This window comes from Heloderma suspectum, chromosome 3 (genome assembly GCF_057233095.1).
Source record: "Heloderma suspectum isolate Gila_16-S chromosome 3, 16-S_ref, whole genome shotgun sequence".
Classification (NCBI taxonomy): Eukaryota; Metazoa; Chordata; class Lepidosauria; order Squamata; family Helodermatidae; genus Heloderma; species Heloderma suspectum.
The window spans coordinates 280,295,385-280,583,742 of NC_139460.1; the positions used below are offsets into that span (position 1 = coordinate 280,295,385).

The 288,358-nt window shown below is 42.4% G+C and overlaps 1 protein-coding gene across 1 annotated transcript; it reads right to left on the reverse strand.

The window, feature by feature from the left end:
* Positions 1 to 6,981: 6,981 nt before the first annotated feature.
* Positions 6,982 to 193,560, reverse strand: EPHA4 (EPH receptor A4). The gene is made up of 17 exons (XM_084847095.1): positions 193,470 to 193,560; positions 190,079 to 190,146; positions 184,178 to 184,841; positions 116,601 to 116,756; positions 91,316 to 91,654; positions 52,989 to 53,113; positions 51,676 to 51,835; positions 47,605 to 47,716; positions 33,491 to 33,549; positions 31,865 to 31,978; positions 31,090 to 31,275; positions 25,920 to 25,981; positions 24,931 to 25,140; positions 17,660 to 17,809; positions 15,261 to 15,454; positions 7,391 to 7,546; positions 6,982 to 7,096 (listed from the first exon to the last, which is right to left on the reverse strand). The coding sequence occupies exons 1-17, from the start codon at positions 193,558 to 193,560 to the stop codon at positions 6,982 to 6,984; spliced, it is 2,961 nt and encodes a 986-aa protein (XP_084703221.1).
* Positions 193,561 to 288,358: the final 94,798 nt, after the last annotated feature.

The window sequence follows — 288,358 nt, forward strand, 5'->3', positions numbered from 1 at the left end:
CGCTGAAATTAGTGGAATTTATGTTAGGCTGCAATCCCAAACACTTACTATAGTCAGTCTCATTGGACTCAAACTTACTTCTGAGTAAACATACTTGCGATTATGCTGTTAGTCACCTACAAGTAATTTGTTCCATTGGACAAAACAGATGACGTGATAAATCTGCTTCTGGACTGTAGCACTACGAAAAATATATAGAAAACTAGACATCAGGTAGGAGAATTCTAACTAGTCTTCTTCCTGACAAGTTAGTTTTTCTATGTCTAAATAATGTTCCTCATGTGGAAGCATCCAACCATTCTATCTTCCACCAACAATCTGAAATGAAACAGGTTTATCATCTCATCTGCTGTTTGTGCGAACTAGGTCAACGTTGTGTGACTCTGTCAGTTAGGTAAAAAGCAAGATTGATTTTGTGCAGTGCAGATCTGAAATGATGTGCATACAAATTATATATCACAAATCACATCTGAGATTTGTACAGCAACTACTTTATTATTTTCAAATGCAAACTTTTGCATTTAGTTTGCTATTTTACAATTTTACAAACTAGGTATAAAAGATCATAAATAAATGACATAAGTTATGTGTACCTAAGATTGATGGAGAGGGGAAAATTACAAATTAAAACAAAATAGAAAATCTATATTTCTAACCGAGAGATCATTCAAATCTGCAAACCAAGCAATGCACTGTTAAGATCTTTTTCCCAATATGGACTAAATTATCATATGCTTCATACATTCTAATTTTTAAACCACAGTCCTTGCATATTCCAACATACTTGTAGTGATACAAAAAATAAATGCACTCTCTCTTCTTTTAAAATCTGTCTAATTATTATTCAGGATGCTTTCTTTCTGGTTATGAAAATGTCATGTAAAAGAAAAATACTGCTTTGAAGTCCTGTTTACTGGCAATAACCAGCTTCTTCTTTTTGTTTATACACATATATATATATATATATATATATATTTAATACATAGATCCATCACAAAGTTAATACAGCAAGAAACCTGGACAAACATCAACCAGTGAGGTTGTGAGCAAAACAATTTCCTAATGTACAGAGGTTTGTGGTGTTAAGAGAGTCCTCTTGATGTCTCTTCTGTAACCAAGAAGAAATGAAGGTCAGTTGTCTATTAATTTCTGGTTGCTGCTGAGCAGGGTGCGTGTGTGGTTTATCCCCATCCAAGCTACGTTTAGTAAATTTGCAGTCTGAGAATGCTGGATTTGCAGTCCACAGTTTATGCCCCCGAGCTCCTTGACAGTGTTGTGTCCTGTCATCAGCACAACTACATGACCATGATCTTCAATTTTGTGTTCATCCGACCAACAAAAATAATCTTAAAAATGGGAAAGGGAAGTGGGGAGAGGAAGGAGAGACAAGGATGAAAAATAACTCCCAAGGTATCATTTTAGGGCCTTATTCAATGCCAAACATTTTAATGCAGTATTTACATATTCTTTTCCTTGATTCCCCCCGCCCCACTCAGCAGTCTTGGTTTGACTGTCCTGTTTCAGTTTGCTGTACTGCATTGCATCTCAGTAGGGAAGAGTCTTCTGCAACCAGAAAGCAGGTCAAGCACATCAACCACTGAGCTCAAAAAGTGGAATGGCAGCCCATTCCCTAGACTCTCACATTCAACTCGCCTCCAAGAACAGTATACAGAAAACTAACAGTGAACTCTCCAGACTCTGTAAACTTTCCTAAGTAGAACTAGGAAGGTCATTACCACAACAAACCTTTGCAGCCTTGTAGAGCGATTTATCTACTCTAGGAACATGGTAGTTTTTGCAAACCTCTTGCTAAGTTTCAACGTCTTTCGTAATCTTGGGCAAAAATAAAGTAACTTGCTCAACAGTCAGTTTATGGACCCAAAGTCCTCACAGGTGGCGCACTGGAGAATTTACTTCCGTGAATGGATAATGATTGCATATTTCGGTTTGTGTTCAATAAGTCTTTTGAAGACTATTTTTTCTAAGGGGGGTGGGGCAAAGGCTAATAGTTCAGTCCAAAACAACCTGCTGATGAATGAAGACTTTATCTCCACCTTCTTTCCTTCAAGGTACTGCTACTTCAACAATGAATAGGCCTCAGCAAAACTAATGGTTATCAATGTCACTCTTTATCACCATTATGGAACTCACCATGGATCACTCCACAACTAAAGTGAAAGTGCCCCTGCTCTAGGCTGGCGAACTATTTGTTAAGGTTAGTGTGGCAGCTACATAATACATGGATAGAGAACTGGAACATTCAGGAGTGTGTGTGTTTTTGTTGCATAGCTCACCTACTGGCCTGGTAACTCAACAGCTCAGCAACAAACTATTGAGTTATCTTGAGATGCTATCCGCATGTTCACAGGTAACCCTGCACAACAGGTAACACATGCACACACACACGCACACTAACACCATACATACCCTCACACATTCCCGGAAGAGATAAGTTATTTTCCATTCTATTTTAAAAAATATTGACATTGTCACAATGGCACACTGTAAAGTACCACTTTACTGTCATTAGCAGTCTCAGCTTTTGGGAACTTGGTTCTGTGCCATGGCACCTGATCCTGGCGTCCATTACAATGACTTGTAGGGCTCTGCTACTTACACTCATACAGATGCAGCAGTGACATGCAGAAAAACAAAACACCCCCCAAATAATATTTTTTTTAAATAAATGGAGTGAGGAAAGAGAAGTCTGCAGGGCTTTGATACAGTACATTCCTCAAGTGATAATGAAAGAGCCATATCTGGACCTTATCGTCTTCTGTTTCTGTTGCTGACAAAAAATAAAAACAATTAAAAAGAAGAAGAAAGCCAAAGAGATGCTCTTCAGGGAGCAATGGTGCTTCTCCGCAGTCCATCTTCTCTACAGCCAGTGCTGTGTAAACAGGGATAGTGGAAGGCTTTTGCCTCTGGCTGTTCTCCTCCTAAGTCAACATGGGCACCAGAAGGGCTGAGTCCAAGAAAGCAGGGTCTATATTTTCCCTACCAAAAAGCAAACAAACAGTACATCAGTAAAATGTAACATCTCCACATGGGAAGTCCTAATATACTGAGTATACCTGGCAAAACAATGACAATGGGCATGCCTTTGATTTCCATCATAGTAAAGGGCTAGCTTGACTCTTTCTTTACTCTCTAAATGATGTTGCCTAGGTCTTAATCAAGAATAGAATATAACAGTGACAGAAGGCAAAGAAAGATATATAACTTTGAAGGATAGGCATGTTGTTCTTGGAAGCATAACAGTGCCAGAAGGCATGGAAAGTTTGAATGCTTTCAAATTTAGAAACTGTCTTTATCATATCTGTCTATCTATCTCGAAGGATAGGTGTGTTGGTCTTGGAAGAATGCATCCTGCCTCTGGTTGGGGAACTCCTGTGTTCATTCATTAACACGCTCTAAGGCAAAGGAAAGGTACACCTTTAATAGAGGTTGTAACTCATTAGCAGTGCAGATGTTTTGTATTCGTAAGATTCCTGGTTTGATCCCCTGAAATCTCCTGTTAACATAAAGGATCCTAGGAATGTCTCTCGAGAACCTAAAATGCCACTGCCAGTCAGAGAGTCAGAGTGGACAATACCAGGATCAATGGACCAATGGTCTGACTCTCTAAAAGCAGCCTCCTATGTTCATAAAGGTCCCTTTGAGGAACGTTCACTAAATAGTTGCAACCGACAGACCTGCACAGGGGAGATAGGTTTTGTTGACATCTTGGCTGCTCTGCTGAACCATGCACCACAATTTAAATGTAGGGAAATTAATGCCTTCACATGTAAGGGGCTGGTGTGTGTGTGTGTGTGTGTGTGTGTGGGAGGGGGGGCGGAGGGGAGATCCAGAGCACAGGAACAGGGTGTGAGAGCCTGCTTCTATGCCTGTAGAATCTACTCCGTCTGTATAGGGATGAGTATTTCTGAGTGAAGGTGACAGGCTGCTGCATTGACAAGGCATGCAAAAACACCTGGAATTTTCTGGCTAGCATCTAGCACACATGGTAGGCATTCTCTGGGTATGTTCTATTTCAGAAAACACGACATAATGTCTTAAGAATAGTGCACACTCTCCATAGCAGGTTGGTAGCAGGCAAAAATACCCAAAGTCTCTCAGCATTTAAAGTCCAAATTAGACAAGATAGTGAAGTATCAGATTTCCTGTCTCTAATATGACAAAAAGCAGCCATGAAGAGGGCCCCCAACTTGGATCAGGACCAGACTGGAAGAGATATGAGTTTTAATTCTTTACACACCATGCTGTTTTCCCCAGTAAAAATTGCTCCCAGCTCCCCAACGTTGCTATTTGCTCTGTTAGGAAAAAGCTTGCAGGTACATGTAAGCAGCAAGGGTGGTGGTTAAAGGGTTAATCCTTTATCTCCCCCAATCTAATCCTAATTCGAATTTGGCACACACGCACGCATGCACACACGTGCAATCTGCTTTTTGGAAAAGCATAAAGAGATGGGAGATTGTATCATGGATCTCCATTGCCTCATCTTGTTTGGCATTCAGATACTATGAAGGTTTACTGGCAAAATACAATATATTTTCAGTGAATATCAAAGCCTCACATTCTCCAGTCAACTGGTGTTAAAATATGACTGTTTAAGTCACCTTAAAAACACTCACCACACAATCACATTCTTCCAAATAGAAAAGCTTTTATGGGTAATTCTGCAAAAAGGTTTTACCAAGCTGTCATAGTTTGACAGGATCCAAATTTAGCATCCCTGTTCCAAACAACTTGCTTTCAGAATCAAGTTCATAGGGGAAGCTTGTGGTTAAAATCAGCAACTTGTTGTTATAAGTGACAAAAAAAAGTGATGAGTGATGTTGGGAATATGGCAGATTTGACTTGTTCAATTCACTCAGTGCTCCTGGCTTCCAAATAAATGTGGTGACTTCTAGCAAATCAGACTGAAGTGTCACTTTCTGTTTGTGCTAAACCTGCTGTCACAAATAGATAGAACTAGAAAGGGCGGGAGAGGGGGACAATCAAAGCTGAAGTCCTAATCGGTGATGTTGCCTTCCTCAAAATAATAAGCTCAGCTGAAATGGTTCTAACAGGTGGCCTCATCTCTGCACCAAATCATCAGTGGCTTTCCCCATATGCTCCTTTGGTCACAACACTACTTAAGATTTGGATCTAAGGCTTCAATCTCTTTACACACTTATTTGGGTGTAAGCTCCATTGAACTCAGTGGGATGTCTGGGTAAACACACATGGAATCGGCACACCACTTTTGATTTGACAAAACAGAGCAAAAAGGGGGCACAACTATAAATGAAATATTTCCTCTTATATCAGAACTCCTCATACTGACACAAGGTGAGGAACACATGGTCCAGGGTAGCAGGTGGTCTCTTTTAAAAAGTCTGATCAATATGAACAGCTGGATATGGAAGATCTTGGCAAATGAGGCTGAAGCATACAGCACTTTTCCAACTCTTGGTGGTGTTAAGAAGGATAATTAAAATAAAGTGATCATATTCATTTGCCGTGTTCCCCTTTTTACAAAGAATGAATGTTTAAGAGCTGAAATTAGATCCCAACACTGACAGCCCCAGGACAGATGTGATGACGCATAAATTCTGTAACTGTGTGGCAATAGGGTAATCAAGTGGAGGATGGCTGTGACAACTGATCTAAAGAAAGCTGAAGCAATAGTTTAGATTGGTCTACCAACCGATCCCTATCTTGCCATGTATCCCGTGTGTTTCTAATCAGTCCAGATGGCACAAAACCAACTCTAGGGTAGCTCCAAGCTGGGTTGGTATAACTGTCCAAAATATAGGAGGGTATGGATCCTGTCAAGTTTTCTGTCAGCAAACTAGTGCAGATTTTTCTGAGAAAATTGGTGGTCATCTGCCCAATGCACATGTTTGCTGTTTATGTGTAGTGGTGAGTCATGTACCATACCAATGCATGTAGGTATGATCCATGTAATCTGCACACCACAAAATGGAGTGTAAACATCATATAGACTGAGTTTATATAGCGTTCCAAAAATTATGTCCAATGCAGATATGTCAGGCATGCTAGGACTGGGGATGGGGCCAGCTGCTGCAATCTCAATCCCTCACTATGCACAGAAAACAAACATTTGTCTTATTATATTAAAAAAACCCATTGATATTTCACTAATTATACAACATAAATGCATTCCTTATTACTAATAAGGAAATGAAGACACCATGATCACAGTGGGGAAGTCACACATCCACTGACCTTTTCAGTGTTGCACAATCAATTGTCTCTTAGAAGGGCAAAAGGATGCAATTCTGGAAGATCCATAGTCAAGAATGGCTCTCTAGGACATTTTTAAAAATGATGATAGAGATAGGGACTCAGTGTGGCACAACAGCAACCAACACTCCCCCTTCCCCCCCAAATAATAATCCAGTAATCCACAACGATAGTTTTCTGTCTCCGTTTGCAAGTGGACAAATCTTCGAGTGAGAGGCACTGATCGGCCAAACAATATTCTCCCTCAAGGTACCGCTGATTCTCAGAGTATGCCAACATTTCCTGGTACAGAAAATTCTTCATTCCATAGATGAATGAGTGTGGTTTGTCCCACAGATCAAACACAATGATTGTAATCCCAATGGCTGTTGAGGGAACAACCGTACTTTTCTTCGTTTAAGCACAGTATCTGGCAACAAACACAGCATCAGAACTTGTATGTGATGTTGTATACATACATGTATATTACATAATGTCGATCCACATAGAAGTATATTCCAAGAAACAATTTGTTCCAGGGCTGTTCTCAAATGACGGGCTGTCATTTCTATAGGTCCTCTCCTCGCAACACTCTCAGCAATCTTTATATATCAATCAATGCTGCAAATCATCATCATCATTATTATTTCAAACAGCGAGGAGGAGAAGTAAAAAAAGTGCAGTTCTTCAGTTAAAGTGCATGGATGAGGTAAACTAATTTCAAGAGTTTAGAGTTTATTCAGCACTGGCTCAAACCGGAACCATTCTGCCGTGCATTTGTTGCATTTGGGTCCTCATTGCCTGGACGCTGCTCAGAATCTTATTCTGGTGTGCAGTGGTAGTAATTCCAATTCTTGCCAGATCACTGCATGAAGCAAAAAGGAAGAAGCCAAGAGATGAGAACGTGATGCCAGATAGTGACCCAGTAAAATACATTACAGAAAAGCACAAAAAACAAAAATAATGCAAAGCAAGGTGAATGTATATAAATGCTTAATTAAACATCTGAAGGCATTGTGGAGGGCACTTTTAAATTACATACATTCCAGGCTAAAGGCATTCCAATGCTCTAATGAATGTAATGATATGCAGCGCAAAGCAAAAGAAGCCGATTAAATCCAGATTTACCAGTTTTTTTGTTTTACCGCTGAGTACTTACTCCTGGTTCATATGCACCACAGCCTCTAGGGTAGTATAGCTGGCAGCTGTGAAGTTATCCTTGTATCGCTCCATCTTAATAGCTTGGAGCCAATCACCAACAGAAACTACAGCGGAGAATTCAGGAGAACTTGGATCCAAAAGTGCGGTATTAGGCCTAGGATTAAAAAAGAATGGATTAAACAGATATTGATTCAACAACAGTAACAACATCAACAACAACAACAACTAGACTTTAGACTGCACAATCATTTGTACTCAGGATAGATAAGAGAAGCATGGAATCCCTGACATTTGTAAGAAACTAGAGATGTAAAATTACTAAATTCAACTGTTTCCCATACAAATATGTACAGGGCAAACAAGATTCAAAATGTCAAAGGACTAAATTTACATGGCCACAAAGAGCACTTAGGTGCTTATGTCATTTGAAAATGTATATGAAAACACTGTTGTGAGAGGCAGAGATGATTTGAGTTCAAGGTCCCATTTTAAAAAAAAACACAACTACACAAAGTTTTGCATAGTGCACTACTTTTCTGCTAGTGGAGTCAACTCCTGTTATTAACTGTAGGCTTATTTTGAGAATGCCCCTGTCCCCCCTCCCAGTCTTGTGCATCCCTTTTCAAACATTTTCAATACCGTAATGTCACTAGAACACCACAGCAATATCACCATAACCCTATCCCTGGGGTTTCCATCATGTCCTCTCTTGGTGCCTGCCAAGCTACCTTCACCTCCTATTTTTTATTTTATTTTTCAAAGTTTTTTTTGAAGAAAGGAAAGCTTTAGAAAAAAAAACTGGGAGGTTGACATGGGTCCCAGATGCATTCTTTGAAAATAAAAATGTGGGTGGCTGCAGGCCAGTGTGCCCAGCCGCCTAGAAGAAAAAGATAAGCTGGAGCATGTACAGATCATCATAGGAACATAGGAAGCTGCCTTATACTGAATAGGAACATCGGAGAAATTTGCAACAGATGCAAACGAATTCAGATTTTATGAATCTGACCTGTGGATTCTCCAATGGACTGGCTTTTTCTGAGTTGCGTGAATTCTGTGGATTTGCAGACCAATTTTTTACTTTGGGGCAGGATTTGCAAACAGGAAGAAAATTCTCATACAACCCTAATCCCCACTCCCCGCCCCCAAATTCCATCAATGTGTGGATGAAAGAACAAAAGACACCTGACAATCTGCGAAACACAGATGGAACAGATTTAATACAATCCATACATCCATAAAACTGAGTCAGACCCTTGGTCCATCTATCCCAGCATTGTCCACGCTGACTGGGGTCCGCACTGACTGCAGCAGCTCTCTGGGGTTTCAGCATGAATTTTTCCAGCCCTTCCTGGAGATGCTAGGGATTGAACCCGGGACTTCCTACATGCAAATGCTGCCTCCCTTTGTCCCCAACCCCCCACCAATTTGCCCCCCCAAATGTGAGGCAAAGCACTACGGAACACTACACTGGCCAATATAGCTTGTTTCCAAGCTAAATTTGGCCAGTGCAGCATTCTGTAGTGGTTTTCAAACTGGAGGGTGTTTTCCTACCACTAACCTGAAGAAATCTGTGGGGTGCTGGGGCAGCTGGAATATGGCCTACAGGGCTGTCTGGGGAGCCAAAATGTTGCCTACCAAGGGCAGGAAACTTTGGATCTCCCAAGGTTTCCCACCCCTGGTGTAGAAAAAGCTTTTGACAGTGTGTACAAGTCCTCAGTTTAGGATGAATTATATAAAAAAACAGAATTCGGTCAGAAGTGCCTGTTGCCACATTCATCTGTGATGCACAGCGGCCAGAAAACGAAGATCCTTCACAGACAGTTGGGTAAAAACTTGTCTGCCTGTGTAGAATACCATATAATTAAGTGTATTCAGTCATTCCCTACCATTCATTTAAACAAATAGCGTTAACTGCACCATTTTGGATCCCTAAAATGCCACACAGGACACAAAGCTTGTTTAATCCCTAACACTTTGAAAGGCAAGTACGGTCCTAATAGGGACACAATCTGCTGTGACAGAATCATCCCTTCTCTGTATACCCCTTGTCTACCATGAAAAATCAGATCTCAGTTCAACACAACAGAAACATCAGTGGTGGAATTATGCACTTTCATATAGTCTGAAGCTCAGGATTTAGGGAATGCTTCAATCAGGCATCTTCTCGGCCAAGTCTGCAAGCAAGCTAAGTGCCTGCAAACAAAGCAGGGACAGCAGGGAGTTAATCCACTTTAATCAATCAATTTCTGACCAACATGTGTGCCAGGACTAGCATAGAATAATGGCGGCTTTGATCTTTGTTTTGTGGAATCTGTGTTTGTTTCCCAATTCAGATATCTTTGGATTAATTAATATGAGCAGTGAATATACTAATACAGTCTGTTATTATTTTACACCCTTGGCACATTGCACTGGTTTTCAATAGGTCACAGTATTTGCTACCATTGTTATTATTATTAATCATTCTTATTATTACTTTAAAAGACGACTGTTTCAAACACATAGGATCAAAGACTCGGTGTATAACAGACTTCTTGTAAGTTCTTGTCCAGGACTGCTCTCACGTTGAATGAATGTTATTCTAGCAGTCGCCACACCCCTTTCTCTAGCGGATATATTTAGCATGCATCAAAGGGTAAGCTATGGCTAGTTATAAAATGGCTTTTATTTGGTAGATTTCATTGTACAGAGGCACACATAAGCACAGAACCTTTGGTTTGCATTTTGTGCCTATGTAAAAAGATACTTGTGAGACTTGGAGGCAATAAGCAGTAAATATCAGATTCTACGCTGCAGCAAGTAACTAAGGGTTGTTGGAGATCTATGCTTATCAGTGGCCTAGAATCAAACACTTCTGGAGATGATTGAACAGTTGGCACTGGGAAGCTTAAATAATTTAACATGGACAGAGGATACACTGGCCACTCTACAGATGCAGTTAGAGCAATCTGCAGAAAACAGGAAGATAGTGGCCTCAGAGGACTAACAGCCTGTCTTTTGTAATATAAATGATAAGCAATGGTCACCATGGGGCATACCTGCTTAAACATGAAAAACCACTTTTCCTTGATACTGGTTTGTCAGCAGTTGAATCTAGTACTGTCCAGCCTTTTTTGATGCCTACGCTCGTTCAAGGAGGCTCATTTAAAATATGTGCAATTGTGGTTTCCCCTCAGCTAAAATGTGTGTCATTTTTAGAATATTTTCTTCTTCCTTCACATCTTGCCTCTGGTCAACTGTAACACCTTGTTCCTGGAGACACATGACTGATTATGCGCTTCAGGGAAAATCCCCTTCTTTCAGCAGTAAGAACAATTCAAAAACGAAGTGCCTGCAAACAAGAGATCTTATGCTTGTCATCCTGTTCATCTCAGCTGAACGTGGCGCTCTCTATTAACTTGTAAGTTGAGGTCTTGGCATGCCAGTCCAAAAACCAATCATAGTTACACAAGTAGCCTCTCCACAGCTACTAAAAAGAGAGATTGTGTGGAACCTAGAATTTTAATTTTTTTTGCAAGTTGCTTACATTAGCCATGGATTGGATCTTAAGAACCTGAGGATCAGGGGTCCCTCTTGAATGGGGTGGGCTGGGGGGCGGGCTGCTGCTGCAGGAAAGGGAAAATCATCCCCACTTGGGCAGAAGCATCTTCCATGAGTGGAGTTCATGAGAGGACTGGTTTGTCTGTGTGTACAGGGAGCAGAAGGGACTGGGAAAATTCTTCTGCATGGATCTCCTTCAGATTCAACCTCTAAGAGTTATTATTAGCTGCTTCTTTCTGACATAGGTAGCCATGGGGATGGTTGCCTTAATCCTTTATGAGAATGGGACTTAAACTCTTCAGCATCTTTCAGTGTGATCCTATGCATGTTTACAGAGTAATAAATTGCACTGAATTTAATGGGCCTTACTTCCAAGTAAATGTGAATGAGACTGCAGTCCTGGACTCTAATCTGAAACATTTTGATCTGAAACATTTGCCATTTCAACATCATTTTACATTCCCAGTTAGACTTAGGGCCAAATTATATGTTACACAGGAAATCCATGAACGGGTGGGTGGGGTGCTACCAATTTCTTTGAAGCAGAATTAGAAGAGGGCATGTTACATGAGAGGCACAGAGAGCAATCCTTTGTCCCCTACACAGCCTTTTCCTATCGCCACCCCAGCCTCATTACCTCCCCTTCCCCAAAGCCTCCACTAGACAGGAGAAATCGCTTGCCTAGCTTAAATGCAGCAGGAGAGGCACAAGGCGCCTACCACTCTGCATAGGATACTCATAAGCCTGCAGGGTCAGGGGCTTATGAGTACCCAGGGCACAACCCACAGGACTGCACCTGTAGTCTGCTAAAGGTAGCAGTCAAAGGCAAAGCCTATGGGCCCTGTCAGCATCAGCTACTCTGGATCCAGGAACAGCTTCTTTCTTTCCTCCTTTCATGTTGCCAAGAATGGGAAGAAAAGGCTACCTTTGCCTTTTATATTTTGCTTTATTTTAATTATTAATATAATAAATAAAAAATGCTTTCAAAATGTTTTTTTTAATGAGGAGTAAACAATAGGAGCTGTTGGTTTTGTGTGTGTGTGTGTGTGTGTGTGTGTGTGTGTCTTTTGAAATCACAGTTATTCACAGAGAAAAGAGCTTCTACATTCCTGGTATTGTCCTAAGCAATGGGTTGTACTGACGCTGGCCCTTACTCCTGAGCAGGCACTGAGACAGTGCTATAATACTTCTTTGCAAAGCCTGTTTAAGGACATGATGTATCAACACCCCCATTTTTCCTTTAATTAATTAATTTTTATTTATTTCATTTATTTCATTTCTATACTGCCCAATAGCCAAAGCTCTCTGGGCGGGTCACAAAAATTAAAACCAAATAGCACACAATATAAAATATATAAAACATTAAAACCACATGATAACAACACAACCAGAATAAAACCACAATAAAACCTAGCAGCAATGCAGGGATTTAAAATACAGATTTAAAACAGCAAAACTAAACATCTAGAAAGCTAAAATGCTAAAATGCCTGAGAAAATAAAAAGGCCTTCACCTGGCACAGGAAAGAATACAATGTAGGTACCAGGTAAACATAACTAGGGAGCGCATTCCACAGCCGGGGTGCCACAGCAGAAAAGGCCCTCCACCTAGTGGCCACCTGCTTCACTTCCTTTGACAGGAGCTCACGGAGAAGGGCCACTGATGATGATCTTAAGGTCTGGGCAGGCACATATGGGAGGAGGCGATCCTTCAGATAACCTGGCCCCAAGTTGTTAAGGGCTTTGAATGTTGACACTTTGAATTGGGCCCGGAAATGGACTGGCAGCCAGTGCAGCTGGAAAAGTACTGGCGTAATATGAGCTCGCAGGCCAGTACCTGTTAACAATCTTGCTGCACTATTTTGGACCAGCTGAACTTTCCAGACCGTTTTCAAAGGAAGCCCCACGTATAACACATTGCAGCAATCCAGATGAGAAGTTATCAGAGCATGGATAACTGTAGCTAGGCTATGTCTATCCAGATAAGGGCATATTTGGTATACCAGCATAAGCTGATAAAAATGCTCCATGCCACTGAGTTCACCTGTGCCTCAAGTGACAGTTCTGGGTCCAAGAGCACCCCAAACTACGAACGTGATCCTTTAGGGGGAGTGCAACCCCTTCCAGAACAGGTTGAATATCACCTAGCCAGGCAGACAAACCACCCACTAACAGTACCTCTGTCTTGTCTGGATTGAGTTTCAGTTTATTGGCCCTCATCTAGTTCATTACTGTGCCCAGGCCCTGATTCAGAACAGCCACTGCCTCACCTGGGTTTGATGAGAAAGAGAGGTAGAGCTGGGTGTCATGTGCATATTGATGGCACCTCAGCCCACACCTCCGGATAACCTCCCCCAGCGGTTTCATGTAGATGTTAAACAGCATAGGGGATAAAATAGAGCCCTGTGGAAACCCATGGCATAATTGCCATGGCACAGAGCAATAATCTCCCAGCACCACCTTCTGGAGTCGGCCATCCAAGTAGGAGTGGAACCAGTGCAGTGCAGTGCCTCCAACTCCCAACCCAGACAACCTATCCAGAAGGATACCATGGCCGATGGTATCGAAAGCCACTGAGAGGTCCAGGAGAATCAACAGGGTTGCACTCCCCCTGTCCCTCTCCCGGCAGAGGTCATCCCACAGGGTGACCAAGACAGTTTCCGTTCCAAAACCAGGCCTGAACCCCAATTGAAATGGATCTAGATAATCCATTTCATTCAACAGTGCCTGGAGCTGTCCTGCAATGACCCGCTCAAGCATCTTGCCCAAGAAGGGGATGTTGGCCACTGGCCTATAATTGTTAACATCCTCTGGGTCCAGGTTAGGCTTTTTCAGGAGTAGCCTGATTACCACCTCTTTTAAAGCCACAGGCACCACTCCCTCTCTCAAGGAGGAATTTACAACCTCCTGGACCCATCCGGACATCCCCTCCTTGTTTGATTTAATAAGCCATGAAGGGCAAGGGTTAAGCACACAAGTGGTCGATCGGACTTGGCCAAGCACCTTGTCCGCAACCTCAGGCCTCAATAACTGAAACTCATCCAATAAAACTGGACCAGACTGTGCTCTGAACGCCTCTACCAATGGAACTGCATTAATCGTGGTGTCCAATTCATGACGAATCTGCGCAACTTTGTCTTCAAAGTGCAGTGCAAACTCGTCACAGCATGCAACCGAGGGTTCCACAGTCTCTCTCCCTGGCCCAGAATGTAACAGGCTGCAAAACACTCGGAAAAGCTCTGCTGGACAACACTGAGAAGATGCAATGCTGGTGGAAAAGAACTGTCTCTTTGCCACCCTCACCACCACAGAGTAGGCTTGATAATGAGCTCTAACCTATGTTCGGTCAGACTCAGCACGAGTTTTCCTCCACCTGCGTTCTAGCTGTTTCCCCTCTTACTTCATTGCCCTCAGCTCTGGTGTATACCAAGGAGCTGGCCGGGCTCTGCTCAAAGGGAGAGGGCACTTGGTCGCGATTGTGTCAACTGCCCGAGTCATCTCTGCATTCCACAGAGTGACCTGGGCTTCAACAGGAGCACCAGCCATACCAGCAGGAAAATCTCCCAGAGCCCTCTGGAATCCATCAGAATCCATTAGCCTCCAGGGGTGGACCATTTTAATAGGTCCCTCACCCTTGCAGAGGCGGAAGGCTGCCAAGAATCTAAACCTCAACTGGAAGTGATCTGACCATGACAAAGGGACAGATGTTAATTCCTCCACTTTCAGATCACTATCCTCCTGCCCAGTCAAGCAGGAGAAATAATTAATTGATATTAAACCAACACGGAGGTCTTCCTTGAATTTAAACCTTCCTTAAACTTGACATGAGGAAGATAAATAAAAAATAACAATGCAATTCTATACATGTCTACTCTGAAATAAGTCTTATTGAGTTCAGTTGGCTTAGTCCCAGGTAAGTGGGTATAAGATTCCAGCCCAAAAGTCCCTACATTTGTTTCCCATTCCTTCTCTGATTAAAGAACAAGTCTATCTTCCAGAGGTTTTCAGAGTGACCTAAACATCATGTTATAAAAATCTTCAGACCTAGCTGGGCAAGAGAATTGCTGTGCTTACTGAGGTATTACTCTCAGAATCCTATAGAGATCTTGTCTCCACAAAAAGAGCCAATGGAATGCCAGCATAACCAAATTGGGGAATATATTGTTTTATGCTGCATTTTTTTAAAAGTTATTTTCAGGGGAAGCGTAAATAGTCTGGCCGGAACTATTTGTAGACTTCAGCTTCAGCACAGAAGCAGAGGTGAGTTACAGCTGCCTGTCACCACCAATATATTCCCTCATCCATCTCTATTAAGGAAACACAGCTGACCTAGAGTTTTCGGAGCCTGTCCTCTTCAAGCTGTTGGGGTTGCGGATGAGTTTGTCTAGCATGTTGACAATCTGTCCAAATTTAGGCCTGTCACTCCGTTCCTTCTGCCAGCAGTCCAGCATCAACTGATGGAGAGCGATAGGACAGTCCATCGGGGGCGGCAGCCGGTACCCTTCTTCAATGGCTTTGATGACCTAACCAAAAATGCAGCAATAATATTTTAAAAGATCTGAATCACATAATCAATTGCATGCTTACAAACAGAATAACCTTGATTTAAGCCTGGGCATCTAAACGATGGCATATTTAAATAAAACCGTAAAAAAAGTTGTATACATGTTTCAATTATTCTTTAAACAATGCTTATTCTTTTCTTTTTTTGGCATACTGTAATTAACTATTTGCATTATTAAAATAATGGAAGGTGGAGACATTTTAAATGTATTCTAGTCAATATGCGCCAAAATGCATGTTTTAAACTTGGGAACAGAGAAAAAATTGCAAGACACTTCTCTTAGATTTTGTTTCTAAATCTCATGTCTTCTAAGAGGGCATAGTGATACCCTACAAAATAGAGTGGTGGAGGAAATGCGCTTTAAGGGCTATATATACCAGTCTGTGGATTAGCTCTTGGAAATTTGCAACACTGCATCACTCATTAAGATCTTGGTTGTTCTGCAGATGGTTAATCATGTGGGATGGAAGTGAAACCAAAATGAGATTTCCTGAAGTTGTCGATGTATCTCATATGAATCCCAGGGACCAGACTGTACTCCTTTTTCCATGTAATGGCTCAGTTCAGCTCCATTTCCAGTAACACCTGGTCCTGTTTTCTCTTCCCCAAATCTGTCTGTCCCTCATGCAATGTGAGAGGGGAAATTGCCTTGGGCTGTTCTGTACCCATAAAGGCCAGCTGCAAACTGGCCTACCGTGTCACTTAAAAGTGTATAATTATAAACAGTATCCAACATGATCCGAAACCTGTCTGTATAAAAGACACCATAAACCCTTCCATACATATGGCTCATTATCACATGCTGCCTATTTGGCAAACCTACGTAGAATGAGCTCATGCATAATCAAGACCTAGTTCGTGACAGCCGGGTATGCCCAGTTCACAACCCTTCACCCCATCACAGTTGGCACTAATGGGCACTCTTGTTGGTAGTCTTTACATAGAGTAGAAAGATTAATTGGCCACACACATTGATTCACACAACTATACAACTGGTTTCACAAGAAGAGTGGCTAAAGCATAATGGCAAGCAATGTGGATTCATACTTCCATCACCACTAGGCATTAAGGCAAACAGACAAGAGTGTTGTCTCCAAGGCTACCAACCCTGCCCTATTCACAACCACAAAATTAATAACTTTCCAAGCCTTATTTATATTCTAATTTGCAAAGAGAAAGATGTATATTCCGCCTCCTCACAGCCACTGTGAAGTCTTTCTTTATCTATGTGACAATCTGTTTGACGTGAGCTGCATAGCATCTCGTTTATGTCCACTGGTAAAAGGTGTCATAGCTACATCACTGGTCCAATTAATCTGGGCATTCTTCTTGCTCTCTTGTGAGCAAGAGGGCATAAAGAGCATGAGTAAACCTACTTTTACGTTGCTCTGAGTTTCATTTTGCCATTCATAAAAGCTCATTGTGTGTTTCTGGAGTGATTCCGAGGGTTTGTTTTCATGCTAACTACCGGTGACTTTTTGTTTATTCTGAGCTAAAGCATAGGTTTGTCTTGCCCAATATTATCTACTCTGCAAGCATCTACTCTGTCTTTCCCAGCTCTACTACTTGAGATCCTTTAATGGAAGATGCTAGTAATTGAACCCAGGACCTTATGCGTGCAAACCATGTGCTCTACCATGAGCTATAAGCCCTCCCCAAATATATTCCGCATCTAAAGGAAATTAAAATGAAATCTCCTTTCAGCTTCAATGCCATTCACATGTAAACAATACTGGGAACTTTTCAGTTCTACATAAGAAGGAGGGTGAGCTCTCAGATATTATCCAACTTTCTACCTCTGACTAAAGTGCTGTATGTTTCATATCTCAAGATTAAGGAAGGAAGAAATGTTAATCTACTTATAAATCATCCTGGTAAAGGTTATATCTCATTTTTACTGGACTGTCTTCCTTTTTAGAATGTTCTGCTGTATTAAATTCCTCTTCTTATTATTCAATACTATTCTACAAAAGCAAGAATTTTATTAACTCCCTCTTGGAATGAACTGAAGTAGTCCAGATGGTACAGTTAACGGGAGTTGCATAATTTACAAGGGGTCATTTACTAAAGCCGTTTTTTTTAATGTTCTCAGGCAGCTTAAAAATGCAGTAAAGCAAACAAGCAAGCAAACAGTAGTATTCATATGAAGGTAAAAGACACTTACATCTTGGTTGGACATATCCCAATATGGCCTCTCTCCATACGACATCACTTCCCACATTACAATTCCGTAACTCCAGACATCACTGGCTGATGTAAATTTACGATAGGCAATTGCTTCTGGTGCAGTCCACCTGATAGGAATCTTTCCACCCTGCAAATAAATCAACAAAGGCATTTATATAAGAGCAAGCACTTTAGGTTTACACATCATCATTTATCTAAAGTAATGAGGATATGTTCATGAGGAAGTGCCAAAATGATCCCTAAAAAGGCCACTGTTCTCTTCAGTCTGTCGATAAAAGGAATATGGGAGTTCAGAACACAAAGACTCTGCTTCTGCTTTTTCTAAAAAAAAGGAAGTTCATTGATGGTTTTGGAAATGGTTTTAAAAGTCTGTAGGACAGTAGGAAAGAGTAGAATTTTTGCTGTTTGGGGTGGGGCTTCATTGTCCTACTCAGGGGTGAGGAACCTGTAGCCCTCCAGATGTTGTTGGATTGCAACTCTCATCAGTCCCAGCCAGAATAGCCCATGGTCAGGAATGATGGGTGTGCTGTAGTCCAACATCTTGAGACCCGCATGTTCCCCAACAATGTCCTACATAGCAATTTACCTCTACATAGCTCTTTACAAGGAGAATACATTATGTAAAATAAGCAAGAATATGCAAAGTTCCTTACAGGTTGTAGAATGCTCCTCTTAGAATTTGATTATCCTGGCACAGAGTATTTTTTTTTTTAAATCAATACTACATACATGCATTGTCAGAAGCTACTGATGAGGAAGGGAATGCCACACATCTGGGGGGGGGGGTTAGTCACAGGGATGCAAACCAGGAAATTGTTATGTGTTTTTGCCCCATCCAGTTCATAACCATCCCTCTCCTTAAGGCTATACTAATGGAGCTAGGAGTTCATAATGGATCACAGGACTATCACTGCATACTTATCATTTAGATACTTGCTAGTAATGCCAGGGTTTTGGTTGTCAGCTGCTTGCTAGGCTTGTTTGTCCAGCTCTTCAAAATATATGCACTCCGTTGAGGCCTACACTTAGCAAAGAACTCTGTGCTCTGTTCTTAACTGGTCAATACGTTGCCTAGAGTCATACATTTTTAAGCGCTTTATGAACAAATATACTATCTTGATTGTAAGTAAAACATTTGGAAGCTGCAGTTAGAAAGCATGCCTTCCTAACACCTAATCACACAGTTAGTAATTTATTAATGGCTTAGAAGTAATACCATCCTCATTATCTGATTTAGCTTCCTTGAAATAAAAAAACAAAAATTAAAAGTGTCATAGACTTCTCTATTTCTTTTTGCTAATGATCTGGCTAAGTACCTCATCTATTACTTTTTATTCTCTTCTCTTTTTTTATGCCTTCTATGGCTTCAATATGGTTCTCTAATGAAGGCTTCTGAAGTGCATATCGGTCCCCATAAATGCCACTATCACTCAAACCACCCCCGTTTATGTTGACTAACTTGTTTGTGAGTTCATGATGCCATATTAACACTTGCCCCTTAAACAATATGGAACTTAGTTATGTATACTTATATATTTATTTATATATATATATATTTAATTAATAAATAATACACTCTGGATCTATGATCTTGAATATTCAATACTGAAAAAGATGGGATAATGGCTCAGGCCAGTTGAGCAAACTGTCTGCATTTATCAAAGAACAAGTTAACCCTGACAAAGAAAAATTAGGTGAGGTCCCTATCTAATTTTGTCACAAACTCAAGGATTAAACTATAAGTTAAAATGCTGTGAGAAGCAGAATACAGTGGAATTTCCTGTGTATGCTTTACCACCAACTGGAAAGCAGCCAATGACACACAAATTTTAAAAAAGGGATCCAGTGAAGATCCAGGAAATTACAAGAACATTCACTTAGCTTCTGTCCCAGGTAAATTGCTGGAAAGTATTATTAAAACTTGAGTTATTAAACATATAAAATAACAATGCTATCCTTGGAAGAACTGCGATTGTTTCTGCAAAGAGAATTCTTGCCACATCATCCTTTTAGTATTATCTGAGTGTCAACAAATATGTAGGCAGGGATAATCCAATAAACATTATATATGCTGGACGTTCCAGAAGCTTGTGAGAAAATCCCTTACAAAAAGCTCATTAGTATACTTGGCAGTCATAGGATGAGTCTCCTTATGAATCAGTAACTAGTTAAAGAACAGGAAACACAAGACAGGAGCAAAGGGGTGGGAAGTAAGCAGCGGATCCCTAAGGATCTGTCTTTGGTCTGATGCTGTTTAATTTATTTATAAATGATATGGGCTAAGGGATTAGCAGTGAGATAGCCAACTTTGGCAGCCAACTTTGGCAGATGGCACCAAATTATTTAGATGATGAAAATCCAAGCACACTGTTGAAGAGTTACAGAAAGATATCTGAACTTGGTGAAAGGCCAAAAGTTCAGTGTTAGTGTCAAGTGACACACAACAGAGCAAAAATGTTCCACATTTACACATTCAAAACGGATAATTCTATCAGTGGCTATTAGCAGTGATGATGAAGATACATTATTAGATTCAAGACCAGTATGCAGCATTGGCTGTATGTTGCCATAATTCAGCCACTGACCATGAGAGCTGGGGATGATGGGAGTTGTAAGCTGAACACAACTGGAGGGCACCAGGTTAGGGAAGCCTGCCTTAATTCCCTGCTTGTAGGCAGGGATGGCTGAGCAGAAGGTTGCTTCTCACTCCCTCTCCCAAAAGAAAAAAGAATAAGCCCCCTTTGAGCAGCTGCCTCGAACACAGAAACTACACGGGGGGGGGGGTGGTGGAATTCTGATGTTAGATATTCTACTTGAAGGGGACAAATTCTGTTTTTGCTTACCAGCTAGGATGGCTTTTCTCCTGCTGGCTGGCCAGCATAAGCAAAGTGTGCTGCTATGGTCCCTTCTGTGTCAGTACGCTCAAGCTGCTGTGCTGGCAAAATGAGAGTATGGTTGCTGAAAGCTACCTCCTGTGGATGACTTGTAGGCTTGCTTGTTTGGCGAGTTTCTTAGCCACCAAAACTGCTAGCCAACGGCCAGGAGTAGGTGGGTCTGCTCTCTCCACTTCTGCCGAAGACTGAGGAGAGGCAATTATCAGAAATCGGCATCTCCTTAGCTCTTGAGGAACCAGATGGAGGCCTCATCTACATGGCACTGCTTTCACACTTCACTCTGTCACAACTGTGCAGCATTTCAGCTTCCAATACTGTGGGCTTCCCTAACAGACTCTGCCATGCCCTTTTTTGCCAGTATATTTTAATGTGCAGATGCGCAGTCCCGTGAGCATGGCGGTGCGACACTTCAGTGGCTGTTTTGTGTTTTAGGAGTTCTGTTGTGTCTGTCTGTCCCTCGTTAGGTAAAATGTGGGTGTTCCGTGCTCCTTCATTCTATGCCAACTGTTTGTCAGTTCCCCAGCCTAAGACTCTCGTGATGGTTCGTACTCACAAGGCATGGGTGGTACGTGCCTACCCACTGCTCTGAAATGGTGGCTAGAACAAAGTTAGTCCTCCCTCAAGACCCCCCTGGCCCTTGGGCACTGAGTCCAAAAGCAACCTTTGCCAAGGTACGAAGCTGCAAAACTGCAAAAGTGTGATTAAATAAACGAAAACGCCTCTCTGTGCCTCTGTAACCATGCAGCTGTGAAGGGAGGGGTGGAGTAAAGGCACATCACAGAGTGATGCAAGCACAACACATGCCTACAACACACCCACCGCAAAATGCAAAGTCAGTTGGGGAAGGGACAGACAGCTTGCAACCATGGGAAACCCGCAGCAAACAAAAAATATCGCAGCAAAACGCCTCCTTGGAAATCCGCATTTTCCGGGAGAAAACCATGGATGGCTGCGAAGCGGCTACTACGTTGTCTGTCCCGAAGGACCTTGACTCACAGCCATCCTGGAGTAAAAGGCTCATGTAGATGGGGCCTGAGACTTCTGGGTGTCCACTGCTTGAAGAGCTTTTTGCCACAAAATCGCCTTTAGCCTATTGGAATGATTTTTACGGGCTTGCTTGGAGAATGATTGGCAATGTTGACAAGTCTCCACAACGTGGACACCCCCAAGACAAAGCAGGCATAAAAAATGACCATCCGACAACGGCAACTTGCTGCCACAACGGATGCACTTTCTGAAGGGGGCCTTCAGTGCCATACACCAGGAAGCCAAGAAGAAAAAACAACTAACTATTCTAATCTACTTTTTAAAAAGCTAACAAGAGAACCGTGAAAAAGATTAAAGACGAAAGATGAAGAAGGAAGAAAAACTCAGCTGTAAAGTCCTAACAAAACGGACAAAGTTCCCAAAGAGGCAGCCGTAATGGCAGCTGAAAAGGAACTGAGGAGATCGGCTGGAACCCACTCGGATATGCGCAGTAGGATGGTGAGGGAGGGTTCCTGCCAAAAACAGTGTTCCTCAGCTATGGAAGTTTCCTGAACTGAGGCTGCGCACAGGCACAGGGCCCATATGTGTGATGCACAGAGACCACGAAGAAGAACTTTGGAGTTGGGGCTAAAAGCCACCCACACAGGACATCCAGAGGAGCTAGCTTTTGCCCCGAAGCTCCTTTTGCCCACCTATATAGCGGGCAGAATTGGGTGGCAGCCTACTCGAGGTGGGCTGTGCCAATTCTGCTTACAGAAATCAAATAGGATTGTGCACTTTTACAAACAGCCCGACTCTACTTGGTTTCTCGCAGCATGCCAGCTTGTGCTCCTGGAAGCATCTATCTGGCCACTGATAGATGGTAGACTAGATCAGGGGTGGGCAAAATTCAGCCCACATGTACTCCCCTGGCTGTTTTTGTAGCCCCACTGCCTCCAGACCACCAAAATTCAGTGGAGTAGCAGCAAAATCTCCACAATTTTCCTTTAAAACAAGGTTTGGGCTCTGCAGCTGCGTGGCAGTTGGGGGTAAGAACATGGCCTTTGTGGGGCAATGCATTCCACTGACCCCCAGAAAATGCCCACCCCTGGACTAGACAGACCTTTATTCTGATCCAGCAGGGCTCTCCTGTCGATATGTTCTTATGCTTGTGACACATCTGCATGTATGCACTGAACCACCACACAGCTGGTGGTGGTTTAAAAAAAGCTTGCTGCTGGGAACAGCTACAGGAAAATATTGAGAAAGACATGAGCACACACGAAGATTTCTTGCACTCATGGTATTTGGTGTCTTTGGATTAAGGCCAAGGTACAGCTTCTTTCCTTTACTATGGCAATGAATAAAAATACATTTTACCCACACAGCCCATATGGTTGACTTGGCTTGTCATTATATCTGTGGGATTTTTTTAAAGAACAATCATAATTTGAAATTCCTTCCGCTTACTCAACGGCAGTCCTCATTCAAATTGTCCTGAATAGTGATACCAAATGAAGACAATGCACTGTAATGCAAATTATAGATATTTGTTGCAGTTCTCTTGGAAGGGAAAACACTTTACTATATTTGCACTCACCCAATTGAAAGGACCGCTTTTCAATAGTTTACCTCCTGCCCTTCTGTTTGAACACAGCTCTCTAGAAATCTGTCTTGGCTCAAAACCTCACTGCCCTTGTTAGTGGGAAATTGCAGGGCTGGACACCATTAAATACTTACAAGGCAAATTGGCTCCCTCCCCCACCCTCTTTAATGAACTGCATGTTCATTACAGGGGAAATGTAAGAATTGAACAGCACAAACTGGGTTTTTCTAACAATCTCTGCACTTGGGAGAACAGATGGAGAATTGCGGGCATTTAAAAGCAAAACATCTAACAAAAAATACAAATCTACATTATAAACCTTGTACCTCCCTTTATCCTGAAGTGTATAAACTTCAAGGGTGTTTGTGATCATCAGAATATTGCTTTACAAGCTGCAGTGTTTGCCTCATTAGACTTTATATGCAGATGACTAAAATCTATCTAGAAAGTCAGTAAAACTATGCCTATTAAATCCTGTTGTTCTATCTCTTTAGGCACCAGCCCTAAATACATTCACATGCATAAACACACCACTGATGTCAATTGGACATATGTGCACGTAAGTGTTGATAATCATGCTATGACCTCCTTTCTTCCTGCTTTTCTCAAAAGATAGTAATATGTTCGTCTTTTGTAATAATGAGGAATGACAAAAGGTAGATGTTATTTGTAATCTATTAGGCACACACAAACTGAGGGAAAAATCAACCCTGCATTCACAATGAGGCTTTCTAAAGCAGTTATAGTGCCACCAAGGTAAATAGAATGCATTCAGTTCAATATAGGAACATAGGAAGCTGCCTGATACTGTCCAACTAGCTCAGTATTGTCTACAATGACTGGCAGCACCTCTTGAGGGTTTCAAATAGAGGTCCCTTTACCAGATGTAACTGGGAATACTAGGGATTGAATATGGGGCCTTTTACACCATGGCCCTTCCCACATGTTTTTGGATATTGGCATGCTTAAGTCTTGGCAGAAACAGAAAGCACCTAAACACAATGGTTGAAATTCTGTCGCCACTGAAACAAATACCATAGGGGTGTAACACTGAAAACCATAGGGGTGGGGATATTTCTTGTATACTGGATATAATGTTGCATAAGAGATAGATAGGTACTTCCAGCTTTCCCTCGTGTTGTCATTTTCTGCAAACAAATGGACAAATCAACTTTTAGCCTCCTCCTAAGAGTGGCTTAAAATGTATTGTTTACTTGTGTGAAAGAACTACACTGGTGGTTAAAGCTGGGGAAAACATGGAGAAAACTTCATGAACATATACTACAATTCTGCATGCAGACTTAGGATCATAGCATCATATCCCCTAAAGCCAGATCTGCGTCATAATAGATGGCTATATGTCCAAGAAGTCAACGATCCAAGAAACTTGAACTCAGAATAAATTGTGAATATGATATCTTCATGTTTTTGAATGGTCCAGGAGACATTCAAAAGAAATGGCAAATCATAATATTAGAAGCAAAGGACATGAACAGCGAAGTTACAGGTCAGCTATTTCAAAGTACATGAAATTTCTACAACTCCATAGCTGTTGTGGTTTTGTATGTATATGAAATAATGAGGGGGGGGGGAATCCTTTCCTTTTGTAAGAAAGTAATGACTGAGGTTCTAGGACCTAGAACAGCCTTCCCCAACCCGATGCCCTTCCCAACCTGACTGCAACTGCCATCATTCTCAGCCAGGAATGATATGAGTTGCAGCCTACCACAGCTGGAGGGCACCACATGAGGAAAGCCTGCCCTAGAATGTTTTTTGTCTTACCCTAGTAGTATAGGCTGCTTCAGGGTCATCTTCCAGAACACGGGACATGCCAAAATCAGAAACTTTACAGACCAAGTTGCTGTTGACTAATATGTTTCGAGCTGCGAGATCCCGATGCACATAGCTCATGTCAGACAAATACTTCATCCCAGAGCCAATGCCTCGAAGCATTCCCACCAACTGGATGATGGTAAATCGGCCATCATTCTTCTGCAATAAATAAATGAATAAATAAATAAAATTTGCAGTAGAAAATGTCAAAGAGCACACCCCTCTTTGTCCTTATGTCAGTGTTTCTCAAACTGGCATTAGAAGGGGAATGAATCAGGATATCTGCCTGCTTCTTACAGCTACTGACAAGGAAATGTAAAAACGATGCAGTAGCTCTTTCTATACTCCCTTCTTGCCAAATCACTCTGGGAACGATGCAGTTAAGGGTGGAGTCACCCCCACAAATCCAACGTGGATCTTTGAGGATCCACTGACAGCGAGCTGTGGATGGTAAGGTAGGAAGGCACCACCTGCTTCAGGACCCTCTCTCTCCATGGGACGTTGCACTAACCCCCCTCTAGGTGGCTTGCTCCTCCATGGGGGGATGCTCCATGGTTTTGAGAACTGCATTCATTTTTTCAAAAAATGTACCTCTACATAATTTCCTGCCTTGCCACCTAGCCCTACAATTCACCAGCAAAGTACAGTCCAGTGGCTTCTGGGGATGTGTGGAACGTTCCAGTTTTAATTAACCTACAGCAATGTGAGACTTTTAATGAGCATTTTAATCAAACCTGCTTTTGATTAAAGATGGATTATTTAGAGCCTACTATTTTATGCGTAACCTCAATGTTGCCTTCCTACCCCTCCCAGCAGCTGTAGCAGAAAACACACTAGTAAGCATCTCTGAAGCATAATTCTGTCTCATCTTCAAACTGCAAAGGATAAAGATATCATAGTGTTTTCCTCTTTGGGTTTATTATATTGCAGGCACCTACCCTGAGAAAGGCATCCAAAGAACCATTCTCCATGTATTCAGTTATGATCATGACTGGTTTGCCTAGAAATTGGAGAAAGAAAACACGATTCATAGATGCAGACAATTAGGGGAAGGGATATTTTTTACCATCTAATTTAATTCCAAAAGTACCTAGGGTTCTTCCTCAGCTAGAGTGAGCCAGAAAAGAAATAATACAGAGCTGAAGTGTTCAAGAGCTCCAGCCAGAAGATTAACACTTTAGCTGACTCATTGACAAGGTCTTTAACTACGGCACACACCAGAGTCTCCAGAGAATATAAGAATCCATAATTGCTCACTAAAGAGAAATGGTGATGCGGTAATAGACCCAAATAGGCCTATTTGCACTTGGAGTAATGTAAAGATAATTGCATCATTTGCTAGAGAATTTGTATGTCCGTAGGCATTTAGCTGAGAGAAATCAAAAGTTATGGTTTGAGGGATGCAGACTGTCAGCTGAAAGTGGAGATTCAGGTGTGGCATAAACAGTAATTTCCCTTCTATTTACTTAATTCATGCCATGTAAAAACATGCGTTATCCATTTGCTCTATACTGAAGGAGGCATGGTCAAATTAGTCAATGAACTATATTGCAGAGACGGTCACATTTAATAAAAATGGCCAGCTGAGAATGGCTCGCAGCTGATGATACACTGAATCCATTAAATGTTACATTTAAATGTTATCCATTAAATGTTATCCATTAATATATTTATTAATAGTTGCTATCCCTATGCTCATATTACATGGCTCTTAAATAATCTTGCAAAGATATTCTATGTAATTTCCTTCTCTGAAGTTCTAACGTGTGAGTGTGCCTAAAGATTGCAGAAGGTCTATGGTTCTTAAAGATTGACCTGAGATAGAACTTTATAACTAGGCACAAGGACTTACGGGGGAGAGTAACTAACTTTTCCAGATTTCTCCCAGTCTAGATTAGTTTTAATATGCCCTGTATAATCAGGTGGTGGTGTCTCCCTACAAATATTGTGAGGGATACTTGTTTAGGGAAATATAATTTGCTCCTGAGCTGATGAGAGATCCAGCTTAAGTGAAATCACTTTTTAATTGAACAAAAAAAAACACCAGTGGGATCTGTTCAAACTTTTGGCAAGGAAAATTAGGTGCCTGTGAAATATTTTCACGCCGAAAACCTCCTATAACTGTTTCTACATTTGCACATTTTTCACTCAGCAGGTTGCCTCCACTTATAATTCTACTAGGAGCTCCTATTTCAGAAATAATTTTTTTATTAGAAAACAATATGCTAAGGAACATTAATAGCCTGTAAATTTTTCACCTTTCCATTTTTATTTTTAGTTAGGGACAGCTGGCCTAAGGCCAGCCTCTCTGGAAATATAGATGTTCATGATTCCCTTGCCACTCAGCCAGTGCCAAAACATTCAGCTCCCTGATCTTATTCCACATTTGTGCATGCAAACCAGTCTCTATGTGAATTGGAAATCAAGCATCTGTAGCCCTAACTATCTTATTTGCACGAACAAAGGTTTCTTCCCCACCCCCTCTCTGTGTGCACAAAAATCTAGGACAGCTGCATCAATATAAGCTTAGAAATTCTGGCCAGGAATTCAAATACTTAAAGGCAAAGGCTGAAGAAAATCATCCTCTTGATGTCTGAACATTCACCCCTCCCAATATTCATCAGTGAGAATGGAACCCACTCAGATCCAATCTGCATATCTCTCCATGTCATTTACTCTTTGCAACTGTGACTAGAGTCACTTGACAGAACAAATAGATCTAAATGGGTTTTAATTAACCTTCCGCAATCAAAAAGTACTTTGTCAACTTAAAGAAATAAGAGACACTCTTCATTTGAATATATTAATGCATAACTCCATTAGTCATTATACCTAAGCAGAGTAGTGTTGATGTGAGAGAAAGAGGTATAGAGACACAAGATGGAGTTAAAGCACTGCCTTATCCTATTGGACTGTGGTTTCTGGAGTCAATGTGTGTGGAACTTGCGTGGAACTGGATGATCTAAAGGGATCCAATGTTTGATGGATTTTGATTCTACCACCCTTTTGACAAGCAGTAAATAACTTTCTTATTGAAAGTATGATGCATTGGGCTCAGTGTTAGATCTGTCTGATGTAGGTACTGCTATTCTGTGACTGTAAAAGTAACCATACAATATAAAAAATATACCTGTAGAATCTACCCATAGACTCTAATCTACCCATACAGTCCAGCCGCAGCATTTAAACAGCTTGTCATCATGAAGTCAGTTATTTAAAACTCACCACTAATAATGTATTTATGCTCCTCACCCATCACTCCTCACTCCTCACCCATTACCCAGTTTCTCTCACCCACCCGCCCCCAAATTGGCCCCAACAATTTATCTTGAACCTCGTGTTCTAATTTCAAGAATCTTAAATGCACCCATTTATCGTCAACGCTAAGTAAACCTACCGGAAAAATTGAGATGAATGTCTCCTTAAGTAACCCTATTTACCAAATGGTGATGGCTCGGAGGTGCCTGCGCTGGCTTGTAGGAAAAGCATGAACTACAGGGAGCCTGACAACAGAACTCACTTGAATCGGCCTCCCACCTTCTGTTGGGAATTTTAAATCATTTTAATGCAGTGACAAGTACATTATGCAAATGCTATCTAGTCATTTATAACTGTTACAGCTGTAACAGCTTGGGGGTTAAAAGCCTCAGTGGGATTTCAATACAAAGATTCCCTTGTTGATTTTCTGTTTTACTTAGGTGGTATGAAAATCACTGCCAGTGGCAAACACACTGCAGTGGCCAAAACAGAAACATCTTCTTGAAGGGACTCTGCCTGTAAAAGAATTTAAACGGGTTATTTCTTAATTTAAGGTTCTGTGGAATTTGGGGAGATCCTGTCTGCCAAAGACAATAGCAGCTTGGTACAAAGGCATTCAAGAGCTTTCTTAAACTGCTGAAAACTTGTGACTTGAAATGTAATCAATGTGTCACTGTATGCTTTTAAGCACATTTGGATTTGATGAACTGGAGGGTTTTAAAAAAAATAATTGGTATAGGTAAATGCAGAATTTCAGAGAAAATTGGCAACCATATACTTTCAAAATCTTTCCGTGTGTGTGTGTGTGTGTGTGTATATATATATTAAAGGAGTGTTAAACTTAATATTTACACTCTTGATACTGAGTCAGGTCATTGATCCAGTATTGTATACTCTGATAGTAGCACTCCAGAACCTCAAACAAAGGTCCCTTTACTGGCCTGCAACCTGAGATTTTATTTATTTACTTAATTTATAAACTACCCTTCATCCACAGAGGTCCTTCTAACCAGAGATGATGGGGATCAAATCTGAAAGTCTCTGAACATACATTCTACTGTATACGTGAATGGGGCAGGCATGTGAAAAGAAATACATGCTCTCCACTCTTTTTTCTAGTTTTGCCCTTACAGATTGGGACAAGCTGTACACAACTACTTAACTTCCAAATAAGACAACTAGTTAACAAAAGAACTCCGGGGGCAATATCCTATGCTGCCACTCCAGCTATACCACTGACTGAGCACTAGTATAAGCAACCCCTAGCGCAATGCCAACAGCAAAAGCCCATTGTGCCAGCATACACTATTGGTGTTGCACTAGAGGTCTTTTATGCTAGCACAGGAGTGCAGAATTTCTTTCAGCCTGAGGGCCAAATTCCATTTCAGAGAAGCTCTTGAGGGCCACATTCCAGTGGTTGGCAGAAAGGAGAAGAGAAGCATGCATCCAAGACTCATACCACTAGCTGCCTTGAAAGCAACAACAGGCAAAGAAAAGCCATTTATATTATGTTCACACAGATTGCAGTGCACTGACACTTTGAGACTTTTCTGTTTAATTTATAATCCCTAAGACAACACAAGATGGTGGAGCTAAGGGTCTTCTGCTATACGTTTTGAACACACTAGCGTGTTAATGCTGGCAGAATCAAGAGAAGTGCACCAGTAGTGTTAAACACCTTTGCAATGCAGAAATGCACCTGGGATACATACAGAGAGAGTGTGTGTGGGGGGGGGGGCATGCGAGAAAGAGCGCTCCTTATTATGATGCTCACATGAGGACATTTACCCCCCCACACACACACACACACACATATATAAACATTCTGTTCCAGAACTGGTAACTTTCCTGATTACATTTAAAAACTGCAATGACAAATTTAATTGACTCATCAAACCAAATCATTCACTAAGGTCTGCAAACCAAATAAAAAACTGAAGCTGAAATCAAAAGAGGCATTTTCTTTTTAACAATACTGGTCATGTTTTACTGCTACACCCAGAGATCTATCTGGAGCAGGGCCATCTTAAACAATCAGGGCTTCTACAGCATAGTTTTACTTGGTCTTTACTGAAGCAGACCTGCACAAGCTTCACAGGTGCATTTCAGTTCTGGCCTGAAACCGTGACTGTTGGGTTTCACTCTACTCTTACTGAGACCAGAGTTCACTGGTACAGTGAATGCTAATTGACTTTAAAGTGGGAAGAAGAGGGGAGGGGAATATACATTTGACCAGGTGTTGCTTGGAATGGAAGCAAATACATCAAACACATAAATCAGAAAGCATATACAAAACAAGTCTCATACTAAGGACAAGGATTATTTTCTTTTGAAAGGCCTGCTCTGTCTACATCTGTGCCTAAATACTTCAGGCATACAGCACTGCAGGTTTATTGTGCTTTGCTTCTTATAAAATAGTCTAGGTGCTTTGATTACCATCTGCTTTCCCCCATCCTATAAAAAGTCATCTCGATCCTAAAACATTACTTTCAAAAATACCCACCTGGCATACCAATAAAAAGACATGGAAAGTCTCCTCCAAACCACAGCATCCTTCCACAACACTCCCCCTTCACCCTTAAACATTGTAGTATTATGTTTCTGTGTATAAGTATGCACAAGTTGCTTGGAGATAGGGTATCAGCGGCAACGCTACAACCATTTATAACTGACAGTAAGATTAATGACTAGCCCTGCACTGATTTCCTCCTATTAGCTATCAGTGGATCTGTTCCATCTGTCATTTCACAGCAAGAAGGGAGAAAGCCCCACATTGATTTAATTTCATATTAACTTCCAAATTGTCCTGGTCAAAGACATGGTTGCTCATTGGGGTCATGGCCTGCTTACACTTAGTAACTACGCCTTCCAAGTGGATGATGTTGGGGTGGTCAAACTGTCCCATAATGCTGGCTTCACTCAAGAAGTCCCTTCTTTGTTTGTCAGTGTATCCAGCTTTCAGAGTCTTGATAGCAACACAGATCTCCCTCTTTCCTGGCACCTTGAGACGGCCACTGCAAACTTCACCAAATTCACCTGCAGAGAAGGAAAAAAACACAGGCCAACCATGAATGAAACCGTTGACACACATAAATCACCATATGATTTCAATTCCATGAAGATCTGTTTTAATTGATTTTATCAAGATGTTAGAAGACGTGTCTTAACTTTGGCTATGATTGTACTTTCTGGTTTTCTTTAAATATATTTTTTATCTTGTTTGGTTTACTTATTTTATTTATTTGAAAAAATACAGTACAATATCATTAAAAAACAAAACCAACAACGAAAGAATTGTTTGATTCAACTAAACTCATTCACTGATGAGCTGAAGACTGCCTCCCCTCCCAGTGTGTAAACTATTCAAACATGTTTGTAAACCACCTTAACAGATCACTATCCCACCTTAAACCACATGGTAGAAAGGTGGGATAGTAATCTGTTATATAAAGAAATAATTAATAATTGGAGAGAGTGCAGGACAGGAAGGCCTGGCGTGCTATGGTCCATGGGGTCACGAAGAGTCGGACACGACTGAACGACTGAACAACAATTCCAGTAAATTAAAAACCACAGTAAGCCTTCCATCATTTTGAATACATTTGCTAACATGCTTTGAGCTTACCAACGCCTATGACTTTTTCAATCTTTATGCAGGAAGCATCAATTTCTTTGGCAAATTCTCGCACAGCTTGGTTGGGATCCTCATATGTAAAGGGATCTACATATGTTCTAACACCTGAAATGCAAAGATGCCTTGGTGAAATGACTGATCTACATATGCAAGTAATGTCAGAATGAAGGAACATTGATATATATCCAGAGCGTGCTTGAATGGCAGAGTGAAGCAAGAAACACGTGCCCCCAAAGATTCAGGAATATAGTGTATTATGCAGAAATATGTCTTTATTTCTGTCCAGATATTCAAATGAGTAATCTGGCTTTGCCCTGGGGATTAGTTGCACTGATAACCAAAATGTGTTAAAGGCATATTATATAGCAAAGAGCATTCTCTCTCTTTCTCTCCTCTCTCTCTCTCTCTCTCTCATGGGAGAGGGTTCTTGAGTTCCAAAACTAAGCCTGAGTTCTCAGTAGGTTACATCGGGAACTATAATGAATAAGCACATCTCAGATTAAATTTCCTTTTGAGTCTCTCTGCCCATATGGAAGCAGCCTCAACAGGGAAATGGCCAGAAGGAGTGATTCCTACAACTTCTATTCCCAAGGAAATAAGAGGAGAAATGAGAATTCTCTACATAACCTTCCCCCCCCCCCAACCCTCCTGGAGATTACTCAAAAGATGTTTTTAAATGGCAAAATGCTGATCAACTTCCACTATGGAGGAAGCTTTTACACATTAAGCTGTGTGAATAGCAACATGGCAATGGTAACCCAATAAGTAATTACATAGCAAGTCTTTTCACATGTAATTTTTGAGCAGCAACACAGCTGTTCAGCCCAGCAAACTGGGAGGGATTAAAAAAAAAAGTCATATTGGCTGAGAAGCATGGGTATCTATGTGACAGATTTCTGTATGCTCCAGATCTCTTCAATCTGCTTTAGCTCCTCTTGCTGAATCCCAAACAACTGTATAAACTCCACTTGGAGTACAATTCTGTACATCTCAAGGGTAAGTCCTACTGAGGCTGAGGTCAAGGGGGCTTAGTCCCAGGTTAGGTGACTATACGATTGTTGTCTACATTTTTAAAAGTTTGGCTCAGGGAGCTATTACAGAGGACATGGGTGGGAATGGCACAGAGGCATGAAACTCTTGTAGTTACGTTACATGCCTCAATATGTCACAGTCAATATGTTTAAACCCCACTCCATATCATCCAGGGTGGAGGAAGGAAAAAAAAGAAATTCTGAAATACTGTGGAAAAGAGATGTGGAAGTATGTCGTCATGTGTTTCAGTCCACAAGACATCTCAAAAGTGAAGTTTCTTTCTCCTACTTCCTAGGTCAGTTTAGAAACTATGTTGTTCACATACAATTACATGCTGTTTTTATAAGGAGCTGTTTGCATGTGCTGCATGTTTACTTTAAGCTACAAATAATGAATCTACATAAACAATGCAGCATGTGGACAGGGACACAAATGCTCAGCTTTGGAGAAAGAAAACTGAAAACAAAGAACTTTTGGAAATAGTCATGTCTAGGGAAATGCCATTTCTTATTTCCTAAGCTCAAGAACACATACAAGACATGCTTTATGAACCGGATCAGAAAACCAAGCACTGCTGCCTTTTACCTTGATTCAAATGTTTCTCCTCATCTGCTTCTTGCTTGGCCTTACTGTACTTGCTCCGTCTGTTGGAATGGAAAAGAGCATTACAAATCAAAATAAATATCTTACTTAGTGGTGAACTCAGAGTCTTCTGGGCTTGCCAAGACGTGAATTGCTAAACCTGCCAAAACCTGTTTTCTTTGCTACTATAGTAGATGACCTAGCCTAGACCTGCCTGCAGCACAAGGGGTTGCCACACTGCTTGTACTGCATTCATTGTTACTATCAAGTAAATCATTGTTGCATTTTAGAAAAAAGAAATGTTTTCTGCTCATGTATCTTGCTTCAAAATGTAGAAATATATGTGGCCAGATTTAAAAAGGTTAATTAATTCAGGTTTCTGTAGACCTGCACGACCGCAAAGAAGTGAAGGAATTTAAATGTGTAGTCACCAGATTTGCAAGTAAAACCTGGCTGATATTTCAATGTAAACTGCAAACATATACCTGATCTAGCTATTTTCACTCTAAACATGTGCATATAAATAACATACTATTCTACAGATGGATATTAAGACTATTCATATTATTACAACACATGATAATTGTGATATTTATAATGTGATATTTATAACTTTAATTTTCCAAAAAGGCCTTTAATAAACAACAGCAGCATAGATCTAAAATAATCTAATTAAAGAAGGCCTTTGGTAAGGGAGGTGCTTTCAAATGGTTAAGAACTACGAAGTTCAGCTGATTCCAGCATCTCTGCAAGTTGTCAGAACCTCAGGGTTTAGTTTGGCCCACAACAGGAAATTCTCAAAGCACAAGTACTATTAGCAATTATAATTCAAAGTTTCCCCATACTGGGACCACTGCTGCTTTTTGTTGTTTTTCCTATGGGAACCTGTAGCATTTCCTACTATTCATACCATAAGAAGCATTTTTGGGTCAATTTGCCAACCTAAAATAAACAACCACCCCGCCCCTACCCTCCTTTAGATTATTTAAGCAATTTTAAATTTTTACTATGTGTAAGAATACAAATTTAAAGGACAGTATTATGGAGATGCAAATGTGCAAATCTGTACAAAATGTGATCCAGTGTTTCCAGAAGTAGTAAGAATAACACATCCTATGAAGACTGTACAGCTGATCCTAAGACTCCTACAACATGCTATTCCAGCTGCTACATGAGCACACCACAGATGATACATTATGGCAACATTACAAGCAGAAACCATGGGACAAACACAGTGGGAATTTATACTGAAGGGCAGTACAGAAATGTCTACAATACATACATATATACATACATATTTAAGTATTTAAGAACAAGGCAACAATCCACAGGCTGCTCACTCTACAGTAGGCATGGCGGAGAATTCCGCTACGGATTTCAGTGAGGCCGAATCCACTGGCATTCGGCCACCCGAAACCCGTGGCGGAACGGCCTCCCACCCCCTGCCCCCTGCGGAATCCCCCCTGGGACGAAGCTTACCTGGGGCGGATGTTCCAGCAGCGGTGGCTCTGGCAGCAGCTCTGGTGGCGGCGGCGGCAGCTGGTCTCTAGGCCGGCTGCTGCAGCCGCAAATGGCGGTCACCATAGTGGCCGCCGTTTGCGTCCTGCCAGGCTGCCGTGATAGGCTACATAAGTATTTATGTAGCCTATCACGGAAAGAGCAGCAGCGCAAACGGCGTAGCGGCCGCCGTTTGTGCCCCTGCTCTTTGCCGTGATAGGCTATGTAAATACTTACGTAGCCTATCACGGCAGCCTGGCAGGACGCAAATGGCGGCTGCTATGGCGGCTGCCATTTGCGTCTGCAGCAGCTGGCCCTGGCCGGAACTCCGGCTGTGGATGGCTCTGGCCGCGGAGCAGAGCCGGCCCAGGGAGGATTCCGGGGGGAGGGACGGAGTGCCTCCCCCGCACCACGAATCCAAGCTGCGAAAAGGAAAGTGACTTTTGTACATCCCTACTCTAGAGTGGTCCTCCCAACCTAGTGCCCTCCAGATGTATTGCACTACAACTCCCACTGGGATGATGGGAGTTGTAGCCCAACACATCTGGAGCGTCTGGAAGGCTGCTCTAGAATATCCCTATTGATGTTAACAGAATAGCCATGAGCTGAATAGATTGTGTATCACAGCTGACTTGAATTAAACACACACACACACACACATACACACACACACAGAATCTTACATTGGAACCCCTATGCATGATTACATTATGCATTCCTATGGATAGGAATAATGTAACTTAAAAAATCCTCTTCATTTTGCTTTATTGTAAAAACACCACACACACAGCTGCTACAAGCTCCAAAGAAGGGAGCAGCTAAGAGGAAGCACAAGGAACACTTTTCAGTCCGTAATTACAGCTTATCAGCTTCTAATAAAGGCTTCCCAACCTACTATTTGCCTCAGTTCTACCTTTGTCACCTGTTGAGCTTTTGCTCATGGTGGAAGACTGCTGGGGCCTATTGTCTTGAAAAGATACTTCTCTCCTGCTTCTCACCCTTGCTGCTCATTATTTAGTCCCTAGGAGGGCCTGGGAAGTTCCCAGGATGCCTGAGGAATGCTGGACACAAACTGACATTCACAGACAGCTCACCTGAACAGAAAGAAACCTTTGTCACAAGTATTCAGTTCCGTAATTATAGGGATTTGGGTGACAGTGATTAAATGGGGAGGCGGGGTTCAGGAAGGGAAAACAGGCACTGTGAAAAACGGCAGGGGTCAGAGATCCAGGCAAATCTACAGGTGGGACTTTGAGATAAAGAAAAGGTGGGCCTTAAATTCTGACAGGCATGCTCCGCACATGACCAAGTGAGAGCCAAGGGCTATTAGCAGGTATTGTAGTGAAACAGCATGATGCCCACATGCTTTTCTCCTAGCCAATGCATCGGAGCTGACAACTTCAGCATTCACAAACCAAAGTGGGGAAACAAAGGCAGTCAAAAGCTTAGAGTTTCTTGCATAATGTGTTCAAGCAGAAGGATATGAGGATGCAGCATGCTGAAAATCATTACTGCAGGGGCCTCAGTGGAACTCCAGTCACTTAATTCTAGATACTTTGATTTAAGTAGTTTATAATGATAATAAAAATAGCCTTTAGCAAGACATCATCCAGATATAAAAGCAAAACTAACAACCCACTATACCATTCAGTTCCCTTTTTAAAAACACTTGGCAGCACTGTTTTCCAGTGCACTTAAGAAGAGAATTTGGAATTCTTTCACTTTTATTTATTTATTGAAAATATTTATATCCCAATCTTCCATTGTAAAAACCCCACCACCATTCAGGGCAGCTTACAAAATGTTGAAAGCAATAAAACGACACCGTAAAATATCAGAAGCATTGTATATCAGAATGATCTACTTGCAGAATGAATCAACATCAGGTTTCCCAAGAGATAACTCGTTAACCAATGGATACATAGGCAGAGTTGGCTTCAAAGTTGGCCAACTGCCCAAGACCCAACTCTGGGTATTTCCTTTTACAACTCAACAAAAACAAACTCAGGAGGCAATTAGTTGAGTTGATTTGGAGATGATTTGCCCACATGAAAACACACTCTTTAGCTGTGTTTGGTGAGATCTGCTGAAGAATACTGACCCGGTTCGCATGTCATGACTCCCATGGTTTAAACAAACTATGGGTTAGTCATGACCACATGGGAGTGAGTGAGTGTGCTGCCTCTTGACCACTTGACTTCTCCCGATTTGTGAAACAACCTAGGAACTCTCGTTCTTGTGTTATTCTCTGTGATGTCAAACCCAGCACTGTGGCTTGTTGAGGGAGAAACAACCCAGAGTTTTAACCCAACAAAAAACCATGGGTTCCTGGATTGTTTCGCAAAGCAGAAGCAGATGAATAGTTGGGAGCCAGCATGCTCATTCACTTCCACTACTACCCATGGTTTAAACACCCCATGGGTAGTTGTAATGTGAGAACCGGGTTATTCAGTCCTCTATCTATCATTTGCTTTTCACAGAATCATAGAACCATAGAATAGTAGGGTTGGAAGGGGCCTACAAGGCCATCAAGTCCAACCCCCCGCTCAATGCAGGAATCCAAGTCAGAGCATCCCTGACAAATGGCTGTCCAGCCTCGTCTTGAAGGCCTCCAGTGTGGGAGAGCCCACCTTAATCTGCTTTAATTTGTTTTCTGCTGGCGAAGGGACTTGCGTAACTCAGTGAAGCCATAAGCTATGCCGTGCAGGGCCACCCAAGATGGACAGGTCATGGCGGAGAGGTCTGACAAAATGTGGTCCACTGGAGTAGGAAATGGCAACCCACTCCAGTATTCTTGCCAATAAAACCCCATGGAACGTATCACAAGGCTAAAAGAGATGACGCCGGAAGATGAGCCCCTCAGGTCGGAAGGTGCCCAATATACTACTGGGGAAGAGCAGAGGGAATTTCCAAGTAGCGCCAGAAAGAGTGAAGCGGCTGGGCCAAACCCGAAAGGACACTCAGCTGTGGATGTGTCTGGTGGTGAAAAGAAAATCCGATGCTGTAAAGAACAATATTGTTTAGGAACCTGGAATGTAAGATCAATGAATCAAGGTAAGCTGGAGGTGGTCAAACATGAGATGGCAAGACTGAACATCGACATCTTGGGAATCAGTGAACTAAAATGGACAGGCATGGGCGAATTTAATTCAGGTGACCATTATATCTACTACTGTGGGCAAGAATCCCTTAGAAGAAATGGAGTAGCACTCATAGTCAACAAAAGGGTGGGCAAAGCAGTACTGGGGTACAATCTCAAAAACGATAGAATGATCTCAGTACGAATCCAAGGCAAACCATTCAACATCACAGGAATTCAAGTCTATGCCCCAACCACTGATGCTGAAGAAGCTGAGGTTGATTGGTTCTATGAAGACCTACAACACCTTCTAGAACTAACACCAAAAAAAGATGTCCTCTTCATCATAGGGGATTGGAATGCTGAAGTAGGAAGTCAAGAAATCACCGGGATAACAGGCAAGCATGGCCTTGGTGTACAAAATGAAGCAGGACAAAAGCTAATAGAGTTTTGCCAAGAGAACATGCTGATCATAGCAAACACTCTTTTCCAACAGCACAAGAGGCGACTCTACACATGGACATCACCAGATGGTCAATATCGAAATCAGATTGATTATGTCCTTTGCAGCCAAAGATGGAGAAGCTCTATACAGTCAGTAAAAACAAGACCTGGAGCTGACTGTGGCTCAGATCATGAGCTGCTTCTTGCAAAATTTCGGCTTAAATTGAAGAACCTAGGGAAAACCACTAAACCATTCAGGTATGACCTAAATCATATCCCTTATGAATATACAGTTTAGGTGAGGAATAGATTTCAGGGATTAGACATGATAGACAGAGTGCCTGAGGAACTATGGACGGAGGTCCGTAACATTGTTCAGGAGGCAGCAACTCAATCCATCCCAAAGAAAACGAAATGCAAGAAAGCCAAGTGGCTGTCTGAGGAGGCTTTACAAGTAGCTGAGGAAAGAAGGGAAGCGAAAAGCAAGGGAGAAAGGGGAAGATATATCCAACTGAATGTAGAGTTCCAGAGAATAGCAAGGAGAGACAAGAAGGCCTTCTGAAATGAACAATGCAAAGAAATCGAGGAAAACAACAGAATGGGAAAGACTAGAGATCTCTTCAAGAAAATTGGAGATCTCAAGGGAACGTTTTGTGCAAAGACGGGCATGATAAAGGACCAAGAAGGCAGGGACCTAACAGAAGCAGATGAGATTAAGAAGAGGTGGAAAGAATACACAGAAGAACTATACAGGAAAGATCTGAATGTCCCTGATAGCCATGATAGTGCGGTCACTGAACTTGAGCCGGACATCCTAGAGAGTGAAGTCAAGTGGGCCTTAAGAAGCATTAGTAACAACAAAGCTAGCAGAAATGACAGTATTCCAGCTGAGCTATTTAAAATCCTAAAAGATGGTGCTGTTAAAGTGCTGTACTCAATATGCCAACAAATTTGGAACACTCAACAGTGGCCGCAAGACTGGAAAAGGTCAGTTTACATTCCAATTCCAAAGAAGGGCAACGCCAAAGAGTGTTCAAACTACCGCACAATTGCACTCATTTCACATGCCAGCAAGGTGATGCTCAAAATCCTACAAGCTAGGCTTCAGCAGTATGCGAACCGAGAACTACCGGAAGTACAAGCTGGGTTTCGAAGAGGCAGAGGAACTAGAGATCAAATCACCAACGTTCGCTGCATCATGGAGAAAGCAAGAGAATTCCAGAAAAACGTCTATTTCTGCTTCATTGACTACGCTAAAGCCTTTGATTGTGTGGATCACAACAAACTGTGGCAAATTCTTAAAGTGATGGGAATACCAGACCACCTTACCTGTCTCCTGAGAAACCTGTACGAGGGTCAAGAAGCAACAGTAAGAACCAGACATGGAACAACCGATTGGTTCCAAATTGGGTAAGGAGTACGACAAGGCTGCATATTGTCACCCTGCTTATTTAACTTATATGCAGAGTACATCATGAGAAACGCCGGGTTGGATGAATCACAGGTCGGAATTAAGATTGCCGGGAGAATTATCAACAACCTCAGATATGCAGATGATACCACCATAATGGCAGAAAGCGAAGAGGATCTAAAGAGCCTCTTGTTGAGGGTGAAAGAGGAGAGTGCAAAAGCTGGTTTGAAACTCAACATTAAAAAAGATCATGGCATCTGGCCCCATCACTTCCTGGCGTATAGAAGGGGCAGAAATGGAAGCTGTGACAGATTTTATTTTCTTGGGCTCCAAGATCACCGCAGACGGTGACTGTAGCCATGAAATTAAAAGACGCTTGCTCCTTGGGAGGAAAGCTATGGCAAACCTAGACAGCATAGTAAGAAGCAGAGACATTACCTTGCCAACAAAGGTCCGTATAATCAAAGCTATGGTTTTCCCAGTAGTAATGTTTGGCTGTGAGAGCTGGACTATAAGGAAGGCTGAGCGCCGAAGAATTGATGCTTTCGAACTGTGGTGCTGGAGAAGACTCTTATGAGTCCCCTGGACTGCAAGGAGGTCAAATCAGTCCATCCTAAAGGAAATCAACCCTGACTGCTCATTGGAAGGACAGATACTGAAGCTGAAGCTCAAATATTTTGGCCACCTAATGCGAAGAGAAAACTCTCTGGAAAAGACCCTGATGCTGGGAAAGACTGAAGGCAAAAGGAGAAGGGGACGGCAGAGGATGAGATGGCTAGATAGCATCACAGATGCAATGAATATGAACTTGAGCACGCTCCGGGAGAGAGCGCAGGACAGGAAGGCCTGGCGTGCTATGGTCCATGGGGTCACGAAGAGTCGGACACGACTGAACGACTGAACAACAACAACAACACTGAAGTAAATTACATCCATCCTCTCTGTCAGAGTGACAGTTCATTTCTGCTGCAGACAGTGTGGTAGTGCCTTGGGAGAGTGTGGAAGCACTTATAGAGATTAACAACTGGGCTCTGCTCACAACATGGTACCATTTGATGCCTCTACATGGGGGCTCTACACATAGTTGTTGAAGACTGTGGAGGCCCAGATTGCTCAAATTGCAGTGGCTATGGCCTCCCACATGGAGGTTCTGGTTGTCCCAGACAAGTTTCAGAGGCAATCATGTGGGGGCCACCATAATTGTGAACTGGGCTAGAAATAAAGCACTAAAGAGATTATTGGTCTGTTAGCTCTGAAAATGCTGGTCATACTTGAGGGAAAGGAGACTGATTTCAGTCACCCTCTGCTTCCTGTCAAGAGTTATGAGCACTCTTGAAGTTGACACCACTAGCCATCTGTTTGGTGATGAGCTCCATGTGCACAGCAGAACATGTGTTGAGTCTGTTGCATATGGGAGTCTCTGGATCAGGATCCATCAAATAAGCGCATATAGCATTTTGTTTCAGGGAAGGGTCATAGCTCGGTAGTAGAGCACATGGTTTGCATGCAAACTGTGTCGATGATTAGAGCGCAAATGGCAGAAGACTTGGAATGAATACAATCGAACTCAGTTAAAAATCCATTTGAGATCTTATCCTGCGGTGGTGATGGCGGTGAAGAAATCCTACTTCTCTGCCACCATTGAATCTCCTCAGTGTCGTTCAGCAGAGCTCTTTTGTGTGATTAAAGGCCTCTTGGGTATAGGCCTTGGAACACAAGAATTTGAACCCTCAAAGGCCCGCTGTGAACCATTTCCCAGACACTTTGGACACTTTGCAGATAAAATCGCTCATATCCGCGCTGACTTGGATGACATTGTTTTGACAGAGTCTGATATGGATGGGGCTGGTGCACCATCTAGTCATGTTATGGATACCTTTCAGCTTGTGCAACCTGAGGATGTGGACAAACTGCTTGGAGGACTGAGGTCTACTACTTGCCCTTTAGATCCTTGTCCATCCTGGCTTGTGAAATCTGCCAGTGCTGGGCTGGATATCTGGACCTCAGAGGTGGTAAATGCTTCCTTGAGGGACGGCAAGCTCCCTGCAGCTTTGAAAGAAGCTGTGGTGAGGCCCTTGCTGAAGAAACCAAATTTAGATCCCACGGTTCCAGATAATTACCACCCTGTGTCAAATTCGCCATTCTTGGGCAAGGTGCTGGAGTGTGTGGTAGCCTCACAACTCCAAGCAGTTTTGGATGAAACTGATTATTTAGATCCGTTCCACTCAGGCTTCAGGCATGATTATGGGATGGAAACAGCCTTGGTCACCCTGGTTGATGACTTACACATGGGGGAGTGCTACCCTGTTGGTTCTTCTGGACCTCTCAGAAGGTTTCGATACCATCAACCATGGTATCCTTCTGGAACATTTATCTGGATTGGGCTTGGGAGGCACAGTTTTAAAGTGGTTCTGGTCCTTTTTGGAGGAGCGGTCTCAGAAGGTGGTGCTGGAGGATTTCTGTTCCATCCCATGGCCATTAGCCTGTGGGGTGCCACAAGGTCCTATCTTGTCCCTCATGCTTCTTAACATTTCATGAAACAGCTGGGGGAAGTCATCAGGATGTTTGGGCTGAAGTGTCATCAGTATGCAGATGATACTCAGCTCTACCTCTCGTTTCCATCTGCACATCCCAGGGAAGCTGTGGAACTCTTGAACCAGTGTCTGGGGCTGTTTTGGGATGGTTGAGGGTGAACAAGCTGAAACTTAATCCAGACAAGACTGGGGTACTGTGGGTTGGGAAACCAGCTACTTCAGATGGAGGTTTACAACTGGCCTTAGATGGCTCCCTGAAAGACCAAGTGTGCATTTTGGGAGTCTTCCTGGACTCTGGGCTAACTGGAGAAGCCCAGGTGGCTGCGGTGTCCAGGAGTACTTTTTACCAGCTTAGGCTGGTACGCAGCTGCGGCCCTATCTGGAGAGGATGGACCTTGCCTCAGTTATCCATGCACTAGTCACGTCCAGGCTGGACTACTGTAATGCACTATATGTGGGGCTGCCTTTGAAAAAAGTTCAGAAACTCCAGTTTGTGCATAATGTGGCCACCTGTGTATTGGGGGGGGGGGGGCGAGGCGATTCAATCATATAACGCCTACACTGCGCCAGCTGCACTGGTTACTGGTGTGCTTCCGAGCCCAATTCAAAGTGCTGCTTTTGACCTTTAAAGACTTAAATGGTTTGGGACCAAGTTACTTGAAGGACTGCCTACACCCATATCAGCCTGCCCGCACTTTAAGATCAGAAAGAGAGGCCCTTCTCATTTGCCCACCTGTGAGAGCAGTCAGGTGGGTGAGCACATGTGAGACGGCCTTCTCTGCAGTGGCCCCACATCTTTGGAACAAGCTGCCATTGGAGGTCCACCATGCTCCGTCATTGCAGACTTTTAAGAAGGCTTTGAAAATATATTATTTTATCTTGGCCTTCTACTGATATGACTGCTACTGGTGCTGTTGCTGCTGTTAACATCATTATTGGTTTTACTGTTGGTTTTAATTTTTTTAATTGTTGGCTTTTAGTGTTTTTATCACTTGTAATATTTTAACTGTTTTTATGTATTTTATTGTTGTAAGCCACCTTGGGAGGGCTTCTGCTCTGAAAGGCAGCCAATCAATCAATCAATCAATCAATCAATGTACTAGGTGTAATCTCTGCCGTCTCCTGGAAGGGCTGCAAAAGACTTCAGTCTGAAACTCTGGAGAGGTGCTGTCATTCAGTGTAGACAATACTGAGCTGGATGGACCAATGCTATAAGACTCAGTATAAGGCAGCTTCCTATGTGTTATCACTTATGCATTTAATGATGTCTTAATTAACATCACTTGTTCAATTGTTTAGGATTGCAATTTGATTTAAATTGCAATCCTAAACACCCTTACTTGGACAGCTTTAAAAGGGATTAGACAAATTTCATGGGGAGATATGTCTATCAATGGCTACCACTCTATTACCTCCAGAGGCAGTAGGCCTATCAATACCAGTTGTTGGGAAAGACAAGTGGGAGGGTTTATTGCACTCTGTCCTGCTTGTGGGCTTCCTATGTCCATCTGATTAGCCACTGTGAGAACTATATAGGCTTTTAGCCTGATCCAGTGCAGCTCTTCTTATGTTCTCTGGAGTCACACTGAGTGGAACTGAGTTCCAAGAAAACATGCATAGTATTCTGGTGTTAAATTTTTTTTTGATTTTTTCCCCCAGACAATGAAACATTATTGAGTGAAGTTTGCAACTAAAACTAACAAACTTAAGGTACATTTTGTATCCAGAAAATCTAGAAACGGGAATCTACTAAATTTAGTTTCATGTAAATTACTCAGCAAATGTTTGATTTAATTCCAGCATATAATTTACATCTCCCTCCCAGAGACTCACATAGCTGGTGTTTCTTAATGGTGATCCTGGGCACAACTTTAAACAGATTGTGGGGCAGACTGAAATCACACAGCTTTCAGCAAGGGGAATTGTGGGACTTACTTTGGGTACTTCATTTACTTCAGAAGATCAGTCCCCATCTGTACAGCCCTTGATGTCTTGTGTGTCAGAGCTACATCCTTCAACCCACTGACCATTTGCTCTTAGATTGTTCCCACAAATGGTTGGGCCAACCACCTATTCTTACTATGAACCACCTCTCTTTAACTGTTTTTGTCCAATTGGAACCCTTCTAAGGCAGAGATAACTAAGCAGAGGAGGCAAAAAACTGCTGGCGGCATGCACATTAGCTCCAGCAAGACTGTCAGCTACCTGGCTCCCAAAAGCCTTTCCTTTGACAGCTTTATGGCTGATACTAAAGATAATCAATAGGCGGGCAAGGGGTTGACATTTCATTTTCTAAAAAATGATTCATTGAGGACCAATCACCAGGCAGTGTTTATCTGCCTTGGGAGGCGGCTTTTTTTTTTTTTTAAATAAAAATAAAAATGGGGAAGCGGGGTAGGAGTAATTTCAGAGCAACTCAACCGGCACAATTCTCCAAGGTGGTGGGTCATAATTAGAAATCCAATGCATCCTAGTATCAATCCTGTCTTAAAGAATAAAGTGATCAATAAAAGCAGACGGGGATTCAAGTCATCAGGCTCAGTGATGCTATTTTCTGTTGCAATGGTTTTTAATAAACCTATCTCTCTGCATTATATTTTCATATGTTCTTTTCCTCTTGTCAGTATGGAAGCTGGTGAACCAGCTGAACACCCACTGAAATCCATTACTGCGAATGACTACTTATCAGATATTATAACTTCACGGATTTAACTGCTTTTCATTTTTTTTAAATGGAAAAATAATTTGCAGTAAGAGAGTAAATCAGAAGGAACGTGATCTTATTTATATAATACAAGAATGTAAGCAGAGCCCTGCTAGTGCAACAGGCCAAGCATCTATCTAGCACACCACCTTGTTTCAATAGTGGTCTGTAAGGTCCTTTGGGGAAGTTGAGAAGGAGGTCATGATAGCAATAACCCCTTCCTATTGTTTTTGCCCCAGAAACTGATATCCAGAAGTGCATGAAGGTTCCGTGTCTCAGGACCTCTGGATTTGAATATTCTCTGGCTAATACCTGTGGCTAGACTTATCCTCCGTGAAGTACTAACAATATAGCCCTGTGCTTTAGTCTAGGACAGCTTTCCCGAACCTGGTACCCTCCAAATGTTTTGGACTTCAACTCCTATCAACCCCAGTCAGCATGGCCCATGGTCAGGAATTCTGGAAGTTGTAGTCTAAAACATCTGGAGGGCGCCTGGTTGGGGAAAGCTAGTCTAAGGACCCCTGGGCAGCAATATTTTGAAAAATTGTTGAGGGAGGCTGTGTTGAGCACCATAGTTAAAGCCTCCTGATCTAGTCTTTTCTGATAGCTACAGGAAGTCTGACATGAGCTCAGAGTTCTTTCACCAACAGGATCACCTGAAATTGGACAAAGGGATCTTGCACCACTTCTGCAAGTTTCCTAATTTTAGTGATACCCTGTCCCACTACAGCCCAGTAAGACACATTTCACAACATTATAAAGTCCTCTCCGCTCAACCCTTTGGAGAGGCTTTTGGGGTGGGTGCAAGGAGCTGCAAGTGGGAAGAGAAATGAAAAGAGCTTGCATTCTGCTAGTGCAATGTTGGATTTCACCCAATACTGCCTGCATGTTTTTTTCTTATTTTTCTGTGCTAAACATGTATTCTCTTCTAAATTGCAACTTGAAAATGCAATCAGCGAAGGCCATCAATCCCACCTTAGGTCCCATAGCTGTTTCCAGGGACGATGTGGAGGCATCATAGCTCTGTCTCAACAGGTCAACAAAACAGGTATTAAAGGGTGAGGCAGGTTTCTCTATTGCAGGGGAGGCGACCTTTTTTTGCACAGAAGGCTGCATTTCCTTGGGGGAAATCTGTTCAGGGACTCATGCTGGTGATGGGCGAAGTTGGGGCCAAAAGTGGGCAGAGCCACTCCTTCCTCTTTGTCAAGCCCTCTTCTCTCTTTCTCTACCTCCTTTTTCACTTTCCCTTTCTGACACCCTCTTCTTCCTCTCGTTCTCTCCCTCTGTCTTCCTCCCTGCCCTGCAGGGTGCCATGCGAGGGACAGATTACTCTTGCCAGAATTCTGGACTGATCACTTGCTCATCCTCTCGTTCCACTGCTCCATCTATTTGCCCCCGTTTTCCAGAAGTCTGAACTGTTCATTTGCAGCAGCCTTCCCCCCTTACTTCCATTCCCCCATTTTCTCTCCTCCTGTCTTTTTCACCCTCTGGGCTCCCCCACCTGCATGAAATTAGGCCAATATTAGGTTTTCCACCTGTGCCCTATCAGGACACAGGGTGCTCCCCTCTATCCGCTTTTGATCCTTTCTTGATTGGCAAGAGAGAGAGGACCAACTTGCCCATCATCCTCATCTCTTCTCCCTCACGGAGCACTTTGCATCCCAAATAAGTATTTAGAGGTTCAAAGAAACAACATTCTATTTATCTAATCTCTTCTTGCTTCCTCCCCAGGGAATGTCTGCCTTCCTAACCCACTCCCTCAAGCAAGGACAGAAAACACTACTAAGCAAATCATTTCTTAAAAAAAGAAATTAATTTACACTTGCAGGAGCTTGAGTAATAGTTTTCTTGTCCTGGGGAGGCTCATGATTGAAGATTTGAGTATGCCACCCTAGTCTAACCTGGCTGGCATACAAACTATGGAATTTATATGTGTCTTCTTTGGCATTCCTCACAAGCAACAACTAAAGATATGGCCAAATGAAGACGCATTCAGAAAAACAGGAGGGAATCCTTTCCTCATAAGACAACCTTTCTCCATGCAGAAGCTCAGAGACAGGGGCTTGTTTCATTTTTTAAAAATGTTGCTGTCTGGCATGTCTAATATAGAACTCGTCAGCCCAGAATGATGCATTCATTAAAACTCTACATCAAATTACAGTCCCTCTTCAGATCTCGATGTTGCTGGCTTGCATCTTAAAACCTCCCACCACCACCCCATCCCTAGAATCGGTTTTGCATTTGAAGGGCAAATAACTCTAGAACTATTACCATTACATTACATGCTGCTGTGGTAGTGATGTTGAGAAGATCAAAGCAACACAGGAAAGGGCTTGTGATGCAAATGCACTGTTTATGATGCTAATCAAAGAATTTAGCTTTGTTTGGGGGAGACAAAAAGCTCCCTCATGAAAGAGAGGGGGAAAGAAGGGGAGCTTAAGTTCTTACCTCCTGCTGATGACAAAGGCAGCAATAAGAATGACCACAAGGACAACACTGCCAGCCACCGAGACCAGAAGGACCGTGGGGTTGGTACCTTCGCCAATGATGGGAGACGGAACTAGAAAGAGAAAAGATATCTGTTAATATTCTGCGGTTATGCTACAGACAAGTACAACTCAGAATCACAAAGAGGAGTGCTTGATTCTGCAGCTGAAGTAAAGGCAGTGGCAGTTCACTGCATAGCTCAAAGCCACTCTTGGGCTGTTTCATTAGGCATTCATTTGCCCTAATTTTCCAGGAGGGCCTTAATTAGTAAAAGGCATTATGGTTAATAATGGTTTGAGGGGGGGATCGTTGAGAAGAAGGAGTCCCCTCTTTCTCCCCTTCATGTCTGCTATAAGAGTATAATGGCTGATTTAGTGCCCACTGAGCTGCTTCCCATTTTATTTGATTTAAAATGGACCAGATGCTCATTCCTTGACTATGAGCAAGTACGAGAATCAAACAGAACAAGATGTTTTCTGCTGTCTTCAGCGGGGTAGTGCACTTCACATTTTCACATGCCCTGCCTGAGGGATGTTAGCACTGAAAGGCACAACCTGAACTGATTAAAATTTCTCTGTGCAATGGAAATTAAACAGCCTTTCCCTCCTATTATCTCAAGAAGCAACCCTGCTTTTTCCACTTGTCCAACATGCACATGCACACAAAGTATAGACAGAGACAGTTCATTTCTGAACCAGGGAGACCAGGGGGCAGAAGAATGGAAGATTAGCTAGGTGTGAAACAGGCTACAATTTTATTGAATGAGATCTTCCACATTTGGTGGAAACACAACAAATTGGCAGTTGTTATTGACAACCTGATTGCTGGCAAGATCATCTGGAGTAGGGAAAAAGTGAATATACGAAGCTGCCATATCAAGCAATACGATTTGTCCATCCAGTGCAGTATCAGCTTCTCTGACAGGCAGTAGCTCTCCAGGGTCTTGGGCTTTCCTGTTCCTGCTCACTGAGACCATTTTAAGTGGTGATGCTGGGGAGTGAACCTGGGACCTTCTGCTAGGGACTAAGCTAGGTAATGACCATCACAACTGCTAGGTAGCTCTGGATGGAAAGAATGTATTTTGGCCAAAGATAAAATAAGTTAGTCCTGCAGCCCATGATCTCCCAACCTGGAGGTATGACTAGAATCTGGTCCCTGTAGAGATTGGGTTTAAACATCCTTGAGCCCCTTAAGCCCCTGAAACCCCTCACCCTTTATCATAGCCCTTGACTGATGCTATAAACCAGGGCCAACCTCTGACATTTTGTTCCCCAAAATGGAGGACAAGATGGTGTCCTCCTCCTATTCAAACAAAAACAAGCCAGCCAGACTGACAGCTGCATCCTACCTCAACACTGGTAATGAGAAAGCATCCTCCACCTCACCTGAAGGCAGCAGGCTAGCTTAGGAGGCACAGGGCAAGTTGCATGGTAGACATAGCTCTGTCCTCCAGCACTTTGCCACCACTCCCCACCTCCAAGAGTTGCTACCTGATGCAGCCACTTCACTCTGCCTAATGAACAGGCTATTCTTAAGTTCCAGTTCTGTGGCTTTAACTAAAGAACCAACCATCAGTGCTAAACAGAAATAACCCCCATATATACTTCCTATGAGAAAGGCAAAAAATGCCAGCCAATCTGGTCAAAATGGCAGTGAGGTGAAATGCCTTCCCAGCATTGTCAACCAAACAAAATACATAGAAAGGTTTATGGAGAATAACAAGACCCAAATGAGAACAGATGAGACTAGGCATGAACAGGAATTTTGTTTCAGTTTGCAAATCATCTGAATGTGCTCTGCAGCCCCAAATGCAAATGGGAGCACATTTTTCCAAAAAATGTTTGCACGTTCCTGAACTTGCAATTGTGTTTGAAAAATACATTTTTTTTAAGTGTGCACTTTGAAATGTTCATTAAAATTTGAAAATACGTATTTTCACACTTTAGTCAATGGGGGGAAAGAGTGTACTTTTGAAAAATGTGTGCAGAAATGCACACTTTTCCCGTTGGAAATGCACACTTTTCCCGTTGGAAATGCACAATTTTCCCATTCAACCAAACCGATAAACAGATTGCAAACGGAAACAGAAGTGAGCTGAATCGAACATCAAAGTGAAGTTTGGAGAATTTCTGTGAGCTTGAACATCCCTGGTTTTTCCACCCCGAGGCATAGTATTACTGATAATATCCAAGGCCATATAGCACGGGAGGGTGAGTTGTGAAGGTAAGGAACAAGCTGAGCTTCTTCCTGGGCTCTTCTTCGTTATTTAGCTAGAGGCAGACTGGGGGAGACACATTTTCCATTCAAATCCACCTCCGGGATGCCCTACGCCAACACAGGCTGACTGGCTACAAAACAGGACTAACAGGAGGCTGAAATGCTCTGTCCTGCACATCTGGTGCAAGTTGCAGATGGCTGAACAATCTCTGCAGAGATTGCTGGGCCTTCCCTCCACTCTGCCCCTCCACCAGGCAGAAGTGGTTCAACATTTTTCACTAGTTTATATCAATGTATAACATGCATGTCTTGGGAGAGCCAAATGTTATCGTAAGTGATTTATTCTTTGCCAAAGAAAATGTCCTAGATATTTATGCAAACAACTTACGTTAGTACTTTAGAAAGCTGAGCATATAAATCCCCATGAATCAATGGGGGATTTAGCCGAAGAGTAATTAGAACGTATCATTCCATCGAACCTTATTAAGACTTCCTCGCTGAAAGGTTGAAAACAGCTTGCATCTAATATACAGAATGTGCAAATGCTAGCAAATGTCACTTTTATTGTGGGTACATTTATGCAACTTTACTTTTTCCACAACGTGATTTCGACAATAACTTTCTGGCATTCTGGTCCTATGAACACAAGTCCATATCATGGGCTTGGAAGTCTTGGGCTTTGAAAAAGTCCAAACATAGATATCTGAACACAACCCAAGGACCTACTGTGCTGTTCACAAGAGCAGAATGAAAGTGGATATACTCTATGGCCACAGGTAGAAGAAATGCGTGGCTGCCACCAAAAGTATGTAGTCCTCCTTACTCCCCTTGTAATGCCTAGTAACGAGACCTCACTGCACTGCACTTCATTGGTTGCTTCTTGCAGAATGCTCCTTGTACCATGTCATACATTTTGTATTACCAGATGTTATCAGAGGAGACGGAAAAAAAGGAAAACATTGATCTATCTGGGAGGACAGATGTTGTGAAGAATCAAAAAGCGGTGCTTGCTAAAAACACACACGCGTTTGATTCCTTGTGAACAGGGTCGGGCTGAGCAAGGCCTGCTTGCCCAGATTCTTGAGTGCCCACTGCTACCTCAACTTCTACCACCCCTTCTTCCTCTACCAACTCCAGGGCCTATAAACTTTACCCAGGGCAGGAGAGAGAGAAAAACAGCGTGGGTGGTCTGTATCCATTTTCTGTGTGAAGAAGGGACTGGGACTACACATCCCAGCATCCCCTGAAGAAAAATTATACTATTTCTGTCAGTTTCACCAGAAGGAGTCTTCTCCTGACTGAAATGGATGCAAATAGCATTTTCCCAGGGGAAGCAGGGATGTATAGTCCCAGTCCCTTTCTCGTGTGAGAAATGGATGTTCTGAGTGTCAGTGCAGCTGCCTCCTCCTCTTCTCCTTGCCCTGGTAAGATTTGTGGGCCCTGTGGTGAACAGGGGAAGGGAGCAACAGCACAACTGAGACAGCAGTGGGTACTTCAAGCCCCTGTGAGTGTTTTGCACTCATTCGTCTGGAGCACATGCAGTGTGTATGAAAGATCAAGCTCCGCCTGGGTGCATCTGTATTGGGGAGAATTTCCTCCAGTCACAATCTGAGTAGAAGCAATGGAAAGAAAAGTCTGTGACACAGAACCCTTTAGCCAAGGCCATGTAAATCAAAGCAATGAATTCCAAACCAACAAGAAATTCATTCATACTCAAAGTAAATACAGTGTCCTTTTGAAATGGTAATGAGGAAAGAAAGGTCACAGGGGAAGAGATGATATGCATTATGCCAGTGAAAGATGTGTTGTTATTACCTGTGTTGGTTGTGAACTCAAAGGGCCCACTGAAGTCACCATACCCAGCTGCTGTCCTTGCTCTCACATGGAAGACATATGAAGTCAAAGGATTCAAGCCCTTGATATCTGTATTTCTGGCTGCTGTTTTCACAATGCGATAGCTGCGCTCATTTTGGTCCTAACAGGGAAAGAAAACAGGGAAGAGCAAATGAACAGAACTTTTATGGCTTTGTGAACCCTAGAACTTTATCCATTGCCAGATCTGTTACAGGGATATTACTAATTGAAGTTTTCAAAGGATCTCTGAAAGCTTTTCTTATCGTTATCTATAGTAACGTGTGAGGTCAGTGGACTTTTATATTTTATCATTCTTCCTTGGCTGGGAATGGATAAACGATGATTGAAGAGTAAGTTATATGGTGAGGTTATGATGACTGCTTAAAAGCGCAATTTTCTTTGGAAAATATCTGGGACTGTAGTCACAATCCACCTGATGAACAAACTGTGTTATTTTCAGTACCGATTTCATTCCCTCCCTCATGATAGCAGTTTAGGACCATAGATCCTAAAAAAACTCTCAGGAAACTCCTGCCAACCTTTTTCCCCACAACAACTTAAATCGTCTATTCTGCTTTTCTGCCTGGAAAATGTGTCAGGAAAAAAAATGCTGTAATCTTGTTCCAGTGAAAATCTACAACCCGTTTCTGGCATTATTAGGAAAGCAAATAAAGTGATTATTTTTTTTTTAAGAAAGAGAGAGAAGGGAAAAGTAATTGTTCATTTTGCAGACAACCTTGAGAGGAAATAGCTCTTTCCATAGTTCTGAACTGGAGGAGGAACAAATTATTTGTAGAAATAATGTCTCCATATAACTTGGAGGAGGTGAAGAATGTAATTTTCTTTTCCCTATTTTCTATTAAAATCTATCAAACCCCCACCATCTTTCTGGGCAAAAGCTATCAGCTCATACAGAGCTCATTATTATTACAGTGTTATATACTTCATTATTACACATCTGTCTCCGTTGTAAGGCTAATGTTGCACTACTTCTCTGCTCTATTGATTCTCATTATAAATAGCCCCACTGGAATCAGATAGTTCCTAGGGAGAGAGAGAGAAAAAGTGCCACCACTACTACAAAGCAAGAAGGAAGTGAAATATGTTATTCAGTGCCATTGCTCAAATGTATGAAATGTCAAACTGGATATGATTACAAAGGAAAAAGAATTTGTCACTAATAATGGCCATTTACGTGATAAGAAGGGTAACCCTATTTGGCCCTGGCTTCAAACATAATGGGGAAAAACTTATTTGTCCAGGATGAATAATACCTTTTCGTAATATTTGACTTCATATTCCAGTATGACTCCATTTGGTCTATCAGGTTCCAGCCAAGCCAATGCCACACTGTGCCTTGTTATTTCTTTAGCTTGGATCAAAGCAATTTGAGAAGGAGCTGCCAAGAAAAAAAGGAAGGAAAATGTTATACAGTGGCTCCCAGAAGAGGCTCAAGTACTGGAAGATGCTGGAGTGTTTGTCTTTTACACAAATGCAACGTCCGAAGCCTTAGACACATTCATTAAAGCAACTCAACACAGGCCTAGCCTTAGGCATGTTGGCACCACAGACGGATTATTAAAATGTTGTCCATGCACTAAATTGTACTTTACAACCTTTGGGGCTAAGAGCCTCCTCCTCTCCCATCACACTGGTTTGATGGCTTTGTGCCCACCCCTCATTTAGCACTCAACCCCCTGGTGAGATCTTTTAAGCTATTCTGGCAAGCCACAATAATAAAACGTCCTTTGATTACATCAGTAGTATACATTCAATCATTCATCAAGTCTGTTGGCTAGTTTAGCACATTGAAACTAGCAAAACATCTATGGCTACAAGGAAGGATAAGCTATCGCCTACATAAAAATTAAGCAACAATGATTATGAGGCAGGATCTCCACCTTCCCATAAAAGAACAATTAGACGCTTGATTTCCTGGGTTAATCCTCCCAGACCAATTTAGATTTGGGGCCAATCCTAAATTATGCCCCCTTTCCCCAGTGGTTTCCAGGAGTCCTCCTCATTGTTCCTCTAGCTTTCAGGAACTTTGGAAAGGCAAGACATAGGAGGGAGGGCTTGTGGCAGGGAAAACTCTAGGCCTTGTCATACTCCCAATAACATAACTAGTTTGACAGGGGCTAAATGATTGCCTTCTCCCGTATCAACTTCCCCAGGTGTTAAGGCTTTCTACCGAAGTTCTTCTCAAGGTGCTGCCAAGATCTGAGATCAAGCGTGGTATCAAGGGAGAGGGTATTTCATCAGTAGTGTCCCATTTGTAGAGGTCCCTTGACACAGAGGTTTAGACACTAGGTTAAGATATTTTTAATTCTCACAGGCATTTTAATAAATTGGATTTGAAGAAGTAAGCAAATTGTATTTTAAACTCAGGAGCTGAATTGTTTTTAGTTCATTCTGCTGCGTGAATGGTTGAATTGTCTTAATTTTCTGTTTGAATATGTGGTTGTTTTTATGCGGCTACTGTATATTGTATTATTGTTGATTTAACTTATTGTGAAACACTCTGAGATAGACATTATGAAGGATGGCATAGAAGTATGCTAAATAAACAAACAAAAAACTAAATAGAGCCCTTGTTGATTTTCATAATGGAACTGTTCTTAAATTGAATTGATTTAGTGTGCCCAGTGGGCATTCTCGAAATTAATTAAATTTAAATGGTCCCATGTTGAATCAGACTGTGCAGGGTAGGGGTTCGGCCCATCACTAACTAACGAGCTTTCTATAGTATACTTAACTAAAGGTACATTTTAAAAATCCCACTAATTGGAATCCACCTTCCTTTTAGCTCAGCCTAGTGAACAGGAGCTTCTGGGCAGCCAAAAGTTGGTTGTGAAATTTACAGGGTTCACACCTACAGGGTTGGGCAAAGAATTTACTTATGCTGCCAGGTTCCTGTGGAGTAAAGAGCATGCCACGTGGTCTGACACAGGATTTTTCTTTGAACACACTGCCTTATATCAAACCATTGGTCCACCTAGCCCAGTACTGCCTCTCCTGATTAGCATCAGCTATCTAAAGCCTCAGTCAGAATTAATTCCCAGTGTTAGAATATTTATTTATTTATTTATTTTCATTTCATTTCTATACCACCCAATACCTTAAGCTCTCTGGGTGGTTCACAAAAATTAAAACCAAAAAGCCCAGGATAAAACAATATAGAATACAAAAACCACAATATAACAATACAGCCAGAATAAAACCAGAATAAAACCTAGCAGCAATGCAGAGATTTAAAATACAGATTTAAAACACCAAAGCTAAAAGACTAGGAAGCTAAAATGTCTGGGAGAATAAAAAGGTCTTCACCTGGTGCCAGAAGGAATACAACATAGGTGCCAGGCGAACCTCTCTAGGGAGCTCATTCTACAGCTGGGGTGCCACAGCAGAAAAGACCCTCTTCCTGGTAGCTACCCGCCTCACTTCCTTTGGCAGGGGCTCATGGAGAAGGACTGTTGAGGGTGATCATAGGGTGTGGGCACACATATATGGGAGGAGACAATCCTTCAGATAACCTGCCCCCTAGCCATTTAGGGCTTTAAATGTTAATGTCAGCACTTTGAATCGGGCCTAGAAATGAACTGGCAGCCAGTGCAGCTGGAAAAGTACTGGCATAATGTGATCTCATTGGCCAGTCCCTGTTAACAATCTTGCTGCCCTATTTTGGACTAGCTGAACTTTCCGGACCGTTTTCAAAGGTAGCCCCACACATAATGCATTGAAGTAATCCAGACGAGAAGTTATCAGAACACGGATAACTGTAGCTAGGCTATTTCTGTCCAGATAAGGGTGTAGTTGGTATACCAGCCTAAGCTGATAAAAACTACTCTATGCCACTGAGTTCACCTGTGCCTCAAGTGACAGTTCTGGGTCCAACAGCATCCCCAAACTACGAACCTGATCCTTTACGGGGAGTGCAACCCCCTCCAGAACAGGTTGAATATCACCTAGCCAGGTAGACGAACCACCCACTAACAGCATCTCCGTCTTGTCTGGACTGAGTTTCAGTTCACCTTGCCCAGGAAGGGAATATTGGCCACTGGCCTATAATTGTTAATGTTCTCTCGGTCCAGTTTAGGCTTTTTCAGGAGTGGTCTGATTACCGCCTCTTTTAGAGAGGCCGGCACCACTCCCTCTCTCAAGGAGGAATTTACAGCCTCCTGGACCCAGCCAGACATCCCCTCCTTGTTTGATTTAATAAGCCATGAAGGGCAAGGGTCACGCACACAAGTGGTTGATTGGACTTGGCCAAGCACCTTGTCTGCATCCTCAGGCCTCAATAACTGAAACTCATCCAATAAAACTGGACCAGCCGGTTCTCTGAACGCCTCTGCCAATGGAACTGCATTAATCGTGGTGTCCCATTCATGATGAATCTTTATCTTCAAAGTGCTGTGCAAATTTGTCACAGCGTGTTACTGAAGGTTCCAAAGTCTCTCTCCCTGGCCGAGAATGTAACAGGCTGCAAACCACTCAGAAAAGCTCCGCTGGACAACACTGAGAAGATGCAATGCTGGTGGAAAAGAAATGTGTCTTTGCCACCCTCACCACCACAGTGTCAACCGCCCAAGTCATCTCTGCATTCCACACAGCAACCTGGGCTTCGACAGGAGCACCAGCCATACCAGCAGGAAAATCCTCCAGAGCCCTCTGGAATCCATCAGAATCCATTAGCCTCCAGGGACAGACCATTTTAATAGGTCCCCCATCCTTGCAGAGAGGAAAGGTTGCCCAGAGTCTAAACCTCAGCAGGAAGTGACTTGACCATGACAAGGGGACAGATGTTAATTCCCCCACTTTCAGATCACCATCCTCCAGACCAGTTGAGAAAACCAGATCAAGCATATGTCCCTGGTTGTTATGGTGGCCATGAAGTCCTGAGCTGCCCCAAATACAGCGGTCTCGGCATAGAAGTTGAGATTCTCCAGGACCATCATCCTAGGGGTCCTCAACACCAAGTCTGAGACCACCTCCATCAGCTTAGGCAGGGAGTCTGATGGGCAGCGGGGTGGGCAGTACACCAGCAGAATCCCTAATCTAACCTGGGTACCCAACACAAGGTACAAACACTCAAGATCTTCACTCAAATGAGCAGGAAGCCTAGAGAGGGAGATCAAATTCCTATAGACCATGGCAACCCCCCTTTCCTGCCCCTTGAGTAGGTGCTGGTGCTGTACTGAGTACCCAGGAGGGCACAGCTGGGAGAAAGTAACCCCTCCCAGTTCCCAGGGGGTCTCAGTAATACATACCATACATACCCGCTCATCTACAGCCCCCTCATCCTTATAATTGGACATAGGATTCAACCCAGATCTTCTGCATACAAAGCACATGTTCTACTACTGAGCTGTCTCCCCCTCCCCCGCCCACAGTTCACTGGGAAACAGAAAAACCTTGAAACAAGACTCAGTCATGATGTTGGATTTAAATCCTAATGCAAATTATATAAGATTGCATAATTTCTAGACTAGACACTTTAAGGATTTCTCTCTATCCTAGATTTTAAATTTTAGGGTGCAATCTCTGGCATATTTAGAAAGAAAAAAGTCCTAAAAAAAAAGTTGTAGGACATTTTTCTGTCTAAACATTCATAGGATGGTGCCCTTACTGTATGAACTTCAGCTCTCCTATGAACTATGCCATGGCAATTAGTAATTGTTGTCTTCTTTCAGACTTCATTGTTTTTATACTAGTTAGATCTTTATTCTTTACTAGGGATACTGCTGAACAGAAAACGTAGTTGTATTATTCAGAATTGAATAAATAGTTTTTCCTAGTCCACATATGCCTCGAACCTAGTCATGGACTAAGATGCTACCAATCTAAACAAAAGCATTAAATGTCACTCAATGGAACTTACACCTATAGGAAATGGTACTAAATAACGAGCCATGATTCAGTATTGTACCCATGATCCACATTACTAGAATGCGAAGAGTGAAGAGACCCAAATGAGGATGAGGGGAGGGAGTTCCATTTGCTGTAGCTAGTAGCAGAAGCGCCAAGTGCACTGAGCACTTTGGAACACACTCAAAAGCTACAGAGAGCTTGATCTGAGTGACATATTTTTTTCCATTTTCACTCTCCCACCCCCTGCAAAAAATAAAATAAAAAAGATAACAGGCTTCTTGACACTTCAAATTGTATAAAATGGATTAAAGTCTATGCTCCTTTAGAATTACATTTTTGAATGCAATACGGGGAGCTAAGATAAAACAAACAATGGAATAAATGAGAACCCACTGAGAGAATGAGAAATGTCTCAACAAATGGTTTTGATGGTTTCCTGTAGGGTATCGTTGGTGTCTGAACTTCAGATGTTTAACAGGCCAGAGGACAATGCCTTCTCCCTTTGACTATGACAGTTACAGATTCATAGTTTGCTGGAGGAATGGGCTTTCTGAAGATTTATGATTCAGGCTGCCCAGTCCTTGTTCTGTTACTGGGTGGCCACGTCTCTAGCCAGCTGTTATCAAGTCCTGCCATGAGGGACAAGGTGTTGGTACAAATGGCAGGGGTCTCTGGGGAAGAAAAGGGGGCATTCAGGAAATTTTAATCTTATCTGCAAAAGCTGTTCTGTATAGCCAGAGATTAGACAGCTTCCTAAATTGAATATATTTCTTCTTTTGTCCCTAAAACACTAGAAATATGCAGGTGCGTCTTTTAAAAAACACACAATAACAATAACGACAGCAACCAACAACTGTAGAATGCAGATCTATTAAGACATTATAAGTGGAAATAAAATACAAACATCCCATAAAAAGGAAGGAAGGAAGGAAGGATCTCCACACTTAATGATCTATTGAGACATTTCAAGTGGAATTAGAATGCAAAGAAACACCCATAGGAAGGAAGGAAGGAAGGAAGGAAGGAAGGAAGGAAAGATCTCCATACCTAAAGGAAAATATAGTTGTGGTTTTATATAATTTGTAACCCACCCCTGAGGGACATTTTAAATAATTAAATAAATAAATGTCACACGGATCAAAAGAAAGAAAATTGGATATGAAAGCTTCAGAACTACTTGACCATGTCAGATAGGCCTGATGGAAGGAAAACTAAGCAGCAAGGCACCACACGTATCATCACAAAAGGAACTCTCTGGGAGGAATTGAGTCTGTCAGGAAGACCATTTCTTGATGTATTGCTTAACAGTTTGGCATCTCTGTTAGAAATGACTCTGGAGCTCTGCTCCTGCCTTCCTCAACACATCTGCCCATCTGTCTGTTAGTTCCTTACCCTGAGTCTCAAGTGCATGATGATATATGGAATGACAGAAACAGGGAGGACCCATTCAAATAGGTTCTATCAAGTTATATATATGAGGTAACCAGTGCAGGCAAATTCAAGTGTCCTGGCTTGAGAATCCAGTGAGACCTTTTCATAAGGACAGACTTTTGGTGAGGAAAGGTTCTTTTTGCTTTCACTTGCAGTGCCGTCGCAGCTCAATAAAGGAAATTGCGGGAGAGCAGATTAGTGACAGGCTACAGCCCAACCAGAAAGTCATGTTCCTCAGTTAATCAGTGCCTCTTAAGAGATGAGCTTGATTATTATTTCACAGAGAAATGTTTAACAAGTATGATCTTGGGGATCTCAGCAATCTCCAAGAGAAAGACCATTTCTGGGTTTCCCTCCATCCTCATTCTCTCTCTCTCACACACACACACTTCAAACAAAAAGATGCCATTTTCATACAATGGATGGTGAAGTGATATACTGAAATGTATGAACCTTCATCTCTGTGGTAAAAATACTGTGCTGCTTACAAATTCATGGTGGCTTCAGACTTGTCTCCCTTACTGTTTCATATGTTTGGACCTCCCTCTCAGAGTACTTGTTGTGATGCCATCTCTCTTACTTCATTCAAATCTCTCCTCAAAATGCCTCTTTCCCATGGAACACTTGGTACAATTCCATAGTTTGCAGGCCCAGCAGTAGGGCTGGGCAACTTGTAGCACAGCCAGTGGTGAGGAATCATGGCAGTTGTAGGCCAAAACACCTGGATGGCTACAACAAGTTGCTCAACCCTGGCCTATTGTAAGAGAAACTGGAACTAAGCCTAAGCAAGGCCAAACCAAATATTACTTTAAATATGTATCTTGGAGAAAGGGTTCCCCATCCCCATTTTTTACTTTAGAATAAGTGCAGAGGGTCCAGTCCAGAGCATTAAAGCCACCCCACCCCAGCCCTGATGCTAGGGTCCTGATCTGGATCAGTGTCCTTGTGCCTGCTCTAGAGAACTTTTTTTTTTTTAAAGACATAGCTGCAAGATATAGATTAAAAGTAATGTCTGTTTTGGGCTGAGATAAACATTTTGCTTCGCTGTTTACCTCGGCTTCACTTCACTTTCTCTATTGTTTCCTCTGTTTCAAATGTGAAACTGTAAACGTCTTGGGGCAGGGACATGTCCTCTTATACTTTGTAAAGTGCCATGCACACTGCTGGTGCTATAGATGATGATGATGATGATGTGAGTTTAATGTATACATAATAAATGTCAAATCCCCCTCCCTCTGCAATAATTCATTCCTACATTAGCACAGCACACTGCATCTCAACAACTGACCAATCTTACTATCAAAATTTGGTCCTATAAAAATTACCACCATAACTACTTGTCCTTCCCATATGCTTCTTTGAATCTGAGCATCCTGAAACTAATAACTAGGCAATGCCATGTAACAAATCTTATATGTAATGTCAGTCGATCTTTAATTCTATCGATGGAGCTAGTGAGTATTCAAGTCATTGACAAATGTACACTTGTAAAACTGCTTTTAATCTTTCACATATTCTGGCATAGTAATATGAATCACAGTGACATGTAATTACATGTAACGCCAACCCATCCGTTAATCAACCCATGGGTTGTCGTGCACAAGTGGTAGAGAGCGAGTGTGCTATCTCCCATGCGCCCACTACTTCCGCTTTTACTCCACAACCCATGATCAGCTCCTTCATAGGTTGAGCGTGATGTCCAAACCCATGGTGTGTTTTTGGGTTAACCACTGGATTGTTTATTAACCTAAACAACCCACTGGTCTGAGTTCAGATGTCACGCTCAGCAACCTACAAACAAACCGATTGTTGGTTCTTGAGTAAGTGCAGAAGTGGCAAAAGTGTTGCAGGCAGTGCACCTCCACTTTCCCATTTGTCCTCAACAGTTCATGGTTTGTTTAACTGATGGGTTGTTGTTACATGCGAACAGGCTCATCATTTCCATCTTTGGGACTTAAATAGTGAATGGGTCAGATTCAAATCTGAGGCACATGATTACTCCATTTGTAGCTTTGTGCGGAAGCTACTTACTCAAGGGGAGCAGGTTTGTGACATGAGCACAAAGTGCAGTTTACATTATATTATGGTATTATATACCATCACTCAGTGCTTTGTCTGCAGAATGTCCCAGGTTCAGTCCCTGACTTCTCCAGTTAAAAGAATCAGGTAGCAGTTGATGGGAAACTTTTCTGCCTGAAGGTCAAGCTACACATTACATTAAAGAAGTAGTTTGCAGCTCTGTCTCCATTTCTTTTTTACTCTAAGTTAACTGATTGGGAGGAAAGCAGTTTTCCCCATAGTTTTCTTCTTCCTCAGGTAGATCACACACCTCCCAGCCCACCAAACAGCTGTTTGGCTGCCTGGAGGGAGCACAACTGCAAGTGGAAGAAGTCTGATTGCAAGCGGGAGTGAGATGCGCAGGGAGAGTCATCTGTGTACGCCTCCCACCCCCCGGGTAGAGTGCACTCTTCCTAGCTGCCAAACAACTGCTTGGCAGGCTGGGAGATGTGCAATCTGTCTTTACTGGAGTGGAGAAAGGTCTGCCCTCACCCCAGCAGGAACAGCCACCAGTGCGATCTCAGCTTACAAAGGGATGGCAAAGTGCAGGGAGGGGAGGTTTAAATCTCTCCATCCCTGCACAATGAGATGGGCGGGGGTGGAGTGGGAAATCTCTTTCTCTGTGTGAGTGTCTGGGTTTGGGGAAAGTGAGGTAGGTTAGGCTTAGTGTACTTAGATGTGAAATATAGAGGAAGGTGTCATTGAGAAAATGGCTAAGTGTAACTTTCAACAGGTCCAAGCTCAGCAGTTCATCTTCTTATTCCTCCCCTCCAAAAGACTTGCTCCCTACTGATGTGAATGGAGCAATTTTCTTTTATCTACTTCCTTAGCACCCTGCCATTAAGCACCTACTAGTAGTTTTATTACTGCAGTTCTCTGATTGTGGCCTACCAACAAAGAATAGGAGAGCAGATGCAGTATGAAACTTTGCCTGAGCAGGATAAAGCAATTCCCTTAGGTCCGCCAATTCTAAATTATTATAACTGGTCTTTGGCACTCATAAACACAGCAGAATTCAGATGAAGATATTTTGTTGGTGGTTCAAATTAGAAGGAAGTTACCAGAAGAAATAAACAAACTGAAAGAAATGTCTCTGGCCTGCAGAAGACCAAGAATAAAAACAGCTTTCTATCAAACTGAAAATCCCTGAAGGTTTGGATAGCACCAAACAGTAATCATTTTTTAAATCCAAGATTCCTTTTTAAAACTCAGTAGTATATATTCCTCCACAAATACAATACCAGCTCAAATAGTTCATTTAGAGCTGACCTGAATTTTCATGAATTGTGATCTCATGCAGACTTTTTATTTTCAATCAGAGTAGTTGCCAAACTACTAAGCACGTTGCATGAAAATCAAGGTTTGCAGTGTGTTTGTGTGTGTATTTTACAATCCCTGAGCCTTAAAATCAGCCTTTGGAGGCTTCTGCACAACTTGTCTGAGGAATCATTCGAGTCCATGACTTAGATGAAAAATGGATGAAAATTTGAGGCAACACTTGAAAATACCCTCCAAAAACTGAGCTGCTTTTTGAAAGCGAAGACAAACCAAAATAGGCTGTTTTGACTTGATTATTACTGTGTATGTCATATGTAATATTTATTTATTTCCAGCACAGTCAGTGTAGGACTGGATTAGATATGTGAAGGCCTGGAAGAAAAAAATATAACAATCAAGTAAGCAAGCAGTTTTTCTCCCCCCATTTTTTCTTTTCCACTTTTCCCAATGTGGATAAAAATGGCAGGGGGAGTTCAATTTTTCCCACAGACCATGACATACCTAATGTGGATGTGCATCTGCATTGCTTAAATGTAGTGGAGTGCATCTCTACCTATGGTCACTAGTTGATGCACACAAGTATTTCTATACAACCAAAGAAAGATCACAGCATATATAACATTCAAATAATAAAAAAGTAATTACTTCAGTTTCTCTATGTATTATTTTGTCCTTAAAAAGAACTTCACCACACTTGATGGCTTGAACATATTGTCAAGGATCAAAAGTAAATGCTTAAAAGCACTACTGTGATTAAGAGTTTTACTCTGTGTGGGGATGCTAAAAGCCTGCTTCATTATTAATTACTTTAAAGAATGCTAAAGGACTAATCAGGATAAATACTCCTTTCTAGGATGGGGGAGGAAATGGAATAACTTATTTGTCATTGTCTTCATCTTCTTTTTTTAAAAGAAGGTACTGCAAGACTCCTGTACCTAAAAACACAAAAACAAAACCTCAGAGAATTTCATATTTGAAATCCAGCCGACCTGCACCCAGTTTGGCACTGGACCGTTTGTATTCAGGAAAACCCTTGACTTACATGTTCATCAAGATCATGTCCTTCATTTTCATATCTGGATCTATTCACACAGAGATATGGGTGGGTGCTGGCCATGTAAAAAGATTGCATGAGTAGCGAGAGAACCATTGGCCGCGTTTGGATGATCGGGGGGGAGGGAGCCACTGTGGTTTGTACATGTGACTTCCATTTGCATAATTACCCGCAAGGCCACATGGGTTGCCATGTCGTCCAAACTCGGCATGGTGCATGGCAGGGGTGGCTTCTTACCCACCTCACAACCCCTACTACAAGCCATGTGTTGTAGAGTGGGTAAGATGCCACTCCCGCTGTGTACCACACAGGTTTTAAACAACATGACAACTGGTACGGCATCATGGGTAATTATGCAAATGAAGGTTGCATGTGCAGCATGTGTGGGGGAAGAAGCCACAGTGGCTTCTTTCTCCCCCATGATCATCCAAACCCAGTCACTGTGTTATCAGAATAGCTGGACCTGGAGCAGAGATCCCTAGATTCAAATCTTTCTTTCTTTCTTTCTTTCTTTCTTTCTTTCTTTCTTTCTTTCTTTCTTTCTGGATTTTTACCCACTGTTCAGATGAAAAGGCTCCTAGTGCAGCTTATGCAAGATAATAAACAATATAGTCCTTGCTGTCAGGCTTACAATCTAAAAGACATGACACAAAAGGAAAAACAGAATGGAAAATGATGAAAAAAGCAAATTCAGACACCAGTTCCTAAAGTTACTATGTTCTGATCATGACCGGTTTGAATGGGTACAGTTCAGGGAGAGGATGATCCAAACAGAGCTGGCTTCTCTGCCAAGCTGAAAGAGTAGGCCCTGTTTACCATCTCATTCTCTGCAAGCCACATTGAATGGCAGCTAAAAGATCATCACCACTGTTGAGGGATAGGAGGAGATGGAGCCATCTCTCCTTCTTCTGCACCCAGAGTGAATAAAAACCTACTGACTGACCTTTGATCAGCCTTGAATTGCTTTGAGACCCTTGAAGGATAGGTGGGATACACATGTGGGGCAGGGCTTCAGGGATGAGGCCCTATCCCCTGATTTCATCTGGCCTGCCGTATTGGTCCTGAGGGGTAATCTGGCCCCCAGACGAAGAAGGATTCCCACCCCTGCCCTAAGGCTTGGATGGAGGTTTACAACTGGTCTTAGATGGGGTTGCACTCGCCCTGAAAGACCAAGTGCACAGTTTGGGAGTCTTCCTGGACTCTGAGCTAACTGGGGAGGCCCAGGTGGCTGCTGTGTCCAGGAGTGCTTTTTACCAGCTTAGGTTGGTACACAGCTGCAGCCCTATCTGGAGAGGATGGACCTTGCCTCGGTTATCCATGCACTAGTGACGTCCAGGTTGGACTACTTTAATGTGCTGTATATGGGGCTGCCTTAGAAGATGGTTCAGAAACACCAGCTCGTGCAGAATGCGACCACTAGAGTATTGGTGGGGGTGAAGCAATTCAATCACATAATGCCTATACTGCGCCAGCCGCACTGGTTACTGGTGTGTTTCGTAGCCCAAGTCAAAGTGCCAGTTTTGACCTCTAAAGCCTTAAATGGTTTGGGACCAAGTTACTTGAAGGACCGCCTTCACCCATATCAGCCTGCCAGCACCTTAAGATCAGAAAAAGAGGCCCTTCTCATTTGCCCACCTGTGAGAGCAGTCAGGTGGGTGATCACATGTCAGAGGGCCTTCTCTGCAGTGGCCCCAGACCTTTGGCACAAGTTGCCATTGGAGGTCCGCCATGGTCCGTCATTGCAGGCTTTTAAAAAGGCCTTGAAAACATATTACTTTACTGTGGCATTCTCTTGATATGACCACTGTTGTTGCTGTTACTGCTGCTGTTGTTGGTGTTGCTGGTTTTATTGTTGACTTTTATTGCTGTTTTTATCACTTTTAGTATTTTAACTGTTTTTATCTATTATATTGCTGTAAGCCACCATGGGCTTGGGAGTGCTTCTGCCCTGAAAGACGGCCAAGAAATGTTTTAAATAAATAAAATAAAAAATAAGGCTTCTGCTTACATCATTAATTTCTTATAATTGACAATATGAACTTATAAATTCAAGCAGTAGTTGAGAAGTGCAGTGGTTTTAGAGATTAAACACTGTTTTACAGTGTTTTTAAAGGCACAATTCTTACCCTTACAGCATTATTATTGTGCTCCTCTTATCTTGAAAGTCAAAATTCTGATCTCACTGGCAATCTGAAGCATCTCCAAAATCTGTTACTCTAAACACTTATATCATCCAGCTAAAGTTTAGCTCCCTTGATTTCAGTGGGAGAACTGAGCATATTCTTTCACTGAAATCAATGAGACGTGCAGCCCGTTCCAGTGCATGTTTATGCGTAAGTATGTCCCACTGAGTGGAGTAGAACTTCTCCCAAGTAAGCGTGCATAATCCCGCACCTTAAAAGTACATAACTTTGGCAGGTTCATGCCCATAGATCTGGTATTTCCACTACAATGTGGCAAAGCACAGAAGAATCCTCCTTGCTTCATTTAGGAAGGAAGTTATTGATGAGGCAGGGGGCCCGAGATACAACTCAAGCAAGGCATCTGTTTAGTCTGTGGACTACTTGTTTTTATTTCTGCTTGCTTGCTAAGAAAGCCTGTTGGCACGTTCTGAAAAAGATAACTTAATACTTGCCAACAGAAACATGGCAGGAAGCAATGTGTATGTTTCCTGTATGTATGAATGCCAGTTTTAAACAAACAGGAAAACAAGTCTTTCAGTAAGAAGGTAATTTATAAAAATCTGTCTGAACGTTACAGCCACTTTAAAAACAAGCAAAAGAAAAGAAACATTCCCAAATGCTTGAATGACAGTGATTAACATGACATGGGTGGATGGAGTTAGCACAGCAAACATTTTAAGAAATGCTAGAAGCAATTTGTTCAATTTAGAATTAGCCAGTGGCTGTCCAATCTGGGAAACTATGGGACTGCTGGCTCCTAAGCAGTTGTAACACAGAACAGAACTTGTCCCACGATAAAGAGGAAGTCAGCCTTGATTTCCAAATAAGCTGGACTTCACAATGACAACAATTAGTTGAAGTTCCTCAGGATTCCAGGTAGCTGCCAATCTTTCCATACGTATAAAGACACGTATTATATCTTAAGCATGAAATTTTATTTTCAAATATAGTTAAAATAGTAGCAACAACAAAGAAGAACACACAAGAATACCACAGTATCATTACAAAAATAAAGAAACTCAGTGATTGTCATTCTTAGGGCCCAATCCTATGCATGTTTAGACTGAAAAAAGTTTCAGTCTAAACATGCATAGGATTGTACCTTTAGTATATCATACATATGCTTGTATGACAGCTAGAGTAAAATAGCCTAAGGAGAAGCTCCCTATCTGATGAAAGATTGGATATCTAAATTATATTGTATATTCAAGGTGTGTATGTGGGTATCTGAAGACATATAAGAATCTGTACTTGACTCTCTTAATTGAAAATACATTCTATAGGAACCATGTGAATGATTTGCCAAGTCACTGATCCGTGTTGAACCTATGAAAAAAACAAATATGCTACAGGATGGTGATATCTGAATCAGGAACTGGATGTTGCCTATTGAGGACAAAATGATGTTGCTGAATCCCCTTAATAAAGGAAGAAAATTAGGAACCACTGGGAAGTATTCAATGCTGCTGCGCTGCATACACCATTGACATAACACTAGCGTACATGACCTCTAGCGCAAAGGCAATACTGTATATTGGCACAATGAGTTATTTGGAGAAACGTGTCACTCCAGCATGCGCTATTGGTGTTGCAGTAGAGGCCACTTACAGTAACACTACATCAATGGTGTAAGCAGAGCAGCAGGGGTGGATACTGTTCCAAGGGACCAGAAAAAATAATGCAAATTCTCTTCAAGGCAATTAAACATTCAAACAGGAATGCCAAGGGTCAAATCTGGTTGCAATGTAGTGCAGCGACGCCTTCGTTTCTAGGGCTTGTCCAAGTCAAAGAACAAGATAGCACCCCCACTCATTCAAGGTACAATTGAATGAAGCATTAAAATATCCACCCTAAAAGTTGAAAGATAATAAAGATGATAAATATTATCATTCCATTAAAAGGAAGGTCAGGTATCCTATACATTTTGGAAACAAAACAAGATTACTCAAACAAAGGTTCCTTTTTGCCTTCTACCTTCCTGAAACTCCTCCCTGCCCGCCATGAGGCCTGGAGAGAACTACAAGGTTGCTGCTCAGTCTTGCTGGAGCCCTGAACAAGAGGGCTCCTTTTAGGGCAAGCTTGCCCAACCTGGTGCCCTCCAGATGTGTTGGGCTCCAATTCCCATTGTTCCCAGTCCAGCACATCTGGAGGACTCCAGGTTGGGGTTTTTTAGGGGCTAGGGATACTCTGCAACATTATGTTACTAGTCCCACTTGTGCAACTTAGTGCTATTAGGGGCAGGTCAGTAGTGTCAATGGCAACCCAACTACTATTTTTAAAACTAAGCACTTTACATTATGGGCCTTGGAAATATCAGAAGGTTCTATTTGCCTAACCATGAACATGTTGGCACTTGCTTTAAACCAGCCTCGCTTTCAAGCCATCCAGATTTGCCAGCCATATATTATTCTGCCCCCATTAAACAAAGAAATTAGCTGAAGCAGGTCCACACCTCCAATTTACAGTTAAACAGAATGATTGCTGGTTTTTTAAATTTTATTAGCTCTACAGACCATTAAACTGCATCTTGCACAACTGGAACTACCGCCAATACCTTGTACATAAAGATTAGATGCTCTCTTTGAACAAAATAAAAACCTTTGTCACAGCTTGGATGGGGAATAGGGGTGGGTGGGATTGAATCATGCCATAGATCTTAAGCCAGTGTCCCAAGTGGCCAAATTCTAGCTAAAAATGGCTCCTGGACAGTTCTCTCCTCACTCCTTTCCCATCTCTCCCCTTAAATTTTAATTGTAGAAGTAGGAGTTAGAAAACCCAGGAGGAGGAGATACTAGTCCCTGGGCTTCTCATAACCATTACATTGGCAGTTTAAGAACTGATAGAAAGAAGCAAGTTTGGCAGGAATAGCCAGAATTTACATATGAGTATATTTTGTTCCTTATAGTGACTTCAGATATGGCAAATAATTATATGTGGAGAAAGGTGAAGGAGGCAGAAAGACATGAGTGGCTGACCCCATTCAACAGAATGCATTTCATTTGCTAGTTGCTGTGTCCAAGGGCACTGCTTCAAGGATGGACTCCGATGAGTGAAAGCCACGCAGCAGACACTTATAAGCTTACCGTTTGATACTTCTACAGCAGGGGAGGGCAACCTTTTTTCTGTCGAAGGCCACATTCCCTTGCAGGTAATCTGTCAGGGGTTGCATTTTAATGGTGGGCTGGGCTGAAGCCAGCAGTGGGTAGGGCCAGAGTCCAAAGTGGACTTTTCTCTTTCTCCCACCCTCCTTGCTCTGTCTAATTCTTTCTTCCCACCCAGCAGACTGCCAGGGAAGGGACATCTGGCTCTTGCCAGATGTCTGAACTGTTTGCATGCAAATCACTTTTGAAAGGGTTGCAGGTTGCCCACCCTGCTCTACAGTACGTGGGTAGTCCTTTGTAACTTCTGACTATGTAGTCAAGGCCCAGTATTATCACCACCCCTTCATCTGCTCAGATGTCTGGAGAAAAGGATGAGCAGTAATGTTGTGTTTAAGCATATGATGAAATGCTAAGGAATCCTACTTCTCTACACTGTCACAATTGCCATGTAGTAAGATTTTAAATAGTACCTCATGGCTCTTATTCCTCTGAATCCACCTCTAAATCATAACTAATGATAAACCACTAGAAATAAGTTAGAATTTTCTAGGGAGTAATTGAAGCCCAGCTCTAGCATGGACAAATGAAACCAACGTTAGGATAAGTGGCACAAAAATATAAGGCATGTAAAAGGCCTGTCTATGCACATAACAAGGGTGTGTGGCTGGTAGTGTGACTGAATACAAATTTCAGCATGTGGTTCCTAGAATTGGCAAAATTAGCCTTCTCTGTCTTACTATGTACCATGAAATGTTTTGATGGTGTTAATACATGTGCTCTGTGTTATGACAACCAAAACCTATGGAAACTTTTGTTCACTCTGAAAACTGCTATATAAGAGCTGCTATACAAATGTTTGATATTCTGGGCTGCCACTGAACTGTGAACCTTCTTCACTTGAAGGACCACCATAAAGAGTGAAAGGTTCACCTGAGTATTCAGGTGGGAGGGGGGAAAGCAATGTTTCTCAAGTCTCTTCAGTTTACCACCCACATCTTTTTACCTGCAAATGGCTCTGTAATTGAATAGAGTCCATTCTCCTTCATCTGAAACCTGTACTTCTTGCGGCAGCAAATTATAAACCACGTGAAGCACAGAAAAGGGAGAGAACTTTATTCTGCACACTGCATAGTTGTAAAAATAAAAGCAGGTCAGTTGAAAGCGGAGTCAGAAACTTGAGAAGGGTCTTTGAGCCTTGAAATGTGAAAGCATAGAATTAAAGTCCTACTTTAGGGTGTCAGCAGCAGCTCAAATTGCAGGTACCACATTATTTCAGTTCGCCCAGCATTTACTTTCCTTGTGATTTCAGCTATGTGTCTTGAACAACAACAGAAATGCTGAATTGTTTGATATTCTAAATGGTAATGCAGAAGAATAGAAAACTGTCAGTTTTCTGACTGTCTGGGATTACTATTTTAGCATAAGGGTGACGTCATCCTAAAATAAATTCCACCATGATTGTTGGAACTGAGCTCTTCTAAATTTCTTTTTCTCAGGGCTGATTTCAGTGATGACAGGAAAAGGGCTCTGATTTGATTGTCATTTTAATGCAATGATCAGATTGCTCCAGGCTGATTTTCAGCCCATGGAGTATGTGCAAGATGAACTAGCCTCATTGTGGGGTTCAAATTGGACACATGTGACTCCTAGAACTGGAATATTTGGCTTCCTTTTCTATTTAAGTGCTCTATACTATAACAACAATTGATATATTTATCATCCTGAAAATTGTTAAAGAAAAGATGGCTTCAAAAATCATATGAGGAAAAGGGGAACTGCTATCATTGCCATTTCCGTCTGCTGCTGCTTCACCAGCTTGAACAGGGCTTCCCCTCTCCTCACAGGAGGTTTCTGATCATGTGGAGCTCTATAATCATGTTCTACTGAACTCACGTTACATTTTTGCTCCAGACCTTCTCCCTCAACACAGGGAGGTTATGGGTGGAGGATGCCTGGACAGGGCTTCCTTCTCATACCTTCTTGGTCAATCTTTCCCATTACATCTCTGTCTGGAACCTTCACTATTCTGAATCTACTGCCCTTAGGTTCTAAAAGCACATGATGCAGAAACTCCACTGAAATTAAGTAAGGTCTGGTCATTACCTGGATAAGAGACCACCTGGAAACCCTATGCACACTTTGTTCCGTGATGGAAGGTAGCATATAAATGAGAATAAATAAACGCAGCTGCCCCCAAATCTTTATCAGTTCTACCCATTCTTCCTCACTGCCCCTATGCCTAGAGTGACATTTCTCAAGTTATTTCCTCCAGTGTCAGAATGTAGGCTGGGGTAGGGATGTCAGAGAATTCCGCCACGGATCTTGGTGAGGCCGAATGCGAGTGCATTCGGCCCCCTGAAAGCTGTGGCGGAACGGCCTGCCACCCCCCCCCCCCGCGGATCCCCCTGGGATGAGACTTACCTGGGGCGGATCTTCCGGGCGGCGGCGGCTCCGGTGGCTCCGGCGGGCGGTCTTCCGACCGGCCGCCGCCGCCATTTCCAGGCTTGTGTGAAAAAAAAAAAAAAAGACGTGATAGGCTATGTAAAGATTTACGTAGCCTATCATGGCTAGGTTTAAAAAAAAAGAAAAAAAGATGTGATAGGCTACGTAAATCTTTACGTATCCTATCATGGTTGGGGGTGGGTTTAAAAAAAAAAAAGCGTACACAAATGGCGGCGGCTATGGCCGCCGCCATTTGCATTCCTTCTTTTTACCGTCTTAATCTACGTAAATATTTACGTAGACTATGACGGCGAAAATCAAGCGGAATGCAAATAGCGTAGCGTGCGCTGTTTGCGTACCCTTTTGACTTGCCGTTTTAGCCTACGTAAAGATTTACATAGGCTAAAACGATGAATGAAAAAGGGACGCAAATAGCGCCCGCTACGCTAGTTGTGTTCCCCTTGATTATCGCCGTCATAGTCTATGTAAATATTTACGTAGATTAAGACGGCCAAAAAGAAGGAACGCAAATGGTGGCGGCTGTAGCCGCCGCCATTTGCATACGCGGTTGTTATTGTTTTTAACCCAGAGCCCTCCGTGGCTGGAAATCCGGCTGCGGATGGCTCTGGCCTGGCCGGGCCTGGCCAGCTGATCCGCGAAGCTGCCATGGAGCACAGCCGGCCGTTCAAGGACTCCGGGGGGAAGAACGGAGCGCCTCCCCCCCCCCCGGCCAGGATTCCGGGGGGAGGGATGGAACGCCTCCCCCCCCACCATCAACATAATCCGCAAAAGGTAAGTCACTTTCGTACATCCCTAGGCTGGGGTAGGGATGTGTTTTTTTCCTGTTTATGTTACACCATAAATCACAGTAGTACATTGATGGTGCTATATGGAAATTATAAATAATGATAATAATATTCAACAGGAGATAATCTCCCAACCATTTTAAGTATCACTTTTTTTACTGTCTGATATTGCTCATCAGAAAAAGCAGAAAACACCCCCCTACCACAACACACACACACACACACATTTGGGAGAAGACAAATGAAATAAAAATGCAACGAGGGAGTACCTACACAGGCCCCATAACATGATTCCTGTCTGCAAGGGAGGAAGTCAGAGAAGCAAAAAGACCACACAGAATAGTGCTCCCCCATCATAAATGGAGATTAGAATGCATCTCCTACTGCAGCCTTCCCCAACCTGATGTCCTCCAGATGTATTGAACAACTCCCTGATAGGCATTGTAGTCCAACACATCTGGAGCAGGGATGGGGGGGGATCAATTTAGTTTGCATTTTGAGAGGGATTTACCAAATTAGCATTTTCTGAATCAATATGCAAAACTGAACACAGCTATCCTTTAGTCTTTGCCCTTATCAGAATTTTGCTACGCAGTTCCCCAAACAAGAAATGCACACAAAAATTCTTATATTACCAGGGTAAGGAACATACAAAACAGCTTTATGATAAGGAAAACTGCTTTCAAAGTAATGTGTATCTTATGCAAAAACTCATACAGAAACGTATATATGAGAAAAATACAGATGAAGATGGACTGGAATTTTCATGCAGCAAACTGATAATGAAATGGGACAGAATTAACTGAAGATTGGAAAAATGAGAAACCAAGAGAAACCAAAATTGACACATTTGTCCATCCTTAATCTGGAGGGCACCAGGTTGGGGAAGGCCTCTACAGCCTCCATTTCCTGATCCAATCCGCGTGGTTTCAATTCAAGCAACTTTTTGATGCAAGGTGATTGCTTAAAATCTCACTGAGTGGTAGCTTTAACTTCAAATGCATGGAAAGCCAAATGTCTACAGAATCTGGCCAGCATTTACTATGCTGTCTGCTCCCTTGACTTTCAGAGATTATGCAGAAGCTTTAACAGCTTTTACACTGCAAACGATCATTTCCAACTATCCACAGTAGTAAATAAACAGAGCAGAAGGGGAAAGGATCAATAAGGATCTTCTGCCTCTACTATAAGATACATGAGCCCTGTCTCACACTTTTAGAATCTTGGTATTCAGGGCTGTCTCCAGGTTTTAGGCACACACAAGCCTGGGCAAAGCGCTGGGTGGACCCCCTTCTATACCGGTCCCCACCTTATGCAGTGGTGGCAGCAGCTTACAGCCACCATTTTCATTTCCCATAAAACCACAAAGCAATGCTATGTCACTGCGGGAAATTAAAATGGAGGCTCCCCAGACCCAGAAGGCAAGGACTTAAAGGATGAAATGGAATGCTAAAAAGGAAAACATGACACCAAAACACAAAACATGACACCAAAAATCTCTTCAATAGATAACAGTGCTTTCCAAGTGCTGAAACCTTTAAAAGGTTTTTTTCTCCCGTCCAATAAAATATACCAGCTACATGTTCCTCTTACAGCTCTTTTGATTTACAAGGCCTGTATCGTTCTGTTTTGCAACAGGCATATCTACAAATGTGATCTTCTTTTTTAATGCCTAAAGGAAGCTGGTGACATATGAAAGCAAGTAGACTAAGTGAGCAATTTACAGCAGTGGGTAAAGATCAGACTGTATTTGACTCAAAACATGTGAGACAATGCCTACCCTGCCGAGCCAGCATTTGCTACTCATAGCTCTTAACAAATGCTCTTTGGTTGAAGAGAAAATCACATGTCTTCTATTGCCATTGAAACCATATCTCTTTGTGCCCATTCCAACTTTCAGAGGACTTCTCTTGGTTCTTCCTTCCACGCTGTTTGCATAATTGCAGACTTTCAAATTTTCAACAGAACACAGTAGCGAAAAGAAAAAGGTTGGAAGTACGTTGCTGAAAATATGTCCTGCAGAGCAAGTATGAAATAGTACAGATAACTCTGCAACCCTACTGTCCCATAAAGGTTTCCCCTAACTCTCTTACCCCCTGATTATCCTGAGAAATAAAATGAGTGGCAATTCAGAACACAGAAAGTTATGTATGTGTGCATGAAGCATCTTGAAGTATATGTATGTGTGCATACATCTCAAGTCTCCTGAGATGAGGATACTTGAGATGTGGCTACCCATTTTCAGTGCTGAGCCAGGAATGGAAAACCCATTTAGCTCAGAGTTTAGCCCAAACCTTAGCCCAGGCCATATACTGTAAGTGCAATCGGCTACAGACAACTGCAAAAAGGTAATTGTAATTTGCAGTAGAAATGCAACCTGGAGAAAGTTAGTTACACCCAAGTTACACCCAAGTCCCATTGAAATAAATGGAAAAGCACACTGAAGTTCCATTGTTTTCAACTGAAATCAGCTTTGTCCAGATTTCGATCCCAATCTAGGGCATAGCATACTTTTATGGTTAGTGAAGCTAGTCTGGAAATACCAGACTTTTAAAAATAACTGATCCATTAACTTGAGATCAATTCACACTGATTAAGGCTGAAGCCAATGTTCAATAGACCCTGCTGCCTTCCAAGTTAGATATTGCTGGCCCAAAACATGCTAGAAGGAAGTTCCATCTCAAGTTCAACCTATGCAGACTTCCAGGTTCCAAATGATTTCTGCTTCTCATTGACCCACATCACAGAGACCCAGGGTTTAAAAAACTTTAGATGACTGTGAATGAGCAGGAGTGAACATGCATACCAGTTGCTGCCCGCCCATTCCTGCTGTGATAAACATCCCAGGGACGATTTGTCCCTGGGTTGATTATTGTGACATTGAAGCCTGGACCTTGGGGTGTTGGGGGACGAACAATCCAGAGTTTGAACCCATGGGATGCAGTGACATGCAAACCAGGTAAGTGACTGAAAAGGTCACTGTGGTTGCATGGTGGCTTAATAAGCTACTCACGGTAGTTTATTTCTAAAATAGTCCACAATGCCCCACCACACAACTGGGCTAATAAGCTACTGTGTGTAATTTGACTCCCTCCCCCCGCCCCCTATCCTGCTGCTGTCCTCCCACCTGAGCAGTGGTACTGTTAACCTCTAAAGCACTGGAAGTTTGCAGGATCTGGACAACACTTTATACACAGCCTCCCCCAGTCAGGAGGCACCTGATCCACCATCAAAACCCGGTGCAATCATTCACGCAGCAAAAATCCTGAGTCCAGCAAAAAGGGGGATGTGGTTATAAAACCTTGGGGGTTTGCAGGATCAAGACCAAACTTCACACACAGCGTCTCCTAGTCAGGAGGCATCCAATGGTCCAACTGCCTCTATAGATGGTTTCCCGCTTCTGATTTATTTAAAGAATTCTTTATTGCTGGCCTTGATATTGTTAGCGATATGCTCTTCAAAATGCTTTTTTGCATCTCTTATTGTCTGCTTGCATCGCCTTTGTGCAAGCTTATGCTCCCTTTTGTTTTCATCACTTGGGCAAGACTTCCATTTTCTGAAGGAAGCTCTCTTTTCTCTAATAGCTCCCTTAACACTGCTCATTAACCATGCTGGCAAACTCTTGGACTTGGTGTTGCCTTTCCTAACCTATGGTATACATTTCAGCTTGGCTTCTATTATTGTGGTTTTGTGTAAGCTCCAAGCATTCTGAAGGGATTTAATCCTCTTGACTCCCCCTTTTAACTTCCTTTTCACCAGTTCCCTCATTTTAGAGAAGTTCCTCTTTTGAAGTCAAATGTGACTGTGTTGGGCTTCCTGGGCAATTTTCCACTTAAATATATATTAAATCTGATAGCACTGTGATCACTGTTTTCAGCTGGTTCAACAACACTTACATGTCATACGACGTTACGACGTCCTAGGCAACACCACTTAGGATTAAATCCAAGGTTGCCTCCCCTCTGGTCGGTTCCATGACCAACTGTTCTAGGGCACAATCATTTAGGGCGTTGAGAAATTTAACCTCTTTGTTGTGACTGGACAATGCATTTATCCAGTCAATGTGGGGGTAACTAAAGTCACCCATTATTACAACAATTCCTTGTTTGGAGGCCTCCCTGATTTCCTTTTCCATCTCAAGGTCACTCTGATCATTCTGGTCTGGGGGATGATAGCATGTTCCTAGCACTAAATTAGTTTTGGATCCTGGTATTGTCACTCACAGTACTTGTGTGGAAGAGCCTATCCCTTTTAGGTGTTCTAATCTGTTCAACACTATGCCCTCTTTGACGTACAGGACAACACCACCCCCAGGATGGCCTTCCCTGCCCTTCCTATAGAGTTTATATCCAGAGATGACCATATCCCACTGGTTCTCTCCACTTTTCTGTAATGCCCACTATATCCAGGTTTTCCAACCAAGCCAAAACCAAGCACTCTAACTCTCCCATTTTGGCTCTGGGGCTTCTAGCATTTGCACAGAAACACCTATACATGGTGTCCCTCCCCTGATGCCTCTGGCATGTATATCTTTTGCTTTGGGACTTTGGCTCCTTTGATTGGCTATTATGTTCTACCATGTACTCCTGGCCTATTTCCTCCCCTTCGACAGCTGGGCAATCAGAAACATTTTCATTTCATCCCTTTGGGATGGTTTAACCCGAACCGGATGCTTCCCAGCTCCTGTTGGCTTTCTCCCAGAGTTTGAAAGCAATTCAGTTTCTCAGCACAAGTGAGGGTCAGAAACTTGCATTTCTTTTCATAAAAAAATTATATATAGGATTCAAACACTGTATCCACAAGCTGAGAACATGCCTTAAGTTTGTGTGTTTCCTTCATCTGATTATCCTCTTAACGAGTCATTTTGAGAGGTAGTCTTAATATACTTTCCATAGTTATGTTTATCCATAACATTATCAACCTGCTCAAACTGAATGTACAAACTGAATATACAAAGCATACTTCATAAATTAAGGGAACCATTTTTCCTAATTTATGGAATTCAGGCTCTGCTGTTTTGCATATTCTGTGAACATAGTTATTTTGTGAATGTGATCATATGTAGTAGGTTAAAAATAAACATCTACAAAAACATTCCACACTGTGTAATTATTTCTGTCCGTGCCATCTTTTCTTACAGAGGTAGCCAGGGATGTAACCAGTAGGATACTGTGAAAAGAGAAATGAATTTTACTCTTGAATGGATAAAACAGAGATAATTTAATATAAAATGGTCAAATATATTTAATCCTGCTTTGTTTTACCTCGCTCTAAAACCATCCTTTATAACAACATCCAGTGGTGAAACATATTATTACATTGCACTGAAAAGGTTTAAAGGCAAACGTAGCTTGTGTGTGTGCATTTTGCACAGGACTTCTTCCACATGGAGTGTTCTGAACTAATAATGGCCAAAAGGCATAAAATATGTACACATGGCCTAGTTTGCTATTTTTTCCTTTCTAGACCGTATGCAGGAGAGAGGTATGAAAACACTATAAATGTCTGACAGTGATTAAGAGATTTCCCCCCGCCCCTTTACAAGAGCTCTGCAACCAAGTGCTCTGATGACCAAGAAAGCTACTAAATCACAGACCTAAAGGAATGCCTGTGCTTGAATTTAGTAATGAAGGCAGATTACATTAATCTAAACAGACTGCATGAAATCTTTCAAGTGCATGCAGATAGCAACCATACATTTGCATGATTTACTTGGGCAGGGGGAAACCCCACAGGAGCTGTGCTGTACTAAAAAAAAAACACCCAAGCCCAACCATTTAAAACACACACACACACACACACACCAAAAACACATCCCACTCACACTCTCTACACATCAGTTCACACTCGAAGCTAAATCTGATGTGACATATCTCAGTGAAAGCGGTCGTGTTCACTAGAAAGCTCAGCATTATAATGTCCCTCAAAACATTGCCAGTTTGATTACAGACTGTGGTTGGCGCAGTAGAGTTCTATTTGTGAGCCAGTGCAAATCCGTGGAAACTAACAATATGGCCACTTCTCAAAACACTCAGCTAATGCAATTTGTGTACAGTTCAATAAGGCTTCAGCGAGGGCCATCCTCCCCATGAGACACAGATTTTAAAATGAAGAGCTTGTTGGTCCCGTCAGCTCCTTTACGTATTAATGTATCTGACAATCATTTTTTGCTTCCCTCTACAGCTCAAGCTTTACAATTCAATATAGGAAAGAGAGGCTGGCCTAGTGTTCTCTTCCATGGATATAATCAGGTCAGCTTTCTACTCTGCTCCGTGAATCATGAGTCAGTGGAGCAATGCAGGGACTTAGAAGCAGGCTATGTTTATTTGTGCTACACTGCGTGGCATTTTAATTAGTAACTCTATGGATTTAAAACCCCTGAATGGACACACAGGGGCAGTTGTGTAGCATAGCTTTTGTGCTCTCACTCTTGGGGAAAAAAATCCTGTTTGAGGACACCAGCAGGGGGTTAATAGAAGCTTTGATAACGTCCTTTTATTGTTGCTCAACTGCAGACTGGACTCTGGTCTCTTTCTGGCTGCTCTCAGGAGATAACAATTAATTTTACTTAGTCAGAGAAGGCGAGGAAATATAGCTGCCTGCCTGAGACATTTGGGGCTGTGAAGAACTAGGTGCAGTTGCAGCTGAGAAACTCATCTGGACTGGAATAGAAATTAAGAACCTGTCTGGTCTTTACATACCCTTCAGAGGGTGATTATGGATAAGGCTCTAGTGAGATCACAGAGATTTGCCCAAAGGTAAAAATATAAAATGGAGTGAGTCAAGCATCCAGGCAGCTATTTTCCAATCTTGGATGCATTACTAGTTTCACCATCATGTGCTCACACACAGTGTAGCATTTTTCCAGCAATAAATATAGACAAAAGTAAGAATTGGTGCTACTCACACTTGCAAAATGATATAATTCACTTTGCTATGGAGTGACAATGAATTCCATTTCCCACAGAAAACTGTCAGATCCATATCAAAATGTGACCAAATGTGATTGCAAACATAGTAATTACCTCTTGTCACTACAGAGTGGACTACTTTCTCCTAAGTTGTTCATTGAACCCTGAAGTTGCTGATTTACTAAGGCTTGTTAAAACCTTTTCTTCGCCTTGCTGAACGGACAGTCTTACCCTGCTGCTGAATACCAATTCATGGAAATGGGTGGTACATATGCTTTGCCAAGAAGCGGGCATTGTTTGTATTATTTCTCTTTGCAAAAATGTAATCACCTTAAAATAATAAATTTAACCCCTCCCAATAACAGATTTCCCATTTTGTTTTGTTTTTTGCTTTGTGTTGGCTGCATGTACACACATTCTTAATAGCCCGTCTAATGCATATGAGCAAGTTTGGTTGCCAAAGGGAAAAAGGCAGCTATGAGCAGATATTTCCTACCGCAGTACACTCTTTTTAAGAGGCATAATTAAATGACCATGGGAAGGAATTCTCAGTTGATCAGCACTGTTTATCTTTCGAGGTCCTTGCAAGATCATTTCCCAAGCATATGTGCTGGAGAAATGAAAGGCATCTTTTAGCTAACCATTCATTTCAGATTAGTTTTCTATCCTCTGGACCTCCTACCATATTTATACTACAAAGTTTTATCGTTTCCCAAAAGTTATTTATTTGTTTTGCTTTTAAAACTCTTTGTGATGCACAATGTAAGTTGAATCATCAAGACATCAAAAGAACAAAAGCTGAAGTCTCAGGTAGACAGTGACAGAACAATTTCTTTTTTACGCCTGCTATTCAGAACACAGTTTTAAATGTTTAAAACAATTTTATTTTAAAGTAAAGGAATACAGTGGGACTGAAGTTTATACAAAATGTGGGTTTCAAGACACAGATATCAATTTTCTCCTCCCTCCCTTACAAGATCTGAACTTCACATTCTTAATAGCCTCCCTTTGGTAGAAACTTCCTTTTCTTTGGTACACAGAAAGGCTAAAGCAGCCTGCTGCATCAAATGCCTGTGCTATACATCTCAGGGTTGTCTCTTGCCAACAGTTCGTCTTCTTATCTTGGTGGATCAAGGCACAGAACAATCAACTTTCTCCTTTTCCTATTACTCAGTACAAAGTTCTTCTTCAGCCAAATGACTGGCTGCTTTCTGTACCTTTAAGAGGTCAAGATATAAACCACAGGAAGGAAGAGACCATGCCAGACAGAAACAAGCCCTCATACTTTCTGTCCATTGTTCAATTACATCTACATTCAGCTGATAGTACCTTTTTGACCAAATCATCCCTGCGATAGCAGCAATAGCTCATAGACAGACGTTCTTGGTTGCTGCCTTGCAATTATGAAATACTTTTCTCTAGAGTCTATTAATGTCTCAGTCCGAATACTTCCTGTAAGGGCTTTAATATTTTCCAGTTTGGCCTGGTATTGAACACTCAGGGTTAAACAAGCATATGGTAATTTCAGTTTCGATATAAACTATTTTTAATTGGGTTTTCTGAGAGGGACAGTTGATTTCTGCACTTAAAGTGTTGCTACATGCCCACCTGACCTCACACACAAAACTTACACCCCATCCCTACCTTCCCACCTCTCATTTCCCTATTACCGTCTTCTATTTTTCCCCCTCTTATATTCCTATTTATCTGACTGATTTTCAGTAATTCCAGGGAGGCCTAAGATGGCAACAAGAGATATGATTTAATTATTAGAAGCATCTTCTATTCTAGTTTTTGTTCTAGTTTGGTATCAGCCAAGTGTTATATATCTGTTTTTCAAAAAATTGAGTTTGTATTGTAATTTAAAGTATAACTCTTCTTCATTTCTATTATTTATTGTTATAGATAATTAAAAATCTGAAATTTCTAATTGAAAAGAGCTTTTATTTGCCTCAAGCCATTGAGAAGGGCTGGGATAGAAACTGAACTGTAGACATAAATAAATCAATTTTGCAAGCTATTTTTCATTCAGAAAATTGTGGACCTGCACTGTGAAGATACTTAAAATATGAGGATGTAGAAACTGCAGATGAAAGGAATATTCAATTATTTCTTAAATTATCTAGAAATATTTTTCTTACTTCTTAAATGATCTGTGTTTGATATACTTCAGAACAGAAAGCATGCATCAGAAAACACTGTGGAAACTAATGTTCTTATGGCCCTGTCTGATGACACCTCAGCAGTGTGGGAGCCATTACACTGTATGTCCTTCCGACATACATGAATTAACCACTTCATTAATTCCAAGATATGACATCACATGGGAAGAGCTGTCAGTGTGCTCTTTATCACATCATTGTTGCCCTCCCAGAAAGGGTGATATTCTCTCAGAGGCATGTGGAGACACTGTAACGTGTCTCTTTCCTGCAGTGCTCTGGTAATGTCATTGTGATACCTTGGGGTTGGCCTGCCTCCAATGTGGTGGTCTCCCTGATCTTTTCTCTGCCCTTAGCCTCAGAATAGAAGGGAATGGGCTAAGAAGCACCTGATTTCTCCTCCTGCTCAGTCTTGTCTGCTAGAGAAAGCTGGAACTGTCTCCTCCTTAGCATCTCATCCTTGTCTCGTGAAAGATTGCCAGCTTCTTGCAAGGTCTCTGAGGCTTCTTGTGGGCAGAGCTGTGTCCCTGCCTTACCATGGCATCGAGGCTACGCACAACCCTGCCACTTGTTGGCATTCCTAAGGAACTGTGTAGCTCTGAAAAGAAGTCATGTACATTGTTTAGCCTGCAGCACATTGCTTCCCCCTTCACCTGGAACAAGCGAGGGTGGGGGAGAGTTGGGTGGCCATACACTGCCAAGAAGGTCAGGGAGCAATCCTGGACCATCAGAATTCTGAAATGATATGGAAGGAGTCCACAACAATTGAGGCTTACAGGTTCCCAAACCTGCAAGGCCTCAATTTCCAGGAAGGGTAACATAGTCATGGAAAGAAACCACATCAGGGACTACTCCCACATGATTGTAGACTTCTGCCCTTTACATGACTGATGTACAGAAGACACGTAATACAGTGACTCCCATATCATAGAAATAAAGTGAAGTCAGGGCGGGCCCTTAGAAACACAACTTCCTATACTTACCCTGGCTCATCATTCTGAACAAAGCATCTTATTTATGTTCTCTGTCAATACACTTAGATCTCCCTTGCCAGACAACCAGGCCTTTGCTCTTCTTGGACCAGGCCCCGGTACAAAATCTGTACTCTAATCAAGCAACGTAACTACCAGCTGGTAGGTAGAAGCTCGTGAGTACAGGATACAGAATTCCCACAGGACCTGGATCTAGTCTTTAGATCTCAGTCCCACCAGAAATAAGAATGACCTTGGCCCTTACTACTTTGAGAACTAAACATAATACTCATTAGTTTGACTTTGTTTCCTGTCACTGATTTCCTCACACACACTAAACCACTTACTCAGCAACAGAAAATCAAACAAGCCTCCATTTGGGGGAAGAAATGCACCCAACCCATAAATGAAATAAATAAAACTATTTTCTTCTTTTGGGAAAAGAAGAAAAGGACTGAACATTGTTGTTACTTCTATATTTTAAAAATGCAGCTCAGACACATTTACAGTCTCAACTACAGAGTTAGTGGACAAACATCCAAAACACTGAAGCAGAAGATTATACTGACAGGTGGGGAAAAGGAAGTCAAACAGTGAATTTGAATAAGCAGGCATTTGGGTAATAGAGATCCAGGTAAGGAAACTTCTGCTATAGCTGGCATATGCTCATTTGCCTCACTGACAAACTAGAGAGGATGATGAATGGGGCAATCAATTAATTTTATTTTTCCATGAAAATGTAAATGTGTTTTTTCAGCTACTTAAAATAATTGTCCAACTGCATTTCATCTCAAGTGTGTGTGTGTTTATGGGTTAATTAGAAATACACAGAACAAGATGGCAGTAGAACAGAAAGGCTGACAGACCCTTAGCTTTACTGACCTTGGCAGCTTCTGCTATAACACTTGGAATCAAAGTAACGGCCATCTGACGCTTTTGATTTGCCTGTGCAACTTCCATCATTGTCAGTGCGAGCAGCACAAAGTAACTCAGGGCATGATATAGCATATAGCAATGGATCCTCATTTGATACACATATGCTATTGCACAGTTTAAATGAGACTGGCAGAACAGAGAGAGCTTTATATGCATTTTCTGTGCTGTGTGGCGCAATGCGCATGGAATTCTAATCAGCATCTGAAAGGAAGCAGGGGTTTCCGAAAACAGTACACCAAAATACCAAGTAAGGATTTGTTCTCTCTTTATAAAACCTTCCAGTCCTTGTGCATTACCTGGAAGGAACCACGCTAAGTGCTTTGGTTGTTCTAATAATATGTTAAAACTTAAAAAAACAAATTACCCTTTTGATCCCACCCTTTTCCCCCTCAACCATTGTGCTTCAGTTAAGAAAATCAAAATATGAATCCACTTCTTTCTCCATGACATCCTTGAATATTTACTATGGTTGCCGCCTGTATCAGTTTAGTCTGACGTTACTAGAATGGAACTCAAACAAATACTTAGCTAGCAGAAGAATGTGTTCATTTTGAACTTGTTTGGTGTTATAGATAATACCTGTCATGTCTTGAAAACTGGAGGTGAATGTGAAGATGGGAAAGGGAATGCATATACATTTTTGGAAGGCAGGGCTAAGAACAGTCTGCTTCAGGTCTCAGTCTCTCCAGAATGAAGGAGATTTGTGACGAGCAAACAGACAGCTAGTCACATTGAAAAAGAAGAAAGGGAGAGTGTGTATGCCTCACCCAGAGTTAGATATTTTCACACTAAAGGGCCATCTCAGACTAGAGCAGCAGTTTTAAAATACCCACAGCCATGAGCAGTGAGGGGAAAGCCTGTTTATTTATTTATAGGGCTTTCCCATCCTAACTGACATTTCCTCTACCCACTTCACCGCAATGGCCGACTTAAGAGAACATTAAGCTGAAGGTAGCCTAACAAGCTAACACATTACCAAGCAGTATATATCTGCTAAAAAGAAAAAAGAAAAACTTCACAAACACACAAATAAAAAAATAGTAGTGCCATCCACGCTATACAAAATGAAGCCAAATGGGAAGAAGGAAGATAAGAGACATTTCTATTTTTAATCATAACTGTGCTGTATTTTTTCCCCATGTAGCTCCATTCCCATGTGAACTCCTTTTGTTTCAGTATAGAAACGCTACTCTTGGTTCACTATGTACCCACACATAATATATACAGGAAGACTGAAACTGAATGGTGCTGTCAAGTTTGAGAGTTAAGCTACTCATGCTGCTATCCTTATATATAAAAAGTATATGTGTGTGCTCATGCTGCAAATACACACTTACACAGTTCTTTCAAGAAAGCAAAGATTCTTTATCATGAATAGTGGCACTTTATGGGAAAATGGAATTTTTTTTATTTTGAACAGCTTCACCATATTTTCCTTTTGGGGGTGGGGGAAGAAATATCCTGAGAATTTGTGATTTTCAGCAAGATGCTTGGTAAGATTTCTCACTGAAAAAAGCCTTTAAATGTAGTATGGCAGTGGTTTGTCACTCTTTCAAGTTTCTATTATTAACCTGACTTGGTTTCTTTAAAAGTACTGGGCTCAATCCAGCCAAAGTTAAGCACTTTAAAGTTCCATCCATTTCACTGAGTGGGAAAAAAAAAAAGCACAAGCTTAACTCTCCCACTGAAATCAAAGGACCGAAAAGTGCTTCACTTTAGCTAGATCATGCACCCATGCTTTATTGAAATTGTTTACAAAGGTACAGGCAAGTCCATTTCAACTGACATAGCCTTTTCTAGGAATTAATTTTCTAATTGTAACAAAGTTGCCACCAAGAAGTTCCTGTTTTAACAGTGATATATTCAATTTCAACTGATGTCCCCATTCCTCTTTGTGTAAAATTACTGTCCTAATAGCCTCAGATTATCATAGTATTGTTTCTTAATAAGATCACATCAAGCTGAACTATGGCAAGCCACGCTAACATTAACAGCAATGTCAAAGAAAAATGTTCCATTCTTAAAGGAATATCATATCTGCAGAAAGCCTTATTAATTTTAACTAACTAACTAACTAACTAACTAACTACCTAACTACATTTCTAGTCCACCCAATAGCCAGATACTATTTATAAGCTGAGAGGCACAAATTATATTAAGAATGTACAATGTGCTGGTATATTCAATTCAGGAACAAAAGTTGTATTTGCATATTTTCATTTAAACATTCCCTTTACATTGCCTCAAACTGAAAAAATAAGACCACAAACTTTAAAAAAGTGAATAATCTAAAAGAACAACTCAGCAGTCCATGTTTTATCAACATACTGGGTTGATAAAAATTGTCTAGGAAAGAGAACACACTCATGAGTTACAAATATACTGCCTCTACCAGTACAGTAGTACTGTATTTATTTTCCGTAAGGCTGGTGCCAAGTACTCAAGTAAACAAATGGAAGTTTCTGATTTAATGTAGGTGGCTGAATGAGTTCCTATTCACTTTTACAAGTTATGTGAATATGCTGTTGATAACATTTTTTGTCTCGTGTTGGCTCTGTCTCTATCTCTCTCTAACACACGCGCACGCACGCACACACACACACACACCAGGCTTTTTGGGGGATAGCATAAGCAATATAAAAACATGGAAAAGCAGGCTTATACCAGGTCAGATAATTCATCTATATAGCTCAGTAAAGTCTGCTTTGAGCAGCAGTGGCTTTCTAGGGTTTCAAGAGGGAGGTATTTCACACTGACATGGTTTGCAGACATGACAGTCCACAGTGGCTTAATTTACCTGTGGGGGCTGTTGCGTTGTGCGGCGTGTCTGTGGGTGCCCAGCTTGCCATGGCTTGCCATGCAAACTCAGGTGCCAGGGATTGTTTGAGGGTTAGACAACAATAATCCTAAAACAAGCTATGGGTTATTTTTGGGTTATCTAACCCTCAAACAACCACTGCCGCCTGGGTTCGCAAGACACGACAAGCCATGGCAAACCAGGTGTCCGTGGGTTCCATGCAAAACTGGTGCCCGTGAGTGCCCGGAACAACGTGACAGCCCCTGTGCTAAATTAAGCCACGGTGGGCTGTCATGTCATGGGAACAAGGTCATTACCTGCTACCTGATACTTTTAGAGCACAATCCTAAAGGACTGCCTCTCTTTAGATGGAGAACTCCAAGATTGGAGCCCCCCACCCATCCACTTCCCTGCTAGGCAGGATGGGTGAAACAACTGAGGCTTTTACAACCTTCCATTCCACCTCAAATGCAAATTAAGCTAGACAGGCATCTGAGCCCATCTAGTTTCCTTATCTCTTGGGTGGGCAGGGATGGTGATGGAGAGGCTCAAGTAGATCTCCTTCTCCTACCCTCCCACTGTCCCATCCCCTTTTCTCCCTCCCTGTCCCTCTTTGTGGTAGCAACAGTGACCTTGGAAGAGGAGCTGCCATCGATCTTTCTGTGGTGGCTGTTGGGGTGGGGGTCCCTGCTTGGATTTCACCTCCTGTGGTCACAGCTTTATGACCTTGGCAGGTGGGGGAATCTGAAATACCCTGGGGCCCTTGGGATGTTCTCCTAGGGATGATAGGATTGCTCTGTTAACTGGAGATACCAGGGGATGAACCTGGGGCCTTCTGCATGACAGAGCACTAGCAGAGCATGTGCTCCATCACCGAGCTATGGCCCATCTCCCTAAGCCACATGTATCTGGAACTGAACGCTCACTGCCAGGCAAGGATCAAAGCGGGTCTAGGACGGGATACACAGTCTGCACAATCCCAAAATTTAATGTTGGCCCAGAACCAGGATATTGGGCCAGGATCATGCCATCACATGGCTTCGTGGAGATGAACTACATGTGAAGGTATTTCTTTACACATATCTGATAAGGCAGGGCCCCCCAACCTTTTTAGACCAGTGGGCACATTTGTGAATTTGAGAAACCGCTGTGTGTGCCACCACAAAATGGCTCCCACAGTAGGGGCCCAGCTAGTCAAAAGTGAGCCGAAGAGGTGGTGGTGTGGAGAGAAATAGCAAGGTTAGAGGCTGGGAGGGAACGGGAAATAGCAAGGCAAAAGGGCAGAGGGGAGGGAAAGACCAAGGCTAGAGGCTGGGAGGAAGGGGGAATAGCAAGGCAAAGGGGCAGAGAGGAGAGAAAGAGTAACGCTAGAGGTGGGAGGGAGGGGGAATAGCAAGGCAAAGGGGCAGAGAGGAGAGAAAGAGCAAGGCTAGAGGCTGGGAGGGAGGGGGGATAGTAAAGCAAAGGGGCAGAGGGCAGAGAACGAGCAAGGCTAGAGGCTAGAAAGGGAGAGAAAGATGACTACCCTAACATTTTCCAAGGTTTTTCTTAAAATATTTTTTTAAGGAGGCAGGGAGGGGAGAGTTTTGTGGGCACTGTTGGGGGCCCCTGCTAAGGTGTTACTTGCCCAAACTCTGAATACAAGAAACTACAGGTTGCATCCAATGGTGGCTTTGCAGTAGCAGAAATCCTTTTGGTAGGTGATATAAGGTGCTTTGCACTACCGAGCCCACCTGCACCTCCAGTGACAATGCCGGATCCAAGGGTACCCCAAAACTACAAACCTGATCCTTTAGGGAGAATACAACCCTGTCCATCAGATGAGCTACCCTCTAACACAGGGGTGGGCAACTGTAGGAGGTCTGAGGACTGTTTTCGCCCCTGAACACTCCCCCCAGTGGGCCACCACAACTAAAAAAAATGAAATAAAAACCCTCTGTGGTTTGCTGCTCCATAGCACTGAAAGGCTTAAATTTAGTTTCAGGACAAGCTAAATTCAACACTTTCAGCACTCTGTAGTGCTAAAAGCACCATTTGGTATTTTTAAAAAATCTGCCGCCACAGAATTCGAGGGGTGGTAGGGCTCATACCAGGGGCAGCAGCAGGGACCACATGCAGCCTGCATGTTGTCTGCCCCTGCTCTAAGAGTACCTCCATCATGTCTGGATTGAGTCTCAGTTTATTGTTCCTCATTCAGTTCATTGCCACATCCCGGCACTGATTCAGAATACCCACTACCTCACCTGTATCTGAGACAGAGCTGTGTGTCCTCTGCATATTGATGACACCTCAGTCCACATCTCCAGATAATATCTCCCAGCATTTTCATGCAGACGTTGAACGGCATGAGGGATAAAACAGAGCCCTGTGGAAACCTGTAGCGTAACTGCCAAGGGACCAATAATCAGGCAGCTCCACCTTTCCCTTTTCCCACTCTTTTATGTGGGAAATCCTTATATGGAAGGGGTGGCAGGTCTTTCATTAAAATTAGGTAGATTACAAAAGTGCCTAAAAATTAGGTAGGGGTTATAAAATTAGGTTGTTGTTGTTTATTCATTCAGTTGTTCCGACTCTTCGTGACTTCATGGACCAGCCCATGCCAGAGCTTCCTGTCGGCCGTCGCCACCCCCAACTTCCCCAAGGTCGAGTCCGTCACCTCCTTTATATATCATCCATATAAAATTAGGTAGAGATCATTAAAAAAAATATGAAATGTTGACCTGAATAAATGATCAAGTCTGCTGCCTACGTTTCCACTTGGGACTTTTCATAGGAATATAGGAAGCTGCCTATACTGGCTGAGTTTGCACAATGCAACAACCCATACTGTTGAATAAGCCATGCAGTGTGGGTTGTCATTGGATCAATCCATGGTGAGCCTGACAGATGATCGGACTTGCCGTGGGTTGTTCTCTCCCTCCTTCCCCTTTGGTCCTCCTGCTGACTGTGGCAGGTATCCCAGGGGATTTGATGGCAGAACCTGTCTCGTCTGCTGCCAAGTCCCCCTCCCTCTGGGAACCATGACCCCAGTCATGGTTCCTGGCTTTTTTTCTTTTTCCCATCCTGCAGTGACAGCAAGTCCCCCCCCCCTTTTTTCAGGGCCAACATTTGCACAAAACGGGGCCGAAAAATATATATATTTTTAATTTTTTCAGCCCCTGGAATGTGCATAAATGTCTTTGGTATTTTGTTCTTTTGAAAAAACTGCAGTTTTTTCGCAAGTGCAGAGGTGCACAAGCCACCCTGCAGGAATTGGTCTGGGTTTGCACATGATACTTCACTGTGGCTTGTCACTATGATGGGCTGTCGTGTCGTGAGAACCCAGTCACTGAGTCAGACCACTTGACCATCTAAACCCCAAATTGTCAACACTGACTGGCAGCAGCTCCCCAGGGTTTCAGGTGGAGATTTCCAGCCGTACTTGGAGATAGTGGGGATTGAATTTGGGACTTCTGCATGCAAAGCTGGTGCTCTACCACTGAGCTATGGCTCCTCCCCTTTGTGTTGGGGCCCTAGCTTCCCAAACTGAACTAGGATTGCCACCTTCTGACCTAGCTGGTTGGTGTAGCATTGCTTTGCTCTGCACTTATACCTCCAAACTCACTACATGGTGGCTGACCACGATCAATTTAAATGTTTACATAAACACTTCACATACAATAAAAACAATGCAAATTTTTGATATCAGCCAAATTCTCCATTATCAGATTTCATTCTTATGAGAAGTCAAGTTTGACAGTTGTGGTTGTACAACAGAGGGCAAATGGAATTTCATGTAGGGGGAGCAAATCTAACATAACTGTTTGCCATAAGGATGTATATTCTGATGCACTTTGTGAGAGCTCTTATCCAAGAAGTCATGCTAATCCCTCAACACATCTATGTTCACAAAATGAAGTCTGCAAATCTTGGAATCATAACATGCCTCTACTGTTGGCGTAGGCAACCTGGACTACAACCCCCATCAGCATGGCTAATCCCAATCATGGGATTATGAGAGTTGTAGTCCAAAACACCTGGAGGGCATCAGGTTGCCTACTCCTGCTGTATCGTTTTGCAGAGCTTGTGCAGCCTCTATTTTTCATCACCAATATCAATAATTTTAGGAACCAACATTTGTAATATTCTACAGAGCAAATTCTAATGAAGAAATAAACCAGGTCTATCAGAAAAAAACCCTACACAAAACCAAACTCATCTCTCCATGACAAAAGAAAAGCAGACTATAAATTAATAGCATAAATAGCAACAAGCTAGTATGAATTTCAAAATAATTCCAATAATAATATTCAAAGTGTATTAGTTCCTTATACAGAGCTATTGTAACCAAATCCTGCTTGGTACAGACTACTGAAAAAAATCAGCAAACCATTCCATGACATTGTTTCAGAAGCTCAGGTTAAACACCAAACAACATTGCAAGTCTACATCGTAGGGAAGTGCCAAGGCTGATCTATCTATCTTCGTTGTCCCCTAGTGGCTATTTTACTTCTCTTCCATACGGCACTAAGAAGAAGCAAGCTCATGGCTGAACAGCATTCTGGCTCAAGGATTATGATGCCTGCCTAAGGAACAGTGTGATATACTTAGTGAAAGAAAGCGCTTCTTATGTGAAATGAGTTCTGATATTCTCTTGGATTAGTACATGCAGTCCGGTCTATGCCAAAAGGGCACTACAACTGTGAGTGAGCTTCGCCAGCACCTCCTTAAAACAGACACAGGGAATCTGTAGCCCACGGGCCAATTTGGTCTGCCAGGCCAAATACGGGGCCTCATCCGAAGCACCTCTCCATCCCCCAAAGCTCCACTCCTTCAAGTCAAGTGGTGAGAGGAATCACCACTGTTATCTCCAATTCCCTGTGCACCACTCCACGCTGATCTCCAGTAACTGATATGTGATAACATAAGAGGTTCCCTTAGCGCACCACTTGCCATCCCAATTCAGAAGGTGAGCGGTGGGCTAAGAGCTTTGCCAGCCCCACGTCCTCACCAAGGGGGGTGGGGGAAGGTTCAGAGCAGGGAAAGCCACCCCAGCTGAGGTGCTGGGTAGAGCACTCCTCTACCCAGCACCTCAGCCAGTGTGGATTTGTCTGCCCAACGCCTTCCCCCATTGGGGAGGACAAAGGGAAGCCAAAGCTCTTAGGCACACCTTGCCCTACCAATTCAGAAGACAAGTGGCATGCTAAGGGAATCCCCACTGTTATGTCAGATCAATGACCGGACATAACAGTGAGGCGTGCCGCACCTTCCTCAGTGAGGGAAGATATGGAGCAGGTGAAGCCAGTGCTTCAGTCGGGGACTAAATTACATCAAGGGGTACTTCCACACCCTCCTGACATCAGGAGCATGGACACACAGCCCTGATCCAATCTGTGAAGGGCTGGGTGGAGGGTGATCCATCCCCCCACCCCTGCCTTAAAGTATAATTTCATCCTAATTATGTGAAGAACAGCATCATCATCATCGTGTTCATTGACTGAGATATTTCATTGCTTCACATTTTCTGGTGTCCTCTATTCAGTATCAACTGTTTAGGTAATTCAATACCATTTCAAATGGGATGGAAGGTGAAGAGGAAGGCTGGAAAATATCATGAAAACTTTTACCTGCTTGGTTAGTTGTCACAGTGACAGAGACAGCCTGGTCTGGGCTAGGATTTTGCTTGGATACTCCGTTCACTGCCCAGATTTCAAAGGTGTAGTTAGTGTGTGCCAAAAGGTCAGTAATGGAAACCCTGGTGGTTTTCAAACTATTTTGCTGAGGGCTGAAGTGTACACCACTACCACAGGACCGACAGCGATTCAGATCACTGGCCCCACATCTCTTGCACACCACGTTGTAGGAAACATCCTCGCGGCCACCTTTGTTCTGAGGAGGGCTCCATTCCAAGTTAACGGATGTCTCATTGACATTGGAAATCAAGTTCTCAGGGGCAGATGGAGGACCTGCAAAACAAAATCATAAACTTTTAATGACATTTCTAAGATAAAGAAATTCAGGAAGCCCCTCTAGGGGAATATCTACACTGATGCTTATCACGTGATCTGTTGTAGTAAATACATCTAGTAGTTTGCACAGTCTGTATCTGTCCCAGGTTGCGTGCCACGTTTTTTAAAACTACTAAGGGTACAATCCTATACCAGGAGATTTAGGACTTTTTTCTGGCTAAACATGCATAGGACTGCATCCTAAAATACTTTAAAAATACACACCCATTCTCAAACAGCTAGGATCATTCACATATACAAGCAGGCCTCCATGTGGATATCTCTGGATGCATAAGGAATTATATGAACAAATGCTATTTGTGTGCTTGCCTAAGTATAAAGGACTGATTTAGGTGCTGTGCACTCCCAGCCAGACCACTGGCAGTAGCATCAGTCATTTGTTTGGGTGAGGGGTAGGGGGGAGGGAGGACTGAATTCAGTCCTCTGCTGCCCCTCCATCCCTCTAAACAGAAGATCACAGTCCAAGTACCTAGATCATATGTTTTACCTGGGAAAACGTGTGCAATGCTTCCAATGTCTACATGCACATGTTGCAGAATCAAAGCCCAAAGCATCACCATAATATCCCTTAATGCGAGTGACAGGTGATGAATAAAATGTTTCATGGCTCTTTTATCCCAGCCTTTGCTCCGCCCATCTTCCTAAACCCCATTTTCAGGATGTTTTTAACTATTCACTGAGCTTCACAAAAAAAACTTCCATGTAACTTGTTGACTGCCCCTTTGTGCATGCTCGCCTTATTTTACAATATCCTATAGAGCAAGGGAGGAGAACCTATGGGCCTCCAGATGTTGTTGGACTCTTAACTCCCATCAGCCCCAGCCAGCATGGCCAATGATGATGAGGGCTGAAGTCCAACCACATCTTGAGAGCCACAGGCTCTCCAACCTGCTATAGAGGCATATATACATTTATTCCCTTTTCTAACTGGATTTTGAACATCCCAGCCAGGCTGTCCAAAATTGTTTGAGCTCTGGTTCTGTGCAAATTTATGCTCGTACAGGAAATTATGCATTTCTTATATGATTTAACATCAACAAAAATGAATAAATATCAAAATGCATAAAACAATGCAATAACTGGAGGAAGAAACATGTGTAACTTGCAATTATGGCACAACATGCAAAACTCATGAAGGACTTGGCACAGAGACATTAAGGAAAGAAAAAAGAGCATCATGCATGTTGTATGTGTTTTGACATTTCTTGTTGATGTTAAATCATATAAGAAATGCATAATTTCCTGTATGAACATAAAGTGCTGTTCAGCTATTGATTTCACTCCAGGATTATACCTAGGTGGGTTTGGGCTCAAGCACTCCCTCACCTGCTCTTCTCACTGTGCATATGTGTGTGTGCAAATGAGACAGGGATACTGAGAAGTGGAAAATGTGCTGAGAACATGTTACATTACATAAAACATCTGCAAATTATCACAGGCTGCCACTTGTTAAGCATATATTTGATGTCAGAACTTAAAGTATCTTTGCTTTTGTAACTTGGAGGGATGGGAGGAACCTGCGTAAAAATCCTACCAAGTTAAGAATCAGAGATTTTTGATCACTGTTATTTATCTATAGTGAATGGACCCTGCCTCCCACTCTGAGAGGTGAATCTGTTTCATGGACTATAGAATGGTGGGGTTAATAATAGAGCATCTCTCAAGTTCGTTAAGATGTTTTTGATGGAGCTATGTCCAGTTTGATGTGGGAAAATGTACCACAATTAATCAAGCTCCTTAGGAGCAAAAGTTGGTAATTAGTATGTAGGACAGAGCATGGTCATGTCTAAGCGAGAAGCGATCAAGCTGAAAATAAGGGAAGCAGATCCTTGCAGGTTGCACCACCTCCAGCATGAAAAGGAAGGTGCGTGGGCGTTATCAAATGCTAGACTGATTTTAAAGCAAAGGGAAAGGCAGCATCCAGTCTCTGAACAGCAGACACCAATGCAGCAGAGGTTTTTCTTTTATAGGTGCCTTGTTTTCATTTGTTTCTCACTTAACCATTGCCACCACAAAAAAATCCCACAAAGCAGAAACCTCACCAAAACAGTCAAGAACCTAGAGGGAGAAAGAGCAGTCACTGCTTTTGCACAGGTGATGTGAAGCATTCTGCTGGAAGCAGTGAACTGTGGATTCACTGGAGCTATGATTACATGGAAGGAGAAAGATCTGGGAAAACAGCCAAGCTAGGATTGGGAAAAGGCTGGAGAAATTGTTGTACCACAAGGCTTATGTGCTTTGGGAGTGGGCCAGATAATTGATAATGAAAATTGTGCATCTCTTCCTTCGGAAGTTGAGTTCTCGTAATTGTTCTCCTACAAAAGATTGATTTATAGCAGGAACCAGGTAGATAGGGATCTCCTGGTAGAACTGAATAATTTGCAGTTCATCTCCAAGGGTTGCTGACTCCCAATAGTTCAAAACTGCAAGTAAAACTGCAAGTATATGATGATGATAGACAGACAGACAGACATGATTTACTTGCAGTTTTACTTGCAATTTGGCAAGTTTTTGCAAGTTTTACTTACAAGTCTTACTTATCTTACTTATCTCTCAGCCTCATATCAGTATTCCTCATCTGTAAAATATGAGTTTTGTTTTTTTGTTTGTTTTAACCAGGTCTTCGCACAGCTCTGCTGTCTAGTTTTTGACTTTGGTGTTAAATCTGTAGTAGCTCAGATGTAGATTTGTTTACTTAAATATGAAGGCCCATAGATGGGGTGGTGGCAGGGGGGAATGCAGTAAATAATTGGTTTTGCTTCCCAAGCAACCATTTTGCATATAGCTCTGTCCCCTCACCCTCTATTTTGCACTAGTCTCTGCTTGCTGGACGTCTGGGTTCCAGTAAAAAAACAAAATAGATCTCACAAGCCTTAAGACTGCCCGCCCCCAGTTTACATATTGCAGTTGCACCCTTGGCTTTAGTGCTTCTTCAAAATTTTGATAAGATGTACACAGTCACTATAATCTCATGATACGTTATGGTTCTAAGAGATGAGAAAAATATTACTATCTCTTGCCATCAATACGAATCCCTCTTTATTTTTGTCTTGTACCATGCCAAGATAAAGTATAACTGCTGATAACAGACAGCAGTTAAGTGTTACACAGTTCCAAGTACTCAAACATTCCAGAAACCACATAGCACAAGCACCCAAATAGCCCGGAAACACAGGTGTGTTGTTTAAACATTCAAAACAACAACAGTTGTTGAATTTCTCATATTACTGAAGTTCAATTTTGATTTCTTCCTAATTTGAAATCTGTTTTTTTTTTTTACTGCTTTACAGTTGTTAGGATAACTTGGTTAGTTTTCGTTAGGTTTCAAATACCAATTTAATATCTGTCAGGGTTCAAATATCAAATGCCATAAATTGTAAACTACCCAATATTCGAATAGTTCCAATAACTGTTGTTAAATACTACATACCATAGTATATCATATATGCTCATACTATTACATATCAGATATGTTGCTCTTTTAAACTTCATATTGTTATAAAAAAATGGTTTATATTGCTTTTATTTTGATTTTCATTGAATTCCCCCCAAACAGTGAGGTACAAATTCCTATAACTAGTAAACTATTGGCTATCACATACTGTTAAGAACTAAATGACAATGCATATCTCCTATCAAATACTGTGAACTTCTAAGTTTTATTGCATGTTATCACCATCATCATAATCAGATATTAAATACCACTGCATGTCAACTATTAAAAGCCAACTGTCAAACATCAGAAAGTGAAACACCAATGTCAATATTCAGAAATATTTGTTATAAAAATCTGCAGTCAGAAATTTGAGAATTGTGGGAGAGGCATATTCATTTCAACACGACCATTTTTAACCAAGGCCTTTACATGATAATCCTGAATGTTTACTTCGAAGAGATTCACACTGAATTCAGTGAATAAATACATCACAGTGATTTATATGTACAGACAGGCCACATTCATGCATCATGCTAACCCATGATTTAAGCTAATGTGCACAAGGAGGAACAAGCCTAGATAATCCCTGAGCTTGCATGCTCCACGCTTCCCTCTCCTCCATCTACATGGGTGGGGGAATTGGAAGCTTTTATTTTCAGTTTTAGTAATGCATGCAGTTTTAGTAATTTTGTCATGTTGTCTGGAGTGACAAAATGTGCTTGACACCTACTATGGTCAGTTTCAGAGAAGACAAAGTCAAACTGCAGTTTCTGAAACTGGCTTGTTGAAACTAATGATAGTAAACCATAATTTGATTACACCAAAAATTGTGGCTAACAAAGAGCTGAACTGAAAGTTTCCCAAATCCTCCTCTGGGCTGCAGAGGAGGATGGAGGAAGCGTGAACAAACCCAAGGACTGCTGTGGCTCATGGATAATGCACTAAAACACAGTCTTTGTATGGTCCAACCACTAAGCCCTGTTAGCACAGATGATCCATTCAGTTTAATAGAATTTCATAGGAGTGGTGCTTAACTGACACTGAAATAAATAGAAACCCCAAGTTTACCCCATTTTTAAGACTGCTTTCTTTGCAAATTTTGAAACTTGGGGATAAGGGAGAATTTCATTTGGTCCCCATTTTTAAAGAAACTGACTCAGTTTGCAGTTCCCAGACAAAAATATGCAGTTCTTGGCTCAAAAATGTGTACAAAAATGCATATATTGAGGAAGGTTGCATACAAAAATGTGTGTGTTAGAGAAACTGGCATATGAAGATAGATGTGCATTTTTGTGTGCTTTTTTTAAAAAAAAATTCACAGGTTGATGCAGAAATGGGAACTACCCAATGCTAGTAATCCACCAGCTCTAAACACACTGCGTTAGTGGAAACAGCCACTAGTGCAAAGGGAAACTGGCGCTTGCTAGTGCAACCTAGAAAACTAGCCAAAACATCTACTTCTGGAAAAGGAGAGGTCAGCGGAGCTCCTAAGAACATAGGAAGCTGCCTTATACTGAACCAGACCACTAGAAGCCCATCTAGCCTGGTACTGTTTATGCTGACTGGCAGTGGCTCTCCAGTGTTTCAGGCAGGACATTTTCCAGCCCTACTGGAGATGATAGGGATTGAACTTGGGACTTTCTGTATGCAAAGTACGTGATCTGTCACTGAGCCATGGCCACTCCCTTCTTCGAACTTTGCTAACTTTTCCCATTCCAGAAGCAGCAGTTTCTGGGAGTGCTAGCTTCCCATTTTGGTAGCTGTCCATTCATAGTAATGTACCAGCACCATTACATACTGCCCAATGGATAGAACAGACATTTGATTGAATACATGCTGAAACTGATACGGACCACATATATAGACTGATTTTTGCATCCCTACATGCAACAGTGCTGATACAACGGCCTCTCAAAGGGCTGAAGAAATTGAAGTGCAGCTTTGATAAGTGGTTTTCTCTCCCTCTCTAGGCCAGCAGAAGGAAAGAAACATGCTACTTGGCCAAAAGATGTAAACCCTCTTGAAGAAAATGGATCTACCTGAGAAAGAGGCTTCCCATACTGCCACCCATCGTTGAAATCTAGAAAATCTATAATAAGGATCCAGTTATGTCCTTAATGCTGACAAACTAAACTAACCTGTTCCTTTACTGACATAATTCTTTTCTGACATACATCCTCCTTAAAAAAAAATACAAAAAACCTTTAGAAACAATCAGCGAGCACACACTGTTTAGAAATTGCCTGTGAGATCTTGCTATGACTAAGGCTTTAGTATTGGTGTCTGTCCAGGTTGCATTTTCATTAACAGTCTGCCTAACAAGTTATTCTGAAAACCTCCCTGGGTGTGATCAGACAGTATCCTCAATTAAAGCTTTCTGCAACTTGGCCAGATTGACTCGTTTGACATAGGGGATATTATTTTCCCTAAGCCAGGGAGTATAGTTCAACATATTAACCTGCCCTGCACTGAGATCATCTTTAGAGTTAGGCCCTGGCTTAGAAAAAAAGATGAGCAGGGAAGACATGATAGAGGTGTACAAAATTATTCATGGTGTGGACAAGATAGCGAGACACTTTGTCCCTCTCTTGTAGTACTAGAACCTGGGATCATCCCAGGAAGCTGATTGGTGGGAGAATCAGGACAGATAAAAGGAAGGACATCTTCACACTGCACAAAGTTCAACTATGGAATTCACTACCATAAGATGTAGTGATAGCCACACATTTGGATGGTTTTAAAGGGTGATTAGACAAATTCATGGAGGAAAACGGCTATCAATGGATTTATACCCTTCCAGTCCAAGGCCTCCACCTGGACCAGAATGCAATGAGAATGACACTACTAGCTCAGTTGGATATCTCTCCCCAAGGAGGCTTGCCTGGTACCAACATGGATGTCTTTTCAATGAAAGGCAAATACCCCTTCCCCTGCCCCCAGACCTTTTTAACTTGATAAGATATTTTCTTCTGCTCCTTTTAATGATTACTCTTGACAGAGAAAAACTGTAGTTTTGTTCAGGCTGCAGCCGAAAAGATGGGCCTCCCTCTGAATGTTTTCAAACGCTGCCACTGGTGGGAAAGGGGAAAGGCATTGTAAGCAGATAAAGAGTATGTGCTGGGATGTTGTAAAGCTGGAATGTTGTAAGTAGATAAGAAAACTGTGCTGGAAGGTTTTGTTCCCTGTATGTATGTGTTTCAGCTGCAGTAGCCCCCACTAGCATGTCAGTATCTGATTGGCTGACAGCTGTGGCGCAGCAAAAAATTGCAAACTATATAACTTACTGCTTATCTGTACCAAGGTGTGGACCTCCCCTATGTGCGACTCACCCATGCTAGTATGCTCTGTTCAGAAAGGCGCTTTTGATCAAGCAATCCACCCACACTAGCATGCTCTTTTTAATAAAGGCTTATAGTGTCAGAAGATCCCCAGCCTGCTGTGGTTCTTGGGAAGGTCTGAAAACTTTCCTCCTCACTCTGTTATTATATATGTCTTGTTTTCATGGTGTGTTTTTTAATGTGAACCACCCTGGAAAGAGTTATTGAAGGAAAGTATATAAAGTCATTAAGTAAGTAAGTAAGTAAGTAAGTACAACAATAAGGGATTCCCCAGTTCCCCAACCCAAAACAATTTCTAAAACACAATGCCTCAAAACAGCCTGGAGTATATGCATTTGAGAACACTGATAACTTGGGGGGGGGGGATTTAATATGCATAGTGTCTGAGATAAAGGAAGTAGTGACAGTTACCTGTTTGTTTGTACCCTTTACATTGTTGGCCTTTTTCTAGGAATTCAGTAAACTAAGTATGAATTAACACATGCATGTTCTTCAATCAACCCGTTACATGTGAACCTTGTACTATGGTTTAACTATGGATTCTTAACCCAGGAAGAGAACCCATGGTCTGTTGTTGGGTTGTGAACTCTGGGTTGTTTGTGGTTAACAACCCACAGTTAAACCGTATCTCAGGATTCGCACGTAACGGGCACCCCATGTTGAACCCATACTCAACCCTTTCAACTATTCCATTGTTCGTTTTTAACCATGTTTATTTGTATGTAAAACATGGGTTTGTGCAAATGAAGATTACTACTTTGTAGGGCGAATTAATGTCTGATAATTGGGAGCCAAGAGAAAGACGTAACTGAGTTGCAAATACTGGATCCTCTTATTCTACTTGTTCTGGAGTTAATGGATCCAGGGAAAAGTTAGCACAACAAGGTCAGCTTCTTCCCTGACCACTCCTACTTCTCATTTGCAATCCCAACGAAAGCCTCGGACATGTCTCACTTTGAAAATATTCCATATTTGTATCCCCCCCCCCCCCAGATTTTTTGGTAACTTTTGATTGATAAAGACTGTAATGATGTGTCCCAAAGCTGTAACTGTTTTGCTTGACAAAGAATGTAATATGTCCCTAAGATGTAACATAAAAAAGGATAAAAAAATGAAAAGTATTGGTCTGATCTATAGTTTTATTAGAAGTTAAAATCCTGATGCCATTAGGCGTTAAATGGGCCTTATGAACTGCCCTTCCTTATGACTCATATCCTGTGAGGTAATATCTTAAACTTCAACAATATTAAAAGATGTTGACTGCGCTCAGACTCTTGCTGATATCTCTAAGCAATTTTCCAGAATAAGGCCTTCTAAGGGGAAAAACATCAACTGATGCATGATAATAAGGATGATCTAACAGGGAAGACTGGCCAACATGCTTTGTGGAGTCCAACAGGGAACTATTATGAGGAATCAGATTTACATCAGTGCCGTGACACTGACTGGATGATAAATCAGCACTTGAGTCTTCCATAGGGCATAGAAACTATTCCATTTACTACATTTGGGAGTAGATCAACAGATCAATTCCTTTAACAGCCAGACCCCTAACAAGATAAACATCAATTCTATAAAATAATATGGTTGTAAAGACTAAAAGTTTTCCTGTTATCTGATGTTATATACTGCATGCAACAACAACAACAAAGAGAAAAGAAAGAGGAAAAGAAAAGAGGAACTCTGAGCAATCTTTGGACAACAGTAACAGGTTTTTTTAAAGCCATTCATCAAATTAAAAAAAAATCTAACTTCTAAGAGACAAAATTCACCGTAGACTTAGAATTGTGTAGAGTGATATGAGGGATATAGTCAGGATTCAGGAAAGAAATGTCAAATCTTCCATTTCTTTATGCTCCTTTGACAGTATACTGAAGTGTGGATGTAGCATTTCTCAAACTTGCTTCTGATGAACATTAAGTCAAAAGAAAATAGAACCAAAAGTTGCATAAGCAGAAGGGTATTGAATATTCCCACACCCTTCTCCCAGTGCAGTCTCCTGTATCTCCCAGAAAGCCTCTCCAGAAGGTCAGGGGACCATCCTGAACAACACGGGCTGAGTTGCAGTGGGAGAGCAGAAATAATCTCTCCAGAGAGGCTTGGCAGGGCACAGGGAGCTGTGGCGGGGGGGGGGGGAGGTGGAGGGGATACGAAAGACCCTTGCACAAGAGGCTTTCCACTCATACCACCTTTGGATCCAACCGAATAGTCTTAGCCACATGTAACTACAATCTTAGAATCTCTGTTGCAGCCAGTTGCTTTTTAAACATTTCAAATTTTGAAAAGGAATTAAGTTGAACCAAAATTAAAGCTTTATGTGAACTCATCGTTAAAACAAGTATGACCTCCGAAAATAATTTTTCTTGACATTTTATAAAAACACAGGTAAAACTCAATTCCGGGAGTCCCGCTGGCAAATTCAAGAGGGTGACAGTCACAAACTTCCAAAACTGTCCTGTTTATTCTCTCTCATTTTTTCCTCTCTGCATCCATTTCTTTCAGTCTCCCCCCGCCCCTTTATTTCTTTCCTCCTACTTGTAGTATAATTCTCCACCTCATCTTGGGCTTCCCCTAGCAACTAGTCCTCTTCTTGCAGGAAGGTCTGTCTCCATTTGCAGCACATGAGAGCTTTGGAGAGCTGTCAATAATGCTTCAATAATGCTTTAGGGTTGAGAGCTGCAAAGCCCTTCAGATGAGCATTTTCATTGTTAATCTCTCTCCCACTGAAAGACAGGTTATTACGCACAGCAAACAGTATGGATATGCAGTTTGACTCTGAAAGAAAGTCGGAGCGTTCCCCTGACAGCTGTATATGTGGCAGCCTCTAATTGCTTTCTTCCAGCTACTGGGGTAAGTTCCTTCACTGCTTCAGGCTAGTTTACATAAACTTTGCCATGGAGGGTGACCCTTCATGGCCATTTTCAAACATTTATCATTAGGGCCTAAGTTGCTTTTACAATGGGCAGGGCTCTGTCCTGCCACTAAAGGCAGCAGCCACTTGAAATATCTATCACCTGCTGCTTTCCTTGTTTTTGGAGTGAGCACAAACTTTCAGTATTGGATACAACAGATTGGGGGTGGGAAATCCTCAATGTCTGTGTTACTCAGAGACCTAAAAACTGAAAATGGCTGGTGCCCAGATATTTCACATAGTTTTAAGGCCTATGCAGGATTGGCATCCAAACATTCGACTTTGGTACTTTGGGACATGAATTTCCAGTCATCGTTACAAGCTCAGTGGTAACATCCTGTGATGTCAGGGAAGTTTTTACTTGGACAGAGCCTTTGAAATGGGGTCCATTCAGTATCAGTGACATTTTGCCATTGTAGCAAAACTATCAAAGAATCCTGTGGCATCTTAAAAACTAGCATGTTCATTGTGACCTGGAATTTGGGGGGCTAAAGCTTACTTTATCACACGAGAGGGCAATCTTTTGGGGGTAGGAATCATAGAATCATAGAATAGTAGGGTTGGAAGGGGCCTACAAGGCCATCGAGTCCAACCCCCAAGATTATATTGGCTAAAGAAACCCTTCAGCGTGGAACCCTTCACGGGCTGAACAAGGGGGCGGGTCTGGTGGAGTTGTCCCACTTCTAATAGCAGTGGGGAAACAGTGACCTTGCCTGCAGCGATCACTGGGTGGGGGCGTGGTTAAAGCTTCTTCCCCTGCAGCTATTCTGTCTGCACAGTTTGCAGGAGGGGCGAGATTAAAGCCTTAGGATCGCTGGCGGTGGAGGGGAGAGGCTTTAACTCCCCTCCCCAGCAATCTGTTCTTTGCTGCCAAACTCATGCCTGATCAGCTGGGCTGTGGTGAATAGTGGGTGGGACTCCTTGGACCACACAGAGAGACCACATGTGCATTATCGGAAACATCTCATGCCACAATAAACGTGTTAAATCTTTTACGGTACCACAAGATTCTTTGACATTTCTTCAGCCAAATAATCCTTTATACCAACCTGCCAAAGGCCTTGTTAGCTACTGAATTCATAGTATGGTTTAGAGTTTATAAACAAATGCAATCAAGTTTCCTGGCTAAGTGCCCTGAGCAATACAATTTCCATATGTCTAATAGTGACACTATAAACATATTTAGAGCCATGCTTTAAATTAAAAGCAGTTGGTACTTTAACAAGGTGTTATATTAAATAAGTATTTTTTTTAAAAATTACTCCACTGGGTCTTCCTTTAGGGATCTGAACAGTAGGTGTATGAGTGTATTCAGGGTGTTTTCCAATCTATCAGCCTACATATATAAACGGAAGTGTTTGTCCGTATGTCCTCTATGGACTCGAAAACCGTACATCTGATTGTTATGGAACTTTCAGGATTTGTTGTATCTCTTATCTGGGATGGTTTAAGGCGTAGTGAAATTTTTCACCTCCATCAGATACTCAACCTATATCATCACATAGATACAGCAGGGGCTGGGCAAAGGGAGAAAGCTGCCCAGATAAAGAATGTTGGCAGCTGATGTGGTGGGACGGGGAGAGAAGGAACAGCAGAGAAGAAGGAGAAGTCATGGCTAACAGAGAGGGAAGCTCAAGACAGTCTTTAGAAAACAAAGAAGAAAACAGACCCCTTCCTCAAAGGGCTATGGGGATCACCATGCCAGGGGCTGTGCCTAGGGGCCAGGGCAGGCAAATGTGTCCAACTCTGGCAGCTGCGTAACTTTGGTCAAAGGCGTTCCTGAATCCAACTCTGACAGGTGTGTAAGACTTCGTTGTATCAAACTAAGGGCTCTTCCCAACCCATGCAAAGCTGGGACTGTTTGCTAGCTCATAAAGCGAGAAGGATGAGTACTAGCTAGCAAGGAGAGTTAAAAAGAAGAAATGAGCTTTCATACTAAGAACATTTTGGAGGCAATGTAAAACATCCATTGCTAGAGTGTTTATAGAACTAAGGCTGCTTGTCTTCAACTATAGCTGAACACACAGAAATTAAGATTACATTTTTCCAGTGCAAAGGTACAGTTGTTGGAAAATCATCACCAGCTTAATTGTGTGTGAGGCTGCTTCACAGCCATAGGAATGGGGCCTCAAAATAATGGTGGCAAGCTTAGTCATATATCCTAATTACATGAGTGCCGAACTTTATGTAGTCAAACTGAAACCATCCACACAAAAGAAGAATATATCAAAAGCTTGGGGCCATCTTTGCAGAAGTACAAGTAACTTTCATAATGTTTGCAGAAGTACAAGTAACTTTCAGGGGAGGGGGGACCCCAGATCAGTCCAGTGATGACTGAGCATGCTCAGTTGGCACAGAGTCCTAACTGACTGTTAGGCAGAGGTCATGGAAATGGGGGAATAGAGTGGCTGGAAACCTAAACAGGAGCATTCTACACCATATACGGCACCATTTTGTTGCAGGTCTGATCTGCTATAGCAGTGTCAGACAAAAGCTGAAAAGAAGATTCTTCCAGGGAAGACATTTTAGGGGAAGATCAGTTCCTGCATAGATTTCAACGCAATGTCATTGCATCTAATTTGCTTTGTCTCCGAATAACGGGTTAAATTTCAGATAAAACCCATGGTAAGGATTATTTTCTATGCTTTAGAATTAGTGTATGCTGAAAAGAATCTCAGGGGAAAAAACATGAAAGAATTTATACCTGGTTTCCCACCATGGAACTTTATGACCAAATGCTATTCTGGATTTTGTGCATCAGCCAGTGACCTCTAAATTACACAAAACTAAAACATATGACGTCCTGAAACTTTCGGGAACTGTACTGGATGCAGTATGGTAAATAAAAAGAAGCAAAGTTCTATATGCAAAAATGGATAACTATGGAAACCACTCTTAAAAATAACCTGTTCTTTGTAGAAACAATCACTTTCACATACAAAGTGCTCATGCAAATCAGGTAGCACATTTGTACAGCTATACTCACATGTTGGGAAATGTAGGTTTGTGCAAGATGTGAAAGAACACATCTTTGTTAGGTTTTAAGCAGGCAACGAATGAATGGCATATTTTGAAATCTAACATTTGCAAGATTAAAATATTCAGACTTTTATCTAGCCCATGACCTTGGAAGAAAGGTAAGGTCAGTCTTATTTTCAGCTGCATTCAAATTTTTACAAAACAGTCACACAGCACTGGTGGAATCCATGTTGAGTTTTCACTGTAGATTGCTCATCATTTCATTATGCTTCATTATGTTGATAACTGTCAGAAAGCATTAGAAGCTCGGGTTCTGAGTAACAGGACTGAAATGATAATCTACAAACAATATACTTTCTAGGGGAAATACAGTAGTGGACTCAATTCAATTAGAATAAGGCAAATGCAAAGACAATCTAAGTGATACTTGCAGTTTACAGTAAGGCCCTTTTTCATTTCATAATAACCTGAAGTAAAAACAGTTCTTAACAAGAAAAACTAGTATTGTGCAGGTTTTTTTTTAAAAATGGCCCCGTTAGCTTAAGTAAAGTATCTTGAAGGGAGATATTTTCATAATATATGTTAAGGCCATGCCAAAAGGTCAATTGCCTTTTGTTTGGATAGCCCAAGAGGCCAAATTATTCAGTGTCATTTAAACAGAGACGATTTGCATTAGGCTTTCAGGCTGGACAGACAACACTAATTACCTTGACCCAATCAAAATCATTAATGATCTTGATAAAATAGAGTCTCTAAACTGTTCTAACTTAATGGAAACTACTTGTGATACATCTCTCTCTCTCTCTCTCTCTCTCTCTCTCTCTCTCATTCTCTCTCTCTGTCTCTCATACACACAAAGTTCTTTTAGGCACCCGATTAAAACATTTTTATTTGCCCAAGCATTTTAATTGGTTTTTAACATTGTGGTTGATGAGTTGTTTTTATCCCTCTCATTTTTGGATTGATGCTTTACTGTATTTTATTGTTGATGTGTTAGCTTATCTTTGTACACCACTCTGGAACCTACCTTTTGTGTATGAAGGGTGATAGAGAATTTTGTAAAAATAATATACACATGAATGAAAATACTGTTTTGAAAATAGATGCAAATGTATGCTAGTCTCATTGGCAGAAGTGGGAAATATATATGCCCTGTCAAGGGGGAGAATTCCCAGGATAATTGAACACGTCTAAAAGACACATCCTTAGAATAAAGTGAACGTCTTTTGAAGTAGGTATATATTGCTTCTCAATGTCATATTTTATTCATTTATTACATTTTTACCTTGCCTTTCTTCCATGGTGCTCATGGCAATGTACATGGTCCCTGCTGCCATTTTATTCTGACAACTCTGTGAGATTGATTAGGCTAGAATAATAACTGGCCAAATACTCTCCCCGTTTTTATTTGTCTGTATCTATATATAATTTCAGCCATTCATTTGCTGAAATAACTGCATTGCTCTGAGGGGAAAATTTCTCTATAGCCTGTATGCATGTTTATTGTAAGTCATTCATGTCATCTCCATATCTTAGCATACAGCTGACACAGTCACTATGCTTTAAAACTGCAAGTGTGCAGTTCCGAATATATGGCTCAGGCAGACAGCTACTCAGCATATCCAGAATGCCAAAAAAGAACTGGATCTGACACAGAGGCTCCCCTCCTTAATGACGATACCAGATCAAATATAAACCCAGTTCACATGTCACAACAACCCACAGTTTATTAAACTGTGGGTTGTTGAGAATGAAGTGGGAACAAGTAAGCAAGCTCGTTCTCACTGCCCAATTACTCCTGCTACAGTCAGGTGGAGCTAAACAACCCAGGGATACTCTGTGACATCTGAATCCAGAATTGTAGGTTGATGGGGGAGGAACAACCTGACTTGTACCCAAGAACAAACCATGGGTTACAAGTCTGAGCTGTTCCTCCCCCAACAACCCACAATTTTGGGTTCGGATGTCTTGATAAAAAACCCCAGGGATAGAATGTCCCTTGGTTGTTTAGCTCAGTGCAAATAGCTGGGAGGCCAGGAGCCAACATACATGCTTGCTCCCACTCATTTAAACAAACCCACTGACTCTGAAGGAGTCTGAAGCCAAAAGGTATCATCCTACAATCAACACACAGGGCAGGACTTGCAAGTGCCAATGAAGAAGCATTGCCAGCCTCCCACTGATGGCAATTGACCCAGGGAGTAGAGGTCTGTGAGCCCCTTTTATTTACTGGACACTGTGGGTTGATGGGAATAGTGCCCCCCAGGAACCATCTCAGTGAAACTGATGACAAGGGGTCACCCTGTATGCTTACTAAAGACACTGCCTATCCACCCACTTCCATCACCATGCAGTCTTCATTGAAAACAGCCCAGCCCAGCCCACCCCCTCCTCTTTCATCACTAATCTCCAAATGAAAACAGACAGTGCCTAATTTCTATAATCCGTCTCCTGCCCACCTTCACTAGGAGTGGCATGCACATTTTATCAGACTTAAGCCCCACCCACCCACCATATGTTGTAAAATCATCAGTCTCGGCATTGACTTTTGCTCACTGTTCATACAAATATCTGAAATGCCACAATCTGTCTTCTGCTTAGATTAAGCCACAAACATAAAATCTGAGCGACTGGTTTAAAAAGAATACCACGGGTGATCAGACTGCTCCCATAAGATTTATTTTTTTAAAACCCACAATATTCTTGAGCCAAGGTTTTGATGCTGGGGATTTTAGCAATTTATAGGCAGTTGTGCAGTACATTTCCTAACTACTGCATACAAATTAAGCATGCAATTTTCATAATTTGTCCTGGAGATTGTATAAGAAGTGTGGGGGACAAAAGCTTTCTAGTTTCCTTTCTACCAGTACAAAATTCAGGCAAAACAGAAAGCTATTAAAATTTGCCTTTCCTGGCCTGGAGAGTTAAGATGTAGAACCAAAGAAAGTAGCTATTAAAGAAACCACTACCCAAGGAACAATGATGTACAAAAGTGGAGACTTGTGGATGTCTAACAATTAAAATAAATAATAATACCTTCCTCCCTACAAAACTAGGAGGGAGAGTAATTTTCTGTTCAGTCCAGGTGTTTTTCTCTAAATTACCCAATACTACTTTTTTCACCTGGCCTAATAGTGAACGGAAACCTGATTTTACAAGCCAATGGAGCAGAGTGTATGTTTTTGCTAGAAGAATGGGTCTCAGATTCTATGTTTTATTTCTTCATTAGGAGGCCGTCACACTGAGCGATTACTAAATGCAAGGCTGAATGAGACTACTGGGGTTAAAGAGAGTATAATGAACAAAGAAGGTGCCTGATTATTATAGCTGTCAGCACAAGCGAATTGGGTTTATCACCTGGTTTAACCAACTGGTAAGAAGGACTGAGATAAGTGTGAAAGACCCTCTCATGCTTGTGTTCTTCTCCATTTCCCCTTGTCAAAGAAGTTAGGCAAACCAAGAATCTTCCACTGAAACAATTATTTAAAGGAAGTTCTTCCCCCACCCATCCCCTGATAACATGACATGTTATCTGAAATGCCAACCTGCCCAAACTTTTGTTTCATTTACACTTACGGTTTTGTTTTTTTGTTTTGAAACAGAAATCAACTCTGACCTGAAGCTTCATTCTGTTGTGTGGTGATGCTTGTGTTGGTATATTCCAGGAGTAGGCAGGCTGGTGCCTTCCAGATATTTTGGACTCCCATTTCCCATAATGCCTGATCACTGCCCATGCTGGCTGGGACTTATGGGAGTTGTAGTTCAAAACATCAGGTTTGTCTACCCCTGGTATACTTTCTGGTAAAGGTATACCATGTCAAAAGGTACAAGTCTTCTGTCTCTTTAAACTTTCTTAGGAAGAGAGATGGTCCGCAGGTGCAGCATGTCCAGTCTGACTATTGCAGTGATGGGAAAAATGTGCTCACTGTAAGTTGTTCCATTTCAGAGCTCTTAGGGCGCACTCCTATAGGGATAGTCGGCTGCCTCCAAACTCAGAGGCAACCGATTATCCAATACATGGTGGGCAGAGCGCGGAGGGGATATTCTCCTCCACACGTTGGCTGCCCTGCATTTGCAGCTAGACAGACGATTTCAGCTGTTTAGCCAGGGTGCTTTGGAACAGGAGGGAGAGGCTGCCAGCACATAGGAAGCGTCATAATGGTGCTTCTGCTGTCCTCTCCCCTCCCGGCCCCCAAGAACACTCCCTTTTCACCCACTCCGCACTGCTCTTGTCAGCAGGGAGCTGGGGACAAACTGCACTGCCTACGAGGCACCGGGGGAGGGGAGTCGGTTTTCTGGGAACCGATCTCTGAGAGCTTGCTCCGAGCTCAGTTCCCAGAAAACAAAAAATCCTATGGCTGTCTAGACACTGTCTAGCGGCCATAGGATTGCGCCCTTAAAGGAACGAAAGCCAGTCTCTCTCTTTTCGAATATGGTCATCACCCTACATATAGTGTAAGAGTGAGGCAGAGCTGGAGTTCTCAGTACAGTGTAAGTAAGGAAAGCCCTCCTTAGAGACTCTTATTTTTCCTGGCCTATTGGAAATAATAATAATAATAATAATAATAATAATAATAATTTGTTTCATGTTTCCAATTGAGTTGTTTAAAATACTGTTAAGATACATTAATTATGAACTGACATCTGATTGGCTGGACTGAACAGTTATGTCCTGATGAATTGTTTAATGGATGGCTATTCATTTATTGACTTACAGAATTTTATTGTATTTTATATATTGAGATATGTGCATTTTTTTCTTTTTTTCTTTGACTTTGTCAGTTTTGATGTAAGCTGCCTTGAGTATATTATATGGAAAGATGATATATAAATAACATTGATGTGGACACTGTATTGTCCATGCCACAGAAGCCAGACAAGTCAGACAACAGAGCTCTTTGTTTCAGGAGTATGGAAAGTTGGGAAAGAGATAATATTCTGGATGTGAATAGCTTCTTTAAATTGTACAGAACTTACCATGCTCTTCTCCTTCACATTCATTAATATTAGCGCTGTGCTGAAACCTGACCTACACTTTCGCGGCCTCTTTGTTTCCACACGAAACAGGCAGTCATTTTTCTGCCTCTTTCGTCAGGCTGCTGAGAATTTCAGAGAAATTTCTCAGGGTACAGGGCTTCAGTGCTTACCTTACTGTAAGGAGGTGGCTGAGGGGGTGTGTTTGCTCTCCATTTCCCCCCATTCTGTTCTTGCAGCCTCTTCAGCTTCTTGAGCTTCTTGGAAAGCCCCCTGGAGGACTTAGCCAAGACTTCTTCCCATGGGGCTCTCCAGTGCGGCTGCCTGCTGAGTGCCTGAAGTTCAGCGAGGAGTTATTGTTATTGTTCTTCTTATTTTTATTGTTGTTGCTATTAACAGGACTTCTAACAGCAACAAGGCAAAACCAGAAATGCCTCTCTCAGCTTTCAAGCACTCTGCAGGCTGAAAATAAACAGATCGAAAAATTCGGTACAGTGCTAATTAATATATACAAAAAGAACATCACACACACACACACACACACACACATCCTGCCAGAATGTTTCTGTGGTCTACTCCCACATGGACAGCAGACCAAAATAATGGCCTCTTATCAGCACACTGTACACCACACTGCTGGAGGATAGGGTAGTAGAATTTACTAGCATTATGGCAAATAAAAAGACCTGAACATCATAAGTCCACAGGGTTTCTTCAGCTATACCCTTAGCCAAAAAGCTTTGACAGTATATCTGTACCAGCATCTGCACTATACTTTAAAGCAAGTTCATACCTCATAGGAAACTGCCTAATACTAGGTTAGTCTATTTGATTCTGTCTAGCCTAGTATTGTCTACGACTAGCCCAGTACTGACTGGCAGCAGGTTTCCAGAGTCTCCAGAAGAAGTATTTGCCGTCACCGGCTACTGATAATTTTTGCTAGATGTCAGGGATTGAATCTGGAGCCATGTGCATGTAAAGCCTGTCCACTGAGCCACAGACCTCATATTATCTGTCATAACGCCAACCAAGACATTCTTCCTTCATATAACCATATAGAAATTCAGAACAAAAGAGACTGATCAGAAAGAAAATATCCACTTTGGACAGAGCTTGCAACCTGCCTCCAAGATCAATGATATTCCCAGATTTAATCACACACATAAGACTCAATTCATGGATTGCAGCCAGACATCCAGAATCAATGCTATCCTTTGCCCATCCATCTCCTACTCTCTCCTTTTGTTAGTGTTCTTCCAGCTCAAATGTTTTGTCTTGTCTACAGACTGGCTGCTAGAAAATCTGACCAGACCTGTATTCCTATAGATTCAAAATCAAAATATTCAGCAAGTTATTACACCACTAAACAATCTCCATGGAACATATTCATTATGACTTAAGAGATATTTCTTTGGGGTTTTGGTTTAACATTTGAAAAATATTTCTACCTTTGGTTCAACTGTTGCTTTCATAAGATCCCAGTCATGCCATTATTCACTAAAGCTTCATTCATCCTAGTTATCCTTTCTCCAACTTCCAATCCCTCGAATTCCTCCAATTTCTAACCACATTTTAGTGGGTTTAGAGGTATCTACTTTCTACTGTGGAAAGACAATTAAAGGCAGACTAGTTCCTGGCATGTTTAGCCAATATGTTCTTCAGAGTTTGGCCATCTTGATCACTGTGAATTGGTAATTGGGTGGTCCAGGATTTAAACAGAAGAACAGTAATGTTTCTTGATAGTTAGGAACCTCAATCCAGCCTTTGGAATGTAATACCAGTCAGATTTTGGGAAGGTGACCAATCCACCTCCACCCCACAAGCTAGTTTGTGGAAGAGATAAATCATTTGGAACACATTTTGCAGTTTGAATACAGAGGATGAAGGCCAAGCGACACATTTTTTGAAACCATAGCTATCAGTTAGGTCTTTCTTTTTTCTTTACTCTTAAGTAAATGAAGCAGGCCCAACCAGGATGCTAGCATCGGGGGGGGGGCTTTAACCATTTGCCCCTGCTGTGGTTCTGATCTGGATTGGGCCCTCAACGCCTATAATTTTCATTGCCAAAAAGTGATCCAGCTTCTAGTTATGTCTTCAACATAACGTGCAGTGTGAATCTGAGAGTGGGGAGAGACCTTATAGGAGGGGTAGGAAAAGTGGTGTCCTCCAAATATTTTTGACTACCACTCCCATAATCCCTGACCATTGGCCATGCTAGCTTGAACTGATGGGATCTGTAGGTCAAAACATCTGGAGGAAACCAGGTTGCCTACTCCTAGACTAGACAGATCCCAACACAGATGGCATTATTTTCACAGGCATCACATATGGTACCATGGACATCATCTTCAAATGTAACGACAAACCTCCCAGCTAATTTTATCTACATGAAGACCTGGAATTAGTGATAAGTTCTCTTTGATAATCTTGGTTTGGAATCTTGATGTCTCCATCAGCAGAACTGAAAAGGGTTAACTAGCAAAACCCAAATATAGAAATCTTGAATTATATATGGCTTAATTCTCAGTCTACATCTAGCATAGCCAGATGAAAAACTTTTGACTTCAGGTTATTACACCTTGTCAGATCTGTTCATTATCGTGTTCTAGAGCTGGATTTGGAGACAACATTAACAGTTTAATGTTCTGGCTATTAGAGATATCAACATCAGCAGAACCATTCTGCATTCATTTCTAGTCTTTGTAAGGACAAAGTTGGCTGAGAGACTGTATAGTGCTATACATTAGCCATTAGCCATGCTGGCTGGGGTGTTCTCATCCAAACCATCTGGAGGGCACCAGCTTTCCTACCCCTGGCTTATAGCTTAAAGATGGTGAGCTAAAGCTAAAGTGTAGCTTTGTGGGGTTCAAGTAGTGGCTCTTTGGCAGCCTGGTGCAGATTCAGAAAATGTGCTGCCTGCTTCAGGAACCTATTTGCTTCCACTATGGAAGGAGAATCTTTAAAGCAACCCTGAAGGGGGACCAGAACTTTGCATCTCAGCAATGTGGTAAATTAGTTAGCAAAACAGGATTCAGAATCCATTTTGTTCTCTTCTTGTCTCGCTTCTGTTAGCCATTAGGTAATAAGCAGGAACAACAGGAGACTAATCAAAGACTATCAGGAGACTCTCTTTAAGTGCACAGCCCACCACAGAAAATATTTGCCATCCATGTACCCATGTCCCATACAGACTGAAACTGTCACATCCAGTCAGGAAACGAAAATGCCTGTCAAAAAAGATTTGGTCAACTTACCACTCAAATATTGTTAAATTATCAAATTATCAAATCCAGTATGTTTAAAGCATTATATTTATTAGAGCAACAAAGACGATGCTTTAAAGAATGAACTGGTTTTGATAATTTTGATAATTACAAACACAAATTTGTTAACTATAATTGTGAAACTATGAAATTTCTTTTTTTTTTAATGAATGAATTATTATAACTTTTAAGGATGTATGGTAAGGTTTGTATCCATCTGAATGATTCACTGAACAGTTGTTCTCTTTGACTTTTGACCCGGAAGAGCAAGGTCAGACTACAATTGGAACTTTTTTAAAAAAAAGAAAAGAAATTGAAACAGAAATAAAGAAAAGTAACAGAATTATTATTTATTTTCAAGAACAAGTCAGGTCATTTTTTTTTCAAGGCAGTTGTGCTATGTATGCAGCAGGGCAATTCTTGAGGCACGATCATCAGCTCCTGCAGCAAACAAGATGGAGTCAGTAGCCTTTGTTTGGAGATGCTAGCAGTTATACAAGGTAGCCAGCAGAAGCTGATAGATTTGCCCCTGGCTCTTGTATGGTGAGAAGCCTAGCAGCCATCACTCCTGCTTTTGAAAACAAATGATCTAATAATGATTTCTTTAAAAGATAAGCTGCCACCTGCTCAGTGGCATTCATGGTTTCAAGGAATATTTGACAATATTTGACACCTTCAAATAATAGATGATCGACTTGCAATATCTGACATGTCAATTGATTGGGGTATTAGCCCTACTTCTCAGCTAACTTCTGGAAATTTCCTGTCTCCAGCACTCAGCCGTCATATTCAGCTTTTGAGGAATCAGTTAGGGTGCTTTGCTTGCTAGAGTCAAGAAGTTAGATGAGATGCTTATTAGCTACCAATATTGCAAAACAATATTGTTAAAACAATATTGGTGCAAATCAACATGCCTAGTAACTTAGGAAGGCTTTGTAGTTGCTCCAGTAGCAGCAGCATTGACAGCAGAGGAAGGGAGGGAGTGTTCCCCCCCCCCCCCGGCCATCTGCTCTCTAATGTCTGGTATGCTTCTATGGCTGTATGCAAGACAAGAACTGTTGGAAAATGTAGATTCCCCATTGCTCCCAACATAGGCCGACAGTGCTGGGAAATTAGACATCAGATGTGGGGAAGGTAAGAGAGAAATCCCAATCCCCTTCCTCCACTGCAGCAAAAATATAAGGGGGTAGGAGAAGGTTTGGAATAATATGTGTGGATGGGTGTGAGGTAGGGAGGTAGTGACAAGCTGGAGAAAAATAAGTGGTAATGCTTGCTTTGTACTGAGCAGAGCATTACAAACCCATAATGTCCTCTGAGCTGTGTTCAGATAATGTTCAGAACAATTGCTATAAATTACTACAGTGTTTTCACTTTAGTCATACCCTCACTCTGCGTTGACCCTTGCACTTTCTTAACACAATGAAGTTCTTCATCCCTTCTTCCCAGGCCTCCGTGCAGTTCACAAAGACGGAGTAACAGATTAATTAATCTGGCTGCCTTACCCAAGCAGCACTCTGATTTTCCTAACAGCGAATGGTCAAAAAGTCCCAAATGGCAACCACATCAGCTGAATTCTGCTTTCTGGCGTTTCAGTAACAATGGAGTTGCAGCAATTATTGGCCTGGTGACATAAGCATGCTTAGAGTACCATCCCTCTAGCCTTCTCTTGCTCCAAGCTTTCTTGTGAAATTAAGATATAATCCTCTCATTCATAAGAACCTCCCAAAGTGCATACTCAGGGCCAAACTAAACAGTCTGGTAAGCATGAATAATTTAGCTATGTTTGATAGATTTCCTTATGCTGACATTTGGACTGTGGCAATTCAGGATGGAGAGGGGTTAAACCATCCCCACCCTGGTTTTCCCCCAAAATTTCAACCTCCTGTGGGAATTTTTAAAACAACAACAACAAGGAATTTCAGGAAAAACAAGTGGGGGGAAAAGTTTAACCCCCCTCTCCCAGATCGCCATGGTCCCAATCTGAATCAAGGCTGCACATTCTTACACATAAGGAAATCTATCACATATAGCTAAACTGTGCATGATTACCAGAATATTTAGTTTGGCCTCAGGGTGCTTCTCTATAAGGCTTTTATTGCACTATTTGCCTCATTCACAAAATTTTATTTGGCGTCCAAATGACATTGTCTCCATTCACAGCCCTCCCATGCTTTCCCAGTGCTTCTTCAGTTTTTTTTTTCTTACATGCAAAATCTGTTAAGAAAGGACAGAACAGCTGCACATTGTCTTTTCACTGTTAGCACTAGGACCCTTCTGTCTGGAAGCACCCTCAGAGTTTGTTCTGCTCCTTGGGATTTTAAGAAGTTACTGTAAATGCCTTTTCAGGTCAAATTCATGTAAATACAAAATGTTTATTTCCTATAGCCATAGGCCATTGCAAACTAAACCCACATACAATACAGAGACATGTTTTGCTTTAGTTGAATACCGGCAATGCATTTTTTGGGCAAAATTGTTGTGGACCCTGAAGAAGGTAGGGCAAGGCCTAGAGAAAGAAGGATAATATCTTGTCTTGTTCTTAGAAACTAAGTAAACAATTTCACTGGAAAGAAACTCCTGTGGTAAATATCTATGGAGAGTATTACTGAATAGCAGTGGTTAGATGTTGTGTTAACAAACTGTTACAACCAGGAATAGGATGTGAATGTATTAATTTATTCATTTATTTCCTACATTTTTAGACCACCCAACAACCGAAGTTGAGAGCCATGCAGTAGTACATTTCATTTGCTTTTCTGTCATCTGTAATCAATGTAACCAAAAAGCCTATCTCAATTTTCACCCACATAAATAAACATTCTAATGACTGAATCACACAACCCTTTTCCCATGGTGGTTACATTCTGAAGCAGCCACAACATCCTGTGGTGACCGATCTTGTGAATGACCCAAAAAGCTTCAAGATTATGCCTGCCATTTCCTGTAGCTAGGATTCCTGATATGATGTGGGCAAAGCATTCACATGATCAGTGCAGAGGCAAGAAACTTAAGAGAACAAATTGCGGATAGCAATTTTTAGCATTTGGGTGGCAGACAAGTTGGAAAAGAGCTGCCTGGTGCTGCTAAGCGTGTTTTCCATGACTGTTCGTTCAAACCTTCCTGTAACTTGCTGTCCCCTCCTTATTTTTGCTGATGATTCAGTTAATCAGTTAATTCATATGCTAGTTTGCAAAGACTATATAATATGTTGCTTGTGAATTGTGAGGGAAGACTCTTGTACTGTAACTCGGACCTTCGGTGTTGTTTTGGTTTCCTCCTCAAGAGCTATTGAGATTATTTGATTTTGACCAAATAAAGTCACTGAAGGAATTGTACTCCAAAACAGAATTGTGGTTAATTTCCACAACACCAGTCACAATGCCAAAGACGTGTAAAGGAAGTGTGTAAAAAAGAACCGTGTGAATCAGCTCTTAGGTTAAGCCAGTGCAAGTTAACTTTGTCCATTAGGCAGATTACACAAAAAGAGAGAGGAAACGTATTCTGAGTTGCCACAAATCAGCTTTTACATGACTCAGTTTCCTTCAGAGGCTCTTTTCTTCCATTTTCTGATTACACTAAGATATGCAAGCCTATTATTGTTCCTCATTATGTGTATACAGTACAGCCTTGAGGCCCTTCTACAGTACAGACAGCAAAGCAAAAAAAAAAGTGTGTGTGGGGGGGACTTGAGCCTCCTATTCTTGCCATTGACCTACATACTGTCACTTTAATTGCTAACTTCATTTTCTGTTGTGTACCAGGAGAGAGGACCTGGTATTGACATGTTGGGTCGACTTGTTTAAAAAGGAATTGTTACTGAATGTTCCTGTCACCAACAAGACATTTTTCATCGCGGGATGTACATCTCTGGGGAGTGTTTCATGTATAAATTATTGAAGCAGCAAGAGAAGAAGGAAAGGAAAATAAATAAATAAATAAATAAAGAAAGAAAGAAAGAAAGAAAGAAAGGAGTCTGACTTACGAGTGCAGGGCATGGAGGCGGCATCGTTTTCTGCTCGGAAAAATCCCGGGTCGCAAGTGCAAGAGGTAGAGCCTTCCCAGATGGAGAAACTGTGAGGTGGGCACTTAGCACAGGCAACATCTGTTGAGAGGGCCTTGTAGTATCCAATCTTGCAAGCTTAGAGAAAAAGCAGGAAAGGAAGAGCGTTATTGGCATAGACCTTGATAATAAACTGGTACCTCATTTAGTCAGCATCCAGACATGGGGGCATTTTCAAAAGGGGGCAAATGATGTCCACTTAGCCCCAGGAGAGAAATTAACCAGCCAACAAGCACTTGATTGCTAGCTCTTCAACTGAGGAAGGCAATAATTCCAATGAGAACCCCTTAACAAGCAGACCCAGAGAGCTTACAAGAGGACCTATAAGCATGCTCATGCAGCAACTTGGTTGGAAAATCTGTCTCATTTTGTTCTCTGCATGGGTTTACTATGTAAACCCTACTTCTTTGCTTCCCACCTGCAGACAGTCACACATTAAAGCAAACAGGGTGTAGTTGTTTTAATTCCATGACCACTTCAGTAAGGCAGCTGAAAGTATGACACTGCCAATTTTTGAGATGGAGCAGAATAAGACCCCACTGAGATTGGCAGCCAACTTCTTAGTCTAATATGTACAGAAATGGCCATTCTCCCTTCTAGCAGAGCCAATTAATTTTCCCCCACTCCAGAGCTTGTACATATCAGTGGTTCCACTCTTTGACACAAACTCCCTATGTGCAGTTGCCATTCAGTGACATCAGCTTAATAAACGTGATGCTTACATGGATGGCTACTTTTACCTCATTTAGATTTTAAAAACCAAGAAAAACACTCTGAAGTATCATTAAGAAAACCTTTTGAACAGTGGCCCACAAACCTGTCCTCTAAGAAATTTGGCCAGGGCTAAAGATAAAAGTCATTCTACAGCAGCAGACATTGAAAACAGACAGAGCCATCCAGGCAGTTTTATAAAGGATGAAGAGCAAAAGAAATGAGGGCTGTTGCCAATATTTACAGCATGATTTACTTTTGTGGCTCTTAATTTATCACTAGTCCGCCTTTAGTGTCCCCTTGCTCTTTGCCTACAGTAACCAACATGCATTCACTTCCAGTTTTTCTTCCATTTACTCCACATCTTTTATATGATTTAATTCCCCCCTCCCTTTTATGATGCAGCTGTAAGAACCATGGATTTTTGCAACATGTTTGTAAAGGTGCAAGTCACTTCACCCTTATTAACTGAAGCCATTTATGGAATCTCCTTAACGATCCAAACTTTACGAAGTGTGGTGCAGCATCCATAAAATTTGCTATGAGATCAATCTTGCCCTTGCTTACTTCAGCTGTCACCGGACCGGGGAATCTTATAAAAACACATAGCTCTTGTGAGTATGATTTATGCTTTCAGAGTTTACACACATCACATAATTAGATAGGGTTCAACTTACAAGGCACTTTCTGGCTATGCTTCAGATGGCCTTGGAGTTTTGATTAAACTCAGAGACTGCAACACTGGCAAAGAGACACAGTGGGGTCGAGCACAGCCTCCCCACATCAAACACAATTAGTCCCTGAACACAAATGCAAACCTATTGGGTATGGTCCATCATTCAGCCAGCTGCATCAAATAAAGGCAGATTGTGTAAAAATGGTGAGCCTCCTTATAAGATGAGCAGCTAGAAGGTACAAATTACCCCAAGAAAAACTGAGGTTATGGAATTATAATAATGTTAATAGATTTGATGTGGTTAGTGTAAAGATATTTGAATATTTCCTCAAGCACCATTACAAATGTTTAGACAATGAAAGTGGAGATTCTGGAAAATAGTCAGGGAAGTTTTAATGGAACTCACAGTATTGATATAGCAATGCTGAGTATGCCTGAAGTTGGACTGGATTCAGTCTATGTTACATTGCCTCAATTCTATCCTGACCTGCAAAACTGCTTCTAGTGCAGAGGTTTTGCAAAAGAAAATAGTGCACTTCTGGCTACTATCTGAGTATTTTGGATGGAAGTTGCATGCACAGGAAACTTTGCAAGCTATCCAGGAAACACTCTCTCACGCTGCGATGCTGGGCCAGAGTGCTGCTTCCTCACTGGAGGCTTCCATATGTATACAACTTCAATCTGAAATCATAGCTGGTGGTTGGAAGTGCACTCTTTTGACCCTGCCCTAGGCTAAACTCCCTCATTGTTCAGAATGCTAATACACCACCCTAGCTCAACATTTTAGTGACAATTACAAAACTGTGTCATTTCTGGATTGTCAAGGAAGTACTCTTTCAAGAATTCTTGAATGAGTCCTCAAGAATGACCTCGGTAGACTTTTAAGAGTTGCAGAAATAGCTGTGCTCTTTGTCCCATTCTCTTACCCAAATATTACCCAACATAAAAGTTCTGTTTCATATGACCAAAAGACCCTCTGCTTCCCATGAGAGCCAACTAGATGCCTTTCAAAATCCCAGAAGCAGGGTATGAGGGCAACAGACATCTTCTGCTGTTGTTCTCCAGCAACTGGCTTGAAGACATTGATAGAGTAAAAATCTGTGAGGGTGAATAACAGGACTTAATCCATTGTGGAACTTGGTCCTATGGGAAATTCACCTGGTCACATCCAGTAACCAATTTTTGGAAGCAAACAACACTCTTTTTATACAGGAAAGCCTTCTGCATGAGCCAGTGTAGTGTAGTGGTGACTGACTGGGAGCCGGGAAATCCGGATTCTAGTCCCCACTTGGCCATGGAAGCTCACTGGGTGACATTGGGCCAGTCACAGACTATCAGCCCAACCTACCTCACAGGGTTGTTGTGAGGATAAAACAGAGAGGAGGATAATGTAAGCCGCCTTGGGTTCCTTGCAAGAGGAAAGAAGGCAGGATATAAATGCAATAAATAAATAATAATAAATAAATAATATATGTACAGTTTATTGTGATTTTATATGGTTTTAAAAATTGGATGGAACTGTATTTGTTGATTGGTTTATGTTGCATGCTGCTTTTGGTGATTTTCATAGAAAAATGGCCAAGAAATATTATAAACAAAGAAAGAAACCCAAGGGATCAGAACTCACAATCTTCACTTAAGTTCTGGCATTCATTTATTAAGATGAAAAAAAAAATCTATTTTCTGGATTTGAACATGTGGTTTTTGAGGTCTGTAGCATGACATTTCTTTTTAGGCAGCTTGATACTCAAATTAAGCTGATATGACAGAAAGCAGCAGAGAATGTTGGAAGGCAGAGATATGGGGAGAGAGAGTGTGGGGAACCAGAACTTTACGACTAATTCCTCACCCTACGCCCTAAATATCTTTCTTGCACTTGCCTGATGCCTTTTAAGAAATAGAGAATCCATCCAACAGGACAAGAAATGCATTCATTTTCACACATGACACCGAAAAATGCTTTTGAGCTTCTGTCCCACAATTTATGTCTCGTTCAAATAATGTTAAGGAAACGGAATGGAGTCATAGTTAAAATGAATGTACATCCTAGCCAATGTAGGTTTTCCATTCACATTTCCATTTCCATATAGACTAATTTAAAGGGGCCATGATGGCTTAGTGGTTAAGACGCTGAACTGCAAACTGGAAGGTCGGCAGGACAGCAGTTCGAGACCCGAGTGCTGCGTGATGGAGTGAGCTCCCGTCTTCAGTCCTAGCTTCTGCCAACCTAGCAGTTCGAAAGCAAGAAACTGCAAGTAGATAAATAGGTACCGCTTCGGCGGGAAAGGTGACAGCGTTCCGTGCACCTCGGTGTTCAGTCATGCCGGCCACATGACCACGGAAGCGTCTTCGGACAGTGCTGGCTCTTCGGCTTAGAAACGGGGATGAGCACCGCACCCTAGAGTCGGACACGACTGGTTGGGGACACCTTTACCTTTTTATAGACTAATTTAAGCAAAAACACATTTAAGGCTCATCTGTGGCCATGCCCTTGAGTCACTATGGTGCTGTTCCTTCCATATTTCAACCCAAGTGTTTTGGCAGAAAGGGCTTACTGAGCCCAAATTTGTTATTCTCCAGTTCTCTCTCTCTCTCTCTCTCTCTCACACACACACACACACCTTTTCTTACAAGCATTACTTTCTTTTACTTCCTCCTGCATTAAACCCAGTTCATTAATTTTTCAGGATCCAATGAAAGCTTTCTCTGAGGCACACAGCCATTTTGCTCAAGCAGTAGAAAATCGCATAACTGAATTCAGAGTTTTCTTCATTTTGCTGTATTCAGACTCAGTACATTCCAGCTCTTGGCACCTTACTCTATTTGCTAATCCATTGCATTTGTTCAACATTTCTTTACATCTTGACAGTCTTCTATGTCACAATCTAATCCAACTCTTTAAAGGGTTTCTTTTTCCTTTCTTTTCTTTCTTTTTTGGCACAGAAAAACAGCTGACACACCTATTATGACTGACCAAGGGCTATTCAACAGAAAACAAACTTAAGATATTATACAGTATTTTTGAATGTTAATGAATTGGTAGAAAAACCAGTAAGCCTGTCTAGAGCCCCATTTCCTGGAAGTCTTTATTGCACACTCAAGACAATCCTTCATTCTTTTCTTTCTTTTGGGGAGGATTTTATGGAGAGGACAGAGAGTGTGAATGGTATTCTTACATGGCTGGCAAAAGATGCCATTATAAAAAGATTAGGTCACATGAGCAATACCAACTTTGAATTCAATTTCCTTAGCTTTGCCTTAATTAGTTCTTTCTGTTAGAAAGAGACAGAGAGTGAAATGGGGCCAAGGGGGAACATTTTCTTTTATTCCGATCACATACCGACATGACAAGGTTATTGTCTAAAACATAATTGTTTTTAAGATTTTACAATGAAAGTTCTGAATCAGGGAAAAACAGAATTGTAACACTGTATGGACTCCCTGACCTGTCCCAACATATCAATTTTATTTCACATACAGATCATTTCAATTTTTTTAAAAAAAGACATAAATGTAGTTAACTCTAGGCTATATTGTGGTCAACTTATTTTCCAAAATCAATGGCATTCATTTCAACATAATGGCTCCAATCTAAATATAGTCATGTGCAAGCAGGTGTTGCATGCAGTGCCTCATGAGTCAAAGCTGTATGCAGGAAGCACTGCAGGATATGCTTTCCAACCACGTTAAGAGTGGCAGACTAATATCACCCAATGAATTTGAAAGGTGGATATTAGGATCTATCCTTTTAACACAGAGATCCAGTTCATGTTTACCCACTTAGAATGGATTTTCCACATGCACACACCTCCTACTCAACCTATCAAAAGATTTTTGAATCAGGACAAGTCAGCTCTGTGTGTGTAAACAGGGCTTTCCCATTGCCTTACAGATAAACTACATGTTACCCTAATCACATACTTGAAGTGTATCTTTTTTTCCCCTCATTCTAGCGTAAGCATACCTGGGCCTGATTCAGATTGGGACCTCAGCACTCTGGGCGAGGAGGGTTAAATCTCCCTTCATACCATTTTCCCCTGAAATCCCCCCTCCCCACAGGGAGGGGAGGAGGTTAAAAAAAGAAAAAGGTTATCCATTGAGGCCAATTCCAGGAAAAAATGGTGTACATGTGTTGGGGAAAACGTTTAACCCAACTCTCCCAGAGTGTGGCAGTCCAGATCTGAATCAGAGCCACACATGCTGACACAACAGTAAAAAGAGAGAGACATGTCTCAGCTACACCTACACGACTAGCGTAATGTGCAGTTTGGCTCTTGTATGTATAAGGATAGAACAAGGGTGTATAAGGATAGAACTAATGGTGCTTGCGGATCTCCTGTCTGAAATAGCCAGTAACAAGAAGCCCATGTAGGTGTAAGGCATTGACAGTAGTCATCTGACATGATCTCAAAACTGTATGAGGCTCCAATATGCGCACTGTGTTCCAAAATTACAGGTGTGCTGAATTTGCCATGTTATAGAATCCCAATTGCATATCTGGACAATTCGTAAATTCCATAAGAAAATTTGCCATGTAATATTGAACAGCAGGGCATTTCCTCAGAGTTCCATTTTCAACACTTGGGAACAACTAAGCAGTTTTATGGGATGCGTGTGCATATGCGTCTGTGTGTTTGTGTGTGTGTGTGTGTGTGTATGTATGTATATATGTATATGTGTGTGTGTATATATATATATATGTATATATGTATGTGTGTGTGTGTGTGTATGTGTATGTATGTGTGTATATATATATATATAAAATATTTGATGCATATGTTTTGGATGGGGTTTTCTCCCATGAAAGGAGCTTTATATCCCCAAGGATATAAGGTGTATGTACCTTTGTTCTCAAATGGTAGCAGAATATAGAGAACCTTCAATAACAAGGAAGCATGTGCAATAGAGGAAAAATAAATTCTTTAAGGAAACAGGCTCAAGTAACTCACTTCCTATCAATTGTCTGCAGACAAAAATAGCAACAGCATTATTTTTTAAAATGGCAAAAAATGCCTTGCTAGTGTCTTGTTGAATGCATTTTAGACTGATGATCACTGGTTTACAATATCAAGAGCACCTGCTACCTCGGAAAATAGCTGCAATTTATATTTTAGCGGCACTCGGTGAAATAAAAAGATAGAAGTTTCATTTCTTCCCCTCCTCTCCCTTCCCCCCCTTTAAATAGATAGATTCTTTTTCTCAAATTATAACAAAACCACATCTGCCACACAGGCAGATAGCTTCTTGTTACTTCTCTTTTTATTGTTATTACCATCTCGGAACAGATTTCTGGATTTTAATTATAGAACTCCATTGTTTGGATAGCCTCTCTTGATGAACTCTCTATCCCACACCAAAAGCCCCTCAGTCATTGTACAGCTGTTTTAGTCCCTTTTTTTGAGAAGCCTTCTTGTGATTGGCTCTTTTGACCCAAAAGTCAAAGGAGGGGGTCTCCCTTGCATCCCCAAGACAAATAGCACAGGTCTTACTGCACTGTCCTTCCCCAAAACGTGGAATACAATTCTTTTTTTCAGACCACTGGCAGAGGACACATAATTGTTTGGGGGAAGGGTTAAATGGGAATGTTTTAAATAGAATGAATTATCGAATCTCTTGCAAAAATTACATTTTGCAAAAATTACATTTTTCTGGTCCAATCTAATTACTCAGTGCAATGCCTCAAGGGTGATATGGAGTCTTAGAAGTCAGCAGAACAAAAAAGAAGAAAGAATCTTCTCTTGAGCCCTTCTTACATTCAAGCTGTAGAATTCAATATGATGTACCAAATTGCCAAATAAAAACAGCTGCCTTTGATCTTGGCGGTGTAATAGCTCTTGTCCCCTATTGTTGGTGACTGCATGTATCCTGTAGATTAAGTAAGATATCTGTGTCCTTTACATCAGAAAACTGATGAGAGTTAAAAAATATTTTGTACTGTCAATAACTATTTTCATATCGCATCCCTAGCTAGAAAGAAAAGAGAAAAAGCAACAACCAAAGATTTTTCCTTACTATACTCTAATTTGAGAGGATGCTTAAGGAAGTCAGCCTTGCTAATTGCCCACTTGTCTGGGGTAAGTGGCAATTCTTTTTGTGTGACAGAAGCCCGCTGCTCAAGTCATTCTGTGAAATTAAGGTAGGCTAGTAGCACTTTTTGTGGGCTGCTAATCCCACCCCCATTTCAAATTCAAAATCAATATATCTCAGTGATGCCACTTACGCCCTTTTATCTGTATGAAATGTGGTTTTGAATCTTACTTGTCCAAAGAACAATTTTATCAACCCACTGCTCTTTAGTTGGTTGATTCGGAGACTTCCAGTTACACGCTATACATAACTTTGCAGCTAAGAACGTAAGAAGAGCCATGCTGGATCAGACCAAGGGTCCATCTAGTCCAGCATTCTGTTCACACAGTGACCAACCAGCTGTTGGCCAGGAACCCACAAGCAGGGCATGAGCACAACAGCACCCTCCCTGGCTGTATACAATTAACTTCCAGCATTTCTTTCCACTGTCCATGCTGGCAGAGGCTGATGGGAACTGAAGTCCAAAACATCTGTGGGGCACAAGGTTAGGGAAGGCTGATTTATGTCCTCTGCAGAATACAAAATGGTAAACACACTGTCAGGGCCAGACCAAGGCCATCCGTCCCACAATTCATATCTGGGCTGTGTATTCTCTAACTCAGCATCTGTGACGTCACCTGCTGGGCCTGAAGTGCAGCAAGAAAGTGATACTGCTCTGTTGAACCAGCAACAGCAGAAGGTCAAGTACCTAGCATCTTGGTCTATCCAAGACTTGGCCAATCAGGGATTTCATATTACCTGCCAATTGCAGGTGCCAATGCTGCATATTCCTATTGCCTGAACACAGTTCTGAGGCATAACTCAGGCAATGAGCTTAAGCCCTGGAACCCCCTCCCATGTTTCTACCTACCATTCAAGGGAACCGTTCTATCAGATTTGTGAAATACTCCGCCTTTTCTAATGTCCAGAAAGACAGTCTTCTCACTTTGATATCCCAAGACATCTTCACCCACTTGCTGCTTTTAAATCAGCACCTCACTCACAAATGGTAGTTCAGGGCTCATTGAAATGTGTATTGACTGGATTTCTAGAGTGCTGTCAGGACCTAGGATGCTTCAAAGGGGTAAGGCCCCAAAGAAAGGCTATGTTCATTTGACTAAAGACCACAGGCACTGTAGGAAGGCAGTCAGTGAACAGGATCCACTGGGATTTCTCAGATTTGCAAGGAGGGGATGAGCCTAATATACTGGCAGGAGGATGGGGAGTCCTGCTTATGACTAGTGGGTGGGGATGAGAACATTCATGGGTGGTGGGGGGAGGAGAGACAGAGTCTGTCATGAAGCATATTTGAAGGGAAATAATTCAATTAAGGTTAGCTAGGATGGCCCAGAACATCTGGGGAACTTAAAAACACTTGGCAAGTTAGGAGGAGAGGTCTGAGAATTCTTGTTAGCCTCCCTCAAGACATAGGCATCCTGATGACCTAAAGGTATGTGTTCAAACCCTTACGTCATCTTCAGAGGCCCTCCTCTAGGAGCCCCCACCATAGGAAGCGAGGCAGGTGGCTACAAGAGATGGGGCCTTCTCAATGGTGGTGCCAAACTTATGGAATAAATTCCCCAAAGACTTTTGCCTGGCACCTACATTGTTATCTTCTTGGCACCAGGCAAAGACCTTTCTTTTCTCCCAGACATTTTAGACACCTAGTCCTAGGTTATTATGGCTGTTTTAGCAATTCCTGTGCTGTTTCGTGTTATGCACTATATTGTACTTTATTCTTTTAAATATTTGTATTATATTTTATATTTTAACTGTTCTATGACATTTTAGTTTTTACTGTTTGCAATCTGCCTACAGAACATTATAAATGTGATAGATGGATGGATGGATGGATGGATGGGGGACGAGACTCAGGGGGCCAGTCCTACTCTCTATCCCCGTCTCTGCATTCATCCAGTTTAGAAAATCTCCAGAGGTATTAAGGACTCTTCTGAAACCTCTCAAAGGGTTACTATCCAACCTCAAGGTAACAAAATGTAGCATAATGAAGTTTTCTAAAGAGATCAATAACTAATGGTCATACCTTACAGCAACCTTTCCCAGCCTGGTGCTCTCCAGATGTTTTTAGACTTCAACTCTCATCAGCCCCAAGCATAGCCAATGGTCAAGTATGCTGGGAAATGTGGTCAAAAACATCTGGGGGGCACCAGGTTGGGAAAGCCTGCCTTATTGTGTAATATGAGATAGTATAAGTAACTGAGACCTCTAGAAAGTTCATGACCATCCGTCTTTGATTTCATCTAATAGTACTTAAGGATGAAGCCTTTATTTTCTACATAGTTTGTGGGTTCCTAAAGATCTGAATAGAGAGAAGGGAAATAAAATAAAGGGAAAATGTGCAGCAATATATCAGTCCTTTAATAATGAAAAATAAAGGTTTATAACTTAATGTTGCTGCAGTGGTCCAAACATGGTCTGAAAGTGCATGAGGTAGCCACCTTGCTAAAGCTAAGCAGATCTGGGTCTGGTCAGTGCTTGAAGGGAAGAACAGCTGGGAACCAAATGTAGTCACAATGGAAGAAAGGTGGGATATAAATGTAATACATAAAATAAAGATTGAATAATGTCAGCTATCAGGTCTTTGGCTCTCTGCTCTCTTAACTTATTATTATTTTATTAAGTATTAAATTTCTTAGAGGCTTTTCTTAAAAAATTGTATCACGACTACTTACAACAAAATTAAAACATACAAAAAATTATGACAATTTAAATCAGCTAAAAACAATTAACAATAAAATACTGCAATTCAAAAACAACTCAGTTAAGCATCATATGCTGTCAAATGCCTGGAAATAGAGGGAAGTCTTAACCTGGCAAACAAAAGACACCAGGCAGACCTCACTGCGATAAAAACATAAACGTTCCACAAGCCCATAAATATGAAGTGCCATGCTCTTATGAATAGTCTACTAACAATGCCATCCTAAACATGTCTTCTCAAAGGTAAGTCCTACTGAGTTTAATGGAGCTTGCTTCCAGGTAAGTGGATATAGGATTGCAGCCTAAATAAGATTTCCATCATTATAGTGGTCATTCTTAGCGATCTAAAAAGGAAACTAGTCCCCACTCGGCCATAGAAGCTCACTGGGTGGTTTTGGGCCAGTAACAGACTGTCAGCCCAACCTACCTCACAGGGTTGTTGTTGTGAGGATAAAATGGAGAGGAGGAGGATGGTGTAAGCCGCCTTGGGTTCCTTGCAAGAGGAAAAAAGGCGGGATATAAATGCAATAAATAAATAAAGAAACGCTGTGGAAAGCAGCAGAAGGACATCTAATGAGCCGCAAGTTGAAATTAATTGGGCTCATTTAAGGACTACAGTGGGAGACAATACAAAGGTAAATATAACCAGTCAGAATAGCCTTAACAATGAAAAAGGACCCAAAATGCCATTGCTGATTCTCACTATCAAAGCCCTATATAGCAACCCCATCAGAATGTCATGTTTGGTGGTATTACACTCAAATAGTCATTCATATGCACTATTCTGAGTGTTCATATGCTGCCACAATGTCTAAAGAGCAAGCTATAAGTCTTCATAGTTACAAATAAATGCTTGAAAACCTAGAAGGGTTTTGTTTTAAGCCCTTACCAAAATGCCTCACAACGAAGAAAAATAGCTCATCGTACGTGTGAGAACTGCTTCACAATTTCAGAATGCTGGAGGTTATGCTAGGTATATTTGGCACCCACTTCAGGTCCATTGCCTTTGCAAAGATTGCTCCAACTTACACTTGATTTTTTTTTTTTTTCAGTTGAACAACGTTTAATACTGGTGTCAGCAGCAAGTGGTGCTGAGTGAACAATAATATCTGAACTAGCTTTCCCATTTCAAACTGCTCAAGCTGCTGCTATGCTTATTATAGGCTTCATCTGACTTGGGGAATTTAATTGCTTTTGCAGAAAGCAGTTAAGATTCAGGAAATGAGTCAGCTAGTACATTTCAGGGAGCTAGCCATTTTTTAAAAAACTCAGCGAATCATTTCACCCTTTATTCAAGCAACTATGGGCAATCCATGATGACATGGTTAAATTGGCACCTTTAAATTGGCACCTTTTTCCTGTAACATGGAAAAGCTAAGGGCTGTTTCACAGAGGTATGTTTATCCCTGAATTGAATAATAACTTGTAGATGTGAATGGGCCATCATACATATAGGATCACAGGTAGAACTTCCAAAACTTTATTGTCACATCAAATACAAATGCATGTATTGGAAGCCCAATGCTATTTAAAAAAAAAAATGTGTGTGTTTGAAAAGCAGCTTTGGAATACTGTGACTGAGAAGGGAGAAGTAGCAAAGGAGGGAAATGCATCACCTAAGAAATCTGGAAACAAGGCTTCCAAAGGACCACCTGTCCCCATACAGGCCTGCCTGCAAACTAAGATCCTCTTCTGAGGCACTCTACTGCTGCACCAGACTTTAGAGGTTAGATGTGAGGTTACCAGGGGGAAGGCCTTCTCTCTTGTGAGTCTTAACTCTGCAACACACTCCCCAAGGAGTTGTCACCTCCCCAAGGAGATTTCACCATTATTATCTTTTAAGTGCCAGGATAAGTCTACCCAGTCTTATTTAGTAAAGTTTTTATGTCACGGCTTAATTTATGACCCCTTATTACTGGTTTTAGAGTTTTTATTGTTATTATTGTTATTTCTTGTTGTGATTTTAAAGTGTATAACATAAGCTTCCTTAAAGACAGTTTAGATTGGAGGGACAGGATACCAATTATTTAACTGAATAAATAAACAGCCCTTTCCCCTATCTCTTCTACCCCCTCTAAATTGCTTCCTCCAGTTGCTTCGCCCTCCATATGGGATTTCAACCAGATCACAGCTGAAACTCCAAAGTGGAAAACCGCTGTGGGAGGCAATTTAGAGCAGGGAAACAGCAGGCTGTGAGAGCTGGACTATAAGGAAGGCTGAGCGCCGAAGAATTGATGCTTTCGAACTGTGGTGCTGGAGAAGACTCTTACGAGTCCCCTGGACTGCAAGGAGGTCAAATCAGTCCATCCTAAAGGAAATCAACCCTGAGTGCTCATTGGAAGGACAGATAATGAAGCTGAAGCTCCAATATTTTGGCCACCTAATGCGAAGAGAAAACTCCCTGGAAAAGACCCTGATGCTGGGAAAGACTGAAGGCAAAAGGAGAAGGGGACGACAGAGGATGAGATGGCTAGATAGCATCACGGATGCAATGAATATGAACTTGAGCACGCTCCGGGAGAGAGCGCAGGACAGGAAGGCCTGGCGTGCTATGGTCCATGGGGTCACGAAGAGTCGGACACGACTGAACGACTGAACAACAACAACAACCCCACCAAACTCATTGTGTATCCATTCTCAAACACCCCCATCCCCAAACTGTTTTCCTAAAAATAAAAACTGCATGGGAGCTCTCTCTGATGCATGCATTTGTGCATAACATGTAGTTAGCCAGTGGAAACCAGTTCACACATTGAGCAGCCAGACACCAAGTGTACTAAAATCAAGTGATGAACAGGCATGTCTGAATCAGGCCCAGTTTCAGTCTGGAAAAATTCATGTTGACATACAAGGAGGGTCCAGCCACAGGTTGGTGTGTGTACAGAATAAGGTTGTTCTTTTTCTATGACATCAGATTCAGTGGGGATTACAAGTTAGCCAACTGAGCAAGCCTTTACAATCTTCTCCTCTTAAAGCTTACTAATTGCCTGAATCCTCACATAAACAAACCCTAATCCCATTGTCAGGAGGCCTGCTTACAGGCTTCCTTCCCCAATTTTGGGGAGGGGAGGAGAAGAGAGAGAGAGAGAGAGAGAGACAGAGACAGAGGGCATTGACAGGAACAGAGATCTGCACCTGCAAACGTAGTCCAGTCTGCTGGGATTATCTCTCACCTCTTAAATGTAAAACAGCTCAGTGAACGGGCAATTAAACTCCCAAAGTTAGATGAAGGCTGTGATAGTGCACAGTAGTAGCTGGACTAGCTTGAAAATGGAATGGCCAGCATTTCCTCCGATTGCTGCCAACAGCACTGTTTTAAATGTATGCAGTAGGAGTAAGTAAGTAACTGTTGGAAAGCAAGAATTGACCATCAGATAGCAGTACCATATAACAAATATTTTGGGCCCACAAAAATGGGACAGTCTTCCCCTGATTTGGGAACCAGTATCTCTCTCTGAATGCTGAGTTATGAGAGGCTGTTACTGCCATAACAGAAACTTTGTGCTGACTTGTGAACAACTTTGATGGGGATGTTCGCCTGCCCACTTGGGTCGAATTGCCTAGGTCCTATCTTTGTCACCACCTTCAATGTTCCCTGCACCTCTTCACTGCCATTGTAGTCACCTCCTTTGTGCAGTCTCTGATTCTGCTGTTGTCTCTCACCAGAGAAATGCAGAACTGCATTGAAGCTGCACATATGCAGTTGCTGTCTCTCCTACATGTTGCCTGGAGAGAGGAGGCAAGGGGAGGGGGGAGGTAGCTCAGTAGCAGAGTACCTGCTTTGCATTTAGAAGGTCCCAAGTTCAATCCCCAGCATCTCCAGGTAGGGCTAGGAAATAATTCTGGGCTAGATGGACCAATTGTCTGACTCAGTATAAGCCAGTGTCCTATGTTCCTAGGAAAGACTATGCCTCGCCTGAACAGAAATGTATTACTCTGCATGTTTGTGACTAGGAATAGCTGTGGCAATGCTAAGAATAGGAGAAAGGCAGCCTTTGCATTTGTTGGGCATGGTTTCAGACCATGTGAAAAGGGCTTTAGTTTAACAAGAGAGATAGGTAGAAGCAACACAGAGAAACAAGAGGGTGGTGGCACTGGAGTTCATAAGAAACGGCATTTATCCATTTAGATTGTTGAGACCTGGGATGAGTAGGTATGTAGTAATTCAGGTGACTGTTCTTGTATAAATTAGTTGCTTGCCTGATTTCTCATACTCTGGCTTATAAAAGGCCCTGGCAGACCTTATTAAAGCCCATTCAAAACAATAAACTGGTCCATCTTTTTCTACTTTTTCCTTTGAGGAGTAAGCAGTGTGATTGAATTCCAAATGAACAGCATCAGAGCTACTGTGAATATTAATTTGAGACAATTCATAGATACACCTCTGAAGGCTTTATATAATGATCCCCATAAAAACTATCAATCCCTGTCTAAGCTGTACATCAATCAAAATAGTAGCATGCAAATCATATCCATTAACAGCTCCATACTTGATTACCCATGACATTTCAGAGAGGGCCATTCATTTGATGAGTTGCATCCGTCATCTTTACCCTTTGATATTTTGGATGCACCAACATTAATACCTCATTACAACTACAGACATTTTGGAGAACAGTATAGTTTAATGCCAACAGATAAGAAAAAAGCTGACATGTTTTATTCCTTGTTCCTCCCTATTCTCAGAATTGCTTGTTTCTGTGTAGGTATGGCATACTTCTAAAACAATACCGTCTTTGCCAACTGACAATATTGTTCCAATATAACGTTGTGGGTTCAAATGATATAACAGATTTTCTCCTTATTTTTCTTCCATCCTTTCTACACAACAGATATATGAAAGTACAAGGAGGATGAATATAATTTCTAGCTGTCTAAACATGCATTGGATTGCACCCTATCATATGTAATTCTTGCTCAATATATCATAAACTTGGTGAAATCTTAAAGATCTTAAAGGATCATAAAATGGTGATTTCATTCAGCTGGCAAATGATGTGATGAAACCATTGGAGGCCGTAGTGTTCAAACTGGTTTGTGAATAGCCACTGTTAATAATGTTATTGTACTCTTTGTTCATTCTGCATTTCATGTCTCTCTAACTTCACTATTTATAATCCCCCCAATCAACAGTGTGTGTGTGTGTGTGTGCACGCACGCATGTGTATACACACACACGCGCGCGCGCTACCTTTAACTCACGATAACACTTCATGCATCTGGTAATGCAAAAGCTTATGCCATAATACATTCAAGGGATATATACCTAATGCCGAATTTATATCTTTGGGTGAAAAGTGGGGGGGGGGACTAGAAAAGTACTTGTTTTAGACCAAACTGGCTTAACAGTAAATGTCACTGGTAAACAGTGGCTCTATACAGTCAGTAAAAACAAGACCTGGAGCTGACTGTGGCTCAGATCATGAGCTTCTTGTTGCAAAATTTCAGCTTAAATTGAAGAACGTCGGGAAAACCACTAAACCATTCAGGTATGACCTAAATCATATCCCTTATGAATATACAGTGGAGGTGAGGAAGAGATTTCAGGGATTAGACCTGATAGACAGAGTGCCTGAGGAACTATGGACGGAGGTCCGTCACATTGTTCAGGAGGCAGCAACTCAATCCATCCCAAAGAAAAAGAAATGCAAGAAAGCCAAGTGGCTGTCTGATGAGGCCTTACAAGTGGCTGAAGAAAGAAGGGAAGCGAAAAGCAAGGGAGAAAGGGGAAGATATATCCAACTGAATGCAGAGTTCCAGAGAATAGCAAGGAGAGACAAGAAGGCCTTCATAAAAGAACAATGCAAAGAAATCGAGGAAAACAACAGAATGGGAAAGACTAGAGATCTCTTCAAGAAAATTGGAGATCTCAAGGGAACATTTTGTGCAAAGACGGGCATGATAAAGGACAAAGAAGGCAGGGACCTAACAGAAGCAGATGAGATTAAGAAGAGGTGGAAGGAATACACAGAAGAACTATACAGGAAAGATCTGAATGTCCCTGATAGCCATGATAGTGCGGTCACTGAACTTGAGCCGGACATCCTCGAGAGTGAAGTCAAGTGGGCCTTAGGAGGCATTAGTAACAACAAAGCTAGCGGAGATGACAGTCTTCCAGCTGAGCTATTTAAAATCCTAAAAGATGATGCTGTTAAAGTGCTGCATTCAATATGCCAACAAATCTGGAACACTCAACAGTGGCCACAAGACTGGAAAAGGTCAGTTTACATTCCAATTCCAAAGAAGGGCAACGCCAAAGAGTGTTCAAACTACCGCACAATTGCACACATTTCACATGCCAGCAAGGTGATACTCAAAATCCTACAAGCTAGGCTTCAGCAGTATGCAAACCGAGAACTACCGGAAGTACAAGCTGGGTTTCGAAGAGGCAGAGGAACTAGAGATCAGATCACCAACGTTCGCTGGATCATGGAGAAAGCAAGAGAATTCCAGAAAAACGTCTATTTCTGCTTCATTGACTACACTAAAGCCTTTGATTGTGTGGATCACAACAAACTGTGGCAAATTCCTAAAAGTGATGGGAGTACCAGACCACCTTATCTGTCTCCTGAGAAACCTGTATGAGAGTCAAGAAGCAACAGTAAGAACCAGACATGGAACAACCGAGTGGTTCAAAATTGGGAAAGGAGTACGACAAGGCTGAATATTGTCACCCTGCTTATTTAACTTATATGCACAGTACATCATGAGAAACGCCGGGCTGGATGAATCACAGGTTGGAATTAAGATTGCCGGGAGAATTATCAACAACCTCCGATATGCAGACGATACCACCCTAATGGCAGAAAGTGAAGACGATCTAAAGAGCCTCTTGTTGAGGGTGAAAGAGGAGAGTGCAAAAGCTGGTTTGAAACTCAACATTAAAAAAAACTAAGATCATGGAATCTGGCCCCATCACTTCCTGGCATATAGAAGGGGAAGAAATGGAAGCAGTGATAGATTTTACTTTCTTGGGCTCCAAGATCACCGCAGACGGTGACTGTAGCCATGAAATTAAAAGACGCTTGCTCCTTGGGAGGAAAGCTATGGCAAACCTAGACAGCATAGTAAGAAGCAGAGACATCACCTTGCCGACAAAGGTCCGTCTAATCAAAGCTATGGTTTTCCCAGTAGTAATGTATGGCTGTGAGAGCTGGACTATAAGGAAGGCTGAGCGCCAAAGAATTGATGCTTTCGAACTGTGGTGCTGGAGAAGACTCTTACAAGTCCCCTGGACTGCAAGGAGGTCAAATCAGTCCATCCTAAAGGAAATCAATCTGAGTGCTCATTGGAAGGACAGATACTGAAGCTGAAGCTCAAATATTTTGGCCACCTAATGCGAAGAGAAAACTCTCTGGAAAAGACCCTGATGCTGGGAAAGACTGAAGGCAAAAGGAGAAGGGGACGGCAGGGGATGAGATGGCTAGATAGCATCACGGATGCAATGAATATGAACTTGAGCACGCTCCGGGAGAGAGCGCAGGACAGGAAGGCCTGGCGTGCTATGGTCCATGGGGTCACGAAGAGTCGGTCACGACTGAACGACTGAACAACAACTACAAACAGTGGCTTGGATCCAAAGGCTCCCTTCATCTGACAGAAAGAGTCCTTACATTGGAGGAATGTGTCTTCCATTGGAGGAAGGAAAGCTTTGGATTCAGACCAACAGAAGTGTCATTAATGATAACATTTGTATAGTAAACCAGTAAAAAGGAGTTTATTCAGTCAAGATTTTGTAAACTGAAATCTGCTGAATTGCGGACTTTAGTAATATTGCCTATAACCACCAGCCTCTCTAACACAATTTTTAAGTGCTTAAGAAACCAGTGCTGCTAATTTGGTATTGTATGTAGTCTGTGATTAATAAATTAAGTATGGCATGTTATAGAAATGTCAATATAGATTTTGCAAAATGCAACTGTGCTTGAATGATAGTCAAATAAATATTGTCTCACTCATGCTAATTTTTTAATCTGTGGGGTCAGCACAGTTTCTAAATTTTTCACAAAATCTAGCCATTTTTTTTTAGCTGTCACTTGATGATGTCACTAAGAAGATCATCGAGCAAGGAGCCACTATACTCTACCTAGAGCTTCAGAAAGGCTGTAAAAAGCTAAGTAGTGATGGCATACACTGAAATGCTCTTCTGTGGATTAGAACACTGTAAAAGGGAAAAAACAAAAGGTGACTAACAACAGTCCAGCAGAAAAGGTAAACAGCGAACTGTTCCAAGGACTTGGATTAGAGCCTGTGCTTTCTAACTTAGCTGTTAATAACCACGTAGAGAAAGGAAATGAAAAACTGACAAAATAATGAGTTGATTTAAAATATCAAGCTTGTATCAATGGTATACCCATATCTTTAATATGTACCATAGTTTCCACATATGTACCATAGTTTCCACTATTCCCTGTATCCGGAACACACTTAGGGTAGCTAACCAGAAGCTTTGTCTTGGCTACTTAACAAGCTTAATGCATGGATCCTGCAATTAAGTAGCGAGAGAGTTTTGCAGAGCAAAGAGCACAGCTGCCTGATATCAAGTCAGACCACAGGTGCTTAGTGGTTAAGACGCTGAACTGCAGACCAGAAGGTCGGCAGGACTGCAGTTCGAGACCCGAGTGCTGCGTGACGGAGTGAGCTCCCATCTTCAGTCCCAGCTTCTGCCAACCTAGCAGTTCAAAAGCAAGAAATTGCAAGTAGATAAATAGGTACCGCTTTGGCGGGAAAGGTAATAGTGTTCCGTGCACCTCGGTGTTCAGTCATGCCGGCCACTTGACCATGGAAGCATCTTCGGACAGTGCTGGCTCTTCGGCTTAGAAATGGAGATGAGCACTACACCCTAGAGTTGGACACGACTCGTTGGGGACACCTTTACCTTTACCTTTTATACAAACTGCCTGACAGCGGCTCTGCAGCGTTTCTGAGAAGGGTCTTTCACAGCCCTACCTGGAGATGCCAGACACTGAACCTGGAACCTTTTGCACGTAAAGCAGGTGCACGTAGCTCAGGTAATAAATTTGGGCTAAATGTATTACAGCAAACTAATGCATGTGAAATGCCTTGAACGTTTGAAAGCAGTATGTAAGTACAAAGCATTGCTGTTGTTGTTATTTCTACCTCCTGATGTGGTACAGTCACTGGGTGGGGTGGGGTGGGGGCTGCCAAATCGCTTTGGGATGTCTGGATCTACCTTTGTCATTACAATAAGAAAGAGTACTTCACACAAACAAGTGGCCATTCTTTTCTTGAGGCATTTGTGTGCTCTGGTAGACGACAAAACTTTATTGTGAAGCAAATCTGTGTGGGGACAGGCGCAGCCATTTTTGTGATCCTGGCAGCTTGGAAATGGGCCACCCTCATCATATAAGCGGTTTACGTACACATTTAGTTCACATGCAACCCACTCCGTGTGTCTGCATAACACAGAGCAACCTTCCCCAAACTGGTGCTCTCCAGGCATTTTGTAATTGAACTCCAGCATTCCTCACCCTTGGCTATGCTAGCTGGGGCTGATGGAAGTCGAAATCCAAAACATCCAGAGAGCACCAGTTGGGGAAGGCTGACATAGACTGCATGATAATATGGAGAAGGGAAGTGCTACTTTCTTGTGTAAACTGTTTTTAATAGAAAATCTAAAGTATCCCAAATAGTGACACAAACCTAATGCTGGGTGGTTTACCGCTACTCTGCAGTGAGGTAAACAGGCTGTCGGCCACACCTAGATTTTCATTCTCTGTCTTACATTTGTTTGTTCTGTTGCCAACCAACCTGAATATGCACCATCACTAAGCCAATTAGATGCCGTGAATTTAATGGCTAGATAGCATCACCGATGCAATGAATATGAACTTGAGCACACTCCGGGAGAGAGCGGAGGACAGGAAGGCCTGGCGTGCTATGGTCCATGGGGTCATGAAGGGTCGGACACGACTGAATGACTGAACAACAACAACAACTTTTCAGATTATTATATAAAGAGAAGTCTTGTGGAGAAAGTTATCTCCTATGAGATAAAAATCTCGCAGCAAGTCCCACTAAATATGCACACTAAATATGCTCCTCAGTCTCCTTTTCTATGAGTGTGGGAGCAAGGAGCTTGTACAGCCTCAGTTTACAAGCATTTTACATTAAAGAGCCCATAAAGCAACACAGATGAAGGTACTCGAGGGAAGGTCTGTACAGCTGCACATTTGTGTATCTGAAATTTCACACTCATGCTGCACATCAAAGTGAACAGGAATTGTGTGGGAAAGAATAGGTTAAAAGGAAGAGATAAAATATTTCTCCTTTGGGTGGTCTCTAGGTTTACAAGGGGAACACATTCTAGTAGCTTTTGCATTTCTTATCTCCCCACCCTGTCATCATTCCCTTTTACTGCTAAAGAAACAAATGACCACAAGCTCTAACAGGTGAATTTGTTGGCCTTTTCAAGTTTTCCTGATAGATAGCACTATCCTATGTATGTTTATTCAAAAGTTGGTCCAATGTATTCAACAGGCCTTACTCCCAGGTAAGTGTGCATAGGATTGTAACCTTAGAATTTATTCTGACACTTGCTGGATTATTAATGAACCCAGCAAAGCTTATCTGCATATAAATCATAATCCACTTTCAGTAATGCCAAGTAAATTATCAAGTAGAGTGTGAATATGCTGATTTGTAAATTATGGTCCATTGTCACAAACAAACAAAAAGAAGCTGAGAATTCATCTGGGGGGAAATGTATCACTTGTAGCATTGCCAACATGATCTGCTTAGCCCTGAATGGGAACACTGCTGTGATTAATTCTTTAAAAAAAAAAAACCTGTGGGGGATGATAAGTGGAAAGAGTAACTGAAAACAATACATTCCCACCAGCAGCCTCTTTGCATTGCCAATTAGTTATTTATTTAATAACGAGATGTATGTGCTACCCAATAGCAAGATTCTATGGGCTGCTTACAATAGTGCCATCAATAAAGGCATGAAAATACATAAAGTACAAAATAAAAACTTCAGCAGAAAAACGTCAGAGACAGAGAATAAAAGTAATCTACAATCCTGCAACAGCACAAGTTTTTGGACAGCATTTAAATGAGAAAATCAACAGTTTAAAAAGCTGCAAGGTTTTAAAAGCCTGGAAAAATAAAAAGGTCTTCATTTCAGAAGACAGCATTTCAGAACCAAGTAGCTGCCACTGAAAGGACCCTCTATCCAGTAACCACCTGCCACATCTCACTCGGCAGGAACACGCAGAGAACAGCCTTCAAAGATGACTTCAAGCTCTGGGTAGGTACATGTGGGAAGAAGAGGTCTGTCCAGTAATCTGGCCTCAAACTATTTAAGGCTTTCAAAGTAAGCATTTTGAATTGGACTCGGAAACAGACTGGAAGCCAGCGCAGTTGAGGAACACTTGAGCAATATGATGAAATCATCCAGTCCCTGTTAATAATCGTGCCTCTCCATTTGGTCTTCAAAAGCAGTCCCACATACAACACATTACAGTAGCACAAATGGGAGGTTACTAGAGCTTGGATAACTGAAAAAAGCCATCTCTGTTCAGGTAAGGTCGCAGCTGGCATTATCAGCCAATGCTGATAAAAAGCACTCCAAGCTACAGAGACTACTTGTGCCTCTAGTGACAGTGCCAATGTATTTTAAAGTGTTGATCAGTCTCAGAACTGTATGTATTAACGTCTTAAGTCCAAATTGAGATAAGATATGAGAGAGTTGTGGTCATATTGAGGTGGGTGGTTACTACAGAAAGGGACTTTCAGTGGCGGCTTCCCAGTTACAGAATGTCATTCCCAGCGAGGCTCATTTGGCACCTATATTGTGTTCTTTAGGCGCCAGGTGAAGACTTGTTTTATCCTCCAAGGCTTTTGAGCCCTACAAATATGTTTTCCACTGTGGGGCTAACAGAAATTTGAGGGGCAATTTAGATCAGGGAAAAATCACAGGGAAGAATGGTTAACCCTTTCATCACCCAGTGCTGCTGACCTAATCAAATTCAGACCCCTCCATTCGTTTAAGGCGGTGGCGCAACACATGGCCCGCATGCATCCCCCTGTGGCCTTGAGTGTAGCCCTCACTGCCTGTGCAGCTGAAATTTGGCAATGGAGGCCACATTAGCAGCAGAAGAATAAGCATTTCGGCAGCTACCACTACTGAGACTCAAAGGTGCCCAACATAGCTTGTTTTCAAGCTAAATATGGCCCTTTTGAGTCTCTGTGGTGGCTTGCCTCCAAATTTTGGCAGCAAACAGACAATTTTTTTGCTGCCAAATTTCTGGCACTTAGATGTTGGGGGCCAAACAGAAAAAAGGTAATAGATGCATAACACTTTGGTTTGGGGTAAAACCAACAAAAGTCCCTTTCTGTGCAGCATGAGAGCTGCTACAGCATGATTCCTTCCTGTGCTGTGAAGATAATCTCAGAAGCCCCAGACCAGCTCATCTCCATGCCAGCACTGTCCCAATTTTTGAAGATAATGCTTCAACGAGAAGAACCACAGCATGGATGGAGACTAAAACTTGGCCTGCAACTTGGAACATTGCCTTTTGTAGAGTGGAAAGAAGCTGATCTACAGTAACGTGTAGGCCACAAAGGTAATATGGGAAGGTGCACTTAAAATCTGGTAGCACCAACTAGCTCTGGAAGAACATTAAAGCACATGTTTAAATTATGGAATTTATTACCATGGGATGTGGTACCATAAGATGGCTACCAGCTTGAAAAGCTTTAAAAGGGGCTTAGACAAACTCATGGAGGATAAGACTGTCAATGACTACTACTCATGATGGCTATATATTACCTTCAGTATCAGAGGTAATGTGCCTCTCAAAACCAGTTGCTCGGGAACAGAAACAGGAAGTTGCTGGTTATGAGCTTCCCATAGGCATCTGGCTGGCCACTGTGGTAAGAGAATAGTGGACTAGATAGGTCTTTGATCTGATCCAGCAGGGCTGTTCTTATGTTAACAAGGTGTGGGACAGGGGATGCTTGAACAAAGGCAACATTTTATTGACAGATTCCCTTGGAAGAATTTCATCATTTTGAAAAGCAGCCCTAAATTACAATTTTTAATCTCATACAAGACATACACATGAAGTCATTCAAAGACGGGCAATACTATAAAATGATAAAAATTATGATACAGGAAACAAGGTACAACTCAATTTTTAACTAATGATAATCAGTTTCTGGATTACCAGAGTCCAGGATGATAACTTTTTTTCTTGAGAAAACTCTTCTGGCTGGCTGAGATTGTGAATGGTGTCTTATGCCTCAGTTATATCAATATATGTGGTAAAAGGATGGTCTGGCTCCTGAGTCTATAAACCAAATATGGAGAAACTTACAATGCCCTCATGGACTACCAACTGTCAACTGACCAAGACTTAGGAACAAGGATGGTACACTGTTCCTGCCAGATCAAAATCTGGGCTGGAACCATGGCTAGATACATTTCTGGACTGGACCCAATGGGTCCAGTATTTCCAGTAGGTCCCAGGCCTACAATATCCCTAGATCATAGTATGTCCACCATCCTATCCCAGGAAGCCCCAGCACACAGGGAGTTTCATTTTGAGAACTTTGTAGATGAAAAGCGGTATATATTATAAATAAATTACAGTAAATTCTAGCGCCTGAAGGTAACTGGAGCATACTCTGAGAAGCCCAGAAATCATAAACCTCCCTGTGCAAGTCCAAACTGGATTGGTGAATCTATTTTGGATGCCACAATCTAGTACAAAGTGTGATATATTCACTCTGCTCTCTGCCAAAACGTTTCTCCTACTTGGGGAAAACTGATCCACAGGGTCTGATAGTGCTCAAGGACTGGGCAAAAATCCAAGCTGCAGTTCTAATCTCTTTGCAGGTACACAAGGGTGTCAGTGAACAGGCACAGGATTTATTTGTTTATGGAGTATATCTGATATGGAAATTAGTAGTAGAGACACCTGGAATACTGCTTTTACAAAGTGGCTTTCAAAGTGTAACTACTGTTTAAAATGCTCCGATGCCCTTACACTACTTGCCACCCTTGTCACCTCTGATTTTGGCCCAGTATCTTAATGATAAGATTAAAACTATTGGCTTACAGTCCCTATGTCATTACTTTTATCTAGTTTCAATAAAAGGTATTAAGGTTTAATTTTACTGCAGTGATTAACAGAATGCTCTCAGTGACATCCCAATGGTGCTTAAAATGGCTTAGTACAGTGGAGCTTTAGTGTATCAGTAACAGGGTAACCTCATACCAGCAAAACAAATAAATTAGCCTTTTGTGTCCAGAAGGGCAGCTTGCAGAATTCATAGCCATTTTCCCACCGATGTCAAATTCACAAGGAGGAATATTTGCAACTAAGGTAGATCTGCCAAAAGGATCACAGGTAAAGTCTAGCTATCTGTACCTATCTAATGATTTTCTCAGAGCCCATGATAAATTTCATGCAAAACATTTCAGCCTTACAACCTGTTTTTTGTGACTAGAAGACACTGCCAAGTGACAACTCCACCCAACTAGTTCCAGGCATTAAGGCTGGGAGTTGTAGGGCTTTTTTCCTGTCTAAATATGCATAGGATTACATCCTAAGTGTACCATAACTAATTGTAGTGCAGTTATCTGCAGCAGCCAGAGGACCTACAGAGTAACCAGGTTAAGGGATATATTTGCAGTTATAGAAGAAATCCACCTTGTCAGAACACTGGGACCAGTTCAGACACTCTCTCTGTGTATTTTGAGGGGAAGGTATTGCAGACAAAATAATTGCTCATACCAACTGTAAAGTTTGGACTGCTGATTAGCGTGTGTAAACCTTTAGATTTTTTTTAAACGCCTGTAGCTGTGTCTTAACTATCGGAGGAAGAAAACATTGATTCACCCTAACCTTAATGGTACTAGGAATATGGGACAACAGTGTTCAGAAGAAGAAAAGGAAGAGGAAGTGAAGCACTTATAGAGTTCTTCAACACTAGAGGCCAATGTTTGATGAAAGCTCCTTGCTGTAAAGTATGGAGATATGAACATGCCTATAAACAAGTATAACCTGGCTATTTGTGTAATGAACAAGCTTGCCCTACAGATAACTTTGTGGATTATCTGTCTGATCTCACAATTGAATTTTTGAACTAAATTTGCTACTTTAGTGCAGCTTCCTCTTCCCCAGCACATTTGATGGGGAGGATGCTAGTGTCTAGAGCAGCCTTCCTCAACCTAGTGCCCTTCAGATATTTTGAACTACAACTCCCAGCATCCCTGACCATTGGCCATGTTGGCTGGGGCTGATTGGAGTTAAAGACCAAGATATCTGGAGGACACCAGGCTGAGGAAGGCTAGTCTAGAGTATTGGATCCATCACTAAAGCACAAGCTACACGTGCCATGCCAACTGTAACCTACCTAGATAAATGTCCTCAATTTGGAACTAGAAACAGGGTACATAGGCATTTGGTTAGCACCTGGACCGAAGAGTACAATTTGGAGACAGATTATCAGATTTGTACAGAGATTTGGTTAATGTTTCCTTAGACAAAACACTTGCTTGTGTTTGACAATGTAGTCAGTTTTTCATGCTATTGTTCCTTTCTTTGCATTTGAATAAATGTATCTTGTTTTTATTATATCTCAGCTGTGTAAGTAGGGAAGTATTTGCTCAGATATAGAACTTGGAGTCATAGATTTCCCAGGTAGGAGCTTGAGCTAGAGAAGTCAGCAAGCAAAAAGGTAATATTGGAACTTGGTTTTGGTTCAACAGTTGTTTTATCTCATCTCTAGTTATTTTTATGTACTTTATTTTAGAACTCTAGTCAGAACAGGGGAATGATCAGTGCATCCACAATTTTCCCATTCCACTTAAACTGGCACTCAGTTATTATCTAATTGCTGTTTATCCTCCATAAAGCTCTGTATTACTGCAACCTCTAGTAAATAACAGCCCTGTCTTTACGATGCCCTAAATATTCTGTATACATACAATGCTATTTGAAAAGGCAAGAACTATGAGTGTCAGAAATAGAAACACAGACATCTACACACACTGAGTGTGTTCAGAAGAAAAGGTATGCTGGGCATTTCACAATGAGTCTCTGAAAGTGCTATAGATGGAAGCTTTCTTCTTTTGTGATACAAGAATAAAGACTAACAAAATCAGTCTGCTCACCCTTTCATCAACTGCAACCTGACACCACAAGCAAAGCTGAGTTTTCATCAATGGAAGTTTTACGCTGACAAGGTGTATAGGGCTGTGCAGCCCCAGGTGTCTAATTTGTGAGTCCTTACTACAAGGTAGAGACTTAGCAATGAGTAATGTATGGCTCGATACAGCGAGGAATTGAACTGATCCATTTCAGCATTTTTCCTGCTTTTGTCTTTCTTAGACATGGAAATTTTTCTTCTCTTGTTTATTGTTTCTTAATTGGTAAATCAGCGGATCACAAATGAAGTTCGACACAGACTTTGACTCTTAGAGAACCAGACAATAAGGCAGTTGCATCCAGCACAGTATTCATTATAGTAATGATGGGTAATGTAAACACCAAACTCACTTGCATGTGATGTAGATCTAGAGACACAACAGGACTTCCGCTGATGAAATGGGACTTTCCTGACCACTACTCCCCTCTATAGCCCCTCTCCATGCACCCAGAGAAGGTTGGGAGCATGAGGAAGCTGTAGGGGGAAGGAAAATCCATTCCACTAGGGATTGCCATTCTGCTAATGGATGACCAGCACTGGATCCAACCCATAAATATTTTTCATTACTTTTATGACATTTATAGAGACTGCACGACTGTGATCCTCAAAGCACTTATTCAAAGTTAATTCATAGCCTTCCACAAAATGATCCTGTTGTTAAAGATCAACAAGAAGGTGTCTAATTTGTGTGGTACCTTGCTACTTTTGACTACTTGTCACTTTTACTTGACATTTTTAAGACTATGATGCTAAAACAGAAATCCACCTGAAATATTCACTTCCCTATCAGGTAAGCATGCCTGAAATATTCGGGCACAATGTGTTACCTGAGTGTCGATGTTTCATGCTCTTGCAGGGGCAACTGGTTAATAAAAGGGCATACTTTGTGTTGCCTGCATCCATATGTTAAAAAGCCATTTGATGAGAACAGAAACCAGCATCTTTTGTTAAACAGTAACATAAAAAAAAATCAAAACACCACCACAGCAGAGGAGTAGAAGTAGTGGTGAAGTGAAATAATGGCTGCAATGAATTAGTTATGGCATGTCTGATGTGTCAAGTTTATTCTCTACACATATTTCTCCCCGGTGAATTTGCAGCCAAACAGCAACCACTAGTGGTTCAGTACAATTTGCACAGTGCCAGCAGAAGCTGTGAGTCTGCAGGATCAGCGGCTCGGTGGGGAAAATAAGCACAGATACACTGAGGGTATTTTATATTTTGATGCTTCCGTCTGATTTTGCCAACATGCTGCTAGGCACAGCACCTCTAGCCTTATGCCGGTCGCATACAGCAGTGGCAGCATAAACACTTTTGTCAACGTAAAGCGGGGCTTGACTGAGCAAATATTTAATGACATCATTCTACTGGATGTGTTCTGCTCTCCATAATATATGATTACCTGGATGTTTGCTTTAGAGCTTCAATGGAGTGTAATCTTTGAGAGTTCTCACTTTGATAACCAGATTCTAGCGCTAAATGAAATATCCCCCTTTTGGCTCCCGATTGCGTAGCTCCTTAGAGAGAGGAGAACAAAGAAGGGCATTCATGCATAAGAACAGCTTGGTTGCATTTCTTTACAGCACACAAAATAACCTCCTAAAAACAGACTTGTGACGCGGCCATGATTTAGTGGATTTCAAATCTGGGTAGGCAAAATGAGATCCACCCCAACCCCCACTGCACATGAGGGAATCACCATCGGAATTCTGACAAGGGAGCAGAGATGGAGAATTCTTCCACCCGCCATCGAGTAATCCTTACAAAAAGCTAAGCACACGGACACACACAAAAACAAGCAGATCAGCCATCCTGAAATACTGAAACAATTCCAGCTATTGCTATGAAGGATCAGCTTCCATACACCTCAGTAGTTACTTGGTTATTAACAGCATGAAGAATTATTTTGTTGTGCACTCAGATGTGGAATAAGGCAACAAAGAGGTTAAACTCTGCTTCAAAATTTAGGTCCCCCTTTGAACTCCATGTTCTCTAAGCCAATGATACATGATATTTGCAATTCAAAGCAGCCTAGAATTCAAGGTCAGTGCTTTCTAGTACTGCATACCTGTGAAGCCGAAGTAGTTTTTAGAGGACTCACTAAGTAACCTCTGGAGGTGAGGAATCCAGTAGGATATATTTCTTCATATATTTTTGCAAAGTGGTGAAGAAATAAAGTAAGGGGCACTCTGTCAAGGGCTCCTTGGAGGCCTCTCTCAGTCTAATCCAGTAGCCAAGTCCAGACACAGACAAAGGAATTCCTTTCAAAGCTTTATTCTTCTTTTACAACTTAACAACTATACCGTTTGCAACTAGATCTGAGCATCACAGTACCTATGCCCTAAGTTGGAACAGTTGGTCCCCGTTTGAAAGGGAATTACGAGCAGACCCCTGAACTTAAGGACTAGGGAGAGTCCCTCCCCTTTTCCCTTGGATCCTCTGGGCGCAGCCGTTGTTTGCGCGCCAACCTGGTACTACGCCTCCCTTCCGTGCCCTCCATCTGGCGCCACTCTCTGCGTCTGCGTCGCGCATCCACCAAGGCTGCTATCTGTGCTCGGTCACTCCCTGGACTGCTAACTAAACTAGGAATGCTGGTGGGAGGAATCTCCGTCAGCTGTTGGTCCTGGGAAAGAGGAGCGCGCTCCTCTCCCAGGAGCGACTGCTCTTCCTCAGAATCAGAACTACTCTGGGATTCTATGGGCTCAGTGTCCACCCTGACACACTCACTGTCAAACTTGGCTCACAACGTATTAATTTGTTTTGTTAAAAAAAATTTGCAGCAAATTTGTGGAAATGTAACAGTCACTGCCAGAGGCACTGACAGTCAGATATAAATGAAAATTACAAAGGTGTGTCTGGATGCTTACGCTATGAGAGATGATGAAGTGCTTGTGAAATCTCACCTCTGTGGATTAGGAGGTGGTTCCTTGCAAGGTTTTTTTGAGAAAAAAAATTATTGAAAGGTCATATGTTAATGCTAACTAACTAAAAGAAACAGATACACATCATAGCTAAACATTCCGGCCCAAGCAGGTAATAAATAATAAAGCTTGTGGGAATCAGTATTAATCAGATCTCATTAACAAAATATACCAAGATTGGATGGTGCAATGGAATAAATAAATGACCAGGTAGCTTTTATGCCCCCTTCATGGATCACTGCCTTGTTGTGGCAAAGGGGCTTGCGTAACTCAGTAAAGCCATAAGCTATGCCGTGCAGGGCCACCCAAGACGGACAGGTCATGGTAGAGAGTTCTGACAAAATGTGGTCCACTGGAGAAGGAAATGGCAACCCACACCAGTATTCTTGCCAAGAAAACCCCATGGAACGTATCACAAGGCTAAAAGAGATGATGCCGGAAAATGAGCCCCTCAGGTCGGAAGGTGTCCAATATACTACTGGGGAAGAGCAGAAGGAATTTCCAAGTAGCGTCAGAAAGAGTGAAGCGGCTGGGCCAAAGCTGAAAGGACACTCAGCTGTGGATGTCTCCGGTGGTGAAAAGAAAATCCGATGCTGTAAAGAACAATATTGTTTAGGAACCTGGAATGTAAGATCAATGAATCAAGGTAAGCTGGAGGTGGTCAAACATGAGATGGCAAGATTGAACATCGACATCTTGGGAATCAGCGAACTAAAATGGACAAGCATGGGTGAATTTAATTCAGGTGACCATCACATCTACTACTGTGGACAAGAATCCCTTAGAAGAAATGGAGTAGCACTCATAGTCAACAAAAGGGTGGGGAAAGAAGTACTGGGGTACAATCTCAAAAAAGACAGAATGATCTCAGTACGAATCCAAGGCAAACCATTCAACATCACAGTAATTCAAGTCTATGCCCCAACCACTGATGCCGAAGAAGCCGAGGTTGATCGGTTCTATGAAGACTTACAACACCTTCTAGAACTAACACCAAAACAGATGTCCTTTTCATCATAGGGGATTGGAATGCTAAAGTAGGAAGTCAAGAAGTCACCGGGATAACAGGCAAGCATGGCCTTGGTGTACAAAATGAAGCAGGACAAAGGCTAATAGAGTTTTGCCAAGAGCAAAACTCATCATAGCAAACACTCTTTTCCAACAGCACAAGAGGCGACTCTACACATGGACATCACCAGAAGGTCAATATCGAAATCAGATTGGTTATGTCCTTTGCAGCCGAAGATGGAGAAGCTCTATACAGTCAGTCAAAACAAGACCTGGAGCTGACTGTGGCTCAGATCATGAGCTGCTTCTTGCAAAATTTCGGCTTAAATTGAAGAACTTAAGGAAAACCACTAAACCATTCAGGTATGACCTAAATCATATCCCTTATGAATATACAATGGAGGTGAGGAATAGATTTCAGGGATTAGACCTGATAGACAGAGTGCCTGAGGAACTATGGACGGAGGTCCGTAACATTGTTCAGGAGGCAGCAACTCAATCCATCCCAAAGAAAAAGAAATGCAAGAAAGCAACGTGGCTGTCTGATGAGGCTTTACAAGTAGCTCACGAAAGAAGGGAAGCGAAAAGCAAGGGAGAAAGGGGAAGATATATCCAACTGAATGCAGAGTTCCAGAGAATAGCAAGGAGAGACAAGAAGGCCTTCTGAAATGAACAATGCAAAGAAATCGAGGAAAACAACAGAATGGGAAAGACTAGAGATCTCTTCAAGAAAATCGGAGATCTCAAGGGAACGTTTTGTGCAAAGACGGGCATGATAAAGGACCAAGAAGGCAGGGACCTAACAGAACCAGATGAGATTAAGAAGAGGTGGAAAGAATACACAGGAGAACTATACAGGAAAGATCTTAATGTCCCTGATAGCCATGATAGTGCAGTCACTGAACTTGAGCCGGACATCCTCGAGAGTGAAGTCAAGTGGGCCTTAGGAAGCATTAGTAACAACAAAGCTAGTGGAGATGACATTATTCCAGCTGAGCTATTTAAAATCCAAAAAGATGATGCTGTTAAAGTGCTGCACTCAATATGCCAACAAATTTGGAACACTCAGCAGTGGCCACAAGACTGGAAAAGGTCAGTTTACATTCCAATTCCAAAGAAGGGCAACGCCAAAGAGTGTTCAAACTACCGTACAATTGCGCTCATTTCACATGCCAGCAAGGTGATGCTTAAAATCCTACAAGCTAGGCTTCAGCAGTATGCGAACTGAGAACTATCGGAAGTACAAGCTGGGTTTCGAAGAGGCAAAGGAACTAGAGACCAAATCGCCAACTTTCGCTGGATTATGGAGAAAGCAAGAGAATTCCAGAAAAACATCTATTTCTGCTTCATTGACTACGCTAAAGCCTTTGGTTGTGTGGATCACAACAAACTGTGGCCAATTCTGAAAGAGATGGGAGTACCAGACCACCTTATCTGTCTCCTGAGAAACCTATACGAGGGTCAAGAAGCAACAGTAAGAACCGGACATGGAACAATCGATTGGTTCCAAATTGGGAAAGGAGTACGACAAGGCTGCATATTGTCGCCCTGCTTATTTAACTTATATGCAGAGTACATCATGAGAAACGCCGGGCTGGATGAATCACAGGTCAGAATTAAGATTGCCGGGAGAATTATTAACAACCTCAGATATGCAGATGATACCACCCTAATGGCAGAAAGCGAAGAGGATCTAAAGAGCCTCTAGTTGAGGGTGAAAGAGGAGAGTGCAAAAGCTGGTTTGAAACTCAACATTAACAAAACTAAGATCATGGCATCTGGCCCCATCACTTCCTGGCATATAGAAGGGGAAGAAATGGAAGCAGTGACAGATTTTACTTTCTTGGGCTCCAAGATCACCGCAGACAGTGACTGTAGCCATGAAATTAAAAGATGTTTGCTCCTTGGGAGGAAAGCTATGGCAAACCTAGACAGCATAGAAAGAAGCAGAGACATCACCTTGCCGACAAAGGTCCGTCTAATCAAAGCTATAGTTTTCCCAGCAATAACGTATGGCTGTGATAGCTGGACTATACGGAAGGCTGAGTGCCGAAGAATCGATGCTTTTGAACTGTGGTGCTGGAGAAGACTCTTACGAGTCCCCTGGACTGCAAGGAGGTCAAATCAGTCCATCCTAAAGGAAATCAACCCTGACTGCTCGTTGGAAGGACAGATACTGAAGCTGAAGCTCAAATATTTTGGCCACCCAATGTGAAGAGAAAACTCTCTGGAAAAGACCCTGATGCTGGGAAAGACTGAAGGCAAAAGGAGAAGGGGACGGCAGAGGATGAGATGGCTAGATAGCATCACTGATGCAATGAATACAGACTTGAGCACGCTCCGGGAGAGAACTCAGGACAGGAAGGCCTATGGTCCATGAGGTCACGAAGAGTCGGACACGACTGAATGACTGAACAACAACAACAACAACAAAGCTTTTATGCAATGTTCTAAGATTTTGATATCATGGATTTTATGGTTAGTTGCCTTGAGTGCCATTTTTTAGTGGGAAGGGGAAGATAGAAATTAATTAATTAATTAATTAATAAGTTTCTGTGCTGTTCGAAAGCTTCTTTGGATGAGTCCAAATGGAGGACTCCTATCACTAACAATCCAAAGACATTGTGCAGATATCCCATCTTTTCTTCCTCTACAGATTTTTTTTTCTGGTAAGAAAAAGAAATTGTATAATTGGTAGGAATACTCCGAAGGGGTACAAATTGAAGACAGCATATTTTGGACCACCTGTAAGAGTCCATGAATGAGGAAGGGCAATTGCACAAGAAAAAAAAACTCATGTGGAAGCACCCTTTCTCCCCAAGTAATGGGCTTTGCCTCTGTGCTATGCTTACAGAACTAAGGGAATCTCTATAAGCTGTTATGCAGCCTTCCCCCACCTGGTACCCTCCATATGTGTTGGACTACAACTCCCAGCATGCCCCAGCCAGCTACTCTAATGCCTTTGGGTTGGCTTCTTTTTGCCTGGAAAACATACAGAAAGACTGCTAATATTTTTTACTGCTTTACAGAATGGGGTGATAGGAATAACAAAGCTCTCCATATCATCACTTTGTTCAGCTGAAATAGTTAATATTAAACACCTGTGATAGTCAACAGCAACTCAAACAAAAGAGGGACTCTGAAACCCCATTACAGGGCCTCAGCAAGCCTCTAAAATGTGTTACTTTTCACAGAGGAAAAATAGCATATCCAACTAGCTTTCACTCCATCAGTCCATCGTGTCAGTTGTAAAAAGCTGTGTGTGTGTGTTTTTTTTTCCTAGGCCAGGGCATTTTCCATTAATGCAATCTGATTTGCCGCCACATCTTTTAGAAAGCGAAGGTGAACATGAGATTGAGGAGAAGGGCTGTCAGTAAGCCTGATAAGGAAGCCTGAATGAAACTCCTCAAGCAGAGCAAGGCCGATGAATGGCTGCCGATGGAAAACCTTGCAAAAATCGGCTTATGTGCCGTATTGCTTCAGGGTGCATGGAAGGTTTTTAAAACACACACACACATATTATTATTATTATTATTATTATTATTTGCAATATAAGGCAGCAGCAAATAAAAAATATGATAAAACCAAGTAAGCCATCTTAGTCCACAGGAAAGATTCCAAAATCCAGAGTCAGGCAAAACCTTTTATTAGGACGAACCAAAAATGCACTGGATTTTATATTTTTTAAAAATGGAAGAATCAGCGATTCTTTGGGCCAAAACAAACATTAAATGTGTGCCTAGCAGCTATGCCTGCTTTTCATTTTTACTCTAAAGTAGGCACAAGGGGCCCTGATCGGGATCTTAAAAGCCTCACTACCTCCCACACTGGAGTCCCAATCCAGATCAGGGACCCTGCACCTACTCTAGAGTAAGAAGGAGGTGGGGGAGTCATAGCTAAAGTAATGCCTGTTTTGGCCCTTTGTTCCAACAGCCCGAGGTGTGACTTCATACCTGCACAATATCCTAGTAAAGCCTAATGTGACATAATAACTTCAACAAGTCAGCCTTTTTCCCCTCTCCTTTCCTCCTGCTTCCCCACTTTTTGTAACATCTTGCCCGATTAAGCAATCTCAAAAGCGTGCCCACAATTTTATGCATTTTGGGTTGGTTCTATTAAAAGTATTGCCTGACAACGGACTCCGAAATAGAATATGGTGTTCTGGCTATATTTCCATACACGACTTCAGATCCCACTTTAAATTTGTCACCAATTATCATTTCCTGAAATTTCTGCTTGTGTCTATAAAACACTGCTCATTGTTCAAAGATCTTCCTAGCACTGTCTGTATTTCAGTCGAGGAGTTATTTTAAAAGGTAAGCAAAATCTGATGGGTTTTTTGAAGCCATAAAAGCAACACCATCAGTTCTCCAATATCCTGCTTCCCAGTGGGGTAATGCGAGGGTCCCCAACCTGTTTGGGCTGGTGGGCACATTTAGAATTTTGACAGCATGTTGTGGGCACTCTCACAAAATGGCTGCCATGAGGGAACTTCCTCTTCACAAAATGACTGTGCCATGACAGGTGCGTCATGATGGGCGTGGCCAGTCACAAAATACCCATTTCCCAGAAGGCAAACTCATGAGGCTAAAAGAAAACTAACTTGCCCAAGTAAACCGCAACAGCAGGTTCTGAGTTCACAAAACCATTCTTCTGAACCCACCATTTTGTGCTCCAACACCCATTTCACAGAAGGCAAACTAAGGTGCAGAGACAAAAAAATTGGCGAAGAAACTGAGTACAAGGCAGAGGTGGGATCTCAGCTTCAAATATTCGCACCAACAAAGCACAACACAATACGAATTTCACAGAAGGCACACTAGTGATGTTAAGAGAAACCCACACATACATCATACATGCACAGGCAAAACACCCAGCCACACCAAAACAAATAAACAAGCAAGCAAAACACACATAACAACAACAACAACACCCAGACATAACATCCACCCACACACACTCAGACATAAAAACCAGGCAAAATACACATCACAGCAAAACAAGCCGACCAGCTAACACACACCATGTGTGTGTGTTTTAAATTTGGCAACCCACACTTACACACAGTGCAGGAATAATACCCCCTACACTCCACAACACCCCTTTAGCCCTGCAGGAAGCTCCTCAATACCTCCTCTTGCCCACTAGGGCACTCCCTAAAAACACACACATACACATATACATCAGTTTAGGTTTTTCTTTTTCTGGGTAGCTAGGCACACTTCAAAACAAAGCACTGGGCTGCAGCCACCCACATTTTTATTTTCCAAGAATGCCTCCAGGGCTCTTTGTGCTTAGAAATAAAGATGGTACAGAGCTGGAGGCTGGCACTTCGCTTTGCAGCATGCTGGCCTCCCAGTTAATTTTTTTTTAGTTTAAAAAAACTCTTTAATTTTTAAACATCAGGAAGGGTAGGCAGAATCCCAGCAGGCACCATGGGCACACTGGTGCCCACGGGCATCACGTTGGGGACTCCAGGTGTAATGTTCGGCATTGGAGTTAAAAACACACAAAACACTATTTCCAAAATGGAAACATGTACCCATTGCCCATCTGAGATACAAAATGAAGGGATAATTTCAAATTTTAAAAGCCATTTTCTTTAGCTTTTGAGTTAAAGTTTAAGCAAACTTTCCCCCTGCACCATCATTAAAATCTGTTAGGTCTAGTGAGGAGCAGAAAAAAGGATTCACGTATTAGAACCAGCGCAAATGCCACGAATTGATCATCTCTGTATTAAATAATGTTTAAGGATGTAGGCAATCTAGGGGACAGGTTTATGTGCTTGCCCTGTGGATATTTTCTTGATATTTAGCATCATTGTTTAACCACTGTGCATAACACCGAATCCACACAAATGCAACACATTTAAAATCTAAATCTGCCACCAAGATTTTGAATAAAATTCTGTTCTGTTGTAAAATGTAAGGATATAAATGAAAATGTATTATTAACAATTTTTAATCAGAAAAAAATAGATAACCATGCTGATCCATGAGGGGGCAGGGGGAATCTAAAAAACACAGCTGGGAAATACCTTTGGTTTGTCTAATAATAATCAGAAAAAGTTATCTTTTATTAAAACTGTCTTTTCATCATTGGCTCAGGCATAAAGTCTTTGGTGTACACATAGAAGGTAGTGGGGAACCTGGGGAAATTGCAGAGTGTATTAACTAGGAAATACCCTATAGGTCTTTTGAAATGCAAATCACGGATTGATCCTTCACAAACTCAAGCAATGTGTGTTCTTTCAGGGAAGGGGGGTTTCAGAGAGTGAAGAAAACAATTCAGAGTGTGTTTGAGAGGTGAATTTCAAATACCTTTCAGTTGTCTCAGTGTGATTTGAATGGCTCTCTTGAAAGATGAAACAAACTGATGGATTGAGATTTAACAATCTATTCCATGCACCAAATGCCGTGAGCAGTTTGAGATCAGCTTTTAACCTTCTAGGTAGGCCCACGTTAGAAAAATTAACTAGATACTTTGTCAATATCAATCACCAGCACTGCCTGTCTTCTCCTCCCAGGAATAAAGCAGTTATTTCTTCCCTTGTCATGAAGCTTTCACCCAGCATTAGACTTTGCTTAGCATTGATACTGAATATTAATTTGGAATGCAGATTAATTTAAGGTCTAAAGAAGTATGTTCTTTTTCTAAATCCCAAAATAACAAATCCATCTTGAGCATGCTCCATTTAGGATGCAAAGTACTTTGTGGCAGGCAACAATTTGCATTTTTATTAATCCAATTAGGATTTTATGTTACCAGATAATTAAGTCAGTCGAGAAGTGAACATCCCCTCCCCTCCAGTTCTGGATGAGTCAAAGGTGAGGTGTCAGAGCAAGAGTGACTTTCAAAGATAATCCACACCAGCCATTTGAAATGGTTAGCTCTCTCGTTCTTAACCTGTATATTTAGGCTTCCAGCTTCTTTTCTAGGTCTAGTATGTATTACCTATTCATGCTCTGTATGCTATTCTTTTATGTGTGTGTTTTATGTTGAAATTGCAGTGGTCATGGTGGCTAGTCAATAAAAATCATGCATTCATCTAGCTTCTTGTAGTCCTGTAATGGAAAAAAATGTGGCTGCAATCCTATGCACACTTACTAGGAAGTAAACTCCAGTGAGACTGACTGCTGAGTAATCATATATAGGATTGCACTATGTATATCCTTGCTAGATAGCTTGGCCCACTGTCCAGCTGTTGAGTCATTTCAGAAACTCACCCTAAGATTTAGGGTAGCATTCCAAAGCTCTAATTTAGCTGAATTGATGTGCTATTTTGTATACACAGGGTGCTTTTCCCTGCACCACTCCACATGACTGACAGGGACCTGTGTGCAGATTATGCAAGCGTGTATGGTTATGTTTCCACAGTGAGTCAACGGAATCTCAAGAATAGGAGGAAGGCACCAAGCCTTTTTCAGTAGCTGGCTCAGTAAATGTTTAAAATAAACAGATGTCTAAAATATTAAGGGCTTAACATTAGAGAAAGGGGAGGAATTCAGCAGACAAACATACATGATATGTTAGTAAGTAAGTGCAGCTACAGCAATGGTGTTCCCCGTAGTAACCTATGACTGCGAGAGCTGGACCATAAGGAAGGCTGAGCGAAGGAAGAGAGATGCTTTTGAACTGTGGTGTTGGAAGAAAATTCTGAGAGTGCCTTGGACTGCAAGAATATCAAACCAGTCCATACTCCAGCAAATAAAGCCAGATTGCTTACTTGAGGGAATGATATTAAAGGCAAAACTGAAGTACTCTGGCCACATAATGAGAAGACAGGATACTCTGGAGAAGATGCTGATGCTAGGGAAAGTGGAAGGCAAAAGGAAAAGGGGCCGACCAAGGGCAAGATGGATGGATGATATTCTGAAGGAGATGAACTCAACCTTGGGGGAGCTGGGGGTGGCTACAGCCGACAGGAAGCTCTGGCGTGGGCTGGTCCATGAAGTCACGAAGGGTCGGAAGTGACTGAACGAATAAACAACAACAAAGTACAGCTACACATTATTTGCTTAGATTATATGTAGATTTTAAGCACAGGCGATGAAGCAAAATGGATGGTAAAAAAAGTGCTTTACAGAACAGGTGAGCTTTGAGAATTGATTTTGAGGATGAGGTTAGGGAGAACATTGAAGGCATGGAAGAAATACTTGTCAGCCGATGGTGCCCCCTCAGACATATGAGGGTGACAGTTTTATAAGAACAAATGCTTAATTAATGTCTTGAATTCACTAGGAATACAGAAAGCTGCCTTTTACTAGCTGGGTTCACACAATCTGACAACCCACACTCAAGGTGGGCTGAGCATAGTTTTGTCATTTAACCATGGATTGTTGTGTTGTGTGAACCTAGCTGCGCTAACAAACCATGGTCTGTTAACCACAAACAGCCCACAAAGAGAACCCATGCTTTGTGAATTGTGGGTTGTTCGTAATGCAGAATTCTTTCCTAGCCCTACCTCAAGGAGCCAGGGATTGGACCTGAGACTTTCTGCATGCAAAATATGTTTTCAGCCACTGAGCTATGGCCCCTTTCACCTCTGCCACAAGGTATGGTGTATATTTAAGAAGGATTAGACAAATTCAGGGGCAATATTCTATCCATGGCTATATGAGGAGATGCAGTATCCTGCAGAATACCAGCTTCTATGAGGCAAAAGTAGGACAGGGCTATTGCCTTCATGTCCTACTTCTGGGCTTCCTGGAAGCATTTAAGTGGCTACTAGATGGATGCTTGGTCTTATCCAGCAAACTTTTCATTCTTAAGTATTAAGGTAGAAGTGAACAAAAAAAGAGAGAGCTTAAAGTTAAAGTAAGCAAGATGAAGGACTTTTGTTTGTTGACATGGCATGTACACATTGGGGGAACGGAAGACCAAGAGGGATAAACTTAATGGATGACAAACTTAATGTGTTTTTTGGCAGAGTGGATGAGATGAAGACCAGGATGATAATATAATAAAAACGAGGATGACAGGAACTGCAGTAAACAAGGCAAAAGACAACTAAATGGCAGTGTATGTGCTAAACACACTATGGAGGGAAAGGGATTTTGTGGGCAGTGTTCGCTGGTGTTTTTTGTGGAATTCTTGTCACCTTATTGGGTCTTTATACCCTGTTGTGGATGTTGCTGGTTGTCACTAGTGAGAGCATGAAGGTTCTCAGTACCATGACAGTGATCCCAATGGTAAGCATTTTAAAATGAACAGATACACACGCTCTACTTGCCATGCTGAAGCTGGAAACAAAAATGAAGCCAACATTTTGTTGTACATGGACAAAAGCCCATCTTGCACACCTGGAAGCTACACCTAGAGCTTTTACCTAACACAGCCTTCCTGGCAAACATTTATCAACAAACACGGTTAGAAAACTGCTCTGGATTTAACAATAAACAAAGGTCAAACAAAAAGCAGACTTTTGTGTGTGCTCTGAGTTTCTTCAATGTGCAAGCTTCCATATCCACTTTAATTGAGTGGACAGCTCAATGCACATATCCACTGTATATGTTCATAGAAGGTATGAGGAAGCTCTTGTGCGGGGGGAAGCTCTAAATGTACATCAGAGCTCCAGTGTCCAAAAGGAATGGATGGATTCGGGAAAGTTTTCTAAAGCTTAATGATGTGCTATAATAACTTGGGAACTATACAGCAGCCCCAAGTGCTGGATATGAAGTTGCAGACCCAGAAACTGTGCACATCGAGATCCAGTAGGAGATACCTGATGGAGCACCTCTTTCTCTATGAACCTACCCATACACTACAATCAACATCTGAGGCCCTTCTCCAAATGCATTCTCTAAGGGAGGTTCAAAGGATAGAAACAATGGACAGAGCCTTCTTAGTGGTGGTCCCCCAACTGTGGAATACTCTTCCCAACAAAGTCCACCTGGCACGAACTTTGTCATCTTTGCAGTGCCAGGTTAAGACTTTCCTCTACTCCCCGGCATCTGACAGCATTATGATGAGGCTTTTTAATGTTACTTTTTTATAGGGTCCTGGTAGTTTTATTGTTAAGTGATTGTAATTGTTTCAAACTGTTTTAAATTTTTGTATGTGAAAGATCTGATATTGTGTTTTATCATGATATAAACAGCCCAGAGAGCTTTGGCTTTTGGATGGTATAAAAATGTAATGAATGAATGAATGAACGAATGAGAGAGGAGGGGCGATACAGCATGTGCTTTGTATGTAGAAGGTCCCAGCTTCTGCATACAATCCCTGGCTTCTCCAGCTACAGCAAGGAGAGAATCCTGCCTCTAACCCTGGAGAGCAGCTGCCAGTCAGTGTCGACAATACTGGGCTAGATGGACCAGGCAGCTTCCTATGTTCCTATAGCTATGTAGAAGTCTGCTTCTGGCCACACAGCACAATCACTGGATTGAGGAGATTGATAATTACATACATGTATGTAAGGGGTTCCAAAACTTAATCTGCCCTATTCCAAGTTTGTACTGTAAATAATCAGGACTTTATCTTACATCATAAAAGAAAACCTAACACTCTCCATCCCACTGTCATATTACCTATACTTCCATGTATCCAACATGTATCTTCCTATGGTAGAAGGTTTTATTCTACATGATTAATGTTAATTGTGTTGCAATACTTTTTCTTGTATAGAAGTCGAACAATTATTACAAGTATATTCTAATGAAAACATCTATACTTTCTCAAGACAACCCTCTTCTCTACTATCTGGCACATACTAGTACCTGATCCTCACGGCAAACCTTAGCAAATCCTCTATCAATTATAAGAGCATTACACACCTAATAATAATATTATTAGTAGGATTTGTTCCAAAATAAAGGAGACTTTCCAGCTTATACCTCACCTAAGAGGCTAACTGGATAGAACTCTCATAACTCAAATGATTAATATTTCCTTGGCACTTGATTCAACTCAAGAGTTTATGCTGGCAAAGGGAATGAGTGTTGTATGTTGAACTAATGCTTTGATCTTGTAAATAAACCCATAGTGAATTCAGCTCCAATTAAAGTGTTTAAATTTATGACATCTCCACTAGTATAACAAGCCGGTGACAAATGCCAGCTCCCTACAGAAAATGTGCATTAACATGGGCAGCAAATAAAAGAAAAAAATCAATTGGCCTTCTACAAATTTATCAAAACATATTTTGGCACATTTTATGTAGTCCTTTATATGTAGTCAATTCATCTGATTGCAGCTTTATTTAACATAAGCAGCCCACTATTACAGGAAAGTTTTCTTTTTGGCGGACTGAATAGTGTAGAAATGTTCATGGCTAAATATTTTCTTCAATATGTGGGTGTGCAATTTTGTGTATGTATGTGTGCGCAAGCATAAATGCATGTCGCTATTTCTGAAACTGAATTATCATTCAAAATGCCACTGCATTTCAACTACAAGTAACGCAAATGATTCTGCAAAACATTAAGACTTAAAAGGATGCTGCTAAAGAATGTAACCTGTTACATTCAAGGCTTTTATTTTCCCCTGAAGATCCAGCTTCTGGAGGATAACTAAACTTAAATTGTTATCTTTTTATACACGCACAGACACACACACACACACAATTTGTATCCCAAATTTGTAAACAGAGGCAGGGCAGGAATACCACAAAGGGTAAAAAGAAGAAGAGGGAAAGGGACAACAACTACTCACACAGATTCAGCAATCTTTCACTTGCTTGCTTGCCTGAAGTAAGTAGTACTCTTGAACATAATAAGCGCATCAGACCAAACGTCCCCCAAGCACCCTGTTTCCAACACTGACTTATCAAATGCCTCTAGGAAGCTTAAAAGAAGGGCATGAAGGCACTCCTGTGTTATTTGTCCCCAGCATTTGGTATTCATTGAGACACTGCCTCTACACATGGAAGTTCCATTTAGTTTTCAGGTATAATTGCCTTCTCAGAGAATCCATCAATTCCCTTTTTAAAGGTAAGAACACAGAGGCAAACAGCACCTTGGCAAATATACCTGCCTGCTCACACGACTTACCATAGCCTATTCATTCACACCGTGTCCAGCTCAACAAGCAGGTGTTATAGCATGATCCTGTGCTTCCCAAGAATGGACAATGCAATGGAGCACATTAGCAGCTCCTTGTGTACTGATGTCCTCTCTCCTGGTAAGTAGAAGAAGAGAGCTTATACACAGAGCAGCATCAGTGCCTGTGGAGAGTAAAGAGCAGGTGACATCTAAATATTTATTATTATTTATTTATTTATTACATTTATATCGCGCCTTTTTTCCTTAAGGAACCCAAGGCAGCTTACACAACCCTCCTCCTCTATTTTATCCTCACAACAACAACCCTGTGAGGTGGGGACCACACAGTGCCTACTTTTAAGCTCATCATGGGGAAACTGTAACAGATATGTGGTTGTCCACAGTTCTGCAGGCATATCAGCCCAGGTTTACTAGGTCCCCCACTTCCAGTTTCTGAGCAACTGCCTGGGATAAGCCTATCTATCTATCTATCTATCTACCTACCTACCTATCTAAAATGATTTATAGGCTGCCTTTAAGGTTTCATTGGAGGTGAAGCATTACTGCCTGCCTTTTTATAGTTATAACTGCCACCTGGGAACCCTTCCAGAGGTTGTCAAGCAGTTTTCGGTCATCCATTTCCATAATTACTTTCAAGGCTGGGTTCTCTGGACAGCAACCGTGCCTAATTACTGTGAGTTATCCCAGCACTGAAGTCAATGGGGAAACCCTTGCCCACCTGAGTACTCCATGTTACACCTGGATTTCCCATACATGTAAAGAAGACCAGGGTCAGGGTGATGTCTTCAGAGTGACTGGAGGTTGGTTGCAGGGCAATCCTATTCAAATTTACTTGGCAAAACCCTCCACCCGTGTGGTGGCACTTACTCCCATATAAGTGTGCATTTACCTGGGACTAAGCCCCACTGAACACAATGGGACTTACTTCCAAGGAGACACATACAAGAAAAGAAATAATTTTGCACTCATAAAGCCCACTGACAGGTATCCCTTTCTTCTCATCCCTTTCTTCTCATCCATGTGGGAACAAATGATACTGCCAAGCGGAGCTACGAAGAAATCACGTCAGACTTTGAAGCTTTGGGAAGGCAGCTCAAGAACTTTGGGGCCCAGATAGTTTTCTCATCCATCCTTCCAGTAGTTAGAAGAGGGATAGAAAGGGAAAGAAAAATACTCCGGGTGAATGACTGGCTACGACGGTGGTGCCGACGAGAGAGATTTGGATTCTGGGACCACGGCCTATACTTCCTGGAAGATGGGCTGTTGGCAAGGGACGGGTTGCACCTCACAAAGGCTGGGAAGAATGTGTTTGGCCACAGCATGAAGAACTTCATCAAGAGGGCTTTAAACTGAATCCTACAGGGAAGGGAGATGTAAAGTTGGGGGTAACAAAGGACGAAAGCTCATGCACCGCACCGGAGAGAACAGCTCTAATAGCGGCCAATAATAGTCTTCAGACATATGTAGGAAAAAAGCCAGACTATGAAGCACGTGGTCTTCAATGTCTATATACTAATGCCCAGAGTATGGGAAACAAACAGAATGAACTTGAACTCTTAATACAAGAGGGAAATTATGACTTGATAGGTATAACTGAGACTTGGTGGGATGACTCTCATGACTGGAATACAGCAATTGAAAGATATAACTTGTTCAGAAAGAACAGGAGGAACAGAAAGGGAGGTGGGATTCCACTGTATGTGAAAAATACATATCTCTGCACAGAAATACAGGAGGATGAGCTTGGTAGCTCCATCAAGAGCATCTGGATCAAAATAAATGGAGCAAAGAATAAAAGAAACCTGGTGGTCGGAGTCTACTACCAGCCACCCAATCAAGGAGAAGACGAGGATGGAATTTTTGAAAAGCAAATAGCCAATGTTTCAAGGAAGCATGATGTAGTAGTAATAAAAAAAGGTAAAGGTGTCCCCAACCAGTCGTGTCCGACTCTAGGGTGTGGTGCTCATCTCCATTTCTAAGCTGAAGAGCCAGAGCTGTCCCAAGACGCTTCCGTGGTCATGTGGCCGGCATGACTGAACACCGAGGTGCACGGAACGCTGTTACCTTTCCCGCTGAAGCGGTACCTATTTATCTACCTGCAATTTCTTGCTTTCGAACTGCTAGGTTGGCAGAAGCTGGGACTGAAGACGGGAGGTCACTCCGTCATGCAGCACTGGGGTGTCGAACTGCTGTCCTGCTGACCTTCTGGTCTGCAGTTCAGCATCTTAACCACTAAGCCACCGCGGCCCCGTAGTAGTAATGGGGGACTTCAATTTCCCCGATATTTGTTGGGACACAAATTCTGCAAAATATGGCCCATCCAGGAAATTCCTGACTTGTGTGGTGGATAATTTCCTCCTACAGAAAGTAGAGGAAGAAACTAGAGGATCGGCTATCCTTGACTTGATCCTAAGCAACAGAGATGACTTCGTGAAATAAAGTAGCAGTTACCGGAACTCTGGGGGAAAGCGACCATGTTATACTTGAGTTCTTGCTTCTAAGGGAAGCAAAAGCCGAGTGTAGCCAAACGCATACCCTGGATTTTAGGAAAGCTGATTTTAATGAACTCAGAACAATGATCAGTAAGGTCCCATGGCAAGTGACTCTAACGAGAAAAGGAGTCCAAGATGGGTGGGAGCTTTTAAAAAAGGAAATTCTCAAGGCACAATTACAAACAATTCCAACAAGAAGAAAAGGTGGAAGACAACAGAAGAAGCCAATGTGGCTTCACAAAAAGCTTAGAGATGACCTGAAAACAAAAAAGGACACATATAGGAAGTGGAAAGAAAGCCAAGCAACAAAGGAAGAGTACAGGCAGGTAGCACAGAATTGCAGGATAGCGTCAGGAAGGCTAAAGCTGAGAACGAACTGAGGTTAGCGAGGGATGCTAAAAGCAACAAAAAGGCTTTCTTCAGCTACGTGCATAGTAAAAGGCAGAGGAAAGAAATGGTGTTTCAGCTATTAAATAAGGATTGGAAAATGATAACAGATGACAAGGAAAAGGCAGAGGTGCTCAATTCCTACTTTGGCTCAGTCTTCTCCCAAAAGAGGGTCTATGACCCCCCTGGCAAAGGAGAAGTACAGGCTGAAGGGGCAGGATTGCAGCTTGAGATCAAAAGGCATATGGTCAAGCAACACCTAATTACATTGAATGAGTTCAAATCTCCAGGGCCAGATGAACTGCATCCTAGAGAAATAAAGGAACTGGCAGAAGAACTCTCAGAACCACTGTCTATTCTCTTTGAGAAATCATGGAGGACGGGTGAAGTGCCAGATGGCTGGAGGAGGGCTAATGTTGTCCCTATCTTCAAAAAGGGTAAAAAGGAAAAACCTGGGAACTACAGACCAGTCCATCTGACATCAATCCCTGGGAAAATTCTGGAGAAGATGATAAAGCAATCCATCTGTAAGCACCTTGAAAACAATGCAGCGATTACTCGAAGGTAACATGGATTTGTCAAGAAAAAATCCTGCCAGATGAATCTGATCTAATTTTTTGATCAGGTAACCTCCCTTGTGGACTGTGGGAATGCTGTAGACATCATATACCTTAACTTCAGCAAAGCTTTCGACAAAGTGCCCCATGATATCCTGATGAGCAAACTAGCTCAAAGTGGGCTAGATGAAACAACTATCAGGTGGATCCACAGTTGGCTACACAATCGGACTCAAAGAGTGCTTATCAATGGGACCTTCTCAAACTGGGGAGAGGTAACGAGTGGGGTACCGCAGGGCTCAGTCCTGGGCCCAGTGCTCTTCAACATTTTTATTAATGACTTGGAGGAGGAGGTGCAGGGAATGCTGATCAAATTTGCAGATGACACAAAATTGGGCAGGATAGCTAATACTTTGGAAGACAGAAACAAAATTCAAAGTGATCTGGATAGACTGGAGTGCTGGGCAGAAAACAACAGAATGACATGTAATAGGGATAAATGCCAAGTTCTGAACTTAGGAAAAAGAAACCAAATGCACAGTTACAAGATGGGGGATACGTGGCTCAACAACACTACTATCAAGAAAGATCTTGGAATTGTTGTCGATCACAAGCTGAATATGAGCCAACAATGTGATGTGGCTGCAAAAAAAGGCAAATGCTCTTTTGGGCTGCATTAATAGAAGCATAGCTTCCAAATCCCGGAAGTACTAGTTCCCCTCTACTCAGCACTGGTTAGGCCTCATCTGGAGTACTGTGTCTAGTTCTGGGCACCACATTTTAAGAAGGATGCAGACAAACTGGAGAGGGTTCAGAGGAGGGCAACAAAGATGATCAGGGGCTGGAAACAAAGCCCTATGAAGAGAGACTGAAGGAACTGGGTATGTTTAGCCTTGAGAAGAGAAGGCTGAGGTAGCGCTCTTCAAGTAACCTCTTCTTGAAAGGTTGTCACAGAGAAGAAGGCCAGCATCTCTTCTCGATCATCCCAGAGTGCAGGACATGGAATAATGGGCTCAAGTTACAGGAAGCCAGATTCTGGCTGAACGTCAGGAAAAACGTCCTGACTGTTAGAGCAATACGACAATGGAACCAATGACCTAGGAAGGTGGTGGGCTCTCCCACACTGGAGGCGTTCAAGACGAGGCTGGACAGCCATCTGTCAGGGATGCTCTGACTTGGATTCCTGCATTGAGCAGGGGGTTGGACTCGATGGCCTTGTAGGCCCCTTCCAACCCTACTATTCTATGATTCTACCCTTCCCTCAACACCCTATCGAAAGGATTGTTCCAACATCTTCTCTATAATATTAAAGGCTACTTTTTTTAATTGAAGACTCTAAGGAGTTTATGATCACATGATCGGAGATAATATCACTACTGCTGCCAGTAAAAGCACCTTTTCCTTTGCAATTCAGGCTATTTGAAAACACCTTCAGCATCTCTCCACCACAGGAACTCTGCACTGCCATTGTAACTTTATACACGCAAAGGTATTTTTTCTTTCTTCTCTAAACCTCTTAGTTTCTTGCTCACCTCTGCTGGAATCCAACCTGATTACAATAATATTTAATCCTGTGGGCCTTTTGGGATCCAACTTGCAGAAATGAGACTAGCAAGAGAACATTACAGATATCAACTGGTTTACAACCCTCATAAAGCCATTAATGCCTTTCATAGCACAAAAAAGGGCAGCTAATGGTTTATTTCAGGCTTATAATTAGCTGCTTGCCTGGTCACCTGTGGTGTGCAAGAATTATCTGGAAGTGACCAGGCAAGTCCCTGTTATCCCTTCCAGCCTTAAGGAGCTACTAACTCTTGATGGTTGGATAGGAAATGGCCCCATGTGTGTCTTTCAGAACAAAGCCCCTTATTAAAAGGGGCTATGTTGTACATGTTACAGACACTGGCCTTTCTTCCTTTGAGCTTTTGATATATGAGTGAGAACCATAAGGAAGTGACAGCCCTGCAAGCAGCTTGAAGTAAAAGGTGGCCAGCCACCTTCTAACTTTTTTTGTAAGATTTCCATCTTTTTCAGGGCAGTGTTATTATCATTCAGAATGCTAAAGAAGCGTGGCTGAGGGAAGATGATGGAAGTAAGTAGGAAAGTCATGACATTTAAAAAAAAATTCTACAAAACAACACAGTTAACACATGTTGAAAAATAAATCAATTTTTGTTCTTATGTGAACTGGTTAGCATTTTGTAGAAAAGGCACTATTATAGATTCTGATTAGTCACAAGAAAATCACCTTTAAACTAAAACATGGTAAACATTGCCTCACAAAGGAATATAAAACTCCACAGCTATAGTTGCACATAGACTGCTCAACAGTGGATGACTTTAGTAGCAGATAGCAATAATGTACCAAGTTTGTTAATCTTGATGCGAATAATGAATTCATTTAAATTTAGTAGCTTACTGCTGGCTAGAATTATCCTACGTAATAATTATTTATTCAGCTATTGAATGCTTGGGGGGGGGGGGTTGATCTTTTTGCCATTAAAATAAGCTACCCAATAGCAAAATATAGGCTGTGTACAGGTGTTTTTTTTTCCTTTCTCCATTTCAAAGGCATAGAAACTCTCCATATATCACAACAAGGTGCTTTATTTCTTGGTTTCCACTGCTCAATACAATAATTCAAAAATGATGCATGCTTCTTGTATGGCTCTAAACTTATAATCAGTTTTAGTATTTCACAGCCACCTATCAGCTCATGTTAAAGAGAAAATCTACACATCCCTTATTTCCTGAGATAGAACTACTTGCTCTTGACTTTAATTATGATCCAGGCTCACTGATAGGCTGGACTTCAGTTAGTTAAAACAAGCCATGACCAAATCAAAAGTGGGTATTTTTAATTACTTAGATTTGTAACAGAACAGTGCACAGGTGGTCAATAACTCCCTGCCCCCCAACCCACATTACACAGAGAAGACAGCAGCTTTTCTAACCATTTGAAAGACCAGGATACATAGATATTTTACCCCAAACATCTAAACTCCATGCCTTTTAATGCATAATTGGCCAGCTTAAATTTTATCAAGGAACCAGGAGTCTAAGGAAAGTTTTTGTTCACTCTGGAGCCTGAACTATTGAGTCTTCTTTTGATCCCAGCATGACTAAAGTTGTTGTCCCCTTTGCATCCTTTGCCTGTATCCCTATCACTACCTGTGAGCCCAGATCTTCACCATGATTGCAGGTATATTTATATACTCTGTTGCATTGGTCTGTGATTCTTCTGGGGTCTGCCTGGCATGCTGCTTTTTCCTTGTGATTCACTCCTTGCACTATCCCTTACTTTGAGGTCAACCACACTGGAGGCTCAGCTATCTTCCTGGGGCGCTCAGAGGGCCTTCCTCTTTGTGTGCAGTCACAATATTGGGGCTCCAGGCCTTTGTGAGTTGGTCCTCTTGGACCTACTGGGAAGCCCATGTCTCCCAGTGGAAATACATTCTAGCATTGTTATGAATTGTTGGCTTTAAACTCAGTGGTTTACCTCTCCTGTGCCCAAGCTAAGAACCAATGACATTTTGCTCAGATATTGCTTGGTCCTGAATATGATTCGCCACTTGGTCCTAGTACCCATCGATCCAGACACAACTCCAAGGTTGTGTCTGGATTGTCTCCAACATTCAAATTTCCTTATGAAAAGGTGTCAAACTGCAGAAATGGAAAAATGGGCACACATCAGGCAAGCTCCAAAAAGGGAGCAGATATCTCATCTATCAGTCATTACAGAGTATCAGTCAAAGATCATAATATACTGGAATAATAAATACAAACACACTTAACATGTTTAGTAATGTATAACTCCTGAAGGAAATCATTTTTGTGTATTTAACAAAATGTGTATTTAATTTTAAAAATCCATTTAATAAAATTTCAAGGGGGGGTGTAGGAAAACATGAATTTTTTCCCATGGAAAATATGAGCCATAAAACATAATTTTCTAACAATGCAATCGTATGCATGTCTACTCAGAAGTGAGCCCCATTGAGCTCAATGGGACTTATTCTCAAGGAGTTATGCATAGAACTGCAGACTAAGTGTTCCTTTTGCAAGTGTTGTTTATCATCTGGCAACGTCTATCTTCCTTGTATGAAATTGATGTTAGCAGTAGACCGTCTCTATCCCCCAGGTGTATGGACATCAAGAATGTCATGGGAAATGTTAAGGGAATTTTCCAGTATGTGCTAGTATTTGAAGGTAAATACAGTATTCCTCTTTGGCTGGCTTTTACAGATACAGCTTTCATTGTAAAACCAGAAACCCTAGCTAGTCACCATCTGAGTCATTTTTCCACCTCTTCATTTAATTCAAAGGACCAAATTCTACTGCTAGTGCAATCTGACATCATCAAAGTGGCATGGATGAATGTGAAGACTGAAGCTTACTCCAATCTTTGCGAGGTTAAGCTAATAAATGCTGAGAGAGAAAATTACATGCCATTTTCTGCCATACAACTAAAAATATGTGGTGTAATGACTGCCACATATTCTATCAAATTTTTCAAGCTGCACATAACTTCCTTCTCTTTTGCACAGCAGTGGCAACAGAACAGTAATTACTCAACAACTGAGTAAAGAAAAAGACTTGAGCTTTATTAATTGTATAATCATTTTATCTTCACAGGGTCAGCCAGAACTCAGAAAGGGAGGTCACAAATTGACACAAATGTGTTTGAATTTGGAAGGGCAAACTTCAAGCCAAACAGAAGTAATGTTTGCACATGAATAAACGTAGTTTAGCTATTTGAAACTTTCAAATTAGAGAATAGATTACAGCAGCAAAGAAAAATAAAATAAGTACTACTACCTATTATCAGGCAAAATCACAACAAAGATGGGCTTATCAGTCAAACTACAGCAAGTAAATAGACATTAAACATTGATTAAGAGAGCTTCAGCTATTGGGCGGTATAGAAATGAAATTAATTAATTAATTAAGAACTTTAAAGAACCTGACAGTGCGATCACATATCTGTCTACTCAGAAGAAAGTCCCACTGACTTAAATGAGGTGTCCTGCTAGGTTGGTTCTCCTATATCCACTTACCTGGGAGTAGGAGTAAGTGCCCTAAGCCTGAACCCTTATGTATAGAGGGAATGCAATTTTATTGTTGAATAGTTTAACAGTTTAAATGTATTATTTTATAACAATTATTCATCCAAACAATATTATTGTGCTCAACAGCGGGTAGGCTGAGAGAAAGGCACAATGTGGGCTAATTGGGAGCCAGTGTGGGCTAGTGGTTAAGACTGTTGGAAGCTCACTGGGTGACTTTGGGTCGGCCACTGACTCTCAGCCTAACCTGCCCCACAGGGCCATGGTGAAGATAAAATGGAGAGGAGGATGATCGAGGGAAAGGGGAGATATAAATGTAACAAATAAATAAATACAACTAAATGTTGGTAGTACTAAGGCTACTCTAACATGTACTTGCTTCCAGGAACAACAAAGAAAGAGAAACCTTTTCACTGTTACTTGAATTTAAGAAACTGCCTTATCCTGAGTCAGATTTCAGGTCCATTAAGCTCAGTATGGTCTGCCTTTACTGGCAGCAGTTGTTCAAGGTCTCAGTCATGGATCTTTCTTAACCCTGCTTCCAGTGATCATTTTTACTGGAGATGTTGGGGACTGAACATAATTCAAGGCATACATTTTTCTGCTGAGCTTCCCCATAGGATTCATCTGAACTTTTGATTGTCACACACTAGAGATGGCCAGTCCTATCCCTTCATGGGCATAGTAACTACTAATTAACTACTAATTTCTTTCTATGCTCTGTTGCCAAGTCCCCAAGATCAGATATGAGTGCTGTTCTAAACCTACAGCCTGTACATTTTTAACCAACTTTAGCCCTATTCAGGCATTCCTGAAAGGGCTAAATTAAATATGTGAGCAGTGAGTGGGCTGTGCTACGTAGCCCTGACCCAACATCATGTACGTGATGTTGCCCCCCACAGGAGTCCATTCATATACTCAGAATGTCTGTAGGGAGGAGGCCAACATGCGCCCCCCCTCCCTCTGGACATCTGCACTATACATCCAGACACCTGGGGGGCAACATCATGTGTGAGATGTTGGGAGCCACACGGCACAGCCCTGCTCCCCGCTTATGTGCTTAACTGGGCCTTTTCAGGAATGCCTGAATAGGGCTTTTGTCAGACAAAGTTATAGAAGCTATCTCGCAATGACAGAATAACTTTTCAAGGCCTAAGCCTAGCATACTCAAGAAGAGCAGTATGAGAGCAAATAGGATGTGCGTGCAAAGAGAAAAGTGCTGAAAAGTCCTGACTGTGCAAGCTCGTTAAGATTTACCTTTTGGCACCACACCACAAACATCACAATTTGAATGCTTTCATTGGCATGCCAAAAGCTGAGCATAGCCATGTTGGGATGACCGGGTGCTAGGACTTACATAGTGGACTATTCAAAATTATGACTGCCCAAATCTGAGATGGTGTTGCCCCCATGGTTTTGGCCTGTAGGAGTGGACTCATCACTCAGGGGAGAGATCAGAGGAAAAGAGTCTGCTGCAGAGCTGAATAATAATTATGGGCTCTTATCACCTTGTGATACGTTCCATGGGGTTTTCTTGGCAAGAATACTGGAGTGGGTTGCCATTTCCTTCTCCAGTGGACCACATTTTGTCAGAACTCTCCGCCATGACCTGTCTGTCTTAAGTGGCCCTGCACAGCATAGCTTATGGCTTCACTGAGTTACGCAAACCCCTTCACCACAACAAGGCAGTGATCCATGAAGGCCTGGCGTACTATGGTCCACGGGGTCACGAAGAGTCAGACACGACTAAATGACTGAACAACAACAACAACAACTTATCACCTTGTCTAAAAGTAAACTGAAAATGTGCATGGTTAATTTGAAAGGGAATAGCGAATCAATTTCTATATCTCTGATATTTCTTATATTTGCAGTATTGCAGGACTGTGTCCTATAAGCTGCAATTTATAAGTTGTCATTTGCTGTTGTTGTCCTGTTGCTTGACTGCAGAGGAACTGAAGCCTCCCAACAGCTTGGTAAACCAGAGGAGCATTTGGATTGGCTGAGTACAAAGTTTTGCAGAAATAATTGTTTTTTGTGTTCTTTTGGACTAAGAGGGCCTATTGGTTGCATTATTCTTGTGTTAAATATGTGTGCATTCTAGTCTAGAGTGTGCATACTGAACATCTGAAACAATACATTCAATCAAAGCTACAAGAAACAACACCGAGGTACCAAATAATTCACCTTGATGCTGGTGCCTTGACATTTTTTCCATCCCTACATAGAACTGGAGCTTAAGAACTTGAATTTGGATTCCATTTTATTTTTCTCTAGTGCCTAGAAATGTTTGAATATTTCTTTCAAGTCCTGCATATGTTCCTATGTAATAGTGCCAGCTAAACATACCTTTATGTCTATGAGAATGCTTTTAATAGGAGCAGTGCCGGAACTAAGACAACTACGAATGCATTTCTAGTTATAACATCAGGTAAAGTGCATCCAAATATAATGATCAGTCAAAATAATTCCCTAATTAAAACACCAGCATAGTTAGGGGAGAAAAAGGTCTCTGCCAGCTGGGAAAAATATAGCCCTATTCATCCTTAAGGCATCTTTGCAAACACTGCCTAATTCTTAAAAAACGTCTGTGAGGTTAATGTCAGCCACGCTTGACAGATGGGAATGTAAAAGCAGAAAGTTTAAGTGTATTGCCTACAGCCAAAGCAGCAGTCAAGGTCAGAACTCTTAGCTCTAGGTAGATCAAACCTCTCTCTGTCATTCAGTGGCATAATTTTGTGACTTGTTAATTGCAGAGAGCTAAGGATATGAAGTATACAATAATACATTTAGTTGGGTGAGAATTTGTCAGTAAGAGGGGCCATAAGGCTTTGGGAATCACCATGTTCTTCTTATGAAAGTGTACATCTTTAAAGCATAAAATCTCCCATATGGGCTCAGTAACATAGTGACCTGGTTCTCACAATCAAAACCACCCACCGTGGTTAATTTAAGCCACAGTGGGCTGTGGTGCATGTCAGCGTGTATCAGGTGGGATTTGCATATTCAATGCCCAGCCACAGCTTGTCATGTTGTGCAAACCCAGGCAGTGGGGGTTGTGGGAGTGTTAAACAACCCCCACATTACCCATGGTCAGTTGCTGGATTATGTGAGAGTTCTTTAACACATGACATGACAAGCCACAGCTGGATGCTGAATATTAAAAATAGCCACCCGCATGAGCTGCAGCCCAAGGTGGCTTAAATAAGCCACCGTGGGCTATTTGATTGTTTGAACTGGCCTCGTATAACAGATGTAAATATGTCACTGGACCTCCCTAGTCTTGGCAAAACCTAGCCAAGTTACCAGTATCTGGGACATTTAGCTGCAGTTTTTGCCTTTATTTTTAATCCCCTTGTGACAAAGCACACGTTCTTTTAAAATGAAATAAAAAACAACCCCCTCCTGTTCTCAACAAAACTGCTTCTAACAGTTTACAGAATTTTTGTTAATTTATCTATCTTGCCTGTGGTCTCTGAACATATTATAAAATGACGTGGTGGAGAAGTTGTATTTACATGCATATTGGATAAGTTCAAAGAAATCTTTTACATACTCATGCTAAATGTTACAAAATTGAGTATTCCAACATCTAAGGATAAGTTCAGTCAACTTCTGCCCTGTATTGATCTCCTATTTCTCCCTATACTTACCTTCTAATCCTCTCCATAATTACATGAACTGCCTGCACTTCCCGAAGCTGTCAATTCTCCTTGAATCCATTTTCAAATGACTGTACTCCAGCCTGTGAAGAGGATCAAGCTGCCTTCCTTTGACCAAGGTACATCCCTGTCACCCATACTACACTCAAAACTGCCTGCCTCATCTGCAGAGAGTGATACTCCTGGTGTTACTCAACATTCTCTTGCCTTGAAGAGATGGGAAGTGGAGAGGGGAAAAGGTATCGATCCAGTTCTTTTAATATGCTAATTTGCCTTGTTGTGGTTTCAATCAAGGACAGGCTGGGCACTTCAAAAGAAACTGTTTTCCAAGTGGAAATGACTTTTTCAGCTACAGAAAACCCTTGAAAAGCAAAAGCAAATAAACTACACTATAAGGAGGACCAAGTTCATGCTGATGTGTACATTCCAGAATGTCTATAAGGCTTTCCTTGCTGGGCATCCAGATGTAAGCAGGTATAGGATTGGGGTAATAAACTACACTATAAGGAGGACCAAGTTCATGCTGATGTGTACATTCCAGAATGTCTATAAGGCTTTCCTTGCTGGGAATCCAGATGTAAGCAGGTATAGGATTGGGGTAATTTTAATTTTTCTGAATTGCATATTCTTCCCCCACTTAAGTTACTCTTACTTGACCTCAAGCCGTAGTGGGCAGGGTGCGAGAGAGAGAGGAAAAACAATAGTAAGCAAACGTTATTGTTTACTTTAGGCTGAGATGAAAAGCAAGGTTAATTAATTAGTATTTTTATATCGTTTGTCCTGGTAAAAAGCCTCAAGGACAGTATTTAAAAAAAAACACACACACACAACAAGAACAAAAAGAGACTGGTTCATAATTTGAAACAAGTATGAATGGTTTCCCATTTTTAATTAAAAAACCTCCAACAGGAATATCTAACCCTTTGGACAGTTTCACTAATTATGTTTTTCCCCCAGACACCTGTTCTTCTTGGGATAACAATGAAAGTAGGTGTAATTAAAACAGCTGTAATTCATTACTAGCCTCACTGCAGACGAACACTAGCACCCTTCTTAAAAGTCTTGATAGCGGGCATAGAAAACCAATTGTTCAAGTCACTCAGGATGCTGGTGAGAACACGAAGAGCACACCAAACAAAACCCTGCACCCAACAGCATTATTGTGTGACAACCCCATGATTAAAATATCTGGAAAAAAAGCAGCGTCCTTTTCTCATGCCTTTGTTACCAGTGTAAGCTGCCCTTGAGTTGTGGGTGAATATAATGGAGGTAATGGAGACAAAGACAAGATTTAATTAACTGTCTCGGGAAGTATTTATGGGAAAAAATGCTAGATAACTGCTAAGTTGACAAGAAAAAGAAAATTTAGTAAGAATCATAATTGCTGTGCACTTGTTGTTCAGGTCATTTGAACAAAGATTTTAAAGAGATAAAATTCAGGACTTCGGAGAAGCTGGGATCTAGACTGTGGATCCTTGGACACTTTAAGCAAAGTAGAGCCCTAAATTTTAATCCAGATCTTCATTTATCTAAAATAAACCTTGACTTCTTCAAATGTAGTCCTTATTTCTGAGGCTCTCTGCTTAGGGGAATGCATCAACGGGAAATGGAGCTGCTTTCAAGCCATATAATTCAGAAGAAAAGAAGTCAAGTAGGAAAATGTTGATCTTAAAGTAAGCATATCTCTCCCTAAAAGTGACCAGAGGACAAATCTCTCCACCATGGGCTGCATGTTAATCAAGCACCAGTCCTGTCCATATTTACCTGCCGTCAATATTGTGGGAGGAAATCAGTATTCTGTTTAACCTCTGACCCACTGGAACTGAAGCAGACAAAGAACCAATCTGGAGCCATGAGAGAGCGTAGCCAAATGGCAAACGGCAGGGAGCCGATTGTTAAAGTGACATTTGGCTCTGGCGCAGGCAGCTTCATTGGGGCAAACTGTTATTCTCTCAAACAAGGCATGAAGAGATAACACCATAAAATATGAACAAAATGGAACTTGCTTCCTTGCCACTAAATTGTTAGCTTTATGGGACTTCATGCTGAACAGTATGAAAAAAAATCCAATTTGCTTTGAAACGCATTAGTCTGTCTAACATCCTAATTATTGTTTACATTGCCATTTGACTTCTATTAAGAATTGAATAATTACCTAGCACTTCATAGTTTAAAAATACAAGCAAACAGGATTATGTGGATAATTAAGACACTGTATTGTAGCTTTGTACTACTGCTGCCTAAAGTATCTGTGCCAATAAGAGAAGTTATTGTTATCAGTAGAATTTCAAATGATACTTTATGTATTTTTAAGCAGCTGCCAATCTATTGCTTAGTAGGGAACAGATACTGGAATCGCTTTTGATTAGTCAATCTTTGTTAAAAGCAATTTAAACAATGATCTTTAGTTTGGATCTACACCTGAATATAGGAATGCTTTGCTCCCTTCGTTTTCCACAAGCCTCCTTCATCCAAACAGTTAATCAAGTAGCCTCTCATACCTTGACTCCCTCAAATATTAGTAATTCATACTTGTAACATGAAAACTTCCTTGCAATCCAAGCACCCTTGTAAAATTGGTAACCCCATTTTACAGATGAGCAATTGAGGCTGACATAATGTGCCACCTTAGACTGAGCCTGTATTTCCCATTTCCAAGACCAACATTCTACTGCAATTGTTGATATCAAACCCACCACTCCTAACTGCCATCCTTGAGCAAATGGGGTTGAATATTCTAACGCCTTGTAATGGAAGCAAATTAAAAATTGTCCTTTGCCAAGCTGACAAAGATGATCAAAATACCCAAAGGCTGCAATTTTATACCCCAGGAATGGAGAATGTGTGACTTCTCAGATGCTGTCAGACTGAATTTCCCATAATTCCTTGCCATTGGCTATGCTAGCCAGGGCTGATGGGAGTTCCTGTCCAACAACATTTGGAGGGCCACACATTTTCCACTGAACTCTGTGGAATTAACTTCTGAGTAGACATGTATACGATTGTCAGCATGATGACCTGGTTCGCACGACACAACAGCCCACTGTGGTTTAATTTACCTGATGGGCTGTTGCATTGTGCTGAGCACCCGTGGGCACCCAGGTTGATGCAAACCAGGTCAGTTTAAAAGTTCTTACCAAGTGTTATACACACATACTAGGGAACTGTTACTACCAATGTCTTTCCTGGGAGTGGGGGGAAAATGAGATTTCTCTATGTAGAACTGAAAAAATTACTGTGGGGCAAGGATCTGTGCTTTTGCTCAGTTACTTTTCAGTGCCCCCTTCTACTGCAGTACTATGATTGGGAAAGATGCACCTCTTAACATTTTCCTTTAACCCTATTATTAAATGTCACAAGTGTCTATGACAACATTGCTCTCGGGACTAAATTAGACAAGAGGAGCAACCATTTATTTGTTAAACACATTTGACCCATTCACATATAAAGCTGGAGTAGCTGGTCTACTTCTTACATAAAAGGTCACTCACTATCTGTATCCAAGTTAGGCTGAGAAAAAACTGCTTAACAGCAACAGAGCACAGCAAGGTGTGGAGAGAGAGGTGTCCAGATTTCTCTCCCCTTCCCCGTGCACTCCTTCTTTTGTAAAGAATAGAACCCACTCATTCCCATTTTGTAGGTGAACAGGGCAAACATGTGGTTAACGTACAAGTCATTACCACGGGAGGCTGGTGGCTCTATTTAGGTGCTTACCCTGCATGTCTAATCTGGACCTCAGGTGGACTTATTTTGATCCATCACTTTGGTCTCTTGAGATCACTTCACACTTTATTTTTTTTTTTACATAGATACAAATAATAGTACTGAAGAAACATGTAAAAATGTAATATAGGAATGGGCACAAGAGGAACCGTTACATCCTTCCCCACAATCTCTCCAGGCTGTCAGACTATAAGATCCTTGGGAGCAGGGAACTGTCTTTTTAATTTTTTTCTGTGTCATCGCTGAATCACACAGATAGCTTTTTTAATCTCCAGTATTTACATGGAGCCCATCAGTCATCTGGGGATAGGCCCTGTGATGGGGCCTGGATTAATGCTAGCTACACTGCTATTGAAGGAGTATCACAGATTGCCACACAATGCCAAATTGCATGCACTGTTCCCCACGTTCCAATGAATGAATTCACAATACCCCTCTAGTTAGTGTATGTTAAACTTATTAATGAAATCTGATTCCACTCAGATCTCTATGCCAAAAAGGTACTTCCACGGCAGCTGTGAGAACCAGAACATCCCTGGGTTGTTTTTGTAAGAGCCTGAACCCAACCTCCATTAGCAGGGAGTGGTAGTTACTATAGTGAACCCACCGGAATGCTGTGGCCAAACCCCACAAAATCCTGAGGCTGGGAAACCTGTGGTAAGTAGAGAGGGATGCAGGGTGCCAGGCAGGAGTGTCAGGTTCTGAATAATTTATAATGCTGTAGTTATACTGTATTAGGATGCATCATATACTTCCACATGTCTCTGGGAGGGGGCAGGAAATGTATATTTTAAGCAGGCCTTAACTGGAGCCAGGGATCACCAAGACACAATTGGGGTGGGGGGTGGGGAGTCCATCCCCAAAACTTGCTTTCAATAACTCCGCTCAGCTCTGGAACATTATCATCCATAATTATTTATATAACACCATCAATGTGCATGACACATTACCGAACTTCACAGAGAAGATAGGTCCCTGCCTTAAGGAGCTTGCAGTCAGGACTGGCCCAACTATTAGGCAGAGTAAGACAACTGCTTCAAGAGTCAGATACTGAGGGAGCAGGGAGGGAGGGACAAGATGTTGGAAGACAGAGATGTGTGCGCCATGTGACCTGCCTGTGCCCCAGAAGCTAGCCTGCTGCCCTCACGTGTGGAGGAAAACACAGTTCTGTGGAAATAAATGTTGCAGTAACTACCAGTCTGGGCAGCTTTTGTAGAAGGAATGAGGTGGGTAGGGTGCCATCTTGTATTTTGCATGTGGCAGTGAAACGTCTTGGGCCAGCCCTGATTAGTGTCTAATTGCCACAGAGAAGTCAACAGGAAGAGGAGAGGAAGATGGAGATGGGAGTAAACAGGGACAATATGCTGTTTCAGTTCAGTTACAAGTGCTTAGGCATATGATTCATAAAGCAATACAACAGAAAAAAGGGACTACCTCAGTACAAGCATGACAGACTTTCTCTTATTGCTGTTAAGTAATTGAAGCCTATCCTCCTGACTATCTGGGATTAAAAGAAGAGGTTCCAGATCAGTGGATACAGCTTCTAAGAAGACAGGAGTCTTAGCAACCCTGACGTAGCCACTGCTTTTAGGATTGCCATATAGCAGGCAAGGTGATCTTTAACAGTTCTGAAGACAGCAGAAGACTCACAGATAGGACTTCTATCAAAGTTCTTTTAGCGAGAGAAACAAAGAAGGTGAACTTAGCAAACTCAAATGTTGTGATGTGACTCCAAACGGTACACGACCATAAAAGACCTAACAATGTATGTTTCCTTTTCTAAACCTACCCCCAAAATAATACCCTGAATGACTCTGAGCAGGTCTATATTTGACCTTCCTAACAATATATGCCTAACAATTGTACAGTTGAAAAAGAAATTGTAAACATAAACAAAATAAAATTAATAAAAATAAATTATTTAAGGGCAGCACATTCCTTGACTGACATGCATTGCATAGATCGGTTAACAAAGAGCCCTGCTTAAAAAGTATCAATTTTAAGAAAAAGACCCAAGATGCAGTTTCTCAAACCAGAAGATTCACCTAGCAGAACTGTGGACACTAGCTGAGCAGCTGGGGTGGGGATGGTTGCGGGTCTTACTGATAATAAGTCTATGATGAAACCATCAGTGCTCAGAACTTTTTATGTTTGTTGTATTCTGTTTTAGATTTTATTTCATGTTCTACTTTTATTTTGTAGTTTTATTTTTTAACCTCTAAACTGCCTGGCGAACCTTTGTTATTGGGTGGTATATAAATGTTAAGAATAGTTAAATAATGAATAAATATGCCTGTGACTTCACTGGGATTGCTAAAATGGCTACTACAGGATCACTGGAAAGGAGAAATAAGGGTTTCAGCTACTGGGATTGTTTACATGTAATTATTATTATTATAATATTTATTTATACCCCGCCTTTTTCCCCAGCACTGGGGCACAAGGCAGCTTACAAAACTTAGAACATAATTAAAACTAAAGCACCATGGTTAATTAACACGCAGGACTTTGCAGAGTGTGTCTGCTGCCATTTTAAATATGTATGCCACAGTAGGCACGCACTGTGACTCGTTGTGTCAAGTGAATCCCAGCAGCATGAGTTATGCAAGGATTAAACAACCTTTTCATACATTTGCACAACATGACAAGCCACGCTGTGTGCCTGCCGTGGCTTACATATTCAAAATGGCAGCCAGCATGCACCACAACCCACCAGGGCTAATAAGCCATGGTGGGCTGCAGTGATCATATGAACCCAGTCACTGACTGTTGTGTCTCCATTTGCCTCAGGAGAAAGGGCATGGACAAAGGAAGGCGGGGAGGGTTACCAATGGCATAGCCATATGTACCCGCAGGCAGGTAGGAAAGAAGAAGAGCAAGAACTATATGGCTGTACCCAGTGCCATTTTTTAACTGAGGAAGAGGGGCATAAAAGATGTAGTCTAGCAAATTTATAAAGTGAGTGCCATTTCATAACTTTTCTTTTAAGAAACATGATTCTTCAGACTGAAAATTACTTCTCCTGACAGGCTGAACCAAAAGCACTGGCCAAGCAAGGGGTGCCTCTTGGTATTATTTAATCCTAATAGCCCTTCCAATTACACTGGGAAGCAAATGGTCTCACTTCCTCCGATGCTGCTGAGGAATGAACCAGCGCTTCTGCACGTTTCTTTGTTGTTTTAAACCTCTGCTTAATTATGCCACACGGCCTGACACTCCGCAGTTTACTGCTCTGTGAAATTAACTTTGAGTTAAACGCTAATTGCACATCAAAACGCTTTGTGTGCATATTCACAGGGGGCAAAAAAAAATGCCCTTTACTGTTAGTTTAGAGAAAATAAATCTAGCGTGGATTTTGGTCTCACTTTCATACTGCTGATTTGTAAGGTACAAAATGAAAGATACATTTGTTTCTCTTCAAAAAAAAAATTAAATCTAGTGCATACATGCTGCATGTGTTGTTGTTTAGATCAACAAACCTTTCAGCCAAGATGTCTGAAGCAAGCCTTTAACAATGTTCAGTCATACAGTCTTAAATGAATGCTGGGCAGGAGAGGGTAAAAACCTCACTTTAATGTACAAAAAAAGTAGTTTGTATGTAATGCATATGTTTCTTCTCTGAGACACTTTAACTAATTAGATTACTTAATCAAGAAATTCCTTTTAACTTGATCATACCTATACCATTAGCATTATTATAATCATCATAATCATCAGGCATTGTACAAATCTGAATCTCTACCCAACACACTTATGTCTGCTCAATACAGTCAGCAGAATATGTCCCTTTTTAGAAGGCTCAACGCAATGCAGCTTTGTGTTAATTTGCAATGGAAAATCAGGGTATTCCCTCCCCTCCCCTGCAACGTACCCAAGTTGAATTGCACCCAGTGTCACTTTTTCATTTTAAAAACTTTGAAACACAGGAGGAAGTTCATACCTAAGTGTAAATACCTTACTTAACAGCTATGTAATGCATCAGTAGGCAGCTCTTTCCCATAAGGAAAGAGGGCCCCAAGCCTGTGCTTTTTGTGTGTGGTGACAATCAAACCATACTCATACAGAGGAAAGACTGAGCTACAAAGAGAAATGCTGTGCAAATATCACACTCCCTATCTTAAACAAAGAACTTAAATCAAAACGGAATTGATTTGCATGAAATCCAAGACTTTAGGATCTGCATGATAAATAGAAGGAGCTTCTCCTTGTGACTTTCCAAAGGAAGCGCTTATCTCCTTTGTGAAAGTGGGAAATGGGTGGGCTACTTTGCATGAGGGTGTATACAAAATATGCAAATGAGGAATCTGCTGCATGCAAAAGGCAAACTGGCCAGACAGCTGACAATCCTCCATTCACAGAGGAAACTTCTCCAGCCTCCAATGGGAGTAATGAGAACGAAACCAACATGTTTGCTTCCCAGGGAGGGTGAAGCAGATCCTGAATATTCATAAAGTGACCATTTAGTCATGGAAGTGTTAATTATTTCCAGCTCATGAAACTATGTGACCTCACTGCTCCCACAAAGTATATCAAAAGGAGGAAGCATAATCAGATGAAATGAAAGTAGATTTTGATCCCACAAGTTGAAAGTCGAGCAAGGAAGGGATAAAGGAGAGAGAGATTCAAAAGACCTAAGGGATGGCTGAAGTCTTCCTTTATGGTGTCTCCTCACAGCTATAATAAAGATCTGTGGACCATACTATTAGACATAGTTAAATAAGCCAGGGACAGCCATGCTATGTGTCTATGGCCAATCTTACTAGTTAGAATGTTCATTTTAGGTTTGTACACTAACTGTGAAAGTTCCATGTACTGTTCATAAACCTGTGTAAAGACTAGCCCAGAGTTTGCTACAGTTCACATTTAAAGGGAGAAAAACTGGAATATTTTAGTGGACAATCAGAATCCAGCTAATCTGGATTAAACAAATCTCTGTAACGCACTCCATAATTTCTATCAATTTTACTTTGTAAAGGTAAAATACAATGATTTTTTCTACACACACATAATTTATCAATAAGTTTGGTATTTTGCTGTGCAATCCTGTACTTGTATACTCAAAAGTAAGCCCCATTAAGTTCAATGGGACTTGCCTGGGAGTATATTCCATTAAACTCAGTGGGGCTTACTTTTGAGGATTGCACTGTTACACAGACACACACACACACACACACTTTCAACAGTAACCAGAGTCCAGTTTGCAAATCAAATAATGTGGAACATTTTGCTTTTCTGGATTCATCCAAAGGGTGATCTACAAAGTTATCATGAGCAATACCCATGATCTCAATTAGAACTACAGCAGTAAAATTAGGGACTGCAGGTTAAGATTGCTTTTATGCGCATAGAATAGGGCTTTAAATTTTTAAAACTGGTCAATAAGGAAAAAGAGGTGATAATCTATTGTTTAAAAACAATAAACCCTGCTCTCCTGAAACAATAAAAGAGTTCCTTAAAGCCAGAGAGATACAGCTATTTATATCATGGAAATTATTGAGATTTAAGCATCCTGTTATCAAAGGTAGAAGGGAAATTCCAAAATGGCAATAGGAAGATGTTTTCAAAGCTATATTTTAAACCTTGTGGACCCTTCTGCCAAGTGGCTTGGGCAGAATTCATATAACCAAGGAATTATGTAAAAATATGAAATGCTGAACTCTTGGGACCTTTATGCAAATTGTAATAAAAAATATCTGGATTTTATGGTGCACCAACATTAAATAGCATACATAAAATTTAACTTTCCAGTTTCATAGACAGCATCACAACAATTACAGAGGACTAAAATTCTATTACTTGCTTGATTTAGCACTTTATTTGCTTTTTCCATATATTACATCTACTTATTTTGATAAGGAAATTAGCTAACAGAAATCAAAACCACAATGAGCTAATGTGTAACAAAACAATTTAAATCACAATGATATATTTTAGAAAAGGAGCATCAGCCAATGGGTATTTTGTCTCAAAGCAGTAATTACCTTAGCCTTGAAATACGTCTCAAAGATAAGGTAATTTCATGTTTCATTAATAATATTTTCCATGGATTTTTTCTTTCCAAAACACAAAGCTAGTAGCAAAATCAAGTGTACATCTCTGTTTCTTCTGTTTGAAACTGTAGAAATACTTTCAACCAACAGAGGGAACAGCCTCGAAACGTTAAACATTTCCAGCATGGAAGCTTGTAAGAGATTGTATATACAGGAAAAATTTGGAATCCTGCTTATTTCTGTTCCCCTGCCCTTTTGTGACCACTGCAAAGTCTCAACAGAATAATTTTCCTTCACTCCAACCACTCAGCAAGTTCAAGCTTCAGTTAACCCTAATCACACATTCTTCTTACTTAACACTCAGTTGTTTCACCAAGAGGCAGAGCAGAAAAGGAGGGAAAGGGAAAAAAAACAACAACCCACCCCTCCATTTCAGAAAGTGTTATTTAAGATTAAGAGGCTGAATGAACTTGCAGCTGCTTTGTAGGGGCAATCCAGGCATCACCTGGTAGACGCAACATGCCTTCTTTTTTAAAAACGAAATTTGCATACACGGCTGGAGGAAAGACAGCCTAGAGGAAATGTCATTTGCTCCCAAGGTTCTAAAGGCTCCAGCAGATGAGCAGTGTTCAGTCTCCGAACAACAGGGGTACCCTCTGCCCTGTCATCTGCCCTGCCCATTTTTGCCCACCAAACCTTTGTGGTGCTTTTTAAGATCTTAATCAATCTTAAGTCTGACCTCAGGATCACAGGAGGAAGATGGATGAGGAAGTGGATGACCCCCGACCTCCTCTTGCATTTGTCCTGCCACAGGCAGCACAGTGGAAAACACTTGCCTGGACCCTTTTCACAATCCTCTGGTCCGAAGTTGGTGTCCTTTTATAAACTTTTGTGGACTTGAGATGGCTTTCTTCTCTTATGCTTCCCTTCCAGTTCCACAATAACACTTTCCTTCCACCCACCATATTTGGGTTGTTTTTTTTTTGTTTGTTTTTTTACAAAAGTCATGAGGGCAGCACATTTGCTGAGCCATAAAGATAGCCAAAAAAAAAAAAAAACAACCCAAACAAGCTAAGCTTCTTCAAGAGTATCCAAATCTCAGGTCATCTGCTTCACCTGCACACTAACAAGGAACGTGCTTTGGATTCACAGCAAATGCCATGATTAAGAACTAATTCCTAGTAAAGCCGGGGCTTTGGGAATAGCATGTGTGCGTGTGTGTGCACGCATGCATAAAAGTTTTGTCATGGAATTAGAGGGAGGTATAACATTTTACAAGGAAACCACAAACAACTGATGAACCAACTTTTAACAATTTAAGATTGCTTACTGGCCTGCATTCTCTTCAAGGAATTTTAATGGGATGGTTTTAATATGGGAGGCACAAAAGACAAAAGGTTTCTTTCTTCCTTTTATATATGATCTCATCAGGATTTGTCATTAACTTGAGGTGAGAATAATCGGTTTTTGTAAGTCCAGTAAAGCTTAACAGAGAGATTCCAGGTACTTTCTCTAAAAGTATTGATTTCAGCCATCTACTGCTTTATTCTTTTAACTGCCTATGCTGTACTTCCTGCTCCTAAAACATCACAAGTGACTTCTTCCACACAACACTCTGTTGACATTTGATTAGATAATAATGTGTGGGTCATTGACTAAGGAGTGTTTTAATTCCGCATCAATCAGGGTTAGCCAATACTGCCCTAACACCCCCTTTAGCGGATTGGAAAGTAATCTCTTTGCAACAGGCAATGTTCTAATTTTATCCCCGTTTCTCCATAATCCAACCATATAACAATGAAACTCTGTCAATAATTGTGGCTTACAAACTACGGAAAAAGAGTAATAATTAAAAAAAAAATCCTCCTCGATACTGACAGTCTCCTTAAAACCATCAGTTCAGCATGACATTTGCATGTTGGTAGCAATTTATTTGTTCTTGACATGCAAAGGTTTCTAAGCGCCTGCCCACTCCAAGAGACAGAATAATTTACTCTAGACATGGTGCCCTGTCATTATGCTATTCATTTTTCAATTCTCACTCCAACCCTTCATAATTGTGTTGCCAATAAAATAGGCTCAGACCACCCTTCCCCCAATGACATGCACATATCTGATGAAAATATGATAGCAAAGGAAGATGTGTGTTCTCAGAGCTGCCTTCTGCCAACTCTTTATTTCAATTTCAACTCTTTATTTCAATGCATAATAATGAACTTCAGCATTGCTCGTAAATGATCATATAAAACAATTTCAGTAGAATGTTCTTTTGGGGTGGGAGGACGCTGTCATTTTATACCTGTTTTGCAGGAGGGGAAATAATCTGCTTTGTCCTACATCTCTCTCATCGGTTATTTTTTAAAAAGTGATTCCATCATTAGCCTTAGCACAGGGCAATTAAAATGCATCAGACTAAGCATTGCTAGTTCCAATTCAGTCTCTTCATTTTAGCAATATGTACAAAGCGCCATTCATTTGTCAAAAAAGCCACTAGAGATTGATCCTGAACATTTTACTAAAGGGGTAATCAAGTTCATAATCAGTAATAGTCTACTTATAAAATCATGATAATGTATAACTAAAAATCACAGGGGCTCACAAAGGCGATTTAAATCTTTTTTCTTCTTTTCTTTTCTTTAAGATAAGCTGCCTTTTATGGGAACCTTAATCCCTAATTTTGCAGAGGATAGGGAAAGGAGGGGGCAAACAGATGACTTCTTGCATTACTTAGACTCTCCTAGCACTCTCCTTTGTAAAGGAAACAATGCAGACTTTCTGGGAAATAAAAATATTTCGCAAAAGCAGACATGTCACGTATTCAAGGATTATTTAGTGCAAAAAAAAAATCACAAACGAGACACTAAAAAGTTACTCAAGGGCCTAAAAGAAAAAAAAAAGCAGCTTCTGCCCCCTGCCATGGAGAAGTTTTTTGCTGCTAAATTTGTTATTTTGGCTAAAATGCTCTTGTCATGACACACACTTAAACTTTACTTAAAAATTAAGTGGAAGAAAAAGACATCCTGTCACTTTAAATAATGATGGCTTAGATACATAGTCATCCAAATGTGAGTGGCGAGATGCAAGCCAGTTCCAATCTACCCTTTGATGGCAAATGTGTTTTGCCTTCTGTTGATTATAGTGGTGCCACTTGTTCTGTCAGTATTATACACTTTTTAGCCCTGCCACCTGGAACTAGTGGACTTCCTCATTAGACCTCTCGGCCCCATTGCATCCCACAGGGACTACTAATTACTGGCTTTATTCCATTTACTCTCATCTCTGATTGAATTATATACACCAACCCCTAATGAACTGTACAATGCAGTGGGCCCTACCTTGGCATTCTCCATTATGCTCTTCATACCCAGCATTGCATAGGCAGTTGCCAATGGGTACCAGCCATTCACCATCTGCCCCACAGTACATTTTTGGCACATCCTTCTCTTCTGAATTGTTGACACATGAACCACGAACTTCCACCAGAGAAGACGTATCAGCCCCAGTGATTGTGTCTGGAAACTGAGCCAAGTTACGGACTGTCAGCGGACACTTCTTGTAAAAAACACGGACAGACACCAAGGCAATGCAAGCCCCTACATCCTGGAAAGCCAGATAAAATCCTTTCTTGCTCAATGGTCCCACGTCACGTATCTCTGTGTTGAGTTTCATGATCCTGTCGCCAATGTCCACCTGAGTGAAGCTCTCATCAGCCGCAATAGTGTCAATCTTGGCAAACTGGCTCTCCCTAATAAAGCGCTCCTTATCATTGCTTGACTCATAGTAGTAGAGGTTAAAAGTCTCTTTGCAAGTCCCCATGACACCTGGCAAGCTGTTGCAGTCTCTTAGTGTGAACTTGATTTCAATATAAACTCTCTGAGCCCCTTCGCGGGGAATCCAATCAGTTCGTAACCAATTGTTCTGACTTGGCTCCATCACATTGCAGACTTGATACGTGCGGATTGGAGTATTTTTCTCATCCATAATGCTCACTTCCTCCCACTGTGAAGAATCAAAGTGATAAATGTGAAATGTGGTAGTGTGAAAAGTACAATCAAACCTTCACCCAAGAACTCAATTCCTATCCCCCAGTTGGTTTCATTTATGCCTCCTTACACAAAAGCCATTAATTTCAAGCCACATAGTATGGGTTGAACATTGCAGTGAAATCAAGCCATATACTAGGCGGAAATAAGATTTCAAAAGCAGCCTAGTTTAAGATCTCAGAGAAATGGCATTTCTGAGATGACTCAAAGAAAATTCCTATTTGCCAACAATTCTCCTTGTTATCTTCTGTATAACATGATCTGAATAGATCAGACCTTGCTAGTAAGAATCTTATAAAACTGTATATAGATGTTTAAGCAAGATGCAGTGAGGAGATTCAGAAACTTGCCTAGGGTTGTACACACCATCAATGACAGAAAAGGAAAGAAGAACCAGATCATCTTAATACCCATTTATGTCAATCCAGTCACTGTAAAAACAGCTTTTAATATACAATTTCTGGGTGTTCAAAGGACTTTGCACCCATTGTCTGTGGCAGGTAGGGGTCATAGCTCAGTGGTAGAGCACGTGCTTTGCATGAAATAGGCCCTAGGTTCAGTGCCCAACATTTTGTGGTAGGGCCGAGAAAGACCCCTGCCTGTCAACATAGAAAATACTGAACTAGTTGGACCAGTGATCTAACTCAACATAAAGAAGCTTCATCTGATCTTCCTACCTCAGTAGCCCATACAACAGCCCTGAAATATAGACCAGTATTATTATCCATAATTACAAATGTGGAAAGGAAGGGGCTGTGGCTGAGAAAATGGCACTATGCCTAAGGACGCCTAGTGAGTTTATAGCAAAGGTGAACCAGGGTCTTCCACAATTCACACACTAGCTATTACACTGAACCAGTTCACTGTCCCTGTGGCCTTTCCAGAGCTACTCCTCATTGTCAGCTTCAGCCTTTTTCACCTATTCTACCATCACCTTTGGAGCAGCTACAGCACACAATTTGTTGTCAACTAATATTTGTTACGTTATCCACGGCATTGGCTGAGTGCAGGCCTCATCTATTGTAGCAGCCATGGAAAGTGAAACATATGGAAAGTGATATGCAATAACTGAATCCCATTTTTAAGCCATAGCAACAGTTAAGGCGTTGTTCTCTCAAGCCAAAGGATATTATATATAGGCACCACCCTTAAATTATCTAAGTGGAATTTAAGCAGACCTAAATTTGTCTAGTTTATACCACTAGTACTGTTTCAACCCATTCTACCTTCAGACACCTCAGGACAAGACGGTTTATATTCTTGAAGAATACTAATGGCGTAATGGACATGCTATGTCTTAGAGACCTGTATTGTCTACCTGAAGTGTGTGCTGATTCTTCTCTTTAAATTCTGGGCTGTTAAAAATGAATTAATATAATATAATATACAGATACATAAACACACACCCCACACTCAACTAGTCCAAAAACGAAGCATCAATTAAGAATGAATTTGATTCTACATTGTCATGCAGTGTTCCAGCAGGAGTGTGATGAACACATCATAAAAGAAAAAGAAGAGTGGAAGTGGTCAATAAAAGCTTTGAAAAATGTTAAATGAGATTATGTTAATCACATGATACAGAAAAGAAAACTACTGCTGTGGCCTTTTCTGTCTCATCTTTTGGAAGAGGAAGAACCGTTCTGCTGAATTAAAGCTCAACAGTAGGGAGGGGGCACATTCCCTTCCCCCGCCTCCACCCCCATTTATGCAAAGCAATAGCTAAACTCTGAAATTCCAGCCTGTACAATGAAGCACATGGGGGGAAAATCAAATAAGGTTATAATGTAACCTCCCAGGGCTTCCTAGGAATGAATATGCTTGTGAAAATGGATATTATAGGAGTCAACCTACACTTTAACATATTCTGTTCAAACCCATTAAACAGCTGTTTAGTTTTAAATGTATTTAGGATAGCTGGACCTGTTTATAGGCCTGTGGTAGTTAACACCAACAGTCACCAGAGTCGAGAGGATAATATTTGAGTTATTGCCTAAAGATATTTGTGAGTTTAAAAAAGAAGGGAGGGGATGAATCAATACTCATTGTGTCAAACTGTGTCACCTATACCAGGGAAAACTGGAAAGCCATCTATCAATGTAAAATGCTAACATGATCTGAGCAACAGAATTCTTTAATTTACAACTGGCATGAAATGAGTATTGTTTTACAATCCTGCCCTTTATGATCCATCATTTTTCATTCGATCATCCTATAGTCTGTGCAAGGGCAAGGAGGGAAGAGGAGAGGGAAATAAGGATTGTCAGTGGAATTTCCTTTTGCATGTTTACAGAAAAGACAAGTCACATTAGCGGGTTGGCTCCAAAGCCTATTGAAGTCTATGAAAAGACCAGGACTACATTCAGTGGGTCTCTCTAGAAAATTCCTCACAAGTTTGGTTCTGACTTCCTTCCTTTTGATTTTTGTTGTTTGTTTGTTTTAATTAGATATTTATCTCAGTATTAGAGCCAAACAGCTGAACACAATAAAACATCACACATTTCCAGCCATTATAAATTATGATAAACAACACCAAATGTGTGGTCAAAGACAAATGCTTTAAAAAACATATATTTATTTTTCATTATTTTTTGCTCTTCAGCTTTTTAAAGCACCCCTTCCTATGGTTTAACAATCCACAGTAAAGTATACCAGACCCAACATTTTCTTTCAACTGCAAATTTTAAAGGCAAGTCATTAATTAAATTTATAACATAACACATCCATTTCTCTAGGGCTACTATGGATTTAGTAATAGCTCTATTCACTGGTAAAGTGGCCTATTTTTATCTCCAACGTCTCATATTAATGCATAAAATACTTCACACTTCAGGAATGACCTGTTCTGGATCTATAAAAACGGGGACTTTGCAACATACAGTGAGCTACACTCAGTATAAAAGGAAGCAGAGATCATCTTTGAAGGATACATCTTTGGCTGTTCTTGAAGGGAGAGGAGCTGGGAGAGAGAGGGAGGAAAGGTGGGAGAGGAAGGAAGGAGCATTCTTTCTCCAAAGCTTTGAAAGAAATCTGCAGCATATGAAGCTTAAAAAAAAAGAGCTTTCCAAGCATTCATGCAAATACACTTGAAAAGGCAGTGCCCTCTTGAATCTTTCACTGCTAACTTTAAAGAGCACATGCACTTTGCAAAACTAATCATATATAAGCATACTACATTTCTCATCAAACATAAGTTTTATGATGTAAGTCAATCATTCCTACACATGTGTGTAAACGTGCACACCTAGCAAGTTATCATTAACATCATGATTTCCTCTGCTGATCCATTAGATTACTGATGTATTTAAAATGAAGATATTTGAGTCTACAGAAGGGTTGCCCTTGGGTGCACCGAAAGAAAGACTAATTCATTGACCTTTCCAGGGTATAGGATTAACTGGGATGCCTGACTCTCACTGAGATAAAGCTGTACCTTTCTCCACTGTCAAAAGATGAGGGCAATTGCCTGCAATCAGCAGTGAATGTGTGCTGTCTGCACCGCCAGAGGCCTGCCAATCATTCCCTCTTTCTTGGAAAAAAAATGGTTCTAGGGACAGCATAGTGGGCATAGGAGGAGCACAACTTGACTGCAGTCAAGTTCAGGCAGAGCAACAATAGAGGCAGGACAATACCCAATTTTCCCATGATAGGGCTAATTCAGAGCTTATGCATAATGCATCACTAAATAAACAGCCTCACATTCCTTCCATTTGCCACTATTCCCCACCCCCGCCCTTTTCTTTAATTACAGGACCAAGTAATGTTAAACTACAGTATATTTCATTAATACATTGAAGGAATCTTCTTTTGTTTTTATATATCTGGTAATGTTTCAAGACTTTGATTTCTAATTATTTGGAATTAGGCATGAGTTGTATGTCCTTAAGCACAGTAGGAAAAGGTTTCCATTTAATTTTAAAGGGATTTGAGTGTATTTAAATGTTGTGGGACTACCATTTGCATTGTTGGCATTTATCCCTCTGAAATTGGTCTTAATATTCACCCTATGTGTGCGGCAGTGAAAATAAGGTTATGTTTTACTTAATTAATAAAATTCTTGATCCTCTGACACGCTGGGTACTCTTAGTTACCTAATATATACAATAAGAATTATGGTCTACTCAGCAGTTCCTCAGCACCACTGTGGCCTGGCTGCATGCTATTTCTCTACAAATCCTTTGATAAATTAGGAGTGAAGGTCTGCATATAGCTGACTAAGCCCAGATTCCGTTCTCTCCCAGCATCTAAATCTGCAAATGTGTTAAACATTCACCATTCACCAATGGATTAGGCCAAGCTCTTGTTCTGTTTCTCTTTGTGCAATACACTACCACCCCCCAAAAGCAGAGATTTTGACAGATGTTAAAAAAAAAAAAAAGAGAGAGAGGAAACCTTGTGAACTAGAATATCAACTCAGAGCGTGTGTTTTCACTCACTAGGAGATAAATCTATTAAATGACTGTGACTTCACATCTTTGGGATTGTTTTAGGTATCCACTAATCCCCTCCACCCCCTCATCTGAAAACTGGAGAGCAGTTATTTTAAATGTAACCCTATTAAAATATTCAAGTAGATTTTTTGAAATTATACAGAATCCCCACTGCCACTGTGAAATGGTATATAATTGTGTAATCTGTGTGTAATAAAACCAGATTCTTGGGCTTTTGATACAGTATTCACATAAAGCAATAAAGATTGTTATAAAAATTACTGGGAAGAAATAGGTGTGGATTTCCATTTGATCACCATGATACAGTTTCTCTAGGTGCTGTAGTTATAATATATGTGCCTCGGGCTGCAACCCTATGCACACTTACCTTGGAGTAAGGCCCAATGAAGTAAGTGGGACTCTTACTTCTGAGTAAGCATGGAGATGATTATGCTGTAAGAGTGCAATCTAAAAGCTCACTTACAAGAAAGTAAATCTTATTGAACTAAATAGGATTTACTTCTGAACAAACATGCTAAACTCCTGATTCTAGAGGTCTCTTTCCACACTTTATGGTTCTTTCACGACAGAGCAATTCATGGGGAGTATTAGATTTCTCCAACAAAGGGTAATTTGCATCATAGGCCAAGGAAGAAATCTGACCTTCTCTCAACAATCGATGATGAATCAAGGCATTAGAATTCACTACAAACTTAGTAATCATTGCCTTTTGCCTTTATGATTAGACAGAGATTCAACTTACCCCTCCTTCCAGTGGGCTCGCTATCCACCCAAGCTCTCCCTGAACTGATCTGGAATCCAATAAGGTAACTGCAAAAAGGTGAAAAAACATAATTATGTTTCACTTACTGAAACTCAGGTTGAGTCTTCAAAAAAAAAAAAAAATTACCTGACTTTTCCCACACATCTGAAGGAAGATCCTGTTCAACTGAGATTTAAATCAAAACTTTGTTTCCATTAATGCCAATACAAACATGGATTTAATTGTAAATCCGAACACACACACACACACACACACGCTAATGGCCTGATCCAGATAAAGTTGCAGCACAATCCCATGCTCATCTAATCAGAAGTAAGTCCCACTAAACTCAATAGGACTTACTTTTGAATAAATGTTTAAATCTCCCTGAAATGAATAAGAGTTCATGTATGCGCAACTAGCTTGTTACTTAATTGCAACTAACTTTTATGGATTGGGGCCAACATCTATATAGTCTATTTCCAGAGTGTTCAAAGTGTTTTACATATCTCAGGAACCTTTACAACACTCCTACAGGATCAGCCAGTTTTAATATCCCTATATTACAAATACTACTGATAAGGGGTCGAGCCATAAAACCTAAGGCCACCTAGTAATTCTGTGGCTAAAGTGAGATTTGAACTCAGGACTTGTCAACTCACAGCACATTTTCTGAATCCCTGTGCCACACAACTTCAGAACATGTTCCAAAGGCAATTTTCCTGGCCATTTTAACACTTGCACCCAAATTGGGTCAGTTTGCATTTTTAAAGAAATTAAGTGAAGACAGAAATATTGCTATTGGTAAAATCCTAGCAGTGATTATGTAAAGCACAATCTGATGTATGATTAATCAGAAGGAAGTCCCACTGCGCTCAATGGGATTTACTCCATGGGTGTGCATAAGATTGCAGCCATGCAGAACAAGGCATATTTACTCAGAAGGAAGTCCCACTGTGTTCTATAGGGCTTGCTCATTAATAAGTATATTTAGGATTGCAGCATTTGAGGTACAAAGTTGAGGAAAAGGCTGAAAGGACAAGTGAACAATATACCTGTAACAATGCTGTATTTAACATAAGCCTCAGATAGGTGACTGAAAAGCAATTTCATTTGCTTTCTAACAAATGTCCTTGTTTACATCATTTGTCACTTCTGCTTATGAAATGTACATCCCTTAGGAATATGTCAGTGAATTTCAAAAGCAGGTACAATATATGGTTTGACATATAACTTAAACCAACTTGGGTGTATCACTGCCACAATAAACACTGAACTCTGCCTGTTGTGTTCCCTTCCCGCCTGCTGGGTGCTTGATGACACTTACAAGAAAAACAGGTTTAGTGTTTGTTTAATTTTTAAAACTTTTTGGGGTGTGTGAGAGACTAGATGAGTAGAGTAGGGGAGATCGTTCTATAGGAAACAAAGCAGGGGGAAGAGGGGGGGAAATACAGGCTGAACAGCTTGTCCTAAGGCCCACCACTGCATTCTCTGTACCTCCTGAGGTTCCATCTTTAACAGGAACAAGAGCTGGGGGTGTGTAAAGAGTGAAAAATGGCTCCCCTGGCGTAGATTTAACTTAAAGGATGCTAAGCCAGATTCAATAAAATCTCAGCTGCTTAGGTTCCCCCGCCTGGGGGGTGGGGTGGGAGATGTGCAAGGGGTAAGTCTACAAAACCGCAGTTTCTAAATACATCATAAATATGGGTTTTAAACTATAAGTAAGTGGGATATCCTTTTGGAATGGAGCAGCTGTATTATTCAGTTTGCTTCACTTCAGCCAGTGAAGAAAATTTGTGATCTTTGTGCCAAACGTTGGTTCACAACATCAAGAACTACTAAACAGGATCTATTTTGTAAAAAGGGGGAGGGGAGAGAGAGAGTCTTTTCAAACTAGCCCATTTTTGCACCCTAGAGGACGATACTATAACCTTTGAGATCAACCTAAAATAGACAAATGAGGCCAATCAAAGGGGAAGACATGTGGCTCAACTGATGAAGAAGAAAATAATGCAAAGCAAAGCAAAGCAAGAGGGGCCAGATCCCTCAGCCTGAGGCCAGTCGGTGGCAAATGAATTTGCAAAAATCTTTGCTTCTCAGTTTCAAGCTTAAGCTCCTCCTTGCTTGCATTTGTCTTAGGTGCCAGGTGATTTTTTCAGGCCTCTCACATTATAACATGACCAGGTTGCACGAGAGGAGTCTAAGGGCCAAATGACGAACAGACGGACAACCCCCCCCCGGGGGGGGGCATCTCTCATTCGCACGAACACCCACAAGCGGGTGGGGGGGAGAGAAGGGGGCCGCTCAGGTGCGCGCAGACACACACCCTTTCCTGTCACGCTGGTTTATGAATAGGCAGAGGCTACCTAGATAGTGGTGCACAGCTAGACAGGTAGTCGAGTAAGAAGTGTGTGTGCGCGCGCGCGTGTCCCCGGTTATGCAACATCAGGCTCGCGAACAACAAGGCCAGTTTGCCGGTCTTGCTTGCTTTCCCCACCGCCTCTTCAAGAAGGGCAGTAAGGAAAGCGCCCAGTCCATAGCCCCGGCCGCTGAATGGAGCAGCGGCAGCAGCAGCAGCAAGCCAGGCGGTGGAAGAGGAACTGCGAGCGGACACGGAGACGGAGTCCCGCTCCGGGGCCGCGCGCGGGGGAGGACTGCTTCGAACTTTAGGGCTCCGGTCTGGAATAGTATTTTTTTCCCAAAAAAAATCCAAGCGGGTCGCCTCCCACCCCCCGGCCCCATGGGCGCAGGGGGGCTCTTTTCCTCGCGCCCAGCAGCGCCCTCGCACCGCCCGGCTGGCTCCACGGCTCTCGCCGCGGAAATCCAGGTCAAGCTCCCGCGCGCTTTTGCGCCGCCGCCGCCGCCGCGCGCACGGGGGTTGGCCGAGCGCAGCGCTGTCACGTCTGCGGCAAATCCAGCTCCTCCGGCAGGCAGCGTGGCGCGAGCCGGCCGGCCGGCCGGCCCCGCTGCTCCAAACTTTCGCCTCCCCATCGAGGGGCTGGAGGAGGGGGAGGGGAGGCGACGTAGCCGAGCGAGAGGGAGCCTGGATGAGGGGCGAAGCGCCTCCTGAAAGCCCCTCGCAAAGGCTCCCCGCTTCGGCGCTCGCCGGCTCTCCAGCAGCCTGACTGCAGGCAGCCCGCCGCGGAATCGCCCGCCCGCCCCTTCTGCAGGCGGACGGGTCGAACTTTATGTCCTGCCCGCACAAGTTGCCCGGCGCGGCGCCGGCCCAGCATCCCGACCACCAGCACTCGTGGTGGCAAAAAGAGAGCGGGCGAAGCAGCGGCGGACCCAAACCACACGGGCTCCAGGTCCCAGAGAAAGGAGGGGAGAGCTGCGGGCCGGGCCGGACCGGGACACCCCTCCCCTCCCCTCCCCTCCCCTCCACACTCACCTTCATTGGCCGGGTATATCCGAGAGCCAGTGACCCCCTCGCAAATCCCAAAGAGAAGCGAAAAGACGGCGAAATATACAATCCCAGCCATGGTTTTTTGGTGCCAGCGCTGCTCCAGACTCCTCTATCCCAGTGGAATAAATGCTTAAATTAGGAGTGCAGCAGGCTGTAGACATTGCCAAGGGGGCGGGGAGGGCCCGTGACGTCCGGGCGTCCATCAACGCCGTGCGCCTGTCGGAGGGGCCGCTGGCCGGGCCCGCCCCGCCTCCGCCCGCCCTGTTCCCCGAAAGACGCGCCCACTCGCGGCTCGCTCCGCGCCTCCTCTCCCTCGCCCGCCACTTCGCCGGCGAGCTCCCCCGGACGGGGCGAAAGTGGCTGGCGACGGGGCTGCGCTCCGCCGCTCCTTCCCCGATGGGTCTCGTGCCGGGTTTAATTGGAGGAGGCTCTGCCTGCCTCCGGCTTGGCGCTGCGCGACGCTCCCTGTTCATGAATTAATTCCCCAGTCCCCACCCCGCGCGGGTCTGTTAGGGCTAACGAGAGAGAGCTAACGAGAGGAAGGAAGCGATGAGCCAAGGTTTCTTCGATACAATTAAATTCGCGATCTCTCTCTGTCTATCCCACCTCACGAGTTTAAAAGGGAGACTCATAATAATAAACACAAACAACTTTTTTATTGGGTTGTTGTTATTTTTATTTTTATTATTATTATTATTATTATTATTATTTTATCATTATTACCCGTCTTGAATGAGAGATATTATGAAGACTGGGGAATAATTGCGCGAGTGGCGCCCGCTTGCTTGGTGCGCACGGTTTAATTCGATTTGAATCTGGGTTAGATCACGATCCGTTTTTCCAAGCTGACCCTTCGGTAAAAGATGCCCCGTAATAGCCAGAAGGTGGGATAAGGGCTTGTAGGAAGGGAAGAGGTGAATGGATTATTGCATGTATGTTGGGTTAAAAAAAAAAAAAAAATCATACCTTCTTCCGTCCTTTCTGAACTCATGTCTTTATTCGTGATCGTTCGTAAGAAAGCACCGAAGATAAGTTGTTCTTCGTAGAGCCTGTCGACAAGGTCGACTATTTTAATCGGCTCGTCATTTAATCCAGCTTATTTATTTATTTATTTATTTATTTATTTATTTATTTATTTAAATCGACATACATTGGGCAGCCCATGCGGTGTGATCCAAAGGAACGGGAAGGACTTTTGAGAAATGTGCAGGACGATGGGAAATGAGAAGCCAGGTCCTTGAAAAGCCATTCCGCCCTTCTCCTTTTCTGTGGACTGAGGGGGAATCGTGAAAATAATAACAATATGCGGAATGGTGATCTCGTTTTGCTTGCCAAATCCGCAACATCCAGACAGATCTCTTTGGAGAGGATTCCTTCGAGAGATCCCCAAACCCTCCTGCTACCTGCAGGCGTTGGATGAGTCAGTCGGCTGCGGAGGGAGCGCACGATTCCCCCAACTGGGGCTCTTTCCCACTTTTCAAGCAAATTCCCACGGCTCAAACTGGAGCTCCTAAAGGCAGTGCATCGTCTGATCTGTTCTATTACCTACTCCACGACTAATCGCAGGCAAAAGTCCGCGAAGCCCGGGAGGATGCAGGCAAACAGCCCAGTAGCTCACCATCGTGCCTTCTTTTGCTTTGCTTTTCCCCTGAGCGGATAAGAAAGTCGGCCTTTTCCTTCTCCCAGGCTGTGTTCCAGGGCTGGGACCACAAAAAGGGGAAGAGAAGGGTAAGGAATCTCGGCGCATTTCGGGGGGGGGGGGGGAGCGAGCGAGCGCGCATTTCCAACATAAACCAACACCGCCACCTCGTGGGCTGCCGCTTTGCGAAGAAACAGTGGACAAAGACGTCAATGTGACAAGGTAAAAAATTGGAGGTGTTTGTTCAATTCCCCCCCCCCCGCGCGCTCCTATCACCTATAATTGAAAGGCTCCGTACATAATATACCTTCGCAAGCGCATTTGCCTGTTCCTTTTAGACCTTCCTTGCCTCCAGAGATTAAGACAAGGAGTGCTGTGACACATTAGGACCTAACTGGTTTCTGGTAACGTAAGGCTTTGCAGGACGCACCCTTCCTTAAATATGTTTAGGCTGCAACCCTATAGACACTTACCTGGGAGTAAATCTATCCCATTGTACTCAATGGAACTTACATCTGAGTAGGCACGCATAGATTGCACTGTAAATGAACTAAATAAGTGGCAAGATGTACATGTAAAAACACACACACACAACCAAAATAGCAAGGTCAGAATGAAAGATAAACAAACATACCATAATTTTTAGGCTGTAATATTCTCTTTGGTAAAGTATATTTTTTGGAGAGAGAACAACAAAACCCACAACCCATATATATTATAGGACACGAGCAAAGGGCTGGGTGCGCCTGATCTCGTCTGATCTTGGCAGCTAAGCAGGGTCAGCCCTGGTTAGTACTTGGATGGGAGACCGCCTGGGAATCAGGCTTCCTGCATTGAGCAGGGGGTTGGACCTGATGGTCTTGTAGGCCCCTTCCAACCCTAGGATTCTATTACGATATTCCATTTCACGCACTAAGAAACAACAAATTTGTGAAAGCTGACATTTCCCATTCCAAATATATTTTTTAATTTTATTTTTCTGATAAAATAATGCAGCCTTGTGATCAGCAATGGAGTGTCCAAAAATACAGCAGATTCTGCTTCTGGTTTCTGCATGTTCCCTTTTTTTTTTTTTTAATGGTTGTGTTAATTCTCTTTCTAGGGACAGATCCATATGCCTGACATTAACTGACAAAGGGCCTGACTGAAAGGAATCCCATATTAGAAACAAGCAGCCAAATGAGCTTTTAACAGTGTGATGGATGTTATTATTAGATCCAGTAACAGTGTTGCCAAATTGGTTCAAGGGACATGGCTGCAATTGAGGTATGATCTGGGACTGGCTTTCTCAATGTGCATCTCCACCACGTGGTTTTGCTTCTGCTGCTCAGGATAGCCATTGAAGGTGCTTCCAAACGGCGCTTTTATCATGCAATTGCCCAGGCCTCATTCACAGAATTTTACATCAAGCCCAGCCCAGATGATGTCTGCTGCCACTTGTAAACTTCCATGTGACTGAAGGTGGTATTTTTTGCTGAAACGTTTCACATTTTAAAATCTCTCTCTCTCTCTTTGTATGTATAAATGTATTAACTGGATGCGCTCTCATTGGTCGTTTGTTTTGTTTTGGAGTGCTGTGTCATGTACATCGCATTGCCTACATATCAGCTCATTTGAATCCTCCGAGTTTTCCCACCACTTCTTCCGTCTTTTTTCTCTCCACCAAAATATCCGTTGTGGTGGAGGAAAAGATGGAATAGCTGCACAATGTATTTTGATAGGTAATGCTAGGAGCCCTCCATCTGGGAGCACTATAAATTTGTTCTTGCTAGCCTGGATGCCAGGGACAACTAACAATTGCCTCGGCTGAGCGGATGCATGATCAACAGCCCCCCCCCCCACCTTCCTTTTGCAGCAGTATCCTTAGATCAGGTCCCAGTCCTCTAAAACTGCAGGATGATGGCCAAGACAGTGTTCTCTCACTGGCTCCCTGTTCTGGCAAGACAGAGAGGAAAACAATCAAGGGAGTTGTGACAGAGAAACACAGTGCAACATGATGCGCTGTGTGAATACATTCTTTTTCTTATGGCACAGAAAGAAGCAGTCAAGGCTTGTCCTATACTCAGTGGTGTGGTTAGTGGTATAGTTTGAAGTGCCAGTGCTCATCATGGCCAGACACCAAAGGAGAGTGGAAACATTCAGGTAGCTGTGTTGATCCATGTCAACAAATCAGTTATGGCCACCAGGAGCAGGGTTTTTGTAAAGCTAATGGACCTTAATTACTCATCCAAGATCAAGCCAGCCCAAAATGCTTTGCATTACAACAGGGAACAATACATTGTTGCTGGGAAAATTAATTTCCTCTCAGCTACTGCGCTGGGGCTGTGTCCCTGTGAGCCCTGGCTCCACTATACCACTGAAGATAGTCGTCATACTTTCTTCAGCCTGGGAGACACTAGTATGTGCAGAGACCCTTCCAATGAGTTTTGAATGCATAGAGGATGGGGTGGCAAGGCTGCTGGGTGCATCAGGAGTGTGGGTCAGGGCTAGCCCACCCAGCCCCTTCATGCATGTTCTGGACAGAAACTGTACGTAGCGCAGTACAGGGATGCGGAACCTCTGGCCCATGGAGTTTCTGCATTCAACTTGTGGAATCTCCCTGGGTTCCTCAAAGGGGCGGGTCTTGGCCTCTAGGCCCCACACCCTGGAGGAACCCGCCCTGCAGGAATTCCTCTTGCAGGAATCCCCTCATGAATGCTCTATGTTACCTGCAGTATCAGAGGTAGTATGCCTATGTGCACCAGTTGCTGGGGAACATGGGTGGGAGGGTGGTGTTGCATCCATGTCCTGCTTGTGGGCTTCCCACAGGCAGCTGGTTGGCTGCTGTGTGAACAGAATGCTGGATTAGATGGAGCCTTGGTCTGATCCAGCAGGGCTCTTCTTATGTTCTTCTTAATTCTTTACAAAACTGTGTAAAGGGATTGTCTATCAGAAGGTCAGCCTTCCCCCTAAGGCTTGCTTGGAGAAATCATCTCACAAATCACTTTTAATTAAGGGATTGTCATCTTTAGATATGATTTTATGTTTAACGGTAATGCTGGGTTTGTTCATGATTAATCCTTGCAATATGCCTGGTTGTTGATCACGGCAGAACAACTACATCTTCTCTATTCTGCTGGGGGGGGTGGATTGTTAACACTGCGAGCATTTTGTAACTAGAGATCTAATTAATTTTGATGATTCTGGTGATGATTTACATGGTGGAGAATAAGGATTTTGCACCGTTGTCTCACACGATTGACCCAGGAATAGATCAATCTTAACAATCTAACAAATCTATTGACCTAACTTTTTTAACTTTCTGTTCTGTTAATTGCTTTAAAACGTGGATTGCTTAATTTTAAAAGATCACAGACTAGAACAAAAACACAATCCTCTATATTAAAGGGGTGTGGTGGAGTGAAGAGTTCCCATGCCCATCCCTCCCCCCCCCCACCCATTGCTTTTGGCATATAAGTCATTTTCCTTGGATGTTCTCTGAAAGCATCCTTGAGGCAGCTTAATTTTATTCCTGGGCTCCAAAAGGCCTTTTACTACCTCCTTTTGGAATGCACATGATTGCACCAAATGGTGGGTATTTTCTAAACAGCTCTAAAGCTCCTAGCTTGCTTTTTCCTCTTACTCGAAATTGCTCAGATGAAACAAATGTAAAACAAAGAAGCGAGGTAGCTTCTGAGAACAAGGCTTGATCAACCGACATCTTGGGCCCTGGCTTTTCTGCACACATGCAAATGAAATCATTATTTTCTTCACTCTGTGGCGGCTCATCGACACATTACTGCTGTCACCCGAGTTTCCTTTTTAAAGGGACAGCATACCCTTTCACAACAGTGCCTGCCTTCAAGTGTGCACTTCCCACTTACATGTGCCAAGGTGTCATATTTTGTATTATTATTAAGGCCCTGCAGCAGACAAATTATCTGCAGGGCGAGGCATCTGTAAAATACTGATGGGAGGAAAGACAAATGTAGCAGCTCCTTTGAATGCGGCTGGGCCCAGAGACAGGTTTCTATACCTTCCGTGAACATCAATGTACAATGTCACCCTCAAGTCCTGAGAATGTTTTTGCACCTATACATCCATGCTTCCTTTTTGAAAGGAAAAGCTCAGAAATGCATAGTCTGCCTCTTCTCAGGGACCATGCGGCCTGCCAAGATTAAAATGTGCTGAATGGAATCTCCTATTCTCATAGAAACAGCCATGTGCAAGATGCTCCTTGCATGCAAGTGGGAAGAAGAGAAAGTATGACCCATGCATACACTCCAAATGTTTAGCAGGGACCGTCCTGATTTCCCCTATGTGCAATGTAATCCTATATATGTCTTGTTGTTGTTCAGTCGTGTCCGACTCTTTGTGACCCCATGGACCATAGCACGCCAGGCCTTCCTGTCCTGCGCTCTCTCCCGGAGTGTGCTCAAGTTCATATTCATTGCATCGGTGATGCTATCTAGCCATCTCATCCTCTGCCGTCCCCTTCTCCTTTTGCCTTCAGTCTTTCCCAGCATCAGGGTCTTTTCCAGTGAGTTTTCTCTTCGCATTAGGTGGCCAAAATATTTGAGCTTCAGCTTCAGTATCTGTCCTTCCAATGAGCACTCAGGGTTGATTTCCTTTAGTATGGACTGATTTGACCTCCTTGCAGTCCAGGGGACTCGTAAGAGTCTTCTCCAGCACCACAGTTCGAAAGCATCAATTCTTCGGCGCTCAGCCTTCCTTATAGTCCAGCTCTCACAGCCATACATTACATTACTACATCTCCACTAGCTTTGTTGTTAGTAATGCTTCCTAAGGCCCACTTGACTTCACTCTCGAGGATGTCCGGCTCAAGTTCAGTGACCGTACTATCATGGCTATCAGGGACATTAAGATCTTTCCTGTATAGTTCTTCTGTGTATTCTTTCCACCTCTTCTTAATCTCATCTGCTTCTGTTACGTCCCTGCCTTCTTTGTCCTTTATCATGCCCGTCTTTGCACAAAACGTTCCCTTGAGATCTCCGATTTTCTTGAAGAGATCTCTAGTCTTTCCCATTCTGTTGTTTTCCTCGATTTCTTTGCATTGTTCATTTAAGAAGGCCTTCTTGTCTCTCCTTGCTATTCTCTGGAACTCTGCATTCAGTTGGATATATCTTCCCCTTTCTCCCTTGCTTTTCGCTTCCCTTCTTTCCTCAGTTACTTGTAAAGCCTCATCAGACAGCCACTTGGCTTTCTTGCATTTCGTTTTCTTTGGGATGGATTGAGTTGCTGCCTCCTGAACAATGTTACAGACCTCCGTCCATAGTTCCTCAGGCACTCTGTCTATCAGGTCTAATCCCTGAAATCTATTCCTCACCTCCACTGTATATTCATAAGGGATATGATTTAGGTCATACCTGAATGGTTTAGTGGTTTTCCCTACTTTCTTCAATTTAAGCCGAAATTTTGCAACAAGAAGCTCATGATCTGAGCTACAGTCAGCTCCAGGTCTTGTTTTTACTGACTGTATAGAGCTTCTCCATCTTTGGCTGAAAAGGACATAATCAATCTGATTTCGATATTGACCATCTGGTGATGTCCATGTGTAGAAATGCCCTCCCTTTGGAGGCCTGATTGGCACAGACATTGGTTTCATTTCGGAGCCAAGTAAAAAACATGGCTTTTTACCAAAGCCTTTGAGGGCTAAATGCGTTCCCTAAAGTAGTATACTGTTTTAACTATTTTATTGTTTTAGATATTAAATTGGTATTAGCTTGCTTAATGTCTTAATGTGTTTTTAGCTGTTTAAATTATTCATTGTTTTATACTGTCTCGATTTTATCTGTATGCCATGTTGAGATCCTAATGATATAGGGTGGGATATAAATGTTTAAAATAAATAAAATAACAAATAAATAACCTCTTTCAGCCCAAGGGCTGGATTCCATTTTGGCAGAGCTCTCGGGGTGTGTGTGTGTGTGCATCCCAGTGGTGCTCGGGGCTGAAGGCAAAAGGAGTGGGGCCAGAATACCAGACATCCCAGCATACTTTAGTGTAAGGCCCTTTCTGACAGTAACTCAAGTCTTAGGAGAGGCATTTCAGCCTTTTAGAACGGGGGAAAAAACTGCAAAAGCCAGGAAACCACCAAAGAATTGGTGGCTGGGGGAAAAGGGGTGGGGGCAAGGGAGGGGGCATAGCTTTCTGGGAAACCCTAAAGGGCCAAATTGGAACCTCCGAGGGCCAGAACCTTAAGCAAGCCACTCTCTCCCAGTCTTGGCGTGCTTTCAGATGAGGCTCTTATGACACCATCACCCTGCCTCATGCACAGAAATTCACAGGGGTCCAGATGATGTGGTCTTCTACTTGTAATCTTCCCATGTTTCCCCACTATTTCTTCCGTCTTTTCTCTTACCACAGAAAAGCCATTAAGAAAGAAAAGATGGAATAGCTCCACAGCGCCTTCAAATTGGTAGCACTAGGGGCTCTCCATCTGGGAGCACCTTCCATCTGCCCATCTGCAGTATGGAGGATAATAATGCTGACTTACCTTACAGGTTTGTTGTTAAGAAGACAACAACATAATACATGTGAAGTGCTTTGGACTCTTGGAAGCAGTATGCAAATGGTGGTGGTGGTGGTGATTGTTGTTGTTGCGTACATTTAATTGAACAGCACTTCTTCTGCTCCCCTGCTCCTTCTGCTTCCCTGCCAACAGTGGCCTAAATCAGACAGAAAACATGGCTGAATGAGTTTGAATGAGTTGCAGCTATTCTGTAATAAGAATAAACGGAACCATTGTGAGAATAAACATTCTATTAGATCAGAGCTGTCCATCTCTCCAAAGCACTGTGGGAGAGAGCTAGGCAGGGCGGGATCAACGATGGAGGGAATTTCACCTTCTCTTCCTCCTGAAATCAAAGTTTCAGCTAGATGGGCCTCTGAGCTTGTCTACCTGACTTTGGTAGCAGGAAGACACAGTGACAGAGAGGCTGTAGGATCTTGTGGATCCTGTCCTCAACTCTCCCCACCCACTCCACCCCCTTTTTGCACTCCCTGAGCTTTTCCGAGGTCACAATAGTGATCGTGGAAAGTCACAAAAGAGGTCACAAAAGAGCAGCCACCACCATACTTTCTGTGGTGGCTGCAAGGAGGTGAATGAGGGGGAACAGCCTGATCTCAGATTCCCCCTCCTCAGGTTGCAGCAGTGTCTGAGGCCTTGAGAGTTGGAATGTACCATATCTTATGGTCCCTGGGACACTTTTGCTTCCATTTTCTAACCATTTTTAATTCATCTTTATTCCAAACACATACAAACTGTAGTCAGACTTAACTGTGATTTAGAGAAACAAGCCAACTTCAAAGCATGGTTTATAATCCTGGATTGTTTCTCTAAACCACCCTTCCCCAACCTAGCGCCTAATGGCCATACTGACTGTTGGGAATTATGGGAGTCGCAATCCAACACATCTGGAGAGCACCAGATTGAGGAAGGCAGCTCTAAACCATAGTTACAAGTAACCACAGTTTTGCATTCAGACATAACAATAAAACATGGTTAATTGAAAATGGAACTGAAAGTTTCCACTCTCATCCTCACAGTTACACTGGAGGAGGAAAGGGGTTTGTGCGTGTAACACTAAACCACAGATTAGCATTAGTTCTGAATCAGTTCCCTGTTTGAGAAAGAGGGCCAGACTAAGGATGAGACTATTCACACAAAGTAAATAGCCAGACTTGGATGTTGATTAATTTTTATTAGTACTCATTACTGATAATACATGGTTGCAGTGTATTTCAAACACTTAAAAAAAGTTAATTATACAGTTTAATTTGTTGGACTTGATTTCAATGGTATGTTTAAACTGAGATCTGAGCTGTGCTTTGCTTGATCCACACACAGTATTCTCCTTATGGAACACCCAGTAGCACTCATTTAAAGATAACACTCTAATGATAGTTAGTGTACCTGTGCATTTTTGTAGGAGCAGATAAGTGGCAGTTTAGATAAAAGAACCTGAAAATGGTTAATGCAAATCAAAAGTAATTGTTAAATGCTGTATTTCCTTCCCTTAAGTATCTACAAGATTTGTTGGCTTTGTTGCGGGGAGGAGGGCCGGAGGGTTGATTTGGTCTAGTTATATAACAATACTCAACACTTGATTAAAGGAATACAAATATTTGCTGTTTATAATTTCATGCATCCCAGCAAATCCATTCCGACTCATTGGAAAATTTCTGGGAAAGTGTATATACCTTGAAAGATCTGGAAGAGATTGCAGTGTTTTTAACATAAAACATCAACATGAAAACTTTCATACAGAAATCATATATATATTATTCCAGTGAGGAGCTGTGAATATAATCGTATTAGGGATGTATGAGAAATTTGTTTCAGTTTGTTTTTGATCAGGTTTTCATCTTCTGGACTGAACACAGACTCAGATGCAATCTGCAGTTGAAGCCCGTACATTTCCAAGCTTTCAATGTGAATCGTGGACACTAAAAAATCCATCTGACAGCATGCGTACATTTGAAAAATGCACATGAAAAATGCATACTTTTGAAAAATGTGCACAAATATGCCTTTATCAATAGAAGAATGTGTACATTTCAAAGATGTGCAAAATTGATGTGAACATTTGGAAAAATACATGTGGATTTTCAAGCAAAAAGTAAAAAAAAAAAAAAAGCTCACAATCTAATACAGACTCAAGTCGGAACAAGCTTCAAGATCGAATTTGGAGAACTTCGATAAGCTCATGTTTTGCTGATTCACACATCCCTACATCATATATACTGACAGCAAACTCAGTTCTCTGAATGTGGATCCTCAGGTAGCCAAAATGGAACCAGCAATGCACAAGAAGGAGGTATTGTTAGGCTTGGTGGAACCTCATGGTTTGCAGAAGTACAAAACATCTTTAGGAGGAAAGCCTTGGGTGGGGGACCACAAAAACAGCCCAACAAGAATGGAGCATGTGCAGAGTGCTAACTGACTGTTGTGGAGATGGAAAACTGAGGGAGAGGGTGAATGGAACAGAGTATCCTGGAAGAGGACATGACTAGCTGGCTGCGACCCTGAATAGCAGCACTTCGCAGTGCAACATTTCATTGCAGGTCCCACTTGTAACATTAATATTTGCAGTTCATCAACAAACTGCTGTGGCTCAGTGGTAGAGCACATGCTTTGCATACAGACGACCCTGGTTCAATCCCCGCCATCTCCAGGCAGGGCTGGAAAAATTCCTACCTGAAACCCTAGAGAGCCGCTGCCAGTTAGTATCGACAATACTGGGCTAGGTGGACTGAGGGTCTGACTCACTATAAGGCAGCTTCCTATGTTCCTAAACACAACTTTTACCTATAGGATCATTTACAGAAAATGTGTTTAAAATGCACATGGCTGATGATAACGCTAAATCTTGCTTTTGTGTACACCAGGTCAACTCCAAGGCAATTCGACAAATCTGTGTTTGTTTTTTGTTGTTCTGCTGCATCCATTCAGATCTTTACAGTTTTATTGCTCATGAATATGCTCTGTTTTAACCCACTGGGTCCTATTGTTGTATAGCTCTTTATCAGAAAAGATTTCGTTCTTACCAGGATTAATTACATAAAATATTACCAAGTTTACGCTACTGAAATGGCCTTATTTTTCTCATATTTTAACAGCCTCATCCAAAACATTTGAAACCATTTGCCTCCTAGTTGGAGCACATATTGTAGTAACTTTTAAAAAGTTAAAAGTTTGGTAATATCTTTTCTTTGTTTATATAAAGATCAGCTACAGTTAGATGATTAGAGAATTGGTGTATGCCTCAAAATACAAGGTACATACAAATAACCTGTTTTGAGATTTTCTGGGAATATTTTTTTCACAAAGTATCAACCAACAATTATTTGCCTTTGAAAAATAACGTACAGTTAATTTACACCTAGAAAATGTCATGGCAGGAGCATACTGATAGGTTCTTACATGAAAAAATGTTGTCCATTTGTAATTAAAGAGCATGATCCAGCCAAAGTTGAGCAGTTACGTGTCCCATCGTTTTCAAAGAGAAAAATGTAAATTTGTGCTCTATCCACTGAAGTCAATGGAATGTAGAATTGCTTAATTTTGGTTGGATCATTCTCATTGAACGCAGTCATGCACACTGTCAAGCCACTAGTTTTCACTGAAATTAACAGCGCAATCCTATACATCCTTACTCAGAATTAAGTGCCATTGAATTCAGTGGGGCTTACTCCCAGGTAAGTGGGCATCAGATCACAACCTAATAATCTCAACTTTGAGCAGGATTGCAGTTTAAGGTGGTGATCTTATAAGTACGTTTACTTGTGTCACTGAAATCAGGACTGTGAGCCCAATCCTAAAGCTGAGCCTGAGCCTAATGTTGACAATTCATTTTCATACTCAGATGCATTTAGTTTGTCATTTTACAGGAAAAGCTTAGACATATGCTCAGATGTTAGGTTCAGTAAAGTGGTGTGGAAGTCAGTGTTTTGATCCATTTTTTATTTAGATTTTTGAAGCCTCTATCTATCTACGCATGTCTGTCCATCTTCTTCCCCAAAGATTTTTGCTGTCAGTCTAACAACAGCCTCAATAAGAGCCATTGTGTGTTCTTTGGCCTCCAGAGGCCTTGTGCTACATTTAGATGAGGGGGAGAAGGAAACATAAGCTTTTCCTTTATTATTCAGCCCCACTGATGTGAAGGGGGTGTGATGCATTTGGCTTCTTCAGAAACTGCTTTCTCACACACACACACACGCACACAATGCAAGTCCTCTTACAAAACTCCCACATACCTCCAGCTCTAAACAGCTATTTGGAAGTGAGTGTTAAAAAAAAAAATAATTCTTGGAAGTCCCCAAAGCACACTAAGCCTCCCACCAAGATCCAGCCCACAAAGACATACTTCAATCAGCAGCACAGAATAGCTAGTTTTACTATCTAATCCAAAGCCCCCAAATCTGCCCAGGCTTCCCTTATTTGGAGTTGCAGATGCTGTGAGTATTTTCATTCATTAGTAAGTTACTCGACACTTGCCAGCATTTTGAGAATCATTTTCATTTTCTTTTCTGTCTTTGTTTTGTTCTGACTGTAATGAAATATATTACTCTTCAGTGTGTTTATGTCAGGAATTTCATTGGCCTAATGGCCCTACCAAGAGAACATTTTATGCTTGGATGTGACAGGGAAGCTAATGGCTTAGGATTCCCAAGTGGTCTCCCATTCAGGCAATTAGAGACCCAGATCTGCTTAGCATCAGTAAGGTTGTTGCATTAGGTGCCTTCAGACCGCACCCTGGAAACCATATAGGATGCAGTATGGCATCAGATGTCATAACCAGTGGTGTAGTGAAGCGAGGGCTCACAGGGACTCAGCACTGGCACTTTTTAGTAGAAGGGATGCTGACATCGTCTGCCACTCCCCCACCTCCACAGAATTCCCTGTTCCCTCTGAGCTTAGCTGCAATTCTCACAGCGGCAGCCCACTGAACAAAGTGAGGTTTCCTTCTCAGTAAATGTGTAGGATTGCACTGTGGGAAAGATATTGCCTCTCTTTCCTTGGGTTGTTATTGTAGCCTCTGTTCTGGTAACAAAATAGAATGCTTAGTGTATCCCGTGAGCAACATTTAAGGAAGACAATAGCTTAGTGGAAAATATTTTTTAAAAACTTGGTAATCACATGAATAAATCAGCTTAATGAAATATAAATGCCGGAAGCCACCCTGGTTTCAAGAAGAGTGGAATGCAACTATTGTAATTTGAAAACAAACACATAAATGTTAACAACAGATACCCTAACTGGTGCCTATTACACGTAATATTCCTAGAGTCTTAGAAAGAAAAGTGTGTCACCCAGAAATATCTCTGAGCATAGCAGTTTTTCTGATATACTTGATACTTTAAACAAAAATTGCAAGATGAACAATGGCAAAAATACAGCACTGTGTCAAAGGGAAAAATTATTTATTGCTTTGTTTGTTTATATATGTTTATTCTGCTCTTTAGCTGATAAGGCTCCCAGAGTAGCTTAAATAAAGCCATTAACAGCCATAGCAAACAAGATGTGAAAAAAGTCAGATAAAATGTTGCAGTGTAGAGTGCTCCTTGCTCACATTCCTGGCCACTTCAGTCCATTGATCCCACCCCCCTCGTTTTCCAGTTTTCCCCAAAACAAAAGCCCTGTTCAGGTACGCTAAACCCAAACAGGCTAATCACATGAGGGGAGATGGTGACAGTCTGAATTGGAGCGCCTCCTCTATCTGTGGGGGCTCTCCATGCAATCCAGAACACTGGATAATAGAGGACCATCCTCTGATAGCCCTTCAAATAGAGGACAGCCCTCTGTAAAAGAGGAGACCCTTATTCATAGCCCAAACAATACAAATTGTGATCATTTGTTCACACAGCCATTCTGAATCCATTTGTGGCACAAGTTTTAGATTTATTAAGACCTACCAAAGGATTATAATTAAGAACAATGAGCAAATCAACAATGAGCAAATTAAGAACAGCATGCAATTGAACAGTCATCTTTTGTCATAGAGAATAAATGGGATTTATAACCAGATCCAGGACACATTATCAAGGAGCCAGCATAAACAGATTCATGTGCCCAATGGGGCTGTAAGTCTTTTGTTTCTGAAACAACAGCCCTGCCCCTATGCAGTACAGCAAACTGCTTTTTTGAAACTGCTGTTCCAAAAGTAAGTTGTGATGTCACATGAGTCTGCTGTTCAAATGAAAAAGATTTTAAAAAAACTACTCTGTATGTGTTTGCATGCCCATGCATAAACACCTAGTAAGCATGCCTATCCCAGCTCCCAAGTAAATCCTATTGCTATCAATAGGACATGGGATGGTTTGAATTTGCAGAGGTCCACAGGTTTTAATGTGCAGTATACAACACATACAAGCTCACATCTGAAGCATTTTCATTGATGATGATGATGATGATGATGATGATAATTGCCCCAATAATTATCTGATACTTAACATAAGGGGAAAGGGCATGTCCCTGCTCCAGGAGTTTGAAGTAACCAGCTCTGAAAATAAACAAAAAACAAAGAGCTTTGTGGCATCTTAAAGACTAACAAATCTATTATGGCCTAATGATGCTATTCTTGTCCATTAATTCTAATTCCATAATAAATTTGTTAGGCTCTTTTTTGTTTTTTTGCTGCAACAGACTAACACAGCTGCCCCTCTGGAAACAGCTCCGAAAAGCCACCCTGTTGGCTGCTTTTTTCAAGCATGTTATTGACTTTGGATGTGCAGAACGATGCATGGTGCGTACTTTGTTGTTATTCAGTTGTTAAGTCGTGTCCGACTTTTTGTGACCCCATGGACCATAGCATGCCAGGCCTTCCTGTCCTCCGCTCTCTCCCGGAGTGTGCTCAAGTTCATATTCATTGCATCAGTGATGTTATCTAGCCATCTCATCCTCTGCTGTCCCCTTCTCCTTTTGCCTTCAATCTTTCCCAGCATCAGGGTCTTTTCCAGTGACTTTTCTCTTCGCATTAGGTGGCCAAAATATTTGAGCTTCAGCTTCAGTATCTGTCCTTCCAATGAGCACTCAGGGTTGATTTCCTTTAGGATGGACTGATTTGGCCTCCTTGCAGTCCAGGGGACTCATAAGAGTCTTCTCCAGCACCACAGTTTGAAAGCATCAATTCTTCGGCACTCAGCCTTCCTTATAGTCCAGCTCTCAAAGCCATACATTACTACTGGGAAAACCATAGCTTTGATTAGACGGACCTTTGTCGGCAAGGTGATGTCTCTGCTTCTTACTATGCTGTCTAGGTTTGCCATAGCTTTCCTCCCAAGGAGCAAGCGTCTTTTAATTTCATGGCTACAGTACCATACATACCCAAAATGTGGTGGACTTTGATGTGGTGGTGGGGGCAGTTTCAAACCTGCCCTTGCATGCAAGGGCTGAAGTTCAGCAAACTCTATACAGGTTGATTCCATTCTTAACTATGGAGGCTGTACCAGTACTGATGACAAAAAGGCCCTCGCTGGGTTACAGGAAGAATCCAGCAGCACCAATCTGCAGGTATGCAAACAGGTTTCCACATGAATCTCTGCTACAGTTTGGGGACAAAGCTAGTTGTGGAGATGTGGAAATCTCTTCCATGTACATTGTCCTTCCTCCAAATTATATATGTTCTTCATGTATTAGATCAGCACGGGATGCTCCTTCTTTCCCCCTATACCTGCCCACCTCACTATTGATCAGTACTGCCTCTCTAATAGTTTCTATTACCTCTGGGTAAGGATCCAGAGTACAGAAGTGGATTGCATACTTCTGCTGTACTAAAGGTTCCTGGATCACAGCAATTGCATTTAGGACTGGGATATTAAGAGACTTTTCTGAAGCAGGATCATAATAAAGCCTTTTTGTGTTTCTGGTTCTGATTGTCCATCCTGACTAGTGATCAGCATCTGTTTTTTTGAATTCCTTATTCCAGTATTTGGTCTTTAAAAAACATTTAAACAGTAGAACGGCGAGGCTGCCAAAACCTCCCCACATAGTCTACTACTAGTGATAGTGTCTGTGATTAAACAACTTTTCAGTGAATTGCCTTTTTGGCAAACTCATTTAAAAACCAGAATGACAGATGTGTGAGCCATGGAGCTTTAATTTGTGTTTATCCTATGGGTTTGGAGACAGAAATTCACTGGAGATGATTTATACAATGATAGCACAAATCAAACCACACCCCAGCCAAGGCTCCCTATGGAGCACTGAAGATTTCTGTCACTGTGAAGGGAGCATAAATCCTAATTAAGGCTCTTTTTTATTACCCCGATTAAGCCATTCTATGCTAGAGTGACTATCCCATTATTAAGAATGAAACCTTTTGTAACTAAGTGGATGGAAAGTGAGCATGTCATCATTCAAAATATAAAAAATATTATTCCCATACTGCATGAGGATTTTAGTATAATCAAAAAGAGTTCTGGGAAAGATCCCTGAAAACTTTTTATATAAGCAAGATATATTTGTATAGGCCGTGTTCATCGATGAGACTGTGAAGCAAACCCATGGCCTCTTCTCACAGGTGTGTACGCACATTTTGTAAGACGCGTGAAGACATAATGTGAAAAGGTAGTATGCTTTTGTTTTTGAAAAGCTGTGTAGGGCCACTGAGAGAATGTATGGGTCCCAGATCAAATATGAGTGGGCCACACCCCAGAGGCTTAATGCTGTTTAGTAGAGTAGCAGAGGGCTAATTTAATGAGCTGCATGCACAAAACCCCCAGGCATGACATCCAGTTGATATTACGTGGTGTATAGCAGCTTTTATCTGTGGATATGAAAACGTAGTGGAGTCTCTGATGTATCCTGCAGGGAATTTCTGCAGAATGAAAGTGTGCCACAGTCAGATTCGATCCTTTGGGTAATATACCTGCATGGTGCCTTTCATTGGCAAAAGCAAATAGCCTGTTCACAATGGAGAAATAACAATAGTTTGTATGGCACCTACAATGAAGCACACTAGATGTTAATTTTTAAAAGATTGGTTCTGACTGCAGGCTTACAATCTAAATATAAAAGGGATAAGGAAGGGGAAGAAGATATAAGATGAAAGTAGAAGTGGGCAAATTTCCCTCATCTCAATTTGTAATTGGTTCAGTCATTCTAAGTATTCCTGTAGAACTCTCAGAGTAAATTCAGTTTGCCCCCTAAAAAGTTCTCCTAAGCTTGGAAGTACCCAGACCCAAAGATCCCTATGCTGCCAACTTGCCTCCCTACATTTTACCAAGCTTACCAAATAGCAAGGGAGGGAAAGGAAATTGACAGCCAAGAAGATTAGTAAGTCACCATGGTTCCTACCTACCTGCTTTTTTTTCCAGAGTTACAGTTCCAAGTTCCTATCAGCAATGGAGGACAGATCATGCTCAGAAGCCTTAACTGTGGAAACATAGAATTAACCCTATGGGAACATAGGTTGAACCCTTGGCTTTTGCCAGTCTTTCTCCTATCAGTTTCTCTCCCCTTTCCATGTAAGCCCTGTGCAGCCACTATTCATGTGAACCAGCATGACGAATACAAGGGACTGCTGGGCCCTGTGTTTAGTCTAGGCTAGGGGTGCAGAACATCTGTGATGTTCTGCGAAGTGGTGATGAAAATCTTACCACCCTCCTACTTTCCTGGAATTCTGTTTCGAAATCAGGAATCATTATATTCTGGTGGAATCCTGATGGTTGCCAAGTACAGTTTCTCAGCTGAAAGCTGAAAGGAACTTTAGAAGGCAACCCTTTTAGAAGGCCTTGTGCTGTAATGCCATGGAGTCATCTCTGACAGCCAAACTGCATGTTACGCTAATTGCATAACGTGTAGCTCAAGCTCACCTTTTTATTTACTCTAGTGTAAGTTTGTGTGGCCCAATACTGATGGGGACCACCTCACTCCAGGAGAGGAATCATAGAATCATAGAATAGTAGGGTTGGAAGGGGCCTACAAGGCCATCGAGTCCAACCCCCTGCCCAATGCAGGAATCCAAGTCAGAGCATCCCTGACAAATGGCTATCCAGCCTCATCTTGAATGCCTCCAGTGTGGGAGAGCCCACCACCTCCCTAGGTCATTGGTTCCATTGTCATATTGCTCTAACAGTCAGGACGTTTTTCCTGACATTCAGCTGGAATCTGGCTTCCTGCAACGTGAGCCCATTATTCCGTGTCCTGCACTCTGGGATGATGGAGAAGAGATGCTGGCCTTCCCCTCTGTGACAACCTTTCAAGTACTTGAAGAGCACTATCATATCTCCCTTCAGCCTTCTCTTCTCAAGGCTAAACATGCCCAGTTTATTCATTCATTCATTCATTCATTCATTCGTTCATTTCATTTCTATACCGCCCAATAGCCGAAGCTCTCTGGGCGGTTCACAAAAATTAAAACCAAACAGCACACAATAAAACAATTTAAAATATACAGAACATTAAAACCACAATATAACAATATAACCACAATAAAACCTAGCAGCAGTGCAGGAGTTTAAAATACAGATTTAAAACAGCAAAGCTAAAAGTCTAGAAGGCTAAAACGCTAAAATGCCTGGGAAAATGAAAAAGGTCTACACCTGGCGCCAAAAGGAATTCAATGTAGGTGCCAGGCGAACCTCACTAGGGAGCTCATTCCAGAGCCGGGGTGCCACAGCAGAAAAAGCCCTCCTCGGAGTAGCCACCCGCCTCACTTCCTTTGGCAGGGGTTCACGGAGAAGGGCCGCTGACGATGATCGTAAGGTCTGGGCAGGCACATATGGGTAGGGATGTTGGAGAATTTCTCCACGAATCTCTGGGAGGCCGAATGCCAACGCATTCGGCCCCCCAAAATTGGTGGAGAAACAGTCCGCCCCCCCCGGAATGGGACTTACATTTGGCGAATGTCCCTGGCGCTGGCGGCTCCCTTATAGCGTTGCCCTTATTTTCGCCATAGTCTACGTAAATGTTTACGTAGACTACACGTGCCCAAATAAGGAACGCAAATGGTGGCGCCCATGGGCGCCGCCATTTGCATACGCGCTTTTTTTTTCCCCCAAAGTCAGCCGTGATAGGCTACATAAGGATTTACGTAGCCTATCGCGGCTGACTGCAGGGACGCAAACGGCGGGGCTACGGCCGCCGCCATTTGCGTCCCGGCAGGAGATGAGATTCGTGGCCGGAGGGATGGGGCGCCTCCCCCCCGGCCAGAATTTCGGCCAGAGGGACGGGGCACCTCCCCCCCGGCCAGAATTCCAGCGGGGAGGGATGGGGCACCTCCCACCCCGCCCAGAATTTCAGGGGGAGGGACGGAGCGCCTCCCCCCCACCGCGAAGCAAGCTGCGGGATAAGGTAAGGGACTTTCCTCCATCCCTACTATGGGAGGAGGCGATCCTTCAGATAACCTGGCCCCAAGCTGTTAAGGGCTTTGAATGTTAACACCAGCACTTTGAATCAGGCCCAGAAATGGACTGGCAGCCAGTGCAGCTGGAAACGTAATGGCATAATATGAGCTCGCAGGCCAGTCCCTGTTAACAATCTTGCTGCCCTATTTTGGACCAGCTGAAGTTTCCCGACCATTTTCAAAGGAAGCCTCACATGTAACGCATTGCAGTAATCCAGATGAGAAGTTATCAGAGCATGGGTCACTGTAGCTAGGCTATCTCTGTCCAGATAAGGGCGTAGTTGGTATACCAGCCTAAGCTGATAAAAAGTGCTCCGTGCCACTTAGTTCACCTGTGCCTCAAGTGACAGTTCTGGGTCCAAGAGCACCCCCAAACTATGAACGTGATCCTTTAGGGGGAGTGCAACCCCCTCCAGAACAGGTTGAATATCACCTAGCCGGGCAGACGAACCACCCACTAACAGTACCTCTGTCTTGTCTGGATTGAATTTCAGTTTATTGGCCCTCATCCAGTTCATTACTGTGCCCAGGCTCTGATTCAGAACAGCCACTGCCTCACCTGGGTTTGATGAGAAAGAGAGGTAGAGCTGGGTGTCATCCACATATTGATGGCACCTCAGCCCACACCTCCAGATAACCTCCCCCAGCAGTTTCATGTAGATGTTAAACAGCATACGGGATAAAATAGAGCCCTGTGGAACCCCATGGCACAATTGCCATGGCACAGAGCAATAATCCCCCAGCACCACCTTCTGAAATTGGCCATCCAAGTAGGAGCAGAACCACTGCAGTGCAGTGCCTCCAACTCCCAACCCAGACAACCTTTCCAGAAGGATACCATGGTCGATGGTATCAAAAGCCGCTGAGAGGTCCAGAAGAATCAACAGGGTCGCACTCCCCCTGTCCCTCTCCCAGCAGAGGTCATCCCACAGGACGACCAAGGCAGTTTCCATTCCAAAACCAGGCCTGAACCCGATTGAAATGGATCTAGATAATCCATTTCATTCAACAGTGCCTGGAGCTGTCCTACAACCACCCATTCAAGCACCTTGCCCAGGAAGGGGATGTTGGCCACTGGCCTATAATTGTTAACATCCTCTGGGTCCAGGTTAGGCTTTTTCAGGAGTGGTCTAATTACCGCCTCTTTTAAAGTGGCAGGCACCACTCCCTCTCTCAAGGAGGAATTTACAACCTCCTGGACCCAGCCGGACATCCCCTCCTTGTTTGATTTAATAAGCTATGAAGGGCAAGGGTCAAGCACACAAGTGGTCGATCGGACCTCTTTCAGTTCTTTCAGTCTCTCTTCAGGGGGCTTTGTTTCCAGTCCCCTGATCATCTTTGTTGCCCTCCTCTGAACTCTGTCCAGTTTGTCTGCATCCTTCTTAAAATGTGGTGCCCAGAACTGGACACAGTACTCCAGATGAGGCCTAACCAGTGCTGAGTAGAGGGGAACTAGTACTTCCGGGATTTGGAAGCTATGCTTCTATTAATGCAGCCCAAAAGAGCATTTGCCTTTTTTGCAGCCACATCACATTGTTGGTTCATATTCAGTTTGTGATCAACAACAACTCCAAGATCCTTCTCGCTTTTAGTGTTGTTGAGCCACGTATCCCCCATCTTGTAACTGTGCATTTGGTTTCTTTTTCCTAAGTGCAGAACTTGCCATTTATCCCTATTAAATGTCATTCTGTTGTTTTCTGCCCAGCACTCCAGTCTATCCAGATTACTTTGAATTTTGTTTCTGTCTTCCAAAGTATTAGCTATCCCACCCGATTTTGTGTCATCTGCAAATTTGATCAGCATTCCCTGCACCTCCTCCTCCAAGTCATTAATAAAAATGTTGAAGAGCACTGGGCCCAGGACTAAGCCCTGCGGTACCCCGCTCGTTACCTTTCCCCAGTTGGAGAAGATCCCATTGATATGCACTCTTTGAGTCCAATTCTGTAGCCAACTGTGGATCCACCGGATCATTGTTTCATCTAGCCCACTTTGAGCTAGTTTGCTCATCAGGGTATCGTCATAGGGCACTTTGTCGAAAGCTTTGCTGAAGTCGAGGTATATTATGTCTACGGCATTCCCACAGTCCACAAGGGAGGTTACTTGATAAAAAAATGAGATCAGATTTGTCTGGCAGGATTTGTTCTTGACAAATCCATGTTGACTTCGAGTAATCACTGCATGGTTTTCAAGGTGCTTCCAGATGGATCGCTTTATCATCTGCTCCAGAATTTTCCCAGGGATTGATGTCAGACGGACTGGTCTGTAGTTCCCAGGTTCCTCCTTTTTACCCTTTTTGAAGATAGGGACAACATTAGCCCTCCTCCAGTCATCTGGCACTTCACCCATCCTCCATGATTTCTCAAAGAGAATAGACAGTGGTTCTGAGAGTTCTTCTGCCAGTTCCTTTATTACTCTAGGATGCAGTTCATCTCGCCCTGGAGATTTGAACTCATTCAATGTAATTAGGTGTTCCTTGACCATATGCCTATTGATCTCAAGCTGCAATCCTGCCCCTTCAGCCTGTACTTCGCCTTTGCCAGTAGGCTCATAGACCCACTTTTGGGAGAAGACTGAGCCAAAGTAGGAATTGAGCACTTCTGCCTTTTCTTTGTCATCTGTTATCATTTTGCCATCCTTATTTAATAGCTGAACCACCATTTCTTTCCTCTGTCTTTTACTATGCATATAGCTGAAGAAAGCCTTTTTGTTGCTTTTAGCATCCCTCGCTAACCTCAGCTTGTTCTCAGCTTTAGCCTTCCTGACACCATCGCTGCCATTCTGTGCTAACTGCCTGTACTCTTCCTTTGTTGCTTGGCCTTCTTTCCACTTCCTATATGTGCACTTTTTTGTTTTCAGGTCATCTCTAAGCTTTTTGTGAAGCCACATTGGTTTCTTCTGTTGTCTTCCACCTTTTCTTCTTGTTGGAATTGTTTGTGATTGTGCCTTGTGAATTTCCTTTTTTAAACGCTCCCACCCATCTTGGACTCCTTTTCTCGTTAGAGTCACTTGCCATGGGACCTTACTGATCATTGTTCTGAGTTTATGAAAATCAGCTTTCCTAAAATCCAGGGTATGCGTTTGGCTACACTCGGCTTTTGCTTCCCTTAGAACCAAGAACTCAAGTATAACATGGTCGCTTTCCCCCAGAGTTCCTGTAATTGCTACTTTATTTCACGAAGTCATCTCTGTTGGTTAGGATCAAGTCATGGATAGCTGATCCTCTAGTTCCTTCCTCTACTTTCTGTAGGAGGAAATTATCTGCCACACAAGTCAGGAATTTCGTGGAGGGGCCATGTTTTGCAGAATTTGTCTCCCAACAAATATCAGGGAAATTGAAGTCCCCCATTACTACTACATCATGCTTCCTTGAAACATTGGCTATTTGCTTTTCAAAAGTTTCATCCTCGTCTTCTCCTTGATTGTGTGGCTGGTAGTAGACTCCGACCACCAGGTTCCTCTTATTCTTTGCTCCATTTATTTTGATCCAGATGCTCTCGATGGGGCTACCAAGTTCATCCTCCTGTATTTCTGTGCAGAGATATGTATTTTTCACATACAGTGCAACCCCACCTCTCTTTCTGTTCCTCCTATTCTTTTTGAACAAGTTATATCCTTCAATTGCTTTATTCCAGTCATGAGAGTCATCCCACCAAGTCTCAGTCATACCTATCAAGTCATAATTTCCCTCTTGTATTAAGAGTTCAAGTTCATTCTGTTTGTTTCCCATACTCTGGGCATTAGTATATAGACATCAAAGACCATGTGCTTCATAGTCTGCCTATGATTATACTTCCCACACACACACATTGCGCCTGTTCAGACATCACACTAAGCCATGATAGTTAGCATTTTTGAGCTAACCATGATGGCTTAGTGTGATGTCTGAGCAGCATTTTCCCCACCCATGGTGGTTTATTAACCACAGACTTACCACACTCACTAACTAGTTGCTGCAAGATGGTTAGTGGGCTATCCCATGGCTTAGCGTGATGTCTGAACAGCCTCCGAGGTTAACTGACAGCTGCCATAGAACTCCATTGCAAGAGCCACAATTATAGAGCTCCATGGCAAGAGCAGTCAAAGAAGGAGTAGCCACTAATGCCTGAGCAGCAGACCTCTATGGTTGAGATCTGCTTAGCTGCAAATGATGCAGCTGCTGCGAGCCCACCAATATGCTGCCCCCAGCAACAGTCCACCGCATGCCAGCAGAGAAGCGAACATAGAGCTGCGGCTCACGGCTGCTTGTGTCCTGGCCCGCTGCCACCATTATGGGCATACTATGGGCACAGCCAGGTGCCACCATGTGTGATGGTGCCTGTAACAATGTGACTGCAGAAGCAGCATGGACTCCGGCACTATACCTGCAATGGTAGGGATAGCAGAGAATTCCACCACGGATTCCAGTGAGGCCAGATTCTAAAGAATATTTACGTAGGCTACAATGGCGAAAAATAAAGGAACGCAAATAGCATCCACTATGCTATTTGCGTTCCCCTTTTATTTTGCCATTTTATCTTACATAAACATTTACGTAAGATAAATCGGCAAAAAGTAGGGAACGCAAATGGCAGCCGCCGTAGCCGCCGCCATTTGCGTACTCTGCGTTGTTGTTTTTTGAGGTTAGCCGTGATAGGCTACGTAAATTCTTACGTAGCCTATCACGGTTGTCTGGCTGGATGCAAATGGCGGCCGCTATGGCGGCCACCATTTGCATCCGCACCAGGCCGTCCATGGCCAGAAATCCGGCTGCGGACGGCCCTGGCCGGCTGCTTTGCAGCCTGGCCGTGGAGCAGAGCCAGCCGTCAAGGATTCCGGGGGGGAGGACCGGATCGCCTCCCCCCCATCGAGGATTCCACGGGGAGGGACAGAGCAAAGGTAAGTGAGTTTCATACATCCCTATGCAACGGCATAAACCATCAGTGGGAGTGACAAAAGCTGATCCCTGATGGCTAGCCATTTCCATTTGCACCGCAGAGGATGCTTGAATGCACTGTTCATCGGGGCGGCAGATTACAATGGTGAGTGGTGACTATAGGCCTCCGGAACTGGAAAGACAGCTCTCACACCATGTGAGTCCATGCTGCGTGACATGCCTGGGGGCTGTGTGCCATTGTGGCACAGGGGGCAGCAGGCTGCTGAAGCATGGAGCACCAAAATGTCCAGCAGCGCCAAGCACCAAAATGGCTGACAGCGCAAAGGCTGCTGGGATACATGGCCGCCCATCTGGAGGACTGTGGGTTCCTGCAGGAGGGAAAGTGATTAGAGAATGGTTACTTTAACCACATTGCGAAACATGGTTACCTGCACATGTGGCAGTAGCACGTGTGGTTAGCGGTAACCACCATGTACTATGGTTAGCCTAACCACCCCTCCCTAATGTGTGTCTGAACAGGCCCATTGTTTCTCGATATCCCAAAACAAAAGAAAAGAAGTTTCTACTGGCATCAATGGAGGATTTTGTTTTTTTCTTACGTTAACATCCCATCCAGAGGGGTGTGTGGGGCATTTTGGGAAACAAATGGGGTTGGGGGAGGTAGGTTTAATCTTCCTCTCCTGGAGCATGTTGGTCCTGATCTGAAATAGGACCATGCATGCTTACAGTAGAGTAAATAGAAAGATAACCTTGCCTATACACTACGCAATTAGCATAATATGTAGTTTGGCTCTTACTGTGCCCTTGGGGCTCGATGGGCAGGCAATCTAGTGACTGACCACTCTTGCCGTTAGGCTTTGGGCCAGCTGTCACGGGTTTCCTACTCAACTATCCACTGAAAATGCTTGTTTCTGGAATGGAGCAGGTTGGCAGAACTTGCATAAGGAAGCTCCACTGACTTGTCGCAATTGAGAAACAAGCATTTCTGCTCATTTCAGGGTTTCTCTGGGACGCGCTAAAATTCTGTGTTGCGTAAGCACTAGATCCTGCTTGCACAACAGAATTGGCAGGGCGCAACAGAATTGGTGGGGATGTAAGTCCCCCATTGGATTCTGTCCACAGTATCCAACCATTTAAAAATTTTCTAGTGTATTAGGCCTGTCTTACAGTAATAATTGTACATTTTTGAACAACAGTAACCATAAATACCTTGCCAGTTCTTTTAGAAGCTTGAAGCTTTAAATGCTTGAAGTCTTCTCTGTTTGAAGTCCATTAAAAAGATCTTTCTTTCAGTTATCTGGATGCTCATTTCCATCTGCATCCACATTTATTTTGTACGTGTTTATGAATACATTCATTTCAGTGTCAGGAGGTCTTCATAAATAAAACAACTTTTCCAGAACAATATGTTTTGACTAACAAGTCAGCTCCCGAGCTGGCAGATGGATACATTTAATTGGTTAATCAGCTCTTGCCTTGCAAAGTAATACCTTTGATTCCAAAATCATGACTGACTGCCAAGCTGGGCTGACTAAGAGCTGATTCACACATGCATTTAATGACTGCAGCATCTGTGAAATCAGGATTGCCAATTCAGACACCACAGATAGAAATTTCATAGCATCTCACACCAATCTGAACTCAGTGCTTTTCAGTGCTCACACGTTCCACTGATCAAGTGATGAGAAATAGAGTTTGATGAAAAATCGAGTTACGTAAATACATGTGTGAAAAGGCACACACTGGGCCAGATCAGATCACACATTTATAACACCACATAATATTTGGTTTTAAGGCAGCTGAACTGCAGACCGGAAGGTCGGCTGGACAGCACTTCGAGACCCGAGTGTCGCATGACGGAGTGAGCTCCCATCTTCAGTCCCAGCTCCTGCCAACCTAGCAGTTCGAAAGCAAGAAATTGCAAGTAGATAAATAGGCACTGCTTCGGCGGGAAAGGTGACAGCGTTCCGTGCACCTCGGTGTTCAGTCATGCCGGCCACATGACCACGGAAGCGTCTTCGGACAGCGCTGGCTCTTTGGCTTAGAAATGGAGATGAGCGCCACCCCCTAGAGTCGGACACAACTGGCTGGGGACACCTTTACCTTTGCCTTTTCCTTATTTTTTTTTAACAGTCTATGAAGGATTTTCTCTCTCCACTATTGCCATCATCTATGGGGAAACTGTTCCTTCACTGGGCAGTCCTGCCTATGAGGTTTCTTATCTGGAGCAAATGCTTATATTTCTGGGCCTACAGAACACTCCGCCATGATAACTCAAGAGTTCCACAAGCTGACCCTTTTACACTGCCACCAATTCGGTTAGAATACTTTAGAAACCTTCTAGTAGCTGGTATAAGAGGCTTAGGAGTGAGATGGGCACCAACTTCAGAGACAAGTTGAACTATTAAATAAGGAACTTATTAAAAGGATATTTTGTACATAGGGGGTTACTAATATTTATTTGGGGGTTTCAAAAGACTGCTTAGTGACAATTATTTAGGACTCAAGAGACGCTGTTGCTGTTACTTCTTATACCTCAGGCCAACCTCCACCCCAGCCAAATACCCTTAAAACCAGGTCCAACTTCTGAGTATGCTCTTCATCTGACGCCCAGGCTGAATCTACACTTAGCAGTTATAGTGTTATACCATTATCATAACTATTGGTACACATGACACCAACGGGCACCAATAGTTATGATAACGGTATGATAACGTTATAACCGCTATGTGTAGATTCAGCCCCAAGCTCCTCCGGTTGTATACTGGCTGCTGGACAGTTTATCTGGGGTTTTACTGCCTGCTTGTATATCTTTCCTCTAGCAAGAGCTAAGGGCAGTCTCCTGCCATAACACAGCCACCTGCTCCCTCCTACTGATCTTCACCAGCCACTATCCCAGAAGAAAGAATAGCTTTATATTCAAGCCTTAGCTATTCAGTTTCTCCTCGGCTTTGTCTTAGTCCTTCTCAAATACCACACACCAACCAGACCTTCTCCCTCTCTCTCCACAGACTAACTCCTCACTGTCAACTGTCATACCTTCACCGTCATTTCCCAACCACTCTTTTCCACATAGTTAGAATCCCTAGGCAATCAAAATTGAATTTATCTGCTCCAGGCCCCATCTAACAATATTCAAAGTGTTTCTCTCTCTTCCCACCCCTCCCCTGCCCCCTCCAGAATGCCATTCAGCAAATTCTACAAAAGCCTTTGGCAGTGACCAAACAAGGCCTCAGGCCTACTCAGTTGCATTGTTGTCTCAAAGAGGCCAGATGAAGTACACACTATAGAACAACAATAGCTATATACAGGCATTTCTTCACACAGTCAAAAATCAGAGCTAAGTCACAGTAGTACAATTACACTGGGCTGGATCAGGCAATCCCCTTCATGGATCACTGCCTTGTTGTGGCGAAGGGGCTTGCGTAACTCAGTGAAGCCATAAGCTATGCCGTGCAGGGCCACCCAAGACGGACAGGTCATGGCAGAGAGTTCTGACAAAATGTGGTCCACTGGAGAAGGAAATGGCAACCCACTCCAGTATTCTTGCCAAGAAAACCCCATGGAACGTATCACAAGGCTAAAAGATATGATGCCGGAAGATGAGCCCCTCAGGTCGGAAGGTGTCCAATATGCTACTGGGGAAGAGCAGAGGGTATTTCCAAGTAGCGCCAGAAAGAGTGAAGCGGCTGGGCCAAACCCGAAAGGACACTCAGCTGTGGATGTGTCTGGCGGTGAAAAGAAAATCCGATGCTGTAAAGAACAATATTGTTTAGGAACCTGGAATGTCAGATCAATGAATCAAGGTAAGCTGGAGGTGGTCAAACATGAGATGGCAAGATTGAACATCGACATCTTGGGAATCAGCGAACTAAAATGGACAGGCATGGGCGAATTTAATTCAGGTGACCATCGTATCTACTATTGTGGGCAAGAATCCCTTAGAAGAAATGGAGTAGCACTCATAGTCAACAAAAGGGTGGGAAAAGCAGTACTGGGGTACAATCTTAAAAATGATAGAATGATCTCAGTACGAATCCAAGGCAAACCATTCAACATCACAGTAATTCAAGTCTATGCCCCAACCACTGAGGCCGAAGAAGCTGAGGTTGATTGGTTCTATGAAGACCTACAACACCTTCTAGAACTAACACCAAAAAAAGATGTCCTCTTTATCATAGGGGATTGGAATGCTAAAGTAGGAAGTCAAGAAATCACCGGGATAACAGGCAGGCATGGCCTTGGTATACAAAATGAAGCAGGACAAAAGCTAATAGAGTTTTGCCAAGAGAACATGCTGATCATAGCAAACACTCTTTTCCAACAGCACAAGAGGCGACTCTACACATGGACGTCACCAGATGGTCAATATCGAAATCAGATTGATTATGTCCTTTGCAGCCAAAGATGGAGAAGCTCCATACAGTCAGTAAAAACAAGACCTGGAGCTGACTGTGGCTCAGATCATGAGCTGCTTCTTGCAAAATTTCGGCTTAAATTGAAGAACGTCGGGAAAACCACTAAACCGTTCAGGTATGACCTAAATCATATCCCTGATGAATATACAGTGGAGGTGAGGAATAGATTTCAGGGATTCGACCTGATAGACAGAGTGCCTGAGGAACTATGGACGGAGGTCCGTAACATTGTTCAGGAGGCAGCAACGAAATCCATCCCAAAGAAAAAGAAATGCAAGAAAGCCAAGTGGCTGTCTGATGAGGCTTTACAAGTAGCTCACGAAAGAAGGGAAGCGAAAAGCAAGGGAGAAAGGGGAAGATATACCCAACTGAATGCAGAGTTCCAGAGAATAGCAAGGAGAGACAAGAAGGCCTTCTTAAATGAACAATGCAAAGAAATCGAGGAAAACAACAGAATGGGAAAGACTAGAGATCTCTTCAAGAAAATTGGAGATCTCAAGGGAACGTTTTGTGCAAAGACGGGCATGATAAAGGACAAAGAAGGCAGGGACCTAACAGAAGCAGATGAGATTAAGAAGAGGTGGCAAGAATACACAGAAGAACTATACAGGAAAGATCTGAATGTCCCTGATAGCCATGATAGTGCGGTCACTGAACTTGAGCCGGACATCCTCGAGAGTGAAGTCAAGTGGGCCTTAGGAAGCATTAGTAACAACAAAACTAGCGGAGATGACAGTCTCCCAGCTGAGCTATTTAAAATCCTAAAAGATGATGCTGTTAAAGTGCTGCATTCAATATGCCAACAAATCTGGAACACTCAACAGTGACCACAAGACTGGAAAAGGTCAGTTTACATTCCAATTCCAAAGAAGGGCAATGCCAAAGAGTGTTCAAACTACCGCACAATTGCGCTCATTTCACATGCCAGCAAGGTGATGCTCAAAATCCTACAAGCTAGGCTTCAGCAGTATGCGAACCGAGAACTACCGGAAGTACAAGCTGGGTTTCGAAGAGGCAGAGGAACTAGAGATCAAATCGCCAACATTCGCTGCATCATGGAGAAAGCAAGAGAATTCCAGAAAAACGTCTATTTCTGCTTCATTGACTACGCTAAAGCCTTTGATTGTGTGGATCACAACAAACTATGGCAAATTCTTAAAGTGATGGGAGTACCAGACCACCTTACCTGTCTCCTGAGAAACCTGTACGAGGGTCAAGAAGCAACAGTAAGAACCAGACATGGAACAACCGATTGGTTCAAAATTGGGAAAGGAGTACGACAAGGCTGCATATTGTCACCCTGCTTATTTAACTTATATGCAGAGTACATCATGAGAAATGCCGGATTGGATGAATCAGAGGTCGGAATTAAGATTGCCGGGAGAATTATCAACAACCTCCGATATGCAGACGATACCACCCTAATGGCAGAAAGCGAAGAGGATCTCAAGAGCCTCTTGTTGAGGGTGAAAGAGGAGAGTGCAAAAGCTGGTTTGAAACTCAACATTAAAAAAACGAAGATCATGTCATCTGGCCCTATCACTTCCTGGCATATAGAAGGGGAAGAAATGGAAGCAGTGACAGATTTTACTTTCTTGGGCTCCAAGATCACCGCAGATGGTGACTGTAGCCATGAAATTAAAAGACGCTTGCTCCTTGGGAGGAAAGCTATGGCAAACCTAGACAGCATAGTAAGAAGCAGAGACATCACCTTGCCGACAAAGGTCCGTCTAATCAAAGCTATGGTTTTCCCAGTAGTAATGTATGGCTGTGAGAGCTGGACTATAAGGAAGGCTGAGCGCCGAAGAATTGATGCTTTCGAACTGTGGTGCTGGAGAAGACTCTTACGAGTCCCCTGGACTGCAAGGAGGTCAAATCAGTCCATCCTAAAGGAAATCAACCCTGACTGCTCATTGGAAGGACAGATAATGAAGCTGAAGCTCCAATATTTTGGCCACCTAATGCGAAGAGAAAACTCCCTGGAAAAGACCCTGATGCTGGGAAAGACTGAAGGCAAAAGGAGAAGGGGACGGCAGATGATGAGATGGCTAGATAGCATCACGGATGCAATGAATATGAACTTGAGCACACTCCGGGAGAGAGCGCAGGACAGGAAGGCCTGGTGTGCTATGGTCCATGGGGTCACGAAGAGTCGGACACGACTGAACGACTGAACAACAACAACGGATCAGGCAATATTTCTCCCCTAATCCAGCCTATTGCATGGAATGGAATGGGTGTGCACCATCACTCCCCACCCCAGTTTGCCCGTCCCACTTCAGCCATCCCTAAACATTCCTAATACAGCATGTGAGTGTACAATCCAGTGTGCATAGGTCAAAACTGCATGGATGATTGTGGGGGTGGGGGATCTGGTAATCACATGATTTTGACCTACACACCTTGGGATTCCTTGTGTGTAGGGATGCCAGTGGCAGAAAAGACACACCAACTAGGTTTGCATGATCACCATGGCTCGTCATGAATTATTTAAGTTACGGTGAGTTGCAGCACCCATGGGTGCCATCCTGAAAATTCAAGCCACAACCAAAGCTTATCATGTTGTCAACTGGCATGGGTGAGTTGTGAGTTCTGCAAGGTTGTTTAACCCTAGGACAACCCACACCCTGGGTTTGGATGGCACAACAAGCCACGGTCATGGCGTGAGTATTCAAAATGGCCACCAGCATGCTTCACATCCTACTGTGGCTTAAATAAACCATAGTGGGTTCTTTGATCATGCAAACAGGCCCACCAGCTTGGTGGGAAGGGATGGTGTTCTCCCATTTCCTTCTACAAGTTGGGCCAATCACAGAAGAGGTATCTGACCTAGCCTAGACTTTCCATTTAAAAAAAAAAAAGTAAAAGGTTAACTTATAAAAACATGGAATATGCAACAGGAAAGACCGAAAAGATGCACGCAATTATCATTTTATAGGTCTCTGGAATGTGTCTAGAGAAGAGTTACCAGAATCATGAGGGATCTGGAAATCAAGTTTTACAAGGAACAGTTGAAAGACCTGGATGTGTTTAGCCTGGAAAAGAGAATTTTAAGGAGAGGCATGATAGCTGTCTTCAAAAATCTGTCACGCAGAAGATGGAGCACACTTATTCTCTGTTGCTCCCAAGGGCTGGACTAGAACGAGTGAATGGAAACTGCAAGGAAGATTTTGCCTACATGTTAGGAGAAGCTTCCTAATGAGAAGAGCTATTTGATGCTGAAAGAGACTGGGGCTCTCCTTCCCTGGAGGTATTTAAGCAGAGGCTGGATAGCCATCTGTTAGGAATGTTGTAATTTAATCCTGCAATGTAGATCCTGCATTGAGCAGGAGCTTACCTAGATGGCTTCTAAAGTCCCTTCCAACTTTATGATTCTATGATTCCTGGTGTGTTTTGGTTTTCTACATCAAGGGAATTTTGCTGTTAGCTAGACACAAAACTTCATCTTCTAATATAGTTTATGTAGAGAAGGTCTGTCTCTAAACATGGTCTCATGCATGTGGAAGAAAATATTCTATAGGAAATTATCACAACCTGTGAGGATGTGACATAGAGAGTTGCTAAATATTTTTGGTTGGGAGTTCGGAACATAGACTAACTAACTCTCTCTCTCTCTCTCTCTCTCTCTCTCATTGACTATAATTGTTCTACTCCTTAGACTGACATTTTCTATGAATCTTGCCTTTTTCCCATTGAAATATCATTGTGCCCCTCCCACAGAAACCTGAAATGATACCTTCAGTCTACATAGGAAAAGGACCAATAAACCAGTAACACTTTGGGGGGCAGTACTTCTGTGCTAAAGCACTGGACCAGAAATTCCTGTAAATATGTCTTCAGTTACATCAGTAGAAATCGGAAGCAAATGCTAACAAAGAGAAATAGTGCTGGTAAACATATGGGTCCACTAGGTTGGGAAGCCAAAGTATGAAGATATGGGACTTAACAGTGCAATTCTGAGTTCATTTGGACTTACTCATGTGTATGGCATTGCAATCTTAAACACTCACTCTGTACACCACCATCAGCTCTCACCTAGTCAATTTTTGATAGTTTGACAAGCTAAAGAATAATGTAGAAGAGGCAATTTACATATAGTTATTTTATTGTTAAGATTGGGATGCCTGTCATTCAAACTGTCTATAGATAACTGTTATGATGAAGCATTGTTCCAATGCAGAATAAGCTCTCATTGCGTAAATGCCACAGCAGATCTAAAATCTTTTCTCTGAACTTTTACAGTTGTCTTGGTGTAAGATAGGGCTTATGTTGGCCTGATTCTCCTCTCAGAAAGCATAAAGAACTCCATTGAAGAATTCCATCCTTAAAGGTGGCCTATAAATAATTTCAGATAGATAGATAGATAGATAGATAGATAGATAGATAGATAGATAGATAGACAGACAGACAGACAGACAGACAGACAGACAGACAGACAGACAGATTTAGGATGGAATCCTACACATGTTTAGACAGAAAAAAGTCCTGGCTGGGCAATGCTGGGAGTTGTAGGACTTTTTTCCTGCCTAAATGCAGGAATAGGATTGTGCCCTTAAACATAATTTAAAACAGCCTTTGCCAACCTGATGTTCTCCAGATGTTTTGGACTACAACATCCTTCATCCCCAGTTAGCAAGTTGGGGAAAACTGATCTAAAACAAATGAAAAAATCAAGACTAATTTTGACAATTCAGTAATTTAAAACAACTTTCAGGACTTCAATTTAGCTGCAAATTAAAAAGTCTAAAGCTGTAATCCTGTGAGTAAGTCCCATTGAATATACTAGGGCTTACCTCTGAGTAGACATGTATAGGATTGCACTGTAAATCAGTTTTAATTCTATTCTTCCCTTTTAAATAAGGCTTTTCTATATATTTGATACCAGGGTTGTCGAATGTAGAACAAACCTGGGTTATTTTCCTTAATATATAAACCATTTCATGGGTGATATAAGGGGTGGTGGGAAACCTTGTAGGTTTCTAAAGTGGAATGAACAATATATTCTTTACTTCTCACTAATCATGTGACTTGGCCTTGTTTTCCAGCAGATTATTTGTCATGTTTTATGTTCAGAAGATTTGATTGAGAATCACAAAGCAGGTCATACATTTGAAAACTAAATGCTTTAGACTACAAAGAAGGTCAACCAAAGACCAGGTGACCATCTAAGGGGCTTTGAGATGTTTTTTGTACTCTTGGCCAGCTGGTATCGCCCCAAGGACATTAGGATGGTGAAATAGCGCTAACCTAATTATGAGATAGAGCAACATCTGGCAAATTCAGCACCCAGCTCAAAATCTATTGTCCTCCCCTGTCAAAGGATGAATGCGCCATGAGTGTACGTTAGGGTGCGCAATCATAAAGCCCGCATTAGCGAGCAACCATCACAGCAGCATTCTTGGGTAACATAGTCCAATGAAATTAACGGCCCACAAAAAAACGGTGGCAGAAGGCACAAAAGTGCTGATGCCAGGGAGACTGACACGCTGCGGGCGACGGCTGACACCAAGGCCGTGGGCTGTTGTGTTTTGTGATTTATGTCACCAGTGTGATGGATGACTTCCAGATCATTCCCATTCTATCATATCTCTGAGAAATTCTGCCTTTCTCAAACATCTTTTTGTTCCCCAACTCTAGGCTGCAGATGGCATCAACCCACACATTTCTATTGTTTTGGGCCCACAGAGAACATTGCCATTCTTTCAGCTGGTTGAGATACTAGCATCCAATTAAAGCTTGAAAATCTGGCTTTGGGCACTTTAACCTCTATCACTGTGTCCCTTTCACAGTTTTCATAGGTTCTACTAATACTATTCAGCAAGGTCTAAAAAAGACCATGAGAGAGAGAGAGAGAGAGAGAGAGGAGAGAACATTACATTCAATTCCGTTGTGTGTGTGGCTATGAAATAACTAGTAGATCAGAATCAAATGAGTGTTATCAAACTATGCTACAAACCTAACCACATTGCTTGAAAGTTTTAGGGATTTCAGTAGAATTTCATAATAATGTCTTAAGTATTAAGGTGTCAGACACCTTTTTTTTTTTTTTAAGATAACAACATAATCTGGCCTTGTACTATCTGTCTGCATGCCAAAGTTATTTCTGCTGGCAATCTGCAAAAGATAGATATATTATGGAAAGCGAGCTTTCAACATCAAGATTCAGCTTGCCATTGTCATAACTCATACCATACAAAGGTTAAGTATAGTTATTAAATGAAAGGTTAAACTTGAGTATTCTATCAGCTTACTGGCATATTTTGCCATCATAATTTATGAACCTTTTTTTTACTCCTTAGAACAGAAATCCATTTTTCTTCTTCCTTAGGATGGAGATGTGTGTGTATTTTGCAGGGAGTGGGGGAGGGAGGGTGTGGCACCAAAAATCGTTCATGCAGATTGTTTATTGAATGAACATCTGTTGCACCTCTGTTGAGGTTCTTCTGATAATTCTACTATAGGAAAAAAAAAGTGTTGTTATTACCTTTTCTGCAATATTGCTTGAAACCAAGAGTCAAAGCAATTGGCAGAATCTTCCAGACCGTGTAAACCTTCAGTATGCCTTCAGGATGTTCACTCAACTCATGTGTTCATTTCTTATGTCAGCTATATGGGGGAAAATCTACAATTCATCATAGATTTTTGGGAGGTGAGATGGGAAAACTGCATGGCCTTGAGACCTTTCCTGTTATACTTAACTAACACATTTTTCTGTATTGTTTTGTCCTGGTGGACCCATTCCTTAGCATGATTCAGTACATTTATATCTTTAATGACGCCTTGGCTAGAGGGAGTACACAGACCTAAGTGCATAAATATAGGTGAAACGTTTTAGGCATAGATATGCAAATACAGTTTTTTAAAGGTTGCTTTGTGTCTCTAGTGATCGTAACTAATGGAAGCATCCCAAAGCATCTTTTAACGTATGGTTTCTTCTAAATATAAAGATATATGTGTGTAAGTCAGTGTGGGTCATATAATGTTCTTACTAGGGTGGCCAGGTGTCGTATCTTACATAGGATAAACCTCTACTTAGGAGAGCGGGCAGAGGACAGTCCTCTATCTAGAAGGTGTCTTCTGTTTGATGAGCCGTCCAGTCCAAGTTTGGTTGGAAGTCAAAGATCCCTAAGGAGGGAGAGCAGGAGGGGCCTTGAAGTTTCCCATCATCAGTTAACACCTGGACAGTAGACTAAGCAGACAGATAGGTCACCTAGTCAGTTTTCGCCACTACATCTTGTATTTCTATTTACATAATAGTTGTTATTTCTGAATGTGCACCTATACATTTAATTTTGCCTATGCAAGTGTTATGCAAATTGCTGTCCTCTTTCTGAGGATGCATTTCCTCTGTTTTGGCAATGTGTAAGTGGCCAACTGGCCATTCCATCAAAGACAAACCCAGCATCAAACACTGGTGAACGTGGGCATCTCGCTGGATCCATGTCCTGGCAGGGAGTCTCGCCCCAATTGCTGACATCACTTTTTTAAGGAACACATGTTGTTTTAAAGTTATGCCTATGCATGAATGTGCAGTGCTGGAGCTACAGGACAAGAGGGGTTTGGTCCCTGGCTGGCACAGTTTGAATAGCCATCAGCCAGATGGATTCATTTCCAGGTTGATTCACTCATTCCCAAGTCGCCACTATGGGACCCATACAGTCCAGCCACTACAGTCCAGGAATGGCTGTGGATGGTAGAGGAGAATAATAGACGCTTCAGAGAGGGAGAAGAGATCTTCTCTATGAGGTGCCACAATACTTTGGTTGTTTTTGCTGCAACAGACTGACGCAACTACCCTCTGGGATCATAGAGTGATAGCAGTATATATGACTTTTTTCCACCCATAAAAACAGAATTGCATTTCAAAGTGTAGTGTATATCTTGTAAGATTTAAATGGGGCTCCAGTCTAATTTCCATTCCTGCTCATTTATCTTTTTGTTGTTGTTTAATTTTCTTTATAGAATTACTGAGGATGTGAGTTGTGTATCAATGGCCCAGGGACTAGTTTTCTCTGTTGAGTGATTATTAGAAAGCTCAGTAAGTTTCTTCCCAAACAACAGAATAATTCTTGCTGGAGTATTTTATGTAAGTAGGTCAAAAGAAAATGAAAGCTGTCCTTGGGCAGCCTTCAAATATATATGGGTTGGATTTTTTTCCATGGTTGAAAATGAATAAAAAACATAAACTTCCTGTTGCAAGACTCCATTATATTTTATTTTCACCTCTATGGAACTGTAGGGATGTCCATGGGAGCCTGAACTGGAACTAGAGGTGACAATAAACATGAGACGACTGCTGCTGAAAATGGTAATCATGTTTCAACTTTCCACTCCTATCCACCACCATCCCCGAATGCCTGTGTGTATTTGGAGAGGGGAGAAGAGCAGGATCAGCCCCACTAAACATGCCGCTGGCTCCAGGTTTTTGAGGGCCCTTCAGCAAGACAATCTGAATGGACCCCTCTCTCAGTGACTCTACCTTCTCACTGCCATTCTCACCAACTGCTATTGCTCCTCATCCTCTTTCTCATCATTGCTACCACTTGCTTCCTTAAGAGGCAAAGTGTCTGTGAGCAAGTAGGGACTCGGGAATGGCATCTACTGCTCCTCCTTCTCACCACCACTGTTGTCTGACCCAGAGTGAGAGGCAGGTGAACAAGTAGGTTGCAATGGTGATGAGGAGGAGCAAGTCCAGGGCACTTTTGTCAGTGGGTCCCTGCTGGGTTATGGGCCCTTGGCAGGTGCCCAACCATACCTGTGCTTGAAGCCAGCCCTGCTAGACACACAAGCTTGCCACACCCTTCACCTGCTGCCTGTTTGGTGGAAATGTGAAGGGGCTATGTGCAGACATCTGTGCATAGGTTTGTCAGTGTTTAGGGACATACCAATGGACACAATCTTGTTTTCCCTACACATGATCATGTGTAGTGGCGTTGTTTGTATCCTTTATAGTAATGGAAACAGATGTTTTGCATTTCTCTGATCACTGCACATTATTGGCTACTGCTGGGATTGGATGGGGAAACATATTATAGAATTTATTTTATTTATTTATTTATTGCATTTATACTCCGCCTTTTTTCCTCTTGCAAGGAACCCAAGGTGGCTTACATTATCCTCCTCCTCTCCATTTTATCCTCACAACAACAACCCTGTGAGGTGGGTTGGGCTGATAGTGTGTGACTGGCCCAAAGTCACCCAGTGAGCTTCCATGGCTGAGTGGGGACTAGAACCCGGATCTCCCAGCTCCTAGTCCAACACTCTTGCCACTACACCACACTGGCTCATAGAGTTTGAAGGGTCCTCAAATATAATCTAGTCCAACTCCTTGCTGATGCAGGAAATCTGCTGCTACAGCATCTTGAATAGGTGGCCATCCAACCTCTGCTCTCAAACCTCTGCTGAAAGAGTGTCCACTACCTTCTGAAGCAGTCTGTTCCACTGTTGAAGAGTTCATACTCCAAGGAAGTGTTCCTAATGATTAGTCAAATTCCCCTTTCTTATCATATGAATCCATTGGTTCAACAGAAATCAAATTTGTTCCTTCATCCATGTGACAGCCCTCTAAATATTTAAACATGGCTATTGTTGTTGTTCAGTCATTAAGTTGAGTCTGACTCTTCATGACCCCATGGACCATAGCACGCCAGGCCTTCCTGTCCTCCGCGCTCTCCCAGAGTGTGCTCAAGTTCATATTCATTGCATCGGTGATGCTATCTAGCCATCTCATCCTCTGCCGTCCCCTTCTCCTTTTGCCTTCAATCTTTCCCAGCATCAGGGTCTTTTCCAGAGAGTTTCCTCTTCGCATTAGGTGGCCAAAATATTTGAGCTTCAGCTTCAGTATCTGTCCTTCCAGTGAGCCCTCAGGGTTGATTTCCTTTAGGATTGACTGATTTGACTTCCGTGCAGTCCAGGGGACTTGTAAGAGTCTTCTCCAGCACCACGGTTCGAAGGCATCAATTCTTCGGTGCTCAGCCTTCCTTATAGTCCAGCTCTCACAGCCATACGTTACTACTGGGAAAACCATAGCTTTGATTATATGAACCTTTGTCAGCAAGGTGATGTCTCTGCTTCTTACTATGCTGATTAGGTTTGCCAAAGCTTTCCTCCCAAGGAGAAAGCGTCTTTTAATTTCATGGCTACAGTCACCGTCTGCAGTGATCTTGGAGCCCAAGAAAATAAAATCTGTCACTGCTTCCATTTCTTCCCCTTCTATATGCCAGGAAGTGATGGGGCCAGATGCCATGATCTATGGCAACCCACTCCAGTATTCCTGCCAAGAAAACCCCATGGAACGTTTCACATGGCTATCATATTGTCTCTTAATCATCATTTCCCCAGGCTAAACATACGGAACTCCTTCAGCCTTTTCACATGTGGTGATTTGGCATCTCAGCTTTCCATTACTACATGTTACAAGAGACTGGGGGGGGGGGTCAACATGGGGATGGCAGTTTGGGCAGCACCCTTGCATTTGCAGGCAAAGTTCAGTTCATACTCATCATGGTGGACATACAGCTATGTCTGGAACTATTTTTTTAATTTTTGTGAACCGCCCAGAGAGCTTCGGCTATTGGGCGGTATAGAAATGAAATAAACAAACAAACAAACAAACAAACAAACTATCTGACAACAGATAGAATCTTACTATGCCCTGCTGCCTTCCATTTCTGATCAGGGGTGCACAACATTTTTTGCCCCGAGCCATAAAGAAACATGCACATATGCACAGCCTTACCACTATTCGCTCTCATACACACATAAAACACATGCAGCCTTCTCCACACTCAGTCTCATACATAGATGCAGGATCACACACGCACGCACACACACACAGAGACACACACACACACACAGAACTCTGCCTTCTTACATGAACATACATTATAGATGACCACCTCTGTGCACACCATGATAAGTCTGGACTAAATGAATGGCCGTCTGTATTTGCCCATTATTTCAGGACATAGCATTCTTCTGAACAAATGTAAGAAAACTGCTTCTTCCTCACATGCCTAGATGTTTTGTACTGAATGAGAGCCAGCCAATGAACTGAAAGGCGAGAGATTTGTCATAGTGTAGTAAAAATATAACCTAAAAGCCATTGTATGTGTCTTAAGTAGCACGTAGTATTGTAAGAGCTGCGCATGCCTAGAATAAGCAGACAGTAACCCTAAGATAAGGTTGCCAAGCAAACTGCTAGCAACCAATCAAAGTGACACGCTGGCTAAGGAATGCAAGCTGAGGTGATAAAACTGTAGCGCGGGGGTTGCCCAGGGTCGACTCTGCTTTTGAGCGTGAGCTCCTTTGTCGAACTGTTTGCAAACAATAAAATTGAGTTGGACCCAGCCTGAAGTTGACTCTCTTCTTTGGGGCAAATTGGACTAGCCTCCAGAGGGCGAAACTAGCATTTTGTGCAACAATAGGCATCAGACTATAGAAACTAGGGCTGTGCACCACTTCGGTCCAAAGCCCGAATAACGAGTCAAAGTGGGCTGCTTTGGAGGTGCCTCCGCATGATATGAGACAGAGCAGAATATCAACAAGGCGCCCTGAAGCAAAGCGGCATGTTTACGAAGTGCCTCGTCTGACTCAGTGATTCATTCTGAGCAGCCCAGATAGCCTGGCACCAAAAGTACCAACTTGAGGAAGTTCAGTGAGGAGGAGGGAGGAGGGAAGGGAGGAGGAGAAGGGAGGGAGCTTTGGTGAATGGAAACTCCAGTTGCCAATTCAGGGCTGAGCATAACCCAGCAATCTCCAATCAGTGACAGTGGTGGAGGAGGGGGGATGACCGAATAACTGGAGAAAAACAGCTGCATTTCAGAGACAGAGATCATTTTGGTGGTGTTACTTAGGGACGTGAGAACCTACCCCCCTCCAGGTTCTCCAGACGCCCCCCACCCACAGCCCCTGCTCCGCTCACCAGTCCCTCCACCTCCACTGTGATCACCATGTTTTTAAAACATGTGCACATAGACTTATACGCAAGAAGTGCCGTAAATCTTGAGTATTTGGGCAATTCACAGCACTTCTTGCATATCAAAACTACGTGTGCACATAGACTTATACGCAAAAACCGCTATGAATCACCCAGGCAGGAGGAGGAGGCGCAGTGTATGCCTCTGCCGCTCACTAGCTGTCTCCTCCTCATGAGCAGGAGATGGCTAGCAGTCCTTGACAGCCAAGCAGACAGGAGGCAGTGGAGGCATTGGACTAAGAGGTATAGCTCTTTGCTCTGAGAGTTTTTGTGTGAAAAATCAAATTACAGCTGTACCTAACAGAAAAAGTACCAGGCCAAACTATCGGAAATTTGGCAGGTGGGATCCCCTCCATGTCAGCAGAGAGGCCCCAAGGTTTCATGTATTTATCCTGAAAACTGAAAAAGTTATGGCCAGTTGTGTTTTCCCATGCAAGTCAATGGGAAAACACCCAAACTGAGTGATCAGGATATCCGAATCTCACTTCGGATCCAGAACCGAGTTGAAGCGGAGGGGATCTGAATTGGCATCCAAAGTGAAGCGGGCAGTCTGTGCACAGACTTAATAGAAACAAATGTTTGTGGGATCACCAGTGGCAGGGAGCAGATTTTGCACACCTCCCAATGGTGTGCCCTTTTAGTTTCTTCCGTAGAAGTGGACGGCTTTAATGTATTCCTATGGGAAGAAGTAAAACTTCACTTGAGAAAAATGTTGCAGTGAGGTAAAAAGGTGGACTCCACCCAGGGCTAACATCATGGGCTGGCATGGTTGGGCACCTGCTGAGGGCCCACACCCCAGGGACCCACTGGCAAGAGCCCCCTGGAGTCGCTCCTCCTTTTCACCATCATAGTCTGCTTGTTCACTTGCTTCTTTCTCTGTCCCCAACAATGGTGGTTGTGAGAAGGAGCAGCAATGGATGCCACTGCCTGCTTGCTCACTGGCTCTCTGCCATCAAGAAAACAAATGATAGTTGTGATGAAAAGAGGACGAGGAGCAATAGCAGCTGGTGACAATGGTGGTGAGAAGATAGACTCACAGAAGGAGGGGGTCTACGGAGGGTGTTGTGCCCAAGGGCCTTCAAAAACCTGGAGCCAGCGCTGATTCCACCCATGACACTGGCTTAACCCTCACTGATGGGAATCCTGTAGGTTTCATACCCCACTCCTAATAATAATGAGCATTTTACTGGAAAGTAATAATATGGCCCTGTTGCCTCATGAATCATAGAATCATTGGATAGTAGGGTTGGAAGGGGCCTACAAGGCCATCGAGTCCAATCCCCTGCTCAATGCAGGAATCCAAGTCAGAGTATCCCTGACAGATGGCTGTCCAGGGATGAATTTGACTTGATTGTAGAAAAGTCAGATATAAATATCCGAAACATTCTTCATTCAGCACTGCCATTTATATGCTTTTATATCTCCAATGCTACAGGGAAACTGTATTTTTGTTTTAATAGAATTGTCCCTGCTTGGTAGGTGGCAGTACTGCAGCCGAAACTCTCCCCACGACCTGAGTTCAATCCCAGCGGAAGCTGGGTCCCAGGTAGCCGGCTGTCAGGGTGGAAACTGAGCCGATGGAACCCCAGAGCAGTTCCGATTCTGAGGAGGATCAGCAATCTGTGGGAGAGGAGCCAACTAATCCCTCACAGGCACAGCAGCTGGCAGAGATTCCTCCTGCTGGCATTCCTGAGATAGATAGTGACCCTGGCAGTGAGCAAGTGTGGGAGGGGGGCTTGCTGGATGCTCAACGCAGATGCAAAGAGCGACGAGCAATGGAGGGCGCGGAAAGGAGGCATAGTGCCCGTTTGGCACGCAAGCAATGGCCGCCTCCCATGGAGCCAAGGGAAAGAGGGAGGAACTCTCCCTAGCCCATAAGTTCAGGGTCTTCAAGTGACTCTCCTTCAAACGGGGATCAACTGACTACTCGGCACATACGCCACTCTGCTGTTCCTTGCTTAGTCCCTGGTGATTAGCATCTGAAAGAGTCATTAAGTTGTAAAAGGATTAAAGCCTTGAAAAGAAACCTTCCGTCTGTGTCTTGAGTTGGCTATTGGAGTCTACTGAAAGAGGCCGCCCGGGTGCTCCTGACACCGGCTCAGGTCAACTCAGCCTTCCATCCTTCCGAGGTCAGTAAAATGAGTACCCAGCTTGCTGGGGGAAAGGTAGTCACGACTGGGGAAGACAATGGCAAACCACCCTGCTATAGTCTGCCATGAAAACACCAGCGAAAGCGGCGTCCCTCTCGGAGTCAGCAATGACTCCGTGCTTGCACAGGAGGAACCTTTCCTTTCCCTGCTAACAGAACATTTAGTTCTGGCTGAAGACTGCACCGCTTATTCATGATAATTATGGACACGTCTTTGATCTCGAAGAAGATGTCTTGTGTATATTTTGTTCCATTTGTGACTTTGATCTTGTCTCTTCTGGTTGTTGTTGTTTTTCTTATTAAAAAAAGGCTGACATTTCATTTGAAAGATGCTGAGCCTTCATAAGTTAAAAGGAAACAAAAAAGGTGAAATGCCAATGCCATACAAGTCTGCAGATGAAGTAACAAACTGAGTGCTTTTTCAATTAGGGGGCATCTGGGTGAGCTCCAAGGGAGGTGAAAGGGTTGTCTTGTTGTGTAGGGAAGCAACAGAACATCATATGCTGATGTTAAAAACCCAGTTAGGCAGTTTAAGGGAATATACGTTTCTGAGGGTATATGAGAGGATGAAGGTGGAAGGGTGGGGGAAGCACGCATTACTGGAACCATCTGAGTGACAGTAGATTTCACTAGAAAAAGAGACACATGGGACTTGCCAGTGTGCATTACAACCCCCCCCCCCAAAAAAAACCTGTCTCCATGGCAACATCAAAGTTGTGGTGGGGGGACAGCTGTACAAATCAACATGGAACACCAGCTGCATGATTGGAAAGAGCTGTCTATAATTTAGCTTGACTGTCTTGTTATGTAATACATTTTTCCAAATTATTCACATAAATAATAGGGGGAAAAACCCACTGAAAGAGAGAGAGAAGGAGCACCCCAGTTAAAAACAATTATTGTCACAGTGGCAGAGTCTTTCTCACACTAGTCAGGTCAAATTTTCAGTTCTGAAGATCACCCTGAACTTTTAGTGGTCCACTGGCTTATGTCACAAACCATGCCACATGGTGTTATTAGAGCCACAAAACCTGCTTCTATCATTGTGTACAAGCAATAGGCCTATGTATCCCAAATCTAATAAACCATTACAACTAATTTTAACATGCAAGGTCCCTGAGACATAAGCACAGGCATAAATGCTTTACTGAATTAGTCCTTGAGAACTTTGAAACCAGCCTATAGGGGAGCCAAGTTTATGTGAGGACTGGGATTTATTGTCATAAGTTAGCGTATGTTTTATTACACTCCCATAAAACAGTAATACTCAAATGGAAGTTACCTTTAGGAGGCTGTGAGAACCTTGGGAGTAACTTGCCAAATTGCTAACAGTGGATGTTGATACAAGATTTTGGTGGTGCACCTCCCCTTAATAAAAAATCAAAAATTACTGCCATAAAGGATATCAAAGGAATGACAAAATTCTTTTCTAATTAGGAATGAGAGTATATGTGTGTTTAAGTACAATGAATCTGCAGTTCTCAAAGTTCATGGTGGGGGCCCCAAAGGACAACTGTAGCTCCTAGGCAAGGTGTGAGCTACATCTGACTTTTCCACTTGCTTCTGCAAAATCAGGAAAAGCAATGCTAACTTGCTCCATATCTTTTTCTGATTAAGTATAAAAAGGGAAGTTCTGGGCAATATCCAGTGCTTGCAGTCCACCAGCACTAAACACGATTGGAAATGAATGTCAGAAACTAGCCCAAAGTAGCTCTTTTAGAACAGGAGAAGTCAGTGGAGCTCCTGGAGTCAGTGGACCCGGGCTAGTAGTAAAAAATAGGGATGCTGGAGAAATTCAAGATGGATTAAAATGAGCTTGGATTTCTAAGAATCCAACCTGCGGAATCCGCTATGGAGCGACCCCCTCAGGCACTGTGGAATCCGTGGACTTTCGGGTGATTTTTTTACTTTCCCAAAATTTATGCATATAAATCTGTAGAAAAATACGCAGGTTTCTGCTGAGGAAATGTAGAATGGAATAGGGGACAATACACTAAATGTTATGTACTGGGGTAAATTATGTAAATACTTACACAAATACTTACATAAATATTTACATAATTATTTTTGTATTTTTCGGCATGATGAAAAAAAAAATCCGCATCCGTCTGTGGGCGGATGACGGAGCGAAAGGCACCTGACAATCCGCAAAACACAGACAGAGCAGATTTTACAGAGTCCATACACCCTAGGAAAAAACAAGGTAGATCCCACAAGCCTGAAGTTTGCCCTCCCCTGTTTTAGATCTTGATCTGGTTTGCTTCAGTCAGGTAGCTGCATCAAATAATTTGCAGGCAAGAGGGCCCTCCCATTGTCCCTGATATCAGGGTATAGTATGGCCAGACCTAAACGTTTTTGCAATTCAATATCCCAAGTTCAGCGAACTAAAATGGACAAGCATGGGCGAATTTAATTCAGGTGACCATTATATCTACTACTGTGGGCAAGAATCCCTTAGAAGAAATGGAGTAGCACTCATAGTCAACAACATAGCTGGGCCAAAGCCGAAAGGACACTCAGCTGTGCATGTGTCTGGTGGTGGAAAGAAAATCCGATGCTGTAAAGAACAATATTGTTTAGGAACCTGGAATGTAAGATCAATGAATCAAGATAAGCTGGAGGTGGTCAAACATGAGATGGCAAGATTGAATATCGACATCTTGGGAATCAGTGAACTAAAATGGACAGGCATGGTGAATTTAATTCAGGTGACCATTATATCTACTACTGTGGGCAAGAATCCCTTAGAAGAAATGGAGTAGCACTCATAGTCAACAAAAGGGTGGGAAAAGCAGTACTGGGGTACAATCTCAAAAAAGACAGAATGATCTCAGTACGAATCCAAGGCAAACCATTCAACATCACAGTAATTCAAGTCTATGCCCCAACCACTGAGGCCGAAGAAGCTGAGGATGATCGGCTCTATGAAGACCTACAACACCTTCTAGAACTAACACCAAAAACAGATGTCCTTTTCATCATAGGGGATTGGAATGCTAAAGTAGGAAGTCAAGAAATCACTGGGATAACAGGCAGGCATGGCCTTGGTGTACAAAATGAAGCAGGACAAAGGCTAATAGAGTTTTGCCAAGAGAACACGCTGATCATAGCAAACCCTCTTTTCCAACAGCACAAGAGGCGACTCTACAAATGGACATCACCAGATGGTCAATATCGAAATCAGATTGGTTATGTCCTTTGCAGCCAAAGATGGAGAAGCTCTATACAGTCAGTAAAAACAAGACCTGGAGCTGACTGTGGCTCAGATCATGAGCTGCTTCTTACATAATTTCGGCTTAAATTGAAGAACGTAGGGAAAACCACTAAAACATTCAGGTATGACCTAAATCATATCCCTTATGAATATACAGTGGAGGTGAGGAATAAATTTCAGGGATTAGACCTGATAGACAGAGTGCCTGAGGAACTATGGACGGAGGTCCGTAACATTGTTCAGGAGGCAGCAACTCAATCCATCCCAAAGAAAAAGAAATGCAAGAAAGCCAAGTGGCTGTCTGATGAGGCTTTACAAGTAGCTGAGGAAAGAAGGGAAGCGAAAAGCAAGGGAGAAAGGGGAAGGAGCCTGGGAAAGGAGGACCAGCCAGCAGCTGCACCGGGTGATCCTGAGCCTGAGCCTGCTTCTGCCCCCGCCCACAGGTACTTAAGGCGGGGCTGCCAGAGGCAGCACCTCAGCGTCGCACTTGGAGTCGCGTAGGACCTGAAGACCTACCCACCTGCTTCTCCAGAGACACCAGCAGCCACAATACCAGCAGCAAATAGCGGCAGCGGAGGGCAGCAGCTTTAAAGACAAGGGGAAAGGGGCAAACGTGGACTTTATCTGCTCCTTCTTAGCTGCTGTTCTCTTTTATCTCTTTTATCTTTTATATTCTTTTAAACTGTTGTGCTATTTATATCTTAACATTTTAATATGTGCCTGGGAGGACTATTGGGCAACTCAGGGAGTCAGAGAGGTGCCACCATAACTGTGGTCACGGGCAGGGGGAGGTATGGCGTTGGGGGATTAACAGGCCAGATGAGGAGAAGAGGGGCTAGACACCTTACAGCTGTCCCCTCTTCTGGTTCTTCCCCCAACCTGATGGTTCCTGGCAGCCTTACCAGTCTGCCCTCGGGTCTGGTGCTGCTGCTGCTGAATGCCAGGTCGGCCCAAAATAAAATCTCCCTCATCCATGATTTGATTGTGGATGAGGGGTCTGACCTGGCATGTATTACTGAGACCTGGGTGGGGGAACTGGGAGGGGTCACTCTCTCTCAGCTGTGCCCTCCTGGGTACTCGGTGCAGCACCAACACCGACTTGAGGGTCGGGGAGGGGGGGGTTGCCGTGGTCTATAGGAATTCAATCTCCCTCTCCAGGCTTCCTGCTCATTCAAGCGCAGATCTTGAGTGTTTGTACCTTGTGTTGGGTACCCGGGACAGATTGGGGATTCTGTTGGTGTACCGCCCACCCCACTGCCCATCAGACTCCCTGCCTGAGCTGACGGAGGTGGTCTCGGACTTGATGTTGAGGACCCCTAAGATGATGGTCCTGGGGGATCTCAACTTCCATGCCGAGGCCGCTGTATCCGGGGCGGCTCAGGACTTCATGGCCGCCATGACAACCATGGGGCTGTCCCAACATGTCATCGGCCCAATGCATACAAAAGGACACACGCTTGATCTGGTTTTCTCGACTGGGCAGGAGGATGGTGATCTGAAAGTGGAGGAATTAACATCTGTCCCTTTGTCATGTTCAGATCACTTCCTGCTGAGGTTTAGACTCTTGGTGGCCTTTCCCCTCTGCAAGGGTGGGGGACCTATTAAAATGGTCCGCCCCCGGAGATTAATGCATTGCGATGGATTCCAGAGGGCTCTGGGGGATTTTCCTGCTGGTATGGCTGGTGCTCCTGTCGAAGCCCAGGTCTCTCTGTGGAATGCAGAGATGACTCGGGCGGTTGACACGATCGCGCCCAAGCGCCCTCTCCCTCTGAGCAGAGCCCGGCCAGCTCCTTGGTATACACCTGAGCTGAGGGCAATGAAGCAAGAGGGGAGATGGCTAGAACGCAGGTGGAGGAAAACTCGTGCTGAGTCTGACCGAACACAGGTAAGAGCCCACTATCGAGCCTACTCTGTGGCGGTGAGGGTGGCAAAGAGACAGTTCTTTTCCACCAGCATTGCATCTTCTCAGTGTCGTACAGTGCCTGTAACATTCTGGGCCAGGGAGAGAGACGGTGGAACCCTCGGTAGCACGCTGTGACGAGTTTGCATGGCACTTTGAGGATAAAGTTGCTCAGATTCGTCATGAATTGGACACCACCATTAATGCAGTTCCAGTGGTAGAGGTGTTCAGAGCACCGTCTGGTCCAGTTTTATTGGATGAGTTTCAGTTACTGAGGCCTGAGGATGCGGACAAGGTGCTTGGCCAAGTCCAATCGACCACTTGTGTGCTTGACCCTTGCCCTTCATGGCTTATTAAATCAAACAAGGAGAGGTTGTCCGGCTGGGTTGTAAATTCCTCCTTGAGAGAGGGAGTGGTGCCTGCCACTTTAAAAGAGGCAGTAATTAGACCACTCCTGAAAAAGCCTAACCTGGACTCAGAGGATGTTAACACTTATAGGCCAGTGGCCAACATTCCCTTCCTGGGCAAGGTGCTTGAGCAGGTGGTTGTAGGACAGCTCCAGGCACTGTTGAATGAAACGGATTATCTATATCCATTTCAATCAGGCTTCAGGCCTGGTTTTGGAATGGAAACTGCCTTGGTCGCCTTGTGGGATGACCTGTGCCGGGAGAGGGACAGGGGGAGTGCGACCCTGTTGATTCTCCTGGACCTCTCAGCGGCTTTCGATACCATCGACCATGGTATCCTTCTGGATAGGTTGTCTGGGTTGGGAGTAGGAGGCACTGCACTACAGTGGTTCCGCTCCTACTTGGATGGCCGATTCCAGAAGGTGGTGCTGTGGGATTACTGCTCTGTGCCATGGCAATTGTGCCATGGGGTTCCACAGGGCTCTGTTTTATCCCCCATGCTGTTTAACATCTACATGAAACCGCTGGGGGAGGTTATCCGGAGGTGTGGGCTGAGGTGCCATCAATATGCAGATGACACCCAGCTCTACCTCTCTTTTACATCAAAACCAGGTGAGGCAGTGACTGTTCTGAATCAGTGCCTGGGCACGGTAATGGACTGGATGAGGGCCAATAAACTGAAACTCAATCCAGACAAGATGGAGGTACTGTTAGTGGGTGGTTCGTCTGCCCGGCTAGGTGATATTCAACCTGTTCTGGAGGGGGTTGCACTCCCCCTAAAGGATCAGGTTCATAGTTTGGAGGTGCTCTTGGATCCAGAACTGTCACTTGAGGCACAGGTGAACTCAGTGGCACGGAGCACTTTTTATCAGCTTAGGCTGGTATACCAACTACGCCCTTATCTGGACAGAGGTAGCCTAGCTACAGTGACCCATGCTCTGATAACTTCTCGTCTGGATTACTGCAATGCATTATACGTGGGGCTGCCTTTGAAAACGGTCCGGAAACTTCAGCTGGTCCAAAATAGGGCAGCAAGATTGTTAACAGGGACTGGCCTGCGAGCTCATATTACGCCAGTACTTTTCCAGCTGCACTGGCTGCCAGTCCATTTCCGGGCCCGATTCAAAGTGCTGGTGTTAACATTCAAAGCCCTTAATGGCTTGGGGCCAGGTTACCTGAAGAATCGCCTCCTCCCATATGTGCCTGCCCGGACCTTAAGATCATCATCAGCGGCCCTTCTCCGTGAGCCCCTGCCAAAGGAAGTGAGGCGGTTGGCTACTAGGAGGAGGGCTTTTTCTGCTGTAGCACCCCGGCTCTGGAATGAGCTCCCTAGTGAGGTTCGCCTGGCGCCTACATTGTATTCCTTTCGGTGCTAGGTGAAGACCTTTTTATTTTCCCAGGCATTTTAGCATTTTAGCTTTCTAAATTTTTATCTTTGCTGTTTTAAATCTGTATTTTAAACTCCTGCACTGCTGCTAGATTTTATTGTGGTTGTATTGTTATATTGTGGTTTTAATGTTCTGTATATTTTAAATTGTTTTATTGTGTGTTGCTTGGATTTAATTTTTGTGAACCGCCCAGAGAGCTTCGGCTATTGGGCGGTATAGAAATGAAATAAATAAAAATAATAAAATAATAATAAATAAGGAAGGGGAAGATATAGCCAACTGAATGCAGAGTTCCAGAAAATAGCAAGGAGAGACAAGAAGGCCTTCTTAAATGAACAATGCAAAGAAATCGAGGAAAACAACAGAATGGGAAAGACTAGAGATCTCTTCAAGAAAATCGGAGATCTCAAGGGAATGTTTTGTGCAAAGACGGGCATGATAAAGGACAAAGAAGGCAAGGACCTAACAGAAGCAGATGAGATTAAGAAGAGGTGGAAAGAATACACAGAAGAACTATACGGAAAGATCTTAATGTCCCTGATAGCCATGATATTGCGGTCACATCCTAGAGTGAAGTCAAGTGGGCCTTAGGAAGCATTAGTAACAACAAAGCTAGTGGAGATGACAATATTCCAGCTGAGCTATTTAAAATCCTAAAAGATGATGCTGTTAAAATGCTGCACTCAATATGCCAACACATTTGGAACACTCAACAGTGGCCACAAGACTGGAAAAGGTCAGTTTACATTCCAATTCCAAAGAAGAGCAATGCCAAAGAGTGTTCAAACTACCGTACAATTGCGCTCATTTCACATGCCAGCAAGGTTATGCTCAAAATCCTACAAGCTAGGCTTCAGCAGTATGTGAACCAAGAACTACCGGAAGTACAAGCTGGGTTTCGAAGAGGCAGAGGAACTAGAGATCAAATCACCAACATTCACTGGATCATGGAGAAAGCAAGAGAATTCTAGAAAAAGGTCTATTTCTGCTTCATTGACTACACTAAAGCCTTTGATTGTGTGGATCACAACAAACTCTGGCAAATTCTTAAAGAGATGGGAGTACCAGACCACCTTACCTGTCTCCTGAGAAACCTGTACAAACCTGTCAAGACGAAACAGTAAGAACCAGACATGGAACAACCGATTGGTTCAAAATTGGGAAAGGAGTATGACAAGGCTGCATACTGTCACCCTGCTTATTTAACTTATATGCAGAGTACATCATGAGAATCGCCAGGTTGGATGAATCACAGGTTGGAATTAAGATTGCCGGGAGAATTATCAACAACCTCAGATACGCAGACGATACCACCCTAATGGCAGAAAGCAAAGAGAATCTAAAGAGCCTCTTGTTGAGGGTGAAAGAGGAGAGTGCAAAAGCTGGTTTGAAACTCAACATTAAAAAAAACGAAGATCATGTCATCTGGCCCCATCACTTCCTGGCATATAGAAGGGGAAGAAATGGAAGCAGTGACAGATTTTATTTTCTTGGGCTCCAAGATCACCACAGACGGTGACTGTAGCCATGAAATTAAAAGACACTTGCTCCTTGGGAGGAAAGCTATGGCAAGCCTACATAGCATAGTAAGAAGCAGAGACATCACCTTGCCAACAAAGGTCCATATAATCAAAGCTATGGTTTTCCCAGTAGCACCGTATGGCTGTGAGAGCTGGACTATAAGGAAGGCTGAGCGCCGAAGAATTGATACTTTCTAATTGTGGTGCTGGAGAAGACTCTTACGAGTCCCCTGGACTGCAAGGAGGTCAAATCATTCAATCCTAAAGGAAATCAACCCTGACTGCTCATTGGAAGGACAGATACTGAAACTGAAGCTCAAATATTTTGGCCAACTAATGCAAACAGAAAACTCACTGGAAAAGACCCTGATACTGGGAAAGATTGAAGGCAAAAGGAGAAGGGGACGGCAGAGGATGAGATGGCTAGATAGCATCACCAATGCAATGAATATGAACTTGAGCACACTCCGGGAGAGCGCGGAGGACAGGAAGGCCTGGTGTGCTATGTTCCATGGGGTCACGAAGAGTCAGACACGACTTAATGATTGAACAACAACAAATCCCCAATTCGCTGGTGGATAGCAACTTTGGCTTTTTTGTATCCAAGAGCTACAAGGGTATTAGGGGAGAATCCCAGATTTCGAACCTTCTCATTGAATGTCCTTATCCATTTTATCTGAAAGGCATCAATTAAAGTTAATGGGGCCAATCCCACAGGAAAAAAAATCATCTTCAACCCAAAATTTATCTTATAAACCCATGCATGAGCTTTTACAGAAATTTGCCCTGCTTCTAATAATAAAATTACATTGGGCACACAACTCGGGACTCCAAATATGGCTCTCAAAAATTTAGTTTGTATGATTTCAAATGGGGCATAATTGCCATAAGCACATATCTGCGAACCGTACAGCACCTGAGCTATGGCCTTGGTTATGTAAATAACTGAATGACTGATGGGATATGCTGTCCCCCTTTGGTGTAAAAAAGGCAGAGGAGTGCCTTTATACTACTCTGGGCATTATCTGTAGCATTGGTTATTTGAGTTCTCAAACAGCCGGATGAATGGAAAGTTACACCCAGATATCTATATATTGCAACCTGTTCATTTATCTACCATCTGCGTTTGATTCTTCTCTTGGTGAAGACTACAACCTTAGACTTGGTGTAATTAATTACTAGGCATTCTTTTTTGCAATAGATATCGAGTGCTCTTAGGAGGCGTCTCAAGCCAACACTTGTTAGTCACAAGAGTACTGTGTCATCTGCGTAAAGCAGTATTGATAAAGATGTGTTTGCCAGCTTGGGAGGGTGGAAATTTATTTTGGTTAAATCTTTCACCAAGGAGTTAATATAAAAGTTAAAGAATACACCCCTGTTTAACTCCATTTAAAATTGGCATGGGTCCAGATAAATGACCTGCACGACTGCATCTTATCCTCACATGGGTGTTTTCATAAAGGCTGCGGATGAGTGCTAGCAGCTGCCGATCAATATTTGTGGCCTCAAATTTTCCCATAATCTATCCCTTGAAATGAAGTCAAAAACTGACTTAAAATCAATGAAGGCTGCATATAGAGCCCCGCTGCTGGAAGAATATTTCTCAACAAGATGTTGAAGAACCAATCCTTGATCAACCATAGATCACTCTGACCTAAAACCAGCCTGCTCGTCCTCTATGATATTTCCTTGCTCTAGCCAGTTATGCAATCTTTCATGAAGATGGCTGGCATATAATTTGCTGATAATACTTAGCAGGCTAATTGGTCCATAATTTTGCAGGATCTGATCTTTCCCCTTTTTTATAAATTGGGACAATAATAGCAAGCCCCCAATCCTTCAGGATACATGCTGAATTATCAATGAAGGTAAATAAAGCAGTTAGCCCTGGGGCCCACCACTCTATATTAGCCTTCAACAATTCAGATGGAATACTATCACACCCCCCCCCCCCGAGGCCTTACCGGATTTGAGCTTAGAGATAAGGTTACTAATTTCTGACATAGAAACAGGCAGCCACTCAGGAATACTATTTATATTAGTCTGTGTCACCTGTTGGCAGTATTGACCTATCGCATAAATATCTCTAAAGTGAGATTCCCAGACGTTAACCGGAACAAGCATTATAGAAACACATTTTCAGGTTTAGGTTTTCCTTAGTGCCTTTTGTATTTACGAGAAAAGCATTTGCAAATTAGTTCCATGATACAAGAAATTTGGGTATGCCATTCTAATCCATAACTCCCCTTCATTTCAATGACGCTTCCATGGACAACATTCCATTGGATTGTGCCTATACCTCCCCCATCCCCGCACTGTTGATGGTTGATAGTTGATTATTTCCTAATGTTAAGAACCAGGGAAAGTATCTTGATGTTGATCTTTGCTTCTGCTTCACAAATGAATTCTGTTCTGGTTTTTTTTCTTATGGCATGGCACAGAAATATCCCAGACATATTCTTTAAAGTTTCCCTCAGTCAGGATCCCCCTTTGCATAGAGGAGTCCTATGTGCGTTCTTCCCAACGTTGCTGAATTTGCAGCAAGTAAGCATGGCTGGCATGTGGATCATCATTGGGAACAGGACTAGCTGCAGCTTTCCCAGTATGGTGATGCATGGTGTTAGGGTTGCCATATGTCTTACTTTACAGAGGATAGTCCTGTTTCAAGGGTTGTCCAGTCCAAGTCCAGTGTAAAGTTAAGGAACCATAATACAAAAAGTTGCCTATCAACAGTTAGCACCTGGACATCAGAGTGAGCAGGCATACAGGTTGCCTTGCCACTGTCTTCTCCACTATGATGCAAAGTACTGTATTTCTATTGAAATTAGAATTTTCCCCTAAATTTGCATGTGTGTGTATATTTAAGCTCATGAACATCTTTGTCCTCTTTTTTAGGGTGGTGTATTTCTTCTTTTCTGGTAGTATTAAAGTAGCCAACCTACATGGTGCATTGGTATAAAGATAATTGGTGATGCAGGAGTACCTCTGTAACATTTTCTCTGCAGTTTGGCATTTTAAATTCAATGATATAATGCAATACAGTACATTACTTTGGAGTTAAATTGTCTGTTTCTTTATGGAGCAGAAATGAACAAAGATGGTAGGGGGTTCATGCTAAATAGAAGAGTTTTTAAAGGAGGGATAATCAAAACTACAAGGACAGAATCCGCAAGATTCTTCTCTCCCCCCCGCCAATTGCCCATTTGTTCCAGTGGTGCTTCCTAGTGTGGTAATTAATTCAGAGAAGTCTCCTTTGTTATTGTGCAACAAGTGTTGTATCACCCCACTTGCTTATTCTTTATAGCATACTAAACCTTGCTGAAGTTATAGGCTGCACTAGTATAGCCTTACCAGATTTACAAGCACATTTGGCTGAGTACGTGTTGGAGTGTGTAATTTATTTGAAGCCTCCATTATGGTGGCATTTCTCCTGTTGTGATTATGGAAATTGTATCCAGTAAGAGTAGAGTCATAACTTAGTCATCAGGGAATAAAGCCACAGCACTAAGTATATGAAAGCTGAGCTACTGCCCAGTTGAGTAATTGTTTTTTTCTTAACCAGACGTGGATTAAGAAGAACAGGGTGAATATTTTACTTTTTTTATTTATTTTATAAAAGCATTTTTATATACCCTTTTGGCCTTAACAAGGGACCCCAAAGTAGTTTATGTTGAACAGAACACATCAAAAGACAAAATTAAAACTAAGGCCTTAAAATCCAAAGGAGTAGAGTTAAACCAATCAGTTACATATTAGAAATCATTAAAAGACAACTGGAACACTGTTAGTGATGGGGAAAATCTTACTCTTTTGAAAGGGGATGTCTATTGCCTTCCCACCTACCAGATCACTGTTGGTGGTAGGACATGTAGCAGGGCCTCTGAGAAAATGATCTCAACATATGGACAGGTTCAAATGGAAGGAGGTGGCATTTCCAATATTGTGGCCATAAGACAATAAGGGCATTGTAGGTAAACTCTAGGACCTTGAATTGGGCCCGGAAACAAATCAGAAGCCAATGCAGTTGACATACGCCCGGTGTAATGTGGACTGAAAAACATACACCAGAAAGCAGTCTGGGAGCCACATTCTGCATGAGCTGCAGTTTCTGAAAACTCTTCGAGGGCAGGGCAGCACCACATGGAACGCATTGCAGTAATCTAATCAGGAGATAACCAGGGCATGTATCACTGTGATTAGGCACATGTAAATAGCTGAGGCCACATTCTCTTCCAAATAATGAGTTATCTGAGATTGTTAAATAAACTGTACTAGTCAGTTCAGTGAATATTTTTCATGAGCAGCATTCCATCAGAGTTGTTCCTAAGTTGCAAGGAGAACTTGCGAGTGTTCTTCTAGAGCTGTGAGAAACAGTGGTGCAGCTCTGGACTTAATGGTCTTATGGGGGAGGGGGGTGCTTTTCTATGGCCTTGTGCATCACTTCAGTTGTGAAGCACACAGCTTTCTCTTCTCCTCATAACCACCATTCTATGTTTTAAACTGCTTCTACATTCCTTATGTGTTAGAAAGTTTTCCAGCCCTTATACAAAAAATGCAGTTTGGTCTTTTAAGCTCACAACTCATAGCACCATCATGACTACAGAAATAAAACGGAGTTAGCTTCTGCTATCCTGATGCTCTCATCACCTACCACTCTCTGAAGGGTCATCCGGACTGCAGGGCCCTGGACTTTGGCCCCAGGGTCCAGTTCTAGCTGCCTTGCTGGTAAGGCATTGCTTTTTGTGACAAAGGCTACACAAGAACTACAGGACAACTGTTGTCATGACTGAACCAGAACAGAGTTTAACAGTGCAATCCTATACATTCAATGGGTTTAGTAAGAGAGGCAATATAGGATTACAGCCTACATTGATTGGCTTGGATGGATTTTGTCTGCCTGCCACTGGTTCATCCTCTAGTGACTCAGTCTATGATGGAGACAGGCAAATTTTAATATGAGAGGGATGGACGATAAGACATACATGGGCCAGTCTGAGTTTTCTGTATCCTAAGCATCTGGATTGAAGCTACAGCTTTTAAAAAATGTGAACTAAACAATCAGATGGTCTCATTTTGGAACCAGGAATTAAATCTTCTGAAAACCTAATGGCACACATACAAAGCCTCCTTCAGAGTCTTTCACTAGCAAAAATAGCCAGGATATTACTGTTTTAGAGTAAGAGGTTATCAAATCTTCATCCCAATTTTTCATATGAGAGTTTCACATCTTTTAAAAGAGCATCTTAATTCCAGGTTGAATGTGATGGTGTGAGAGCTATAATTACCCTTCTTCTTTCCTTCAATAGAAATGTTTTTAAAAATGCAAAATCATAATTCTTTCTGTCACTTTTACATCCTTATAGTTATGTCAACCAATAGTTTAAAAAGTTTTCTTTTAACATAAAATTATGGGTAGTACAATTTTTAAAAAGTGAAAATCAATTTTCTGAGGTTGGAAAAGTCCCCAGTATCTCAAGATACACTGTTAAAACTTGTAGAGTTAATTAATATTAAAATCTGTCAGTTGATGATCTAGGGAGAGCAAATAGGGAAATGTGGTTCATTATCTGTACTTTGAGAGTTTTGTGGAACAGACTGCTCTCTCTTCTTTTAAACTTTAAAATAATTAAGAGTGTACCTGCCTCTCTTGCCCCAGTCCATTTACAGATGTAAGGAAACAGGGTTCCATGATTAAAGGGTCCTCCTTAAATTAAACACTTTAGTGACCAAGAGTTGTATGAAAACAACAGCATTTAAGGCATATGTATTTCATTCTGTGTGCCTGCTGAAGTGATTAAAATGTTCAAGGCATAGCCGAGAGTCCCTCCGCTCCTTGACAGCTGTCATAGCCATTGAACACAAGTATAACAGGCCAAGAAAGCTTTATTGGTATACTGCTCAGTTGTGCCACAAAAGCAAGCCCTCCATTTTGCACAAGCATCTGTTGCCATATTTTTGAGCTTTTATTTCTTCCACTTCCAACAAAGATGAAATTTTGGCACCATGTGTATTTCCCTCTTCTTTATTAACTCCACGGGGTGGCTTTTTTGCCACCAAGACCGGAAGGTTTTGTTTACAGAAATCTTCAGGGAAAATATAGTTTTACAAAGCAGAGTTGCCTTTCAAGTCTCACTGTGTGGCAACAATAGAGACCACAGGGTTTGAATAGGAAGTGGCATGACTTCAGCACTTTGAATACAGATGCACACCACTTTATGGCGAATAGTGGAAGCCAGTCAATTTGCACTCTTTTTTATGCTAGGAAAATAAGTACTCCCTAACCCTAAAAGAAATTCATCTGTTGTTCATTTGCATATGTTATTATATTCAGATGCATGCATATGTTATTATATTCAGATGCATGCAAATGTGAAATTCCTCACTTATTGAGCTAAAACAAAAAAGCTAAGTAGCAGTCTTTCAAAAGTCCACAGTGATTGTTTCTCTAGGGGCCTCTACTAACACTTCTTCAAAAAGTGTTAAATGATAGCTTGTCTTTGCAAGTCATTATTAGGATATGAGAACATAAGTAGCACCATATTACCGGTGAATATAAATTAGTTCTATATGGGCAAGTGTATTCAGACATCACAAAGTCCACCTTGAGCAATTCCAAATTCATATTAGAGTAATACTTTTCTTAGGCCAATTCAAGGTCACAAAAACCATGCACCCTTTCAAGATCTCCAGATCTCTTCAAGCAGACAAGATGTTCCAAAAAAAGGGGGGGGGAGAGAGAGGAGAAAGAGAAAGAAAAAAGTTTGACCTGATGTTGAAATCATTTTGGAAAAATGCTGACAAAATGCATACCGTTTTCTATGTAGAAACGAACCCTCAGTTGGGAAAATGAGAAACTAAGCAAAACTGAAATTGACAGATTTGTCCAAAACTACTAAAGAGTGTAATTCTGATTATCTGTTAAGTGTATAATCAAACTACCATTTGATTCTCCACCCCACCCCTAATTCTCATATGCTGTAAACACTCAACAATGGGTATAATACTGTTATAGAATGAGAAGGAAGGAAGGAAGGAAGGAAGGAAGGAAGGAAAGAAAGAAAGAAAGAAAGAAAGAAAGAAAGAAAGAAAGAAAGAGAACCATGTCCAAATCATAACTTTGAAACATTGGATAAATTCACACCACCATCTTTTTCACATGGAAATAGAACTTATCACATAATGGCCCACTTCGCATGTTAGTGACTGGGGAAATAAGCCCCGGTGGCAGTTGCATGGCGGGCGGGGGGGGGGGGATTAACATAATTATCCTCGGCAGTGCATGACATGATCCTTGTCATGTTGTGCAAATCCAGACAGGGTGGCTTGTTGGCATGGTTAATAAGCCACCCCAGAACCCTACAACAGCCCCAAATTATTCCCATGATGAATTCAGATTCAGCATAGATAAAAGGAGGTACTACTTCACACAGCGCAGTTAAAGTGTGGAATTTGCTACCACAAGATGTGGTGATGTCCACCACGCTGGATGGCTTAAAAAAGGGACTTGACCAATTAATGGAGTTTCAGACTATCAATGGCTGATAGCCATGATTTCTATATATTACCTCCCGTATCGGTGGCAGGATGTCTACCAGGGAGGGTGCTATTGCACTCATGCCCTATTTGAGAGCTTCCTACAGGCAGGAGGTTGGCCAATGTGTGAACAGAATGCTGGATTAGATAGGACTTTGGTCTGATTCATCATGGCTCTTCTTATGAACAAGTCTCTAATTTACAGCCACTTCCACATTTGGCTGGTGTCAGTTCTTCAAAGGGGAAACTTGCACAAGCCATATAGGATGCTTATTTCTATGAGTGAAGGAAAATATTGGGGAGGGGGGACTTTAATTGGTCGTTTAGTACATTTTTCAGAGGATTTTATCTCTGCAAAGGTACCAGATCTAAAAATCTGCCCATCTAAAAAATCACTCCTAACTATGCATACAGCCATTTTGATTTCAGTGAAGCTTGGCAGAAACACTGGCCTCTGTCAGCATGGGTCTCTTTCTTTACATGTATGGCTTTTAAGAAAATAATTTAAAACACACTCAGAGGCAAATTATATGTTTGCTTTTTGTGTAATGAAGCCTGTACACTTCTGAAGTGAGATATATAGACGCACACTTTTTGTATCACTTTAATTTTTAATACTGCCTTCGGACAGATGTTCTTCTCTCTCAAATGGGTGGGGGCACATAAGCATGTACAGGTACTTCCTTTGCCTCATGGTGGTTTGCATCATCATAATGAGGGGGCAAAACATGATGTTTACAGATTGGGAAGTATATTTGAAGAGGTTGGCTCTCTACAGCAAATTTTACACGCACACACACACACCACATTTACTGAACAGCTAAGCCATCAATCATTCCTTAGAATAAAAGAATGAGCAATTGTATAACTTCTGTTATAGGAAAATACGGCTACCAAGTATTGCTGCCTGTAATAGATCTGGCTAAAAGCTATGCTCTCAGACTGAGACAGTAAGTTGTGTGTGTGTGTGTGTGGGGGGAACTAATTAGACTAGAAGCAACCATGAACAAACATGTTAGCAGAATCAATAACTGGAACTGATCAGCTATTTCTTTAATTGTGCCAGCTGGACTGTAGCGATGTGCTTAGCAGAGCATAATTACCAGTTTCAGTCACACAGCAGAGATGGCCCCTCCACCACGTCCCTTCCCCTCCCTGGCTTATTCTCCCCCCTCCCCCCCCGCCCATCTTTTACATTAGTAGCTGGGAGTGTGCACTTAAAGGAAAAGAAGCTATCTTTGAGAAATGAATTGTGAAATGGGCCATTCTCACATGTGAAAAGATATTATAAGTATAATTAGAAGGAGCTTTGAATAATTAAGCCAAATGTGACCTAATAAGAAAGTGAGCCATCAAGGAAATGTAACTAATTTTTGTCAGTTATTTGTGCAGCGTACAAAGCTGCATTAGAACTATTTCTCTTTCATATCCCGGTGTACTAATTTGTAAAGCTGTGATTGATCCAGCTATAGAATTCTGTTCCTTAAATAGCCACACCCAATGCTATACAGCTGCCTTCATGTTATTAAAAAAAAGTCTAGGCAGGAGCAAAATAAAGGCAGTGTGTAAGATCCTGACTAATTATAAAAAGAAGAAAAAGCCACTTTCTTCATTGATGGATGTTGATTCTTCTTTTGTAACATCAAATCAAAGACTCTATAATGTAGGCCATTTATGAAGCCTACATTTATGAAGCCAATGCCATCCAGCTATGCTATTTTTAAACAGAGGTATTTAAGGACCGCTAATTCTGATTCTTTGTGCTTTTGTCTTTGCTGCTGCTTTTAGTTGTTGTAAATGTGTTTTAATGATTGCTTTTATATGTTGTAAGTCACTTTGAGCACCTTCTTTTGGGGAAGGGAAAAGCGGGATTTAAATTTCTGAAATAAAATATTTTAAAATAATACTGATGGAAGCATAGCATTTTGGATAAACAAATGGGCAAAGCAGTCTTCTTCAGGTTGGTGCCTATTGAACTGTACCTATTTAATCCTATATACTAATAGTGAATGCATGCTCTGAATGTGGATCCCACCAGCCACACTCAAGAGGGAGGTATCAGTGGGCTCAGGGGAACCCCATGGTTTACAGAAGTACAAAGAAAACTTTTTTAAAAGGCTCAAGGGGGTGGACATTCTAAAACAGCCCAGTGAGGACTGAACATGTTCAGTGGCCATTAAATGCTGGCTATTTGTTGGAGTGGGGAGGAACAGGAAACCAGGGAGAAGGGGATGGAATATCTTGGGAAAGATCATAGTCAGCTGCTAGAACCCTAAACAAGAGAGCTCCACACTGCAAGATTTTGCTGGAGTCCCCATTCGTAGGAACCCTATTTTATTTTATTTTTGTGGGATGATTCACACATGCACAGAAATTACTGGAAAACACATTTTATTTATTTATTTGATTTGTACCCAACCTTTCTTCCAAGAAAATTGCACTCAAGGCTGCTTACGATCATAGATAAATATTTTTTTTAAAAAAACAATAATAAAACAAATACATTGAAACACAATTAAAAATACATTGTTCAATGTTTCATTTTGATGGCTTGCATATGAAAAAAGTATTGTTATTTCAGCTGATGTTCAAAGTTATGAAAGCTCTGTCTGGGATGTCTGATCATCGCTTAACTTAAGTCAAGAAAAGAACATGAATGTGAGAACTCACCTGATCTGGATGTTCTGAGTGTGTATCTAATTTCAAGAATGGCACATCTCTACTGATTCTGAATAGTACAAGCTTGTCTGCAATACTTAGAACTGAGTTCTAAGGGTAGTAACATGTACTACCTTTTGTAATTCTAAAAATGTTTGTATTTGGAAACTGAAACGTTGTATAGCAATGCTGCCGTTCTTGTTCATATCAGAAGAGGCTTTCTTAGTAGTAGAAATGCATTATTCTGGAAGTTTAATATTTAATATAATGGCAGTGAATACCAATAAGCCACATGGAAGTGATTTGCTTGTGATCACACTGTTCTGTCCCAACTGAACATTGTGATACTTGTTATATTGCCCACTAGTCTTTATTTTTAGAACTGCTTTGATTTTCCCTCCAGATATCTGTCAGCAGCTGATCAGGCTTTACTTTCTGTTATTATACATTGATTGTTCTTAGGAAGACTTTCTAGTCCTCTTTAGGCTTTCATTTCTGCTGTCCTGAATTGCAGCCTGGCAGTCCTGGCCTTGCATTGGCCTTGTTTGCACACAACAATAACCTAGATTTCTTTTCTTTTTTTAAATTATATTTTTAAAAATTTCTGGATTATCAGGAACATTGCAAGCAGGGTTAGCTAAACACACCATGAACCTTCTGTCCATGGTTTGGTTAGCATGAGGCATGAACCAAGAACTCTGGCTTATCTCTCTCCCAGTCAGCCAGAGAAATAACCCAACACCAAAATTTGTCTTTGTAGCACTCCACTACGAAGCCAGGTTTCAGTTTACTATGATACATTTTTCAAAGGGACAGTATTTTCTGTAGTAGTTTACTGACATTTGTGTGTAGCATTAATGCACACATGGGGGGAACAGAACGACGGTAATAAGCTCAGCCCCTGATGTACATGCATTCATCTGAAGGTTTGAAAAGAACCTTGTTGTTGTTTATTCGGTCAGTCGCTTCCGACTTTTCGTGACTTCATGGACCAGCCCACGCCAGAGCTTCCTGTCAGCCGTCGCCAGCCCCAGCTCCCCCAAGGTCGAGTCCGTCACCTCCAGAATATCATCCATCCATCTTGCCCTTGGTCGGCCCCTCTTCCTTTTGCCTTCCACTTTCCCTAGCATCAGCATCTTCTCCAGGGTGTCCTGTCTTCTCATTATGTGGCCAAAGTACTTCAGTTTTGCCTTTCATATCATTCCCTCAAGTGAGCAGTCTGGCTTTATTTCCTGGAGTATGGACTGGTTTGATCTTCTTGCAGTCCAAGGCACTCTCAGAATTTTCCTCCAGCACCACAGTTCAAAAGCATCTATCTTCCTTCGCTCAGCCTTCCTTATGGTCCAGCTCTCGCAGCCATAGGTGATTAGGGATCTTCCTACATGACCGGGAACCCTAAAAAAAGCATAGTTCATAACCACATGTTAAGATAGCCCTATGTATGTACAGTTGAATGCACTTACAGTCTGAATGCCTTCAAACTTTCAAATGAACACAGATAGTTTGGGGGCAGAGTTTGCCACCACAGTCTTGGTCCTCCCCATTCTACACCCAAATGTCCTCTGAAAAGCACTTGAGAAAAATAATTGCCCATGAATGGGCAACAAAATAATGGTTGTATATATTATCTAGGAAACCAGTTCAGTTATGAATAACACAAGATTCAGGCACTTATCAGTAGTGCTGGAAGTCCAACAACGCTATCTTGCATTCTGAATGCAAAATAACCTGACTTTTTCTTCTTCTTCTAAGCATGGAGTTGTATTCTTGTATTCTTCTTTAAGAGAGGCCACTACATTAGTGATATTTTTGCACTTCCCCTGCAAACCTCAACCTAAAAAAGGAATTGTAAAGGCTATTTAAGTTAGGCAGAATAGGAGTTTTGTGACAATGGCACCCTCTACTGGTAGCATGGACAATACCCACGTAAACTGAATCAAGCTTCGTTTGTTCCAGTGGTGCTGCTTCATTTCATCCAAAGGTTACAGAGTTGTCAGATAAAACCACAGGAAGCAATAGAAGTCAGGATTCAGACTTAGTTCATACAAATAGCAGATGACCTTGTTTCAGGCCATGTAAAAATTGCATAAAAGAGGAAGGAATCACTGCGTTATTTCTAAATGGGCACTAGTCCTCAAACCTAACAGGAAACCATGTCCTCTGACCTTGAAAGACTCCAGCTGCCTAGTCCTGACTCTGCACATGTTCTGGTTCATGCTCTCATCGTCTGATTGTTATTATTGTTGTTTTATATGTTCCAAGGCTAAGACTTAGTGTGCCCAGGCTCAATTTGATCCTTACAGTCATACGTTCAGTGAAACAAGAAGACCATAGTCCTTTCTTCCTCTTGTGCCTACACTTCATTCTGGTTACAATGTAATGGCTTTGGGCTGACCTTTAGTGCTTGGTATACTAAAAAAAAAAAAGGGTGAGGGGCCTCCAAAGCAACCAACTGTTCAGCTTTATCTTGCACTCTGATTCTGGGTGCTTCCAGGCAGAGGTCTCCTAGTGCTACCACTCAGAAGGCATTATGCAGCAATTCCATCTTTTTTCCCATAACGGATTTTCCACCATAAGAAAAAAGATGGATGAAGTGGTGGGAAAGCACAGGAGGGTTATGAGTGGAACACGATGCTGTCTGGACCACCCATAAAGTTTGGTGAATGAGGGAGAGGGATGGCATGCTAAAAGCCTTGTCTGAAAGCACTCTCCATCTATGTAACAGTCTGACAGTCTGAGTGGACTTTATATGTAACTGTTACAGTAGCTGTATTCAAGCATTCACCTGCTTGTGTGTAGGACTGAAGTGGGGAAGAGGACATGGGTGTGAACATAAGCCTCACCTCCAATGTCCCTGTGTGTCTGGCTGTCAGTAAGACCTTTGTGCATTGAATATAACGGACTAGCAAGGTTCTGTAAGTGCATTCAGCTGAATGTAGGGATGTAAGAACTCACCCTAGCTTGGTTTCTCCGGGCACTCGCCAAAGCAGCGCCCCTGCTTGCACACCCCTGGACCCGTGCTCGGGCCACCCACGAGCTCAGCGAGTTCCCTGGGCTCACCACGATCCCGTTCGGTGAGCGCCCGCCATTTTCGCGCCTTTGATTTCTACGTAGAACAGGAAGTTAAGAAAATGTGCATATTTAAATATGCGCAGTTTGGAGCTGGGAAAGCTAAATAAGCACAATATTAGAGGGATTATACCTCTGATATTGCACTTATTTAGCTTTCCCAGCTCCAAACTGCGCGTATTCAAATATGCACATTTTTTAACTTCCTGTTTTACGTAGAAATCAAAGGAGTGAAAATGGCGGGTGCTCACCGAACGGGATTGAGGTGAGTCCTGGAGAGCGTGAGTGGGCACAAGCAGGGGGGCAAACAAGGAGCGTCTCGGTGAGCACAGTCCGGGGGTCACAAGCAGGGGGAGCCTGATGAATTCCCAGACCCAGTCGGGCGCCTGTGACATCCCTAGCTGAATGTGCTTACAGAGTTCCCATAATCATGAACCATACCTTATCAGCTTTTCCATTCACAGGAGTTCTGGAAGTGCATACAGCTGAACACCTTCATAGAACCTTTTTCAGACCTTGGTGTTCAAAATGTGAGGTTTAACCAGCAGCCAGGTGCATGGGGACACTGGGGGCAGGACTTATCATCATCATTATTATTATTTTAAAAATTTCTTGGCTGTCTTTCAGGGCAGAAGCCCTCCCAAGGTGACTCACAGCAATAAAATACATAAAAACAGATAAAATATTAAAAGTGTTAGAAATTAACACAATAAAATAGCAATAAAAGCAACAATAAAAGCCGACAATAAAACCAACAACAGCACACAGCCCTCCCCACTTTCGTCCAACATGCAAGCAGGCAAATGCCTGCATAGGGGTATAGAGGAGTGGAATCTATGTAACAGCCTGAGCAGACTTTACATCTCTAAATATGAAGGTGAGAATTTATTTTGAAAGTCAAAACGTTTTCAGACTTCTGGTAGGAGCCATGTCACCCTGGCAAGCATCCTGCGGAGGCTCCGCAGGTCGCCTCCTCAAACAGCTTTTAAAAGGTTGAAAAAACCTTTCATCTTCCCCTGGAATTAAAAGGGGAAGCGAGAGTACCACCTGGATAAGATCTTGGAAGAACAACTCCTTTTGTGGAGCAGCACAAGAGCTGGACTCTACGGTCAGTTTTCCGGAGCGTCATCTACTCAAAGCTGTTTTGAAACTCCTATGTAATTAGGAGACTTCAGGGCTGACGAACTCCAAAAGTTTTTATGAATTAAAAATACCAACGATATCTGAGGACCTGCAAAATCTGTTGAAATGACTGTTTGTAATTATACTTACTTGCTTTCTTTATGGAAGAGGAGGATGGCAGCATCAAGGGGAAGGAAAAAAGCCACAGGACCACCGCCAACTCCCCCAACCCCTCCCTTGGCAAAGGTTTCTAGAGATGCTGGAGATGTAGAGGAGTTGCTGGCTCTGATAAAAACTTTGTCTTCTCAATTAGCAGAACAGGCTAAGAGGCTGGATACAATCCAAGATTCTATTACTAACCTTCAAGGGGCTGTGGATCTAATTAACAGCTCTTTGCAAAAGATGGAATTGAAGGTTAATGCTCTCCAAGACCAGGTGTCTGCGCAAGAGATGGCTATGCATGCCTCCCATAATATCCTGTCTGTGGGAATTTCCCAACTGGAGGCATATACTCGTAGAGCGAATCTGCGTATCCTTGGTATCAAAGATCTGCCTGCTGATATAAGTCTGTCTAAATTCTTGGATAAATTTCTGCATGAGCGACTTGCTCTGCCATCTTATTATTTACTCGATATTGAGCATTCAGCCCGTGTTCCAGGTCCAGTTCGTGGCATCAAAGGGACTGCTTATACTATTATAGTTCAATTTGCAAGAGTTTCTACAAAAAATCATATTTTGCGTTTGGCAAGAGAAGTGGGGAACTTTTTGGGGAGCCAACACAAGACACAGTTATGTTATTTCTGGATTACACTAAAGAAATTGCTGACAAAAGAAGGCAATTTACCAAGGCGAGAAATCAGGCAAGACAAATGAATCTGCAATATCATATCAAATATCCTGCTATATTTTGCATTCTTTTTGAAGGCCAGATGAAAAAGTTTTTAAATCATGAAATGGCAGAGGCTTGGCTAGCTGGCGTTCAAAGTAAGGCACAGGAGACATCTTCCCCAGCCTCATGAGCTGGGAACTTTTCAATTATTATTGTTTTTCGGATTTGTTTGAGTTATAAGGTCCGGGCAGTATGCCAGTCCAGAGGACTGTTTACATATACCCCCCCTTTTTTTCTGTCTTTTTCTTACTTCCTCTTTTTTTACATTAGACATGATATACTGAATAATAAAATTCCTGTTTGTGTGTGTATAGATATATATACATTCATATATAGATTTAGAAATGACACTATCTAAAATATAGATACCATAAAATGTATTAGTGATTTGTTGTTATTATTATTACTTATCCTTTTTAATTTCCTTCCTTTTTTATTATTATTACTATCATTATTATGAGACTTTGATTAGTAATATTTTTGGCTGGTTAAATTGTTAAGCTTTACTATTATATGTTAACTGAAGGGCAATATATAGTTATTGGAAATGAACTGTAGGCTTGCTCCCTTGCTATAAGACTGATGATATGATATTGAAATGTAAGGTTGATTATCTATGCTGTACTGAATTGTAATATTGGCAATGTTATAGGTATAACTTTTAAGTAGAATGATATTTGAATGTGTGTAATAGAGTTTAAATTTAATCCTTTTAATTAACTTTTTTATATTTTTTTCTTTTTTTCCTGCTTTCTTCTTCCTTTTCCTTCTTCTGTTTTTTTTTTTCTTTCTCTTTTTCATTATTGCTGTATCCTCCTAAGAATACTGTATTGTTGAAAACTGCAGATAATGACTAGGTTGTTGGTACCATTTATTTCATTTATAAAGATAAAAAATAGAATAAAAAGCATTTTCAAAAAAATTAAAGAAAGTCAAAACGTTTTCAAGAACAAAATAGCTGCAAGAACTGTTAAGCAAAAGTATAATAAAAAAATAATAATTAGTTTCTGTAGGTAGATGTTTTCCTCCTGTAGTATGATCAGAGTGCTAAGTAGAGCAGTCAATATGTAGTAATCAGCTTAATGATTGTCTAATAGCCGAATTAGCAAAGTGACTTTTAATCATGCAACATGATGCCAGCAGACTAGCACTGAAATCCAAGCCTAAAGAAATGCACTTTGATTACACGGCACATTTTAAAGGCCCAATTACTTTTTGAAATACTTTTCCATTTTTTAAAAAAAAAAATGGTAACATATTTAATTATCAAAAAAACCTTGCCAGTTTAAGACCAGGGTTGTGGCTATCTCATGCTGGCTCAAACTCCACAATGCCAGAAAATTTGAAGCTATGGCTTATGCTTTAACAGATGTGCCCTGTGATCTGTGATGATGTTGTGCAATGTCACAACTTGTGCTTGCTTACTTACCCTCCATGCACCCACACTTTTCCTTGGTTCTCAGGCTCAGATCCGGATGTGGAGCATGGAATGTCTGGAACCAGCAAAGATGCCCCACATTGTCCTGATCCTGTATTGCCTTATGAAGCATCTGGGCGTTATTGTTTTACCAGAGGAATCTTCCTATGAGTTGACCCATGCCAGTTCGTTGCTTACATCAGTAGCTGGCAGAATGGGTTAAACAGTAGGAGGGCCCCCTCTCTTAGAATCATAGAATCATAGAAAAGTAGGGATGGAAGGGGCCTACAAGGCCATCGAGTCTCAACCCCCTTCTAGCACCCTTTACCGTTATCTTCACAACAACCCAGTGAGGTAGAAGAGGCGGAGTGAAAAGGAGTGTTCAGATGTTACATTCAATACATGTACTATCTGTGTACATGCATACACAGATTATTGATCTGTACACATGCACAGTTATTTATATACAGCACCAGGCAGCACCCTTGAACAGGTGTCTCTCTCGTTCTCTCTGCCTCTGTGCCAGCCTGCCTGCCCCGTGCCCTCAGGGTGCCCTCTTTGCTGTTGCTGCTGCCTTCCTCCTCTGCCAGCTTCTGCCACCCATGCCACCCTGCATGGTCCCTCCATTGCCAGGCTTAAATGTGCCCACTTGAGTGGTAGCTGGCTGGTACTGCTGGTGGCTATGATGACTTAGCTCCTTGTGAGATGGCCCTTTTTTTTTTTTAAGAAACACTGGGAAACTTTTACCTGTAGCAAAAGCCACTGGACCTACCTGTGAAACTTGGCAGGGTCTTCAGCTACCACCATGTCCCCAAAGTTCATGTCCTTATATTACAAAACAAAGAAGTTATACCTACTCACTTTTGCTGATTTTCCAAGACACTTTACCTATCACTTGTTTTCCCTTGTGTACATCAAATGATCATAAGAAGAATATGATCAGACTATTTTAATTTTTTTTTAAATGTTTGCTTCCTTTTAGTCTTCCTTTTACAATTGGGGAAAAGGGCTGCCAAGATGATCAGGGGGCTAGAACAACTCCTCTATAAGGAAAGGCTTTAATGTTTGGGCTATTTAGGGAGCAATCCTATCAGGATAGGCAGCTGTCTCCGAACTTGGAGGTGACCGCATATCTAATGCAGGGTGGGTGGAGTGAGGAGGGGATCTTCTCCTCTGCACTCCGGCCGCCCTGCATTACCAGTTAGATGAACAATTTCAGCTGTCTAGCTGGAGTGATTCGGAGTGTGAGGGGGTGGGCGGGTGACATATAGGATTCCACACAGTCGTGTAGTGGAGGCAGGGCACAGGGACGCAGCCCTGGCACTTTTTCATTAGCAGGGACTCTGATGTCATCTGCCACCCCCCTCAGAATTCCCTGTTCCCTCTGAGCTTAGCTGCAATCCTCACTGAAGCTGTGCAGGGAATGAATTTTCCAAGCAACAATATATTGTTCCATGTTGGAATGCAAAGTATTAGGGATGATGTGGTCTGGAATGGGCAATTAAGACCTATTCGCCTCACCAAAGACGTGCTCTTGGTGGAGATGAAAACTCCTAGAACTGGTTTGCTGATATGGATCGACACAGCTGACTGAAATTTTTGGACTGCCCTTGGAGACTGTCACAATGAGCTCCTGCATTTCCAAATTCACCACTACACCTCTCTCTCTCTCTCTCTCTCTCTCTCTCTCTCTCTCTGTGTGTGTGTGTGTGTGTGTGTGTAGTTCAATCCAGCTGGGTGGGTGGATGTTTCTGCTGGAGGGGGAGGGGGGAGATATAATGAAGGACCTTAGGGAAGGCTAATGGGTAATGTCGGGGTGCTAAGGGAGTGTGCAAGGGGGCTGTTTAAATGAGAAGGGATCTGTCCATGAGGGCTGAGCTGAGAGGGTGAAGCTTCCATACAGTATCATATTTTGAAAACCTAGAATGTTTGTGTTTGAGTGAGTGAGTGAGCAAGTGGGTGAAAAAGATTTTAACACCCCTGCATTTTTTCTCAGACATCCAATTGAAATACCACTGCCTTACTCTCAGCTGCACTGTTTTTGGATCCCAGTTGAAGGCTGCATATCTTACAAGGTTGTATAATCTTAGAAGGGGGCTTGGCTGTGAGGGGGTGTAGCTGTAACTGTCATGAAGGGACCCTGCACATCTGAATTTGCCCCTACACTACTGCTTCCGCACTCCCAGCTCTGGGAATGCCCCTTTTGCCCCACTCCATGCTGCTCTTCCGAGCACAGAGCACAGAGACAATCCACACCACCTACAAGGAGGTGGAGCAGAGGGTGGGGAGGCGATTTTCCAGGAACCGACCTCAGACTGTGGGCTTTGAGGTTGGTTCCCGAAAAATGAACCATCTAAGAGCCATAGGATTGTGCCAATTTAGAAAAAAGGCAAAAAAGGGGGGAGGTTTATAAAATGATATGCAGTCAAGAAAGTGGAGCAGTGCAATAAATAAGCTTCACTGAGTTCAGAGTGACTTAATCTCAGGTAATGTGTATTGCAGCCAAAGAGAGGTTTAACTTTTTTCTTCCCTTAATGAGTAGAGACTCAGGTCATCCAGTGAAGTGGAAAAGTGGCAGATTCAGGACAGACGAAAGGAAAGTACTAGGGGAGAGGGGTTATTTTGCACTTCAGAAAAACCTACACCACAGATTAGGGATAGTAACCTCCTAATTATCGCCTTAAATACCTTCTGATTAGGATATCTAATCTGCTGTGATGCTTGACAGTTTGTTTGTTTTTTTACCTTTTGCTTTTGAGAAAAGGAAAATTTATACATAGCTAGCACAAAAGCCACCAGACCTAATTGCCTGAAATGTGGCAGGTGCAATCACCACCATAGGGGCTGCCAGGTCTCCAAATGTCATGTATTAATAATAAAAACCAAAAAAGTTATGGCTGTTTCTGTTTTCCAATGCAAGTCAATGGCAAAATGTAAAATCCGAATAATTCAGATTTCCGAATCTTGCTTCAGATCCGGAGTCTGAAGTGGGTGAGTTCAGGTCAAATCCAAAGCGGGTTGGGGGTTCATGCACAGCCCTAAAATCAACAATCTGTGTACATATATACATAGATTGCATGTGCATTGAATTTAATTTGTGAACCCCCCTAAAGTGAACATATGTTTATCGATACACTTATGCATGAATGATTTGTACTCTGGATTAAGTAGGATTCAAGTACCTGTGTAGAAATCAGGTATGAACAAACATAGACCATAGCCCTATTCATGCATTCAAAAATCTTAAACATAGTGAGGGAGACGACGGTACCTGATTGTGTAGAGCTCTGTAACTGTGTTTTTCCAAATGTGGCTACAGTTTCTCTTCAGACCTTCCCTGTCAACACAGGGAGGTCAGGGTTGGACGGGGGATGTGTCCCTGTCTCTCCTCCATGCTTAACGTCTTCTGACACCTGAAGAGTGCCAGATTCTCATAGCTGTCTGAATGAATGTACACACAGTGTGAATGCAGATTCGGGGGGAAGACCCCTCGTGTGAGGCCTGATCACAGATGCCAAGTTTCAATTTATTAGCTCAGTGGATGTCATTTAATTTTATAAGCAATAGAATGTTGAGGTTTATAAAGCCAGAACTGGTGCCTTAACTAGAAGTGTACTCCTGTGGCCCTTTAATACAGCAAAATAATGAAAGTAGAGAGAGATTAGAATCATAAAATCGGAATAGTAGGGTTGGAAGGGGCCTACAAGGCCATCGAGTCCAACCCCCTGCTCAATGCAGGAATCCAAGTCAGAGCATCCCTGACAGATGGCTGTCCAGCCTCGTCTTGAACGCCTCCAGTGTGGGAGAGCCCACCACCTTCCTAGGTCATTGGTTCCATTGTCGTATTGCTCTAACAGTCAGGAAGTTTTTCCTGATGTTCAGCCGGAATCTGGCTTCCTGTAACTTGAGCCCCTTATTCTGTGTCCTGCACTCTGGGATGATGAAGAAGAGATCCCATCCTTCCTCTCTGGGACAACCTTTCAAGTATTTGAAGAGCACTATCATATCTCCCCTCAGAAAGATTAAAAGGTATACGCCAGCTCTCATTTATAGGTGGAAAGGTATTATGGATATGTTTTAAAAGATGGCATATACTAGCACTGTGCCAAATTTTTCAAACTACTTATTTTCAACCATTTGTTGGGGGAGGGGGGGAAGAAACTGGACCCGAAAACTGTGGAAAGGGGTGAGAATTTCAAAGAAATTTTTCAGTGTGTAGGGCTTCAGTGCTTACCTTACTGTAAGAAGGCGGCTGATGGGTGTGTGTTGTGTTTCTTTTACCATGTTCTCCATTCTGTCCTTGCAGCATCTCCAGCTGCTTGAGCATCTTAGAAAGCCCCCTAGAAGAGTGGGCTAGGACTTCCTCCCTTGGGGCTTCCTTGTGCTGCTGCCTGCGGAGTGCCTGGGGAGGCATTTTTGGTTTTGCTTTGTTGTTATTAAAAAGCCTTTTAACAAGAAGAAGAAAAATAAGGATAACGAGAATTCTTCTCTCAGCTCAGCAGGCAGCTGCATTGGAAAGCCCCAAGGGAGGAATTCCTGCTGAAGTCCTCTATAGGGGTTCCCAAGAAGCTCAAGCAGCTGGAGAGGCTGCAAGGACAGAACTGGGGGAAATGGTAAAAGAAAGAGCACACGCGCCCCCTCGGCCACTTCCTTACAGTAAGGTAAGCACTGAAGCCCTGTACCCTGAGAAATTTCTCTGAAACTCTCAACATCCCAATGAAAGAATCAGAAGAATGATTGCCTCTTTCTCAGGGAAATAAAGAGCTTGTGAAAGGGCCGGTGGGGTTTTGGCACAGCACTAGTATACACAGCTGCACAATTTGTAAAAAATCATGAAACTTAGCAATCATATGTGCAGCCTTATCCTATGTATATTATGAAATGAGGTCTATTTATGCCCCACCATCTTGAGTTTTAGGAATCTATGCAAGGCCCATATATATTTAAATGATCTTAAAAATTCAAGGTTGGAGGAGGAATCCTATGGGACAGTATTGGACTTACCTCGGTTGATAGTTCATGGTTTGTATTCCTGTCGTTGTTGTTGATTTTAAAGTACTTCTTATGGAGATGTTGATGTATACTTGATTTTAAGTTATGTTGTGAAACACCTGTACAATAGAAATATTTTATATAAATACATAAGAAATGTTTACTCAGACTTAAGTCCCTCTGAGTACTGTAGGACTTATTCCCAAACCATCATGCAGAAGATTGCAGTCTAAGATTATTATTTTTATTGCAGTTTCATTTTAATATTTTTATTGATTTATCTATTTTTAAACTCCCCCCAAACACTTACATAGTATTGCAGTACTGCACTCCTATCCATCTCAGCCATGAACACTAAATGAATTTGCCCCCAATGAAGAATAATGTAGAGATGAAGGAAAAGAATGGCTACAGTGCAGAGAATATAAAAAATGACCCAGACAGACACAATGAACAAATATGATCTCTCCAGTGGGCCCTAACAAATTTGATTAGCTGTGTTTTATCATTCTTATTAGAATAAGGCTTGATTAAATTAATAAATGGTTTAAAATTCATTGTCTTCTGAATTTCTCTGGGTTAAATAAGAAAAAAACGGGACTAGAAAGTAAAGTAGGAAGAACCTAGGTTTGAATCTGATTTATCTGAGGCCAATCTGTTCAGCCTTTTCAACCTTTGTGGCCTGCAGCCCGCATGTAACCCCCACCACCCCATGCCACTCCCTGGTGCACCCCCAAATACCCCCCCTCAAAATGGCATCCATAGGAGCTGCAGAGCACCCAAATGGTCAAATTTAACTTTACATCAGCTAAGAGTATCAAGCCCTCCCACAAGTTCCACTTTTAAGTCCTTGGACAATAGAGATATACAATGCAAAGGAAAGAAAAGGAAATTTGGCTGCCCAGTCCTATCAATTTGCATTGTCTGTATAAGGAATAAACATACATGGCGGCATCCTATGGCTCAGATGGGTAAACCTCTCACCTGAATTCAGGTTTGCATATTCCTTACACTCAGGTCCAAGTTTCACTTTCACCGGCATTCCTAACTGTAATGAGCATCAAAGGCACATAAGATGCTAGACAAGAGGATGTCTAGTGCCCTTTATGCTATGACAACCACACGGAGTTGTGGCAGGGTGGCCACTTATGAATCCCCCCAAAAGAGGAAATGTGTCACCAAAAAAAGAGGTTGAAAGAGGGCACTAATTTACATAAAATTTGCATATGGTAATTTAGATGTATAGATGCAAATTTAGAAATGATTAGTATAGTTTAAATAGAAATACAGTACATATCACCTAGTATGGGAGACTGCCATCAGGAGACTTGTGTGCTTTGCTCAGTCTTCTGTCCAGATGCAACTGTTGATGGGCAACTTCAAGGCCCAAGTTCTCCCTTCTTACAGTCATTTGGCTTTAACTTGACAGCCCTTCAAATAGAGGACACCTTCAAAACAGAGGACAGCCCTTTGGCAGCCCTTTAAATAGAGGACTGCCCTTTGTAAAAGAGGACACATGGCCACCCTAAGCAGTGAGGCTGGGTTGGGTAGAAGGACTGTAAGGATGCCAACTATACATTTGGATCAACATCAGAATCATTGACCCAGATTCTAAGTATTTCAGCAGTGAACACTGTCTTAGATTCAGTCACTTCACCATTGCTACCACCACTACCACATCAGCAGCATTTATAATGTTCAGATATTATATTTCATATCCTCACATCAACTTGTAAGGTAGGCCAATATTATTCTCCCCATGTTGCAGGCAGTGATGGGCTTCGCTTGTGACTTTATCTGCCACCATCACTTCTAGTTTTGAAGCAGTATGCATGTAGGTAGATTATTTTTAGCTGGCTTTTCAGTCCTAAAGCAGGGCACAATTAAAATATGTTAACAATACAAACAAAATTGCAAGCAGAGAGAGAAAATGAAATCAAGACCTGGAATTAAAACAACTTTCAGAACACAAGTCATAAAAAGCGCATCTAAAAAATGTATCTTAAAATCTACTTCAGGTGGGCAAGGTGGGAAACTGACTTCATGCTTAGGGGCCACCACCAAAAAGGTTTGTTAGGCAGTGGCCACCAGTGTCCAAGATGGTGATATCGTTGGGCATTGTCAACGTACTCTGCCTGCAAACATTATTAAGGGAGCAAGGAGGAATGGGTATACTCAGCAGCAGCAGCAAAGGTAAATCAAAATGTTAAAAAGGTTTTGTTCAGATACTTGAACACCGTCTATCTATGTCTCATCAGCAGCCACCTGCATAGCCCTAACATTTATCCCTCTAATTAAATGAGATCATGAGTGAACAAAGCCCCTTCAGAAGTTACCTTCTACATGTTCCAAGAATGGATGGAGATGGGGAAGTTGCACAGATGTGCTTGCCCTGCCTCCAATGTCCCTGGCCCCGCTGGTTCTGCCCCAGACCTTTATACACTGGGAAGAAGGTCTGATGATGGGGAAACCTATACGTGTTCTGCAGAATGTGCATAGGATCCTCCATGCAATCAGGAACTCTTTTTGTTCTAAAGGGTTTGAACCTTTAGGGAGCAATCCTACGGCTGCTAGATAGCGGTTAGGCGGCCATAGGATATGGCGTTTTCCTGGAACTGACCTCCCTGCACTTCTGCACTGCCCCATCCTCTGTGCTTGCAAGAGGACTGTGGAGTGGCCAGAAAGGGGCCTGGGGACGTTCCTGGGCAGGGAGAGCATAGCTCCTGTATGACACATCCAATGTGTCATACAGCAGCCTCCTTCCCCGCTCTGTGCTCCCACAGCTAGACAGCCGCAATCAGCTGTCTGGCCGAAAAAGCAGGGCAGGAGGAGTGCGGAGGGAACAATCCCCTCTGTGCTTCTCCTGCCCTGCTTTGGATAGGCGGTCACCTCCAAGTTTGGAGGCAGCCGCCTATCTCGATAGGATTGAGCCCTTAATTTTTTTAAACAAAAGTGTAGGTCAAAAAAAGCACTTCCTTAGGTATTATATATAGCACATATATAATTATAATAATTACAATATGTTTATAATTATAATATACATATAATGTTTTCCCTAGACACCTGCCTGAAGTTATTCAGAGGCCTTGCAAATGAGTGGACAGTCTGCCATTCCTACAGGGATGTATCTTTGGCAATAAATTTGGATTAAATATCTGTTACTGGAGTGTGCCAGGCTTGTGCCAGAAGCACTTTGAGAATGTCTTATACCAATAAATGAACATTGTTCATAGTTAGCAGAGGAATTCTAAATAAGACTGTCTATCATTCCATAGTAATCTCTTTACCGTATTACAACTCATAATAAATTAACCATCTCACTTACTTTGTTGCATTGGCTCAAGTAAATACACAAACATGAACCAGTCTGAGTGGGTTCTTGTGCAACAATGCATCCATTCATTCATAGGGGATTCGAAGAAATATGAAATCTGATACCAAGGGCAGAATTCATTGCTGTTGGAACTTACCTAGGAATGCTTACAGGGAATTTTAGCTCAAAGTCTACAATTCCTGAAAAGGACTTCAATTATTAGTGAAAACTACAGAATCTTTCCAGTCTTTACTATATTTCATCTGTCTAGAGGCATTGTAATCTTAGGGCCAGTTTGGAAATAACATTATTTTTCACAGGGTTACTTTTTTGCTTGCACAAAATTTTGAATGCAAACACATCCAACTTTCCAAGCAATGCACACATGGAACACCTGTTAAATGCATTCAGCAGCCCATGAGGAATACTCACTCCTACATACATTAATCCATACAAACATTATCTTTATGCCATGCCTTTGAGGTTCCAGAGGTACCTTGCTAGCCACAGTTGGGCACAGAGTCCATGGAAATAGCTATCTAATCCAGTGAAGCCATTTTTATGTCAATGTGATCATGTTGCTGTGATAGTCCTTGCAACTGCATAGTTCCACAAACGTCAAGTCAAAATGATGGTGTATTTCTAGTTCAGTATATTGTAGTGCACAATTGGTAGCGTGGGAAAAAAAATGGATAGCTGGCTAAAGGCATGTCAGATGTGCATCCATGTTGGCATGAATCTGCAGAAATGTATATATGCAGTTGCATTCCTGGAGGGCAATCCAGTTGTCAAAGTTTATTATCATGGCATAACCTAGGATGACAATCTATTTCTGAATGTGCAGCCTGTAAGGGGTTACAGGGACCCTGTGATCTCTCATAAATGGCAAAGAGAGAGAGGCAGTGTGGTAAAATGGCTAGAGTGTTGGGCTAGAATTGAGGAGAATCAGGTTCAAACCCCCACCCAGCCACAAAGCTCAGTGGGTGACCTTACACCAGTCACTACTTCTAGCTTAATCTACGTAACACAAGGTTGTTGTGGGAGGAGTAAAAGGGGCAAGGGACGATTAAAAGGGAGGAACAGCTGTACATACTAGCTTAATCTCCTTGGAGGAAAGGCAGGTAATAAATACAGACCTTTCTTTAAATGTATGTATGTATCTCCTGCATTTCTTCCAAGGAGATCAACCTGGTGTACACGGCTGTTCTCCCTATTTTTAAAATATCTCTACAACAACCCTGTTATGTAGATTAAGCAGAGGAGTGATAACTCACCCAAGGTCACACAGTGAACTTCATGGCTGAGTTCAGATTTGAACACAGGATTTGTATAATGTTATTGAGCTGGGGGGGGGGGTTAAAATAGGTTGTTGTTGTTCAGTTGTTAAGTCGTGTCCGACTCTTCATGACCCCATGGCATGCTAGGCCTTCCTGTCCTGCGCTCTCTCCTGGAGTGTGCTCAAATTCATATTCATTGCATCGGTGATGCTATCTAGCCATCTCATCCTCTGCCGACCCCTTCTCCTTTTGCCTTCAGTCTTTCCCAGCATCAGTGACTTTTCCAGTGACTTTTCTCTTCGCATTTGGTGGCCAAAATATTTGAGCTTAAGCTTCAGTATCAGTCCTTCCAATGAGCAGTCAGGGTTGATTTCCTTTAGGATAGACTGATTTGACCTCCTTGCAGTCCAGGGGACTCGTAAGAGTCTTCTCCAGCACCACAGTTCGAAAGCATCAATTCTTCAGCGCTCAGCCTTCCTTATAGTCCAGCTCTCACAGCCATACGTTACTACTGGGAAAACCATAGCTTTGATTATACGGACCTTTGTCGGCAAGGCGATGTCTCTGCTTCCTACTAGGGATGTCAGAGAATTTCTCCACGAATCTCAGGGAGGCCGAATGCCAGCGCATTCAGCCCCCCGAAATTGGTGGAGAAACGGTCTGCCCCCCTGCCCCCCCCGGGACGGGACATACCTTGGTGGAATGTCCCTGGCGGCGGCGGCGGCTCCAGCGGCGGTTCGGCGGCGGCCGGTCTTCCGACCGGCTGCCACCACCACCATTTACAAGTAAAAAAAAAAAAAACCCATAAAGATTTACGTAGCCTATCACAGCTAGATTTTAAAAAAACACTGTGATAGGCTACGTAAATGTTTACGGGGGGGGGGGTTGCTGACTTTGATAGGCTGACTTTGGGGGGGGAAGTGCGTACGCAAATGGTGGAGCCCATGGGCGCCGCCATTTGCGTACGCACTTTTTTTTTTTAAGTCAGCCGTGATAGGCTACGTAAACATTTACGTAGCGTATCACGGCTGACTGCAGGGACGCAAACGGTGGCAGGACTAGAGGATTCGCGGCCAGAGGGATGGGGTGCCTCCCCCCCGGCCAGAATTTCGGCGGGGAGGGACAGGGCACCTCCCCCCGGCCAGAATTTTGGTGGGGAGGGACGGGGCGTCTCCCCCCAGCCAGAATTTTGGGGGGAGGGACGGAGTGCCTCCCCCCCACCGCGAAGCAAGCTTCGGGATCAGGTAAGTGACTTTTGTCCATCCCTACTTCCTACTATGCTGTCTAGGTTTGCCATAGCTTTCCTCCCAAGGAGCAAGCGTCTTTTAATTTCATGGCTACAGTCACCGTCTGCGGTGATCTTGGAGACCAAAAAAGTAAAATCTGTCACTGTTTCCATTTCTGCCCCTACTATATGCCAGGAAGTGATGGGGCCAGATGCCAGGATCTTAATTTTTTTAAAATGTTGAGTTTCAAACCAGCTTTTGCACTCTCCACTTTCACCCTCAACAAGAGGCTCTTTAGATCCTCTTTGCTTTCTGCCATTAGGGTGGTATCGTCTGCATATCGGAGGTTGTTGATAATTCTCCCGGCAATCTTAATTCCGACCTGTGATTCATCCAACCCGGCGTTTCTCATGATGTACTCTGCATATAAATTAAATAAGCAAGGTGACAATATGCAGCCTTGTCATACTCCTTTCCCAATTTGGAACCAATTGGTTGTTCCATGTCTGGTTCTTACTGTTGCTTCTTGACCCTCGTACAGGTTTCTCAGGAGACAGGTAAGTTGGTCTGGTACTCCCATCTCTTTCAGAATTGGCCACAGTTTGTTGTGATCCACACAATCAAAGGGTTCAGCGTAGTCAATGAAGCAGAAATAGACATTTTTCTGGAATTCTCTTGCTTTCTCCATGATCCAGCGAATGTTGGCGATTTGATCTCTAGTTCCTCTGCCTCTTCGGAACCCAGCTTGTACTTCTGGTAGTTCTCGGTTCACACGCTGCTGAAGCCTAGCTTGTAGGATTTTGAGCATAACCTTGCTGGCATGTGGAATGAGCGCAATTGTACGGTAGTTTCAACACTCTTTGGCATTGCCCTTCTTTGGAATTGGAATGTAAACTGACCTTTTCCAGTCTTGTGGTCACTGTTGAGTGTTCCAAATTTGTTGGCATATTGAGCGCAGCACTTTTAACAGCATCATCTTTTAGGATTTTAAATAGCTCAGCTGGAATACTGTCATCTCCACTAGCTTTGTTTTTACTAATGCTTCCTAAGGCCCACTTGACTTCACTCTCGAGGATGTCCGGCTCAAGTTCAGTGACCGCACTATCATGGCTATCAGGGACATTGAGATCTTTCCTGTATAGTTCTTCTGTGTATTCTTTCCACCTCTTCTTAATCTCATCTGCTTCTGTTAGATCCCTGCCTTCTTTGTCCTTTATCATGCCTGTCTTTGCACAAAATGTTCCCTTGATATTTCTGATTTTCTCGAAAAGATCTCTAGTCTTTCCCATTCTATTGTTTTCCTCGATTTCTTTGCATTGTTCATTTAAGAAGGCCTTCTTGTCTCTCCTTGCTATTCTCTGGAACTCTGCATTCAGTTGGATATACCTTCCCCTTTCTCCTTTGCTTTTCGCTTGCCTTCTTTCCTCAGCTACTTGTAAAGCCTCATCAGACAGCCACTTGGCTTTCTTGCATTTCTTTTTCTTTGGGATGGATTTCGTTGCTGCCTCCTGAACAATGTTACGGACCTCCGTCCATAGTTCCTCAGGCATTCTGTCTATCAGGTCTAATCCCTGAAATCTATTCCTCACCTCCACTGTATATTCATAAGGGATATGATTTAGGTCATACCTGAATGGTTTAGTGGTTTTCCCTACGTTCATCAATTTAAGCCGAAATTTTGCAAGAAGCAGCTCATGATCTGAGCCACAGTCAGCTCCAGGTCTTGTTTTGACTGACTGTATAGAGCTTCTCCATCTTTGGCTGCAAAGGACATAATCAATCTGATTTCGATATTGACCATCTGGTGATGTCCATGTGTAGAGTCGCCTCTTGTGCTGTTGGAAAAGAGTATTTGCTATGATCAGCATGTTCTCTTGACAGAACTCTATTAGCCTTTATCCTGCTTCATTTTGTACACCAAGGCCATGCTTGCCTGTTATCCCGGTGATTTCTTGACTTCCTACTTTAGCATTCCAATCCCCTATGATGAAAAGGACATCTTTTTTTGGTGTTAGTTCTAGAAGGTGTTGTAGGTCTTCATAGAACCAATCAACCTCAGCTTCTTTGGCCTCAGTGGTTGGGGCATAGACTTGAATTACTGTGATGTTGAATGGTTTGCCTTGGATTCGTACTGAGATCATTCTGTCGTTTTTGAGACTGTACCCCAGTACTGCTTTTCCCATCCTTTTATTGATTATGAGTGCTACTCCATTTCTTCTAAGGGATTCTTGCCCACAGTAGTAGATATAATGGTCACCTGAATTAAATTCACCATGCCTGTCCATTTTAGTTCACTGATTCCCAAGATGTCGATATTCAATCTTGCCATCTCATGTTTGACCACCTCCAGCTTATCTTGATTCATTGATCTTACATTCCAGGTTCCTAAACAATATTGTTCTTTACAGCATCGGATTTTCTTTCCACCACCAGACACATGCACAGCTGAGTGTCCTTTCGGCTTTGGCCCAGCCGCTTCACTCTTTCTGGTGCTACTTGGAAATTCCCTCTGCTCTTCCCCAGTAGTATATTGGACACCTTCCAAGCTGAGGGGCTCATCTTCCGGTGTCATATCTTGTAGCCTTGTGATACGTTCCATGGGGTTTTCTTGGCAAGAATACTGGAGTGGGTTGCCATTTCCTTCTCCAGTGGACCACATTTTGTCAGAACTCTCCACCATGACCTGTCTATCTTGGGTGGCCCTGCATGGCATAGCTTATGGCTTCACTGAGTTATGCAAGCCCCTTCACCACAACAAGGCAGTGATCCATAAAGGGGTAAAATAGGTAGGAGCATATAAATAGTTGGATCTAACTAATTTTGGTGCCTCAAAATACTGTAGTCAATAATGTATGGCCCTCCTCCATACACCTGCAGCAGAAGAAGGAGAAAGAATCCTGAGATATTATCCCTTCAGGCAGTAGGTGGAAGATGCCATTTTGAATGGTCCCAGGTGTAAAAAACAAAACAAAAAACACTCCCTGCAAGTAAATGTAGCACATTCTTCTAACCAAGCTCACTCCCTATTAGGGCGGGTGTGTGTGCCGATAATGTTTCATGGAGTAGAACATTCAAATATATCACAAGAATGTGAGTTCCCGCCTGCATGCTGATATGGTGTAGCCCATTCTACATCTCAGAACTCTTCCTGCCTCATGCTGTGTAGACCACGTCATGGCCAGCCTGGTAAATACTCCTACTGCCAAGTTTAACTAATGTTCCCCCTCCGGCCCAAAGACACTTCAGGGCCATGTGCACCACTCTTCTCACTCATAAGGAAACAGTATCATAAGAACATAAGAAGAGCCCTGCTGGATCAGACCAAGGGTCCATCCAGTCTAGCATTCTGTTCACACAGTGGCCAACCAGCTGTCGACCGGGAACCCACAAGCAGGGCATGAGCATCAAATTGTTCCGCTCCAGCTTTGCCATGACTGAGCTGCAGCTTTCTTTCTGCACTTTTGAATTTATACAAAAAAACACTTTTTCAAGAGAAATGTACAAGGTAGCATTGCTCTGTAGCTTATGTTATCATTAACCAGAACCACCCTGCTGAATCCCTTTGTTAACACCTTGCACTGGTTCACCATGGGTTCAGCAGGCTCATGGCTGCCATTGTCCTTTCTGTGGTTAACAGCTGTACATATTCTACTGGCAATGAGCTTGCTGAATAAAGAACAGAATTGCAAAGATCTGTGTTCCTACCAAGGGATGTCATGCCTCAAGGGATGCAAAATCCAGGCAACCAATTAATTCACAGAGATATTGCAGGTTCATTCATCATCATCATCGTCATCTTCATCATCAAATCCATGTCATTCCTCAGCGAACGATGGAGGACAGTGACTGTGGAATAGTGCTGACATGATACAGTAGGACAGGATAGACCTGGGTTCAAATCCCTGCCCAGCCATGAAGGTCACTGGGTGACCTTGGATCAATCACCCTCTCAGCCTGTTCTTATACCTCACAAAGTTGGTGTAAGGGTAAAAGGGGAAAGAACAGTGCATGCTTCCCAGATCTCCTTGAAGGGCAGGATGAAAAATGTAACAAATAAGAAATAGATATTTTCTTGATTACAGTAGTAGAAACATAGGTTACAAATATCTTAAATACAGGGTTGATGTGACATGAGCCCTTTGGAAGGAATGGCGGCGGTGGTAGTGGGGTTATCTACCCTTTACATCTACCCTTGACTGCTTTCAGCCCATTATGGGACACCAGGAAGGTGGTCCTGATTACTCAGAGAAACTGATTAGATGATTTGGCTGCATTGATCTTGCCTCTTGCCTGGTCTTCTCCTACTAGGACGGCTGGGCAAGTAAGGCTAGTGAAGATGAAAAAGTGCAAGGGAAGTTTGAGTGTCATGGGGATTCCTGTTAGGGAAGGGATATAAACAATTGGGAAGGAATCCTGAAAAAAAACCAAGTCTTAAGAAATCAAAATTCCCCTCCTGCTCCGTGGGGATTACAAAAACAAAGCAGAAAGAAACAACAGAAGTGAATACTCCAAATTACACTGACATCTTTGGGAATCTTGGGTTGTTCCCAATGTTAGTTCTAGTTAGAATAGACCCATTAAAATGAATGGGACTTAAGATAGACTAACATTGGATACAACCTCTTGTATCTGATTTCCAAAACTGGAGGCATAAAGGTATGATCCTATTGCGTATGATCCTATTGATCCTATGAGGCATAAAGGTATGATCCTATCCTATTATATAACAATAAATAAGTATCAAAATGTGATCTCGGTCTCAAGTGAATGGGCCAAGTCTCAGAATAGCTTCACCACTTCTCAAAATGGGGTATATCATTGTCAACGTTGTTGTGCCCGCTAAAATGTTATGACATAGCCTTCAGTGAGTATTACTTGTTATACTGAGATGAAAGAGGGGCACACTGCAGTAACATTTTTCACTCTAGCAAAATGCCCTCTTTTCACACACATCAACTCATCTTAGCGGAGGGTGTTTTTTTTAATTAGTTTGTTTTTGTGCCTCTGTGAAAAGGGTGTAAAACTATACACAAGGAGATATGTGTCAGGACAAAGAGGGTATATATCCCCGTTGCTGAGGTAACCAGGTGCGGTGGTGCTCACTTCCCCAATCCACTCATGCATCTGAATTTGCATCCCTATCCACGTTCTGCCCCAAGTAGTCACACACAGCTTTCCATGACACTGGAGCTGGATCGGGAGAACAGTCTTGCTATTCAGGGATGGCAGGCATTAAAACGGCCAGCACACAGCATGGTAAGACAGGGCAGGCCGCTTAGGCACTGTGTTTGCCCTCAGTGACTTAGACACATAGCCAAATCTGATTGGCTGTTGATGCTGTTCATCATGTTCAGTTTGGGATGATAAGGTGAAGGAGAAAGAAGCCTTTTAAAAAGGCAGCAGCATCTCAGGGCTGCAAAGAAGTGCAGGGAAAAATGGCCACTAAGGGAGTGAGGTTCCATGCCCCTTAAAAGTCCACATTTGTGTCAAACACTGAACCTCAGGAAAAAAAAAATGTATAGCATAAATTACAGGGGCATTACTTTTATGTTGCAAATACTAAATTATACCTACTTGGGCAGATAATTCTGATGTCAAATTGTGACTGAACACTGAGCGTGATATATTAATTTCATAACCCACATTTTCATTACTCCAATGCATATTGCTCTTTTCTTCTCTTCATAAAAACTCTATGCCAGAGCTGGTGTAGGGAAGCGATGTGGTCTGAGAGTTCTAGCTGAAATTGCATTAACTGGTCTTAAGCAAGCCACTGTTCTCTCGGCCTCTCCCCAAGGTGCTGCCCTACCTTTCAAGGTTGTTGCAAGGATTCTTTAGATAATATATGTGAAGCACTTTGCTCATTTAGGGAAAAAGTCATATAAATGCAAAATGTTGATTTTAACTGTTACTATATCTGTATTCTGCTTTACATGGTGGCTTGTTTTCCTTCCCCGATCGTGAGAACCTGCCCATTGTCTCCCAAGGCATCTCAGTCAAAAAATGAGATACAGACCCAGCCTTCAGGCTTACAAACTACAAAGAAAAGACACACATGAGAAGTAGAGTGGCTACAAGTGAATCACCAAAAAAAGAGGACAAAAGAGGGCACCGATTTGCATAAGATGTGCATATGCTAATTTATCTATGGAGATGTAATTATTAAAATTTTAAATAGAAAAACAGTATATCGTGCCCTAATATGGAAAACTGTGACCGGGTGACCAGTGTGACTGCTCATGCTCAGTCTGCCGTCCTGGTGCTGTTAGTGGGCAGCTTCAAGGCCCAGCTCTTCCTTGTGATGATATGTTTAAACTGAACTTGGGCTAGACAGCCCTTCAAATAAAGGATAGAGAACAGTTCTCTTGTAGCCCTTCAGATAGGGGACTGTCCTCTGTAAAAGAGGACACATGGACACCATAATGTGAGAACAGAGGAAGAGATCAATTGGGAAATGCCAGAATGAAGTATCAACAGGCCATGTAATGTACATACAGAACTCTTGTGCATGGAAGAGCCTATGCACATACAGTTGTACATGCGTAACCCTGGGTTTCGCCTTCCTGCACAATTCCGCTGTCCCTTCCACAAGTTCATTGAACACAGATTTGAAAATTAGAATCGACTGTTTACAGCAGGAGGGAAATCTTTTTTCTGTTGAAGACTGCATTCCCTTGTGGGGTAATCTGTGGAGGTGGTGAGCAGAGGGAAGGGTCAGAGCCAAAAGTGGGTTGGTCACCCCCAGTGCCAGCTCCAGTTATTTGAGGGTCCTTTAGCAATGCCCAGCCCCGTCAATGAGTCTACCTTCTTATCACCATTGTCACCAGCTGCTATTGCTCCTCATCCTCTCTCTCATCACTGTTACCAGCTGCTTGCTTGACAGGCAGAGAGCCAGTGAGCAAGTAGGCAGAGGTATCTGCTGCTGCTGCTTCCCACCACTACTGTAGTCTAGGCCAGAGCAGGTGAATGAGCCAGTTCCAGTGGTAATGGGGAGGACCAGATCCAGGGGGCTCTTGTCAATGGGGCCCTGCTTGGGTGTGGGCCCTTGGCAGGTGCCTGACCATACCTACCCTTGATGTACCCTGGTCACCCCTTTTCTCTTTCTGCTACCCCCTTTTCCCTCCCTCGCTTTGCCTTCATGCAAGATGGCTGCCAGGGAAGGGACATATCACTCTTGTCAGAGGTGTGAACTGATTGCATGCAGAGATCTTTTGAAATTAGACTGATGGCTATCTGAAATTAGGCTTGGGGCTGCAGGTTGCTTACCCCTGGTTTAACATCTGGCTGGTGTGTGTGTGTGTGTGTGTTTGTGTGTGTACACACACACACACACACACACACACAGAGTAGTTTTAGACTTTTAAACTTTTATATTGTATTTTATTGTGTTGTATTTTATGGTTTTAATTGTTGTGAACCACCCAGAACTTCAGCTATTGGGCAAAAATAAACAAACAATATATATATTTTTTAAAAAATCAAATCCTGCCTCAAGTTTTCGAGTGGTGATACATTTCCCCCATGGACACACTGGAGACCTTTTTAGCAATAGCAAAGCATTTACTCTGTCAGGTGCAGCCTGTGACTGAGCCATTGTAATTATACAGCATTTTAAGCTGAACTGTTGCATCCATTGCAAATTCTTTAAAAAAATGTTTATTTTTTCTTTGTGTAATACTTTACTTGTTGTCAGTCCGTGCAGAGAATGAAAACTAATTATGTTCAACAGCTGTATGACTGACCTGAATAAATGTCTCCGGGTCTCCTTGTCATGATTTACACAGGTATGAAAGAGAGAATGATGCCAGCATACATCAGGGAGTATAATAAGTAGAAAGAAGAATTTTGAACAGGCTGTCTTGCTTCGTCTTTTTGTATTTGTACATCAACTCAAACATCCATACTAGAAACAAATTGAAAAATGCTGATTTAAAATGGTGTCTTACCAGCAGTATTCTCCTGGTAGTGACTATCAGTGTCCCACATCCTCAGCTGATATAAATTGCTTTAACTCTACTTAAGTGTGATTTTTTCCCCTCTCTCTCTAGTCTCGGTCATGCTATTTTCCTGGAAAATACTTTCAGAATTAAATAAAATTAATGGATCATTCCTATGCAGCAAACTGCAAATAGATGAAATTGAGGTCTTTCCCCTTTTTAATATAATTTTATATATTTAGCATTACTAGGAATAAGCTTGCAAAGTAGCTGCACTGAGCTGTGTTGCAAAGCCCTTCGTTTTAATCAAGGACAGCCTTCCCCAACCTGGTGCCCTCCAGATGTTTTGGTCTTCAACTCCCATCATCCCCAGCCAGCATGGCCAACAATCAAGAATTCTGGGAATTGTAGTGCAAAACATTTAAAGAGCACCAGATTAGGGAAGGCTGGTCTAGGAAGTTTCTGAGTTGTTTGCTAGACCAGATGCAAAGCAGAAGCAGCAAGTAGGCAGGAGGCAATATGTTCACTCACATGTATTATGTGTGAACCAGGACCATTTATAATCTTTTTTTTTTTAAGCATCCAGAGTTGATGTACATCTCCCTCAGCGTAATTACCAGCACACTGTAGTCTCGAAGGCACAATCAGTGTTTCCCTGGGTGTGTTTACCATTCTCAACCAAACATGAAAAAAGTAAATGGTGCTGGTATTTTAGAAAGTTGGTGATTGGTTGTTAAGGAAGAGTGAGAAGGAAGAGGAGGTGAGAAGGACAAGCTGAGGCCAATGATTATGCACAATGGGTCCAGTGCTCTTACTAGCCCTATCTGAATCCACACCACAATATGGAACACTATGTAGGTTTAGTTTGGCAGTTATCATTTCTATTCAGATATTTCAGATGTATAACTATGAACACCTAGAAAATTTGATATGTCTGTCACAGTACAACAAAATGAGAAATTAAGGGATGGTTTGGATGTAATGGTAGCTTATTAACCCAAGGAATTAGTATTGTGCCTGCACATGCTCTGCTTTCCTCCTCTCCTCTCCTCTCCTCTCCTCTCCTCTCCTCTCCTCGTGCACTGACTTCAATGCTTTGGTCACAGTTTCTTTAAACCACAGTTTCCTGGTATGACTGAAACAGGAAACTGGCTTACTGTAGAATTACTAGGATCTGAAACCAGGGGTTGATCCTAGGTTACAAACCAATATTAAACCACAGTTCTCTGGGAGTAATGGGAAACCGTGGTTTAAAGAAACCATGACTGAAGTGCCAAAGTTGGCATGCCAGGGGAGGCAAGGGGAGAGTGTGTAGACCCCAATGCTAATTGCTAGCGTAAGGATCATTACATCTGAAATGGCCTTTAGTATTAGTTCTAGAGCATCTTGTCAATTCCTGAACTAAAACAACAACATTATAATGTCTGAAAGCTTCTCACAGCAATACTCACTCTCTCCCATTTCCTTGGCTACTACAGGTGCTATTGAGTAATGTTTTTCAGCATCTGACACTGGGCCTACCAGCATTTGGCTACATCATTCTAGCGCTTGCCGGATGCCCTCTTTCCTGTCCTCTTGGCTTTTCTACTTTTGGCTCTGTCACACCTACTTTTACAGCTGAAGTGCTTTATATTTCAATTAATGACCATTGTGCCAAATTGTGTCCTTGAAGATACACTTACACACAACTCTCAGTATAATAAATACTTCAGTTGTGGACACTTAACTGACAACCACTTTAAGAATAAACTTGTTTTAATTCCCATTCTCACAGCACACCAGCCCCTGTTGACAATAAAGGAAAGCTAAACTTAATCCCCTGCTAGTAAATCCAAAGCCTTTGAAGATTATTTATGTTGTATTTAAAAGTTCTTAGTGTAATTTGATTTGAGTGCATGTGCCACTTAAAAATCAGAATTTCTTGGCAGCTGGGGTTGCTTTATTTACTTGACATTGCTTTGATACTGTTTATACTGAGCATAATGGCACCAATTAGTGTCATAACTTTATTACCTATTAAATGACTGACTCAATAAAAGCTTTTCCTCTTTATAATGATCATTTAATGTAGAATTTAGATATCAATAACTGGGGAGAGCTTCAATTAGAATAGCCTTGCTCCTGAGCCAAAAGAAAAGCCTGTAGTGCAGCTAAGTGGCAAATGGAAGGGATGGCTTGGGAGCTTTTGGGGTGGTTTTGAAAAATAACTGTACTTTGCACTGATTACTGTGCTAGAGAGATAAGAGGCTGCACACACCTACACCATGTGTAATGAAAGGACCCTGCTTCTTATCTAGGGATGCTGCAAAAATAGGCTTGGGATCTCTCTTTGGCAGACTTCAGATCCTGCCTTCCCAAAACTCCAACCTTCTGAATATGAAGTAATATTGATAAAAAACAATTACTGTGTACTTACACAGAGCCCACCTGTGTGTGTGCACGCGCGTGCATGTGTTTTAGGAAAGGGAATGATAGGTTCTTCCCCGCATAGAAATTAAGGAACAATATGACAGCCTGGTTTGCACGACACAAAAACCCATGGTGGGATGTCAGCCTTGTTTGTTTCAGGGTAGCTTGTTGTGATGTCCAGACCCAGCGCTTAGTGAATTCACATGTAATGAGAAGCCACAATGGGGGAACTTCCCCACGGGGGTTTTTGTCACAGCAACCACCGCCATTTTGAATATTCAAGCTGCGGCGGGGAGGGGGGGCACTGTAGCTTGTTGTTAAATGCAAATCCATTGAGGGTAGGTTCTTGGGATGCTTGACAAGCCACCCAGAATCCATGGGCTGTTTTAGGATTGCAGGTGGCTTGTCAAGCACCCTGGGTTTGCACTTGATGAAAAGCTATGGTGCACCCCTGCCACGACTTGAATATTCCAAATGGCAGCTGCAATGAGAAACTGCAGAGGGAAATTCCCCCACGGTGGCTTCTTGTTACATGAAAGCCCGCCTGTTGTTTCCTCAGCATGATTTGTTAACCACATATAAGCCACCCTGAGAACCTATGGCTTTGTTCAGGGTGGCTTGTCTTCAGAGTGGCTTGCCATGATATGTAAACCTGGCAGACTGGCTTATACATGGCTTCTCAGAAAGGGCTACAGAGCCATCTGGAAGAGCAGTGAAAAGTCAATTACTCCTCCAGTTTGTCACCTCCCTAGACAGTGACACCTTTTTTTCACCTTTGAGGAGATTTGCACAAATTTAACCATTCTTATTTATTTATTTAATTTCTATACCGCCCAATAGCCGAAGCTCTCTGGGCAGTTCACAAAAATTAAAACCAAACACACAATAAAACAATTTAAAATATATAGAACATTAAAACCACAATATAACAATACAACCACAATAAAATCTAGCAGCAGTGCAGGAGTTTAAAATACAGATTTAAAACAGCAAAGATAAAAATTTAGAAAGCTAAAATGCCTGGGAAAATAAAAAGATCTTCACCTGGCGCCGAAAGGAATACAATGTAGGTGCCAGGCGAACCTCACTAGGGAGCTCATTCCAGAGCCGGGGTGCCACAGCAGAAAAAGCCCTCCTCCTAGTAGCCAACCGCCTCACTTCCTTTGGCAGGGGCTCACGGAGAAGGGCCGCTGACGATGATCTTAAAGTCTGGGCAGGCACATATGGGAGGAGGCGATCCTTCAGGTAACCTGGCCCCAAGCCGTTAAGGGCTTTGAATGTTAACACCAGCACTTTGAATCGGGCCCAGAAATGGACTGGCAGCCAGTGCAGCTGGAAAAGTACTGGCGTAATATGAGCTCGCAGGCCAGTCCCTGTTAACAATCTTGCTGCCCTATTTTGGACCAGCTGAAGTTTCCCGACCATTTTCAAAGGCAGCCCCACGTATAACGCATTGCAGTAATCCAGACGAGAGGTTATCGAAGCATGGATAACTGTAGCTAGGCTATCTCTGTCCAGATAAGGGCGTAGTTGGTATACCAGGCTAAGCTGATAAAAAGTGCTCCGTGCCACTGAGTTCACCTGTGCCTCAAGTGACGGTTCTGGGTCCAAGAGCACCCCAAACTACGAACCTGATCCTTTAGGGGGAGTGCAACCCCCTCCAGAACAGGTTGAATATCACCTAGCCGGGCAGACGAACCACCCACTAACAGTACCTCCGTCTTGTCTGGATTGAGTTTCAGTTTATTGGCCCTCATCCAGTCCATTACCGTGCCCAGGCACTGATTCAGAACAGCCACTGCCTCACCTGGTTTTGATGAGAAAGAGAGGTAGAGCTGGGTGTCATCTACATATTGATGGCACCTCAGCCCACACCTCCGGACAACCTCCCCCAGCGGTTTCATGTAGATGTTAAACAGCATGGGGGATAAAATAGAGCCCTGTGGAACCCCATGTCACAATTGCCATGGCACAGAGCAATAATCCCCTAGCACCACCTTCTGGAATCGGCCATCCAAGTAGGAGCGGAACCACTGTAGTGCAGTGCCTCCAACTCCTAACCCAGACAACCTATCCAGAAGGATACCATGGTCGATGGTATCGAAAGCCGCTGAGAGGTCCAGGAGAATCAACAGGGTCGCACTTCCCCTGTCCCTCTCCCGGCAGAGGTCATCCCAGAGGGCGACCAAGGCAGTTTCCGTTCCAAAACCAGGCCTGAAGCCCGATTGAAATGGATCTAGATAATCTGTTTCATTCAACAGTGCCTGGAGCTGTCCTACAACCACCCGCTCAAGCACCTTGCCCAGGAAGGGGATGTTGGCCACTGGCCTATAATTGTTAACATCCTCTGGGTCCAGGTTAGGCTTTTTCAGGAGTGGTCTAATTACCGCCTCTTTTAAAGCCACCGGCACCACTCCCTCTCTCAAGGAGGAATTTACAACCTCCTGGACCCAGCCGGACAACCCCTCCTTGTTTGATTTAATAAGCCATGAAGGGCAAGGGTCAAGCACACAAGTGGTCAATCGGACTTGGCCAAGCACCTTGTCCGCATCCTCAGGCCTCAGTAACTGAAACTCATCCAATAAAACTGGACCAGACGGTGCTCTGAACGCCTCTACCAATGGAACTGCATTAATGGTGGTGTCCAATTCATGACGAATCTGAGCGACTTTATCCTCAAAGTTCCATGCAAACTTGTCACAGCGTGCTACCGAGGGCTCCACTGTCTCTCTCCCTGGCCCAGAATGTAACAGGCTGCGAACCACTTGGAAAAGCTCTGCTGGATGACACTGAGAAGATGCAATGCTGGTGGAAAAGAACTGTCTCTTTGCCACCCTCACTGCCACAGAGTAGGCTCGATAGTGGGCTCTTACCTGTGTTCGGTCAGACTCACCACAAGTTTTCCTCCACCTGCGTTCTAGCCGTCTCCCCTCTTGCTTCATTGCCCTCAGCTCAGGTGTATACCAAGGAGCTGGCCGGGCTCTGCTCAGAGGGAGAGGGCGCTTGGGCGCGATCGTGTCAACCGCCCGAGTCATCTCTGCATTCCACAGAGTGACCTGGGCTTTGACAGGAGCACCAGCCATACCAGCAGGAAAATCCCCCAAAGCCCTCTGGAATCCATCGGTATCCATTAATCTCCGGGGGCGGACCATTTTAATAGGTCCCCCACCCTTGCAGAGGGGAAAGGCCGCCAGAAGTCTAAACCTCAGCAGGAAGTGATCTGACCATGACAAAGGGACAGATGTGAATTCCTCCACTTTCAGATCACCATCCTCCTGCCCAGTTGAGAAAACCAGATCAAGCATGTGTCATTTTATATGCGTAGGGCCGATGACATGTTGGGACAGCCCCATGGTTGTCATGGCGGCCATGAAGTCCTGAGCCGCCCCGGATACAGCGGCCTCGGCATGGAAGTTGAGATCCCCCAGGACCATCATCCTGGGGGTCCTCAACATCAAGTCCGAGACCACCTCTGTCAGCTCAGGCAGGGAGTCTGATGGGCAGCGGGGTGGGCGGTACACAAACAGAATCCCTAATCTGTCCTGGGTACCCAACACAAGGTACAAACACTCAAGATCTGCACTCGAATGAGCAGGAAGCCTGGAGAGGGAGATTGAATTCCTATAGACCACGGCAACCCCCCCCTCCCCGACCCTCAAGTCGGTGTTGGTGCTGCACCGAGTACCCAGGAGGGCACAGCTGGGAGAGAGTGACCCCTCCCAGTTCCCCCACCCAGGTCTCAGTAATACATGCCAGGTCAGACCCCTCATCCACAATCAAATCATGGATGAGGGAGATTTTATTTTGGGCCCGACCTGGCATTCAGCAGCAGCACCACCAGACCCGAGGGCAGACTGGTAAGGCTGCCAGGAACCATCAGGTTGGGGGAAGAACCAGAAGAGGGGACAGCTGTAAGGTGTCTAGCCCCTCTTCTCCTCAGCTGGCCTGTTAATCCCCCAACGCCATACCTCCCCCTGCCCGTGACCACAGTTATGGTGGCACCTCTCTGACCCCCTGAGTTGCCCAATAGTCCTCCCAGGCACATATTAAAATGTTAGGGTATAAAATTCACAACAGTTTAAAAGAATATAAAAGATAAGAGATAAAAGAGAACAGCAGCTAAGAAGGAGCAGATAAAGTCCACGTTTGCCCCTTTCCCCTTGTCTTTAAAGCTGCTGCCCTCCGCTGCTGCTATTTGCTGCTGGTATTGTGGCTGCTGGTGTCTCTGGAGAGGCAGGTGGATGGGTCTTCAGATCCTACGTGACTCCAAGTGCAACGCTAAGTGCACACTTAGCGTCGCACTTGGCGCAACGCCAAGGCGCATGCCGAGGCGCTGCCTCTGGCAGCCCCGCCTTAAGTACCTGTGGGCGGGGGCAGAAGCAGGCTCAGGATCCACCCGGTGCAGTTGCTGGCTGGTCCTCCTTCCCCAGGCTCCTTCTTCCCCACCTTTGGGAAGATTTGTGCAAATTTCATTTAAAAAAATCTTTTGGGGAGACTTGCACATATTTGCTGTAACTACTGCTCAGTAGTTCTTGCACTTCAGCAAAGTTATGCAAATTTCTCTGAAAGTTTTTTTTTAAAAATAATAAAGTTAAGTTTGTGCAAATCACCCTGAAGGTGGGGGAAAAAATAACATTAAATATGTACAAAACTCCCCAAAGGTGAAAAATAAATTCTACAAAATAAACTCTACTCTGCTAATGAAAAATAAACTCTACTCCCCTATAGCACAGCACCATCTAGAGGTTATGTAGCAGAAAACCAGGAAAGGAAAAACTCTTTGAGCTTTTGTACACAAGACTCTTAATCCACTATGTCTACTTTCAGTTTCATTGCAGAATTGAGATCTAAGCACTACACGAAGAGTGTTTCCTTTCCTGCATTTCCTCTATGTAATGTCTAGGTGGCACTGCGTATAGCAGAATAGCAAAATGACACAGGAAAGCATTTTCTTTTACTTTCACAAATAATACCACATTTTCCCAGATCTAAAAAAAATTGCCAAAATTGCTGTATAAAAACAGAAGTGAAACTGGAGGATCATGACATCATCTGGAGAACCTGTAAACAACTATGAATAGGGAATGACAAGGACACAATAAATGCCTCATATAGAAAAGCTCTTTGTGTAGAGTTTGGATCTCAATTCCGTGATGAAACCGAAAGTAGATAGAGTGGATTAACAGCCTCATATAGAAATGCTTTTAATCTAATAGTCTGCTAAGAAAATCAGCAGTATGCCATACAAGCATGCCAGTCTAGGCCTGGTTTAAACATGACGCCAGGTATGTAGGAAAAATGTATCTGTGTGGCATTCATGCACTGGAAAGCTTGTTTATCTGAATGCCCTTGCCTGTGCTTGCAGCATTAGAATGCTAGGGATCTATGGTCCTGTGTGCTCATGTACTAACGTGGGAAGTGCAGCAGCTAAGGGTCCAGTTTCAATGAAGCGTGTGGCAGACCGCAAGAGCTGAGTCCAATTTCTTTGGGAGAGGGTTTTTTTTTCACCAGAAGAAATTGGCAGTGGCAGGTCAAAAGGCAGGAAGAAAAAATGAAATGGCAGAAGCAGCGGGTAAAAAGAAAATTGCAACATTTTCAGGCATGGGGTTTTTATCAGGAAAGTAACAGCAGCACTATATATAATTATATATATTTAAATAAGAAATATATTTTCTTTCTTTAATTCAGTTCTGCTGCC

Excerpts from the sequence above, each read along its gene's own strand:
- EPHA4 (XM_084847095.1), bottom strand. The coding sequence starts at position 193,560 with ATGGCTGGGATTGTATATTTCGCCGTCTTTTCGCTTCTCTTTGGGATT. Across the intron at positions 190,147-193,469 it reads GATATACCCGGCCAATGAAG|TTACCTTATTGGATTCCAGA; the intron begins GTGAGTGTGGAG and ends ACCTTTTTGCAG. Across the intron at positions 15,455-17,659 it reads GGGATATGTCCAACCAAGAT|GTCATCAAAGCCATTGAAGA; the intron begins GTAAGTGTCTTT and ends ATTTTTGGTTAG.